This window comes from Aulonocara stuartgranti, assembly GCF_965226115.1.
Source record: "Aulonocara stuartgranti genome assembly, chromosome: 4".
Lineage (NCBI taxonomy): Eukaryota > Metazoa > Chordata > Actinopteri > Cichliformes > Cichlidae > Aulonocara > Aulonocara stuartgranti.
In genome coordinates, this window is record NC_138942.1 from 3594669 (window position 1) to 3819393 (window position 224725).

General features: G+C 41.5%; 8 protein-coding genes and 1 long non-coding RNA gene across 29 annotated transcripts; 4 read left to right on the forward strand and 5 right to left on the reverse strand.

Moving 5' to 3' along the window:
- Nucleotides 1-273: 273 nt before the first annotated feature.
- LOC309704599 (ectonucleotide pyrophosphatase/phosphodiesterase family member 7-like) lies at nt 274-88822 on the forward strand. Of its 3 annotated transcripts, XM_082529843.1 has the most exons (9): nt 274-423; nt 32731-32779; nt 75140-75263; nt 81498-81770; nt 82205-82350; nt 82724-83353; nt 85657-85891; nt 87786-87918; nt 88260-88822. In XM_082529843.1, the coding sequence occupies exons 4-9, from the start codon at nt 81536-81538 to the stop codon at nt 88315-88317; spliced, it is 1437 nt and encodes a 478-aa protein (XP_082385969.1). In that variant the 5' UTR covers nt 274-423; nt 32731-32779; nt 75140-75263; nt 81498-81535; the 3' UTR covers nt 88318-88822. The 3 variants fall into 3 exon arrangements, with proteins under 3 accessions (XP_082385969.1, XP_082385968.1, XP_082385970.1); XM_082529842.1 differs by lacking the exons at nt 274-423; nt 32731-32779 and adding an exon at nt 61355-61512; XM_082529844.1 differs by lacking the exons at nt 274-423; nt 32731-32779; nt 75140-75263 and adding an exon at nt 61355-61512.
- Nucleotides 65953-158011, reverse strand: LOC309704601 (uncharacterized protein). 13 transcript variants are annotated; one of them, XM_082529858.1, is made up of 13 exons: nt 157922-158011; nt 157716-157773; nt 99286-99445; nt 87551-87649; nt 71278-71312; nt 68710-68944; nt 68500-68611; nt 68095-68183; nt 67815-67979; nt 67670-67702; nt 67137-67345; nt 66803-66980; nt 65953-66389 (listed from the first exon to the last, which is right to left on the reverse strand). In XM_082529858.1, exons 6-13 carry the CDS (start codon nt 68906-68908, stop codon nt 66253-66255), a joined length of 1122 nt encoding a protein of 373 aa, XP_082385984.1. In that variant the 5' UTR covers nt 68909-68944; nt 71278-71312; nt 87551-87649; nt 99286-99445; nt 157716-157773; nt 157922-158011; the 3' UTR covers nt 65953-66252. The 13 variants fall into 13 exon arrangements, with proteins under 13 accessions (XP_082385984.1, XP_082385981.1, XP_082385982.1 ...); XM_082529855.1 differs by lacking the exon at nt 71278-71312 and adding an exon at nt 151955-152140; XM_082529856.1 differs by lacking the exon at nt 71278-71312 and adding an exon at nt 151955-152140 and having other exon boundaries at nt 157972-158002.
- cbx2 (chromobox homolog 2 (Drosophila Pc class)) lies at nt 89539-95276 on the forward strand. The gene is made up of 5 exons (XM_082529250.1): nt 89539-89677; nt 89772-89815; nt 91520-91585; nt 91750-91819; nt 91906-95276. Exons 1-5 carry the CDS (start codon nt 89606-89608, stop codon nt 93235-93237), a joined length of 1584 nt encoding a protein of 527 aa, XP_082385376.1. The 5' UTR covers nt 89539-89605; the 3' UTR covers nt 93238-95276.
- nog1 (noggin 1) lies at nt 115210-116698 on the reverse strand. Its single transcript, XM_082529864.1, has one exon. It carries the CDS (start codon nt 116263-116265, stop codon nt 115591-115593), a length of 675 nt encoding a protein of 224 aa, XP_082385990.1. The 5' UTR covers nt 116266-116698; the 3' UTR covers nt 115210-115590.
- A 1487-nt stretch (nt 158012-159498) lies between the features above and the next one.
- tmem100a (transmembrane protein 100a) lies at nt 159499-172660 on the forward strand. Of its 3 annotated transcripts, none has more exons than XM_082529875.1 (2): nt 159499-159554; nt 171420-172660. In XM_082529875.1, the coding sequence occupies exon 2, from the start codon at nt 171503-171505 to the stop codon at nt 171905-171907; it is 405 nt and encodes a 134-aa protein (XP_082386001.1). In that variant the 5' UTR covers nt 159499-159554; nt 171420-171502; the 3' UTR covers nt 171908-172660. The 3 variants fall into 3 exon arrangements, with proteins under 3 accessions (XP_082386001.1, XP_082385999.1, XP_082386000.1); XM_082529873.1 differs by lacking the exon at nt 159499-159554 and adding an exon at nt 168923-169754; XM_082529874.1 differs by lacking the exon at nt 159499-159554 and adding an exon at nt 169775-171268.
- Nucleotides 163885-168824, reverse strand: pctp (phosphatidylcholine transfer protein). Its single transcript, XM_082529865.1, has 6 exons — nt 168128-168824; nt 167050-167167; nt 166070-166149; nt 165795-165966; nt 165210-165277; nt 163885-164700 (listed from the first exon to the last, which is right to left on the reverse strand). Exons 1-6 carry the CDS (start codon nt 168254-168256, stop codon nt 164626-164628), a joined length of 642 nt encoding a protein of 213 aa, XP_082385991.1. The 5' UTR covers nt 168257-168824; the 3' UTR covers nt 163885-164625.
- Nucleotides 172661-184219: 11559 nt separating the features above from the next.
- Nucleotides 184220-185313, reverse strand: LOC309705701. Of its 2 annotated transcripts, XR_014276593.1 has the most exons (4): nt 185246-185283; nt 185023-185068; nt 184789-184878; nt 184220-184551 (listed from the first exon to the last, which is right to left on the reverse strand). It is a non-coding gene; the product is annotated as an uncharacterized lncRNA (long non-coding RNA). The 2 variants fall into 2 exon arrangements; XR_014276592.1 differs by lacking the exon at nt 185023-185068 and having other exon boundaries at nt 185246-185313.
- Nucleotides 185314-192823: 7510 nt separating this feature from the next.
- On the forward strand, nt 192824-209509 carry mmd (monocyte to macrophage differentiation-associated). 4 transcript variants are annotated; one of them, XM_082529746.1, is made up of 7 exons: nt 192827-192922; nt 203306-203387; nt 203490-203650; nt 204724-204798; nt 204894-204995; nt 207001-207070; nt 207810-209509. In XM_082529746.1, exons 1-7 carry the CDS (start codon nt 192885-192887, stop codon nt 208011-208013), a joined length of 732 nt encoding a protein of 243 aa, XP_082385872.1. In that variant the 5' UTR covers nt 192827-192884; the 3' UTR covers nt 208014-209509. The 4 variants fall into 4 exon arrangements, with proteins under 4 accessions (XP_082385870.1, XP_082385872.1, XP_082385869.1 ...); XM_082529743.1 differs by lacking the exon at nt 192827-192922 and adding an exon at nt 201835-202299; XM_082529744.1 differs by lacking the exon at nt 207001-207070 and having other exon boundaries at nt 192824-192922.
- A 1408-nt stretch (nt 209510-210917) lies between these two features.
- On the reverse strand, nt 210918-223238 carry hlfa (HLF transcription factor, PAR bZIP family member a). Its single transcript, XM_082530337.1, has 4 exons — nt 222850-223238; nt 221538-221897; nt 215267-215469; nt 210918-214436 (listed from the first exon to the last, which is right to left on the reverse strand). Exons 1-4 carry the CDS (start codon nt 222962-222964, stop codon nt 214221-214223), a joined length of 894 nt encoding a protein of 297 aa, XP_082386463.1. The 5' UTR covers nt 222965-223238; the 3' UTR covers nt 210918-214220.
- Between the last annotated feature and the right edge of the window lie 1487 nt (nt 223239-224725).

Here is a 224725-nt window from a genome sequence, read left to right on the forward strand (position 1 = left end):
CAAAGGGAGAAACCGTATCTATTCTGTTTATTTACCAGCACGGTGTTATTTAAATGGGGCTCATTTATATTTTATGAAAGCAGGTGGAAGCTCTCAGAGGTATTAAAATTAGAATTACGGTATAAGCCCAAAATGTGCTCGCTCATTCATGATACAGTAACTTTTAATACGGCCACTGCCGCCGCCGCCGTCTTTATAAACGTACAAAGGTCTTGGAGCAGCCGGTCCTGCGTGCATGCGCGTGCACATTTGATGGGACCGTCCCAGCACAACTGTCACTTCGCTCCCCTGTTACAGGTGCTCCACACAGGGGAGCTGGCAGCTCTGACGGACGCCTCCTCCTAGGGATTTATGGGAAATGACAGCTCCCGCAAAATAAAACTGAAGCGGTCGGGGAAGGGAAGACAACGGAAGTTCCAAACCGTGAGTGCACAGGGCTGACACTAGCTGAAATTTATTTCCTCCGCTCTGCCTGGCAGTTTGGTTGGAAATGTGCTATTCATACTTTTAGGCCCGCAGACAGAGCGAGAGCGAGCGAGCGAGCGAGCGAGAGGGGGCCCCACCCTTAATCTACTTCCTCTGTTTGGGGTAATGGTCTACGAGGTCTTTCTGCCGGGGAAAATCACATTTCTTACATGGCTGCCTCTTGATGAATTATTTCACATTTCACTTACTTACCTTTTCAAAAGTTAATCTACATCAATAATGTTAAAGGAAAATTTCACAGCTACAAATGAACTGCTCCCCTTATTTAAACTCAAAAGGTGTGGACCGTTTGGCTGCTTAAAAAGTCCATTTCAAACTTCATCATTTAACCGTTTGCCAGCATATCTGAATGCACACGGGCCAGCCCGGCGTTCTGATTTTCTACATATTTAAATATGGACCATCTTTAATTGAGCAGAAACTGCTGTGGAGAACAGTGCTGAACTAATACTGAGGCTGAAATATCATTACGCTGATGGAAGCCGGGCTTCTGTGGCTTTTATTGGCAGCTAGCGAGCTAAATGTGTGGTTCGATTCAGAGGCGGCCATAGCTGCAGAGGCACAGTAATCGACTTTGGGACAAAATGGTGTGGAAAATGACGTGTAGGCTTTCGCCTAAAGGCAGAAATCTATCACTCAGGTGCACACCGGCATTGGCATTTTCACAAATGTGATTTAGTCGACGATACCGTAGAGCTGATGTGCTGGACCAGTGCTTTCGGTGAAAGGATCGGCTGCTTGAGCTGCAGAAAATGTCCGCGCGTTTGATTCGGTTTGAACCCTGCCGTGTTCAGATAAAACAATGTTTTACATATGAATCCCTGCAGCGTATCGGAGCATATTTAGGTCAAACTACCCTGAACCTTGCGAGCATTAGACCGAATTTTAAATCTCTAACCTCATTCGAGTCATTTCTTTGCCAAGCCTGTTGAAAATCAGCCCTTTGTTTTTGAGATCAACACGAGATTCACTGCTGTTCCACACTACTGTGCTGTGAGTATTTTTGGCTCAGTGCTGCCAAAGTTTGGACACAGCCATTTATAATTCTCTCACAAGGCAAGCAGCTCGCTTCTTTTTTCCAAACACACTCCATGGGATACAGACCGGTCCACGCTGTCGTGTGGTTTGCTCGCAGAATCGCATTATTTCCAAGCAGCAGCAGCTTTAGCGAGCACCAAAGTCAAAAGGGCCTTGACCAGTAAACCGAGCGTTAATCGTCACAATAAGACACAATTAAACAACGATTATGTAAAAGACCTTTTTGCTTTGGGAGTGTCTCAACTATTACATCAGCGTCTAAACCTCAGATTCAGAGTGTCTCTCTCCCAGTAGCATGCCTGGAGGCGCAACAGTCACACCCACACATGCACGCACACACATATACACTCGCCGAAGCACAGTGCAGATCAAGTGTGCCTGGAGAGCTCTATAGAGAAGCCAGTTTTACTCATTAGACTGCATGTGCACCGCTCTCCAAAAAAACCCTCACTCTAATCACTGTCACCAGACCTCGGCTGAAAAACAGATAATTAATGTTGGGCCCTGCCTCAATCGGCTTCCACGCTAAGCAGCTCTGTGTACATATGTGTGCGCATGTGTGTGGGTGTCTGCATGTTTGTCTATTTGGAGTCTGTCGATGTAGGAGGCCCCCCGGGGACCGCGGATGCTCAAGCCATCCACAACAACGATTTCTCTCAGGCTCGCATTAGCTCTCAGAAGAACAATTGCACACCAGATAATGCACGAATTTACAGAAGAAGAAAAACCCCTTCCACTGCGCAGCCAGAGCCGTTCGCCGCCCGTGTTTCACGCCGTCTCCGTCTTCGACGATTCTGTAACGTCTCGCCCTTTTTTTGCCCTTTTAGCTCCCCTTCGCCCATTTATTACATGGAATGGACTTCTTAATTGTATGCTTTGCAGAGCAGATTTATTTATGTTCTTTTTCCCTTCCTAAAGGCAATTATTAATATCATAAATATTTGATGATACTTTGCGTGACCCTGCAGAGAATGACAGAGAGAGGTACTGAAGGTTAATGCTGGGGGTGCAGACTGATTAAATGGCGACCGAATGGCAAAAGCCCATGCAGAGCTGCTATAAACTTTCTAATGAAATGGACTAAATAAACACTGTTTGCAGCACAATTTAGCTACGGGACTTTAATAAGGTAATTTACAAAAACACATTTTTTTCCTCTCTTGCCCCCAGTGATATCTACACATAAAAATACTTTTGGTTTTACTCGCTCGGGTTTTGAGATATCCGTCTTTGAAATTGCTGCCTCAAACCAGAAACGGTGAAGGGGAATCGAATTTCAGGTGTTGTGCTCGCAGCATTCAAAAATCACATTTAACAAAAACCCAAAACTCAACAGCAATAAGTCTCTCTGGAAGAACCAAGTTTGGATAATCAAGAGACCTCTGATAGTCTTTAGGTTCACCAACTAATTTGTGCATTCACAGAAAATTAATTAGAATCTCTTTTACCTAAGTAAGGCGGCAAACATCCACCTGTTTCGTATTTAAATGTACATGTTTTTTGAAACTTGGCATAATTACTAGCCTCTACTAGGTCAAAGAAGACTTTTAAAAAAGAAAAAATCACCCCTAAAACAAATTTACATATTTTTTTTTATCTCTGAACCAGGGTTAGGTTTAGTGATGCACGCAAACCGTTTTATTGGTTGATGGTTCCTGGCTCTACCTAGACTGAATGTCAAAACATCATTGGGTTGCGTGACTGGGTGAATGAGGCTTACTGTAAGAAAGTGCTATAAAAGTATAGTCCATTTATCTTAAATATAATAGAACTAAAGCGAACTACACGACCAAAACTACTTAAATAATCAGCAATGATGAATCTTTCTACAAATTATGACCTGGTTATTCAAAAAAAATTGGTTACTCAATCCTTTCTGTGGATGGTTTCATGTAGGAACTTCTGCCAGCTGAAAGCAGCTAGCTAAGGTTACAGCTGAGCTCAGGAGGGAGCCATTCATGTTTGCATCCTGTCACGAGCAAGACTTACAGCTAGAGGCACGCTTGCTCTAGGATGTGATAAGTTCATGCAAGTAACTCAGAAAGGTAACATTTTTTTTTCTTCTTGAGTTACCAGAGCAGGATTTGTGGACAGCTTTGAAGCCAGTCTAGTCTGTAAGCCTGACGTCATTAGCCGTTTCCAGGTCCAAACTCCGTCTCCTTCAGGTCCTAAAGTCAAACGAACACTGCGGCATCACTGAGTTACAAACTGTCTAAATTCCTTCATCTGTAATAAAATGATCAGCGTTCTGCTCTACCAGGTGTAACAGTGAAGTTTAACATCCAGGCATCCACGAAAACAGAATTGATGAAGTTTAACGGAGTCTGAAGTTAGCAGGGAGTTAGCTCGCTAGTTTCCACCTAAACATGATATAGCATGTTCTGACTGAGAGATTTCTGAAAAATTCAAACGTACAGCTCTGCTACCACTTCCAACATAAATGAAGACAGGAAATTAAACAGCAGTGATGTTTGTAGGGTTACTGAAGTTGGGCTAGCTGGTATATAATGATGTGCTACGTGGTGGCTAGCTAACAGCTATGTTAGCATAACATAAACACAGAGAAGCTGGAGGATGAATGCTAACTTTTTTCCACTCGATAAAAGTTAACATGAAGGTTCCTGATGGTTAGGGACAAATGCAATCACATGGCAGGATGCTGTACACGGACCAAACTTCAGTCAGGAGAACAACGGAGATAATCCATCCACAATATGAGGTTAGTCATTAATATATAGTTGCATGGGCTGGAGTTACATCATAAGGTTTTGAAAACTGAGCTTTAAAATTAACAGTGGTAATAAAAACAGAGGGAGACTGACAGTGATCACTGACTGATTTTGGGGGCTTGTTCAGATTAAATAGAACAAGATACAAAACATGTTAAAAACACAACAACCTCAAACACAGAGTAGTTTGGACCGGAAAGCAGGGTTTATATGTCATTACATAAAAACCGGATATCCCCAAACCTGGGCAACTCTCAATTTAGATGGATAAATAACACGATTGGCCAGAGGAAATGATGTTACTCCATGCTTTTTCTATTATTTATTAATGTGACTAACTCCCAGAGGTTTGAAACCCATTTCCAGAGGTCCTCCTGTCGCCAAGAACCCCTTACAAATAAGGTTTTCTAATATGCCGCCAGTTTAGCTGCCTCGGTCTGAACTTCTGTGAGGACTGGCTCAAGCATTTCTCTGTCATCACCAGCTCCTTCACTGCCTACAGTAAGCACAACCAAGCAACAGCAGGAAGGTTTGCTGCAGGAGCAAGAGCAGTGATACCAAGCTCATTGTTTCTATTGGAGTAGCATTCACAATATGCTTGCTTTAACCTCCTGAGACCTGAGCTGTTGTTTGGGATGCATTTTTAATTCCTTATAGCTATTCTGGGCTATTTGAACAGGAAGAATTTACAGCCCAACACCATATTGTCACCATTGTGTAACAAAGTTTAAACACTTTACTGAGGTCAAGAAAAGCCAGAATGTAATGCCTCCACACGAGGACATCATTTTATATTTATGTGTTTTGTTTTTTACATGAAGTATTTTGGGGACCACTTGGCTATAGTCTGTGGATTCCTGGAACTTCCTTTATGACACTCAGTTGTTGTAAGTTGGCTATTTAAGGTTCTACATGTAATTATTAAGCAGTGCAAACAAAATTCGACTTGCCTTTATTGATCTCGGCTGGAGGCAGATACTGTAAAATCCAGATAAAACAACTGTATACAGGATTGGAAAATGCATTTTGATGCCCAAGCCACTTTCATAGCTTAGAAACTGTTAAACGTTTTATTGCACGTATGCTCGTGTTTCTTTAAAAACCTTGTGACTTCAGCGGCACTTTGCCCTGCCATTACAATCTTTCTCACAAAGGTTTTTAAAACCAAGCTATCCTTGCCAGGCTCACTCCTCAAATCAATTCTGCTTTTTTGGCTTTTCATGAAGAGATACAAAAAAAAAAAATCTCTTCAATATTTGCCACACATGTCCTTCATCGCTGAATTGTGGTATTCAGGAGGTTCTGAATAGGCACTGTACTCCATTGTCTAAGAATGCCAGCGAAAGCCAACAGCCGCACAACGCACCAATTACAGCGTCAACTCTCACGAGCAGCGCCGCATGCGTGTCGAGACTGGAAAACATACGATGGGCTTGCAATTGTAATCAGAACTGTTTAAATAGTAACAAGTGTGCAAATTAGTCGTTCTGTTGCTCATTATTCAAGACGTGCAATCACTAGTTCCCAACATCCCAAAGTCTGGGAGAGATTTGAAACAACCAAAACACACAAACGTGCAAACAAATGAAATAACAGGAGCTCAAACCCTCGATTCAGTCGATATAATTTAATCAGCAAAATGTGTGATTAAAATATTTAATGAGCTCCAGCATATGACATTTATTGACTTACCAAATGTCTCTTTCTTTATACATTCAGACATGGCTGAACACCTACACAAAATGATTTCAAGCTGACATATATAATTTGACCTTGTCAGAAGCTGATCTCCTTCCCCCCACATTTCCTCGTGCGTGCTGTGTAATTGAGCCTTCAGGGAGAGTGGAAACCCTATCGGCCCTCGCTTTGTACGGATCTGTATGGATGATCAGGACTGGTTACCAACTATCAAATCAATAAGTGCAGATACACAAGCAGATAGTGATGAATATGGGTTGACGGCAATTTATCTCGCCTTCACGAGCGGTTTATTAACTGCGGAGATCACAGACTTACATTAACAGAACCTCTGGGGTAAATTCTTAGCAGTGAAAGATATATGTAATTAAATATGTTTCCTAGCATAAAAGGCTATTAACTTCCCTTCGATATATTTCTCCACAATGAAACATACAATATAGGAAAAGATACATTTAAATTGGTCAGTGACCAACTCAGAAGCAGACAGGCGTTCTGCATTTAAATTGCATAAATTTCCTATGAAAGCCACTGGCAAATCCAAAATGAAAGTTCCATTAATTCACAGAGTTTAAAGTACTTTTTTGTGATGTAGCTTTTGTAGTCTTTCTTTGCTGCAAATGTCATAGCTTTGATGATGGTTATAGGTTGTCGGTTTTATTTTTAGGCCATGAAATCAGGAATTAATCTGAGGCAAAACCGGAGGAGGAGAGGCCTGTCTTGTTTATCTTGATTTGTGTGTCTTTGTGCGTTAAGCCACACGGGTTCAGTAAATTCGCCAAGGCCAGACGGAGGCGGACGTCAGTCTCAGGCTGATCGTTCACTTTTGCTGACACATCAGCGACCAGAGGCTCGTCGGGTCTCGAGAGCTGCCGATGTCTCGCTGCACGCTTCTAACAATCGGAATCAATCCCACCTTCAGACTCAGTGACTTGGAAAATGCAGAAAAAACAGCACCTATAGCAGCTAAACCAGAAAAGCCCGAGAATTATAAAACAGCAGCAGAGTGAAGTCCAAACAACTAAAACGTGGGGTAATATAAATTCAATTTTAAGCATAAATGGGTGCTGTGGTGCATGTGATCCACGTTAAACCACATCATAAAAATGCAAATGCTTTCATTCTCACTCCAGGAGTTTACAGTCCAGCAACAAATCTAATATATTGTGGGATGTTTAACATATAGATCTTTTCATTTCCCACATTCGAAGCAAGCGAGGCACCGCACAATATCCTGGGCTTCACAAATGTAATATAACCCGGATTGCAATGGGCCAGTGTGATGCAGCTGTGGCATTAGGGCCAATGGGAGCTCTTTAAATGAGAGAGTGGCTGTAAACACCACGTCTACTTTCTCCTCTCGCCGGCATTACTAGCGAAGCTGATGACAAGTGCCGAGCAGCCCTCTAGTGCCTTTAATACAGCGAGAGCATTCTCCAGGGGAAATGCAATCTGTGTCCTCTGTACAGATCCACTGTCTGCACTTCCCCACATGTGAGCTGCTATCATATTATACTCCCCGCTCTCAAAATGGGAGAAGGAAATAGGAAATCGGCTCGGCCAGAGATGAACCAGGAACATAATCAAAAAATAGTGTGGCGCAAACGGCGCAGATCAGCCCGGCACGCAGACCTCCCCTGGCTGAGCGCTAAACAATAAGCAGCGGGGACTGCTCGGGATTCTTACGCCGCTGAGAAGAAAGTACGCCCCTTTTTTCACCCCTCGGGCATCTATTGGCTTATAGCAGCTTATATATTTAAGATTGGAGACGGGAACAGGGATACTTCCCTCATGTGGCGATCCCGCACGCTTTTATTGCCAATAAAAACAGCAGAAGTGCACAGACAAAAGAATCTGTGTGTGTGAAACATGATTTAGCTGACCTTGCTCATTACTGGGGTCCTTTTAGTTTTGCTTTCCCCCCCCCCCCCCCCCTCACATCTGAGCTGAACAAAAAGACATAAAAATGCAGGGTTGACTTTTTGGGAAAAGTATGCAAAATCTCAAAGTATGAATGACACTTTTGTTGGATTGTTTTTGTTTGAGCTGTGCAAAGACAGGACAAAGCCTAATCTAAACAGCCGACATCAAGAAACACACTGCACGCCTTACGAAAGGAAAAAAAGGAAAACACAATCTGCACTTTTTTCTTTTTTCGCCTGCCTGCCTGCCTGAAAAAGACAAAGACACTTGAGCTGTGCATGGATGGCGAGTATGCTGTTGGATCAGTGTGTGGAGTAAAGTCTCAGTGTGGGTACGAAGTAAATGTGCCAAACACGTGTGTGTGTGTGTGTGCATTTGTGCGTGAGAGACAAAGTGTGTGTGACAGCGTTAAGCCTGAGTGAGAAGTGAAAGGACTGCTGTACTCACAGTTGTGCTCTTGTTTCCCTGTGGTCTGTCGGCGTGTCAGAGTTTCATCCTTTCAGCATCTCTCCCTGGGCTGGGCTTCCTCTTCCTCTTCTGACCAAAAGGTGTGAGGTGGTGGTGGTGGAGGAGGAGGAGGAGGGGATGCACGGATTGAGCACAGAGGAATGAGAGAGAGAGAGGAAGAAGACGAGGAGGAGGGAGTGCGAGTGAGCGAGTCAGAGAAAGAGAGAGAGCACGCTTTGGATGAAGGGAGGGCGAGAGGCAGCTTGCGATTGGCCTGTCAGTCCGGGAGAGGGTGCATGGGTCTCAGTGGTGTCAGGGCGGCGAGCTGCCTGCACCCCAGTCGCTCTGCCGACGTCTCCGATTTAAACACCTCGAGAGGCGGTTGTATGGTTCCTGCGGCACACAACACACAAGCTCGCTGGCTGGCTCACGACTCACACACTCTGCATCCACATCAGAGAGAGGGAGGGAGAGAGGAAGGAGGAGGGAGGGTTGATAGAGTGAGGCAGACAAATTCAGAGGGCCGATGACAGCTTCAAGCTGAAGCTTCTCCTTGGCTCCTCATCAATGACAGGTACTGAGGAACAAGAGACAGAGGGAGGCTCCCCCCTCCCATTCACGCAGTTCTACACACGCACACACGTATTCATGTACACACACACAAATCACTCCTCCATATCCAACCACCGTCACCCTCCCTCCCCATCTCAATTACCATAGCCGCGACAGATGTATTGGGCTTGTCAGCTCTCAAGCATGGCTGTGGAGGAGATGTGGGCTAACTTATCTCATCTAATTTAACCAAGCTGTAATCAGACAGCACTATGGAGCTCATTTATGGTCCGACTGTTTTGGAGGTGGTGGGGTGGGAAAGGAGCAGTAGATGTGGGAAGCTCGTGGCATGGAGACAGACGCAGACAAACTGCAATTAGCTCAGCCTAGGTCAGAGAGCTGCATCCGTGAGGTTCAGACCGAAGTCGTTTGTACTGGGAGCCGAACTTGGAAAATGAAAAGAAAAAAACATTGTTAAAGTCCAGAAAAAAAATGCAGAAAAACAGAAAACAAAAAATTCCAAAAAAAGCTGCAAACTAGTTACAGTGATTTAACTGTGACACATGATGCTGTCGATGTAATTTGGGTAATTTTAGCGAGCCAACACCCTGAAAGATTTCAAAAATGCCGTTCTGTCTGAACAAGAGGCACTGGTAAGGATATTAAGCCTGACGTTTCTGCAGTGGACGCCCAGCTCTGCAGCTTAATGTCAAGCGCCGGAATTTTTTTTTTTCTTCTCCTCATTAACCGTCGTGCCCGGTCAACAGCAGACCGACTCCAATCGGCTCCACACAGAGTCCCATGAATCCCATCTCCGTCCTCTTCACTCCACCAAATTCAATTAAAAAGAGAAATTGGCAATTAGATCACTGTTATGATCCTGTAACAATGATCTAATCTGTAATTCATTGGCTGGTGTTCCCCTGGGGTGGGGTGGGGGAGGTTGGGTTGATGTAGTGGCTCCTTGGCATTCACCTCGGCTCGGGCGGCGCACGAGGCCGCGGGTGGAGCGGTGGGACCGAAGGCCTCGACGGTGCCACCGCCGGGGCCTCGGCTTGCCCGCGGCAAGAACACGACCTGTGACGTGCGCTCGTTTGTTTTGTTCTCGTAGGCGTGCAGGTTGCAGGTGTAATGTATGCAAACACGCGTGGGGACTCGCACAGATTTACAGCTGATGTGCAAAAGGCAGAAATGTGCACAAACGTGGGCTCCTCACGGGAGGAGCCGTAATTGAATTAAGTCAATTCCATTTGGCTAATGAAGGGGAGGCGAGTAGCTTGCCCTTTCGGATGCTTCAGGCTAACAATCACATTGAGACACGGGGGGATGTGGCTGGAGCAGGGTGGGGTCACAACATGTAGACTGGAACCAGTGTCTTGTCGCCACCTTTGTAACTGGAGTCGTGCTACTGGAGCCCCACCGCATGTGGACTGTCTGGAGCCCTCAGCATCACTCCTCTGACCCAACCGGGCAGTCGTGTTTGTGTCGTCGTCATTTAAAAAGCCCTGTTTCCTGGCAACATTTAACACATTACCGGCTGTTTTATCCTATCATCCATCTCGTGGCGCTTATATTTAGTCTAAGGATAAATGCAGTGTCCTTTATGACAGACACGCACACCTACACAGACACAGAGCCAGTGGCAACAGGAAAGCAAACTGACTATCATATATAGGAGTGTGTGGGCTTGCGGCACACACGCTAACGCGCACACACAGACGCACAAACACGCACAGGAACAGTGTGATTGCTCTGCTTCGCTCGTTTAGCACTTCTAAGGCAGAGATCCCCAGAGGCCACCCATCACATCCAGTTACTGTGGCACACAGACACGACAGAGCCCCACCTGCCTGCTCTCACCTCAATCTGTAGGAGGCAGGAGGCTCTGGCACCATGTCGCTCCCTTTCTCACTTACACACACACACACACACACACACACACCAAAGATCAAAGATGTGGTCACAGAGGCACCCACACAGATATCTCGTATCAAAGATCAAGAGGACTTCCCGATCTGCAGACTTTAACAGAGTTGCCATCACACACGTTAGCTCGCTACAAAACCTCTCCTCATCTTAAATCACAAAGCTGCACGCTTAAAATGCATGTGGTAACCCGCCGCGGCGTCGCCATACTTCACACGGGACGTGGGAAGAATCGTCAGGTAGTCACCCCGCGAGAGCAGAGAGGATATTCTCATTTTCAACATAGCACCAATTTTAACAAATTTAATGTCATTACCCAGAATGAGTGGAATGTGTTGGCTGCAGAGCGCCAGTGAGAATAACAGATGGAATAAATGGGAATTGCTACCTTTTTTTTTTTTAAGAAGAAGAAGACTAATGAGACAGAGCTGCTTTCACTGTTGAGTCATGCTGATGGCATCAGGTGCTGAGATAAAGATGTAATAGCCTGCTCAGGGGTGCTTCCCTAACACGTGCAAAAACAGAAGTGGGAAGCAGATAGCTGGTGTGGGACTATGTTGTTCGGGGTGAAAGCGGGGATATGAGAGGGTATACGAGATGGAGGTCTGGCCGGTGATTAGTTAGTTCCCTGCTGGTTGAGCCTGACATGTCACAGGTTGACATGGGATGCAATTATAGAAGGGAAGTTTCCCAGCCCCTCAGGCATGTGCCAGCCATGCTGTCAACGCTGGCTGATGTGTCGGCTCTTGGCACCGCCAAGGGTGTCACAGGCTCTTATGTGTGCTCAAAACTGCTACACTCCCATGAAAATTGGCCTTAGCTTTCCCCCAATGCATTGGATGATGACTCTGTGTGTGTGTGTGCATATGGCTGTGCACACACGCTCAGCTACCTTTGTTTGAGTATTAGTTAAACCCTTCTCCACTCCCAGCCTTCTCTCAGTCTCGCTCTTTCTTATTTCCTCTGAAGCTACAAGGTAAAGCCACAACACTTGTGATTCTGCTGGCTTCTCATGCTGTTCCCACATCTTCTCTTTTCCCCCCGTATCAGTCTGCATATGACTCTGCCAGCAGTGCGAGTAAGCTCTATAAGACCCAAGGCAAATTACCTCAGCGGGACACTGCGCTTCTGTTCCCCTCGCTTCCTCTTCCTCTTCCTCATCGTCCTCTCTTTTCCCCCCCTTCTCTGCATGTCACAAATCAAAGTGTGCACCTCAGCTCTGGCTGCACGTTGTGGGAGTGCAGCTTAAAATGAATTCAATGTCCTCCACTGGCAGATTCATGCCTATCCTACAGTGTGAGAAAAAACTGCTCCACTATGTGGGAAAAAAGAGAACATGGTCTTTTACTAAAGGACACAGATGGCCATCTGAACTTTTGTCAAATCTTTTTTTTTAATCATAACATTTTTTTCCCCTCAGAAAATTGATTTGTACAAAGACTTCCATACTACCATCTAGTGGCTTGAAAGCCACGCTAGAGGGCCATCAGGTGTGATTTTCCACTTCAGACAATTTTTTTAGGAGGCGAAATGGCCTGAAATTGGATCCTCCAGCAGCTTGCAGCTCCTATGAACTAGCCTTGGGCTACACAATACTTAGACGCAGCCCTTCTCTGCTCCCTTTTCCAGAAAGATTCAAGTTCTAAAGATGCAGGCGTTAATCCTAAGAGAGGGGGTGGAGGAGCGGTTGTGGGTCCGACACTCTGCGACTTTCTGACCAACAAACACGTCCAACAGTTGCATGCAAAGATAAGTGTACGGCATGTTTAGGGAAACGTAATTTAAAGCTTAAGAAGTGCCACGCAGCAGCCCGCTCTGAGTCACCGTGGTCTGCTGCCGTGCCCTCTTAGTGTTGTTAGCATCAACTGTAGGACGCGTCCCTGTGTCCTCTACCTGAGGCCCCGCTGTGATCTCACAGCAGGGGATCGTATGATGCTTCTTTGCCCCTCACAGTTCGTAGCCTAACACCCCAACCAAGAGGGCCTGATTAAATCCGAAGAACAAGGGCTAATTAAATAGGGCCAATCGGGGAGGAGTAAATTATTTAACACGGCCCACACGTACTGATGGCTCTTCTTCAGATCTCGAGTCAGAGTCTCCTTTTTGTTGCTTTTGTCTTCTCTCTGACTTTACATCGTCTTTTCTACTCCTTTACTGCATTTGCACTAATGCTGTTTCATGTCTTAAATTGCTTCATTCAGTAGCCGCAGAGCAGTCGTGAAGCAGTAACAGGAACAAATGCTCGGCCAGAGCTGGTGCAAGATTACATTGTGGGTTGATTAAAGACAAGGAGGGAGATACCAGCCCCATCCTTTCAAATCAACATAGAATGGGTGACAGAAATATCCCCGCGCGGCAAATTTAACAATGGACTGCGTTAAAATGTTAACTTTTGGGTCCTTATGCTTTATACACACACACACACACATATATATACACATATATACACATATACATATATACACACACATATATACACACATACATATACACACACACACACACACACACACACACACATATATACACACACATACATGTATATACACACATACACACACACATATATACACATATATACACACACATATATACACATATACATATATACACACACATATATACACACACATATATACACATATACATATATACACACATATATACACATATACATATATACACACATATATACACACACACACACATATATACACACATACATATATATACACACACACACACACACACACATATATATACACATATATACACACACATACATGTATATACACACATACACACACACCACCTACCTACCCGAACCCATGCATTTTGAAATAAATAACCCTTTCTGCTTTATTATACCCTTTAGAAACCTGTAGACTGTTAAGAGAGCTTTTTGCTGTGCTGTGCAGTATGACCAAAAGTTCACAGGGAAACTCATGTATTCATTCACTCAGCAGGGGATGGCATTTTCCATTTTTTCTCTTCTGTGTTGTGGTCTTTTTCTGACAGCAGTGCTCTCTCTGGGCCAATTTCAGACTTTCTGATCACCCACTGCACCGTGCTCATCTTTCAATGGCTACAGGGTGCTAACTGCAAAGCCTAAAGCCCCACAGAAAATCACTGACCCGTGACAGTGTGGACTAGAGGAGAAAAAAAAAACCCTGATCCTTTGCCTTGTAAAAGAAAATTGAAATTATGCATTTACAATCTCTTGTCACGAAACAATTAACCTTGAGAAAAAGCTGCAAATGACCACAGCAAGGGAGCATCTAAATGCAGCATTCAATATTTCCCGTCATTACGAGTGCTTGAACAAAGGAATCAAATGAATCAATTAGTTTACACAACACCAGGCCGACTGTTACTTCCAAAAAGGGAAACTTGTGCCAGATTGATTGTGCTAGACTGTGCAAACTTTGCAGAGAAAACAACATATGCATATTTGTCATATTTAACTCCATAGGTGTTCGCTCTGTTATTACCGCTCCCACTTCCAACTCCTCGCACGTGTGTTTTCCCCATGCACCTCGAACTTCAGCAGAGAGCGAACACCACTTTCTGTGCTGAACAGAGTCGAGTGTCCAGTTACGATCCACAGGGGCTGACCACTTTCACCTGAAGACCACACATCGTGTCCTTTTGCACCTGTTGTGAACAGGAGCATTCTCATCTTTCACAGGATTTTTATGCTGTGAATTTGTCCCCGAGGGTCACACTGTCGACATGTGGAATCTACTGTAAAATCCCGAGGCTTCGTGGCACCGTGTGTCGGCGTACATGACAGTGAAAAGGTTGATTTTTGGTTTACACCAAGCAATGATTTTAAACGTTATGGGCAGAGCTGTGGAACTGTTTGATCACACCTTGGAAAATGGTCTCTGTTCTGCAGAGACAATGGAGATAAAAAACACACACATGCTTCGAAATAAAAAGCGAAGCGAGGAGAGCTCCATGCAACAGCCAACAGATATCGCTATTGGCAGAACAATGAAACTACATGACTTCATCTGGGATAAAACCTCTATCAGCTCAGGGGCGTAAATGTACGGTGGCCCTGAGAGGCCAAATGGTTTGCAACTTAAGAAAACACCAGCAATAAGAAAAACACTGAAAAAGCACACAAAAGACAGCGGAAATAAGAAAAACTAGGAAAATAGGAAACAACTGATTTCCAAAAGCACAAGGGAAGTGTTTCTGGGGAGACAATAACCAGACGGACCAGTTGCAGGAACCAAAATATGCTAAGAATTGTACTGGAAGACACTTCAAAGAAGTGGAGGATCTATCAGTTTTGTGAGGAAAGAAAAAGATGAGAGGTAAGTGTGTTAGCCTAACTATTAGCCTAAAACTCAGTGTCATCAGTGTTAAATGAGATTAAAACACACTTACCCAGCATGTTTTGGTTCCTGCAACTGGTCCGTCGTGTTATCGTCTCCCCAGAAACACTTCCCTTGTGCTTTTGGAAATCTGTTTTTCCACATTTCCGTTGTGTTTTGTGTGCTTTTGCAGCATTTTACTTATTGCTGGTGTTTTCTTAAGTTGCAGTCCGTTTGGCTTCTCAGGGCTGCCGTAGAAATGTGCATATTCTATCATTTTCAGGGTGAAATATTTTGGCTAATTACATTTTTTTTATATACAGATATTAAAATTAGGACAGCAATTAATGAGAACTTCAGGCATACACCCTGACATATTTTTATTTACTGCTACAACATTGGATGCTCATATTAAAGACAACAAAAAGTTTTAAACACAGGAAGTGTAGTGTTAGTGTATGTGAAAGTAATTGCAGTGAGGTGTCAGATTGCTTTTAAATGTTTGGATTTATTCTAGGTCGTGGGTCAGGTTTACATAAACTAGCAGGCACAAACACTGCTCTGCTCTGAGAACAGCATCCCAGGAAGTTTTGGAGGCTGACCAAAAGACTATTATAAAGCAGAGAGTTACCAAAGTGGTAAGGGACAAAAACTGGAGTTTTGTGTCAGCTAATGCTAAAACACTGAGCTGGTTCCTTCCATACAGAGCCCCGTTGCATAGTCAGAACTGAAAGCTGTATGTAATATATTACTAAAATGTCTCGTATGGATGAACAGACTGAAAGGGTTACAACTTCAGGGAAACCACCAAGCAGATTTATATCTTTATCAACAATATTTCGCGTATCTGTACCTTACAAAATAAAGCCACTCGAGATTATTTGGCCTGTAAATTGGCACAGTTTAAATGAGACTGCAAAAAGCAGAACCATGAATATTTACACTGCAGATAAGCCGCTCTGCAAACTGCTTTATCTTTAAAAGTAAGTAATGGTACCAAAGGGCTACCAAGTCTCCATTAGCTTCTTATCAGACTTTTTGGCAACTACTGGACGCTAAAGAAACCTGCATATTTCCTAAAGTGTTGGCGAGTTGCTGGCAGTTATAATTGGTCAGAAAGCTCAGCACGGTGCTGCACCAAAAACCTCCTCTTGGTCGCAGGCAGCTTGCGTTTGGAAATGCGTTGGGTGCAGCAGGGAAGAAGAACTTATTTTGAACATTGTCTGTGTCCAGCTCGAGGTGCACTTTTTAAAATTTCACCACATCTCGGATTGTAAATGGCGAATGTTGGCAAATGAGCCTGCCAAAACAAACTACCCGCAGGCAACAAAAGCAATCGCAGCACTGTATACGTTTTCATGCACTGCTACGTGTGGGCAACAGCCAGCTCGTAGCAGGGATTCACCAAGGTGTCTAGATCTGTGTGATTGAAGCTGCCTCTGCACTAAGGGATTCGCTCGTAGCACATCACAGTTGCGTTGGCACGGTCCGGGCTTCAGTTGCCTCTAATGTATTTACTACCAGGTCATATGCCCAAAATCATTATTCTTCATTGTCATTGGTATTTGCTTCATGCACGCCCCTGGAAGCTCAGAAAGGTTTATTCTTTTTCTGTAGTTGTCGCTTTATCTTCCAGTGAATCACTTCCAGTGTGGACACAACTGGAGGCCTAAGCAGCCGTTTGCGTCGCTGGTGGATCTTTCATTTTAGGTGTAAAATGTGTTGGACTGACCAGAGTTGACATGAAACTATGAATTTTGCTTCGAGAACAGAAAAAGGTCTACTGCAGTTTGTTTTTCAAGCCACTACATCTGCAACAAGCACAAGTCAGATGGGGAAAGCAGAGGCATAAAGGGACACTGGACTCACAAAAAGTGCCTCCTTCAGACTGCGGGCAACATAAAGGGCCCATATGAGATAAATACGGATTTTTATGAACCCTAAATCACGAAAGGCTCCTCGACTGGAGGCCCAGAATAAAAATATAATAGATCTCCTTAAGAGAATAAAACACACAATGTTCCAAAGTAGTAAAGAAAATGATCGAGATGAGAGAAAACTTGGATAATATTTTCTTCTGATTATCTTATTTTCATTACGGTCGAAACCAAGTCCCCAGACTGTGATATTCAAAATTAGAACTAGAGTAACGTTGTCATGGAAACACAAGTCAGCAATACATGTGGAGCCTTGACATATCACCAAGTAAAAAAAGTCCAGGTACATGTTTTAAACAGCCTTCGCAGCACACCGTAACTTTAATTATTAACGGCTTTTATAGCAGCCGGTTAAATCTCAGTGTTTGTGGCGAGGAAGAAGAAAAAAAAGGGACAAAGTTTATGATCTAGATGTATGCATCTGCCTTAAAATGCGCTTTTTTCTGTCTGTGCATTAAAGCAGAGACAGAGACTGCATGGGCCGTGTTGTGTCTGTGCATAATCTAGGGCATATTCATTATGAAAACAACACTTTACTCCAGTGGCAAAATGATGTTGACCTTTGCAAAATCGAATACTAGCAAACTGCGTCTCATTGTTCAAAGATAATAGCCGGGCAACATCCCGTGTAAGGCAGATGATGTTGCTGGCATGCTGAGTGCCAGCCTCGCTATTGGGTGGGTGTCGGACTGCTGATGACTCATTCTTTAGCTGCTTTAGGAAGACCTGGGTGACAGGCTTCTGTTTTAGCTACCGCAACAAAGAGTTTCCCCTTGCTGCTGAATCTCGCTCCACTTAGATAAATGACTGAGCAAAACCCTTCTTTGTGTTCGCAATACCTGTCTGAGGTTTATTCAGTGCAGCGTGGTAACATAGGATGTGTGTGTGTGTAAAAGAGAAGGCGAGATGCTGGCCGGCCACCCTAAAGAAGCTTGGTTCATTCCTCTGGGAAATTGCATCACATATTGATCCATGTTCCCTGCATCTAATGGACACAGAGGGTGGAAGCACTGGTGGCAATTGTAAAACAGCTACGGGAATAACAAGGAGTCATTAAGGCATAAAACCCAGGTTAGTCACCTGAAGACCTTTCACCTGCCTTCACATGCACCTCTCAGTCTGAGGCTACCGCAACAACCACATATACCCAGGAGTTAGATTGCCAAAGCAGTGGGTTCACAAACTCAGACAAGCATTTGTCTCCATTACAGCCCTTACACTGGCAAATAAACAGGGGAGACAGACAATCATTCTACATTACATCCATGACTATAGCACTTTACATTTTCTATCAGCGTAACAGACTCCCTGGGCCATCTCGCAATCCTCACATTCATTTTTTACTGCCTCGCACACATCCTGCTACTCATGTTCACAGATGGAGCATTTACCAGGGAGGGATTTCCGCTACTGCTATAACATTTATGGCCCTTCCTCCAAGGCAAAAAACCCAGCAAGATCCAAAACAAGGTCTGGATCCTAACCCAAATCTGTCATGCCATCAGTGTTGTTGTACAGCTTCAAAACAAAAAAGCTGAATGCAAAACACAGCCCTCAGGATCAGACAGCACCTATCCTTTCTCCCTCAACCTCACTGTCTGGTTTGTCCACACACAGGGTAGCAGCTACGTGTTACCCACTGCAGCGCAGTTTTTCTAATGGGTTTTACAACACAGTGCTAAAAGAAAAGCAAGGGAGGGAATGTGTGATTATCATTAAAGCAGAAGGAAGGGGGAGGATTGGCGGTGATTTCGCTCTGTATATCTCACGGTTCAGGACTGCACAGAAGCTAGAATATTTATTTGATGTGCAATATTTTTATCACTAAGGGGACCGGCTAATTATTTTTAATTTATTTTCCAAACATGTTCCTTTTCAGCTGAAAATGCACAGCAGGGACGATCTCGCTATAGCTTTAATCTGATTTTAATTGTTTTTTTTACCCCCTTTTCAGTAAATAACATCTGTTATTCACACCATCTGTACTGCAGTTCAAAAACCTCTCCATTATTCTTGGAGGCATGCAGACAATTTCACACATATCAGGCACTTATGTGCATGTAAATTATTGATCACCTTTCAACCCCTAAATAAAATGAATTTACTTTATGCATGTAAATAAGGTGCGGCACTTAACTGAGGTGTGTGATTTTGATTTGGTGCCATTTGGATATAAAGTGCGGTGAATGCTGAGTGCTATTACAGCCGGGGAAAGGCAGCACATCAATCTCTGTCAGAAGTGGAAACTCGTCTCAAGGCAGGAGAAGGCAGCAAGGACTCGTGGTAGCTAACACCGGCTGCATAAAAACTAAAAATCCCACGAGTGAGGGGAAAACTGCTCCTGTATAATGAAGCCTATACGAGCGTGGATACAACACCTCTATCTTAAAATGCACACAAGGTGGTTTCACTGCACCCTAGTTGCTTCTGCAATGTTGCTTTCTCCTGCAAGCGTAGCTTTGTTCGGTCAGCTGATTTTCTAAGGGTAGCACGGCAAGCGGCATCCAATATTTGATGCGTCTACTGTATGCGTGGTTAGGGATCTTTACACGGTTTTGCTCTGATGTCGGTCCATGAAATGAAAGCTGAGATGTGGTATATCCAACGCTGGCCTAATCAGTCTTTTCAGGTGTTTTTCATATTTTTTTTCAGCAGCTGCATGTGAAAAGGCAAATACCTTAAAGATCTTTAATTTGCCAGTTGCCTAGAGCAGTGCGTAATGTCCAAATGAGCCCAAGTGTGAATAGCGCAGTTAAATGTCTAATGGATTCACAGCGAGCAAATGGACGTCCTTTGCCCTACCTGCTGGATACTTGAAGGATGAGGCAAAAAGAGTTGCTCCAGCAGTGACAACACATCAAATGTGGACTGTCTCCTGCTGTGTGCCGAACAATTCTCCCAACAATGTTCAGAGTTCATGTGTGAAAACAAAGTTATAGCCACAGACATAATAATCCAGAGCCATGGCACTCGAGGAATCCTGAATTGATATCTTTGAGAGAATCCTATAACAGAAAAAGCTTTGTAAAGATGACTTTTGTTATACAGACTAGAGGTGCAACGATACTCGTATCGATATTGAACCGTTTGATACAGTGCTTTCGGTTCGGTACGCATATGTATCGAACAATACAAAATTTTTAATTTATTTTATCAACTTTTCTTCTGACGGTGCTGTCTTTGTTGAGCGCTCAGTGGATCTGCGTTCGACTTATCCGCCTAGGCTGCACTGTTGAGTGCAGATCCACTGAGCGCAGCGCAAGCTAGCGAGACAGAAGCTAAGCTTGTTGCAACTTGCAAATTGAACCTCCCCCACCCTCATTCAGATCTGGCGTTTGGAACTATTTTGGTTTTCATGTGAAGCATGACCCTGAAGGTAAGCGCGTCATGGACTAAAGTAAAACAGTATGTTGGATGTGCCAGGCAATGCTCAATTACATTCATGGGAACTAGTGCGTTAGCGCAGTTAGCTTGTTAACGTGTTGACGCCATCCAGCCCCACGCACGGGGCGATCCGCGGTAGCTCGTTAACGGAGATTTGCCGTGTTGTGGCGTTAAGGTCATTTCAACGAGATTAACCTGAAAGCACTAGTGGGAACACAACGAATATGACTGCACATTTACTCCGACAGCATCCTCGTGCAAAGACAAGTGGAAGCAGACAAAAACAACAAGCACGCATGCTACAAACTTTACCCGAGTCATTTAGACAGCCGTTAGCACATGATTCTCCTTATGGGGACCTGATATGTTTAATATGCTGCTGAGAATATAGCCCAGAAGAAGCGTATAGTATAGCTTTTATTTTGGAAAGAGGCATTTCTCTGTAATAAACTCTCTTTTTCCAAAGATGAGTGATTCCTCAATCAGATAGATTTTATTTTTTTTATTACTTTGTTTCAGCAACATTAAATTTAAAAACTGTACTTTTGAGTTAAAATATATATTTACAATTTTAATAAATGACAGATTAAAAAGGCATGAACATTTTTTTTGTATCGAAAAAATATCGAACCGTGACACCAAAGTATCGAACCGAACCGTGAATTTTGTGTATCGTCGCACCCCTAATACAGACTGACCAGTGAGACCAGTTATGTTCTGTTCAATTCTAGAATTCTTCAGAAAACCACCCAAATAAGTACCCAGATACAATTAAGATGGGACATGCTTTCTTCACTGGAGGACTTTGGTCAGATATTAGGGGTTCTGGAGGTTTAATTTGGACAAAGACACAACAATGACAGCCAGGCATGGTTTAGTGTTGGCAGACACGGCGAACAAACGCAACGAGTGCATTCCAGGAGAAATGTCTTTCTCGTGTTATTGTTGTTTTTTAGCGAGCTGAGACTTGCACAGACAGTCCAACCTAGTAAGATTGCCATTGCGAAAACTTTCATGGAAAGGAGTGCATGTCTAAAAAGGGCTTTTGTTCACGAGCGCTTCTTGCAGTGTTACTTTTCGCTTTGAGCTGCCTCTCACGGGATCCCCCCGAAAAGTTACCTGATGAGCCACAGTTCTCACAGGAAACCGGGAGGGGTGGGTTGGTGGGGTGTGGAAACAGAGACAGAGAGGAAGAGAAAGCTCTCATTATTTCTCCCTAATTGCCCACGAGCGACCCTCCTGATTCCCCCCTCTGCAACCAGGTAGAGTGCCTCATTACAGGCAGCCTCCTCAGTTTTCCCAGGAGAAACCCATGAAAAGGCCATGAAAGGCCTCGTCTGACAGGGGCCAGCCAGACTGGACCAATTAACAGGGTTTTTCTGCGCTCTGACTTGCCACACTGCAGTTTGCAACTCATCTGTGGTGTGAGCCTTGCAGACGTCCTAGGTCAGATTGGGATGGTTTGCTCAGAAGGTAGAAGGGCTCGCGGTAAAGGACAGCGCCATCTAGGCAGTTGCGTGCCCCCCACACAGAAGCGCTGCTCTTTTCATATTGCTGACTGCGAAAGCATTGCAAAAACACAATAAGCTTTGAGAAGGAAAATTGGCAGAGAATTAATTAAAAGTTGAAAGCGAGGCCAGTTTTAATTTTCCATTCAGGATTAAAAATTGGGTTTATTAATTTAAGATCACCACTCACACTGCGACGAGCCGCTCAGAGTTTAAAATATAGATGTTTTCTGGCGCCCTGGCATCATCGCCCCATGAAGGCTGAATGTAATTGTCTCTCAGCCTCCTAGTGCCAGGTGACTTAGTGTGTATCTGAATAAATGACCCAGTCAAGGTGAGCTCCCCGTGTCAAGCTAGGAGCATCAAAGACAAACCACACAACCTTGCCAGAGGGCCTGTTTTCCTTTCACCTGGAGAACTCCATTTTCACTCTCCAAGGCTTTACGCATTCAAGCCCATCCTGATCATTGTAATGACTGGTCAAGAAAAAAAATGTTCAGACAACCTCCTATCTATTAGTAGCATGAAAGACAAGACTTTCAAAGGGCGTTCTTCCTCTTCAGGTTTGAAAGACATTCGCAGGCATTCACTTCAAGGTCACATCAGTTTCCACTGGAGTGATTTAAAGCCAAAAAAAAATCCCCTGAATGTAAACACTGCTGACTGATCCAGTGGAGGACAATGATGGGGCCTGTGACAACGATACCACTCAGCAAGAGAGTCGATGACAGTTGTAGCAACAGTGTGTTTGTGCAGAAGAAAAAGGGGATAAGACAAAGAGGAAGGGTTGTGAGAGGTTGGGCTGGACGGAAGAGGGGTACAGATTGGCTTGCTGTCTCATGGGGTGCGTGTTTGCCTGCGGGGAAAGGTCACGGGACGGAACGGGAGTAACGAGGTGTGAAGGGAAGGCACTGTCCTCGGTTCGCGGGCCCTAGGAGACGGCCCCGGAAAGGTGTTAATGCAGATGCTCCAGCCTCCCGGGTTCTGTTTATTACACCTTTCAGGGAGAAGCTAGCCCACAGTTTTGCCATCAGTCAATACAGCTGAAAACATGCTAATCAGAAGCCCACACTGGCAGCAAATCTAATTCCCAGGCCCACAGAAGGATAAACAGGAAGGTTACAAAAGCTTGACTGCTGATTTTGGTCTGCACACAGCAGACTCTAAACTTTAACTCAGAAGGGGTTCACGTGTCAAAAACAATAAAAGCTTAGCACACATTTTTCCCCGATAATTCCTAATGTCAAAAATCTCCCTCATTCCAGTTTGCATGGTCATGTAGCCATTCCAGACATCATGCACATGATTTTATATGTTGGTAGACTTACTGAAAACAGTAAGTAGAAGTGGATGTTTGGCTTTTAGCTCCCACTAGTGTGCTGTTAATAGTTGTGTTTCTCAGAATGGGGAAGGCATTTTCCATGAAACTTAGTTCCTGCCATAAAGAGAACGCTATCTGTGCGTGCTCTGTGCATACTCACTTATTTTGTTTCCATCTTGGGCCTTTCCCTCTACTTAAAAGGGGATTTCCTTAGAAATGGAAATCCGAAAACAGCCGTAGCTTTCCGAATTTGATTTCAAAGCATATACAAAAAATAAATGTAGCTACTCTTTTGTAATCTGCTACATTGTCTCATTTTTGAAGTCTGCCTGAACGATTTGCCTGTCGTCATCTCAGCTTTGTAAAATCAGATGTCATAAGCATGAGGTCTAATTAGTCGGTCAGCCTTCTGGAAACTAACGGTGACCTTAATGTACAAAATGAACATCATGTTCTTTTCGATGAGACTTGAAACTGGGGACGGAGAGCATAACTGCATTTGTAAAGCATTTAATGAGGCTACGGATCATGGAAGTGTAAGGGTCATTTCCCTATAGCATTCCATACAACCAGGGTGCTCACCCCCTGTTGGCTGTTAAAAATAATACAAGACTAAGGCATTTCCACTTATAGTCATAGGGAAAAAAAATACACCCTCTTAGGGCTGCTCAATTAATCGAATTTTAATCACGATTACGATCTGGGCTTTCAACGATCATTAAAAATGACTGAGCCGATTATTAGCCCCTCCCTCATTTATCCGCGACACCTTAAAGGCCGGTCCGTGAAAATATTGTCGGGCATAAACCGGTCCGTGGCGCAAAAAAGGTTGGAGACCGCTGATTAAGAGGACCCGAGGGAAGCTCGGAAAGCTAAGCAGAAGTTATTTGGAGAGTGACTGCCGTTGGTTGAAAAGAGAGTTTAAAAAAAAAACTTCAGTGGTGTTGCACACTATTTTATATTATTTTTTTAAAGTCATTGTTAACCCTTTAAAGCCGGTCAGAGCAGCACGCTCCGTTTTGCGTAACTATTTTTAAATCCCTGTAGAACCTGAACCGTGTAAGCTAGCGCAATAATTTGTTTTGCATATGAAACCGGAGGAGTTGTACTTACATCTGATGCCATCAGCTTGTCCTCGGTCACAGTTTCCTTCCACATAAAGCTTTGCAAAAATTGCATAAAAAGCGCTTGCAGGAACAAAAACATAATATTCCAGAAACACGCTTTGCCGTTCCTATCAGCTGTTCGTAACACTTCCCACAGTGAAATGATGCACATGCTGTTTTCTTTGCAAATTTGCATCATAGGATTGTTTTTTGTTTTTCCTGCAGTATATAAAAATTGCTGTATCTCCAAAATAAAACTATGAAGACACTCAAAATAAATTTCCTGTTGTTGTAAACTATTTTTTGCAACTTTATTGTATTTAAAGTTTTGAGGGATAAGCCTCTTAAATTTCTCCAAGTAGAAATATATGTAAACAAAACAAAAGCGATTTTCAATTTTTTTTGTAGTTTATTGCACTTTTTTGCAATTTATGTAATTACTATGGACTTAATGCATACATATTATTAAAATATGGGCTATAACAGTTGTATTGATGTATAGCAACTTGAAATGCTCCTACAAATGGCACTACAGCATGTAAAAAAAAAATAATATAAGCTCTGGTGGACTTGGTTCTATAGTAGGTCTTAAAGGGTTAAATAAATATCGTCAAATAATCGTGATCTCAATTTCAGTGAAAATAATCGTGATTATCATTTTTGCCATAATCGAGCAGCCCTACACCCTCTGTCAAGGTTTCACAGATCAGGATAAAACAAGTATATTGTCTGTGCCTTACCAGGTGTTAAATACTTAATAAGCTCATATGAGGAGCATATTAAGTATTTAACTAAAACTAAACCAAAATGTAGACGCAGTTTGTGGAAAACTGCGTGCACCTCATGATTCAGCAGTTTGCAGAGCCAACTTTAGCAGCAATAACTTGCAGTAATCATTTTCTGCATGACTTTATCAGTCGCTCACATCACGGTGGAGGAACTTTGGCCCGCTCTTTACAACACCGCTTCACTTCGGTGAGGTTTGCATTCATATTCACAGCTCCGTTAAGGTCCCACTGCAGCTTTTCAATCAGTTTGAGGTCTGGACTTTCATTGGACCATTGCACTGTGGTAGATTTGCCGATGAGCTTGAGATCATTGCTGTTGAGTGACCCAGTTTGGGCCAAAGTTTACTTGTCAGAGAGATGGCCTTAAATTTAACTATAAAAAGGTGTTCACAGTCGACTCATTGACTGCAAGGTGCCCAAATCCTGTGGCTCCAAACCACCACCAAAGTTTCACCTAACAGGTTACTGTGCATTACGGCACAACACCTATATTTTGGTCTTGTCGTTTTGCTTAGAAGCTTAGAGCTTTTCCAAACCACTCGTATTTAGTCTGTCTTTTTCTAATGGGACTGTCATAAACTTTAAGATTTACTATTATAACTGAGGCCCGTAGAGAAACGGGGCTTTTGGGTTTTTTACAGTTTCTCTGAGCACAGTCTGACCTTGGGGTGAATTTGCTGAGAAGTCGACTCCTGGGAAGACTGGCAACTGCCTTGAATGCTTTCCACTTGTGAATCGTGTTTCTCACAGTAGAATGATGGACTTCAAATTGCCTGGAAATGGCCTTATGACACTTCCCAGACCGATGGCCAGAAACAATTGCTTGTCTTAAGATCACTGCGAGGAAAGAGATCAGCAGTGACGCAGATAGAAAACAGTCTGAATGCCTCAGACCAGCAGCACCCGACTGCTACGAACCAGGGTTTATTTTTCACATACTGCTTCTGCATTGTGTCTTAATTTTGCTAAATAAATAATGAAACTACGATATGTTTTGTCTTGTAGTTCATCAGATGTTATATTAACCTTAAAACCTGCTACGGACCGGGTTATTATTTTTTAGACTATTCTGAGACAGGATGTACTTTCTTTTCGTCGTTCCTGCGGGCTTCACTCTTCAGGCCTGGAGGTTTGGTGCTCGGTGAAAGCACGAGTCCGCTGTTGTGTCTGTCAGTTAAGATCAGTTAAGATTTGTTTCCCTGCTTGCTTTTGTTAATTCTGACTTGTTTGCATCCAAGCACCTGCATGCGGCCTTTTTTGTGACATTATTTATGTTTTTAATTTATTAAAGCCTGGAGCAAGATGGTTTTCAACCAACCTCCACTCTAATGTAATGGAAAATGTGTTGTTTTTTTAAAAATACAAAGTCATAAGAAAACGACCTTAACACAACCTGACGTTCCAAAACGTCTGTTTTGTTTCCAGAATGGTCCCTGCAGCTGAAGCAAATCTGCTGCCTCTACTTGAACTCAACCTGAGAGAGGACCACAAGGGAGCCCGACCCTCATTATGTATAAAATATCATTAATTAACTTTATTGAATGAGTCACAGTATGGTTTCCACCATATTGTTCCCTAAGGGTCCCTTGCCCAAGACCCAACCTTGCCCTGTTCGAAGCCAGCGAGCCAGCATCCTTCACATGAGCTAGCTCTCTGAGCCCAGGCTGATTCTAGGTGACTTTTCTCCCCTCTTGTCAGTGTTTAGAAAAGCTGCCAGTAATTTACAATGTTGTGTCAAATAAACAGGCCTGCTGCTTGGTGGAGTGAAAAGTCCTGTATTAAAGAGAATCAAAACAGCTCCAAATGGTGCCTTGAATGGAAATAATCTTGGTGTAAGATCTGCTCTGGGCTGGCTAATTTAAATTTGTTCAGGGTGACAGCTTACTGGAAGAGGGACATAATGAAGTCCATTATCATCAGTGGTACAAATTCTAAAGAACGATAACTCTCATTATCATCGCTTTCCTGTATACGAAGGAAATATGTTCATCCATTATGAAATGTGCTGAGAATGACAACATGGAGCAAACATAAGACGATGTAAGCTCCGACAAAAAGAAATGGAATAGAGCTCGGTGGAGACTGGACAGTCTTTTTTCCACCTCCCCTTTTTTTGGACAATGCCTTCACTTGCTTTATTTATAGAGGTGATGCTGATTTGCACTGCACACAAGAAGGCCGTGTATTGGATTTTAGCAGTCAAGACTGCAATAGGTTGATAATCTTGATAACTCACAGTTTTGTATGCAGTGGTATGCAACAGCAAGACAGCTGTGCTCATATTTACAGTGCCTTTTCTAGTGGTAATCTGACATCTGCTAGACCATGCCAGACCTTGAACAGTGTCTTCCCAGGCATTATCTCATAAAAACAGAGCCTTGATAATGCTGTTCCATTAGACAGCGAAAGAAAATAACAATAAGTCATTTTGGACAGAATTAACTGATAAACAGGGAAATGAGGGGAGCCTCCAGATCTGTAACCCACGATAACCACAGCTTCACTAAACACAGAGAGTGAAGACTCCAAGCCGTTTCTAAAATACATTCACTTCAAAGAGTATAAAAATATGTTTGGTGCCAGAATAATCATCAAAAGTGTGCTCGGTGCCAGCAAAATGTGTTGCTGAATGAACTGGAGTGGAAGAAACGGGGAAAGCCAGGTGTTGGTTGGACTCACACATACATACTAATGTGTCATTAAAAGTCAAGTGCACGCATTCGGGGACGAGAGACAGAATCAAACACAAAGCAAAGCGCTAATAATTAACTAGTATAATTAACTAGTATAATTAACTAGCGGACAACGACTTAAACATGTTTTTTAATCTAAAATAACTGCAATTAGCATGTTTAGTGCCAAACGGCTCCGGGGAATTGCAGTCTATATCGCGAGAGCGATAACACCGAATAATGAGTTTTTCCAGTGATTTCTAATCCGTCAGAGTTATGCACCAGGTGTCCTTTAGGTGCTCTGACCACAGCAATACTGGACACCGAGAGATAGCGGCCCTCTTTTAGGGAGAGTCTGCAAAGTCTGCATTTGGAGATTTGGAGTAGGACACAAGCTTGTCAGCCAGAACACCACGGTTTGTATCTCAGCCGCTGATTGGTTTTGCTTTCTACTTTTACTCGCTGGTTAGACTGACACTAAGGGTCTGTGTCCACAGGCAGCGTTTTTTTTTTTGCGCTGACCTCATTTTCAGAGCGCTTCTCTCAAGCTCTTATTGTTGCTAGGTTACAAAAACAGTCTTCTTCAAAGTTTTCTCCTTTGCCATAATTTACAGTGTTTATGTTTATAAGTCCCACCCCTTCGCACGTTTGATTGGCTATGCAAAGAGAAGTGACATTGATGAACGCGCTAGCATTACAACACCTCAAGTAGAGTAGCCCAAAAAAAGCAGTACACTCAGGGCATTGCTAAGAACTTTAACTGTCAAAGCAGACATTCATAGGATTTGTATAGAAAACAGATGCTGTCAGCACAAAAACAGCTGCCTGCAGACCTAGGCCCATGTGACACCAAGTTATCCTTTGCGAGTATCCATATATGAGGACTTAGGTCTGAGAGATCTGTCTCGCCATTTCTTTAACCTCATGTTTTACAGCGCAAGTGCCAGTGTGCATATCTGTGAAATGCCAGCAGCATCTGAAAAAGCTGTTTTTGACTCCCCCTAGAATGATAACAGGCTGGATTTTCAGCCGAAAAAGTTTCACCTGAATAAAGTCTGCAACAGGTTAGCGTAACAACCTCAAAGCAGCACCGAAAGACCTTAAAGTAACTGTCTTCATTATGGAAATGAGATGCGTCGCAAAAGTCTTGGAAATGAGTGACTTTGAAGACAAGAAAGACAAAGGACACATATCAAACGCGCGTGTCCTCTAACAGCATTCACTACATCTGGTCCCTGTTCCATCTTGCAGGGATCTTCATATCCTGCAGCCTCTCTTTCACCCACTCCCTCAGGTCAATATTAGCACAAGGAACTCCAGCTACATGATGTACTGCAGTCAAATTTACCAAACACGGTTTGACTCGTGCTATTAAATCTGAAGATGAAAGAATCACCAAGGGCAAACAGCTCCCAAGGCTATACACCAAATACATAGACTCTCTGCTTTTAACAATAAAGCACAATTAGGAATTTAAATGGATTCCGCATAAAAGTGCTTCAGCTATGAGCACGGCTGACTTTGAAAATATCATAATTAGTGTCAACCTAATCGACATTGTGAAATTTGTAAAGTCCAGCTGCATTCACTCGTTGACAAGTCCATCTCTGCCACCGTAAAACCTGGACATATAACACAAAATGAACCTATGAAAGGGTAATATGAATAAGCCAGAGGTTCTAAATGTTTATTCTGGCAGGGGATTGGCTGAAAACGACATCTATTTTACCTCAGCACTATTTACTTTGAACATATAATTCCAACTCTATCATGAGAGATAGAGAAGGACAAACACGATAGACCAACAGACAAATGGAAAGGAAGAGTGAGCGAGGTGCAGTGAGAAAGAGAAACGGAAAAGGAGGGGGCAGCGGTGAGAGATAGGCAGAGTTGGCGATGATAAGGAATCGCAGATAAAGCCTCTAGGGTGCAGACGTGTTCCAGAGAGGAGTGACCAATCTAGATAGAGTGAAAGAGGGGGTAAAATTGCGATAAGAGTGATGACAGAGTGTAAAATGACTCGGTCAGCCCTGGAAATGGCATTGGCTCCGACCTCGCATTCCTCATCCAGGTTTAGTGGAGAACCGTGAGACTGTGCCACCTGTGGGTTTTTTTCCCCCAAATCTAGTGTTTTTGATAAAACTCTCAAACACAAATAATTTTGATGGTCATTTTACATATTTGAACAAACAAGTAATGATGTATTATTTTATTTTTTTCTTAAGGGTGAATTTTGATAGACGCTAAATGCCGTAAACCCTCCACCTCCTCTGCACCGTTACCTTAAACGTGCTACATAGATGCTAGGAATACATTATCCTAGGAGCTTTCAAGATGTACTCCAAATGAAAATCAGTCTATATCATTGATTATTCCCAAACACATCCATGTAAAACACTAATGACTTTACCTTCCAGTTTGCAGGGTAACAAGGAACTGACCTCACAGCCCATTGTTCATTCAGTGGTGCTAGTTTCACTTATTATGCAAATGTACTGTTAATAAGTCACCTGGATGAGTGACAAAACTTTTCTCCCATTAAAAAAAGGCTACATCCAGATGGACAGAATCAGCCTTTTTGGATCATTTGTAATTCTCTTTCAAAATAATCAACTTTATTGAACCTTTAAGGCTGCTGTTTATTCTCCAAGGGTTGTTATGACAACACGTTTTTGTTTCTGTGATCTTCTGCTGTGCATCAAAAGAACTTCTTGAATTTCAATTTAGGAATGAAGAAGTAGCACAGTGACAGCAAATTCATGATGCACAACCACATGCCAATGTCAGAAAACGTTTAGAAAGGTATGCCGCCGACCGCTGCACCTCGACCGCTGCACCACCTTCAAGCTTTTACAGTAAACTGAGGACTGTTGCTGGTTCTCTGGGTTTCAGCTGCAGAACCAGCTTTGATCTGATGCGATGAACGTCAACGTGGAAGTCGGGGCAGAGTGCAAAAGAAGCACAAGCCTGCTCTCTGCACGAGGTTTGGGTCTCTGGTGAAACTCCAAACACGAGGAGCTAAAATTAGCTTATGCATTAAAAGCAGCGACGAGCTGCACAAGGAGAAGAACTTCAAAGAGAAGACGGCCAAATTTAAAACAGGCAGAGCTTTTTTTTTTTAAATCATTATTATTTATTTTGTTTGGATGAATTGCAGAACTGGGTCAAAAACAGACCTCACCTCACATGTCCATGCACACCATGCCTCGAAAATATTTTGGACATTTTATGCATTTTAGCAAAAGTATGCTAATGTTCTTCTAGAGGCAAGAGTCAAACAACAAAGGAAAATAATCATACAAAAATAAACGAATCTCCCGTCACAAAGGCTTCTGCACACCCCAAATAAGCGCCGCACACGAATGCTTACTCACAAGTAAGCATTGATTTGTGTTTTGGAAGGCAAGAGAAATCTAGGTCACCACTGAGCTAAATTTAGTTTAAACATTTCCTTTATTGGCATCGGTGTGACGTATAACCACGGTTTCATTAACTCAACGAGGATCTGCTTTATAACAAAATATGGTGTGACCTTTAATTCTTAAGCAGGTAAGAGCCTTACTGGAGAGTTTTAGATCCATCACCACTGCGGCTGTAAAATCTAATCCTCGGCTGTATCATTTAAACTAAAAAACGGTAGCAGAACCCTGTCATGTGTAGTCCACTGCGCTGCTCAGATAACAAGAGACTCAAAAAAAGGTTGTTAATAACAAATGTCATCTCAGCACTAACCTTTCCAAATAAACATCGAGTGGAACAAACAATAGGGGATGGTATAGACATCACCATAACAGTGAGTGGGTGGGTGTGAGTTGTTGTGTTCTGTGGCATCTTGAAAGTGTCATCTTGAAGCCTCTTAAATAGATCCTGGAGACAAACTGCAAATGAGAAGTTGTTTTGCCTCCATCTCTTTATGCGCCAGTTGGCACAAAGAAGATAAGTCAGCTAATAAAACAAGATAGAGGTTGTTCAGGCGGTTGCATTTTACTTTAGGCCCCCGTATTTAGCTTTCATAAGCAGCATAAAGTTTAATAAATACTCATAACACATGTTAACATAAGCAGGCGGGAGATTTCTTTTCCCCGTATGTTTTCCTCGAAGACGTATCGATACGGAACATGAATTGTTATAAAGCGTCGGTTATATAACTCATATATAAATCATAAAAGGTGTTTATAAAGTATAAAACTAGATTGGGTTTGTGCACTTAATTAAGATATTCAAACCTCTACATCATATTTTAACTTAATTGTTCAACCTTGGTGCAAACTAAAGGGAAACGTACTGATAACTCTCCGTTTTCTACCTGCATCATAAATTTTCATAAGCAGTTGATGCAGGCACATATTTTGTTTTCTGAATAGTTGACAGTTGCAAAGTGCACACATATCAACAGTGATTAGAATCCGTGAGGGCCTGAATGAATATTCAAGAGCACCTGTCTGCAGCTGAACCCGCAGTTCAACAATGCGTGGTTGGAGCATTCAATCGGAGCCTCCAAGATGGAGTCCTGCTACATTCTATAAAATGAGAAATTACAGCCATGTGTTGAGTTGCACACTGGTGAGCACTGATGCTTACTTCCTTACTAGCTTACTGATACAAAACAAAATCTCTTTCACCCTGAAGTTCAAGCACAAATGCCACAGGTCTCGTTTAAATCTAACACTTTTATTTTGTCCCAAATGTTTCTATTTCTCAGCTGCTTTTTCTTGAATTTCATATCCAGAGTTATCTTAAATACACAAACATCAGTATTATCCACAGGCTACATCTATGTGTGGGCAGATATGCATGGAAAGGAGGCGCACCCACACAATATATATTTTGTGGTATTAAATAACAGAGCAATAACCTTCTGCCTGTCTCTGCCTGTTCCTCATCCCGTAGATACATGCCAGCACCATCATGTTGAACTGCAGCAGGAGATAGTGGGGAGGTTAGTGTTGCACCACTTCAATCAGTCCTCTGGCAGCTTTATAACGGTTAGAAGTGTTTAGAAGAGTCCAGTCGTTAATAAGAGGAAAGATTCTCAAGATACAACTCAGTAACACTGATGACTGTCACAACAGTAACCTGACCATCCTGCAACTGTGGTAACAGCTGAGGAGAATGTCTGGGTGTAGCTGGTTAGCAGTGCCTAACATTTCAAAATCAGAGTCTTGGACTAGTAGAGGATCTTTGCATGATTATATGGTATCTGTGCCGAACCTCAGTTCAACCAGTGTCTCCTCACATACAAGGTCTTAAATAATCAGGCCCCATCTTATCTTAATGACCTTGTAGTACCATATCACCCTATTAGAGCACTTCGCTCTCGCTCTGCAGGCCTACTTGTTGTTCCTAGAGTATTTAAAAGTAGAATGGGAGGCAGAGCCTTCAGTCTTCAGGCCCCTCTTCTATGGAACCAGCTTCCTGTTAAAAGGGAGTTTTTCCTTCCCACTGTCACCAAAGTGCTTGCTCATAGGGGGTCATACTATTGTTGGGCTTTTCCTCTGTATGTATTATTGTAGGGTCTACTTTTATGGCCAACCATAAAGCACCTTGAGGCGACTGTTGTTCTGATTTGGCGCTGTATAAATAAAATTGAATTGAACTGAATTCTCTGCTTCCAAAAAAAATAAGCTGAAAGTTATCGGAACCTGTTGACTCATCGGGATTACTCAAATGTATACTTAATTATTTTAAACTTTTCTTCCTAACCCTTCCATTATCACTAGCAACACTTTTTCACAAGTGGTCCCACTGCTGGTGGGTCAGCAGTAGCTTGGCTGTCTGGTACTTGATGACCTTAGCCCTGTTGTTCTCAACCCATTGGGAACTGGGGACTTCTAATATATATGCAGCAAAAATGTTCCTGTACTCGATCCCAGCCACTTGCTTGTGCCCCTTACACTGTCCCAGCTTGTATCTTACATTGTTCTACTATGTGCTGAATAGTCTTCAGGGCACCATTGCACAACCGGAAACTTGGGTCCCGTCAGCTGGAGTACACTTCTCCCTCTATGGATCCGACACTCTTGGGCTGAGGACATCTTAAAGATTTATTTGTGGATGCTCTGGACTGGGGCTCTGGCACTCACTAGTCCTCACACTTCCTCTTTACGTTGCTGGTAAAACCTTGTAGAGCTGGACTTTGGGTGGAGACCTTCATGCACTATAAGGAGTTTTCATGTCTTAACATCAATGGGATCTCTGTTCTTATTCCAGCTGGGTATCTGATGACGAGTAGAGTGTATATATTGATAGCTCAGATCTTATTCCTGCCAGTGAGCATGCTTCTTAGCGTCTGCCTTATCTGAAGGCATTTGACTGTGGCTGACCTCCTTGTATCTTCATCACAGTTGCTTTTGTTCTGTGGGACATCCAGATACTTGTATGCAGAACAGCAGTGCATCACCTCGGTGTGTTCCACACCTGACAGTGGCTTGTGTGATTGCCTTGGAGTTGGCCTCCTGTATCATCTTCTACACTCCCAGCACACTTCTTTTTCAACTACCCAATCTCATTTATATGTGCTTATGCATCACTCTGTATTAAATCATTAGTTATTATTAATCTTTGGCTCTCTTCCATGGTGCATCTTTTCACCTGTTTCCCAACCAACTGGTTGTGGCAGATGGCCCCGCCCCTCCCTGAGCCTGGTTCTGATGGAGGCTTCTTCCTGTCAAAAGGGAGTTTTTCTTTCTCACTGTCGCAAGTGCGGAGAGCTCATCAATCTATTGTTCTCTTGCAGATGAGATGGATTAGTCTTTGAAGACCAGGGGCCCGTTCTTCGTACGTCGCTCACTACATCCAAGATCAAATGACACATCCAAGACCAAACCATCGCGCTAACCGTGAGCTCGCTAATCCGGTTCCCCGAACACACCTGTTGTTGACGATTAGTACAGCTGGACGCAGTAATGTGACATCACTGGGTGTCGTAAAAGGGGCTACGCATCGATAGTAGAAACATTGATCGGCAACCCGCTGATTGGTCGGCGAAAATGTCGAAGGGGCGCGCTCGGTATTTTCCGGCAGCAGAGCAAGAACTCTTGATTGAGGGATTTCAGGAGTTTCAGAGTTTAATTAAAACGCAAGGGAACACTGCAAAGGCTGCAAAAGCAAGGAGAGAGGGCTGGCAGGAAGTTGCTGACAAATTAAACTCGTAAGTAATTCAATAATAACAATAATAATGGAGTGGGTTTATATAGCGCTTTTCAAGGCACCCAAAGCGCATGACAATACCACTATTCAGTCACTTTATTATTTATTCATAGATTTATTATATTACACTATATTATCCAATATTATATTACATTATATTATATTGTTATATTATATCCCCTTTCACATTAGAGCCACAACAGGACCCACTAGAACATGGGAACAAGTAAAAGTGAAATATAAGAATATTCTACAGAATGGTAATATTTATCACTTATATTGCTTTTCGTCTCTTGGAAAGAGACCCTGAAATAATCTATTTGTTTGTTCATAACAGCAACCAAGAAAAGGGCAGAGCAAAAAAAAGACAGGTGGTGGTCCTGCACCCCCTCGTCAACAAGTTGGTTAAGTAAATAATATCCTCACGGGAATATCGATATCTCTCAATGAGCACACTGTCGCGCTGAGCTAAAGGATCCTGTCTGTCCCGCAATATACGCTGAATTCTGAGGACTCTCCTTATCAATCTTGCACCTTCCGCAATGGGTTTCTCGCGTAAACGGACAGGACATGGCTGCGACAGACTTCCCAAATCCACCTTCGCTTTTATAGCCGTGGTCTCTCATCTTGATTACACGAAGTAATTTACAATTACTACTCTGAAATATGAATTACATCTGTAATAATCACATACATGTAATAGAATGTTAATAGTACATTTCCCTTTTTTAGGAAATGACCTGTATGTATCTGTGTGACATCAATAAAAGGATCAAGTGCTGCATTATCTTTAGTTACATTGATGTTATTTATTTATGGTGAAACAGTGGTGGAATATCGCTGTAGCTTTCGTATAAATGAAGCGGACATACCTGCGTGGCCGCGATCTAATCCTGTTTACATAAAGTAAACCTGCTCCCCAGCAGGTTTACGCTTACGGCTCTGTTGCTATGACAGCAAGTCCCGAATGAGTTTCGGGGAACCGAACGATCCAAGATCACGCGAAATCGTCAACAATCTAATCCAGCTAACTTAGCGAGGTACGAAGAACAGGCCCCAGCACTTCAGTTTACTAACCAGAGCTGTGAGCCTTTGTTTGGCTAGAGCCTCAGTTAAGGCCATCCTAATATACCTCTGACACTTCTCTGCACCTCTCCTAGCCAACTAACAATCTTCCAGACTTCGGGGGGCTTTCTCTACATGCATCTTTGATCTTCTTGGCATATATGATCTAACTGGTTTCAGTGATACTGCGAGTGGGGTTGGAGGATAGAGCTCATGTCTGCAAGCATGTCCTGTGATGGGACTGTCAGGAAGCCTGGGAGTTGTGTCCTTGATCATGTAGAAAAATCTAAAATTAGAAATATCCTGTCTCAGAGTGACGCTGAAAAATTTGTTCATGCATTTATTACTTCCAGGCTGGACGACTGTAATTCACTATTATCAGGATGTCCTAAAAACTCCCTGAAAAGCCTTCAGTTAATCCAAAATGCTGCAGCAAGAGTCCTGACAGGGACTAGAAAGAGAGAGCATATTTCTCCTGTTTTGGCTTCCTGTTAAATCCAGAATTCAAAATCCTGCTCCTCACATACAAGGTCTTAAATAATCAGGCCCCATCTTATCTTAATGACCTTGTAGTACCATATCACCCTATTAGAGCACTTCGCTCTCGCTCTGCAGGCCTACTTGTTGTTCCTAGAGTATTTAAAAGTAGAATGGGAGGCAGAGCCTTCAGTTTTCAGGCCCCTCTTCTGTGGAACCAGCTTCCAGTTTGGATTCAGGAGACAGACACTATCTCTACTTTCAAGATTAGGCTTCAAACTTTCCTTTTTGCTAAAGCATATAGTTAGGGCTGGACCAGGTGACCCTGAATCCTCCCTTAGTTATGCTGCAATAGGTGTAGGCTGCTGGGGGACTCCCATGATGCACTGGGTGTTTCTTCTTCTTCTTCTTCTCTGCATTTAAACATTACTTATTAAATGCAGAGAGCTCTGTCTCTCTTCCACAGCATGTTTTGTGACCCGTCTTTCTTCTCTCACCCAACCGATGGCTCCGCCCCTCCCTCAGCCTGGTTCTGCTGGAGGTTTCTTCCTGTTAAAAGGAAGTTTTTCCTTTCCACTGTCGCCAAATCAGTTGCCCATAATATGCTTTAAGGTGACCGTTGTTTGGTGTTGTATAAATGGAACTGAACTAAACTGAGCGTGGCCACCATCAGCTTGGTTTAAGCTGCTTGGTAAAGATGCTCTCTAGAGGCTGGATTTGGCAAAAGCTAAACAAAACCTCCTTAGTCAAAATTAAAAAGAGAACATGTAAAATTACACAGCATATATAAAAGACACTTTCATCAGTAATCAGGAGCCACTGCCCACCATCTCCAATACGTGTGCGTCTATTATCAGCTGCCAGCAGCAGACATTGCCACTAGGAGTTGACGCCACAATAAAGGTGGGAGCATTAGATGACAGACCACATAAATCAGCTACGGAATTTGACTATTGTCAGACATCTGTTGGACCTGACTGAATGTGTGCAAATCTCTATAGGTGGGTCACAGAGGTAAGTATTTCATAACAGCGAGGAGGTTGTGACAGCAGCATGTCTCACGGTTTTGAGATCTTGCACGCTACAGAATGCACGGGCAGTTTGTGGAATAAACAACTGACCTAGAAACAGCAGACAACAAAGCCAAAATATTTGTTATTCTTGACACCAATCTGTCCAAGTTCTGCTGACACGCCCCCAGCTGTGCCTCTCCTCTGCCTTTGTTGCAGCTGAGTTTACAATGAGTCACCCAACACCCAAAACGGAAACAGGCAAGACCGCGGTTGGGTAACATAAAGCTACAAAAAAAGAGCTGCCTCACCAGTAAAAGCCGTGCTATAACATATCGCTCACATGAAAGAATTCAATGTGTTTAATTTTTCCACAAAAATAACAAAAAGAGGCCCGAGAGCGCTTGTATCATTACGAGTCTCATTTTATTTTAGTCAACTCATGTACAATGATATAACTTTGTAAATATAGATCCATGTTTTGGATCCCTGCCTGACAAAGCCAGCTGGTTCAGTTAAGTGTGTGATGCTTTCTCTGGCACAGAAAGTGAAATAGGTGGGTGGGTGGCAGCGAAGCAGTTTCAGGGTCTGGGAATTGATATCATTGTTTGTGCAATTTTAATGATAATATTTGATAAACAAGATACAAAACACTGATGTAAACCATTATTAACAACTCTCCAACATCACTTAGCTCTAATATTCAATTTATCAAAGCAATTGTCTGAGAATTTGATCACAATTTGTGGATTTGAGCTTTACACGTTGAATGCATTAGTATCCAGCTGCAAAACAAGCAGCGCTCGCAGGCTCCTGCCTATAAATCTGATTATCATGAGCCGTTTTTGCAATTTAGCTGTTAACTACTATCATCTGTCAAAACGCAGTATTTTGTGTGAAGTGAACGCCGCTATAGATAGGAACTGTAACCCTGCCATTCTGTAACTATGGAAACAATAATGAGGTCACTGTGCTATTTTAGCTGGGTTTACTTGGAGATCATTACTGACATCAGCACACTTTCAGCTCAAGTTTGTGGAAGTTCAGTAACACAGAGCCTAGATGGAAACCGAGGGAACTTGTCACACACCAAGTCACATTAAGCTGCGAAGCTGCCGGCTATAACCTTGAGTGATCTCACATGGAGCTCATTAGTCACTGCAAACAGTTCAATCCTATTATAAGCCGTGTCAAAATCGGAAAAAAATGATGCCAAAATATCCACTTTTTTACTCACAGTAATTACATTTTCTTTGGCCTTCAATCTGCGGAGAAATTCATCGACTCCAATCTAAATTCTTTTCTGAATTAAACATTTGTGTGGGGAAAGACGAGCTGTTCCGAGAATGTGAGAAGTCTGGTTCAGAGAACATATCTGAAGGTGCTTTTTAATATGAGGTTCTAATCACTGACTAATTGAAGTGCTTGTGTTAGTGCTAAGAAGGCTAAACTGGAATAAATTCCTGACGCAGTTTCTGACATTCACAGTTGCAGCATCATTTGAGCAACCTCTGACAACTTTTCCATCAATTAAAACATGTCCATTTGGTCAATAGCTTAATTAAAGTGACACACCAAGCCCGTCCGGGTACGGTTAGTGTTACGTTTCAAATTATATTCTCACAAAAGGATTCTCCTTTGGTTCAACCGCTCAATTTAGAGTTCAGAGCAACTGCCGACGTGTAAGCTTAAGAACAGACAATGTTCTGCTCTTGAGTTGAACGCAAAAGGAACACAGTTTGGTTTAATTGCTTTGTCTGTAATACAAGTCCTCAGACTTCAGGAAAGGAAGAAGGAGAGTGCTTTTACCTAATATTTAACACACAAATGTGCCGCAATACCTTCTCTTCACAAATGCTCCTGTTTCAGATGCAGTGAGAGTTCATGCATGGTATCCTATGGCAGCGGTCCCCAACCTTTTTTGTGCCACTGACATGTTTAACGTCAGATAATATTTTCACGGACCGTCCTCTAAGGTGTTGCGGATAAATACAACAAAATAAAATGATACGACCGAGACAAAAACGGTGGTATTTTGTAAATATAATAATAAACACAAATTCACTGTGTAATTGTGTAACCTCATCAGCAACATCCTCCTGAAATGAGCCAACAACGTTCAGAGTAACATCCTCCTCTCTGCCCCTTAATGCTCTCTGGTCGCTATGGTAATGTGTAAATATTCCTTTCAAAATAAGACACACAACTACAACACGGTAAAAGAACCCGGGAAACAGAGTTAATGATAAAAACCCTGAAAACCATAAATTTCACACCTGAGCCTCAACTCTCGCAGCCTGACCAGTCAACTCACGGACTGGTACCGGTCTATCTGTGCACAGAGGCAAAGGAATGGCAATATTTGGACTTCCCAATCACCTTTCACATTTGCATGTTAGAGCACCGGCAGTAGAGTAAGGCACAGGTTTTGACTTTATTTCATTTTTGCTGGTTAGTTTTAGGCATCACAAACTACTTGGTTAGGTTCAGGAAACTGTAGCTTGGGTTAAAATATTCCCCATCACCACATAACATTCACCCAGGGTTTTTTTTTTTTTTTTAATATGTGATAAGATGGGGAATAAGAAACCTGTCTTATTCATGCCTAAACCCAACACAGACACAGAGAAACACCTTGTACATATCTTTGAAACACCAATGCCTCTGACTATCAGCAGTATCTGACACGTTGGTAATTAGAATAGACTGCATGTTCTGTTCTCGCAGAGCATTTGGTCCCAGAAAATGACCTCACCAAAAAAAAAAAAAAAAAAAAAGACAGGATCTAGCCTTTGTTCAAATGGCTGAAATGGCCTATATTTATGCTTACCTGACAAGGACCTCTTGTAGATATGCAGATTACAGGAGATATCAGTCTGAAGCAAGGGCGGAAGTAATGTGACATAGAAGGGAAGACATGGGTAAAGGTCTCCGTCAAGCAAGCATGACCTAGCTATTTGACATGGGGAGCCCATTGTTAATGTCCCATTCAGCAGGTTGGTTTTTGTGCCTGAAGTAATACAAACAAGCATTTTGGTAAGATAGTAACAAAGAGGACCTGTCAGAGGATAAATGTTTCTCCTTCTGATTTTAGAAGGCGGTAAAAAAAAAAAGACCTGCTATTAGTTTGGAAGTTTGTGTCATGGATGTGAACGCTTAGGCCTTGTTGTTGTTATTGCACAGTGAAACTATTATTTAAAGCTCACTATAATATCATGGGTGAAACAACACAGCAAAAATGTGAATGAAAATCTGGTTTAAATTGATTACTTTGCAAAGCTGTGGCACATGCACAGCAGCTTATTTGTGTTCCTATCCATCTGCAGCCACCCCTCAATTATCCCTTAACCTTTAATGGGACAAAAGCACTCTGTGCTGCTTTTGATAATAGCCAGTTTACTTTAAACTGTTTTGGTGATTTTCCGTGTATTGCAGAAACAGAAGCTGATGCATTTTGATTATAAACACTATAAGATGATCTTACAAGATCGAGATAATAAGTAAAAATGAACAACTGTGCAATTTAAATGAAGATATTACATAAACACACACATGTAAACTCTTTCTGGAATTTAACTGTTAATCAACAATGTGCAATAAATATTGTAAATAGGGATGTGGCTGTCAGTTATTTCAGTAATCAAGTATTCTATCACTTCTTCCATTGATTAATTGAGTAATCAGATAAGAATGTTTTTTCTTATTAATGAGCAATAGTTAATATTTAGAAAAATAGTTTTTAAATGAAATGGTCATCGGAAATGTCAGTGTTTTTAATAGTTTACCCGCATACATCACCCTTGTGTTGCACTTACATGTTTTTTTAAAGACACATTTTCATAAATACAAAAATAAATAATTACAAGCACAGTACTGTTAAAAAGAAGCAATGCATGCAATAATTAATGTTAATAATAATTCAGTATCCAGCACCAGGCTTCCAAACTATTCTTAAACATGAATACAATTTAATTAATATAATATTTCATTTAGATTGTTTTATTCTAAAGCTGGAAAATAATGCCTTGAAATAAATATGGTCTCATGAACCCCATGCCCTGCTTTAGATTCATCCAAGCTTGTTGTAGGTGTTGCTGCCATATGAAGTAGGATGGCTGCCAACAGCCTCCAGCAAGCTGCCCAGTTCAAACATCGTGCCAGACCAAGTTAACAGTTCATCTGCATATTTTATTTGAACTTTTGTAGCTTTACTGTCGTTTGTCACTGTGTAAAACTAACTGCAGTGGACGGGAGCAGCTACAAAGCTCCCTCGTCTTCCTGCTGGAGCTCGTTGAACAGGTGGTTTGACCGATGACTCCTGCCAGCTTCTCCCAGTAAAGGTTTTAATGGTGATTACAGTAACACAGTAACAAGCGCTGCTGTTTTCAATGCTAGAAAAATGATTTTTTTCCCCCCCACTCTACCTGAGATCACCATCTTGGTAACGGCTCTGTCTCTTAGCTCTTCACCGTGTGTGTGTAGATGGACTCCACGTTAAACTATGACATCATCATCCTCGCTGTTGTGTTATTATTCACAAGTCTGGGTGAAATGCTCACGTTTACATGGTGACGACAGAGCGCTACAGAGTCGTGGATTCAATGAAGCATCGAAGGGAAAAACTGCATTTAGTTATTCAAGTTACTGGTAAAAAAAAAAAAAGTGAGTAACAGTCTTTAAAAACTGCATGATTTTAGCAATTTCACCAAAACATGAGTGGGCTGTGTGACAAGTTCAGCACAGTAGTTACTATAGCATTCACCACATCATGCACACTTGCCAAAAAGGCATTTTCCATAATAAAAGAGCAGCTGTAAAGTGGGAAAGTTTTTTTTTTTTTTAATCTTACAAGCACCAGGAAATGAATCATGATCAGTATTTAAACCATAACATTTAGAAAGTCTAAACAAACCTTCTTATTTATTTTTTCCACATTTGATTCATGTTTGTGCCGAGCCAAGAGAAAATTAGCTGATTCGGTAAACAGAGATCACAGTCGGGCGCCTGCTGGCTTAAAATAGATTACAGAGGATGCAACTAGCTCACGAAGAAAGCTTCTCTTTGTTCTCCACCTTTAATTTGAACCCATGAGGAATAAATGAGGTTCTTAAAACATTGGTGATAGCACATAAAAATGGGGGGGAGGGTGTTGGACTGCAGCACAAACTAAATTAAACTGATGAAAACTAATCAACTAACTGGACGAAAAAACACCTCCTACCTGTCAAAGTGGTTATTCACACTTGTTATTAATCTCGGTCTCTCTTCCACAGGATGTCTTCATCCTGTCTTCCTTCTCTGACCCCAACCAATCACAGCAGATGGCCCCGCCCCTCCCTGAGCCTGGTTCTGCTGGAGGTTTCTTCCTGTTAAAAGGGAGTTTTTCCTTCCCACTGCCGCCAAAGTGCTTGCTCACAGGGGATCATATGATTGTTGGGTTTTTTCTCTGTATGTATTATTGTAGGGTCGACCTTACAATATAAAGAGCCTTGAGGCGACTGCTGTTGTGATTTGGCGCTGTGTAAATAAAATTGAATTGAACTGAATTGAAAGTAGCCCAGCTCTATTGATGAGCTCAGTGGAATTTACACAGTTGACATGAACATGGAAAACATTCAAAGATCAAAACAGATTTTGTACCAGACTCCATGTGTTTGTTGTGCTGTATGGAGACCGTCTCACTTTTGGAACCAGCCTCAAGTGGCTATTTGAGGAACTGCAGTTTTAGCCCCGTTATCTTTATTTTTCATCACTCGATGCTTGATTTCACCATTTACCCATTATTTAAAACTTCTTCCTAGTCTCGTCGTATTTTATTCTGCTGCAACTGTGATGTATTTATTAAAAGAATAGAAAGAATGTGTGAAAATCAGACAGATAGAAGACATGAGAATTCTCCATTCGAGACTGTGGCTCAGGGAAAGCGACTTAACGGTTGCACACATTCTGTGGGCATCTGTGTTAATGTTGTCCCCCATGTCTTGGCTCTTTCCTTAACCATTTGTACTCTGGTAATGACTCCAACACGCTGTGTTCACTAGATCGAAAAGGAAGAGAAGATGGGGGAGAGGTAAGAAAGGAGGGCTTATCCTACGGTTAAGCTGCAGCTGCAGTTTCCATAACAACTACCTGGAAAAACCCGGCTCCCTCGACCATCATTAGAATAACATTTTTACTCGTCAAATAAGCATTAGTGGAATCTACATGAGCAATGAGATGGGAGTGACACAAAAAATGTCCATCAGAGGTATCGTTTGACAGGCGTAGCACAGAGCTGTCTTTTCCCGAAACAGTAAATCTAAAGGTGTAATTACAGCCAAGCGTAGCCCCGTGTAGTTTCTCTGGAAAATGTGCAAATAATATTTAAGACACACAGAGGCTTGTAGTCCTGCAGTTTAGCATGTGAAAATTATTTACACCAAGGCTCACTTCACTTTGAAACACACTGAAATACAAAAACGTCCTGCGCATAGCTCGGGGCTTAAAAGGCAGGCCCTTGATCATAACCTCTCCTTTTTTCTTCCCAGCAGGAAATCTGGCGACTGACTCAAGGAGAAATGAGTCTTTCCCATTCAGCTACTCCTCTGATCACGCATTACACAATCAACTTGAAAAGAGGATAATCAAGAGTTTAAAGAAAAAGTAAAGGGAGAGAGAATACATTAAGTAGTGGCTAGTCCAGGGTATCATTTAAAATCAGTGCTGATGGCTTCATTGCTGCCAGGCTGTAACCTTGAGCGAGGGCTGGTGGGGCCCCGGTGACCATGGAGGGGATGGGGAGAGGGATCGGCTCTTTTTGCATTCACATTCTGCTCAGCAGGCACCCGGGGGCTATAACCCTGAGAATCCGTATTAGGTGAGCCAAAGTCACCATTAATATAGAGCACTGGGCCATACTATAACCTTACACTTCACATCTCTGGGGTGTCCTGAACTGAGAAAAAAATGGTACTTTCAAACAATCACTTGGGAGGACTTTCAAAAGTGACCTCTTACCAAAGTCAATCCGTTTGCTTTTCTCTTTTTTATTCATTTTCATCTGTGTTTGCTGTTCCTGCTCAATCTCTCCATCTCTGTCTGGCTTTGCGTGGCGGCTCTGGCCTTGTGCTCCATGGCCGGTCACGTTAGAGAGGCTATTCCTCCTTCACTGGATGCAATTACAGATTAAGGCAAAAACACTGGTTGAGGCCATGCTGCTACCACAACCTGAACTCCTCCGACTACCAGGGACCCAAGTCGCATTTCTGAAACTGTTTGTTCTCACAGTGTTTGTGAGTGACTCATCACTCATAACATGTAGAAACAGACTGAGAAAACCCTGGCACCACTGCAGATTCTGACCTTTTTAAAGGTTATTTAATTCTTTACACCACATAGAAACAGAAATGTCTTTTTTTAATACCAAGTAGAGAAAAAAATAAGTTTAACGCTTTGTGGCACATGAAGAAAAACATATTTTTGAGTCAATGAAAACAATCAAATAAACCATCACTGGCAGTCAAAATGCACAATAATCCAACATAAAGTCAAGGCTCTGTGAATGTGCCTGCAAATGCAAAGTTAGGTTAAAACTAACTAAAATCTCACAACTATGTGTCAGGGGATTGCAGAGTGCAGTCAACTGAATTCTGTTTTCTGGGCACTGCAGCCAGGTCTACTTAGGCTACGTTCACACTGCAGGCGAAAGCGCATCAAATCCGACTTTTTTGACCCTATGCGACCCATATCCGATCATGGTATGACAGTGTGAACGGCACAAATCCGATATTTTCAAATCCGACCTGGTTCGCTTTCATATGTGGTACTGAATCCGATACATATCCGATGTTTTAGAAAGCGACTGCTGTTTGAATGGTCATGTCGCATTAAATCCGTCTTTTACGTCACTGACACAAGACAGACGCCAATTATCAGCGCCGGAGAAGACGTCGCGAACGCTTCCTGGACATCCAGTGTAGATGTCAGTGAAACTGTTGGGAAGACAACGTTGGAGAAACGTGAACATTTTATTTGTACTGTATAATCTGCAGATTCTGACAGAAATCTGCAACTATCCTTTGAAGCACCGCTCCTCTAAAACAGCAATAAGGATCATTATTAGGCCAAATGTAAATAACAAAATAACTTTATAACTTAAAGCAAAATTGGGAAACGTAAAGTCTGAAACAGTCAAACAAAACTATTTGCTCTTGTCTGGAGTTTATGGTCAAAGCAGATGGCAGAGGGAGTTTGGAAAACAAGCTAATTCCTTTTTTTTTCTTTGGTAAAAACTGGAAAGAATATTCTCAGACGGCCAGAACCAAAACTGTGAATATCAGAATGAAAATATGTTACTTGGCTCAAAGTAGAGTGGTTCAGCATTTTAAATGAAAAAAGAGGAAGAATAAATAAATTATAAATAAAAAATAAAGTGTGTGACAGAGAAAATAGACAGACAGTATATACTGCACATTAGATAAACTTGACCATAAAGAGTAGAGGCCAAATACAGAAGAGCAGAAGATGTTCTTCCCAGAGGCCGTCAGGAAGAACAGATCGTGGTGGCGTGTGAGGGGTCACGCATTATTTTATTTGCTCTGATCACTCAGTACACTTTAGACCTGGAGGTGGGAAAGGAGTCCAGTGATCTCCTCCACTCTCTGCTGGAACTTCCAGTCTAAAACGAATTTATTATTCAATTCAACTCAGTTATACATATATATAGCAGAATATCACAACAGCAGTCACCTCAAGGTGCCTAATATTGTAAGGCAGAGCCAATACAGTAATGCACGGCAAACCCCAATGATCAAACAACCCCATCTGAGCGAGCACTTTGCAACAATGAAAGGAAAAACTACCTATTAACAGGAAGAAGCCTCTGGCAGAACCAGGCTAAGGGGGGAGCAGCCATCTGCTGCGACCGGTTGGCAGTCCATGTTTGGCCTGTCCTGCAGAGAGCTTTATGGTCAGGTGAAGACAAAATATGTAGGCCATCCTCTATTGTTGCATGTGCTGCTGAGCACCTCCACTGTTGTGTTGTTGATGTGAAATGCTCTGTGACTTCGCTCCCTCATCCTGAAATCAGCAATCTCCTTTGTTTTCTTAACAATCAAAGCCAAGCAGTGAGCGATGCACCAGTCAACCAGCTTTAGTTTCTCTGTGTGGACCTGAACTGCAGTAGACTCGGGACACAAGCTGGTGCTTCCTGTTAGATGATGTTCAAGACGCATCATCTCACTGAGCTCCCACCTGAACAAACTGGGGTCTCTTGGTGAGGAGATCTAGCAGATGCACATAGGGGTGCTGCTGAGGCCCAGGAGAATCAGTTTATCCAGCAAGTGCTGTGGAATGATGGTGAACTGAAATCCATGAACAGCATCCACACAGCTGTGTTCTCCTCCAGATGTTCCAGACTTAGATGCAGTACAAAGGAGATTTGCATCATCAGACATCCAGGTAAGGAAATCCCAAAAAGTTGTAACGTAACGCTTTCAGTGGGAGAAACATTTGGTCACTTATCCAAAGGACTTCTCCAACTTTTTGGTAAAAATAAATGGTAAATGGCCTGTATTTATATAGCGCTTTACTAGTCCCTAAGGACCCCAAAGCGCTTTACATATCCAGTCATCCACCCATTCACACACACATTCACACACTGGTGATGGCAAGCTACATTGTAGCCACAGCCACCCTGGGGCGCACTGACAGAGGCGAGGCTGCCGGACACTGGCGCCATCGGGCCCTCTGACCACCACCAGTAGGCAACGGGTGAAGTGTCTTGCCCAAGGACACTTTTTGGGTACAAAGGAGATTCTTTGGAGTGATTTGGGTAGCAAGAAAACTGAAAAAGTGCCAGTTGGTGTTTTGAGCGTTGCACTCTTTGGTCATCTACAGGTTCACGTTGGCCCATATGGTGATACTCTTGGTGATAGAGACATCTTCCATGCACTTCTGAATGTATGCAGATATAAATTTGGCATACTCATCCACATTTATATGCCGACTGTCGGTTGCAGCGGCCTTGAACATGTCCCAGACTTGTAATACATCCATGGCTCCTGCAGGCCAGATCCACCTCCTTCACAGTGGGTTTTTCCTCTGATTAGCTGGGGCCTGTATGCAGGAATTAGCATCACAGAAAGATGTTTGAGGAGCTGCAGTGGGGGTGGGGTTCTGCCTTAAATGCTTCCTTTATGTTTGAATAGGATGGGTCCAGTGTGTTCTTTTCCCTAGTTGCAAAGTCTACATACTGATGGAAATGAGGGAAAACTGTTTTCATGCCGGCCTGATTAAAGTCCCCTTCTACAATGAAAACACCCTCTGGATGAGTATTTTGCAAGTCACTGATGGAACGGTGCAGAGAGTTGGGGCTTCCATAAAATTTTAATTGATGGGAATGCACACAGCTGTGATGATAACAGCAAACTCCCCAGCCAGGTAGAAGAGCCTCTGAACAGTGACTTGAGACCAGTTCAACTTTTTTGCACCAGTTCTCATTAGTGTAAATGTACACACTGCCACCCCAGGATTTACCACTAAGAGGAAAACTGAGGGCTGACTGGAATCTTGTTAGCCCCTCGGTGCTAACTGCATCATCTGGAATGGATGGATTTAGCCAGGTTCCCATAAGGATTATGATGATTATGCTGCAACCTCTCATCTCCCATTTGGTAGTTAAGCCTAGCTTCATGTAACTACAGGTAGTCTATTTTGGTTCTCCAAAGAGCAGATGATTATAAGCAGTGTCCTGCATGAGCCTTTAAATTTGCTGATGTTCTGCTTTCTATTGCACCGCCTCATCCATACTCCAGTAGCACACAATGCTGGTACAACACTTATTGCTTCACAGGCTGCTGGGTGTAGCTGCTGAAGCAGTCTGAGGCAATGCAGATTGTCCAGAGTGGTTGCTTCTACAGTTCCTAATCTGCTGATTTCATGCAATGCTAGCAACAAGCGATAGTTGTATATTAGTTTGGTTAGATCATACTGCAAATTTGCTGCCAAACTATTGAACAGGATATTAGTCATTAATGTATATTACTGTTGAAAGCTGCAGCCTGAACTGTTCATGACAAGAAATTCATGACCGAGATTTGCAGTTATGTGTAAGTTTGTTAATTAAACTAACTGATCAATCAGGATTTAACAATGGAAGAAAAAATAAAATATCGGCAAAGCAGAGATGCAACAGTTGTTTGAGTAACTACATATATCCGTACATCAAAGTCAAATATTTGTGACGCCTAATTAAATTGTTTCTCTTTATTATTATATTTGATTATTTTTACTAGAAAATATAAATTTGGAGGAAAATGACAGTACACGGATCCCTTCCATATGTTACATGAAGAGTGTAAACATAAAGCATATGAAGGTTGGACCTTGGCAGGGCTGAATACATGAATAAATAAATGAATAAGTAGCCCTTTGAGGTGATACATTGTAAATTCAGGTTTTAATACAAGAAAAGAAATAGCTGGTCTTGGGTTGTTTGCTCAGGACTTGCTGGTGTAAAATAGAGAAACTGCTCTTTTTGTGTTGTGGATGATTAATATTTGAGTAGCTGAGTCTCCTCTTTAAGTGGTATACACTCACACAAATGCAGGCTAATAAAACCACCCTCCAGTATATCCTGTTTGTTTTAGAGGTTTTCTTTCAGCTCCGGTGTAATTTTGGAGGCTACAGTATATTTGAACAGCACTGCATGTTACAAGGCAGGGCTTCTGTTATTTCATATGTCAACAATAACTAAACATTACAGCCTTTGTGAAGAAAAGGCTTTTTCAGGAAAGTTTAGGGCACTTTCATTAGGCTTTAGCACCAGAGTTAAATGTTAATTGAAAAAGCATCCTTTGACCACACTCTTGTGTACTCGCACAAACACGGCACTTTCGGTATTCTACCTTTGGTTTCGACACAACTTGCAGACCTCAAGAACACATATGTGTAAATTAACACTTTGGGACCTCAATTTCGAAGATTTCAGTGTAGTGCTTTGGTTTTCTACATAACTATTCAGACCTTTAGCATTTAAAGCTGGAGTGCAGTACTTGCTTAAAAATTAAATTTCCATTACATTCAAGTCCTGTCCAAACAAGATCACATAACATCTATCAGCACTGAGTGCATCTCTCTCTGTGTTGTAGTACATTTGATGTCTCTGACAACTATGAGAAAACAGAACAGATACCAAACTCACTAAACTCGTGGGATTACAGCTTTGGCAAACCTGAGGCTCATCCAACACTTTCTTCTACTCTGGAGATATATTTGCGCTTTAGAGTTTGGCAATGGCAAGTCACCAGTACTCTGGGGTGGTTTAGGCATCCGACTGCTATGCCTGCTGGATGCCTCCTAGGTGAGGAGCTTCAGGTCTGTCCAATAAGCAGGAGGAGACCCCGAGGCAGACGCACCGGAGAGACTATCTCTCGAGTGGCTTGGGAACACCTCAGTAGAGAAAGAAAGATCTGGGCCTCTCTGCAGAGACTGCTGTCCCTGAGGCCTGGACCCAGACACGCAGCATTAAATGGATGGATGCATGTTTTTACAGTGTGTTCAGACTTGGATGATAATAAAACAGCTGATGCTGAAAACCTGCAGATGCATTACTTACTTATTTTTAGAGGTTAAAGGTGAGTAAACTACAACAGCTAGGAATATTGTTCAAAAAAGAAGAAAATGTAGAAGTAAGAAGGCATATACTTGCAAAGGTTAGCGAGGTTTCTGTAATTATGCTTTGTAAATAACTTCATTGATTAACTGTCATCAGCTTATGGCTCACAAAGAAAAAGAAACCACTGTTTGAGCCTTCTGTGTGGTGAAGGATAGACGGCGCACGGGTTGGCCCGTTTAGAGAAACAAGTTTATGTTTTGTCTAAATAATGAAAATAATGAAAATGTAAACACCGGCCCAGACAAGGAGTCTGTGCCACAGTGTTTCAGGTTATAGTGAGACACATCTGTCACTCCACAACTAGTCACAAAGGAACACTTAGAAAAGACCCACTGGCCTTACATTTAATTGCACTATGTAAGCGTCATTTTTCAACATTTAGAGGTTCACAATGTGAGTGGGTGTATTTTAACCCAAACAACAATCTTTTTCTAAACTAACCAAGCAGTTTTCAGTGTTTAAACCCAACCGGAGAGGAAAGCGCAAGTAAGCAAAGGTGCAAAACACAAAGCTTTCAAATGGCTTTTAACATAGCCCATCACATCCCTCCTACCTCCTAATGCTGGGATTATATTTACTTGTCGATGGCTGAGGACAATTTGGAGAGTGGCTGTTTTGCATAGAGTCTGTTTGTAGTGCTGGCCACAACAAACTGGTTGGCAAATGTATAAAATACATTACTCACACCAAAGCAGAGCTGTGAGTATTTTCAGATATATTTGTAACACCAGTGGCATCCTACACAGGCAATATGTGATGCCCTGCAATGAAAATGCGGTGATAAAGACCAATAAAAGATCAGTGATGATACATTATGACTTTACTACCACCGAGCTTGTTTGGCCAGTTTCACCGTTTCCTCAGTCGTGTAACAGCATCAAACGAATGGGAGAAAAAAGTAGCACACGGTTGGTCTCCAAGGTTTCCTGAAAGGTGAGGCAGCCTCTGGCACTTGCTGCCATGATTTGATCTCGAGTTCAATTTGATTTCTGTCTTGCTGTCACTGGTTTAACACTGACCAGTCCATTGGGGAGGGCAATGAAGTTAGTAATTCATCTCAGAAAAGGGCAAAGTCGAACGCAGCCATTCGCTAAATATAATGTGCAACCACTGATTCATGGGATCTGGAAACTAGGCTCGCCTTTCACCTTTGGCCTTTTTGAAAACAGTACCCTTTGCTAGGTGACCCCTTTGAATCCCCACAACAGCTCAAATGTGTCTAGAGTATAAAATATATATATATATATATTTATTTATATGGGGAAAGCTCCAGCTTTCAAAACCATTAGTTCTTGCTGTCACAGAGCCCTACGGCACAGTGACTGCCTTGGTGTGGGAGGATGTATTCGTAGCTCTCTGAAGACATGGATGAAGAAGCAAAGCTTTGAGTTCTCATCAGAAATTTTGAGTGATAGGGTTAGGTTTCTTCATTTAGAAATATATGTCAAAAAAGTAAATGGTAAATAAAGCTACCAAATAGTGTCAGCAAGGGTCAGAGAATGTGGCCTATTGCCCAAACAGGGCCCAGATTAAACTCTCCTCTTCCTCAGTGCAACTGCTGTGAAGCCACCGTGAACCCACAGAGGTTGGGGTAGAGATGGGTGCTGGGGCTGGAGGCGGGGGGAGCAGAGTCTTGATTATAATGATTGGCACCTGTGAAAGAGGGCTTGGGCAAGTGCACGGACCATATCAAAAAGGATCAGCTGGGGCACAGTGTGACCTGACTGTTATTAGGTGCCAAAATGAAATGGTCGCTCTAAAGCCCTTCAAGAAATCACTTAACCAGTCACAGCTGAGCGAAATACACACATGCATGGACGCTCTCGCGCTCAGCGTCGGAGAATAATACAGTAAATACCAAAGGTTGCCGGTATACGGGTTGCTTTGAAACAGGAACTGTGTGAGAAATCAGTTGTTAGAAATTGGTTTGTCTACAAACACTGAGAGCTGGGTCACTATGAATTATGCAAAAATGAGGAATGTGGCTCATCAGTGAAACACCATCAAAATCTAATTTCTGCAGAGACAGTGAAACTGAGCTTACTATTACTGATATTTTTAGAGTAAAAGCTCAACTAATAATTTAAAGTTGGTAATGTGTCAGATTGGCAAATTTTAAATAGAAGTATTGCCAAAAAAGGAATAAGGGAATATCATAAAGAAAAATTTCTTTATGTCTTAAGAGGTCAACAGTGAGTGTCTACAGCCACCTAAAAACACGATGGAGGCTCTGCTGTGGTTTGAACCATCAGATCTGCTTCATTTTTCAGCATGACAATGATCCCAATTCAGCCGAAGCATACCTGGATATAAAACGCACAATGGTACATGGACTGGCCTCCCAGAGCCCAGACTGAAACAATATTGAAGCAGTGTGGGATCATGTTGACGAAGAGACAAAGAAAAGGCAGCCAACATCCAAAGAAGAGTAAATAGTAACTAGACTGGTTCTACAACTCATTCACCAAAGCACTTTTTTCTATTCTTTTGGACAACTTTGGATTCAGTATGTTGCACAGTGATACTCGGCCATGCCACCTTCCTATTAGTCCTGAGGAAAAGCCACACCAAAGAGCGTTAGGTTCATGAACCCTGGAGAGCAATTCCTCAAGAATTCCATCTGCCCAAGAGAGTTCAGACCAGGGGTGTCGAACTCCAGGGCTCGAGGGCCGGTGTCCTGCAGGTTTTAGATCTCACCCTGGGTCAGCACACCTGAATCAAATGATTAGTTCATTACCAGGACTCTGGAGAAACTTCAAGACATGCTGAGGAGTATTTACATCAGCTGTGCTGGATCGAGGACACATCTAAGACCTGCAGGACACCGGCCCTCGAGCCCTGGAGTTCGACACCCCTGGCTCAGACTGTTAAAGAAAAATGAAAACCCTATTTCAATCTCTTAAAACTGTATAAGCTCTGGTTTTTGCCACGTTTTACATTTATATTTGCACATTTCAACAAATGCTCGCATTTTTCCCTTAAAATATGAGGAGCGTCTCCAGTCTTTTGCACAGCACTGCACGTCTTTGCATTGCGTCCGTTTTCAGTGTTTGTACTGTAAACCTGCTCTGAAGTTCAGTTTGTTCATAACAAATATTTTCTGTCACTTTGTGACACCCCCACACTCCCAGCGCACACCCTGCTCATCAGCCATGTCTCTGTTACCGTTTCCTCATTTGTTGTGTCTCCACATTGGCTGAGCCTGCCGTCCCCTTGAGAGACTGCTTCACTCATGACTTCCACTGTTGTGTCTCGGCAGTCCTCTGCCCTTTGCACAAACATATCGATCACTTCCACCCATCCTCCTTTGTCACCTTTTCTGTCCTGTGCTAAAAATATATTTTCACAACCAATTCATGTCGTTAACGACCACCTGGAAGCCTTTCGGCTTCATCCGCCGACCCTCATCGTTTCGCTGTAATGCCTCTTTATAAAAAATATACACATCTTTGTTTCGTCAGAATCCCTCTTCTGACCTTACAACTTAAAATAGCGTGATTCAGAGGCTCTGCCGTGCATTTTCGTTCTGCTTCAAAGTGCAGCGGTGCTTAAATGTGCTGTCTTAAATGCTGATTGCTATGTTATTAGGTGCCTTTAGCTCATAAAACCATGACAGCTCCTAGATGTTTACAGAGTCAGGCACTGACCTCTGTAGGCACTGCAGGGGTCAATAAAAGGAAATTGCTGCTCAAGGAAGCTCAGAGTGAGACTTAAGAGAAGCAACTCAAACTGTGACCCGATCTTAACAGCAAATAAACAACAAACACCTTCACAGACCTCTCACCTAGAATTGATCAGAAACAAAGCAAATTGTCATTGTTTAATTCTATAACAGAGCTCGGCCCTCAGTCCAAAAAGCGTGCCTTAACTTTGCTCTCGCTTAACTTCATTGATGAAATCTCACCTGTGATCCTCTTATCTCTTTGACAAGACTGACAATAACAAGCTCGAAGGTCACTACAAAGACACTGCTTCTGCTCTTGAAATAACAAGTTTGGGTTTCATAAGGCTGAAGTAGTAGCAATAATGTTCAGATCAGCGGACCGCACGCATACCCTTGGCAATACAAGAAAGGTCTATTTGCAGCGGGCTTTCAGAAGGTCACGGCGGAAAGGCCTCAACTGAAGTGTCTCAATCAAAGCAGTGCAGAGGCAGGGTCACCTGATGGCCACTGCCACATGTTCCAGAGGGTACTTAACCCTGGATGAGTAGCTAATGGAGGGAGTCATTGAGAGCAGATTCACCTAACTGATTTAAATAGGCGTCCACTCACAAATGCACGGACAAGTGTGGAAGTGCTGAGTACGACGAAGCCAAAGGTGCTATTAAGGGGACAAAAATAACACTCAACAATATCCGCCAAAGCTGTTTTGGTATGCGCGATGAGTGAAGTGAAAAAGGAATAAAAACATCCTTAAAAATGCAGATACCTTTATTTTTACTTTATATAATTTCAAAGTAGGACGCTGGACCTTTGAGAAATTAATTTATAGTGTAAAACATGCATTTCTGCATGAGATTTAGTTGGATGAAACTAGCTACTTCACCACACTTAAAAAGGGGGAAAAACATGCAGTAAAAAACTCGACAACATATTAAATCTGATCGCGCTGTAACGAAAAGCGAGCAGTGATAATAATAAGCCCTGATGGGGCCCTCTTATGGCCCATCGATTTCCAATAGGTGAGATCATAGAAAGCTGGGGGGGTAATTACACTGTGCAAGCAGAGGTCGTCCTGAGCAAATATCATTATCATCAGATTAGAATGAAAGGCTGGTGTGGGACGAGAGCACGAGGTGAAGGAGACCCAGAGGAGACGCATCTCGGCGCACACGTCTGACCCTTCATCTGTCTCAGTGTCCCCACCTTGCTTCCCACCTCCGTGGGTCGACCCTACATCGCGCCGTCACCGGCGAGGGGGGAGGCAGGTCACCGGGCGCAACCATTCATCAGTGAGAGACAAGGCGTACGATGGGAATGATACCTCAGAGTGCTAAACAGATAAACAGCGGGACAACACCAACTGGAAAGTGGAGTATGTTTGCTGATAAGCTTCACCGAGAGGCGCCACGTGTTCTTTAGATAGTGGATGGTTTGGATATGAACTTTGAAAGTCTCCATGGAAAAAAGATTGGAAGGTGGATTGCTCAACATGTTTTCATATTCTTTAGAAGGAAACAGTCGTGATAATAAAGATATTCTACCAGTCTCTCGTCCGCTTGCTACACTTGATAAATATTTTATCAATGCAAAAAAAAAAAAGAAAAAAGAAAGAGTTTTTTTTATTGTTGTTGAGGCTGTTTTTTCCCCTAATTCTGTACTTTTATTCCACACCTTATTCATTATAAGTGATATTTCCTTCATTTTCCTGTTTGAGGCACGACTTAGCCCAGTTTTATGAATAACGCAAAAAGAAAATAAATGCAAAAACTAGTGGTGCGTAGCTAGTTGTGATTCAAACTGTCAGAGTCTGACCCTATCAAAATAAAACGGAATAAAGAAGTAGTTGGTATAAAAATGCACATTGTCAGAGATGCATACGTTAAAAGCTGACCCCTCTGCATCGCGCCGTCTCTCCAAGATGTTACATGTGATTCCATCAAAGTGTGAAGAAATATGATGAGGTGGATGAGTGGGCGAGAGGAGCCACCACAGCATGGTGGCTCCTCTCACCCATCTCCCTCACTGTAGGTACTCCCCTCCTAAATGCGAACGCAGAGATCCCGGGTAGCCCGGCGAGAGGTTGCGAGTGCCACTCTGATGAGCCTTTGACAACTCTATCTGTGCTGCTCAGTGTGGGAGCTGGCCCAGGCCATCTACATTAACATAAACAAGGCGTGCTGCTGGGGTCCGCCTGTCAGGGGCTGTCACTGCCGAGGACAGAGGAGAGACGCCTCTGCATTAACCTCCAGGCTTATCTCACTCTGTGCGTTCCACAAAAAAGTGGGGATTAGTGCTCAGTCAGGAATTGCTTTTGGGTCCTTGTCACTCCTGCATGATTACTGAACTCCCTCTTCTATACGCAGACTATTATTCTCGTCTTTGTTTTGCACTTTCCTAAAGGGAGGGAATCCCTGGAGTTTTAAACATGGAAACCCACAGGATCAAAGTTTCTTTGGTTTTGGTGTCACCTTTAGTGATACGTTGTCATAGCAGTGATTTCTGCTTTTCCATAAACCAATTAAATTTATCTGCAGCCGTCTCTAAGAATCATTTTAAAACACTCATCTTAAGATTTTTTCCTTTTATTCATGCATATATGGCTCTGTGCCTTTTGCAAACTGATTAACAAATCCAGGACTGCACTACTGGTACAGACTAAATAGCGGTGTATGAAATATATCTAAAGATAATTAGGCCCAATCCAAAATGCAGCGGACCTAAACAGACCCTGAAATAGAAAGAATGCCAACACTGGCAGCAGCATGACACTACACAAATTAATGAGCAGTCGTGGTCAAAAAGAGAACCAAGTTTTCCTAGATTTCACATTTTACCTGTAACACACTTTCTCCAGCAAGTGTTATAATCGGTATGTGAGCAGAGCTGATGTACTGGCATTTACTTAAGACTCACTGCAGTACAATTACTGTGGTACGTGATTAAACTGGAAAACAAAAAGACTTTTTAAAATGGTAAAAAGCAGGAATTATATGTAAAGAGAAGAGGTCGTAGACCAGTATCTGGGATGATGTGACAGAAGGGTTGCAATGGTAGTTGGACCTGGAGGTGATGGAGCTGGAGATGTTGAGATTTCACTCACTGGGAGTGACCAGGATGGACAGGATCATGAATGAGTACCTCTGAGGGGTTGAGCGGTTTGGAGGTGAAGTTAAAGAGGCAAAGCTAAGATGGTTCAGGGATGTGCAGAGGAGGACATGTGGATATATTGGACAGAGGATGCTGAAGCAGGAGCTGCCAGGCAGGAGGAAAAGAGGAAGAGCACAGAGAAGGTTCAGGGATGTAACGAAGGAGGACATCCGGAGGGTTGGTGTAAAAGAAGTGAATGCTGGGAAGAGATGGAGGCAGATGTGGCTGTGGCAACCCCTAGAGTGAGCAGCTGAAAGAAGACGATTTATTTTTTCACTGCATTGTGATGTTGGTCAATTAGCTCTTTGATTCACATCCCTTTCCCCTCGACTGCTGTCCCACTGTGAGCTTCTTCTTTGCATCAAATTAGCTCATTTCTGTTCACTTTACTCCAAATCAATATACAAGTGTGCAAAGAGTTATGAAGTAGCGACTGGTTAGCCAGGTTAATGGGAATCCATTTGGAGTGCCTGCATGTTTTAATAAATATTTAATTCAATATATTTATATAGCACCAAATCACAACAGCAGTCGCCTCAAGGTCCTTTACACTGTAATATAAAAACCCTACAATAATTCAGAAAACCCCAACAAAACGACGACAGCAGGAAGGGAAAACTCCCTTTCACCAGGAAGAAACCTGAGAAGGACAGAGAGATATTAACAGACAGAGATTATAATAACTAATGATGCAGAGTGATGTATAAAGACAGTAAGTGCATCATGGGAAGCCCCCAGCAGCCTAGGCCTACTCCAGCATCACTGTTTGTCACCAGTGTACAGATTATTGCACCTGTGCAGTCTCCTGTAGAAAGCTTTGTGCACCATTTCAACAGTGGGTCGGATCCAAAATGAACAAATGTGCATAAAATGTATTTAATATATATTATTCTCAGCACTTGTATTTCCATAAAATACTTTAAGGAAGAATTCATGCTTAATACGAGGTTTTTCTAAATAAATAAATAATTAAAAACTCCTAAAAACAGCCAACACAGCTTTAAAACTTATCTCAAGAAAATATTTTTTCACCCCCTATTTCCTGATGTTGCTACACAACTTTCTGTAAGCCACGCAGACTGTCACTGCTCACGCTAACGTCAACTGTTCATTCCAGCTTCTTTTTCTTCGGTTATTCTAACGTAATCCTTGTTGACAACTGCCATCACAAGTATTGTCACATGACAGCTGTTGTCCACAACAAAGCCTGCTCACATGTGACTGATCAACAGGACCCAGAAAGCTTCTGAAACCATCTTGTCCCTCGCCTGCAGGTTCTGCAAACAAATGTGCAAATATCTGTTTATCTCGACTGATTTCAACCAAACTTGGAAACTTGGAAGCCACCCTGAACTTTGGAGGAACAGTATGTAAAATTAAGCCTCCTCTCCTGCCAAGCCGCCGCTGTATTTGCGGAACATGTTCTTGACACATCCACATTGGTGATTTCCTTGTCCTCCAACACAGGTGAAATTCAGGTGTTACCAACAAGGACACATCATGAAGGGAAAAGGTGTTGCAACACCTCCGTTGTAAGCACAGGCTGAAGGTTGTCTGCTTAAGTGACACAAAAAGTAAAGATGTTTTCCACTTCATCAGTCTGCATCCGTACGGGCGCCTATCTGCCAGCCAACAAAAGGCTGCGGCGTTCTGCAGCTGCAACATCGGGAGAGCTTAATCCATACCTCCAGACCTGAGGCCTAATCAAACAGACCGAATGTAGGGAAGGAGTCAATAGCTGCTTAATTACTAACGAGAGTAATGACAATAACAATCACATTCCTTTCCGACTGACGTAATTAAGGGAAGCATGAAAGGCATACCGAGGGAGAGCTGCCTCCAAGCAAGGCAGCAATTAGGGCAGGAGCTGAGGAGGCAGCTTGTGGCAAAGACACGAGATGAGCCGCAAACACCGTCTCAGCCTCATCTTTCGTCTAACACCTTGTCCTCCTTTCAGGCATCAGTATCATCAGTTGGTGCCATACACTGACAGTGCTGGGCTTCATTATATCTGTCCTGCCCATTGGTGGTGCAAACACTGTGTTGTTCAAGCGGCTTTCTCCAGCACGTCGCTGGCGGCTGCCATGTTTAATGACCCTCCTCCTCCTGTATCCAGCACTCAGTAGGCACAGCATGAGACGTGGGGAAACACTCAATTTCTGTAATGGCTTGAAATGGAGTAAATATCACTCGCCCCCCTGCATTTGTTACTCATTCAAGCCCCGTTATCGCTTGCTGCCTAATTTCCTGGTGCACTGACAAAGGCAGAGGGCGTTTCCATGGAGAGGGAACCCTTGCGGTTTTCGTGCTTCTCTCAACTTGGCACTCTGTTCATTTCACAGCAATTATCCTGAGTCATTCCACACATTCTGCCACAGAAACTCAAGGGAAGGACCTTTCAGCTAATTGCTTTCAAATGGAAATAAAAAATAATCACATGGCTACTTTGTCAAAATGACTCCTGTTCTGCAGCATTTGGTATGGGAAATTGATGTGGGATTCCTTTTAATGTCCCATTTACAATGCCTGCCCCTCTATTTCCAGATGAAAACCCTTTCTTTAAATGCATTTTGGATGAAGTCCTGACATTGCATGCACCCAGATTCTTCATTTTTGAAGGCCCAATATCTTAATGTGCAAGGCTTTTTGACACTTGAATCTTTAGCTCTACTCGCTGTAGCAGTTGTGTGCAATGCACAAGTTAATCTACTTAAATGCTTATGTTTGTTACACTTTAAAGAACGATCATTTTCCTTCTGCAAGATTAAATACTCGCAGGAAGAACTGAAAGAATGCCAAAGTGTAAATGGCAGATTATGCTTAAGATAATTAAAATGGGTAAAGTCCAAAGTTTGTGAAAACACAGTAACAACTGTTCTGCAAACTTAAGTTCAGTATGTTTGTAAACCACAAAAAATGTAATTCCAGCAGCAGCTCACAACAGTTAGAATTTGCTGCCTAATGATGCCCCGAGGTCATACTTCCAACAGACAGCGATACAGCAACATCCACAGTTACACTTCTTAAGACGGACTGGCCGCCTGCACCACACTAAATGCTAGTTTTGCACTCTTTGCTGGTACTGTATGCCACAACCTTAAGTTAATAAGCTCCCTTACCCAAAGCAAATACAACAAAGAGTTCCTCGTGTTGTAGTCGTCATATTGTATTTAAAGAAGTCATACGGACAAAAGTTCAAACTTCTCTTAACTATGAAAGATAAGAGAATACAGACCTCTAGGGCCATGCAGTGTCACTGCGTCTATGATCTTAACACAGTTTTCAGTAAAGTACTAAAGACTGTATAGACTGGGGGTCTCAAACTCCAGTCCTCGAGGGCTGGTGTCCTGAAACTTTTCTACGTGTCCCTGTTGCTACAGACCTGAATAATATTAGTAGGTCATTAGCCAGAGTATAGAACTAGACTGCATACTGAAGTGCTAACCCCCTAACCCTACTCAAGTAAATTTAACTAAATGTAAGTGTTTGGAAAACCGTGTTTTCTGCACTATTTCTGCACTGCGCTTAAAGTCCTTTAATTTTCTCAAAAGTCGACAGTGCGCCTTATAATCCGGTGCACCTTATATATGAATTCTGGTTGTGCTTACCAACCTTGAACCTATTTTCTGTGGTACACGGCGCTCAAAAATCTGTCAACAATGTTTTAGTACGAGTTTGGTAAGCTACGAAGCCACATGGCTTGATGGATTGTCAGAGAACTACGGCTAGCGTAGTCAGGAGCCTCGGGGACTGAGTAATCTGGGTCCAAAACTCTGTCCGCTTCACGTCCCAAAGTCAAACGATCACTGTGGCATCACTGAGAGTTAAAAACTGTCTAAATTCTAATGCTAATGACCTACTAATTGTATTCAGGTGTGTTGCAGCAGCGACGCATGGAAAAGTTTCAGGACACTGGCCCTCAAGGACTGGAGTTTGAGACCCCTGATATAGACTGATGTGACTAATGAAATTAAAAATTTAAAGCTCAACATTACATTTGTTCAAATTTTAGTACATGATAGTTTGGAAACATGATGAGTGTACGGTAGATTGTATCTGTTTGACTCTAATGGGAACACACAGGAGTCGTCGTTCCCTAATGGCCATTAAAAAGAGTGCAAGTCCACACAGACTTCCCCTTTAAGACTAGGAGGTTGCATGTATCTTTTATATCATTTTAGATTCATCAATTCAATGTCTTAACCTCTTATCCAATTCAGGGTGAAGGAGAAGTCATCCCAGCTGGCTAGGTGAAAGATCAGTCAGTCTAACACACAGCTTACACATAGACAGCCATCCACACTCACATTTAGAATCACCAGTTAACCAACCAGGGAGAACCCGGAGAGGACTCAGCCCTGGTGGACATGGACAGAGAAAACAGTGATAACCACTGCAGCACTGCGCTAGCCTAAATCAGTACTGGTCACCTGTGATAAAGGCAACTGGGAGAATACGTGAGAGCCAAGAGGATAAAGACTGTAGCCAGCAAGGGTACATCAGTGGTAAGGAAGAGCTAGATAAATATTTGCTCACAATATCCAGTACAGTCATCTAAAGGGCGTAGGCATTATTTTCAAGTCTGTTTAGAATAAGTGTTTTAGTGGCATTTGTTTCATGAAGGAAAATGAAATAAAGTTCCATCTTGGAAAATTCACCCCCTGGAATCAGACATTCAGAGAAAATTTTGGTTCACACATTGTCAACTTCGTGACAATAAACACAAAAACATGGCAAATTCATGTCCTCCTTATTGATATTAGCTAGGGTTTAGACTTGTAGCCATACGTTTAGCCAACCCTAACCCCATATGAAATATTAGAAAAGCTACTTATTAGCAGCAGTCCTAATCCGGTCGTTATGTGATGACGTGAGTGAATCCTACTTCCGGGCCTAAAGTAGTCTGCGTTTAATATGGCTTTTGTGTTGTTAACATGTTTAATGTTTTGTATTTTCTTCTATTTAATCTCAAAAAGCTCCTAAAACAGTCAGTGATCACTGTTGACCTCCCTCGGCTTTTATTACCGCTAATCATTTATTTAAGCTCAGTTTTTAAAACCTTAGGATGTAACTGCAGCCCAGCCCATGCAGCAGTATATGAATGACTAACCTCGTATTGTGGATGGATTGTCTCAGTTGTTCTCCTGGCTGAAGTTTGGTCCTTTTACAGCATCCTGCCATGCGATTACATTTGTTCCTGACCACCGAGAACACTCACGTTAACTTTTATCGAGTGGAAAAAAAGTTAGCTTGTTTAACATAGCTGTGTCGCTAGCGGTCAAGTAGCACATCATTATATACCAGCTAGCCAAACTTCAGTAACCCTACAAACGTCACTGCTGTTTAGTTTTCTGTCTTCATTTATGTTGGAAGTGATAACAGAGCTGTACGTTTTAATTTGTTTCCAAAACCCCGCAGTCAGGACATGCTATATTGTATTTAGATAGAAGCTAGCGAGCTAACTCCCTGCTAACTTCTAACTCCGTTAAATGTCATAAATTCCGTTTTCATAGATGCCTGGATGTTAAACTCAATTGTTACACCTGGTAGAGCAGAACGCTAATCATTTTATTAAAGATGAAAGACTTTAGACAGTTTTTCAACTCTCAGTAATGCCATAGTGATCGTTTGATATATGGACCTGCAGCGGAGTTTAGGCACAGACACGGCTAGTGACGTCAGACTTAACGACCGGATAGCATGTCAGATAAAGCAGTTATACATGGCAAGCCAACAACTCTGGGAACTGATACCACACTGATTAGCATGTGAATACTCTAAGTCGGTCCTAAAGTTGCTTGGTTATCTCAGTTTAACCTGCAGAAGGTTTGTGCAACGTGTTATTCTGCCACGGATGAAATAATGTCTTCACTGCAGAAATGAACCAGGGCGAAAATGTGCCAAACAGTCAAGAATTAAAGCTGTCACAGGTACAGATGATGAGCAGTCACAGATGATGAGCTGAAAGAGGCAGTCAGAAAAAAATGCTAACTGTCAGAGAAAATGAGTCTCAGTGCTTCAAGAGCCTGACAGCTCAGAGTGTGGCTATATGATTAATAAATAAAGATGCACAAGCACGTGTTTGATGCATTACAGTACTTCACATTTCACTTATCCAACAGAAAAACCTTACGTTAAAAAGAATATGTTATCCTCGGATTAATAATATCTCAGGAAAACTTCTCCAGCAGGATGAGTGTAGAAACACTGTATGCTTGTCTTCTTGCCAAAAGCTTTTTCCCCCCCAAATTAAGTGTTGTAGAAGGACCAAGAGCAGACCACTGACGCGTGAAGTAATTCCAGTGACAATAAACTGCACACAAAAGTCTTTACAGATTGTTTTCTTTTTTATTGTAGCAGCAGTATCTCTTTTCACTGCTGCACTGTGTAGATGGTTGAGTTGATGAAAATTAGATTTTAGCTCTGTGTCTACTTTGCCGTGGTTGGAGGGAGCCATTGTTGGTATTCTAACAACATTTTGCTTATAAGTTATTGATCTTGTGAGTTCAAATCTGGGAATCTTTCCAATGTTCGTGTCTGCAGCTACCCCGTACCACATGGTGACTACAGCACATATGATGTTTTTTTTAAAATTCAACAATAAGAAGTAAGATAACAATTCAATTATTTATTATTCAGCTCGTCTGCCCCCCAAAACAAAACAGATGTCAGCCCTGAGTACCCAATGACTTCACAATACTAAATATAACATAAATAAGAGTCATCTTGATATAGACGGAACTTTCGTACTTGCGATTTAAAAGTGTGAAAACCAGGTATCATACATTCCGTATGGATTTTCCACTCAATTCCCAAACTATCACACACAATTTGATAGCAGAAATATTTTTGTCAACACACATCAGCTATTGTTACGTGAACTGCGGCAAGGCTGTGCTTTCGGGTTTAGTGGGCCTCGTATTTTTGGGCGTTTGAAGGCAGCCAGGCAGAGTGGTGCTGATGTGTTGACGTATGGTGGGAGGTAGGAAGAGGCAGCTGCTGTTCATCTCCATGAGAGGAAGGCCACTCTGAGAGGATGAGTGGAGAGGGGCCTTTCAGAAGATCTCTGAGTCAGAGCGAGTGGGGAGGCATCAGGATATTATTAGGGAGGTGTGCCTGCTGCCCTGCTATTATAGCTGAAATAAATGGTTCTCCTGCTTTAGACTGAACATAACACCTGCCCAGTGTTGCTTCACCAGGTATTACATGTGAGCTGTAACGCAGATTTGATACTATCGAAGCCCTAATGACACTTTAGACATTTGTGAAAGAGACAAAGGTCGTCAGGATGAAGCCGCAAACATGGAATAAGTGTAGCTGCAAGGTGCCAGAGTGAAGGAAGGCGTTGACAAACACACACTCGAATCTTGATTTGGCATCGAATGCAGTTAATTCTATACACGCAGGCCTGCTTTATTATTCTCTCGAATTTCTTGGCTGACTGAGGCTCTACAAACTCAGTATTATCGCACGTGAAACAGCTACACTGCACTTAATCTCTAGTTTAAATGCACTTAAATAAGTGATTGAATGTACAGCGCGAGAAACCAAATGTCACTGATGAGCTACTTTTTTGAAGCTTTGTGTAAAACATAAAGGCAGAAACGAAAATGTTAATGAATTGTCTGAGGAGTAGAAGATCAGAGGAGCCAAACGAATTTCATATCACACCTAAAGACCTGGCATTTAATTAAAGTGGCCTGAAAAATGCCTGCTTGGTTGGCTGACAACAGTTTCTCTTGAAGCAAATTAAAGAAATCAATTACTGCTGTGTGAAAGTGTAACGCCAGCACACTGGAGCCCCACAGCGCCACAATGAGACACCAGGCCAGGGGGAAAGGCGAGAGGAGGAGGGTGCCTTCAATGTGCCACATCTGACTGGCTCAGCTACAGAGTTTATCACGTCAACCTGTTACAGGCAACAGAGCCTGAAAGGGCCCACGCGCTGGAATGAAGCTGCAAATCAGCCTAGCTGCCTCCACAAGCCTGAGCCTCCTCCACTCTGCTCCCAGCTCTTACTCATTCTCTCACCTTCATTCTCCCTCTCTCTGTGTCACACACATGCTACACATGGAGAGTTAGAGATATTTCAGTGTAATAATGGCCATTTACTACCTTCTGCATACTGTGAAGTTTGCTCATCGCTGCTGGCCCCTCTGAATATGAAAAGCATGTGTTTTATGGATTAGGAAAGTCTGTTAAATACATATAGGCTCACGAGCTACTTTGGTCCTGTTTAATATGGGGTTTGCTTCAAAATCACCTTAGTTCATCATGTCTCCGAGACAACAAGACCTGTCAAACTTTCCTTAGAGATTCTGCTGCAGATTTGTTGGGAATCTCTCTCTCCACTGCATCCCAAAGAATGCTCTACCGAATAGGGATCTGGTGAGTGCGGAGGTCATTTGAGCACAGCGATCACCAGTGACACTGTGTGTTATCCTGCTAGAGGCAGCCATCAGACGGTGGATGCACGGTGGTCATAAAAGGACGGACATGGTCAGCAACAATAGTCAGGCTAGCTGTGGCACTGAAACGATGCCCGGTTGGTATAAAGATAGATAAGATAACTCTTTATTGTCATTGCACAGTCATATATAGTAGAATGGTACAATGAAATTGGAAAACTGTCCTACGTCGGCACTCTATATAATACAACACGACACATCACAACGCAACACAAACAACACAACACAGTATATTAACTTAGTAATAAGAAAAATAAAGGGGCCCAGTGAGTGCCAAGAAAATATTGCCACACTACTACACCACCAACAACAGCCTGAACTTTTAATAAAAAGCAGGATGGATGCATGCTTTTGTGTTTTTGTGCCAAATTCTGACCCTACCATCTGAATTTTGCAGCAGAAATTTTAATTTATTAGATGAGGCAACACTTTTCCAATCTCCTATTGTCTAATTTTGTGTTTTTAGCTGACAGGCATCCCAGATAGCAAGGAAACATTGAAACACTGTTGAGTCAATATCAGGCTGTGTCATTGAATCAACGTTGAAGTGTGACGTTGACCTAACCTCAAATTGGACACCCTTTATAAAAAACAAAAACAAATGTCTCACGATGTATCATGTCAATATTATTATCCTAAAATAAGAAAGCATTGCATGTGATGTAACAGAGAAAAAAAATAAACAAAAAAGGTCAATAGGCATGTTTCGTTTGCTAAATACTTTATTAAAACACAGTTTTCTATTTACATTTATGTTTAACATAAATTTGTAATTTTTTACTCCGGGATGGGGATGCATGATGTGCGTCCTGCACCACCCAAACGATCTGGGGCGTACCGGAGCCATTTCTGCACTGCTTGTGCAAAGACAAACTCGGACATAGAGTTTGCCCCTAACTGCTGCGTCAGGCAATCTAGGACAAAAATACACACACACACACACACACACAAAAAGTGAATTAGAGCACATGAATAAGCTCATGTTATAGCACATGATAAATACTTTTTTGCCCCACTGTAACTGTCTTCAGCGGGGAGAAAGTATGTAAACTCCTAGGCTGATAAACATGAAAGTCACCAGGTGTAAATCTGCAAACTGCCGCATTTGATTCCCAAAGAGCTATGAGCGGAAAAAGTGATAAGTCTTAGCATGGTGTGCCGTGTATCCTTTAAAACAAAATAAACATGGGGTCCTTGGGCTGTACAAACTACAACCCGAGGACTAAACAAGCCAAAGACCAAAGACTCCATCTCCAGATTAACCGGACATGAAAGTCTTGTTATTAAGAAAGACAAAGTAATATAGCAAAAAAACGGTAAAACTTACCAAATATGCATTTGCAGAGCGCTGTATCTTTAAATGCCCTTTTTTGCTTTGTCTGGTCCTTGGTTTTTTTCCCTGCCCAGTTTAGTAACGAGGCCAGCTCGTTTGTAATGGCATAAGCCATTACACGGCGGACTCGCACCTCCAGTGTGGTCCCTCCAATCAAGGCAAGGCGTCTCACCTATAGACACATTTCAATAGATGGAATTAGCGTGTCTCATGTCTTAAATGTGTATGCAAGTGCTTGTGTGTTTAATCAACAGGCCGTTGTTATGTATTTAAATCACAGCTATTACACTTTATAGTTACAAAGTGTACATAAACTTTATATACTTACCATTGCCTTATTTGCCTCTATTGATTGAAGAGCTGCCTCTGCATTGTTTAGCTCCTCCATGTTGTGCAAGGGCAAATCCAGAGACAGTACCCCAGCATCTACCGAATCATTGCAGCCGGTATTGCGGATGGCTCTGACCTCATCACGCAGTTCGTTCACAGCTCTCATCAGGTCTGACAGCATAGTTAATATCTTTTGTGAGGTCGCATCTGTTTAAAAAAAACAAAAAAACAAAAAACAATTCTAGAAAGATTAATGGCTTAAGCAGTGAGAGGCAAAAAATTAATATATCCATAAGTGACGGTGTAACATTCTGCATTCAAGTATAAGTTGTTCTAACTCACATATATTTGATATTTGTATACGGTATGTAGCTTGCCATCACCAGTGCGTGAATTATGTGTGAATGGATGGATGAGTGAATGTGTAAAGCGCTTTGGGGTCCTTAGGGACTAGTTAAAGCGCTGTACAAATATAGGCCATTTACCATTTATACCATGTAAAATGTGAAATTCCAAGATTTTCGAACTTGCCTTGTAATAGTGGCCTCACAGAGTCTCTGGAATCTACAGAAAAACAAATCACAACAAGATGACATTCAGGAGTATAAACTGGTGTTTTGAAGATAAGAGTACAATGACATTGTGATTCAGCTTTAAAAGTATTTTAAAAGCATACTGTCTACAGGGAAGTCCTCGACATCAGACTCTGCATGCTGGGGAGATCGCAAAGCTGTGTCGGTTTGCGTGTTGTGCCGTGGTGGCGAAAGGTGCCGGAAGCTGGGTGGGGCATTATGATGCCTGCTGTCAGTGGGCTGGGGGGAAGACTGCGGAGTGGTGAGGGCTGTTTAGAAAAAGATAATTTTTTTTAATTATTTAAGAATACAGACAACTTGTCAAAAAAGTTTCCTTGTGTCACACACAGATATGTACAAAGACACTAGACAGTATTTTATTACCTGGTATTTTCACTCGAGGGGCCTGGGGAAACCGTTTTTTTGTGGGCTGCTCATCCTCTGAGTCACTATATGTGTACACGGGATTTGGTCTAAAGAAAAAAAGTTGAAAACGGTCATAGGTAATTATAAATGTGCGTTTGGAATATTTTTTCCTAAAGTTACAGTTTGATTTCTAACAACACACACATGAAACGGAGATGTGCAAGAAAGTACAGTATACAAGGAATTTTTGAAGTGCACAAGTGTACACGGCTTCGTGTTTTTAAAAAGTTTACAAGCTTCCACTTTTTTGGACTATATTATGTGGTGATATTGCAGTATGCAAGCACCACAGATAAGTATAAAAGACAAGATCATAAATTCTTAGCAATCACAGATATGTTTGTGAAATAAAAATTTTTTTACTTGCGCTTTCTTTTATGACTGGTCGGAGTTTCAGCTTCGGACTGAAGGTCAGACGTATCACAGTGTTCACTTAGATATTTCTGAAGACTGCGTTCTGCTTCGTGAAATGTGTCTGGAAGTACAAAACACAATGTATGGGCAGACATAAATTAGGACACGAAAAACTTGTTATTGTTGCAGTTATACAACACCAATCCAGTTGATACCCACCATGGCTTATTAGAAGTCGGACTGGTGCATAGGTGAGCCATGTTGCACCAGGATGAACTCTCCTCTTTACTGCGGCATGGATCCTGAATGTGTCTCGCGGAGGATATGGAGGCCATGACAATTTCTCCCCATTTATCCATGTACTAGGGACTATTTCTGTACCACCAGTGCTGAACTGCACAATGCACCAGTCTTTCATTTTTATCTTTTTTTTTTGGAGTCCTTTTTGCCCTGTCTAGTATAAACAGGAAACAGATAATTATAATATATTTTTCATAGTCACTACAAAACTTGATCTATTGACTGAACTAAATAATAAATAATAGCTTAAAATGTATATAGGCAACTATTACAAGCACACACGATAAAACAAACTTTTTTTTTTATTGACTATGCATGATTGGCAATGCAATGAAAGCTGTGTTGTCTGGACAAAGAAAATATTTGGCAGTAATATTATTGAGCTTTGTAATGCCAGGTCTGCTGTTCAGCTGCGACACTCTGTAGCATCCAATTCTGGATGACGGTAAGGGGTACTGAAAGTAAGACTCTTTGTGACAAAACTTTTGGAAAATAACAAATGTGTCACCATCTACTTTCACAATGTTGCGGATTAAAGCAATGTCATCGACTACCTGCACACAGTTGTCCCCATCCCCAACAGACAAGATGTACTTTTCTGTCACTACTTTCTTGTACTGCTCTGAATGGTGTATCGGAGCCACAAGTGGACCATCATAATGCTGATGCATTAACTTTTGTGCTTTTCTTTGTGGTGCTGGCTTCACATCCGGTTTTTCAGAAAGTCTTTTTACAATTTGTTGTAAAGGCAAGTGAGGCTTTCGCAAGAGATGTTTAATCTGGCCTAAGTAATTTTCATAGGGGAAAGCAGCAATGTTATCTAACGGGCCAAAGAGTCGATATTCTTCTGACAGGTGTGTCAGCTGGTGTACGTTGTATGTGATTTCATCCCTACCATACAATTCGCCGAAGTGAGAAACAAATGACACCAGGAATTCTTTGGCACAATCGACCATTTCATTAGACATAGAGGGGGATAACAGCAGATGCATTGCTACAGAAAACAACATAAAGTTATCATAGAACTCAACTGGAATGCTATTCCTAAGCACTACGGGTCCTGTGTACAACATAAAATTTTGCAACTCTGTTGCTTTCCATCTATCAATTTCAGACAATTCCCTTGGCTTGCGGTTAAACTCATTTGGTGTATAAGGTCGCAGAGCTTTCAACTTTTCTGAAATTTCACCTACTGTTCGACTGGACAGCCTTGTTGCAAGTACTTTGCCCTTTATCCACAAGTATATAAGTTTTCTTGTGACTCCAAGACAACATAGATGCATATAATCCAAGGGAAACATTGTTATCATCTTAACCATACCAGCTAAAGGAGACAATGTTTGATTCAAGTGGTGGTCTTCATCAATCATCAACTGAAAATCTGCATCCGTTCTAAGCTTTGCATTAACTTCTGGGTACGTCATTTTGTTCTTCCATTCACCTGCTTGAACACATTTATCACAACCAGAATAACCATTATGAGCCTTTATGTTTTTAATGAAAGCTCTTGCAGGTGCATCACACACAAATGAACATACTTTAACTGTTATCTGGCAGCTATTGTAGATAATGCCATACTTCAAAATGTGCATGAGGTCCTTCACAAATGGGTCCAAGAACTGAACTACACTTTTTGGCTTACCCAGACCACAGTAGAGACCAACAAGGAATGGTGATTTTGTGTAGTCAACATTTGCAATTGCAAGAATTGGCCAGAACTGAAGTTTACTGCTTTTGAAAAGGGGTAAACCATCTATATTAAACTGCAATTTTAAGTCGTTCAACTTGGCAGGCAAGATCAAGCATTTGAGTCGAGAGACCAACCCTTTAGCCAAACCAAAATGATGGTATTCCCCACCATCCATTTTTATTGTGTTTATTTGACCTTGCGTTCTGAGAACTGTCCTGGCATCTTTTGGTAGGTCTGGGTGAGATACACGCAAAATTCCCAAGAGTGCTGTTACTGCCACCAACGAGACTGAAAATGTAGAAGCCCAGTATCTTAAACTTGTTATTAAGAATTCAGTATTTGGCGCTTTGTCATCAGCTTCAGCATCACTATTATCAGAATCAAACGGTGGAGCATGGCAACCAAAGCTGTCAAAACTAAAGTCACAGTCATTATCCTTGTCGGGTGATACATAGGTCTCACATACTTCTGAAATCTGCTCATAGTGACTGGTAAATACTTGACTATCTATACCTGGGTGACAACAGTGGGACACACCAGACTCTTCTGCAACCTGCGGTCGCTTAACTTCGACTTGTGCATTGCTGTTTTGTTTGTGTTTTTCAGCAACCATCTCTTTAAAGTGCCTGAGTATATCGGACTCTGCTGCCTCAACCATTTTCCGTAATTTGCGCCTCCTTGACCAGCGTGATGTCATTGTCAGTGTATATCAGATTAAACAAATAGTGCTATATTTGGAAATAGCCAAAATAAGCAAATTGTTTAACACTAGGAATTTGAGGACGTGAGCTTCTTACTTATCGATGGGTGGATGGTAGTTACCAAATCAGATCTGTAAAAAAGAGGGGAAAAGGGAACAATGTCAATAAAGAGGGAAAACTAGATACAAAGACGGCTCAGAGAAGCTATTTTCTAAAACTCCGTTTTTTGCATTTACGTGTGGACGAGAAAAACAGAAAAAACGCAGCGTCAAAGGTGTGCGCCTTTTTTGATGTCACACTGTGCGCCACGTTATTGTTTCGGTGAAATGAATTTCTACAATACTGTTACTGTTAATTGTTCTCTCTGCAGTGTTTACATGCTTACATATACACACACAGTTACTGTCCGTCCACACATACAACTCGGTTCTGCTTCTATGCCCCATCTTTGTTTACCATTTCCCACCGAGGCCTCTAGACTTCTGATTGGCCAACATTTCTACACGGTTAGGAATATAGCGCCACCTGTTGCTTTGGCATGTTCCTAGCAGCGTTTTCCTTCATTTCTGCCTTTACGTGTGGACGGGATTATTTTTTAAAACGAAAACGGAAAATCTCAGTTTTCAAAAAGTTTTCAGCGTGGAACGTAAAGTCTGAATTGAGTGCGAATCGAAGCGGGTGCTCACCAATCATTAAAAGTAACAAAGTCATTGAACACATTTATACAGTACCTTTACGTTTATCAATCATATATCACAGATTTACAATTTTTTTGTAGTACTATGCTAAAAAGCAACTACAGAGTGAAAGTCTGGGTCAAGCGCCGAGGCGACGGCAAGAACAAAGGAACCCTCGAAGCGTTAAAGCTAGTTTTGTAACGGAAAAGTATGAAACGAAAATGTTTTCTTTGTTGATAGACTTTGTTCGCAGTGCAATTTATTTGTTGCCAGATTGTAAGATGAAAGTAGACACAATTTCGGGCTCCCACATTTTATCCGAAACTTGGGACCCGGTGTGGCCTTCTGCTGTTGTAGACCATTTGCTTTGAGGTTCAGAGATGCTCTCTCTTCTCATTTGGGCCTTAAAGTGGCACTACTGTTTGACCTGATGAAGAGTGGAATTATTCCATATTTTTCCTAAATTCTAAACAAAGAAGATGCTAGTTTTATCCCAATATTTCTCCAAGTTCTTTAAATCTTTTGCAAATAAACTGTGTTTATTTTTTTAAAGGCTCAGTAATTGTTGTTTACTCCAACAGTGAGTAGTAGTGTATTTACTGGGACTAATTCCAATTGTATTTGGTGCTCTAGTGGAAATCTGAAGCAGAAGGCCTGTGTGTGTGGGTTTGAGTCAAAGTAAGCTAAAGCGTGTGTGTTCATGATAATGAAAGAACATGTCAGCCTGTGCAGCTGTGTGACTCACTGATGTGGTTTTAATAGTTTTTGAAAAACAATGGAGCTCTGTGTCACAAAGGAATAAGCTAACAGGCTTTGGATACACAAACAACACTTGTTAATAGGGTCAGTTCACTATCACTGTTGGTCTTTCTGTGGGACTTGAAAATAACAACATTAATTGAATACTTCTAATTTTATGGTTTTAATTATCAACACACATCTCCTGAATTCAAGTTTTCACACCTTTTGTGTATATCCTTAAAAAACCTTTTTGCCTACTTGAACATTATGGAAAGACACTAAACAACGCAGACACACAACACTGCATTTGAACTGTTTAAAGCCAAAGTCATGTATATTAGATAAGTGAGGGGTATTTTTATTTTTGAGACTTCTACATCATCATGTTGTAAATGTACAACGTAATTGTGGGTGCTCCATACCAACTGTGCTGGAATATAATATAAATAGTAGTAAAAATTAGAATATATACAAAAATAAGAGACAGACGCACATTGGAGAACAAGCTGCAAAGTTCTTGGCAGTAGTGCAAAGACTTGATCTGAATAGAGTCCGTGTGTGAGTGGCCTGAGTGATGGGCGTTATTCAGATCATGGCTTAGATTGGTCAGATTGGTGAGGTGGGTGGGCAGGGGCGGGGCGTGGGGATAGTGCTTGTTAACAGACCGAATGGTCCAGGGGAAGAAGCTATTTGTGAGTCTGGAGGTGTGGGACCTGATTGACCTGAGGCGCTGAGTGGAAGGGTCAAACAGGTGGTGGGCGCCTTGTGAAGTCCCTTATGAGTTCTTTGGTTTTAAGGACGCTCAGCTTCAGATCTCTACCTCCACCCTGTACGCTCTCAGCTCCATCAGAGATGAGCCTAACCACGGTGGAGTCATCGGCATAATTGACGATGACAGTGGTTGGGTGGGTTGGTGTGGAGGCATGTGTGTACATGGCCTAAAGTAGGGGGCTGAGAATGCAGCTGAGAATGCAGCCCCCTACTGTGGGAATCTGATGCCAAATGACAGTGGGAGGGAGAGGTGGGGGCAGAGTCAGACTGATTGAGGCCGGTTGGTCTGATATAACAAATATAATTTAAAGTAAAAGTCATATGTAAATGAGTATTTAAAGAAAATTGTCAGAAGGTTCAATAAAAACTAAATTTTACAAAAATGTGAATTTCTGTAAAATGGTTCAGACTTCAAAGGGATAATCTAGGTCAGGGGTGGGCAACTCCAGGCCTCGAGGGCCGGTGTCCTGCAGGTTTTAGATCTCACCTTGGGTCAACACACCTGAATCACATGATTAGTTTGTTACCAGGCCTCTGGAGAACTTCAGGACATGTTGAGGAGCTAATTTAGCCATTTAAATCAGCTGTGTTGGTTCGAGGACACATCTAAAACCTGCAGGGACACCGGCCCTCGAGGCCTGGAGTTGCCCACCCCTGATCTAGGTAAACAAATTTCCTGATTAACTACAGTAAAGTACCAACAGCTGGGGTTACTGCCTCCTCTGATTAACTCAGGGACCACTGTTACCTTCACCCTCCACATCTTCTCTCTCTCCTCTCTCAGCTCTTGGTATTTCTCAAGCTGTCCGTGTCCTTTTTCCTGATGTTGCTATCATTCAGTATAGCTACATCGACCACTACAGCCTTCTTTGCTTGTCCACCACCACTATGTTCGGTTGGCTAGCCTTCACCTGGTTGTCCATATGTATCTGTTAGTCCCACAGGATGTTACCTCTGTCATTCTCAGGGTTCTGTACTTTGGATGAAACTGTTCGTGCACTGATGCCTTGGATTTTATCGCCACCTTTTGCACGTTCATCATCTCAGCAGGGTATCTGTCCCTAGGTGTCAAATCCCCAGATACTGAACTTCCCATTCAGCTGATTCTTCAGAACATGCCTTATTCTCTGGATAGAATTAAGTGGTTGCAGCTTTCCTAGTCACACATTTATTGCTCCCATTCACATCTGGGATTCCAAAGTGCTTTTAGCCATCGTCAGAATCTGGAATCTTGTCTTCTGGTAGTACAATACCCTGAGTTCTGACTACCTTTCCTCGCTTTGTTACCATCCAACTACACTTCTACAGTCAAAATGACATTCCAGTGTCACTGCTGTAGATCCTAGTGGTATATATCAGTGAATCAATGTTTCAGTTACTCCTGGCATAGAGCTTGATGTCATCCATGTAGCGGAGCTGGTTGACCTTTGCTCTATTCTGTCGCTTCCATGTTGTGCTAAGGCAGGTTTTTGGCCTGTAGTTGGATTGCAATGACCCCCTTCTGGGTCTGTGCTGTGCAGGCATCGGTTAGTCATTCTGGGTGCATCATCTATTAGCAGCTGGTTAAGTTCTGCTGCCAGGCACTCATGGAGTACATTCAATTTCTTTAACCACATGAGGACCTGGCACTGCCCAGCTCTTCATGTATGACACTTTCTTGTTGGGTTGCTAGATCCTGTTCAGGGAGGATGTTGTGGTCTGTTCTTAGATCCACTAGCCAATGAGCATTGCTGTTATGTGTTACACTCTTCTCCCATTTGCTCTTCCAGTGTTACGCCAACTCCAACCTTGGTGGGGATGGCCAACGTGTGCTCTACCTGCCACACAGAGGACACCTTGGATGGTTCAATGGGGAACATCTGGTTTATTCTACTGACTTCTGTTCTTCTTCAGGTGACTGGCCAAGGCTGTCTTTGAATGTGTGTGAATGTTAGATAGAAAGCATTTATGTAGAAATAACATAGACAAAAATCTCCCTGGTTTGGAGGGTACTGTTCTTTGTGGCCATTGCTCATCTTTTGGTTAAGCATCTCGAGGGATCACTGTTGGGATGGTGTAGATCCGCTGGTTGGTTCCAACGATGGTCAAAGTAGGGATTGTTCATAATGCTACATTTACATATTTCTGATTTTCAGAGCGTACTTTATGTAGTCTTGGTAAACATCCATGGAGCATCAAGGTTTCCTCAGGTTACACACGTCTGATGATATTCTATGGGCAAGAATTACAAAAGTATCCTGAGGTAGATTGAGCCTTAAAAAGTAATTTCCTTAAAATTGTGAAATTTGTCTGGATTTAAATAAAATGTGAATAAGTGTGATCATACTTGTATATCAGCAAATAAAAGGAAATATACAAAACTGCAATTTCAAAATACTTGCAAGGCATGAAAACAAGTCGAGATATTCATCGAGTTATTTCATCTAACTAAAAAAATGCTTGTGTTCCTTTTCAAATATTAGCATTTACATTTACATATTTGTTTAGACGCCCCTATTCTAACTCCTGCACATTCTGATGTGCGACTAAAGAGCCGTTGGTGACAACCTCTGCGTGCAACAAATAGAAAAAGAACATGTTTACTTAGCAGGCTGTCCATGAGAGCGAAAGGGGAATTATTAGTGAAGAGCAAGGCCGATATGCCGTAGATTCACAGCTGATAGATTTGGCTTACTGGTGACTTAAGAGATAATAATTACATGCTAGTGGCCTGTTGAAGGAAGCACCAATATATTATAGTAATACTTGTTGTCAGATTCCTGCTGTTCAATTTTCATACTGTATGGTATGTGTACTGTGTTATTCAGGCGGAAATGACTGCCACCCTCTCTAAATGTTAATCTCACTTTCATCAAATCAATGTCACCACACAAAACAGGAGCAGCATTCGCATACGCTTTGTCCAAATATTCATACGGGCACTCAAGGTCAGCATGTACACGTCAATTCAGTTTGACAAAGCGCTGACATGGACATTAGATAGTAGGGCTGGGTATCGTCACTGATTTCTAGAATCGATTCAATTCCGATTCACAAGGTCCCGAATCGATTCGATCCACGATTCGATTTAATTCGATTCGATTTAAATCTGGGAAATTTTGACAGTCAGAGATATAATTCAGATCAGGACATTTACATATTTTTGTATCTATAAAAAGGAAGCTGACACTCTCAAGACTTTATCCAAGGTGTGAGCATCACAGCAGATGCCTTTGTGTCAAAGTAGCTGAAGATAAAACACAGAAAAACATGAAGGTGGTTTTCCTGGCCTGGGATTTTATAAAAATATTCTGCAGTACATCAAAAACGAAAGAAAACCATTAATTAATGAACATTACCTCTGACGTTACAGTGGTTTTATTAGAGACACGGCTAAGCATTTTGCATTTTGAATAATTTTAAAAAGTTTCAATTTGTTCAGTATTGAACAGCAGAAATGAGGTTTTCTTTTCGGAAGAATGTAAAAGGGGAAAAAACAGCGGCTGACAGCGCTGTAAGCAACAGTAGACTTGTGCGTAACAAGCAAGCGAATAATGAAGAAAGCGTAACTGTTCGAGAGAGAGGGGGGGGGGGGAGAGGGGGAGGGAGAGAGGGAGAGAGAGAGAGCTGCGCATCGCAATGGAAGCAAAACAGTAAAAGAGTGAATTCATGACGATGTTTATGTGAAGCGTTTGGATCTTCTTTTGCTGCTGATTCGGTCAATATTGTTTGGAGAGAGATCAAACTAACAGCTTTAGAATCAGCGCATAAAGGGCGTGAACACAAAGCGCGGACCCGGATCAGCGAGCTGTCGGCTTTCAGCCCCGACTGTGAGAAAGGCGACATCTAACTGATTCTGATCCGCGGGTCGCGCTGTGTGTTTAAGTCTATGTGCAGAATCCCTGTACCTGCTCTCATTTACTGTTTGGTGGTTCTTGAAATTTTGTGAGATGTCACCAGAGATTCTGGCATTTCGGACAAAATAAATTTATATTAAAAAATCGATTCAGGATTTTAATGAATCGATTTTACGTTATCCAAGCCAGAATCGATTTTAATCGATGAATCGATTATAAAAACCCACCCCTATTAGATAGTTAATGGCAACCAAAAGGATACTGAATTTGAATGAAAATGGTTGAATTTTTATTATTATTATTGTGATTATTTTAAAAGGAGCGTTGAATGCGTCTTCACCTCGCTGTGAACCTCTGTGTCTGAGCCCTCTGCTGTCATTACATATTGACCTTACACAGCTACATTTAAAAAACATACGCACACACACGCACAAATACACATATAAACACACACCTTGCTCTGCCTTATTCAGTTTCAGCATGGCTGCCTGACAGGTGTGAAAGATTCCTCTCCTTGTAGCACCACGGTTATTATTCTGCTGCACCAGGAGCTGCCACCCCCCTTCACATCCAGTCCCTAAAATCTAGCCTGTTTTTCTGATAAGGCTGTTTCCATGAGAAACTACTGGAGGCTGCCAGCCTGATACGCAATGCTTCAGCACACATCACGACATGCCTAATACTGTGTACCGCAATATTAAAACTACCTACCTAATATAAGTCCTTGTAGTGGCCCCCCAGCTTTGGACTCTTGTTCAGTTGCTTTCAAAGGATGTTTGGTCTGATTGAGGTCTGGGGAATTTGGACACTGGGTGGACATTTGCACTTACCCCTTGTAGCTGGTGCATGACAAAGAAAAATGGAAGTGTCAAAACAACATGTTTAATGTTGGATTTATGGTCCCAGACTGGTATCTATTTGCTCTTTGGCCATGCAGAAGGAAGCATTAGTGGTATTATTGCAACCACAGCAGACATGCTAGCATGCGGTACTTCAAAAAAAAAACAAGAGTGCTGAGCCAGCGATTGTGTCGCCTTTCATAGATAAAATGCTTATTGGTTGACAAAGAAACAGGAAAGGAAGAAATAGTTCAGTTCACCACAAATACACCGAAGACGAAGAAGAAAAAAGAAAACAAAGGTCAAAAACGCACATGAAAAAGCAGAATAGCTGCAATGGAACATTTTCATTGTTTTTAACACTTAGTTTCACTTCCCTTCAAAGACCGTCTGTGTATATTTGCTTCGCTCGGCAGCAGGAGGAGCATTACACTGTACATGAGAGCTAAAAGCAGCTATTTTACTGATAAGCAAGGATTGGATATGACTGTGTAAACGACTTGTCAATCACAAGCCGTTATCCAGTAGTATACATTTGATATGGACCCCAATAAGCGACTGAGGCCATGAAGGGTTTAGCACAATGGTCAGGGCCAAGGGTCGTTTTCCCTCCTCTGTAACTGCAGCTATTGTCCCCTGACATCTGACCACACCGCATGCACATAATTTGCAAGAATGTAATGTCCTTATTGCTGCTTAGAGATGGTGGTGACTCTTAAAGCAGAGCCAACGGGAATCGACAAGTGATATCAATAAATCGGAACAGCTAAATTCTTATCAGTTCCCATCCCGGCTTCGGTTGTTGCTCGTTTCATCTCGTATGTACACATGAGTGCGTTTGTCTGCTGCTTATTTTACTGGTTCAAGTAAAATGCAATACATTTTAATATAAACATGCAGATGTCCACTATCAAATGCACAAAGTCTTGGTAAAGTGTTTAAATGTAAACATGGAAAAAGCATGTGTTGCATAGGCTTGTAGTTCAGGCTCTGAACTACGGAGATTATCAACTATTTCAGTTCCCCAATAAACAGTAAACAGGACAAATCTGATTAATATTCTCCATCGTCACTCCAATTAACAACGTTAATGTTATGTTGTATTAAAGTGCTGTATTTGTAGCTGAGTGAGAAACGTAACAACACAGTGGACCTCCACTGGGCTTTTTCCTGCAGTTTCAACTTTACGCTTGGACTTAATTTCACGTAACCTGATAATAAGCCATTCATGCATTACAAGTTTGTTTGCTCACCATTCAAAACACATCGATCTCGGCACGCTGGCATGAACTTGATGGTCTACTTCCAGTCACAGCAGGGAAAGAAACAGCTTGCCATTCAAACCCAAAAGTGAGCAGAATACAGATGCAGTTAAGAATTTATTTTCACTTATAAAAGAGAGCACTGGTTGAGTTTATGTATTTTATATGTGGAGCTCACTCCACTTTCATTAGCAATTCTGATTTAAAAGTCAACATTTTGTAGCACTTCGAGAATTTCAAATGTTTTAACAGATATCTTGTTTGTGAAACGAGTTGTTTACTTTTCAACCTGACAATTACAAGAAAATGCAGAGATCTAAACATCTCTGAGGGAATGGGTTTCATTTGTGCATGGAAATGAAAAAAATAACACAACTGCAAGCATTAGCTGCATGTGCATTCTAGTTAAATTATTGTCATGGGACCACACAACCGCACATTTTATACAATGGCACCATTATTTCTGAGCTGCAGAAAAAAATGCACATTAGCTGCAATATCTAATCTAATCCATCTACCCAATGTGTCTAATGATTTTGAGTCTGTGATAACATGTATAACATGTTGTTGAAGCATTTTTCTGCACCAAAAAATAGTTTGGGGATGATTTGTTTGTTTCTTATTTGATTCACGTCCATCTGATTGGGTGATATATCCTTATGCGCTGCATTTACAGCTCTGTGATGTTTTTTTTGTGTACAGAGTGAAATTGCTCAGAGTGACACATCCAATAAAATACAGCAGTGGTGTGAGACAGCATGTGGGAGTTTTTCCCTTCAGTTAAGTTGTCCTAAACCTAAAAAAACGAACCACGTTTTAATGCCGGAAGTCAAGCTGACTTTTAAGAATTTGGGGGTCGGGGTTATGGTGACATATTCAGGAATTTGTAATATGTACTTTTCATTATCTAAGATTTCCTAAGGATGGGAAAGTGATATAAAAGTTAAACAAAAGTCAAAATTCACATGAACATATGAACATTGCTAAAAGAAAGTCATGCTCCAACCCTGAGAAATGCCATGGTCTTATTCTGTGTACTGTTACTGCTTTTGCTGTGACTCAACGAGTGCATTTGATTCGGCCTTGTGTCTGGGGAAGGTGTTCTGCATGGTTGCGTATGGGCAGCAGGGAGTGCTAAAGGCAAAAAACGCACTTTTTCTCTTCAAGAAAATGTGAAGATCCCCACGGTAATTCTATACAGGACTGAGAGGGTCAGATGAAGTTTGCTCGCCCACCAAGTTCAGGGTGTGTGTGTTTGATAAAGTTCTCATAGCAGAGATCTGAGACTTTCCCCAGTCTCAGCAGTCCAAAACACTCATCCGAATCTTGCTGACAGCGGACGGCAAGCAGATAGAGTTAATATGAGAAAGCTAATGCATATGAATAAGGTAAATGAAAGCTGATGAATGTTATCCCTTATCTCCATAAAGATTAGACTATTCCCTTGAACCTCTGTCAAGGACACACACAATAAAGAACAAATTTGAAGAGTTAGCTTGTCTAGCAATTTGATGGACGTCGATAAGTTTACATCACAGTTATAGATACAACGTCTGGACGGGGACACCGTGTATGATATGAACTAAAGTGCCGAGGAGGCTTCTGTTCATTTTTTTAACAGTTTGTCCACCCTCATGGTCATTGCTGAAAGAAATCTATGTGGATTTCTAAAGACCTTATAACAATATCCTGGAGCTATTTAAACATTAGAGTTATTAAAATGAATATGTCTATTAGGATCTTTTCCTCCCTTGAGTCTCCTGCTATCTGACGAGTATATATACTCTCATTCTCCTCTTTATTTTCTTGGTGTCAGATCAATCATGCACCATCCCAACTCAAGGTGAAACCCATCAAAGTGTCATTCCCCCATTGTCAGTGATTCACAAGAAACTCCGACACACAGACGGGCAGGCAGACAAACAGAAAGACAACATCAACAAGTGAGTTAGGGGGAAAACAAACAGCCGTGAGGCCTGGAGAGATTAATCTGCTTTACTGCAGTTCCTCAAGAGGAAAACTGGGGAACTTCTCTGAGAACACAACTCGCTGCCATAAAGCCAGCCCATAAACATCATGCAGAAAAGATTAGGTCGCTTCAATCACTGAGATAAGATAAGTTGGTGAAACTTTGCCCAGAAGTTACTGGGTTGACAAACCTCATGAGGTGGCTTTCCTTTTGTAAATCAGATTTTAGCTGAGCGACAGAGTCGGCGCCTACGTTCACCATGCTGTGGACCGCGAGTCTCTGCGTCCTCTGGGCCTCATCGGTCCTCGGAGCGCCGGTAAACAACGAGAGACAGAAGGTGCTGCTGATCTCATTCGATGGTTTCCGGTGGGATTACGACCGCGACGTGGACACGCCGAACCTCGACCAAATGGCCGAGGACGGCGTCAAAGCCCTGTATGTCACCCCTCCGTACCTCACCATCACCAGTCCGACACACTTCACCCTCTTGACAGGTAAAGAGTTTCATTTTCTACAGCAGCGCTTCTACTTGGCAGGGGATCTGCATATCATGACAGAGTAGTAACCGCTCTGAGTTTACTTTGCAAGTATTGAAAAAGCCACAGGAAAAAGGAATTAGTTGTAATTGAATGTCCCAGGGTCCAACGGCTTTTATAGCTGAGTAAGATGATTATGCTTGGATGACTGAGGGAAGAATTCTCTGCTCCTTTTTTTAAAATTTTGTATTCTGACTCTCGAATCATCAGCGCCTGCTAAAAGAAATTTAACTTCCTTGAAATTAAATTCCTCTAATCTCCGAAGTTGGTCGTAAGACCTTGTCCAAAAGCGTCATGCCACTCAGCCCGTTAAGTTGATAGAATTTTTAATGTGAATGTGTCACGCTATGAATAATGAGAGCAAGCCGACTGACAGCGATTCTCTTCTGCAGGCCGCTACATCGAGAATCACGGGGTAATCCACAACATGTTTTTCAACACAACCACCGGAGAGAAGAAGTCTTACTATCAGAGTCAGTTTGTGGATCAGTGGTGGGACAATGGCACTCTGCCTATCTGGATCACAGCACAGAGACAGGTCTGCGCAGCACAATTTCCATCTCATCACTGTGAGAGACTGTTTTGCTGTTTACAGAAATAGAAACCATTTCTCTTGACAAAACACCTCTGAAGGCTCGCTGAATGATTTCAGGAAGATCACCGCAGTTAGACTGCAAATAATTCTGCAGGCGTAGATGTTAACGGCATGCAAATGACAGCTGCTCTAAGTTTGCTTCAAAGGTTAAGCTGTAGGTTTAAGAAAATTAATCAAAATCCGGCTATTACTGATGTGCTTTCCTAGCGTGTTGACCCACAGTATGAACAGATGTAGCTTTCACATACTTGTCAGCGTGTCAAGTGCATATGTCATGTTTATGTTAATGCGGCCTTGTTTTTTTCTAACCTTCCAGGGCCTAAACGCTGGCTCTCTTCACTTTCCTGGCACAGCTTCCAGTTACCAGGGACAGGTTGTTATGCACAAGGAAGTGGAGCCGCAGCTTTACAACTACAAGAATGAGACCGCTTGGCGAGAAAACACAGATAAAGTGATGAGCTGGTTCAGAGACAAGAACGTGGACTTTGTTTCCTTCTACTTTGGCGAGCCTGACGGTACAGGCCACAGATACGGTCCGGACTCGAATGAACGTAGAGAGATGGTGAAACAAGTGGACCGAACAGTGGGCTATATTCGGCAATCAGCTGAGCGACACGGGCTGACTCACCGCCTTAACATCATCATCACGTCAGACCACGGCATGTCCACCGTGTATCGTAATGGTCTGGTGGAGGAAATCACCCTGTCAAAGATCCCAGGCTTTTCATTCGGGGACCTGTCCTTCCACTTGGTGGACTACGGACCTTCCGGGATGCTGTTGCCCAAGCCAGGCAGGCTGGAGGCGGTGTACAATGCCTTAAAAGGGGCTCATCCACATCTCCACGTGTACAAGAAGGAGGACGTGCCAGAGCACCTTCGCTTTACTAAAAACGATCGCATCCTCCCCATCATTTTATGGGCCGACCCTGGATACGTAATCAACGGGGTACGTTGACGGATGCTCAATTGTGTTTTTCACACTCTCACCTGACAAGCTGTCAGACAAGATCTTCAGCAGCAATCATACGTGCCAAATCTAACATTTACTCATGCCGGGGCATCACATAGTGCCATTTTTTTCAGCAGCTGCTGTGTGGTACAACTGTACGCAGCAATATTTCCCTCAGAGAGATAACAAGCTCGAAAGTCCACAAGTTGGAGAAGTGGAGGGTAAAGTTATAGGTTTATCAGCCAGGAGATGATAGTTTTGATTGTGTTTAGACCTTAGTCTTTTGCACTTTGATGGTTAGCTTCAGAGACTGTGAACATCCCCCGAGTCAAAGGTATGAGGATCAGAGCTGAGGTTAAAATGAGCAGTTTGGTTAACATTAACCCTTTGTACAGAATTACTGCATGTTTCGGTCACCAAACAGAAAAAAATGCAATGCCTAAATATATGAGAAATAATTTGTTTAACATGGGGCTAAAGCAAAACTGAACCCTAACCCTAGATAGGTCGCTGGTGACCTCGGGGATGTCAAGACGTTAAAACCACTTGCTCAGAGTCAAGAAATCATCAAGGTTGGCGTTACAGCATGCTGCTTTACAACAGTAAGCATGCATATTAATAAAAGCAAACACAACCAAACTAGAACGAATAAACTCCTACTTATTTATCTAAGCATGAGAAGCAATGGCCTTTAGAAAGCTGCAACAATATGGTCATTTCATAGGATTCCAGTGACTCCAGAAAGTTTACAACCACAAAAAGTGTGGTAGCAATTCTAGCTAGTTTTATAGTTTTACAGCAGCCTGTAGGTTTAAATTATGAAATGTGATTATGAACGTGTGTTTCAGCTATTTTACAGAGTAACGTGAAAGTAATCTAACGAGTAGGATAATGAATTACTGTCTCCTTGGAGGACTTAAGTAACGTCCTTACTTTTAAGAAAAATGTATATATGTAATAATTACTTTTGAGTAATGACCCCCACAGCGGTCACAACAAAAAGGGGGAAGTTTCTCCAACAGCACAAAATTAATTTGCACAAAATGTCTTTGCTATAACTGCTACGCTATCAAAGCAATTAAAATCGATAAATGATATCGATAACGGAATCTGAATCGATAAAGTCTTACCAGTTCTTCTTCCGTTCATTCACCCTCAACATAGAGAGCTGACATTTGTTCTCATGCAACATAATAAACTGCAAAGTGCAGCTTCGGCAAACATTCGCACTTCTTGTTGTAACTTATTAACAACCAGGCAATTTATGTGATTATGACCTACGTAGGTGGTCATAAGGATTCTAAATGACAAGCACTTCTATAGCGATAAAGAGCCAGATTAATTATCTGTACATGCCATCTGGGCTTTTTTCTACAAATTTCCTCATTTCTTGACTACAGAAATAATTAAATTACTTAAATTCTGCTCATTGAAAATACTTAAACTGGGCTCTTTTCAGCCAGACGCAAGGAGTTAAATTCTAATCTTAGTACATTACAATTTTAATCAAGTGCATTTGCACGTCCTCAGGATAATCCAGGCCTTGCTGATGACATGCAGTACGCTCTCAAATGCTTCATGAAGCTATTCATGCCTCAAAATTCAAAATTAGCATTTTCATTTGGCTCTACACTCACTCAGTCACTCTGCTGTGCAGCAACTTTGCAAGCAAATGTGTCCATCAGTACTGAGAACCATTAAATCACAACTTAATTTAAAAGAGGAAATTTTAAAATTCTGGAATGTCCTAAAAACCCTGAAAAAGAGGAAAATAGATTTTTTCTTTTAATCCAGTGACAAAATGTGTTAAATCCCAGGTCTGTATGTTGGGACTGGAAATTTGGCTCTTCGTTCCCTCCATTTTTTTTATATACTCATTTTAGTTTGATCTAAGAGAAGGAAAAAAATGTCGAGATGGTTACATAACACAGAGACAACTGTGTATTCTGAATTCTGGAAATGTGTTGGAAAACTACTATATATAACATTTAATTATGAAACCATTTTAAATCTTTAAAGTATTTCATGAAAATGAACATTTTCGAGTTGGATTAACGGTCTCATTTAGGCATTATCACTGGCTGGCAGCAGTCACAAAGGGTGAAAGGGCTTTCATTGCACAATGTAGACAATCCGCTTTGGCTTGGTCAATACCTCCCTCTGCTGACTGACTGAGAGTAGACCAAGATGTGGACGTCTGTTGAGGTTTTATTTTATTTGACTACCTTTTGAAAGTTAGATTCTAATTGAATCTATCAAACTGGGTCAAGAGAGTTATGTTATCCATCCTGTCCTTGCAGTATTTCCCAGTTCAATTCAACAAGGGAGAGCATGGCTATGACAACCAAGCGATGGACATGAAACCTTTCTTCAGGGCAGTGGGTCCAGCGTTTCACAAAAACCTAAAGGTGGGGCCCTTTGAGACAGTGAACATCTACCCCTTGATGTGTCACATCCTGGGCATCGAGCCGGAGGTCAATGACGGCCATCTCGACGCTACCAAACACATGCTGGTTACTAGCACTGCTGCTCGAGGTGAGTTTATATCAGACTAATGAGTCTCTCCCCGTGGCACTGAAAGTGTGTCGCTCCAACACCTGCTCCTTCATTACTGGGCCGATCATCCATCATTTCTGACTTTAGTTGTGTCCAAATCAGATGTAGGGTTGCTATAGGTTACAACTACAAATTACATCTGGTGTTCTCGAGGCGAGGTTGGAAACATTTTTTTCCTCCAATGAAGTCTAAAGAGCTCATATATGAAAGTAAAGAAAAGTAGAAAAGTTCACAAAAATCATCTAATCTTCATAAAAACAGCAGAAATGGGCACCTTACTACTGCTTTTGTGCTTTTCAGTCATTTGATATCTTCAGCCCAAGACCCAATGGTTACTGATAAATACTAAAACATTAATACAGGTTACAAATGTATCCTTTGATTTGGCTCTCAAAACAGAAGGAAAGAATTAACTGGTTAATTTGTTGATTTAATACACATTTGGTGTTTTATTGAGCATCTGACTGGAAAAATGGTAAATGTGGGAGTGAGTCAGCATACACTACATAGTAACAAATGAATATGTCAGCCAGAACAACTCACTGATGACTCATTGATGTGTTAAGTCAAAGTGAATCTCAAACATGTATCATCTCGCTGATGTAACAAGGCGAAGAAATGCTTATATCAAAACCAGATATTATTTAGTTAGTACAACCCACCTCTGATCTAAATAATAATAATAATTCTTCAATTATTCACATGTTGGTGTGTCTACTATCTGGTATCATCAAACTAAGGTAAGATACTAAATGTTATCGATATGATCACATATTTTTTTCAGTGGTCGCAAACACTAAAAGCTGATTGGCTCGCTTACTTTGACGTGTGATGTAATAATGAAGTCATCAGGTCAGGATGCACTCTGTGCCATTTCTTTTATTCAATTTTTATTATTGTTCTTTCTATTAAAAATTAGGTTAATATTAAAAATAAATAACAATATTACTTGTTTGACATAATAGGATTTTTCCCACCACTTGGGCCGACCCAAAACTTGTCAGACTGTCTATGAAAACTCAGACATTTTTATAAAAATAAACCTCAGACCTGTTAAAACTTGGCCTACATTTCAACAACTTGTATATGTAACTTTATATTTACAATAATGGATTGAGCAGGACGACACTGTTGTTCCCTGACAAACACTTTCTTCAGTCCTTACCACTGCAGTCCCCTCCCCCTTTAGCCACACCCCTAGACTGGTCACCACACAGATAACTGTTATGCTGGACAGCCATTAATATGCACCGATCTCTTCTTAGACACCTTTGCCTGCTGGCTTTTATGAAATATATAACAGAGCCATATTTAACTCTCACATTTGTAAAGCACAAAGTCATCACTGAACTAGCAAGAAAACAAGACACAGTCAGACAAATCACGCTAGCAAGACATGCAGATATAAACACAAATACGAAAGTTATAATATGTGGTTAACATAACAGTATACTGTCAATTTACCCCAAACAATGATCCTTTCTTAATTCTACCCAAGTACTTCTGTTGCTCAAACTGTTATAGAACAAATCTAAGGATATTGGCCCACACCGTTTTTCACACCATGTGATGAGGCACATAATCAATAGTGGGTCAATGACCCTCCATAAGAGACAGCTCCCACTAGGGCTTAAATACCTGGGTCTCTTCAGCATATGGTCTTATGACCGAAGAAGAAACTTAAAGAAGTCCAGGCGCTTTCTTTTCCAAGCTCCATGACCGGGTCGTCTTTGAGCTCTGAAAGCAAATAAAAATCGATACAATTAAATAACACTAACATTTTTTATGTCAGTACAGAAATATTAAAGCAAAAGGCTTCATAAAAAATTTAATCTTCAATGTGTGAATTTTTTGTTTTTCTTTCTTCTTTCAGCTGAAAGTAGTTCACACAGGAAGTACATGAAAAACGCCTTCACTGGACTGGCTGCGGTAGCTGGATTTCTTGTCATAGTGTTTGCAGCAGCAGTGGTCCAACGACTACTCAAGCAGAAACGCAAGACAAAGAGGTAATGACTTATTCATTCAAAACTGTTATACATCCAAGACAAATAAAAATCTATATGGTAAATGGCCTGTATTTGTTTAGCGCTTTACTAGTCCCTAAGGACCCCAAAGCGCTTTACATCCAGTCATCCACCCATTCACACACACATTCACACACTGGTGATGGCAGCTATATTGTAGCCACAGCCGCCCTGGGGCGCACTGACAGAGGCAAGGCTGCCGGACACTGGCGCCACCGGGCCCTCTGACCACCACCAGTAAGCAACGGGTGAAGTGTCTTGCCCAACGACAGAACGACCGAGACTGTCGGAGCCAAGTAAAATTTCTTTACTTTGTGTTTCAGATCAGGAAGTTTGAGAGATCTTCCGGAAAAAGAAGACTCACATCAAACTCCATTTTGAACATCACAATAATGAAGAGAGATTTAAAAGCAGCTCCCTGTGGACGGACCCTCTGCATGATTCTCTTTCATGGCAAATTGCATTAGAACCCAAAGAGCAGAGTGTAAATTATTATTTAAGCTATTTTCAAATAATACAAAGTGACAAGAGAAGGATCAGAACAAGTTTAACTGGAGATGCCCTGGTTTATGCATGAATGAAGAACATTTAGGTCTTTTTCAAATCTGCTGTAATTAAATGGGAATAAACATCCATAAGCAGTGCTGTGTTGGGACACTGGAATATAAACATCTGAGACCATTACCGTAACGTTATATTACTTTTATGTACTAAATAAACATAAAAGCCATAAAGCAAAACGAGGTGCTGGGGTGAGGCTGTGAGCAATTAAATTAAGATAAAAGGTGCTGAGAACAAAGTAGCGATCATCATATTAAGGCCATCGCGTCTCTACTTTCATTTAAAGAAGTGAATACACGTCTACGGTGGCTGCCAAGTGACATATTTTGAGGAACTACATACTCATCAGTTGCCGCCTCTCCTCGGATAAAAATGTCAAGTTAAACACGGGTGCTCAACACTTCCGGTTGTAACTTTCAACATAAATGTAAACCCTCCGGGTTTTTTATATTGTCTATATATCAAAAGTTCAAATATATATTTTGACTTGTACGCCAGAACCGTTTAGTTCTCATTAGCTGAGTCCTCATTTTTTTTCTTTTTAGCATAACATTTAAGACTTGTATGGAACTTATTTAAATACAATACTTTAATCAACATGCTGCCCTTTAAACTTGTACTACGTGAACTGGTTATTTAACTGGTTTACTTGCTTGAGTTTGTTTTTTGCATAAAGCATGTTAAAATAAATCTTGTGCATAAAATTAACGGAATAAACTATTCTATTAGAAAATCAATTTTTGAGTGCATTTTATTTTTTATTAGTCCTTTGTTTATCCAGGTAAAAAAAAAAAATCTCATTTCCAAGAGAGACCTGACATCAAATATTATATATTCTGACTGTATAAGTTTTTAATTGTTTTTTTCTTGATATTTTTGCATTCATGTTAAGCGCAGTTTGTGTCGTTATATAAGCCTAGATGCTTTAAAAAATTTCTTGCGGGATAACAAATTAAAATTAGCCCTCTGGCTGAATTTTGGCACTCGGGCGTTCTTTTATTTTGAAGGCGGGCCCTTGAGCATCCGGTTTGGTCCCAGCGTAATTCCGCCGTGCGGGCGCCGCGCTGTTCTTTTGATAAAGGATTCTTATGCAAGGGCGAAGGCAGACATGGAGGAACTGAGCGCCGTGGGAGAGCAGGTTTTTGATGCGGAATGCATCTTAAACAAACGAATGAGAAAGGTCAGCGCTGTGAAACCGCTGTGTTAGATTTTATCCACGTATTTTTCTCCTATTTTACAAACGGTCTGTTTCTCTTTTGGGGGTTTTCTTTCAGGGAAAGTTGGAGTTTCTCGTCAAGTGGAGGGGATGGTCATCCAAGTAAGTACAAGTGGTGCTGCTCCGGCCGAAACAATGAAAACAACAACAGCGTGTCGCTTGTTGCTTTTAGCTAAACCCAAACTTTTATTTTTTATTTTTAAAAAAATAAATAAAAGCACAAGAATCCAAATTTTAACAGCAGTAAAATGAAACTCCGTTATTTCCACCTGAGGGTTTTACACAATACACATTTGCTTCCTTTTGTTCGATATTTACGTTTTGGAAGTTATCGGATAGCCAAAGAAAACACTTTAGGGCTAATTCAGCTTTTCATACATCAACTTATTCATTTTAGTTATGACGTTTGGCTGATTTTATTCATCGTTTTTAAGTTTTATCTTTTTTTTGTCTTTGACTCGGACTGGGACATCCGAAATTCACGATGGTTACTTGATATTTATTTAAAGTATTTCTCTGTGCTGTTCCACTCGAAGTGTGTGTTATACGTGCATGTTTGTGCCTGTAAATCTCCACTACGCCTTCATTTCTTGTCACTTGCCCTCTGTTCACTTCACATTGTTGCTGTAATCCACCATCAATGCACACTGTTGCCTGCCAGCTCCATGGCTTTCTGTTAGAACCACATCCTTTGTGTGTGTGTGTGTGTGTGTGTGTGTGTGTGCAACGAAAGGGTGGGGGTTGATTATTTCACTGGTGACTGCAGATCAGAATGGGCCATTCACCAGCTCCTGATAAAGCGAGTGGTCATTGAAAAGGCCTGTTTTCAGTTTGTTTCTGCACTTAGCCCATTTAGTTATTTTTCTCCTCAATTTATGCTCACTATCAAATTATTAGTCACTGAATGGGGCCACTGATGCAGCCACACTCAGGAATCAAGCTAACGGACGCTCAAACTTAAGTTTCAGATATAAGATTGAAAAACAAACAAGAAGCAAATTCAATAACTCGGCAGTGCAACAGCCAGCCTTTGACATCGTGTGCAGGCACCACCAACAAAGCTCTGCAAAACAAAGTTATTTGTGTTGATGGAAAAAAAGAAAAAGAAAATCTTCATTCTGTATTTTTACAACGTCCCACTCATGTTGGTAACCTCCGTGACCCAAAATAATGCGCTTACTTCCTTCCTCAACAAACACAACTGTGCTTGTTGAGGAAACAAAGGAAGTGTAAAAAACTGATTCGGTGTAGTACCTAAAGTCAGCAGTTTGATTGATGCCTCACGTATGGTGTGATGTATAGAATCGATCAGATTTTTAACTTTTACCCTTATGGATTACATATCTGTCATCCACTCAGTCCTTATTACTGTTTAATAACCGTTTTTGTAGCTGTTTAAATCATTCTCAAACCACGAGTGCAGGGACAGACGGGTCTTCACTCTACATATTAAGATATTGTTTACTAATTAGTGTTTTATGACTTTGTGGTTACACGGGTCTGTTTGTCTCTATAAAGCCAAGCTGTCACTAGCTGTAGTGTTGTTTTAATCTCCCGAGTATTAGATTTCTGTTCTCGTCCTTTTTCGAGCTCACCTGAGACGTCTTTAAATAAAGTGAGGGACTGCCTGTGCTCAGTTTATGGCTGCTAGAACAACAGAGCCCTGTGTTGCTCAATGAATGGACTCTGTTGAAAAGTCATTTTCTAAATCTGGAAGCACTCCTCAAACTGTGGAGTACCTTTAGTTTTTGATTTGGATTAACACTAAAATGTGTGTTAATGTTTCGCCATGTCTGCTCACTTCAGACACAACAGCTGGGAGCCCCAAGAAAATATCCTCGACCCGAGACTGCTGGCTGCATTCAACAAGAAGTAAGTGTCTACGTTAAGATGTACCGCACTTTAAAGTTTGCTGTGCTACGCGATGCTGTAGTTGTTGCAGTCGTAACTCTGTTGGCATTTAAAACACACAACATTAATATGAAATATGTTTAATAATTATGACTCCTTGTTTCATGTTTGCTGACGTATTACAGAGAGCAGGAAAAGGAGCTTCTGCTGCGTAAAAGAGGGAAGAGGCCCAGAGGACGGCCTCGGAAAATCCTTGTAAGTTTGATTCAAAAGATGATTTTTTTTTGCAGGATTTAGTCCCAAACAGAGTATCTAACATTCCCTTCTTATTAAAAACATAGGAAAATATGCCTGAAGCTCCAAAGTCGAGCAGCTCCTCGTCTGGCTCGTCGTCATCCTCGTCCGATTCCTCGTCTTCGTGCTCCTCTTCCTCGTCGTCCTCGGATGATGACGACGATGACGACGGCGGCGGCCAAGTTAAACAAGTCAGCCCAAGCGTGAGAACGAGAGAGCTGAATCCTGTCCCTCAGAAGAAGGCGCAGATAGTCATGGCGAAACAGGAGCCTCCCAAGAAACGGAGTAGGAAACCTCTGCCCTCCGAAGTGAAGGAGTTCCAGCAGAACAAGGGCCTGCGCAAGACTGCCAAAGATACGGATATTCCAGGAGCAATCAAGAAGCCGGTTCACCCGGCCAGCTTTACCTTCATGGGTTTCCACCGGGGCTCGGCCAGGGATACGGTGGGTGGTCCGAACAGAAGCTCCCTCGCCCAGGTCGGTGCTGTTAAAAACTCCTTGAGCTCCGTGGGATCTGGCAGGCCGTCGATCCAGCCTTCCTCTCTTCCGCTGAACAAGTCCAGCCAAAGCAGAAATGTCACCGAGAGTAAACTTCCCGTCTCCGGTATGAGCAGCGGGACAAGCCTGGATTTAAAAGCAGCTCCTAGTAAATCAAAAGGCGTAGCAGCGCTGAATCTGAATACATCCAAACACCCCATTCAAGGAACCACTCAGCATACACTAAGCTCCCCTAATGGACAAAAGAAACCGGCCCCTGTGACGACAGCGCAGCGGATACCCGGTGCTAAAACGGCGGCGTCCTTGCCATCTAACGTCTCCTCCAATCAGGGCCTTCAGCCCCTCAACCTGCAGAACAAACTGGTGCAAAGCAGTGATGCTCCTGGAAACGGCACGGCACCAGTGTCAGGCCCCAGAAATGCTGCAAACCCAGCACGGAAACCTGTGACACAAAATCAAGAGTGTAAACCCCCAAAGAGTCCCGCGACCCCCGGAAGACTGCAGGCCAGAAAAACACAGCCCGGCACAGACAAGGTCAGAGAGGTCAATGACATCCAGGCCTCCAGAGTCCAAGGAAGGCTGGAGAGGAGTGGCGTGCATAAATCCCCCACAGAGGCCCAGAGCCAGCAGGACAGGTCGGCCTCCAAAGACGGCAAAAAAGCCAAAATGAACGAGATGAGCACGGGAGAGGACGAGAGCAGCTCCGACTCGGACCAGGATTCTTCCTACGCCGGACAGGTCGCGGTCCAGAGCCAGGACTGGAAGCCTACGCGAAGCCTGATCGAACACGTGTTCGTAACGGATGTTACAGCTAATCTGGTTACCGTCACGGTCAAGGAGTCGCCGACCAGCGTGGGCTTCTTCAGCATTCGCAACTGTTGAGTTGACTGCAAACTGAGTGGATTCAAGTTCTGAGAAAACTGAAGAAACACTCCAGGGAGTGAATGAATGAATGAATGAGTGGGTCAATTTGTTCTTTATCTTTTTGTAGTCAACGATAGACTGTGAGGTATTAAAAAAATCATTTATTGATAGTAATTATTTATTTGTTCGTGTAAAAAAAACAAAAATCAAACCTGATAAAACCTTTTCCCCCTGTGAGCGTTTCATCAAAATCACATTTAGCTTTCAGCTAAAATAGCAACGCTCCCCCACGGGCAGCTGAATCGGTGCAAAACATTAGCGCTCACACATTTATCCACATTGATCTTGTGTGTGTGTTTCTGTTTGAGGTATCCTCTGCTTTGTTATATAACAGCAGATAGAAGGAATGTCTTTATGAAGAAATTATGAAAGGCAGGTGTGAGCAGGAGGTTTAGCTTCTTTTATGGATAGCTCATTTAGGTTTGAATAATCTCTTAATGTTGTGAATCCATGTCGTTCGATAGCTCAGCCAGTTTAAATCTTAGCGTTGAGTCGATAGGGTTTATTTTTGTAACATTTCTGAAATTAGCTACCTCTCGTTTGTTCATTTCTTTGGGGAAAAAAATCCCTCCAGGGTATATCATCATTGTGTTTATATATATTTTTATATAGGTCTCAATGTATTGGACTTTGATGCTGTTTAATCTTGTGTTAGTACCAGCAACAGCTTCATTTCTGTGTACTAAAAAAAGAAAACACCACATCTGAACTGACTGTGCGCACCATTATCACCTCAAAGAGAAGCTTCATTCCACAATGTAGCCGGTTTATCAGCGCAGTTTTCCAAATGGGCTGAAGCATGCACAGTCAGATACAGTATCTCCGTTTCCCCTCCGACGCTCAGATAAGACTCGGCCCCGGCTGAGGTTCGCTCTTCTTCCTTTGCACCGCTTCCACGAGATATTCACCAGCAACTTGCGTCTTCTGTGACTGGAAATTTTGGAGGAAAGTGCTCTTGTTGCAAAGATCGCGGGCCGTGGGCGTGAGGACTCGAGCCTTTCAGACACACCGGAAAAGGTCAGGCATGGACAGCTTAACGACAGATGACCGCAAAACAGCAGGTTTTATCAAGCGTGTACTGGTGATTCAAAACCGGTGCCTAATACTGAAAGGGCTTTTTTTTTCTTTTTCGTTTTTTCCTGTTACTTGCAGCTGTGGTCTTCTCATTTCACCCCTCGTGCATGGGTTCAGGAGCTGCAGGCTCGGCCTCCCGGAGGGAGAGGAAAAAAAAAGGGTCTGTCTGATGTAACGGAAAAGAAACCGCAACAGTGTGCGCTACTTTCTGCTCCCTCGAGAGGAGTTCAGCAACAAAGCACTTCGTCTGAACTCCTGTGTCTAATCCTGCTCTGCAGACTGTGCCTTTCTTTCTCTCAGACTAAACACAAAGGCATTACCCCAAAGATAGCTAGAATTTCAGGTTGTTCAATAAAGGAGTTCTCCTGAGCATCCACTGGAGACTACACCGTTTCTGTTTCCTCGTCTGTATTCTTGTGAAACTGGAAGGGAAAAGAAAAGCCCTGCTGGATGACCTGTTACAAATGTAAAGAGAAAAAATATTTGTGGCCTAATTGGAACCATACGAGTGGTGTAGGTGCAGTTTACAGAAGTAGACTGCACTCAGCATCACCTTTTGTTGCATGTGTAATAGGTACATTTGTGGGTTTAGGGTCTTCTTCATGTGGCTGCAGCACACTATACAATGTAAAGCAATGCACCACAGACTGTGTGTGATATCTGGTGTCATCAGCACCGTGTGATAGACTACGGGGTAATGCAAGGTGTTAATATGACTTCTTATGTTTTTATATTTACTTGTTTTATTGATAAAGGAACTTTTCATATACATGTTGCTTTTTTTTTAGATTACTAACCGTCTCCATTGAATGTTTTCCTTACTATTTATTTCAAATTAAAAGCCTTTTGGGGATAGCACAGTGTCATCAATCTTTGTATTGTACCAATTGTCAGAGTGACTAATAAAAAGGTACAACTCTTCAGTCTGGCTCGGGGTTTTCTTTAATTTATCGGAGAAGTCGAGACATTTCGTGGCGTTGGCCGCTTTGCTTTATATTTATATAAATTTAACATTGCAGTTTCAGACAAATCCCAACATTAGAATTAATAATACTGCTATTTTGCTACCATTTTCTTGTCTTCTTGCCATGCAACCAAAGTGAAATCCTCAGGTTAATGTTAGAGGACTTATTAGGTGTTGCCCTAAATTAAAAATTCAGTGAAAGAAGCCAGAAAAAGAAACAATTCTATGCATTTTAAGTTTTCTATCACTTTCTCTTGGTGCTGAGGAGACATTCAGAGTTTATAACAATTTTTTAAAAAAGCACGTGAGTCTGCAAATCTCTCCACTGCAGGAGCCCAACACAAGTCCCGTGCACAACTATTATAACGACCACTAGATGGTGCTGTTGCATTTGAAGGTGCATGCACCTGAGAGTTCATCAATGTCTTAATTAGCAATAATTGTAACGTGTTTGTTGGTTTAGACGCTTACACTTGAATACAGTTACCTTAATACATCCAAAGTAAAATCTTTATAAAGTTAATCATAAAATCAGAAATGACATTCTCTTTAAAAATCAGGCCCCCGGTGAAAGTATTCTGGCAACACAGACTTTTATTTTGTTCTTATCTATGACTGCACTAACTAATTTCACGTGCTTGCCAAGAGAAATAAAGCCCGATTTCTGTTTCCACGGCAACTTCATCTGATGACGTGGATAACATACTGTACGTACTCTTGATAAGCCCGTGTGTTCACTTTACTTTCCGTAATTCAGTCGCAGACGCTCACGTCCATGGGATTGTGTCAGGTCTGTGTTGGCATCGAGGACGCGTGTTGCTTGGCCGTCCACAAATCTTTTGCATCTCTAACCCACAAACCTGTGACAAGCAACAGTCGAGCTCTAGACCAAAGACCCATCGGAGAGTCCGTAACCTCTGAACACACAGTTTGTGTATTGTTGCCATGAACGTTTGATTTAAATATGGGTTAACAGATTTGATGACCTTGTTTTTCCTCACCTCTCCTTGACTGCACTCGGTTGTCCATTGGTTTGGACCCAGCAAGAGCCAAACCAGTCCAGACCCGCTGGACTCCTTTTATAGTCAGGTTCCTGGGGGAAAGTGCCATGAGTGGTATGAAGGAGAGGGGGAGATTTGGGAGATGTCTGGATGTTATGTTGATTTTAAGCTGTTTTAAATCAGCTTGGCTCGTCTTACAGCAATTATCCTACATAGGATCAGGATATAAGAACAGGGTAAGCACTGCTATGAGTTAATTTAGTACATAATGGTTATTTCTTGCAGTGGGAGGAGCTACTACCTTTATGGGCGGGTGTTGCAGCCCCTCTGTGTCAGGTAATGGAAGGGAGCGAGCTACAGTAGCCGTCCTGGCACAGACCCAACTGAAACAGGGCATAGCCCAGTACAGAGATGTTTGTTATTAAATTTAGGATGGAGATTCCGATTTTATATGTATACACTACGATCCTGGCTAAACTGACCCGTACTGTAAACACGCTGCGCTAATCCACTACTATAAAGGAAGGGGAAATAAAAAGAAGGTTGGACTGTTGAATTTTTTTAGAGGCCCCCTTTATTTCTGACTTCAGCCGTCTGTTACAGTGCCTCCTTTGACGTTTCTTTTCAGCCAAGTACCCCCTGAAAGGCAGAACAAAAATGTCTGCAAAGCTCAGTACAATCCAGCGCTGCTGGATGGTTTAACTCCCATTTCAGCTGTTTAAAATCATCTCTAAATTTATTGCAACCCATTTTTTCCCTCATGCAGTGATGCATCAATGACATCATAGTCTTTCTGATAAGATGTACTAAAGAATTAAAGGAGTAACCAGCCTCTGGGATCAGTCTCCTTTGCAGAGAGTCCCTTTTCATTATTTTTTCTTTTAAATCAAACTTCTGTTTATTTCACCCATGAGCTTTAAACTGGCTTCTTGCATAAACTCCACCAAGCAATTGCACTGAAAGCAACGTGTGCTTTACTAAACTTCAGGAATTACTTGTGACTAACTCTTAAATTTACCCAAACTGAATGTAGCGGGATTAGCACAATCGTATACTTTGATCTAAAACGTACACTCTCGTTAACACGAACGTAATCAGCCAATCACGTGGCACCATCTGAGTAAGGAACAGGAAACTGAGGATATGATTCACGCGGTGTCACCAAACTTACACAATGAACGATTGGATAAATGTTGCCTGGCTGCTTCCTGCGGGACAACATCCCGCCACAAAGCTCAGATCGTCCAAACTGGCTCCTCGACGGGCTCCACAGTCACCAGATCCAGTCCAGTTGAGCACCTTTGGGACGTAGTGGGACGGGAGACTCACGCGCCATCATGACCAAAATCTCGAGGAACGGCTCCAACACCTTGTTCGGTGTACGCCATGAAGAATTAAGGCCCAACCCAGTATTAACGAGACGTACCAGTGAGCGCGCTTTTAATCACAATTAATCGTGACCGACTTTCAACCTTTTTTCCTGTGTAAAAAACGAATGTGGCGGATGAGCGTAACGGTATATTCTCAACTAAAATGTGAAATCTAAGTGTTCGACGGGGTAAAATGTAATTATATCCAATTACAGTAAATGAGTAACTCTGCAGTAAAATATGTTGTGACGTGGTATAAGAAGCTCACTTTAAAGCACTGCTATTGTTCTGCTGAGGAGACTAAATGAAGAGGAAAGTCTGCAGCACCTTTCAACACACAGACGCCCCTCTCCCTCTTTCACCACCCCTGTATTTACACGCTCTTAAAAACACTGTCACACAGCCTGACTAACTGACAGAAGTTATCATTACACAAAGCGCTCTATTCCATAATTTATAGAGATCCCCGTCCCAGTCATGTGGAATTCTCCCAAAATAAATTCAAGTAAACACTTATGCGACAAAGAGGCACTCACAGTGGCCTGGTATGCATAAACAGTGTGAACAGTGTGACAGTGTAATCCCCACCCCACGCCCCCAACTCAACACGCACGCGTGCGCTCACACAGACTCGCACACCAAACAGCCCAGCCCCGCAGTGACTTCAGGCAGGGTTTGGAAGCGAGCCTGAGCCCTCGCCTCGCCCCCGGCACCGATGTACCTACTCCGATCCACGACGGCCCTCGCCCACCCCACACCTGACTCCTGGCAAAATAAGCCAGACTCTAATCCGTCTTCCATCACAATAACACACACACCCCAAACCCAGTTGTTTTGAAGAGTGTTCAGCAAGTTCATCTCCAGGGATGTTTTGTGTTCTTCTTCCTCAGGACGTCTTATTGTTTTAGCAACACAAGAGGCTGTAAATCAATCAGCTTCTCTTCTTAACCCCGGCCTCTGTTTAAAAGATAGAAATGAGCTTTTTCCATGATGCACTGTTGAAAGTTTTTATAAAGTCAATACAAAGAATGCAGGAAAAAAAAAAAAAAACTACTGGGATCCTACGGGTTTTTATTTTACTCACCTTTGCTCACCTTGGTGGCAGAAAAGATTTGACTTCATTTTGAGGGCAATAAAATCTAAATAAATTAATAGAATGAGAAATAAAAAACATCTATATGCAGATGTGACACTTATAAAATCTTATTTCTTAAAGGATGACTCCATACTGGCCTTAAACCAAGAATTTCTGCTTCATCGCTGCATTCAGGCCATTATTGGGATTGATACTTAATTTTCTGTTTGTATTTGTTTTTAGGCTCCTCTCTTCCTTGAGGATTTCAGCCAAACGTGGTTGGTTGGGTTTAAAATGCCTCGGATGGTTGCTATTCGATTTCAAAGGGAATGTTTAGAAACCCGATCCAACCCTCCAGCGAGCATACCTACACCCAAGTCTCCTTCGCCCCTCATTCTAAATCACTCCACTGGAGCAGTGTAAACAAACTTCAGTTTGCTCTCTGATATTGAGAGGTTAAGACAAGCGGCAATCCTCCACTATGACAACACAGCCTCAGACAGACGATGTCATTTGTCTTACCTCACTCTTCATCCATCACCACGCCGGAGTCGACATGTCTGACAGTCCCACTCTCGCTTTTCTCGTTGGCACATGCCTCCACATCTGTCACATTTTCCTCCCAGCTTACTTTTATTACGCCAGATGAACTCCACCTCCTCGCCTCCGAATTCACGGACACCTGAAGGGCAAGCAGGCGGAGAGGATTCCTATTGATTAGTCATGGTATCTGATGTCATCCTGGCTCTGTAAACACTTTTAAAACTGAACCTCGGCTACCTGTAAAAATGTGAGAAAGTAATGTCGAGCCATGTTAAAGCATTAAAAAAAAAGCAGCAAATCTAAAATTAAATGCATTAATTGATTTTTTTAAAAAGGGAATTTAAGATAAATCTACTGGGTTAGAAAGTCAGTTGGGAAATCTGGCTTTTAAAATGTTCTGCTTCTTGATGCTTAAATGCTTCGGGAGGTCAAAGGGAAACATTTTTCCAAAGACAACACGTATTGTATGCAGCCCAGCAGACTCCAGCAACGTTGACGTAAAGCAGCAACCGAGTCCACCTCTGTGCTTCGTCACCAGGGAGGGATGAAGATAAAAAGTCCTAAACATGAGCCCTGAGGCACACCCAGGGATGTATCATACTCCCGATACAAGGAAACTCACAGGTTATATGCTTTTTTCTTTTTATTTAATCCATTTTGTTAAGATTTTGTGGACTGGGATTAAGTTCTGACACGAGATCAACTTTAACTTTCTGAATAAACCCAATAACAGTAGAATAGAAACCAGACTGAGAGCTATATTCACCTTAGACATGAAGAATATGTGCCTGGTTCATCACTGCGAAAGAAACCTTTAATATCACACACTTATTGGTTTCATTTTTAAAACTAAAAATATTTATTTATGCAAACAGGTTGCACAGTTTCAGTGTCTGTGACTGCTCATCCAAACCTGGATACTCTGGACTGTCCATCACCTTGAGAACAAGAAGCCAAATATCAATAACATAAAGTAACTCAGCAACTGTTAACGTACCAATATGTATAATATAAACTTAGACTATAACTTTCCCAACATTTCATTTCTGACTGATTATTGAGGACAAACATTATTGCGATAAACAGAAAATGAAAATGAAAAAGTAGCAACAACGAACGAGTCAAATTCATCTAGAACTTTTCTTTTTATCGTGCGCTCTTCATCTCATGGAGATGAATAACCACAACTGTGCAAAAGTACAGAACAAGAACAAGCACGCATTTATCCCCGTGTGCGTCTCATTGACATGATAAGCCACGGCATGGTTCATTTTCCAAAATCAAACCTGTTATCAAAACGCGATTAAGTTGACATTTATCTTTTCTGCAAAGCTCCACCTTACAGCCTTCAACTGCTACGAGCTTAGCTGACGATTCCTGGTCTCAAATCAATTTACGTGCGTCATGCATGCAGCCATAAAGTTATAACACAATTTGGTAAAGCATTATTAAAAAGTAACTGAGAATAAAGGAGGCAGGATGATGAAGAGGAAGAGGCGTTTATGTACCCAAGCGGTTTTTGACATATAAGCCTGTTCTCCTCCCAGAGAGCGGTTTCTTTAACACCCACGGGGCAAGAATAAGGAGGAAATCTCCCTCCGCTGTGAAACTGGGGTAACTAAGTCAAACTGTATCAACCAGACATAAGAGGCCAGCGGGAAGTTTGCCCTTCTGATCTTTCTTTAATCTGCTCTCGGGAAGACACAACTACTTTCATTACTGCCGTCAAAGGCTCCCCTCCTCAACTTTCAGCTTCACATCCTAATCTGATTGAGAGGGAGAGGTAATATTGACCGTTTCACAGGGCAAAGCCGAGTAAATATTTGAGAGCGCTGTTATGATACAGCACAGTGGAAATTAGTCTCAGATATTGAGTTTAACCAAATAATTTAGAACAAAACTCGCCAAGGAGCAGCTCGTTACCGGCCGATTTCAGTGGCAGTTTATCGTCGACTCGTTAGAGGAAAACAAAGCTCAAAAGTTGTTTTTTTTAAGAGTTTCACAAAGTCTGCATTTTGGTTTTAAGTCCTTTTGGCTGAGCGGCATCAGGAGAGGAGCACTGATACCAGCAGTGGGCTGTGAACAAGGCCCGGTGCCGGCGGACCTGCGTGCAACACGACAACTCTATCGGTGAATTTCACAGGTCATTACTCTGGCTCCAGCCCTCGCTGCCTCCAGTGGCTCTGGAGACGGCCAGGTTTTTCTCAGAGACAACAGCTTACTGGGCTTTGTGCTAGCTAAACAAGCGTGTCTGTCTCACAGCAGTAGATTAATGTCTAGATAGAGGGGTTTGCTCCTCAAGGGAGACCTGTAGAGGAGCCATCCATCAACCTTTGGAAACCATTACACAATAACAAAATAACAAAATCTGAGAGCGGCGCTCATTGACTGAGCCCTGTCCTCTGGGGCTACAGTGGGAGACGCAGGCAGAGGAAGAGTTTCCAGAAAACCAGAGTGAGCATAACGAGCAGAGATTAATAAATTTACAGATTTACCCATAAACCCTCAACCAATCAGGGAAAAGACAGGTTCCGTTTTATTATTACATATGAACAAATCCTTTTGATTGATTCCACATGGAGAAGCTGGAATTACTTTTAAAAAAGTGCAGAGCAAGAGCTCAAATTTCCAGCAGGCCGACTTCTCGCTAATCGATTAATCCATGCAGCTTCACAGCCGTGGCGTCTCCTGGCTTTGTGGCATGCAATGGACCCTGAGCAGCATTTCCATTGAGTGGCACTTGCGAGGAGCGCTTGCGTGCGGTAAACACACAAACCCTCGGCCCTCCACATGAATGACAGCAAACAACGCGGGCGCTCTGGCTGTGCCCCGCCCTGCTACCCCCACCCCAACCCTAACCCCCGAGGATGAAGGGGGTCACGCAAACACAGCATCTGACTGACTCTTAATTTGTTTAAAGCAGCCCATTCAAACAGGAACCCCAACAGAGAGAAAATCTCGTTTCCAAGGTCTGTCGCCACGGCTCGAGCTGTGTTGTTTAGGAAGGAGATCGGGACGCCGCTGACGACTCAGCTGACTTCCAGCTTCACAGAGGCGCCAGGTTGTAATTAACACTTTGCAGATTACGTTTACAGGACCAACACGGTCTGCCCGAGTTTTATTACTGCCGGGATTGTACTCGTGCCCTCCGGGTATACAAAACTCTCTCTGTTTGACGCTGTCGTGTCCTGCGTGAGAACCTTTGACAGGTGTTGATTGTAGGAAGAGCCAGCTGGGTGTTCACTGTTCCTGGAGATAATGAGAATCCCCTCTTTGCATCGGCCAGGTTTTCCAGCTACGACTGGCTGCAGCCTGACAATATTCATCTATTTCCATCCCTCTATCTGTAGCTTTCATCCATTTATTCGAGCTCATGCTGCTGGTTTAACAGTCTTATTAGAGGAGCAGTGAAACTAATCCATTTCTTGGCAGCAGGCGGCAGACAGCTGGGCATTGAGGAGTCGCACAAAGTGGCTGATATAATTGCGGTGTAATCATTTTCATGCAGCTCCTCGGTTCCTTCTTAGGCGGCAAGTGGCGCTTCAGGTTAACACGCTAAGGTAATAAAACGGCCATTAAGAGAGCCAATGGGCTCAGAGTGTGAGGGCCGAGTCATCAAACATGTCATTTAGGTCACGTTTGTGAGAAGGACCCGTCTTCACAGACACACACATAATTTAAAAACTGGGAAGTGTTAAGAACGCATCAATCATTCCTCACATAAAGTCTCCAGCGTTAGTCTTAAGAGCTCACCATCTGCTAATATTAGTCCTTGTTAGCATGCTGTGCACTCATGCTTTTTAATCTCGAGCCATAGCAGAGACAAACTGCACTCCGGATCCATCGACTTGCACTTTCATTGCAGCTGTGGGAAACATCTGCACACATCTGTACCACTAGATGGCACATATCCTCTGAAATACCTTTCAGAGCAGCTTCACACTGTCTGTCACGTCAAACAAATGTGGACCTCAATCGAAGAACGCGCTTCAAACACGAAATCGCCAACCTGCAGTGAATTGTGGCGAAAACTTACTGAGAGAGTTAATTATGGAGCTGAAATACAGAGAGGTGTCGGCCTCGGAAAGTAGCCTGGCTTTCCCATTTATCTCCTCAAACCAAACTCGTGTGTCTTAAACACTTCACACTGAATTAGGCTGAAGTGGAAACCCACTCTCCAGACTTGCAGCACTTCTTTCCACTCCGTGGCTCGGTGATAAATCTTAAATCTTCCATTCTATGCCGCCTACTGCCCATGCTGCTGTCTTTCATAAGCTCTCTTCTTCCCTTACTCTCCCTCTCTCCATTTGGACAACAGCAGCACCCTTTACCCACAAAATATGCAGGGGAGAGACCTGATGACTGAGGCCAAATAGTATGCAAACAAAGGTACCTCACGCTGGCAACGGTTCAAGAACGATACTGTATCATCTTCACTTTACAACGTATTAAAGTGAGTAAGAGGATGTAAATTATGGGGTGAGAGTCGTGAGAAAAAGTTTTGATACCCGAGTTTATCCAAAGACCAACTGAAAAACTATAAAATGATTCAGCTGTGAAGAATCAAAATAACAATTTGGTCATGTCCGTGCACTGTACACCAAACAAAATCGCACTCCTTTCTATCCCGTTTGAACTCCTTTCTACTGCTGTCACTGGACGTGCACAGGACAGTCCCCCCTGGAAGGGTTTGTTGTGTTTGGTTAGTGTGTTTCAGCACATTTTATTGCACTGTAAATGAGGGCAGGCATGTTTGGTTTCCTGTGTTTGTCAATGCTTTTTCTAAGTTGCATTAATGATGTTTTGTCTTTCTCTTGAGGTGCCCATCTGCTGCTACAGTCTTTCCTGTAGCTGAACAAAAGGCTGACAGCAGAGCTGGTTAGAGTTCACAGACCTAACAAGTGGACCAAACCATCTGCTGTGAAAGCATGGGGGTTTAGGACTGAGCACTGAGTTTACTTACTCTCCGTGTCCCTTTGTCTTCTCTCTCATTTGTTGGTTGGTTTGTTTCTGACCTGGGTCTTGGTTTGTGAAGCAGCGCTCCAAGTTGCTGACCTTTTTAATGAGCCCGTTTAGTTCTTAAAATAGCTTATTTGCATTGCTGCCTATTTGTTGTCATATTTTGGGTAAAATAGACCCCGTTTTCTCAACAGTACACCTGCGCCCGTTGCTTAATCCTGCATGTAGGAGGAGCACCAATCTCCCGAGTCAAAGTCCAGATGATGCTTCTTCCAACACTGGATATTATATTTGAATCCATGTTGTTACAGAACTAACTGGCAATCTCCTGTCGCTGGAGTACGAGGACATGTTGCGTTTTCTCCCAAATTAGCAGGTTACAGCATGTTTGTTCATTTGTCCACGAACAGAAATGCAAAAATGACAATTTGTGGTTATAGGAGGAGTTGCTCACTGGAAGTATTTCAACAAAACAAAAACTTAAAATGCCTTTCAAACTAAATTTATGTACCGTGATGAGATACTTGTCAGTGAGGTTTTCCGTATGATTAAGTGCCATGCACACCATGTGTATATTTACCAGCTGACACATTTGCTAAAATATCTGAGCTCACGCCTCAAGTCATCATGCCCATGAAATCTTGAGTATTTATGTGACATGCCTGTGCAGCACCTTGACAGAATGCAATCATATCAGAAACCCACAGGCGTGCTATTGGCGGTGCTCCATCATGAGGATGGAGACGCCACGGTTGGCTCGGTCTCAGTCTCTGGTGCTGGAGGGCTTTCGCTCCCAATAACCTTTAATGCTGAACTTCAGGTTCTGTTGATTATGTAATGAACTGAAACAGAAGTAAATCTGTAGGTTCTGTGGAGGTTTATGTTCCACCATTTGATAAAATCGTAATATCTGCAAACTCAAGTTTTTTTTATTCTTTCATCTTCTTCTCTTTTTCGAGAAAATACAAGTTATTTGCAGTTTATTTAACCGGGAGGTTGCCACACTGAGTACTCGCTTATACCCACAGGGAAACACCACAACTGCTACTCCAGTCTCAGCAGCTAAGCCAAAGTTTAGAAAAGACTTTCACAAACTTCATTTCCTCGCACAACATGCATCCCGGCAGAGCGGCACTCCTGGCAGACCTTTGCACAATCTGCTTGTATCTGTTTCTGCCAGCACACAGACTGTTTACCTGCAGTGACGCTTCACAATATCCCTCAAACCGAGCATTGCAAATTCCCGTATAACTGAGCCGAACATCTTTGAACACTCGGTGTGTCCATGCAGAGTTCAACACCTACTGAAAAGAGAGAAAAGCCACACAATCCAGATCGCTGGATTGCTACACTTCGACCCAAATCCCCAAAGCACACATCACGGTTGCAGTGCCCGCATGGCTGCCAAGATCCTGAAGTACTGTGGAAAGTCCTGAACCAAAACCTCTGACCAAGGATAAACACATAAAGACGCGATTCCAGTTACAAAACAAATACAACAAGACTGGAAGCTTTCAGCTTTATTCTCATTATTCAATCTTTGGTGGCTTTTTAAAGAATTCTTTATAATGAACTCATAATAATATCTGACCTTCCAAAAGTCTATAATATACAACACTCTGTTTCTTTCTTACTACCATTGTTTTCAGGATTTTTGCCTTGACTCTCACCAATGAAAAACAGTTGGTGGTTTAATTAGTGTATAGAATATTATCTGTATCACACAGCCAAGTCGTACTACTCAGCAACTCCAATTAGTCCAGGTGAGACCAAGTAGACACAAATCAGCTACAACTTCCTGCATCAGGACACCCAAACAAAACAGCAACACTGAATAAGCTATATTTTTTTGCGCCACGGACCGGTTTAATGTCAGACAATATTTTCACAGACCGGCCTTTAAGGCGTCGCGGATAAATACAACAAATTAAAATGACACAACCAAGACAAAAACTGTGGTATTTTGTAAATATAATAATAAACGCAAATTCACTGTGTAATTATGTAACTTTATTAGCAGCGTCCTCCTGAAATGTGCCAACAACATTGAGAGTAACATCCTCCTCTCTACCCCTTGATGCTCTCTGGTCGCTATGGTAACGCACACAACTACAACACGGGAAAAGACCCAGGGAAACCGAGTTAATGATAAAAACCCTGAAAACCATGACTTTCACACTCAAGCCCCAACTCTCGCGGCCCGGTACCAAACGACTCACGGACCGGTACCGGTCCATGGCCCGGGGGTTGGGGACCGCTGCTATAGAAAACAAAAAATCAGCCATTATAAAAAGTTATGAAGAAGAAAACTACCCAGTAAGGCTAAAAACAACAGGCGTGTTTATTTCGCCATTATAATGTAGCAGTCTATGGGGAAGAAATTGTTTTTGGAGCCAGCCTCAAGTGGCCACAAAAGGAACTGCAACTTTTGGCACTCTGCATTAACTCTATTTTTCAGTCTTAGATGTTGGGTTTAATTCAAACACTGCACTTTAAAAAAAAGTTGTGTATTTATATATTTACTAGGGTTGCAACAATACACAAAATTCACGGTTCGGTTCGATACTTTGGTGTCACGGTTCGATATTTTTTCGATACAAAAAAAATGTTCATGCCTTTTTAATTTGTCATTTATTAAAATTATAAATATATATTTTAACTCAAAAGTACAGTTTTTAAATTTCCGTGTTGCTGAAACAACAAAGGGATAAAATAATAAATCTATCTGATGGAGAAATCACTCATCTTTGGAGAAGAGAGTTTATTACAGAGAAATGGCTCTTTCCAAAATAAAAGCTATACTATGCGCTTCTTCTGGGCTATATTCTCAGCAGCATATTAAACATATCAGGTCCCCATAAGGAGAATCCTGTGCTAACGGCTGTCTAAATGACTCGGGTAAAGTTTGTAGCATGCGTGCTTGTTGTTTTTGTCTGCTTCCACTTGTCTTTGCACTAGGATGATGTCGGCGTAAATGTGCAGTCATATTCGTTGTGTTCCCACTAGTGCTTTCAGGTTAATCTTGTTGAAATGACGTTAACGCCACAACACGGCAAATCTCCGTTAACGAGCTACCCCTGATCACCCCGTGCATGGGGCTGGACAGCGTCAACACGTTAACAAGCTAACTGCGCTAACACACTAGCTCCCACCCATGTAATTGAGCATTGCATGGCACATCCAACATACTGTTTTACTTTAGTCCATGACGCGCTTACCTTCAGGGTCATACGTCACATGAAAACCAAAATAGTTCCAAACACCAGATCTGAATGAGGGTGGGGGAGGTTCAACTTGTCATGTTGCAACCAGAGCTTAGCTTCTGTCTCGCTAGCTTGCCATGTGCTCAGTGAATCTGTGTTCGACTATTCCGCCTAGGCTGCACTGTCGAGCGCAGATCCACTGAGCGCTCAACACAGACAGCATCGTCAGAAGGAAAGTTGATAAAATAAATTAAAAATTTTGTATTGTTCGATACATATGCGTACCGAACCGAAAGCACTGTATCGAACGGTTCAATATGATACGAGTATCGTTGCACTCCTAATATTTACATCGCATTTATGTCATGATGGTACAAGTGAGAGAGTGAATATTATGCATTGCTTCAACTTTAGCTTGATGATATTGAATGCTGTCAAACCTCAGATAAGAAATTAAATAGATAAAAATCACACGCTCGGAGCAACACCGCAGTAATCAAATTACAAAATCTAAAATCTGAGCTTAAAGTGCCATACCCGTGCTTGGTTCTGTCCATGCTGTGGCCACTTCCTTTGCACCTGAGGATTTCTTTCTAAACCCCGATATCATGCTGCCTTCTCAGAATCAAGTGAACATCTAAAAGGTATTTAAGGAACAAGAGGAAAACATGTACAGAGCAGCACTCTTGTTATTACTTTCTAAAGTTACTGTCGGTGAACTGAACAGAGCTGGACCTGGAAACAATTTGCAGCGATCCCACAGAACATCTGAGAATATCAAAACACCTCCAGGAGCGATACAGGAGTGATACTTTGATCAGATGGCAAGATACTTACCATCTGATCAAAGCATAGCCAAGTGTGAAGAGTGAATTAATAAATATCCTTAGGCAGCTTGTTTGGTTGTGCAAGATGACGGGATGATAGAAAAGACTTGGCATGCGCTCAGGAGTGGGTAAACCTGAAAATGCTGGAGGCTTAAGAGGTGCCAGTGGGCCGGGGGAGCTTTGGGAGACACAGAGAGAGGAATGATGGACGGCTCACACGCCAGGCATTGTGAGAAAATTATAGTTAGGTGCTGCCAAGTGAGGCAGTGTGGCGGCCGGCCAAAGCCCTGGAAGAACAAAGGCCCGGGATCCAGTGTGTGAAGAGCGCCGGCCTGCCTGCGGAGCCCCGAACCCCTTCGTATTTACATGCGACGCTCAAGAGTTAATTGCAGTGAATTCCTGCGCTGGGTGCAAAGTAGGGGCCGTTGTTGCTTAATTTTACATAACAAACACACCGCTTCCACTCATTCTTCTCTGTTTCAAAGGACCGCAAGCCAAAAATGCCAAAGGATTTGAAGCGGTTACAAATCAAAATCCCAAAATAAACCAATTATTGTTTGTTTTATTGTCAAGCAGCTCAGGGGTGAAAGCTGCTTTAATAGGAATATATGGCGAATCTTTAAAAGGAAACTCATGGAAGCAGTATGACAGCACATGCCAATATTGGGTTTATATATTCTGCATCGTCATGGTGCTTTCTTTCTAAACCGCGCTGGTGGCTCCCCGAGGAAAACATGAAACTTTCACACATTCCTCCAATTACCCGTGAGTTTGGAAAACGACTGGTATTGAATCAGTTTCTCAGGAAATGTTCGTGCGTGCTCTCCTAGCTGCAGGAGGCTTAAGAGGCCTCTTCATCAAGCTAGACCTCGTCTTCACAGTAGTTGATGGACAAAAGCCAAGATGTGTCAAGGCTGCTATGTCTCCTGATTTTTTTTTTTTTTTGTAAATGAACAGTGCCCTCTCGGCTCTCTGGGCTTGGCAGAACTGCCCCCGTGTACATCAAAGTACGGCCTGACCTTGCATACCAGATGAGGTTTGGATTAACGAGCTCTGGACATCAAACAGCGGGATCGCCCCCTCCTCGCCCCCACAAATCATCAACCTGGTGAAATTTACAGCAGACAAAAATGCCGGAAAAATTAACATTGGCCATGGTACGCATCTCAGCTTGAACATCGTGACCAGGACGAGGACCAGCAGCAGCAGCAGCGAGGAGATTTCAAAGGCTTCCAATTATGCGATGTGTGGGAGAGCGCAGCGAACCAGGCAGAGCGCCAAACAGCATCTTTTACCAGACAAATCAAACCTTTGACAGGCCGTGTCTGCCCAGAGCACACCAGTTTCTCATATACTCTGTACACTGATTTATGCCATTTCATCTCAGAAGTAACATTTAGCAAAAGATAAAAGACAAAAGTAGCCTGGTTGAAATAATTTTCTCAATCACTGACATTTAGTTTATTCCAGAAACCAACAAAAATCCATAAGACCTGGCTCATCGTCAGGCCACGAAGGAACATTTCTGGATTTTTGTGATCAGTCTTTATTGCAGAGCATGAAATTACAAGAAGTTAAAGCTTGAGTGATAAAAACTGCCAAATGCCAAACCTCAAATTTTGACACTGAACAGTTGTAGGTGAAAGACGTTCAAAGGAGTATACTCGGGCTCATTTGCTAATGATTTGCGCTCTGCAGGCTCAGCGAAAGTGCGCCCGCTCCTAATGTTTGCTCATGAAACTGATGTTTTGAGTGATCTAATTGGAAGTGGATGGTATCTATGAGGCAAAAAAAAAAACACTAGTTAACCATCTGTTGAGTACAATTTTCCATTAATTGTATCAATGTTCAACCAACAACATAATTCCATAAACGTCAGTGCCAAAACAATGATATAATTGAGAAAAATTCTTAGTAAATAGCTTTGACAGTTTCATGCTGATAAGCTAATGAGTTAAACAACAAACCATCTCCATAAATAAAAACTCCAAACAAAGCCCAATGGCTGACTCAGCTTGGTGTTTACGGGTGTTTCAGAACCCTTAAACCGCTTTTTCCACCCAAATCCCAGATAAGTTGGAACTGAAACAATTCCAATAACAGGAGCTGGCGCTAGGAATTATGAAAGTATTAATGCAGTACTGGTAAAATTTACAGACTGTGTTTATGAGTCAGGAGAAGATGGAATTACCATTTTAAAAATACTCAAACTGTCCATACAGCTTGATTATCAGTTAGGACGAGAAGTATCATCACTGTGAGCACAGCACAGAAACACACAGACACACTGTAGTCTACACAAGTGTGCACATTGTTAATGGGTTAAGCGTTATGCGCATCGGCGTAACTCTGTGCTGAACATTGGGGGGGGGGGGGTCAAGATCTCTGTCTAAATAAATCTGGGTAAATTCCCAGATGATTAAACATGAAACTACTTTGCTGGTAATAACTGAAATGAGTAAAGAAAATCAACAGCCTATTTATGCAAGATAATTCATGATTTTATTGGGGGGGGTCATAACCCCCCTAACCCCCTGGAAATTACACCCTTGGTTACGCGTGTTCCTATTCAGACTAAGAGCGCTGGTTTTGCAGCCGATATTCAACAGGAGGGAAAAGCTTTCTAACAAAATAATGCAGGAACAAAATGAGGCTTTAACTGAGCAACATGTGTGTGAACAACACAAACAGATGTTCCCTGTTCCACTGGGAGCGAACACCTGCCTTCATTCGGCGACGTTTCCCAGAGGGCTCTGCTGCAGCCACGGCTGGACATCTGGACAGCGAGTCAGTGAAACCCATTTACATGTCTTTAGATTTGCCCACAGTGACAGACACACGCAGACAAATCCCTACAGTCGCTAAAGATAGAGAATTATGAATGAACTCCAAATGACAGCATGTCAGATAAATTTGACACATTTTAAACCATCCATTAAAAAAATTTAAGCAAACCTTTCACATTTTGAAACTTTTAGACATTCAACTCAAGACCCACTTAGTAGCTTTATACAGAGATTTAAACTGCTGTTCATCAACAGATGGACTCATTTCACCCTTGAATCAGGTGCTTGCTCAACTTAGCACCTGAGCAAGCACCTTATACTCAAGAAAATAAGATCTCTGAGAAAACTAAAGTGCTTTTAAAGGAGTTACATTTATATATCTAACTTATTTTTAAGGCACTAAAGAAATCACAGCGTGCTTTACAGAGGCATCTAGCATTGGTGTGATGCACCAGTACAGTTTGTGGGTGTAGCTTGCTAACCAAGTTAGCTAACATTAGCTGACATTTTAGCACGCTGCCCTCTTGATAGAATATGCTTACTTTGGGCTTCAAAAACCCCACATGGGGTTGTCCAAATTGCCAATTCTGAATCTTCAACATATGCAGTCCAAATCAATGAGTGATATCTGACTAGGCGTCTAGCTGCGGATCTCTTAAACATGCTAACTTTAACTATATTAGCTCGCCCTGTTTTTCCTACAGGCTCCAGTCTGTTCCACAAACCGGTGGCTGACATCATGTCGGCTATCTTCATCTTTGACAAGTACTAAAGCGTCACTTGTCAATTCTCCAGGTGTTTTAATTGTTAACGTCTTTTAATTTGTGTTAGGCACCGTTAAGGGTTACTCTGTTATCTATAAGTTGATCTACTATAGCATGTAGTGCAAAATAAGAGTGTCATGGCTTCAGATCAAAACTAAAAAGTATGCACACACTGAAACGGGTGGATTAACGAGGGCTGCGGTTCATTATGTTTGCCAAATTAAGCTTTTGAAATATAAAACACATCTTAAAGTTTAAAGGCCATATCTTATGTCAAATGTGCCTTTTAACAGAGCACTTTCCGTTACCAGTCAAAACTTTCTCTGAGCTACTATCATTAAGAAGATCAAAAGGTATTTTTTGGCTTTCATCAAAGCAGAAAGCTTTGTGTATCATTTTATTATAGAGTTGTGGCCCATGTACAGCAGTAAATGTGTATTCGAAGCTTACAAACCTGATCATTACGGCACATCCTTTCATGTGTTCAACTGTTTAACGGCATTATTTGAAATTTGTCATTCCCACTGAATAAACATTGTAAAAGTCAAGACTGTGGAGCAAACTAAGCTGGCACATTCGGCTTGTTATTGTACTCGTAATGATGGTGCCACAGAGGCTACCTTTGGCCTATTAATGAGCCAGTCAGAGTTATCAAAAGTAATTTTTATCATCTGTAATGAAAAATGAATGAGTCGTGTTTGATATTGTTGGCAAAACCAACAAGGAGAAGTTTGCTTTGATCAGGAAAATATCTGAAGCCTGTAGGAGAATTTAATCAGCAACAAGGTTTTGGCTTCAGAATATCTGCATAGAAATAAAAAAGGTTGATTAGGTTAAAAGGGGGGAGGAGGGAGTAGAAAAGCAGTAAAGCGAGCCTCTACCCAAAGAGATCATTAACTTAATGGATCGCTGGTGGCTAAAAGCAATGTGTTGCCGGGTATCTCATACATGAGAGATCTGCGAGGCTGAGGAGAGAGACGCAAAGAGCTGGGAACCGGCTCAGAAGTGACGAAGGGCATTAGCAGCCCTGCATCCTCCAGTCTTCAGCTGGTATTTGCAGGCACCGAGCGCTCTGTCAGCACGTATTACTCCACACACAAATCATCTGACCGGCGTCAGCACTTTGCCTGCGCTACGGCAGGAAAAACCCAAGGAAAGAGAGGTTGAAATTGAAGAAGAGGAAAGTACAACTAATAACTTGTGTTTCTCATTTGATAAGAAACATGAGGAAAGGTTCTCTAAGGAGAGGTTTGTAAAAACAATCAGAAAAGAAATGTCGACAGTTTGCTAAAAACACAGAGATACTTGGGCACCTGTTTCAAAAGAGCAAAAATAGAGAAAATGGGTTTGAACATATTAGAAATGATCGGATTTATATTTACTGAGGCAGTCGCATCGAAATCTTCAGACTATGATGCATAAAACCTGAAATAGCTGGGTATGCACAGAGCTTGTCATCTGTGAATCCCGACTATTGCCAACTTTACACAAGAGGACAAACAGTATAGTGGAAATAACAGATCAGCGGCAACCGCCTGAGATCCAGCATACACACACATACATCAAAGGCTACACGACGACTTTATTGAAGATGCGTCGTACAAATTTTTGGCCTTAGGTTACCATCCGGTGACAAGTGCAGGGATTTGTCTGCTGCATGCATATGTGCAGAGCTGGCTCTGAGGCTAAGGAGCATCATTACCGACTAAACACAACTAAAACAAAACACAGGCTTTCTGGTGCCCCACTGTCTACCCGACTGAGGCTCTGGAACAACTGAGGGGTGGGGGGGGTTGTCTCAGTCAGTGTGAGACAGAAGCAGCTCCACAAAACGATTAGAAACGCTACATTAAAACTATTCATATTATAAACCCTACAGCTGTGATCAAACACACAGAGCATCCCTTGGATTTTAGCGGCGGTGCCAAAGTTAAAAAAAAAAAGATATAAAGATGTCAGCTTGAATAACAATGAACAAGACCGCCACAATATTTCTTTTTAATGCAATGCTGTTAAAATCTAACACCGTGTAGCTTTGAAAAGGCCCATTATGTTTTGATAGGCCATTACAGAATATACAGATTATTTAATACAGCTGTAAACTGTATAAGTCTTTTCCCACTAAATTCAAAATAATTCACACAAAGTTCACACACAGATGCCTTTACTGATTCAGAGCGACTGGGATAAAATCACTATGTTTGTAAGAAGATGCATTACTGTGTGTTACACAGCAAAGGGAAGAAAACCCAGCTCTGTCATTTACAGTAAAACTGCAGTACCACAATGTCGAGTAAAGCCTTAGATTGAAATTATGTATTGGAAGTGTTATGAAGTAATGACAAGTATATGCAATCTTTGAATTATACCGTGATTCTTCCCATCATTCATCTATTGCCTAAAAAGTATTTTCATTTTTGAGTAAAGCACGTAACCTGTCATCACTACTGCCTTATATACCTATGCAATATAAAGCTAATGAACGCAAGACTGTAATGCAATATTTTATGCCACGTTCTTCCCTGATTTAAATAAATTGAGCATGTTTATAATGACTCACGTTGATATTTGCAACTGAATGTGTGCAAGGCTGCAAAATTATGCTCAAATTGAGCGCTTCCCATCATCTACAGGAAAATATTCCCCATCATTGTGTTTAATCTTAATTTTTAATCAGATTGTTTCTGTGCATATTTACTGACTGTAATCTCTTTCCTAACTGCAAAGAAAGTTGAGCTTTTTTGTATGTTTAGCTCTTTTGCACGCTCAGTATTTACCCAGGAGACATCAGACCTTTAATGAACAAACTGCACTATGAAGAAAATACTTTATCCAGATTTTAATGGTGTCAGCTTATTAACAGTCATGTAGTATCAGCCTCTGATTCTCCAGCAAATCTCCTGCTGGGCTGAAAATGAGGAGGAGGGCTTGTGCAGATGAAAGAAAGTGAGACATGTGAGACTTCTTCTATAATCAGCTTGTAAAGGACCCGATGTGTGACTGACAGCCTTAGCACTGATAAGATAGTTCTGGCTAACTGAAGAGAACCAGTGACCTGTTGTATATAAATCAGAAAGTGATAATTGACTACTGATAAGACCAATATGATACCATGAGAAACGTTTCCCCCCAATAATGAGTAGTTTTATAGCCAAATCTCCGTCTGGTTCTATAATTATGTACTGTTATGAAATAAGCTGTAAGACAGGGAAGGCCAGCCACCATAACTGTAATAAGAACACGATGCGTAAAATGGTTTTAGCGTGGGAACTACAGGCTGTGCGTAATGTGGCAGGTGACTTAATGTGTAATCGCTCAGATTGGGTATAAAAGTGATAAGAAGTAAAGGAAAATCATGTTTAAATCATTTCAGTGTCGTTTTATTGTACGAATATAAAGAATAAATAGCACATTTCCTTAAATTTACAGGATAACAACAAGTCACTGACACAAAACTGTATCAATAATCCACGTTTAACTCTGAGGTCGATTCGCTGCGTCCGCGTTTTGAAAACAGCAAGTCCTTACGTGGCTCTATCGCTCCATAAATACAAAATATATAACCAATATTCTCCACAAATAAAGTAGACTCTGGTTACAAATAATACTGATTTTGTACATGGAGTTATATAACTGCGTGGCACCGCATATACAGAAAATACATTCCTACACTCGGTAGTGCACGTGAAAGAGATTTGGAAAAAAAAAATACTGAGCTTATAATTTATCTTCAGAGTCTTGTGTTTTAACTCGAACAGGAGCATTTGCAGTCTGTAATGATCGGGTACTGCACCGGTATCCAGGCGCACTTTAGCCCCCCCTTCCTCTGCACGCATCTCCATCTCAGTATCGTCAGGTGGGTAGAGTTCGCAGGTTTGCACACCATCCCCTCCGGAACAGAACAAGACCGTTTGCTCAGGCAGCTGCCCACTCGCACAAACCGCGGCCAGAATCTGTTCCCCAGGTCGGTCCAGGTGTACACGACCGGGCAGAATGAGTAGGCCCACAGCCACTGCTGCAGGCGCCGCTTCAGTTTCTTGCTGGGCTTGTGCTTCTTGCCGAACTGGATGTCAAAATCCACCGCTCGGATTTCTTTCGGGAGTACTCCCCCCGGCTTTTGGATCTCGAAGTCGTCGAGCTCATCGTTCCCGGTGAATTTGTCCTCCGTGGGCTGTAACACGGACAAAAAACGAGTGTCAAAGTCTCCCAGGATGCTCTTTAATTCAGTCTCGTTAAGATCTCGCTCCTTGGGGTCAAAGACAGGATCCGGGTCCTCTTTTAATTCCACCAGCGGCAGACTGTCACTCGGGATGGGACGGAGAAGGTAGTAGTGCTGACAAATCCCTCTATCCATCACAAGTCCGAGAGACAGCACCAGCAGATACATGGCAATACACTGGTGAGACTGATCCATGTTCATCGATGAGATCCTCACGCACACGGAGCTGCTTATTGTCCACTTGTGCGCAATTACGCGTGAGCCGTATCCAAACGTGGGCCTCTAGAGTCCCTTAATATTCAGATTCCCATGATAAAAATCCGCGATAGAAATAAAAGATTGTTCCACGAAGCATTAGTGGAAACGACTTCTAAAGGCAAAGATCAGATCATGCGTCCTCGAGCTTCGCGCGCCTCTGCTCGGCATGATGCTCCACTTGTGTCCTCTGCAGAAAAGCGCTGAGCGTAACTCGCAACCTCCGTTATATCCTCCGCACGGAGCGTGATGTAATTCGTGTGCCCCTCTTTGAATGTGGGTTTGTTGTCTAGGAGGAGATCCCCAATACCTCCTTCTTCCACCACACTGGAGGAGGGTGCCGGAGGGGGAGGCGGGGGACGGAGGGAGAGGAGACGCCCCCTGTCGGTTTTCCAGACTTTCTTAAACCAGGCTTTCATTCATCAGGGGTGTTGGTCATCTGGTGAATCCTTCTGCTGCGAGCCTCTGCAGCAGGCTCCCAGAACACCTCATGAAAAAATACAAACTAGTAACGACAACTTTACTTAAACACCTCAGAGAAAGTTTTATTACACAAACAGTTTTGTTAATGTTTATTATTTACACCATGAAGTTAAAAGCTATATTTGTATTGCTTATTAACAGCAGTAATACAAAGAAAGAAAAAATATAATACAAAGCATTTTGACATGTCATTTATTACATCAACTTTAATTTGTAACAGCAAGTAATACAGACATACATACATGTTAATGCATCAAAAATCAGTCAAATGTAACAAACTACATCAACATTTATTTAGCTGGAGGATGTGAACACTATTTTTTTTACACTGCTGGCTGGATTAGAAATATAAAATATTTCACACTGTAAAGTTTCAGGACACACAAAGAAAATTTAGATTCCACCATTAGAAATGCATATTATAGGATCCCAAAACTCTGATCTGTTTTCACCTAGTGCGAGTTTTAGCCAATCAATATTAATGACAATAACAATTAAAAAAAAGCCGGTTATGTGCCGTCAGAATGATTTGTTTTATTTAGGGCGTGTAATACACTTACTGGCACAGCTTAAATGAACCGAACCTCAAACCAAATGTTAGACTTCTCAGTTCCTAATAAATTTACAATAAGCAACACTGTGGCTATTCATTAAAGACTTGTTGCTGTGCAAACATATTGGAACACACAAATTCAACAATAAAATGATGATTTTATGAAAATGTCTTGAATATTTCCATCTGATGGACTCGTGCGAATAAGAAAGACCACCTTAAGTTTAATAGTGATGTGTGCACATATCTGATGAAGGACTGGCAAAATGCTGTCAAGATTATTTTAACAATCTTAAATCGCAGGAAAAAAATATACACACACATTCAGTTGAATGACAGATTGTATGAAACACACTGCACAGGAAACAAACACAATCACATCAAATCCAGCTCAACCTTTTGCTTGCTTGAAGAAAAGCGTGATTTACAGCCTGAATATCAGATGAAATGGCCTGTTAACTACACTTTTTGCAGTGTATTTACTGCATGTGTCCAGCTCAAGTGGGACAATATTTCTGCCTGTACCAGCGCCACAGCGAGCCTCTCAATAAAGCCAGCCAAATTAGCTCCCAAATAAACAACGCTCGCTAAGCGGCAGCCATGGAAAGTATCACAATTTGTGAACCTGTCTAAACTCATGCTCAGAGAATCATTCTTTGAAAAATAATTTAATGGAAGAACTTAGCCAGCTGCTACATCAGCCATAAACCATCCGCTTAAGATAAATGCATCTCTGTTTCAATTTGAATGAGCTAATTCACACAAGCACTTGAGCACACGACTCATTTAGTTTATGGTCAAATGATGGTGAAAAGTCTGGAAAATGTCACCCCTTATATTTTTCATCTGACCAGCACGTATCATAAACCATCGCTCCTAAACACACTTGACAGATCTGCTCAATCCAGCGCATTCACATGCGGGACAGTGCAGACTAAACTCTGCACGCATGCAAACAGCACCAAGCATCAGATATCAAGAAATCGCAGAATTTAACGTGCAGTCTAATAAAAAATAGAAAATAGAAATGCTCAATTGCACATTTTCTTTTGGAGAATTAAAGCGATGCGTTCAAACTCACTCGCAATACTTTTTTACATACTTAGGGAAATGTTAAATTGGAATTGACATGTTCATTCTTTTAAGGAATAATATTTGACACACACTGGAATATTCTGTTTGTAATGGGGCCGCTCGAGTGAAGTGCAAATATGGTTCTCATTAAGTGTCATGTGGATTGCCAGGCTCATTTAACGCAGAGTTGTTTTGGTTTCTTCTAATCCCTTCCTACTGTTTTACCACAGGGACATTTTGATAGTGAATTATTCCTCCTTATAAAGTCAGCCTACATGAGACAGACGCCTGCTTAACTGACTTTTTTTCTATCCCTAAGTTAACCAAACACTTTTTCCTCCCCGGCTAATAAACTGGCCCATCTAATTACCTGTATTTTTTTTTTTTTAAATGCAGGGTCTGGTCCTTGACTTTTAAACCTGCGCTTAAGGATTTACATTAAAAATGAATCTCCACGTTTGAGCTGATCACAGGTCACTGTACCATTCCCTGCTGATTTCTCATTTAGTGAGGAAAAGCAGACTTCTGTGTTCTGGCAGCCACATTCAGCAGTGCTACCAAGAAAAGTCATGCTCGGGTAGAAACACAACAGAAGGGACTTGAAGATTAAGATTCAGCTTTCATCCCTGCAAAAGCAGAGCAGAAAAAAAATCTGACATATTTGGAAAAGTCTACTTTGGAAAAATATCAGCCAGGCAAGCGGGCGTTCGAGGCTCCTCGTCCTGTCTTCAGGTAAAGCTTACAGTGTCACACAGACAACACAAAGCACCTTTCACACACTTTATCTCCCTCAGCACGTTGTTTCACACCTTGTGCTGATTGAGGCTGCATTGCCAAGCTGAATACACACAGACACGGAGTGGGTGCTATTCTGTTTGCTCTGGCACTTGGGAGGTGTGCAAATTGCTTGTTTGTTTAGCACTTTTTCCATTCCTCTGCAATCCAACAGCACCTAGTTGCCATAATCACTCCTGCTGTGAGCTTAATTTAAATTAATTGCTCCTTCAGACCACTGATCATCAGTCTGATGGCACACTGCATTTTTTCATGCCACACTATTAATGTTCCATTAAAGAATTTTACAGCTCGAGTTACCCGGCTATTCACAGCAGTGTTAAAACCCACATTCAGACCAGTTCAGCCCTGTGCCTGATGGAAGAGATAGTGGCTGATAGCTGCCGTTCAGCAGCCTGATAACATTTTTGTCGCGACGTTCAGCTTAACAGAGTGTCTTTAAAAAAAATCCACGGTGAAAATTTCATTTTAGTCTGTTAATAAAATAAGAGGATATTCGTTAACAATCACAGTTTGACACGAGGTGGAATTATTGACTCTACAACCGAGAATATCATTATCCAAATCAAACAACACGTTATTCAAATGAATCATCTTCAGGCTGTGGAGAATGCGCTCACGCTGTGAAACATCTGTGGATTTAAACAAGCGGTATAATTACCCAATTAGCATTTAGCTAATTTTTCCCACAGGTTGAAGGCTGGTGAGAGTGTGTTCACTCCAGTCCTCAATAAAGTTTTCACAGACAGAAAACTCTGCGTGCGAACAAAGTCGTTAAAACAAAACTCTGAACAAAGTGCTGAGTAATTACTCAGACGACTGATTGTGTATTCAGGCGTATGGAGGACCGAGAGTCGAGTTAATCGGTGCCATTAAGATGAAAAACAACATCTCAGCTCAGCAGCAAAGGGACAGCTGACAGGTATTACTCTGACGGGTCGGCCTGTGGCGCTGTAACAAGTATTTTTACGTTTTTGCTCGTAAATCTTGAACTATGGCTTATTTTAACTTTTTTCCCCCAGAATCGTTGGCTTACTTTGCACATCCATTTGTCCTGCAGCTTTTATAATTTTTACAGTATTCTGAATTGTCATTTGGGAAAAGAAACATTTGTCGAGGTCTGAATTTAAATATTAAATATAGTCTTATCATATCAGAAACCTACATTATGACGCATAAGCACGCAGGACAAACAGGAAATGTTTTCTCAGGCCGAGATTAGCTCGGCTTGTGCCATAAAGCAACAAGCTGTCGTCCAGCGTGGTGCCGCAGTGGTCGGTCCCATGTGAGCGAGCACAAATACCTCTCTAGTGTAAATGTGAATGCCGTATTTGTGCAGTTTATCTGGTGCTTGTAGCAACTAGACAGAAAATAATGGCTCTTGTGACAGTTTTCCAGAGCTGAGTGTTATAAACTTTGGTGCAGCCGTCTGATAACGTTCATCCAAACACGTGCATCTGTTCCTCTGGAATCACCACATCTCAGCAGCACTAGGAGGAAAGCATCTGCTCCACTTTATAACTCTGAGAACAATCTTTCTTGCAGTCAAACCATTTTCCTGCAGATGTAGACATAAATAATGGTTCCTGCTCTTACAATAAAAGCCGGATCTCTTCGGTCTTGGACTGGTCAGAAGACGACGGATGACCATAAAATCAAGTTTATTTAATAATGCGAGAAGAACTGCAGCTTTGCCTCATTAAATGATGCTCAAAGCACCCAAACAACAAGTATCTGAAAAACTGAGCAGCGATGTCGTCATTGAGCAGTCGTGACCAACAAAAAATATATTATAAAAACAAAACAAAAATACTGTGAACAGCTTCACTGGAACTGTTATTATAACCTTCCACTCAATTACATCTGCCACCCAAAGGAAGCGTGCAGCTAGCTGACTTTAAAGTTGAAGAGGATATCACTGATATGTATGGAAGCCCATTTCCGCCACTAAAAAACAAACAAACAAACAAACAAAAAAATGTATCCATAACTCGAAATTTAGAGTTATTTTCTCGAAATTTTGACTTAATTTCTTGAAATTTTGAGTTAGCACTGCCAATCAGTAATCTACGTGAATGATGTCATTTCCTTGTTACCCAGAAGCTGAAGCCCTCAGCTACAAATGCTACAGCTAAACTACAGCTAGCTTCACAAATGATGAAATCCTTGAGCTATTAGCTGAATCACATGGCGTTACTATCAGCAAACGTACTCTCGAAAGCGCCAGTTTGTTGCGATCCGGTTTTGAGTGCGCATTCCTCCGCACTGTATCCTTCCGGGTAACAAGAAAATGACATCAATCACGTAGATTACCGATTGGCAACTCGAAATTTCGAGTTGTTAACTCAAAATTTCAAGAAAATAACTCAAAATTTCAAGTTATGGATACTTTTTGTTTTTAGTGGCGAAATGGGCTTCCATAGATGTGCCGTGAGCATGTAGACTTCCTTCTGCACATACATTTGGCATTTTTGAATGCTTTTTCTTTCAGTCACTTTAAACATCACCAGAAGGGAGACACATTTCCAGCACAGTGTCGCCAAAACTGGGGAAGTCACACCAAAGTGAATCAATATGGATAAAAAGCATGCAGACCATGCAGATTTTAGAGTGAACTGTCCCTTTAAGGAAGCACCAGTGCCAGCAGTTTTAGATCAGCCTTTATTTTTCTGGAATCAAAGTAAATACTCGCGCTCTTGATGGATGATACAGTACTCCATCAACCTGCCGAGTGATATAAATGAAGCCTGACGACAGGCGCAGAGACACAGCAGGCGTCCTCTGCAGCCAGAAGGACATTTAGTTTATTTCAGCACCCAGGCGGAGTCGGTGCGCCGATCTCCACGTGGCGATCTGGACACATTTCTGCAGATCATTTTAAGCCAAGGCTGAGGCCATTTCTTCTTTGAAAGAGCAAACAGGCCAAGAGTCAGACTGTAGTAGTAGTAGTAGTAGTAGTAATAGTAGTGGTGGTGGGGAGAAGAGGGGTTGTGGTGTCTCCAGCCTCTACAACACAGACGGCTGTTTGTACCATGCAGCCCCCTTGCGCCCCCCAACAACCCCACCTCGGTCTCAAACTCTCAGCTCCTAATTCACACTTCATAAATCAAGATGACCTGTCCTCCAGTGAATTCATCCCTCTCTGTGCTGGATAATAGTGGCGCTATTGTTCCCACCGCGAGGATTCATTTCAGAGACGTAAACTATCCTGGAGGCCGACGCACAGGCCCGATAGCTAAAGCAGCTCCTGGACGTCCGCGTGGAGACGGAGGACGAGCGGCACTGCAGTCGTCCGTGTCAGGCCACGTCTGGTTGGTTATATTTTCAACTCCTCTGGCAGCTAATACAGGTCCAAAAATAAGAACACTAATTGGCCAGTGTTTATTTCTGTATGGGAGAAATAAGTGTTTTTAGCAGGTTGTTTGTGGCACGATGGTTTAACAGTCGGGACTCTCTGGGAGGTACGGCTCAGTCCACTGCATGGAAAAAGAGCCGACTCTCCCCTTTTTTTAATAAATAAGGCCTTTTATACGAAAATTGGTAATACAGTATAGTTGTGTGTGAGACTGGCACGGCAGCGTGTGACATCATGAGTGTTGACTCATGAGCAGATGAGTGATGCACACTGAGCTTTTGCCTCCTCTCAAACTCGTATTTAGTGCCACAGAAACAGCAGTAAAGCCTCACTCTGCCCTCGTCCGTCTCCCAGTCGCGCTCCCTCTACACTTAGGAGAGGGGGGAGGGTCTGGTAATGAAGCAAGTGTTTCTATGCGTTGTGAGGGGGCTGTCAGCTCTACACACAGCAGACCTCTGTCACCTGTTGCCACCAGCAGGAGGCTCAGGCGACGGGCGCGGAGCCAAGCCTGGCGGCCAGTCGCAGGACCCTGGCTCCACCTATAGACAGCTCAGCATGGTGATTTACTCGGCCTCCGTGCAGAGGTGTCTATACACACTTGTGCATACAGAGTTATAGCAGGAGCAGTACTCGGGCAACGGCTAACGGCTCGGGCAACCATTAAATAAATTATCTCATGTGCAAATGAAACAAACTACAGTGCTTTTTTAAATGACTGGACATTGCTACAATCAAACTGATCCTTAACAAAAATCCTATATTGGGGTTTACTGGGGATTCACGCTTCAGTGGGGCATCTATGTCGTGGATTCCCCGGGAAATGTGTTGATACAGCTTGCAACTTTGCTGACCGACCTGGTCAGTACCCATTATCCCTCCTGTGCATTTTTCCACAGCAGTTTTTGGGGATTTATCAGTGAGAAAATATAACAATTGTCCTCTCAACACAGTATCACATACAATCCTCGCAAACATCAGCAAATTCCAGGAGGGACATTGCTGAACCGGAATAGATGTGAAGGGAAAAGCTTGTGGGACAAATATGCTCGTCCCTGAAAATGAAACTGATCACAGCAAAAAGCTGTGGAAAAAAAGCCAGGAAAGAAAACACTCCTGGCATTTTTTGTTGCTCCTTTTTGTTGTAATCACATATTTTTAAATGGTTATTAACACATAATCACCAGCACAAGCAAAAATGCCAGCAACGACACGGGCCGCTTATGTAGGCGACATCGTTCACTCTACAAAACTCTAAGTTGGGTCTTAATCTCAGTTCAGTGCATTGAACAAGTAACAATGACTGAAATGTTCGACGGCCATCGCAACCTTTGTTTCTCTTTGGCCAGAAATGAGCAAATTCTGACAAAAGGGCTGGAATACCAAGACATCAGCTACTGTAACATTAGCAAGCGGCATCCAGAGACCGTATAGGTCACAACACAGATGCTTAGTGCTAAGTAACATACAAAACATAAAACTAATCACAATTTAAATTTTCTTCATGGGTAATCGGTTCTAATAATTAACTGTGCAGCAGGATTAAAAATGCTCCAAACACCACAAACATGATCCACAGATCTACACCTGCCAGACAAACCAGCCATGCCACACACCTTAAAATCTTTCAGCCACAGTGCAGTTAAAAATGGTGTGTAACATGAAGCTCTTTACACCCTTGCAGTTTTTATGAAACCATAAATGCTTTTGCACCAGGCCCTAAACATATTTATTTTGGCTCTAGTGTTAGACATTGTAACCAGTGAGGCTGGAATGGAGTCGTTTCTGAAACCAGCCCCTAGAGGCCATCGGAGAAACTGCAGCTATGGGAACTTCAGGTTCCAACCACAGTTGGTCACTTAAGTAACACACGATGCAAAATGGGTAGGATGGTAACTGTGTAAACAAATGCTTTGACTTGTGAGGGTTTCTTTGACAGTAAAGTCTTGCAGAGTCCAGTTTTAATGGAAATAGGCTGCAGCAGAGTTCATTGTTAGTACTGCAGAGCATCATCACAGCTATAGTGGTTTTTTTGTGCAGTATAAAATGCATATCTATACATTTACATCTAAAAGCATGTACCTAAAATTTTGTAAAAATCGAATGCAAATTCTTCTGAAAAACTGGAGGGAAAACTGGTGCTAGCACACAGCGTTTCAGGTGAGGGAGACAGCTTTGTGTGAAGCTGAAAAAGGAAACTGCAGCTGTAGATGAGACAGAGAAACGAAGACTGACAGCAAGAGCAATGGGTCTTTAGTTGGAGTGGGGGGTTTGGGGCTGAGCCCAGAAGCAGCGCTGTAGAAAGGGTTAACATGAGACAGTAAAGTGAATCCAGATGTGCTGTTATTATTAATATCTCTGGCTGATGAATGGGAAGGTAAAATTACAGGCGCCAGCCAGGGAGGCCCCGCACGTTGCCCTGCCACCCAGGAGCTTCCCAACTCACCTCCACAGCTCGCACAGCAGCGGCAGCAGATCCGGGCCAGAGGGTCAGCGTTCCTCCATGTGGCTTCAACGTGTCAAACAACCGAGAGGCAAAGCAGGCGAGTAGACAGGCAGTCACTTTCGCTGGCCGGCGGTCCAGCGCCGCAGAGCGATGGGCGTCAAACACATGACTTCATAGCTCAATTTCATCTCAGTAGCTGCTCTGTGTCACTTTGTGTCAGTCATGAAGGCTGTAATGATTTCATTCTAGCATTAAAAAACTAAACCTAGGCATTAAAATTATTGTTATTAACTGAATTTCAAGAGTTTTCCCAGTACTGTGCAAGGACTACTCTAGGTTTCCTGAAGGTCTTTCAGTTTTCCACGGACATCAGCTGCTTTTTCACTCATTCTCAGTCCGGTCCTTGTACCTGATCATTTTCAGAGGAATTTTTGTCATTTAACACGGAGCTGTAAAAAGCAGCCAACGCAAAGACTGAGCTAGTGTTGTATTCACACATAACAGAAGGCTTGAAGAACATATTTTAAACTGTATTTTTAAGCACGGTGTTAGCAGCCTGTTGCAAAAACACATAATTGAATCCCCTTCATTAGTTAAATATACAAAAACTGCCAAATATATCACAGTTTGACAGCATGAAACACTATTTCTGCACAAACAGCGTGATGCTGAAAGAGCAAAGAAATCTTGTCAACAAACCAAAAAACTCTCAGTTATCTCACATATCTAAAGTATCTCAGAGCCATAGTCCAGCAAAGATCTAATGCAGAACCTGAAAGACGCACTTGGAGCTTCATTTACTCCCATCTGTTCACTGAAGCATCATCAAAACTGGTCTCAGTGGATGGATGGGTGTAAAGAAGCCAAAGTTATGCAAAATTACACAAGAACACGACTGAAAATCAGTGACTGGGTCTGATGCAGTGATGGGTTTGACCTGTAAAACACGGTGGAGGCTCGGTCACGGTTTGGGGCTGGATTTCAGTGTTGGAGATGTTCTCAAAATCGATGAAATATGAACGGACAACATCTTTGTTTTTAACGAAACATTACTCAAAGAAGCTTAGGAGCGTTCAGGCTGTGTTGCAGAATAAAGGCGCTCATTTGAGCTGTGCACATACTGTACATATTGTATACTGTTTCATATACATTTCATTTTTGTTTGCACATTTTAATAAATCGTTGCACCCGTTTTCAAAGTAAAGTCGAATAATAATAACCTAGAAATAGCCCAGGTATGATTTGGGGGCTCAGTTATTTTAGAATCTTTGAATTAGAATATCAAACTAAATAAAGAAACAAGTATTTAATGGAAAGTACTTAATGGTCTGTTTATGCTGCTGCTGAACTGAACCGTCAGGCAGATCTGTGGGCTTTAAAGGAAGAGACCTGTAATCACTTTACTGCCTGCGGCAGCTCCTCACACCACCTCCTATTCACACCCCCAGACGTCCACTCAGTTCCACAAAAGTGACAGTATTGTTGCCTTCATCTGAGACGTGGACATCAAGGAGTGAGAGTCACTTTTTGTCCTCCTTTTCAGGGCTGACTTTCATTATTGAGCAGGGTTGGAATGAGCTTGGTCTTACCCAGAAGGCTATTTTCAGACTAGTTCACGATCCTCTTTCAGGCTTTGTTAACAGTTTAAATCATCCCAAGTAGTCAAACTACACAGAGCAAGGCAAAAAAAGAAAGAAAGATGTTTTACAGCCTGTGCTGAATGTGTTTTATGATGATTGGTTTATGGTTTTACGACAGAGGTTGTTTGCTTTGTCACTTCAGTCGTTCACGACACAAGCAGCTTTCTCCTGCAGGTGAAAGTTTGTATCAAACTCTGGAGTTACAACACCATCGACTTCAAACTGGCCTACCTTGAAAACTTTAATGGAATACATTTAGAGGTGACCTATTCTGACATCAATGAAAGCCAAGAGAAGAAAAAAACCTCTCTGAAACTCAGTGTTTGGCTCAAACACAGTTATAAGTGACAGTTGAATGAAATTTTAGGATACGCTTAATTTCTTTTTATTCGGAGATTACATCCATCTCCCATCCATCCATACATGTATTTATGGGAATCACTGTAGAGGTTCACTGCAGTAGGCGCTTAACATTTTCTGACCCACCAACGATTTAAGACCACTCCTACCAAAAAATGTTGGTGCATCTATGAAAACACTTCCTGCACTCTCTTATCCCGTTCAGGCCCACAGCAGGATGGAGCCCATCTCTGCACGCAGTAGGCGAGAGGCCAGGAAAGCGCCGTCACACGATAGTTACATGTCAACGGAAACGAGGAAGGAGAGAGACGTTTGTGTTAGCCTCACAGCTGTTTCCAAATGCATCTACCTTTTCAGAAATGCAAATTCATTTCAGTCCAAACGGTTCTGCTCCAGAAAGTCCAACTGTTGGCATTTGAGCTTTACTTTATGCTGTGGTCTTTTGTCTTTCATCCTGTTTGTGCCTGTGATTTTCTCTCTGCCTTTCTTCTCTGTTTATCGATTTTTATGTTACACTATCACAGGTAAATCCCGAAGCTTACTGCAGTTTAATGTCCTCCATTTTTAGGCCAATTTAAGAGCTGCTGATTACATGGCTACATGCTGTTATAAGTTTCATTTCACTGGGAGTTACTGGTGCTTCATGCACGTTTGATAAATCCAAAGTAGACTTACATTTAGACCAATCACAGCACACAAAAATGCTTTTGTTAAGAAGCAGTGGGGCTAAAAATGAAGATTGAATAAGTCTTCTCACAACGATTACTGCTATTCAGAAATGGGAAAAAAGGGGTACTAACTCTGAATGTTAGAGCTATGAAGCACCTGTAGTTCCTTCAGTGATCTTCAACCATACTGTCCTTTCATGTTGCACAGGAACATTGGAGAATATTTCTGGCATTTCAATTCAAATAGCAAAGAAGTGCTTCTGACAACAGTTTTTCTTGTCAGCAGAAGCCCTTTTTTCTAGAACAGCAGAAGAGCCCTGACTACAGAAGGAAGTGCAGAAGGAATATAATTCCTGGGTACAAGGGGATGGAGCCGAAGCATTAGACGGGTAAGAAAAGGGAGGTGGGAAATATGCGTAAATCCAGTAGGAGATATGGAGCCTGGCTGACCACAGGGGCTGTTGTTTTAACCGTCAGATGCACGGCTGCAGGGAGGGGGTGGTGGTGCAGTGACTGTAGGTGGGATTTGGAGGGAAAGGTGGGGGGCATCCCTCTCGGGTTGCCTCTGTCCCCAAGCGGTCCTGTGGGAGCTCGGCCAGCCTCTCTGTCGCTGTCTGCCCTGCATGGGGCCCTCACCACCTTCCACATGACAGCTCAGAAGACAACCTCATGCTGGCTTTACTCACCCTCTTTTGTGCATTTTGAACACAGGGATACCAGACAAATTATGCTTAATGACCGGCGGAGGTTGCCACAGCAATGGCTGCTTTGTTGCCAAAGCCAAGTGTGTAAATGTTAGGGTGCAACCCTACACAGCTTCCCAGTCGTACTAAGCAGATGCTCTTTCTGTAGCTGGAATAAACAGGCTGGACCGGGCTTGTGTTTGTGGGCTACACACCGAAGCCACTTCGAAAACCTGAAGTCTCTCTCTCAAAACTTTTAATTAAAAGTCAATTAACTGTTTTTTTGAGAAGGATTTTCTAAAGATCAGGTTATGAGATCAGCCTCAATGTTGTTACTTAAGTAAATCTGGTCCACAAATGATGAACTGATGCTGTATCCTATTCCTACATGTCCCAGTCGTCAGTACGGGAGTATAAAAGTGTAAAACACAAATCAATTCCATGGCATAATCACCGCACCAGTGATTCTCCAAGTGGGCTTTAGGTGGGGTTAGGAGAAGCACAGCTAATAGCAAAGTAAATCTCTATAAACAGCAGACCTGTTCTTCATCAATAAAAAGCGGGGGGCTATTTATACCAAGAAATCAAGAAAAGTGGGTCTAGCATTCCCTCCGATGTTATCTTTGGGCCGGTAGAAAATCGGATGCAGACGTGAGCATTAATATCAGGTCTGAGGCTTTAGCAGCACAACAATCCAACTTTCTCCTGATGGAGTTTGGTGTTTTGGCTCTCTGGCAGGCCACCAGGACAGCCTAGCTACTTACTGATACTGCAGGGCCGTGCTTGGTTTCCACGGTTTCCGCTGTAGTGGATGAAGTTCTTACATTATTACATCTTCCAAGAAATAATGGGATTTTGTTACAAACTACCTGGAAAGGTGAGAAAGAAATTAAAAATAGAATCTCAGCAGGCTCGCTGTTTTGCGGATTTTTTTGTGCAATTTTGAGTGCTTTTTTTTTTTTAATACAGCGCATTTTCTCCTGCGTCCTGATTGGTTGCAGACCATTGTCAAAATCTCGCGCCGTGTCTCCTGTACAGTACAGAATGAGTTCAGCTCATCAAATTTACATAAATCTTCGATCGCTAACAGCGTGACTCTGAAGTGCTGCACTGTATGTTTGTAAGTTTTCTCCCCAACATACAACACTGTCGACGAAACGTTTGCACCATCAAAAGCAGCTGCGGTAGCTCCCAGAAGGCAGAGGAAGATGCTAACCATCGCACAAAAAGTTGGACTTCCTGACATGCTAATGGAAGGTAGAAGTTACCGTGTTTTCCGGATTATAAGGCGCATTAAGTGAAACAAAACAGTCAGATAAGTCAAACTTTACTCAGCTCCTTCTTCTTGCTTCCTCTACTTCCGTACCAGTGATTCATTAATGTTGAATTCTCTGGCAGCTGCTCGGTTCACATGTTCTGGACCTGAAAACAGGGTTTGATCTTTGGTTTCTTTCTATAATACTGGACTTATTTTTCTACCAAGGTTTGAACTTTTTAGAGTGTTTAAACAAGAGAGAAAAGTGTGAAAATGTTCATCAACTGTAACATCTGTAATAACTGTAAAAAATAAACCTGGTTACTTCGCGGATTTCACCTATAGCGGGTTACTTTTAGAACGTAACTCCTGCAGTGAACGAGGGACCGCTGTATATTGCATTTACAGAGTTTACAAACAATTAATTTTTGTTTTGCCGATCAACATATTTCATTCGGCCAGTGGTTTCATTTCTCCATTTACTGTTTTTAACCATTAAAGAAAGCCCGAAAGGCATAGCCGAGCCCGTGTGAGGCGCAAACAGCGGTCCACAGTCTGATTTATCTTCAGTGGAGTCGAATTACAAAGGGACTTACAAACAGGAAAATGTTAATTGATTTCTAATCAATGTAACCGAGCTGTGCGGGTGAGGCAAATACTACTAAAGCTAGAATTTCAACCAATTCCCCGAGTCTGAAAAATGAGGAGTGGCAGAGAGAGAGGAGACTTTTTAAAAAACTGGAGTCAGTCTGATTGCTCCCTTGGGAGACATTTCCACCCCAGTGTCCCACAAATGACATGTTTGTATGTAACACAATATGCTTTCTTTAAGAGGTGACGCTTTAGTGGGAGACACATTCTTCCCAAGGGCCCTGCAGTCAAAGTCTAAGACAAAAAAGAAAGAAGGGTTGGTTATTTTACTTGTGTGAGAGCTCATACCTGCTCAGGTGGTTAAAAAAAAAAAAGCTTAATTTGCTGCTATAAAGAGTTGACGAACAGCTTTCGTTAGGTTTGACATGTAACAGCAAACCCACCCCACAAACAAACTTTATTAGGCTTCTTTTCTCTCTGTTTTTTGATGGATTCCTGTGGGCAGATTATAGGACCATGAAATCAAACATCTGTGCTGCACACAAGCAAAATTAACAGGCAATTTGTACCAATGAGTTCTGTTTTAGTTTAAATTAGACCATCATATAAACACAGAAACAAAGACATTTTCCACCGCTGCAGGCTGTGCGCAGTTTGTTTTTCTCAAGCATTTTTCTCACGCATAACGAAACGTGAAGACATCCAACACGGCACCTACGGAGCTCCGCTGCAGACACCGGCTGCGTTCACGTATTCCATAAAGACCTTTCTATGCCGGTCACACCCGCGTACTTTTAATGTGGACTGGGTTTTAATGGAGTGGGCTGTGATGCAGAAGAGAACACAACTCGTTGTTTCTCACAGCCATGTACGAGATGTGAAAAGAAAAAAGAAATACACGGCATACAGCAGAGACGAGCAGCCTTTACGTTGTTTTCTCTGGCCATTCAATTTCATGGATGCCACAAATTTAAGCGAGAATACAGATTTGATAAGATCGAGCTTGTACTGTTTGTTGTTAGTTTAGTCATGAACTGTATAGCTGTCTGCGCGTGTAGACAGGAAGGAACAAATATTTGGAATGGTAAATTAAACTGAACCTCATTTTGAATTCTCCATTAGGAACCAGTACTCCACACAAAGATAAGCCAGTATACTTTGTTATATGAGGTGCTTTGGGACCAAAGGAACACTTTAATGGTTTCTATTATTGTCCATGTGTGTGTTTGTCTCCACACTAAATAACATTATTGGAACCCAACTGTCTTTTTTAGCTCCTGCTCTGCACACAGGAAACCTTTGAGAGATGCACGTGCACAGTGACTGGTCTAGACATGAGTATGCATTGTTACCAAGACTGTTAACAACAGTGAGCAATATTTAGTCATGTGAAAAAGACAACAATCACATGGCTTTATGCAACGCTGTGAAAACTCCTGTTCATCTACACACAAAGAAAAAGAGCTACATCTCAGATCCTACAAGTAGGGCTGTGCGATATGACCAAAATCTCATATCCCGATATAAGACATCTATCGTCCGATAACGATATAAATCACAAAAATGTAACATTTTCTGTAAATTCTGTGAATCTCGTGCAGCTCGACTTGCGTGAAGTGTTTCCAGCTGCGCGTCATGTACCTGAGTCGAGTGTTTTAACCGATGCATGAAACGATACATTTTTAGACATAAGTTGTAACGGCTGCCGTTTTCTTTGTGAGTATTTATTACACGGCGTGCTGCGGGGAAAAGCCTGTTCTAACGTTTGAGTCTAAGGTTTATTTGTTAGCACCTGGCGGCTCTTTTTTCAATTCTCATCTGTAAATGATCTGCTCTTTCACGTGATTCAGTTTATTTTGAAAAGTCTGAACAGGATCTTGAGCTTTATTGTGAAAGGTTTATGTGGAACATAAACAAGCGGACACGCGATGGTGTTACCGTCGTTGTTGCTAACGACAACACATAAAAACAGGCGCTTGTCCGTCTGTAGTGTGGTTATATTAAATATAAGAGAAAGAGAGAACTTTAAGAAATTAATATAGCCACTACAGTGACCATCAGAACGATGAAAATATATTACCGTAAACAGTTTATTTTGCGACACCACGAAACAAAGGATAGCATAAAATGAAACGATAGACGTTTTTATATCGTCATCCGATATATCGTTATATTGAACAGCCCTACCTACAAGCATAAGTTAGCATGCTAAAGGTTAAAGTTCGTGACAGTACAATCCGGTTGTTCAGTGATGACGCGACGAATCCTACTTCCGGGTCTAAAGTAGTCTGCGTTTAATATGGCTTTTGTGTTGTTAACATGTTTAATGTTTTGTATTTTCTTCTATTTGATCTCAAAAAGCTCCTAAAACAGTCAGTGATCACTGTTGACCTCCCTCGGCTTTTATTACCGCTAATCATTTATTTAAGCTCAGTTTTTAAAACCTTAGGATGTAACTACAGCCCAGCCCATGCAGCAGTATATGAATGACTAACCTCGTATTGTGGATGGATTATCTCAGTTGTTCTCCTGGCTGAAGTTTGGTCCTTTTACAGCATCCTGCCATGCGATTACATTTGTTCCTGACCACCGAGAACACTCACGTTAACTTTTATCGAGTGGAAAAAAAGTTAGCTTGTTTATATTATGCTAACATAGCTGTGTCGCTAGCGGTCACGTAGCACATCATTATATACCAGCTAGCCCAACTTCAGTAACCCTACAAACGTCACTGCTGTTTAGTTTTCTGTCTTCATTTATGCTGGAAGTGATAACAGAGCTGTACGTTTTAATTTGTTTCCAAAACCCCGCAGTCAGGACAGGCTATATTGTATTTAGATAGAAGCTAGCGAGCTAACTTCCTGCTAACTTCTAACTCCGTTAAATGTCATAAATTCCGTTTTCATGGATGCCTGGATGTTAAACTCAATTGTTACACCTGGTAGAGCAGAACGCTGATCATTTTATTAAAGATGAAAGACTTTAGACAGTTTTTCAACTCTCAGTAATGCCATAGTGATCGTTTGATATATGGACCTGCAGCGGAGTTTAGGCCCAGACACGGCTAGTGACGTCAGACTGAACAATCGGATGAGAAAAAGACGGGACACTTATGGCTTGTTTGCCAGGAGAAGGCCTCTTCTCTGTAAGGCTACGTCTACACTAATCTGGATAAATTAGAAAACAACAAAAGTTGTTTTCATCCACACTGAAAACGCTACGTTCCTGTACTGTGAAACGTAAGATTCGACCTGTGTCATTTCCGTCTGCCGTTTGTTTACTTTCCGGCTCTTTGAAACTTCACGCCAAGTTTTATCTGGAGTATGTACAAACTGACATTAATCTTTAACAGGGCTGCCAAAATTGAGAGCAACAAAACAATTGTTGTACAATGCCGTCCGCCACCTTAGCTGCATCATATGACTAAAATGCATCATTGTTTCCGAAAGCTTCGTTTTCAAATGTATCCACTTTGGAGAGTGTTTTCAAAAAGCTCAGTTTTCCTTGACCAAAAACGCCGTCTCAGTGTGGTCGGAAGGCCAAAACGGAGAGAAAAAGATGCATTTTCTAACAAAAACGTATTAGTGTGGACATGGCCCAAACATGGCATGCACCGCCAAGTTCACGAAGCTTCATCTGAACAAACCACAAGACTTCTAGAACAACGTCCTCTGGATGGACGAGAACAAGTTGGAGGTGTTCACCAAGATGTGAAGAGATGATGATTTGGGCTCTTTTTGTGACAACGGGACCTCGTGATCTCCTCTGTGTTCCGAAGAATTCTCCAGTGAAATGTGAGTCAAATGTCAGACAGATAAAGCTTGACTCAAACTGGGTCACGCAACAGGACAATGACCCCAAGCATTGAAAAAGCCCAGAGACGGAGACGTCAGTCGGATTGTGGCAGAACCTTCAGAGAGCTGTGCCTAAGAAACGCTGTTAAGAAGAGTTGATCAAAATTCCTGCAACACAACACGAGACTGTTCAATCAAATGATCTAGTTGTTCACAGAACTGCACAGAGTCTCTTTCACCACTTATAATGCTACAGAGAGAAGTTCAGCAGTTCCATCTGCCAAAATGTTAATGTCACTGTAAATTAGGGCTGCTCAATTAATCGAATTTTAATCACGATTACGATCTGGGCTTTCAACGATCATTAAAAATGACTGAGCCGATTATTAGCCCCTCCCTCATTTATCCGCGACACCTTAAAGGCCGGTCCGTGAAAATATTGTCGGGCATAAACCGGTCCGTGGCGCAAAAAAGGTTGGAGACCGCTGATTAAGAGGACCCGAGGGAAGCTCGGAAAGCTAAGCAGAAGTTATTTGGAGAGTGACTGCCGTTGGTTGAAAAGAGAGTTTAAAAAAAAAAAAACTTCAGTGGTGTTGCACACTATTTTATATTATTTTTTAAAGTCATTGTTAACCCTTTAAAGCCGGTCAGAGCAGCACGCTCCGTTTTGCGTAACTATTTTTAAATCCCTGTAGAACCTGAACCGTGTAAGCTAGCGCAATAATTTGTTTTGCATATGAAACCGGAGGAGTTGTACTTACATCTGATGCCATCAGCTTGTCCTCGGTCACGGTTTCGTTCCACATATAGCTTTGCAAAAATTGCATAAAAAGCGCTTGCAGGAACAAAAACATAATATTCCAGAAACACGCTTTGCCGTTACTATCAGCTGTTCGTAACACTTCCCACAGTGAAATGATGCACATGCTGTTTTCTTTGCAAATTTGCATCATAGGATTGTTTTTTGTTTTTCCTGCAGTGTATAAAAATTGCTGTATCTCCAAAATAAAACTATGAAGACACTCAAAATAAATTTCCTGTGGTGGGAAACTATTTTTTGCAACTTTATTGTATTTAAAGTTTTGAGGGATAAACCTCTTAAACTTCTCCAAGTAGAAATATATGTAAACAAAACAAAAGCAATTTTCAATTTTTTTTGTAGTTTATTGCACTTTTTTGCAATTTATGTAATTACTATGGACTTAATGCATACATATTATTAAAATATGGGCTATAACAGTTGTATTGATGTATAGCAACTTGAAATGCTCCTACAAATGGCACTACAGCATGTAAAATAAATAAATAAAAATAATATAAGCTCTGGTGGACTTGGTTCTATAGTAGGTCTTAAAGGGTTAAATAAATATCGTCAAATAATCGTGATCTCAATTTCAGTGAAAATAATCGTGATTATCATTTTTGCCATAATCGAGCAGCCCTACTGTAAATCAAATGGACTGTTTTCAAAACTGCTTTGATCAATGATCAACTAATAGTTTCAGTTTGAGATTAAATCACATAAAACGCACTCGCGTGGCTCAGAGTGGTCCCTGGAGCTCGCCTCCCCGCAGCATTTCAAATCAGCTGCTGATAAATGTTGTTTCTTTGAGGGAAATCTAGATTGATAGATGGTCTGCTATGTTGTGACACGGCAATTTGGCATGGAATGGTGCGCCGTCACCAAGGTCCAGTGATCAAAGGAGTCACAGAGGTCAGTAGGACAGTTCACAGTCTTCACGCCCATACCGGCCCTCTTTCTGAACCACTGCATACTTTCCCGTCTTATCCCCGGCCTCGTGAACTGTGGAGGTCTGACAGTTGGCTGCACACAAATTTTGGTTACATTTTGCTTCCGACTTGGCATTAAATGAGCATTTCTGGGTTTTTTTTGATGCCTTTGGATTCAGTGTTGATAAGGTGGTCCCAGGAAAACCCTGCCTGACACCTGGTACTAACAACTACAATAAAAACATTAAGTGGATACTTATCAGATGACCATGTGTGCCACTGTAGAAACGAAACAGGTATTTGCCCATTTTATTATTTGTTTAATTTTAAGTACGTGTAATTAGCCTGGTGACGAGGGGGCTGCCTAGTATTGCTGTCACGTACAGCCTCTTTGGAGATCAAAGAAATTCTCAGCCAGCATGGGTGCCGTTTCACTGTGAAAGCTCAACGTTGTACCCCTGACTAGAAGGGATACACTGAGATAGAGACGGAGAGGGGATCCTCGGCTGGACCTGCTGAGGGAACGGGGAAGGAAGGGGGGGTTAGAAAGCAAACAGCCCGCTGCCAGTGTGATATATGTTTAAGCCCACTGGGTGCACAGCAGAGACACCCAGCTTAAGATCTTCCGCTCGTCTCGGCAACGGGGACGGTAGATCCCGGACGAGCCCGTGACTCAAGCTGGTGTTTTATTAAAGAAAAACAGGAGCGGTGCTTAAATGCCTTTATGAAGACAAAGGCAGCAGCATTGTGTCTGCTTTCAAATCTATCTCCTCCTGTCAGCCCCCTTTCCCAAAAGAATTAAACACAGTGTAAATATAGGCATCCGTGACCTGTAATTGTACCCTTTGCTGTCTAAAAGGATAAAAGAACTTTTACGAGGCAAGTGACAGCACATTCCTCACCGAGTTAGTGATGGTTAAATTATTTAACTCGAGTGTTTTATGACTACAAATCTACGACCACCCCCTCGAAACAAACTATTTTTAGAAGTAGACGAGTAAACTACATTGTTCAAATACCTACGCAGTGCTCGGTGAGCCTACAATTCTTGGACGTGGTACGATGAATCATTTACAACAGAACGTGGGTCATTTTAAAGGAATTAAATCTCTGAAGCATATGGCCATTTTTTTAATAAAGAAAATATCATGTATCCTCTATTATGCCAACACCAGCACATTTACAAATATTTTGTTCAGTTTTAAAATCCATCATTTAAAGACTATACAAGCTGTCAAACATGCAGTTTTACTAATCCTTTTTTAAATGCAGTGGATTAGCTTCATTAGAATAAATAAATGAATGAACGCAAACTTCATGCTGACGTCTCCAGGTGTGGAACTGGGTCTCCAAGTAGTATCAAAGTTACCATTCATAATAAAGAGGTGTTTTTATTAAGTAATGTCACATTTTGTTACACAAATCTGGTCAAATTAAATTTACTTGCTTGGTATTTTAGACCGGTTTACTTACGGATTATTTATGTGAATACCTACACCTTTGTTTTTATTTGTTTTTGTTGCATTTTCTTAAAACTATGACTTCATGTTTATGAAGAGTAATTTTTTGAGTGTATATAGGAGAAATTGAACACATGCAGTGAAGGTAATGAGTTGTCTGATTTTAACTGATTAGCAATCAGAAACGCTTAATGATGACTATCGCCTTGGTTTTGCAGATTTTCCGTTAGCGTTGTGAGTGAAGCCAAACTTTTCTCTGTACAGGAAAAATCCTGTATTCGCTTTTCAATCAGTGTCACGAAAACGCTCACACCAGTTTAAAAAGGGCTTATTATTGAAATGCTTGTGGTAAAGTGTGGGTGACTATGTAATTTGCGGGCTTGAATGACAAATCATTCATGATATTGTGCATAACTTGTGATATTTTATCTGATTACGTGTATTTTTACGGTGTCAGCTAACAAACTGCTCCAAATAGAAAGCGACAGAATAAAGTAAACAGGCTGAATAATGCAATAAATGTCAGGGAAAGTTTGTCAGTTATGGGCTTCCATAAAAAGCTGTTTTGAATGATTTGTTGGCAGTGATATTTAAAACGGCTCTAGAAGTGGTTCTTTTTATGGTGTTATGAGAAATCAAAACGCTATAATGACGAAACAATAAATGACACATTTGCTCTCCAAATTCATCCAGATATTTCACCAAAACGGGTTGATGAAAGTTTAATATCAATAAAAACTGGTGGAGAGACTGTGCCGTTTAAATGACCGATGATGCGCCTTTATGAAGAATATATCATCCCTCCTCCACCATCAGCTCCATCTGTTTTTACCTTTATTCCAACATTGCTCTGCCTGTCCAGCTGCTCTGACCGATTCTTAACTCTGTCATGAAAATCCATCATACAGTCTATGAACATTTATTGCTCCAAATCAGCTTCCCAGACACTGAAGTATGAAAATAGAGGCTCAGAGACAGAGGCCCAGTATCCGACCCTGAAACCCCCCTCCTTTAAATTTCAGTCTGACGCCAACTGAGGTCTGCAAGTAAAGACGGGTGACTGCTTTTTGCCATGCTGTAACAATTAATTAGGAGACACTCGGATTACCTGAGCAGTCTTGAAAGTCAACCGAGAAGCTCCTACAAAGAAAGATCAACTCGGACCACCCACATCCACATTTTCAGAATAGGATTAAAGAAATAAAAATGATACCGTAGACAGAGGCGAAGCACAGCTACCGACCCCTAAGACAGAAAAAGAAGCCAGACGCCGACCGACTGGCGCATCAAATCTAGGGGGGGCTCTTTTAGATTATCTTAGCAATCATATCAGTGTTTTTAGGAGCACGACTGTGGTCTGATGGGACAAAGTGTTGGGAAAGCGTGAAATGCAAAGTCCAAAACCTTTACTGGATTTGTGCAAACTCCCATTATTTCCTCCACTGACTTAAAAGAAGCCCTACAGTACACAGGACTGTGCAACGGCAGAAAAGCAGTAATGCAGACAAAATGTAGACAAAGTTATGACAGTCACAGCTTGATAGACAGCGGATTAACATCCGGTACCCCGACACAGCTGATTTATTCAATACCGTAACCCGTTTCACAGAATCCACTGCAGCAACAAACAGCCAGGGCCGGGACAGACGGGAGAGGCTGACTGTGAAAGCTGAGAAGTCCGATTGTTTTTATTGTCCTTCCCATTCTGCTTGGCAGCGAGTCTGCTCTGCACTGTAGATACAACTTCCACTGTGCATCCTTTAACACGGCAAATTAATCATGTGTACTACATAATGCACTACTTTAGATTTTTTTTAAAAAAGAAATACTGATTTTTACCCCTTTAATCCCAGTTCACCAGCTTCTTTTTGGTTTCAGCCACCCGTGAGGTTAAGGCATCACAAAGATTGTGGCTCCACAGCATTAACCCTGTATGCTGAAAAACTGCCCATGTTCCCTGCTTTCACAATATTCAGTGTTTTTATTCTAACGCTTGTCCCGATTCTCTCAAATCTTCCCTCTGACAAAGCCCTCCATACAATAATAATTAATAAAGATTACAACTGAAACTTAAAACTGTCAAAAAATAAAATACAATGTTCAGTTAAACTCAAAGCAAAGAGTCAAAAACAAAATTAAAATAAAAAAAACAATTATAAACTACAAAGCTATCATAAGTCTTCTGTACGCCGCTTTAAAAAGGCAAAAAACCGTCCACATCAGGTTGGAGGAGTTTGTGTTGGAGCAAATCATTACCTGCTCACGCCGGAGACCCAAGTTTGAGTCAGAGATGTTCACACATCATTTGTATCATTTTTTATTTTTCATTAATTACAAACATGTCGCTCATTAATAAAAAAATAAAACTACTGGAATAGGTTTGGAAAAACATGGTTTGGGTTCAAATACAACATCTTTCAATAATTTTGGCTCCTTAGTTGTCGTGGTGACGCCTCCTCACTTCCTCTGGACAAAATAAGAAGCCAAATGGTGAAAAAGTGACAATTTTCGTTCTTTAACATGAACAAGTAGGCTGGGACTGGGCTGCATGTGAACAGCCTGTAAGAGTTAATCAAATTCAAACTTGTCAGTCTTTAGAAAAGGACCCAAAAACTTCTGCACCCTTGAGTTTAACATGCAGGTGCAATGTGGCAGCTGCAAAGGAAACTGGGGAAAGGCCATCTTTCATCTAGGAATCACACCAGCTCTTATGTAATAACCTGGTAATTACTACAGACGTGCACACTATTCATGGGACAGATGACACCCATCATCAAGCAAAACAAAATAGAAACTATCTAAAGTGCTCAAAAATACTTTTGGAAATTGCTTTTGCTGCTTTTGTCCTCAGAGCTACGTTCCAGCTACTTTTTTTAGCTGATAAAAACGTCTGTCTGCTTAAATCTTAAGACCTGATACTGCAAACGCCCCTGGCCAATGAAAGTCTAAACTCCACTTTACCTAACTTAAAAATAACTCAACAATATAGGATGTCTATCCATGTTGGACAATGACCTGAAGTACAGCTTAACCTCAGGAGAACTGACAGTGACTGATGTGCTGCTGGTCATTCAGACGCTCTGAGATTGGCATCTCTAAAGGCTTTAGGAGCAGAGGATGAAGACGGAGGTCAGACTAAACAAAGACCAGTCCACCCTGGACGCTTTGGGGAGTACAAAGGGCAAACCTGCTCTTCTCAGTCCACTTTGAATGCAGACCAGGGCTCATAGCAGGCAGCAGGTAAACTACTTAAGGAGTTCAAATGATACGCTAACATGTGTAAACAGTGTCATATATTCTTTAGGCAATTATGTCACTTCAAAGATGTACTTATCTGTTAGATCACTTCTCATTTGAAAGAAGGTCATCAGCAATTTGGGATTAAAAAAAACAAACAAAAAACAAACAACAAAACGCAGGGAAAAACACTGAATTTGATATTTCACCCCAAAAGATCAGCGCGCGAGATGATTCGCTCTCCGTTTCTGACTGCCTGACTGACACTTTTATACCCGCTTCTTGGAAAACAGACATTACATAATTCATCCAGACGAACGGCAGGTCATTATGGGATCCTGAGAAGACTCATTTATGTTTTGAATGATTTACTGCCGACGCAATTTGCTGATTAATTTGCCAACTTAAAAGTTGGACCGTTGGTCGGACAAGCAAGCAAGGTGGAAATTCACTGATTAACTGACTTGTCAAGTAAAACAAACAAATGATTTAAAAAAGAAAATAACTATTCGTTTCTAGAAGTTTCATTTCTGGACCTTCATACAACACAATGGCATAAAAATGACAAGCCCAACTCACTTTTACTGTCATTTGAAGTTTACTTGTATTTGACAAGAGTTTTTGCATGAAGGTGCGAACTTGGCAGGAATACTGCAACATTTTTTAAAAATAAATTTACAGTAGTGGCAATCTGTGGACCCAGGGCCTAGCTTGCACAGATATCTGGTTTAAATCTTCTTGTTCCGTGTGCCAGGAGTTGTGCAAGAATGCAGACTTTTATGCAAGAAAGATAAAAAAAAACAAAAAACTAAATTGTAAGAAAATAGCAGTTTTCTTCAGGATTGTGTTTCAGTAAATCAAATCCATATTGTGCTTACCTGCATGCATCCAGAGTTTGCTCAGAGCTAAAACACTAAAACAGAGACTGGATGCAGAGCAGAAAGTTTCTGGTATGAACAATCGTGTCCCTTGCCAGCAGATTCCATATATATTTCAATGCAGATATCCATGCATTTGAAAAAGAGAGTTTGCATAAGACTCAGAGTCTTGCATGAGAGCTTGTAGAACCAACTTTAGCAGCAGCAACTTGAAGAAACAGTTTGTCTTTTTGTGTGACTGTTAGTTCTTTACACCAATGTGGACAAATTCAGGACAGTTTTTCTTTACAACATCACTTCAGTTCCCTGAGGTTTGCAGACATTCATTTATGCACTGCTCGAGTTCCTGCCATTCCACTTAAACTTAGTTGGACTTTGACTGGGCTGTTGCAGAACCTGGATCCTTTTATTTTTGAACCAATCAGTTCTAGATTTGCTGCTGTGTTTGGGATCATTGTCCTGATGCATGCCCTGGTTTGGACCTGGCTTTAGCCTCATATTTGATGTTATGACTCAATGACTGCACGGTGTCCAGGTTCTGTGGCTGCAAACAAGCCAAATCCTCACAGGTCCACCACCGTGCTGACAGTTGCTTTGAGACGCTGCCGTGTTTGGTTTTCTCAAATGAGGCATTGAAACGTTTCCACTTTGGTGTCATTTCTCCAAAGGACATTGTTCCAAAACCTCTGTCGCTTGTTCAGATGCTGCTTTGCAAACCTAAGCTGTGCCATCTTCTCTTTATTTAAAAAAGAGAAGAGGCTTTTCTCCCTTCCAAACAAGCCATTCTTGATCCGTCTGAAGCCTGCAGAGTCTCAGATGAATCTGCTGGGACGATTGTGGCTGTTAAACCTGTCACAACCTAGCTCATAGGCTGCAATAAAACTGAGGGGCACTACATGAGGTACTAATCATTTATTCTACAGGACATAATTAAAGAGAACGTGTTTGTCAGCGAGTTACTCATGCAAAGTGTTGATGGACATGTGGCAGTGCGTGGAAAGTAAAACTTCAGGAAGCTGTTATCCGAAGCAGGACACTGAGCAACGTGAGGTCAGCTGCAGAAAGGAGGCACCTTTGTGACTGAGCTCACTAGACCCAGGTGTAGCTCACGCTACAGTTACTCCTCCAATCAGCTCCTGCAGAACAAAACACAGAAAGTGCAACACAAGAACCAAAACAGAGACACCTAGTGTGTAGGAGACGCCATAACCCACACCTGAATGTTCCAGACCAGCACACAGCCAAAACACAGCTTTTATAGATGTGGTTTACAGTCTCCATTATCAGTTCACAAATTAGCAGCACCTGGCAGCTACTCACCTTCTTAATCCCTGTGGAAGAAGTAAAATTGTACTTTGTTTTTCACAAGACTGCATAGAGTGCTGTGAAAACTCTTTATCACATGTCTGTGTGTTCTGGAAAATAATGCTGCAGCATGAAGTGAAACAAAGCCGGTCACTTCACCTCGCTCTTTTTAACTCCAATCAGCAAAACTCGGATTTAAATCTAAGTTTTCCTAGAGATTCAACAATTGTTGAAAGACTGTGTAACATTACTTTAACCTTGGGTCAGTGGAAACTCTTATGCAAAAGGGCACTTCTGCATACGAGTCCAGCATAAGAGGGAGAATCTGAGAGCCGGAAAAGTAACACCATCTAAAAATGTTCTCCAGTGTCGAGCATTTTCCTCACAATATTTGCACAGTTCAGCACGACAGTAACCGTGCACACTGCACATCTTTATTTTAACTGCGAGCGCCGCTAACAGTTTGGTGCTGCAGAGCTCAAACAAACGACAACACGTGGAGTCATCCCCACCTAAGAACCCTGGCACCAGACTCATCCAGACAAGGCTGCATGTCGAGCTCTGTGAGAATCAGTCTGCAGCTTGAATTCCTTCCAGTGTTTGTGAGACGGCTTAATAACTGTAGAATTAAACTAATTACAAACACAAAGTTAACGGCGGCAGAACAAATACGTGCCAAGCTCGGGAAACCCTGAGAGTCTGGACCTCTGCCTATCTCCGGATTCCAAAAACACGCTAACAAAATAACCGGATTAAATTGAGGTAGATTGAATAATTTATGTACACAAGCCTCATTTTGTTAACTCTGTTTTGTTTGTGGATGGAGAAGGTTACGGTACATTGCAGAGCCAACATGAAATCTTGTTTTTTTGTTAACTGACATGAATACCAAACTCGAGTGTGCAGTTGATTAAGATGCATTTTTCCAGGAAAAGGAGAAAGAAGCAGGATTTCTGTAACCATGGCTGCAGCCGTTAAACACTTTCGAACCATCTCTGTATGTGTGGATTCAAGGGCAGAGTCGTAATGAGCAGTGGCATTAACGATACTGCAAGATGTGCTCCCGCCACGGCCTGCATTACTGCAGTTAACTGGGTTTGTAATGGGGTAGTTTTTCAGGCACGTGTCTGCAAAGAGCAGGCTTCAATCATATCTAAGTGCATTACTGGAATGCAGGGAGGGGATGTGCAGTCGCAATAGCTCATATATATAAGAGATCAGGTCAGGAAAGGTGGAAGGAATTGTAGTCTCATTTTCATGCATTCCAACAGATTTTTCAAAACAAATCTGAAAACCAGCTAAATCTTTTGCCGTTCCTTCTTGGCTTTGTGCATAAAACACGGTTATTTACACACAGAGACAGATTAAAAGGGGGGTTTCAACAACACCCTTGCAGCAGCACATGAATTATATCTATTACCAGCGACTTGATAGCGTGGAGTGAACAACAGCGGAATGATAATAACAGTAATACTGTCGCAGCCATTGTGCGACTCCCACTGAGTTTGTAAAACAGGACCGTACGAGGGTGACTGGCCTTTGATTTTGGAAATGAGTAAATCAGTCTGCAGGCTACAATGAGCCATCTCATTTGAGGCATTTGTGTATTTTGGATTTATTGGTCCCAGAATGCACCCCCTGCCCCCAAATCTATCTCTGACTAACGCAGCATTTTCTTTACTAGAAAATGCGCTGTCGAGAAGTTTATAGAGGAGCACTTAAGTTCACAGACGGGTTTACTGCTGGCTCCGTGCGCTTGGTGTGAAATAACAAACATTTCTCTTAAACCCGTTTCACTGCTCAAAGGAAAGTGAGGGCTTAGTGAAACCCAAATAGCAGTGGAGACAGAAAGATTCATATCATCGGGCTTCTTCTTTGGTGTCTGTACGTACCGAAGCGCGGTGCCATTCTTGGTTAATTTGACAATTACGGCGTAAAATGCAGCAGAAAAAAAACAAACCCCACAGTCAAAGACTGAAGTGACACCTGAGGCTGAAAGAGCGATTTAAAGAAAGGTTACGATGGGTGACGACCAACTAAAAAGCTGTTTGCAGTTTTCCTGCCTCGGTATTTGTAATCATCGAAATCTCTGATTACTAGCTAACATTTCATGCCAAGTCATGGACAAAGTCACACTCGTGTCCCTCTGGAAGGTGTACAATATTTAGTTATTATAGTTATTACAGACAATTGAATTTCTTATTGTGATTTATTAGTTAATTTCCTTTAAATTGCCCATTTCCAGGCATCTGAATAACTTTCCAAATGTTCAAAACAGTTCAAATGATTCTAATGTGATTGCTGATGGCCATTTCCTCAGACGCGAACAAAAGAGCTGAGCCCATCGGTGCTTTCCAGGCGGGATTGAAAAAGAAAACAAAAGGAGAGCCAGAAAAGTTGCTTTTGTGTGCTGGAAACCTGTGAGAGGCTGCACGAGCTGCTCCAAGTCAACTGACTGACTGGGCCATGTATGACAGTATCTTTCTAATATTCACAACTCTGGAGAAAAAGCCTCCAATACTGTGAATACTGACTAACCCTTAACCTCTAAATATTTTATTGAAAGCGATAAAAACTCATCTTGAAAGCCAAAAATACACAAAACGAATGTACCGTATTTTCCGCACTATAAGGCGCAATTAAATCCTTTAATTTTCTCAAAACTCGTCAGTGCGCCTTATGTATGAATTCTGGTTGTGCTTACTGACCTCGAATCGATTTTATGTGTCGATTTTATATATGAGTCTTATAATCCGGTGCGCTTTATGGTCCGAAAAATACAGTAGAGTAAACTTGCAAGCCCTGTGACGGAGCGTGAATGACCTTTCTTGGTGGGAGATGAGAAACATGTAGTATGCAGGTTTTGTTTTTTTAAATAGAAACTGAGAAAGCGAGCAAACATTAAAATACTTGCATAACAATAACATATTGTATCAGCTATTATATCAGCCAAATTAACCAGAATTATATGAAATTATTTAAAATGACGTAATGATCTTTATTAAAGTACATCTAGGGTTCAAACCTGTCACAGCTACTACTTTTTCCACAGGCCTGAACCAAATTAAAGCTTTCATAAACCGATCAGAAGACAAACTGTACTTGTAAACCATCCCATCCTGACTCTTCTGAGCTGAACTGCTCCTCTGTGGAAACTTTGTCTTTAATATAAATGCTTAAGGAATTAAGAGCAACATGATAGCAGCGACTACCGGGCTGGACAGACAAAAGTCAAGTCTGATCCAGGACATATTCTTCCTTTTCGCCCCTGTCACACATGCACGTACTGAATCACGTCCCGTGTAAACACTTGAGCTAAAATCCTCAATCAGGATGATAAAATGTGTGCGCGTAACCGCAGCCACCGTGTTACTGCAGGTCTCCCATTTCTCTGTCGTTTCTGGAGTGGTATTAGTTAGATTTAGTGTAAACCAAATAATCACTGAAGGTGATGCACTATTCCAAGAAAAGCACTTAGATGGTACCAACAGAAATTATCCCATTTATCATTCTGCAGTAAAAGTGTCTCTGCGTTACATGCATTTTTAACCAACACCCTCATTTTCTGGATGCTTTACATCTTCTGCTATTTAAATAACACGCTTAGCATATCGGCGCGTACACAGTTTGGGGTAATGACATAATTTGAGGCGTACGTTTCTGCAAGAATGAGAATGATAAGTCTGTCTGCAGGTCAGGGAGAAGTGGTGTTAAAACACATTTAAGCTCTCTTCTGAGGAGGAAGCGGTGCATGACGCACTATCGCAAAACAGAATAGTCCTCTGATGAAGAGTGGAAAACTGACACAGCTGAGAGAAAACAGATTCTTCCTCGCAGTATCCAGAAAGAAACGCTTCGCCTACTTCATGTTCAGCCGTTCTTGCTGCTTTGTTTCAAGCTGCTTGGCTGACTGCAGGTCTGGCCTGCTGATTGCAGTGATAGACATGAAGGAATCTGGTGTTGGCTGCCAGAAACCACAGAAGAAAAGAGAGAGCACCTCCGTCTACCGTTGGTCTGTGCTGTAAGGAGAGGTAAACACTGGTAGTCTCTCCTTAGTACGCATGGCTTGTGTTGGCTGAGAGAGCAGCTGCAGCTCTGAGGAGGTGCCAGTCTGTGGTCTGCTGAGCAGAAGACAATTATTTTTAATGAATACGCACAAAAAAATGCAGTGCGGCCATTAATGTTACGCAATCAAATCCATACTGGTATAGACAAGTCTCTCAAATTTAGAAATGCATTCACTCCGAGTGTACAGTAAATTTGAATTGGGGGGGTCTGAACCGCAGGGTGTATCTCCCCGTCACTCAAACGCAAACAGTGACTGCTGCTCGGCCTCTTTCGTGACAACAAACAGACTTTTATCAAGAAGCACATGACGTGCAGGTAAACTAAATAGTTAGCACTTGTTACCAACATTTTTAAAAACCTTTATTTAACCAGGAAATTAAACTCTCGCGAGATTGTCCCGGGTTCTCATACGCAGCATTAACATGGGCGACGATGGCAGGAGCTCCCAGAGGAAACCCACACAAGGGCAAACAGAAGCAGCCAGCTCCACACAGAAAGGCCCTGACACCGCCTGAAACCAGCACAGTTTTTCCCCACCGCTCCATTTTTGTGCATCTCAATTTTCCTTTTAAACAACATTTCAAGAGTGAAAAATCACAAATCCAGAGCTACACTCAAACCTCTGCATTCCTGTTGGATTTTGAGCCCAACAGGTCCAACGTATTCATTACTGGCAAATAAAAATCATCACCCTCGTCCGGCTGTCTGATAGCACAAGCAGGAAAAAATGACAACAATGCAAATGCAGAAGTGCTTAAAACTGCAGTTCCTCTAACGGCCACTAGAAGCCACAGAAGAGTCGATCCCCATAGACTCCATGTTAACCTTTAAAGCAGAGATAGACATGATCACAGAAAATATCCACAGTCCAGATATACAATCAAACACCCCTAATTTTGTATACTTGTCCATAAAAATTGAGTTTTTACCCACAGTAAGATAAACATTATTAGGGCCGTGGCTGCAGACTTGAGTATTAGCTGTCTGCTAGCCACCCATCTCCGCTAACTGGCCTCAGTGAGTGAGTTAGACCAGCGGTCCCAAACCTTTTTTGCGCCACAGACCGGTTTATGTCTAGATATTTTCACGGACCGGCCTTTAAGGTGTTGTGGATAAATACAACTAAATAAAATGAGTACTGCTACCAAAAAGATTTATTCATAACACACAGGAAAAGACTCAGGGTAACAGAGTTAATGCAAAAAAAAAAAATAATAACGATAAAAACCCTGAAATCCATCAATTTCACACCCGAGCCTCAACTCTCGCGGCCCGGTACCGGTCCGTGGCCCAGGGGTTCGGGACCGCCGAGTTAGACCATTATACCACCATCTATAACAGCGTCTCTGTGATGCACCTACACAGCCCGTGTATTCCTCAATAGGCTTGGTAACAGTAGCAGTAATGTTACCTACCACGCACTCTGACCTCTCGCTCAAATGTGGATACAAAAACCGTAAAAAACAGAAAATAAGATTCCAACAGATTCTAAAGGCTCAGAGGCTTCAACTGGGATTCAAAAACCAGTGGGTCATGGTGTCACGACCACCTTTCATATACAGTTTGTGATTAAAACAATGAAAGCCTCAGAATAAACCCAAACCCCCTCAAACACACACGACAGAATGAGGTCAAAGAAAGAAAACATTTGTTTTGGAGTTTGTAGTAATGACCCAGAAACTATATGCAGATGAGGACAAACTGTAAACATGTTACATTATATTCATAGCGTACAAATACCCGAGACTTGTATCCAAATGGCCGAAGCTTCGCTGCAGGCATGCGGCTGTTATCTGGTGTTTTTAAAGAGTTAAAATTGTTGAGGCAAATATCAAATCTTTGGGAAAACAAGCTAAGCTTAAAGTGCTTCAATCAACCAAAATTAATTGAAATGTTTCACGAGTGTAAACAGCTGGGTATCGCTACAGTAATGCAGCTCTTTGCTCATTTACTCCGTGACCTTCAAGTGGTTTTCCTAAATGCACACATAGATCATGTCTAAATTACACCCCCTCAGGACAACTCCGTCTTTTATAGCAACGCAGTCATCTGAATATGCACTTAAGCTCAGGACAGTTTGATGAATTATCATTCGCTGAGGTAGAATTACCTCGAAATGCTCAGGGTTTGATTTACTCAACTGAAAAAGTGGCAGGAGAAATACAGCTGTGCTAAAATTACAAATATCCACTGCAGTGGAGCTGTTATGCAAGTTGCGTGGCCTCGGGCACAATGTACGACAAGAGAACCTTATCAACCGATACCCGTCCGAGGTTTTCCTTCTTGTAAAAGCAGCATGTATCTACACCGTCTCTACAGTTTGTTACTTTTTCTTTGCTTTAGAGGCAGAAATGGTAGACAGGTTTAAATACCTGTAACAATGCAGAACCGATCTTCAATAAAACCACAAGAACTACGCAGATTTATATTCTCCACGTCTATACAAACACATACCTCCCCAGTATAAGGCCATGTTTGAACGTTTTAATCCCAGTACACAAACATTCTACAGCAAGTGGCCAAACGGGTTAAACTCGGGTTTAGTAAACCTCTTGTAATCCCCGTCCTTATAGGGATTACTTTTGTCTACAAGGAACGGTCGTGAATTTTAGAATTTTCAAAGATTCATAGAGTTACTTTTTTTGCCTTTTCAAGCTCAATTGTATGTAATGCACTCCGACCACCAAAAAGTGGCAGCATGACCTCAACTGTCATTAAAAACCAGAGATAGAAGAACACATGACTCACTACCTTCAGCCAGAATGTAAATGTTGGTACTTTGAGATGTTGCACTACAAAATAGTCAAACTGCACTAGAGCCATCAACAAACAAACAGCTGTCAAACAGGTTTTTGCTTCTAATGGCGTTCCCCGCCTTCTAATAAACTACACCGACTAAGCAAAAGATGCTTACTTGCTTCCTTCTGCCAAGTAAGATAGTTGGCAAACATAGAAATAAAGGAAATAAGGCTTATGAACTCTGAGTAACCAGATCACGATGGATGAGGACATGAAACAAACATCTGAAAAATCTTCTTCGTCTTGCGGCCTTCTGAATCTGCTCTCTGTGATTCTTCGCTTGCTTATTTTTTGTTTTTACTTGCTACGTGTTCACGTTTACTTAACGAAAGACAAAAATTCTTTCACAAAAAAGCGAAACATGCATACCAGACATTACCAGCCTAAAAACAGGACGTTTTGGGAAATTTAGACACTGAAACTGGTGTAAATGTGCTCAAGCTGTGGTTTCATGAATCTGCACGCATAATAGAGCAGAAAGCCTTCAACACAAATATAGTTGATCTGCACAGGAGAGCATAGAAAAAGAAAAGAAACAACAGCAAAAAGCATCAAGGTATCCCTTGGGTAATATCTCTAATAGTAAGCTATTAAAAATCACTAAGAAAAAAAAAAACACATTGAAAAACAGGCTTCCAAGCGCAGCCATTATTTTGTTACCTCTGGCAGACAGCGAGGCACCTGGGAAATCTGAGCCGACGTTAACGGGCAGCAGCAGTCCAGCAGAAAAACTATATCACTTTCTTAAGCTAATTAGCCCTGAATATTACGAATCAAAAGAGCCTCACTCTGAAACACAATGGCCAGCCAAGAAATATATTTGTCTTCCATTTGTGAGAGACTGGCAGTGGAAAGACTCCAGGACCGAATATTATTCAACAAAGACATTCCAGGGGATAAAATGTTGCATTAAGCGTCTGATTTTTGTCACTGCTCCACCGTTTTCCCCAAACGAACGAACGAAGAGATGAAACTGGATCTCACCGTCAACGTGAAAAACTGAAAGGAAGGTCAACGTTGATGCTGCTCTGACAGACCTTAGACTGACGGACGCGACAGAATGTACTTCGGAGGCGCTTTAAAGTGACAGTTATGCAACGATAAACTTGTATTAGCTGCATCAGAGATAAACATTTGGATTTGACAAACCTGAGCAATTAAATGTTCTGTGTTTCACCGTTTAGACATTTTCTGAGTGCCAGTTGTGTGGTAGTCATCATCGTGTCATAAAACAGGACTTTATTCTTTTTTTTTTTTTTTTTTAAAGATTGTTTCTAACTGAAGTTACTTGGATATTTAAACATTTTGAAATGTTTCCTTATTTCTATTCCAATATTTAAAAGACAGCATTTACCTTTGTAATAGTAGCTAGTGTATTTAACCTGAATCACACCAGTTAACAGCATGAACATCTACCTTACATTATATATTAGTAGTTATATGTATACTGGAAAGCCCCCAAAACTAGTAGGAAAAAATGACATGCTGGTATTTGCATCTGTGATTCTTGGGCGTAAAACACTGCATTCATTTTGCTAACATTCCCAGATATTCCAGGTAACTCGTGCACAATGAAGCCTGGGTAGTACCTTCAGTTTGCTCCTATGCCTGATAAAAACCAGGAATAACAGCTTGAATCAGGCCACAGAGGCAAGACTTCAGTCAGTGTGTACATTTCACCAGCAGATGGAGGAAAAACATCAAAGATGGCACAGACCTGCACACAGTGACCATTTGATGCAAATCTACTCAGTACTGATAAAAACAAGCAGTTCTCTAAGTGCCAAACCTAAAACCACAATATTCAGGTTTAGTATGTAACATAGAAATTCATCAATATGAACAAATCATTTAAAAACGTGTATGAAACAAACCTGAAATAGACCTTCCTGCACTATACGTGTAGCGACTTCCACAGTCGCTAGAGGCCGGGGATGGAGCCTGCCTCTTTGCCTGACGCGCTGTCAACTTTACGCAATAATGCGAGAGGTGGAATTGTTTGCTTGTTTATTAAAGTGCTTTGAGAGTTTACAGAGGTCAACAAAAACTACGGCTACCACCCCTCCTCTCTGTCAAAATCAAAACCAGTGAATGACAGACTGACAACGCCCTCTTAATGTCACCGCTAGCACCCACGTGACTCCCGTTACACATCACCATAGCAACCAAACAAATGAAAACCCAGTGATCATCAAAATTCAATACATTTAGTTATGGCTCCTGCAATATGGAACAATTTCCAAAGAAGCTACTTTGATGTAAAAACCATATAAAGACTACTTAGTTTTGGTGATGTGTGGATTTCTCGATCTCCTTAATGTTTCCAGTTTCAAACGTCTATTTTCAGGTGACATCTTGACAACTTTTAAACTTTCACGTCACATCAAACGAGATCAGAGCTAGGGGTAACATCACTTTACTGTAACGCCTCTACCTCTGGTAGTAATGTGGAACTGGACTCACCTCTTGTTGCTTTTGATTTGTGTGAAACCACCAGGCAGAGCAGAGAGTGACTCTTGACAGAGACGAGGAAGACGGCAGTTCTTCTCAGCATTTTTCTATTTTCAGAACTTGTAAATCTACACTTCAATAAATCCATCACAAGGATCGTCATCAATCCAGCAACCAGCCTCAATCAGATTTGCTCATCTAACACGAAGGAAAAAGCAATAAGCGCAGAAAATGCATGACATTTATTTAGAAGAAATGCTTCATCAATGTGCTACAAAGTACAACTGCAGGCTATACAAGGCAAAAAAATAAAAATCCAGGAGACCTTCGTAATATAAGATTCCATATTTAGTAAACTAAACAAGGCAGTTTTGTTGTGCACCTGAGATATTTCTAGTGTAAAGTGTTGATTCTTGGCAGAGTCTCTGTTATTTTGATCTTTAATCTTTACTTTGCAACAACTTTTTAATATTTTGACATTTTTTAAAGAATCAGCTGATCACCTTCATCGACTCACAGTAGCTTTCAGAATTTAATTTAGGCTCTTCAAACCTTTGAGGATCTTCACATAGCACAGTTTTGGTTATCCTGTCGATACAGTCGGACCTTTAAAAATAAATTCCTGGTGGTGTTTGACACTCCCAAGGCTGCCCTTTGCCTCCAGTTATGTTCATCATTTTTAATGGAGAGAATTTCTACTTATAAACCAGCGGCCTTGCCTCTGCTTTTTGTAAATGATTTAGTCCTTTTGGCTTAATCAGGTGGTAACCTCCAGCTCGCACTGGGCCAGTTTGCAGTCAGGTGTGAAGGAGTGGGAATGGAAAGTCCACGTTTCTTAACTGGAACTGCCCCAAGTGGAGGAGCTTAAGTAACTCAGGGTTTTGCTCAGGAGTGAGGGGAGAATGAAGTGGGAGGTTGGTGTCATGTCTGCAGTAATGTGGACACTGTGTCAGTCTATTGTGGAGAAGAAAGCTGAGCTCAAGCTGGCGATCTACCAGGCGATCTAGATTCCTACGCTCACCCTATGGCAACGAGCTCAGAATAGGGACTGAAAGAATGAGATCGCAGGTAGAAGAACTGGCAAGGAGCTTCCTTCGAGAGCTGGGTGGGCTCTTCCTTAGCGATAGGATGAGGAGTTTGATCAATCGGGAGTGACTCAGTAGAGCTGATACTCCTCAGAGAGAAAGAAAAGCTTTCAGAGATATCCGTCAGCTGGCTTGGGCCTTGTGTCTCCCTAGATGAGCTGGAGGAGGTGGCCAGGGACAAGGTGGCCAGGGACAAGGTGGCCAGGGACAAGGTGGCCAGGGACAAGGTGGCCAGGGACAAGGTGTGCCTTATTGCTCTGCTCTGTCTGGTGTTGCACTATTTCTTTGTGTTTTTTTGCCATTTTTGCACACTTGCACTTTATGTAGTCCTGTGGTGATTGTCTGTTATATGTCATATGTAGCACCGTGGTCTTAGAGGAACATTGTCTCGTTCCACTGTGTACTGCACCACTGCAGTGGCCAATCAAGCCACTTGACCTGACTAGCATAGAAAGCCGACTGTTAGAGTCAAAGGTTTTTTTTTCTTCTTTTAAACAAATCTGATTGGAGCATCTATCAAAACAAGATCCCAGAAACAGAGTAAAAGAAAACGGGAGACTACAACAGAAAAGTCCATTAAAGCCGTCACTGCACCACCAGCAGCACTGTGACCTCATAGGAAACTACGACCATCTTCTTCCATCAGGAAACATCTGGGCAAACACTTCAGTTTCACGCCACATCAGCAGAGAAATTAAAAAAAAAGAAAGAAAACAGGACAGGGGTGGGAGGGATACAAAGGTCCCTGGTCTGCTTTCACTTTTAACTCTGTGGTGGAGGGCCAATCAGGTGGATTATAGGGTCAACGAGGAAATGACCTTGTAATACATCGTTTCCACTGAGCAGTCCTCTGAGGCAGCTCAAAGAGGGTTTGCAGTGTATATGGCGGCATACGTCAATGACTGATGCTGGAGATGGAAATAAATTCTGTATTGTTATTTGTCCATGGTGACTATGAATCTTAGATCTGGAACTGGAGATGTCTCATAAAGTCAACACTAGATTCTTATCAGTTTTAGTGCATCATGAAGCAAAAAACACGGAATAATAACTGCTCATATTTGCTGCGTTGTCCATTTGCCATCACTGTTTTGAGCTTTTGGACATGTGTTTAATGCCTAAACCGACCACAGTGTTACATCATTGTCAGATTAAGCACGAATTATAAACTACAATTCAATGTAAGAGATTACTGGGGAGATTATTGGGAAACAAGAGTTAGATAATTCAGTTATAAAAATATCTCTTGTTAACTCTTAATAAGCCTGTTTGTGGAGAATGCAGACCAAACCGCATCACAGTGCTTTGAGAAATATGGGAGAAAATTGTTCCTGCTAATGATAGAAACAAGCCTGTTTCACCACTTTACGCAAAAAACGCACCGTCAAGTACGACCAGGCTGAGAAGACATATTAGTAGATGCTACCAGCTGGTGACGTGCACTCTGGAAATGAACAAATGACTACACCGAGGGTCGAAGCACTCACTGGATCAGGGGTGGGCAACTCCAGGCCTCGAGGGCCGGTGTCCTGCAGGTTTTAGATGTATCCTTGATCCAACGCAGTTGATTTGAATGGCTAAATGACCTCCTCAGCATGTCTTGAAGTTCTCCAGAGGCCTGCTAATGAACTCATCATTTCATTCAGGTGTGTTGACCCAGGGTGCGATCTAAAACCTGTAGGACACCGGACCTCGAGGCCTGGAGTTGCTCACCCCTGGATTAGATGCACGCCATGTGGATGGAAGTGATGGATGAGGTTCCGTGGTGGAAAAAGAGGAATTTAAGCAGCTGGTTAAAAATAACCTCAACCCGAAATTTACAATATGTTGTGCAGTTCCTGAAAAGTTCCAAGGTTAAGCTACTTTAGCAATAGTTATAAAGTTAAAATTAAAGTTAATTAGTTATTTTACACTTAAAACTTCCAGGGAAAACATGACCTAGGTTATGTCTGTGTCACTACTGTTGCACTCCAAAGTGCTGCTGCTTGAAACCTCCAACTACAGATAACATTTTCCTATATCGACATTAAATCCCTGAATCCATCCACTTTCTTTCACTTATCCGGAGCCAGGTTTATGATGCATCAGCCTAAGCAGAGAAGTGTAGACCTCCTTCTTCCCTACCACTTTCCTCAGCTTCTCCGGGGAACGCAGAGGCATTACCCAGACAGCTGAGAGACAATCTCTCCAGTGTGTCGCGAGTCTACCCCAGGGACTCCTCCCAGGAAGACATGCCTGAAACACCTCAACCAGGAGCCATCCTAGGTGTGTGTGTATTATAAATTTGCAAGTTTCCTTGAAATGGAGATTAATGCTACTCTTTCTAGTTAACAGACGCCCTTCAAACCCTGCTCTGCACTTACTCGAGTGCCCAAAAAACACATCTAAGCAAGACTAAAGCAGATCAGATGAAGGTTTACGAGCCATGTGAAGCACCGACGGTCAAATGTGTAAAACAACGTCTGTAATTATTTGTTAGTCATAGCAACAACAACACAGCTAATAAGAGGAAGGGTTTGATAAATTGTTCTGATGCAGTTCAAACTGTCAGCACTTTTACTACGAGCCTGTTTTTCTGGTTTAGGCACCGTCCCAAAATCCTGCGCTACAGTAAGCCTCTTAAGAAGAGTGGGTGTTGTTACAGCAGCAGATTAATGCTCAGAGTTTTACGATGAGATGTTTAAACACGCACATATGGCTGCGACAGTAAAAACACTAACAGGTGACGTGAATATCATTATCATCTTGTTACAAGCCGTGTTGTGGGAAACTCCAGGTCTTATCCCCCACCTGCAGATAAGCACATTCCTAATGGCAGCAGTGACCCCTCACAGCCTCTTGTAGCAGGTGAGCACACTGACATTCCACAACAACTGCCCAGCATCAGCAGGTGGAGCACGTCAAAGAGCCCAAAAGGCTCTAATGGACTCGGCTGTGGCCCAGTGCACAGCAGAGGGCAAGCCCACATTTTAAAGCACACGTCTACCCCCAAAAATGAGGCATCATGAAGTGTCAGCTTGCCTCCCCCGGCTTATCAGACACAATGTTGCCTTTGGTTATTCATTTAAAGCAGGCCAAGACTTTCTCAGAAGCGATGTTTGGATTCCAAGTGTCTCTTCAGCTTGCTTGGCACCATGCTAGCAATAGCCAACTTAGGATGACAGATGAGGCACTAGAGCTTAGAGCTGTTGACATCCCTGGCCCAACTGAAACCTTTCCAGTTCTGTTTGTTTTTTATTTCTCGTCTCAGTTGTCTTTCACTAGTTGTTCAGCAGCACCGGTGCCGACTTCAGTTCATAGCTCGCAAATAATTGTTTTTGATACATTAAATTAAAATGTTGTTATGCAGATAAATAAATAATGAAGCAATAATGCATGGCTGTCATCAAATTAGCACACCTGGACACAGCACATCATTTGAAGTGTATCTGCCAGTTTCTCAGGATCAAGCGATATCGATTGAGGCCACACATCAACAAAATTAAAATCCACAAACTCCACTGCCACCCTCAAAGGTCCCATGTAAATGACAGACAGCTGACATGTTGTCTCCACAGGCACACATTTCGACTCCACCGCCTTATCACACACACCATCAGACAAACTCTTGCTTCCTCTGGTTTATTCATTTAAAGCAGGCCAAGACTGTCTCACAAAGCACGTTTGGCTTCCAAGGGTCTCTTCGGCTTGCTTGGCACCATGCTACTATTAATCATCTTCAGATGACAGATGACACACTGGAGCTTAGAGCTGCTGACATGCCTGTTCCAGCTCAAGACATGAGACAGATACCTTTTGTTTGTTTGTTTTTCATTTCCTGTCACTCCGCACACCACTGTGCTATCTGTGCCAAGCAACATCTAGGGAGGCCCGACCCCAAGATTCACACAACTCCAAGCGTTCCTCAACTAGACAACGCTGGACACCTGCGAAGATCCCAATGGACAGCCTGACAGGTTCAGAGGCTTCTGTGCATGTTTGTAGGACAGTCAGACACAAACCTTCTAAGGACCTGGGCGTCTGCTTCCAGGATCCACTTGTTGTGGAGAAAACTCCGTCACAGGATGAGAAACGAGAAAAGCCATAGCTCTGCTCACATTTCCTATCACAGTACGGTTAGCATAATTCCCAGAACAGAAACAAAATGTTTTGTTAATTTGTTTTTATACGAGAAACATCTGGTTTAAACTTTAAGCACAATCACCAACCTGTTCAGCTCATATCTGCTGTATCTTTACATGCATGTGCATTAGTTTGTAGAAAGGAATAAAACATGTTGCTCTATTTAGATTCGATAGTTGTGTTTATGTAGTGTTGTTGTTATTTTCTTGATTCAAACCAGCGTTAAAGGCTAAATGTTTCCTTTAAACAACATTTGTTTTGTTGTTGTTGTTGTTGTTGTTGAACTTCTGTTTGACACCTACAGTCACATGGCGCTCACTTCAAGCTAAGGCTACATATACACTTTACATATGAAGTCATATTAGAGAGTCAGTCTGTTAGCAGCACGCACCTGTTAGACATCTTCATTTAGAGACAAACTAAAGCTAAAATCCAGCTGTTTTCAACAGCTTTCTGTTAGCTGTATTAGCCGCCCTATTAGGCTTTAACACACAGTGTAGTTTCCTGTTTAAGTTTTACTTCTGTAACTGTTGTTAAATATAGAAAAGGGGGTGAAAAAAACTCACCAGGAGCTGCTGAGATGGCACAATCGGAGACTTCGCAGTGAAGAGTCGGATCTGCTAACTGGACAATATGTATATATATATATATATATATATATATATATATATATATATATTTTTTTTTTTTTTTTTAAGGAACAGCTAGCACGCTTCCAAGACATAAAATAAATTCACATTCAATCCGGTTATGTGGCATTTAATTACTTTACATCATCAATTAATTGATGAAAGTGCCGCTGGTGAACCAGATATAGCCTACTTTTCCTTTTTTAAATTCACAATCAGCAGCAGGGCCTCCATCTGGTCAGGAAACCTGTGCGCATGCGTGTGATTATAACGGTAGCTGTTATTGTGAAGTTCATTTTTCGGGAAAAATGTATGTTGTTTGTTGATATTTTTAGTTTTAAGAACAACTTTGACCTTCCTAATGCATTCAATCCCAACCACACGATTAAAATAAATAAATAATAATTAATCTAGACTTGGATTAAAGCACACAGCCTTATTCTTAGTGAAATAAAGACCAAGTGCGTATTTGCTGGCTGTGTGCTTTGAGCACAACACGGTGAAAGTCTTCAAGCACTCACATTTGACAGAAAAACATCGCAGCTGTAAATCCCACATGCTGCTGTTATACACCACTGCTGTGGTTTAGTCTGCAGACGGTAAACTGTTTTTAAATGCCTCAGGTAAATACTGTGGCACTGTTGATATGAATGATCCGTGAATGCGCCGCCTGCAAAACGTTTAAAGTATCAAGTGCGTCATTAGCTGTGGAGGGTTCTGCGTCCTCACATATTCATGCAGGAACAGACTCTCGCTCTCTCCACGGCAGGGACGTGCAGAGGGGGGGGGGGGGGGGCTAGAGGGGCTTGAGCACCCGCCCCTTTCCTGATGAGTGCCCAAAGTGCCCTTTTGTTGAGGCAACTTTTAAAAAAATTTTATTTATTTTTTTATGTGTGTGTGCGTGCGGAGTCCTTTCTGTGCCCCTCAACAATAATATTTAACTATTAATCACAGTTTTGCTAAATAAAAGGATCTGGCTTGCATCAGTCACATGATCACTATTAACCAATGATCGCCCTCGACGGCAGAACGCGCTGGTTACGAGCCGGGAACGAGCTCACAAAGGCTACGTTCACACTGCAGGCAAAAGCGCATCAAATCCGATTTTTTGGACCCTATGCGACCCATATCCGATCATGGTATGACAGTGTGAACGGCACAAATTCGATATTTTCAAATCCGATCTGGGTCACTTTCGTATGTGGTACTGATTCCGATACATATCCGATGTTTTAGAAAGCGACTGCTGTTTGAACGGTCATGTCGCATTAAATCCGTCTTTTACGTCACTGACACAAGACAGACGCCAATTATCAGTTCTGGAGAAGACATCGCGAACGCTTCCTGGCCAATAAGTGTAGATGTTAGTGAAACTGTTGGGAAGACAACGTTGGGGAAACGTGAACATTTTACTTTCACGTATATTTTATGTACTGTATAATCTGATTAGTTTAATTCTAAAGTCCGAAGTCTTTATATTAAGGCCCATCAGTCAAACAATATGGTTTGCTCTGGGTGTACAGAGCGTGTTGTGTGTGACGTCTTCTTTTGCGCATGCGGGCCGCTTTGAGCGTTCACACTAGAGCGCGTTTGCTGTCGCATTTTATTTGTAGTGTGAACAAGCAGACACAAAAATCGGATTTGATCAAAAAATCGGAATTGAGCATTAACACCTGCAGTGTGAACGTAGCCAAAGAGCACGCGCATTTTTTGCGGTCCGGAGCTGTAGGAGAAACACAAGTTAACTCAGAGACACAGACTGATGCGACAAACCCAGTAAGTAGGTGTACAGCGTACACTGTAGTGTGTAGCACCCAGGAGTATTAGCTTATTACGTACACGTTGGTAAGATGTCTTGTTGCAACTGACGAACTGAAACAAACGAGCGTGCTGTGTGTGCAACAGCGCGACACACATTACCTGTCCTTTTATTAACTGCACAAGTAGTGCTGGTCATAGCTGCTGGCTACCTGTGTAAGGCTGTCATGGGTCTGTATCTCTGTCACCGTTTTAGGGAACATATTTAGTTTTAAAGTATTTAGAACATATTTAGTTTTAGAGTAAGTTTCTGGGCATTTCCTGCCTTTCTGGAGGGATTATATTTCACTAAAAAACGATCTAATATGCATGTCCACATAATAATTATTATAATTATAATATATTAAAAAACACAAGCTGTATTTTAAAAAACATACATTAAGAAGCAGATTATATTAGATTTATATTTTAAATAAGACAAAAGTTGGATTTTACAGCAGTAAAATGATTGTATCTCTACAGTTTAAACATGTAATAAGCTTTGCCCCTGCACAGAGTGGATAGTGAAACAAATGGAATCATCATAAATACATTATTTCATATTTATTACTTCCCCCTCCTCATTGCTTTATTATTGTAGCTCTAGTAATAAATAATAATGTAAGGATTCTGGATCAGCACCATGATGCCCATAGTATATACAGTATTCTGAAGAAGGTCTAAAATGTCACTGTGTGTGCATGTGTGTGTTTTATTTAGCTGGATTTAAAAAAATATTACTCATGATATAACATTGTGCAGACATGGCTGGTAAGGACATGAGGAGGAAACAGTAGGCGCTGTATGAGGCTACTAAAGGCAGTGCTATAACATTTTTCTGTCATCATTTTATTATAGATTAAGTGCAAGAGTTGTTAGGTGTGGATAATTAGATTATAGTTTATTGCAATAGCAAGTTGTGCCTTGTTCTCAGATAGACAGCAAGTGGAGAGTGATATATGAAATGATGGGAAGGAAGGAAGAAGAGAAGCAAAGAGTGATTCACAGGCAGAGCCGAGTTTATGTCACAGTTTTTCGTTGCCTTATGGTTCCAAGCGCTGTCACCAATCTTTGCATTTTGTTATTATCTCATGACACTTGTTTAATCAGCTACCATCTCTCCTATGGACTTTTTAATGTCTACAGTCTCAGATCAACACAGCCCTGCCCTTCCCATATTAGATTCTTGATGAATGTGTGTTGTTGTTATTCAGCCTGGTTCAATGTGCCCCTTTTTAACTTTGAGCACCCGCCCCTTTAAACCTCTCTGCATGTCCCTGCTCCACGGGGAGGATCACAGCAGATGACCGTCCTTCCTTTGGCTTCCTGTTTCTTCCTGTTAAAAGGGAGTTTTTCCTTTCCACTGTCTGAGCTCTTGTTCATAGGGAATCATCTGATTGTTGGGGTTTCTCGGTATTATTGTAGAGTTTTTATCTTACACAGTTAAATGAGCTGAGGGCCACTGCTAGCACTGTCATCTCATTGGAGGGCCGATTTAGTGTTCAAGTAGTCCAAAAAACTAAAAAAAGAAAACACCCACAAATATTTCTGCAAATGTTGGGTTTTGTTTGGTTTTTTAAATTTCAAATATTTTATAACAACACAAAACTGCAAACATGAGGGCAATTTTTTTTCCATTGAACTACCAAATAAATAGAATAGAATAGAATAGAATAGAATAGAATTCAACTTTATTGTCATTGCACATGCACAGGTACAGGGCAACGAAATGCAGTTTGCATCCATCCAGAAGTGCTTTAGTGATATAGATATATTACAATATATATTAGCAATAATATAGATATGTGAGTATATTACAGAAATGGGTCTATTATGGTATGTTATAATGTACACGGTATGAAGTATGTTGTGAATATTCTATAACTATAAGTATGTACAGGCTGTAGTGAGTACAAGCTATGTACAGGATATAAATATGAAAAACTATACAGAATATCAAATAATTAACTTTACAGAATCTGAGATATACAGCTATACAGAAATGTGAACTATGCAAGTTGTAAACAGTTGTAGGATTAAAAATTATCCAATGTACAGAATGATTATTTACACAGAGCTATACAGTAGTGCAGTTAAGATAAGTGAGGGTGTAGATAGTTTCTACAGAGGCTATATAAAGTGCTAGTGGTTGTGAGTGGTGGTTCAGTCCATGTTATTATTGTGTGTTTGAGGGTACGGTTGTCCATTGTGTGTGTGTATGTTCAGTCCATGTGTTAACGTGGGTCAGATGTCAGGAGGCAGAGTTCAGGAGTCTGACAGCTGTGGGGAAGAAGCTGTTCCGGTACCTGGTGGTCCTAGTCCGGAGGCTCCTGTGGCGCCTCCCAGAGGGCAGGAGGGTGAAGAGTCCATGTGATGGGTGACTGGGGTCTTTGATGATTTTCCCAGCCCTTTTCAGACACCGCTTCCTGTAGATGTCTTTTATGGCAGGAAGTGGTGCTCCGGCGATACAAACACATTGGTCCTCTCTTTCTGGACAGACACGTGGCAGCACTGCTGCTATTATTTTGTTCATATTTAACTAGGGCTGCTCGATTATGGCAAAAATGATAATCACGATTATTTTCACTGAAATTGAGATCTCGATTATTTGACGATATTTATTTAACCCTTTAAGACCTACTATAGAACCAAGTCCGCCAGAGCTTATATTATTTTTTTACATGTTGTAGTGCCATTTATGGGAGCATTTCAAGTTGCTATACAACTGTTATAGCCCATATTTTAATAATATGTATGAATTAAGTCCATAGTAACTACATTAATTGCAAAAAAGTGCAATAAACTACAAAAAAAAATTGAAAATCGTTTTTGTTTGTTTTTTTACATATATTTCTACTTGGAGAAATTTAAGAGGTTTATCCCTCAAAACTTTAAATACAAAAAAGTTGCAAAAAATAGTTTACAACAACAGGAAACTTATTTTGAGTGTGTTCATAGTTTTATTTTGGAGATACACCAATTTTTATATACTGCAGGAAAAACAAAAAAACAATCCTATGATGCAAATTTTCAAAGAAAACAGCATGTGCATCAAAATAAACTATTTCCAGCAGTGCAATTCGAGTTCTAAGCATCCCAGAAACTATTCAGAAAAGTCAAACATGACCAGTATAGGCCTTTAAGGCCTACAAGTAAAAAAAACTACATTTCCGCGAAAATGACGTCACTTCCGGTTTCGGCCAGGAAATGGCGGATATGTGATAGTTCGCGCTGACGCCTGTTTCAATGTGGGAAGTGTTACGAACAGCTGATCGGATCAGCGAAGCGTGTTTCTGGAATATTATGTTTTTGTTCCTGCAAGCGCTTTTTATGCAGTTTTTGCAAAGCTTTATGTGGAAGGAAACCGTGACCGAGGACAAGCTGATGGCATCAGATGTAAGTACAACTCCTCCGGTTTCATATGCAAAACAAATTATTGCGCTAGCTTACACGGTTCAGGTTCTACAGGGATTTAAAAATAGTTACACAAAACGGAGCGTGCTGCTCTGACGGCTTTAAAGGGTTAACAATGACTTTAAAAAATAATATAAAATAGTGTGCAACACCACTGAAGTTTTTTTTTTTTTTACCTCTCTTTTCAACCAACAGCAGTCACTCTCCTCTCCAAATAACTTCTGCTTAGCTTTCCGAGCTTCCCTCGGGTCCTCTTAATCAGCGGTCTCCAACCTTTTTTGCACCACGGACCGGTTTATGCCCGACAATATTTTCATGGACCGGCCTTTAAGGTGTCGCGGATAAACGAGGGAGGGGCTAATAATCGGCTCAGTCATTTTTAATGATCGTTGAAAGCCCAGATCGTAATCGTGATTAAAATTCGATTAATTGAGCAGCCCTATATTTAACAAAACAAAAATGCAGTGTACACAGTGTTCGACTCTCTCACTGAGCTAACACAGCCAGTCCCTCAGCACGACTGTACTCTCTGCTCATGTTGCCTTCATATTAAATCATTCTTAGAACTTAACACTGCACTCAACAACAAACAAATCCTCCCTAACAAAACAATAACTTCCAGGTCAAATTACATTATATAGTAACGGTCACGTGAGCCGCAAGTGGCCCCCAGGCCACGAGTTTGAGACGCTGTAGAGGACCTTGAGGTGACTGTTATTGTGCTTTGACACAATATAAATAAAACTGAATTGAAACTGAATTAAAATTATGGTACACTGAATTTTACCTTTTAAGAATTTTGAAACTACCCACCATTTTTAACAAAAGCACAGGATTTTTGTTCTCTTAACAAACACAAGTGTCAGTGTGTGTGGAAAAACTCAACAATTTCAGCTTTAGTTTAAAATAAAAGTTTAATTACATCAATAAAAGCAATATTACACAGTAATAGGCTTTTTATGACCAGATAAAACCACATTCACCTGTATCAACAGGAAATATAGCCTGAATTTACACAATATCTGAGATAATATTGCATCTTTGACTAAAACTCCCGAAACCTTTAGAAGGTACTCTCATTTTCACGTCATCGGAAACAGAAAGAGATTAAATAAACTACATGCAGTGGATTGAAAATGAACAGATTCCAGTGTTTTCAAACCTTCAGTAAATCTAAATACATAATCCATCTGTCACATTTACAGTAAATGACTTTATAGAAACAGACAAAGTCGGAGCATTTTATACAAGATTTCACTACACAGGCCCAAAAGGAATAACCTATAACTTCTGTATAAACATTTAATTTAAAAAATACCCCACGGCATCCCATTAATCCTGATTGGAATTTGCATAGATTGCACAAACAAAACAACACAGTATTAATCAATACAGCACAAAGGACTTGAATTGATTCCCTGCAGCTATTTAATCAGAGTGGCCGGCCATGCACGTCATGCCTGAGTCAACAGCATGCTAGAAAAAACAAGTAGCAGCCCACACAAAGCCACATTCATCCCGTAAACGCAATTTCAGTGTAATTATACAATTTTAAAAATGCTTCCCAGAACTAAAGAGACAGAAAGAAAAATCAACCAAAGCTCTTGACCAGAAGCCGCTTTCCCGTCAGCTGCCCTCATTTCTTCTGGCAGTAGTTTTTGTAGTTACTGCAGGCCTTCTGCATGTCCGTTAAGAACCCTGGAACCCCTTTCTGTTTTGAAAAAACACACGCAAAGAGCATCTCTATCAGCGAGCGTCATTCACACATGTGCCAAGAAGACCCACCTAGGAGTGGCAAGCATTGACGTCAGCCTGCAACACATCTGCGAACCATAACGATGGGAAAGCATGAAGGCAGGCAGAGGGACGGAGCTCTCGCGGGCCTGCGAGTGAACTCTTTAACGCCCTCTTTAAAGCTCTCATCACAGATCAGTTTAAGCAGGTCAACTATGAACACGTGTGCATTTCAGGGGTTGTGAGGCCCTGGTGCAAACTGACGCCTTAAACACTGCAAGACTTTGAACGCCCCTTTAAACAAGAACTAATAAATCAGAACGTGTTTCAAATGATGAAGAGTGATGCACAGATGTTTTGGTGTATGTTAACCACACAGAGCACAGTTGTCTTTGCAGTTGACCCATCTGTTTAATGGGCAATCATCTGATTTAGAGTTTTTCATGCAAAGTTCTAAATGTGTTTGTGTGTTTGTGTTTGACTCACCTTCGCTGCCCAGTTCACCAGCCAGGTGGGAATATTTCCGCCAGGATTGTCAAAGTAATTCATGAAAACTGAAACACAAGCAGGCGGTTCAATATTTATACAGTTTCTGCAACCAAGCCTTCCATTCTGATAAGTGAAGCTAATGCAGCACGTTTTCAAACCTGCATTCTTTCTAATGGCCAGCAGGGGGCGACTATCCTTGTTCAAAAGAGGAATAATTACATAGAAGTCTATGAGAAAATGAGTCTACTTCTCACTTGATTTGCAACTTCAGTAGACACTTTTCAGAAGCGTTTATAAATTCAATCACTCATTTAAAGATTTATTTAATAACTTATTATGTTCATCTAGTAAATTATGGTCCCATTTACAGTAAAACAGATGATAAACCAGGGCCACCGACGAATCTACGAGCATATATGTTATTCCGTTTCAGTGAACGGCTCAAATGATGGGCCATTTGTATAATTTAAACTGCAAATGTATTCACATGAACCTGGAATCTTTCTGTTTAAAAAAAACACATTTATTTACATGAACATAATTATATAACTGCAATTGTTTAAAGTGATCTTATTGTGTTACGTTTAGTTCCACCAGCTCCGTCACTCTCCAGGGAAACGCTCTGCTTGTAGTCTTTGACCCGAAGCACGCCGCTCTTTTCTGGACACGGTGTCTCCGGGGAGCTTTTGGCAAGGATCACCCAGATCTTCCTGCCGTCCATATCCAGGTCTTTCCGCTCCCTCACATAAACATACTTAGGTTTAAGCTGTTAGGGAACATGACACGCTGAGAAAAGCATTCACAGCCTTTTCCAAATCTATGCGAACTGAACGTATTAGTGCAGATCAGAAGGATACGTCTCTGTTTGACAGCGGGAACGGGTATTTCACTTCCCAGTAGATGGCTGACTGTCCATCAAAGTCCTTCTCATATAGCTCTGAATAAGAAAAATGACACAATCATTCAATGAGCTACAGAAGCACATAAATATCAGCTGAAATACATGATATCAGAATCAGAATACTTTATTAATCCCGAGGGAAATTAGGGAAAAGAGAAGGACAACCACCCCCAACTATACTAACCATTACATTTTAATGTCTTATGAGGAAAAAATGGCCAAGGAAATGAATATTTTCAAGGAATATACTTGAAATACTGCAATAACCACTTCATCTTTACAGAAAACTACTTGCAACACTAGCAGGTTGTATTTGTACAAGTTGTGGTTTGCATACTGCACAAGACAGACTGCATGGAAGAGAAGGAGCACTTTAGATTCAATGAAAGGATAATAAAGGAAATCTTTGGGTTTTATTCTCTCCTTCACTTTAATATTTTTCACTATACTAGAACAATTTGCATCTGTTTAAGACACTACAGCTAATACACTAGAGATTTACCTTTAAAGTTTTCCTGCTGATTGATCATTATCTTTAGTTTATTCTCCACTTCTTTTGCTCTTATGTAATCTTGCTTTATATTAACACACCCAAAATCAGGAAACTAGTTGCCAGTCGGTTGTAAAGTGGCATTCATTGGTAATGTAGGCCCCTCTGATATCTGGATATTTTTAAGGAGAGACACTGAGAAGCTATCACCACAGAAAACACAGAAAATGCTACTGAAATGAGCAGCTTTCAGCTAAAAGACTACAGCTACACCATGTTACCTGCTGGGTACTGTAGATGTGCATGAAAACAGGGATGAAAGAAAAGTGAAACTGTTATTTTAAAGCATTAATGAAGACTAAAAGATCGGAGAAGACACAGAGATAAAAGAAAGACAGTAAATGTGGTGTGAACCCTGCCTTCCTGGGCTGTTTCTGTTTTTTTACCTTTCACATATCCATCCCAATCTTTTCGATACGTCAAGTCCATGTAGACATCTGCACACAGCTCTGGAGTGCAGGTGGTGAGCACACCATAGACTTTGTACTCATAAAGTCCAGTTTCCTGCAAACAGCACATGAAAGTTCTCTCTTCCAACTGCAGGCCATATGATGCCACACCCACACTATGCAACTAAGCCCTGACCACACCACTCTGATTAGTGCCAGTCTACGTTTCTCACGCCCAGTGAGGAACTGTGTTGGCCTAGATTCAAATGTTTGGGTTTTTTTCCTTTTAACATTGATTTTTCAATGTTTTACGCAAGAAAACTAAAGCAATACTTAGAATGAGAAATATATTAGGTACATTTATATCTTCTAAGAGTAAAAGTCATACCAAATTCCATTATCTATAACGTGTACAAATTGAAGTGATTTATTTTAGATTTAAGATAGTTTTTTTTTCTCCAAAAGTTTGTTTTTAAAGAAAAATGTTCAAAGAATCATTTCACTTATATCACTCAGCATGTTTTGAAGTAAACAGAGGTGACAATTCACACATAACCTCGAAGAAACATTTTTCATAACTGAGATTTTAAACTTTCATTGTTATTTACATTAGGCTTCCACTGACAATCTTGTTTTAAATCAACCAAAAAGCCAACCTAGATGTGTCAGGGATGTGCCGAATTGAAGGGTGGATCATTGCAGATGCAAGAATGTCTTCAACGAGGTTAGTCAGGGTGTCTGTTTACGCCCCAAGGCAAGGCAACTATAAATCGACGTCTATCCGAATGGAGTTTGGTTGGACTGGTGCAGCAAGTTTCTGAGTGGAGAAAAAACATACTCCCGCTCAGCTTCCGGCTTCTTCCCCATGCTAGCCGCTGCTGTTTATCTTTGCTGCTAATAAATTAAACTAAACTTATACTCAGCTTGATAACAGCTCAACGTTTTGACAGAGAAAAGGTGGAAACATAAAACAGCGACAGTTCAGGCTCTGCAGCGCTCACCACATTCATTCAAACTGGCTCGCCGAGTCGCTTTTCCTGCAGCAGAAGCAGCAGTTTGACTGGAGATTTCCTACCTTGTCATAGAGCCGGTAGATTTTCACTCCCATCGTCTCCACGAACAGCTCCCATCCTCCCTCCAGCTGCGGCTCGTCCAGCTCCTTCCACGCATTCTGGAACTCCTCATCCGTAAACCGCAGCGACATGATGGACTCTCACTGTGACACACCGGCCAGCCCGCAGCCAAGCACCATACTTCCGCTCCCGGCCTTCAAAATAAAACACGCAGTGCAAACAGGAGCATTTCTGAGATAGGACGTACAGGATGTTTGGACATCACGCTTCTGTACAGATTTGACCTCTCCACACTTCTATTCAGAATGATATTTAATTAAGCTGCAAAATGAACGTGAATGAGAGCAATTTAAAAAAAATGCTGGTATTATTATGAATTTTCTAGTAATGTTAATAAAGTGCAATTATATAATAAAACTAGCTAATATAGATTTCATATGGATTTTATTTAACTTTTCAGTTTCAGTTTAACTCAAAAAAGTATAGCAACAGTCTCAAGGCGCTTTATGTTCATGCTAGAGACCCTACGATAATACAGAGAACATCTCAAGAATCAAACAATCCCCTATGAATAAGCACTTTGTGACAGTGGGAAGGGAAAACGCCCTTTTAACAGGAAGAAACCTCTGGCAGAACCAGGCTGCCATCTGGGATGGCCAGATTCAGATAGTGGATTCTGATAGTTTGATACTAGTTTCAGGACAAACTCTAATAATTAGCCATAATTATGATTTTTTTTCTTAAATTGGTCAATATATATAAAAACTTGTATGAGTCTGTTTAAGAAAAAAAAGGCTAAAGGGCTAGGTTGGAGAAGAAGAAGAAAGACCTGGACCCAGGTAAGAAGCAGAGAGGTAGAAAATGGATGGATGGATGGAAAAGCTCAGTATATAGGTGACTTATATATATATATGCATGTATATATTGTGTCTATTTCTTACTTAGTGTATTGTCTGTCTTTGTTACTGTTTATATTGCAGCACTGTAACCAAAATAATTTCCCCTAGGGATCTATAAAGTATTCTGATTCTGATTCTGATATAAATCTAAAGAAGTGAGGCACTGTTTATTGCAGGGTGTTAGAATGTTTACTCAGGCTACATACAGCCCAACCTGATGTTATCAGTGAACAGTCATAATGATAAAAGATTATGGAGTGATATGCCATTATTTCTCTTTCATTCATTTACATCGCTTACACAGTATGCCCTTTATCAGCTGATAAACTCAAGGCGTAACAAAACAAACAAAGCAAACCTTCGGACTTCAAAATAAAGGCAGGCAATCAACGCGTTTTATTTTGAAACGCACCGCCGGATTCACCAGCTTTCCCCGATGGTTTCTATCTTCGCTCTGCAGTCAGAGGCGCATGAAACAGTCCCGCTAGAATGAGGATGGCAGTGCGGCTGGCAGCTCCTAACCTGACGACTCTACGGTGCGGCAGTTCTCATGAATGGGAGTCAGATTCCAGCCCGGAGAGTCCGCTGTGAGCTTCAACACTGAGCGAGAACAAACAACATTCACTTTTAATTAGATTAGTCTGGTTAAATAATTCATCAGCTCATAGACAAGTCTCACTGCAGCAGAGGGACACTTTGCAAACTTTGCCACATGGAAAACGGCTCTGAGGTAACGAAGCTTTCTTCTTTATTTCCCACCTAAAACAGGCTATCTGCACTAAATTTACTACACATTAACAACATATATCGTTACCAGCTGAAGCCAGGCTGTGTTGCTGCTTGTTGCTATAGCTGAACTGGATTTGGTTATTTGCTAAGATTTTATAGATTTACTTTTAACTTTATAAATCCTCATTTTTTGTTACCCCAATAAACAAACTTTCATGTTTACCACTAAGAAAGCCTGCAAGAGTTAGTTTGGAGAGTTCCCCACTCTTCACATTTTCTTGTTGTTTAAAAGTCCTGTGGCTTCACAGCATGCAGCTTTCCCCCCTACAGTATCCTCCCTTCTTTAAATGGTCCAGAGCCACAAACTACACTTAATTTCTTCAGTCTGTCCCGATGCTGGTCATTTTCATTGCAGCTGTGTATGAATAATAGATCAGTCACTTTACAGGAACTTTGTGTACTGCTGAACTAAAGGGTTAGGGTTTGACATTTATATGATTTATGTCCTCTATTTTTTTTTTTTACTTTTAAGAGAAGACGACTCAAATCAAGAAAATATTTAATCACAAAAATATTAAACAAGATTCATAAATAAGAGTGGGGGGACATACTGGTTACAGTTACACTGCTTCTACCATGAGTAAATCATTTACAGTTATTCAAATTTATTAATTTTTTATATAAAACAAATTTTAAAAGCTTTTGTTTGAGGGGAAAAAAGACATTTCTTGACTTGAAGTAACAGAAATACACAGATCTGTGCTCTCTTTTCTGGTTGTTTTGTTTCATTGTTTGTGGATAGTAAAGATTTTGACATGTGTGCTGATGTACACAGAAGTTTCTTCTTCATTTATGCGGTGACCCCGCTCTAAGGACTTTTAGATACTAAAATCCATACAGTGTGAGACATCAGATACCAGCAGATACCAAACGCAGCGTCTAAATTTAATGCTGGACATTAAATGGCTTTCTTCATCTTGATAAAGTTGTTTTCCTGGAGGAAAACAGGGAAGGTGATGAGATTTTATTATCTTGTGTTTTTCAGTGTCATTACACAGTTAAACCAAACGGGTCTCCACTCTGTTGGGAAGTAGTTTTGGTGGTAAAATGCTGCGGCTTCTGTATTATTTTGAAATAGTGAGCCCCAAAGTATTGGCTGCAGAAGACACAATCCTGTAGGTGTAGCACTGACCATTGGGCGAGGAAATTCTGCTCATGTTTAGAAACTTGATTAAATAATTTCAATTTCAAACATCTGGACTGATAAAGTCCCAGCAAGTCTTTTCTACCCACTTATTGTGACTCAGCTTTCCATGCAGCAGGCGTGTGTGTGGAGGCGGGGTGAGCGCTTGTGAAGATGTTTGTGATTTCGAAGCTCCTTGCATTTCATGGAGCAGTTTGTAATGTCATATCCTGCGCTCTCCAGGGAATGTCTCAGCTCGTGCTGGGACGAGTGGTCCGGCGTCATTCTCCTCTGACTGGGTCAGAAGGAGGCGGCTGGGATTGTGCAAAGAGGTTACATGGGTTTATTAAAGCAGCATGTGGTCAGGAGGGGGGAGTTGTGAAATGTGTTGAATTATAATAAAAAGCTTCTGCCAGAGTTTCTTTTGCTGTTTACAGTGTTGAGCAACACGTTTGAGCACTTTCACTGCTTCTTTCTCCACAGACTGGGAGATCCTGATCACAGGGAAAAGATCAATAACGAGGAACCATCTGTGGTCTGTTAACAGAAGACTGCTGGATCCTGAAATGCCAGAAGACGCTAGCAAGGAGGCCATGAGAACACCAGCGACACCAGAGAAGGCCAACAACGCCGAGCGCCCTGCTGTCGCCATGACAGCCCTAAACATCCCCCTAGTTAATGAAGTGCAGCTGACCGCAGCCACCGGCGGGGCAGAGCTCTCCTGCTATCGCTGCACGATCCCGTTTGGTGTGGTAGTGCTCATTGCGGGCATCGTGGTCACCGCGGTCGCTTACAGCTTTAATTCGCACGGCTCCACCATCTCCTATTTTGGCCTGGTGCTCCTCTCTGCAGGACTCTTGCTTTTAGCGTCCAGTGCCATCTGTTGGAAGGTGCGGCTGGAGAGGAAGAAGGAGAGGCGGCGGGAGAGCCAAACGGCCTTGGTTGCAAACCAGTGGAGCATTTTCACTTGAAGCGGCAGTTTAAACAACGCAGCTCCAGGTTTTCTGAGTCTGAAAAGGCCTGATCTCGACACGGTTTGATGAAGAACCAGCTGAAGGCAGATGTTGTCCAGAATGTTTCTTCAGTTTCCGACCTGTAAAAGCTCCGACTCTCAAGGCTCAGAATTCAAAGCTTTACAGACATTGTGAGGGATTTATTTGTCAAACAGACGTGGAGCATCTGGTAAGCTGGGAACACAGCCAGAAGGAATGTATCACAATTAAGATGAATTACCACTGTGCGGAGTGGCGTAGAGGAAGTCTCCCATTAATCGGCTGTTGGATGTGCTGCCTTTGATTGCAGCGGGAAGGACTGTGGTTTGAAAAAGTCCAGAACAATGACTCTCGCCTCATTTGCTAGGCTTCAACTTGCAAATATCTGTTTAGAAAGTCTCATCTTGCAGGAAATGGGGAGAAATGACCTGCTTTTGAAGTATGGTACGTTATAATGGCTGAGAAGGACTATTAAATTTTGAATATGCATCCTCTTAAAGCACTTTGATCCTACATATTCATCATATTATGTAATACATTTCTTTAAAAAAAATAATGCAAAGATACATCCACATTTTATGTAGCAATACTTAATGTGGACAACTACATTTTTACTGTCTATAGCTCATATTGTGTAAAATTAAACTAGCAGCTTTGTTTTAGCGTAATCATTTGCATGTATTCATTGTTATCACATGATCATGATGTTTAATAAAATCATTTTATCAAGCATGTTGTTAGTGTCGCAACTGGACAGAATTAATTTAGTTTTGTCTTGTTTTGTTGTACGTCTTGAAAGGAAAGACTGTATATAAAAGATGGGTGTAGCCATGTCACCCATTGGTTTGAAATTTGAAGAGCTAACATAAGTGTTTTAGCTACGATGTTGGGTTTGTGGAGCCACGAGTGACGGTATTTAGACCAAAGGGGGGAGTGTAGCGCTAGCAAGAATGGTTAGCTAGCTGCAGCCAAAAATTCTGACTGCATTACACATACAGACACACCTGCTAAATAAAAGATTAATAAAATACTAGCATTTCACCAAGTGAAACTGGACCATAGACTTCTTGTACAGTTCAGTGACTCAAATTAGCAGAGGAAATGCTTAGCAGATAGCTAGGCTATTAGCCACAGCACCTACATTTAAGCAAGTTATTTAAAAAATAAATATACCACCCACCATAAAGTTTTTATAAAGAGAGAAATCATCCATAAAGCCCCCAAAATGTCCCCAAAATGCTGCAGTTTTGTTTTTTAGGGTTTTTATTTCCACTCGCTTTGTTTCTTAGCCCCAAACACTGTAGCCACTTTAGCTTAGCAGAAAAATGTGAAACTGCTAGCCTGTGTGTGTCCAGATTATCAGTGTTCTAAAGTGTTCTAAGTGTTCTAAAACCCATTGAGTGACATTTAATTAAATATAATATGTAAAGCTTATTTTTCATTTGCTAAGATCACCAGGTTTTTGGTAACATGTGTATGCATAGATCAAACACTTAGCAAAGTGCTAATACAACATTAGTAATGTTGATTAGGGACACGAGGTTTTGGTCTACCTTTAGACACAGTGAGCTCAGCTTAATCCTCTATTTGCAGTTCTTCTAAAATTTTAACTACACACAAAAGTCACCCACCGTCACCTGGGGCATATTCAGTATACAAACAGTGTGGGTCTTTTTGCTACAGCTTGAATGACGTATATTAAAAATGGAGTAGCAACACTGTCTTATCCATCAAGCCATCGTGTCACCCCTCCACTTAACATTTTAACATCTTTGAACATGACGGACAGAACAGATGTAACTGAATCAGCAGCTAAACAAACTAGGAAACAGGTAAGGTCACAAATAACAGTATGTCAGTTTTCTCAGAGTTCTCTATAATACTACACAAAATATGTTTCCACCACCAAAGGAACTGACCACTGCTGGACAAAAAGATTCATATCACCTCCTAGGTGAATATGTATATCTGTTAGTAGAGGACTATTTTCTTAACCAAAAAGCTGACTACCAAAATGATAACACGCATGATGAGAGTGAAATCAGTAAATTATTAAAAATGCATTAGGACAGAGATAATCGTTGAAGCACATAACATTAATAAATATTCAAATTAAGATTATTTTAATATTGGTATTAAAAATGTGACCAATAGGATAATTTTACTGTCAATATTCCCTGGTCACACAGTTATGCTCCAGTTTGCTGTCGCCTTACACTCATAGAGTGGATTAGTAAGTGTGACTGTTTCTTCAGGCTTGTTACATTCATAGGAAATGTGACTCTCAGAGGTTTGACGTCAGTGTTTGTATTTCTTAGAGACAGTTTATGAGTAGGAGAAGCGATGAGTTATTTTATTAACATTCAGTCACTGCTGAGTTGAGGGAAATGTTTTGCCTCTCATGACGTACTTGGGTGTGCCTTTGAGTCTTCGCACAAATTTACTGCACATGTCTTCTGGTGACAAATCCAAAGCCAATGTATTCACTTGAGAATTTAGATTTCATTCAAAACACAGTCATCACGGCCTGCCCCGTTAAAATATCAACAACAAAGCAGAGGCTACGTTTTGGTTTATGTCAAGGAAGTACTCAGAACCTCTATGTAATTTAAATAAGAGGATGTAACTGCAAACAAGCAAATAAAAGTACTTTATGTAAAAAACAGCCACTGATACTGAATAACTACATTACTTTTACTCACATATTTATAGGATTTTACTGTTGTAGTTCATTAAGGTGGAGTCATTCTTTTCCTATTTCACTCTGGGCTACAGCTAATAATCACTACTTTCATTATGGATGATCCTGATGACTACTGAATGCTCTGTAAACAATTGTAATTTGTAAAGATTTGTGGAAAAAAGAAGCTTGAAGACTAATTTTAAATGGTATAAAGCAAATCTTGTTAAATTCTAGTTCCTGTGTGAACTAAACTCTTGGATAGATTAATCTATGGCAAAAATTTGGATTTTATAAACTCCAAAAAAATCTTAATTTGTAGGTAAATAAAAGTACAATTTTGTCCAATGGAGAGGAAATGAAACGTAACTCAAAGCATAAAAATACTTGAGTAAAAGCTGCTTTGTTGTACACTGCCACAAATGTCAAAAACATGCAGACCAACCTCAATACTTTGTTCAGATATCGAGAGTTACAGATGCAAATAAAAACTTAACTTGAATATTTTGACATTTCTGTGACATTTCTTCTTTTTTAAATTAAAAAATAATAATTTTTATATTTCTATTCGTTAAGTAAAATAGCTTTTAAGTTAATCAGCTTTGAAAATATGAGGCAATTTAGTTTTAGCTGAGTTACATTTCGGTGGATTTCCAGTTTACAGATTATTTGACATTACAAACTTGCAAATGTAAAAATAACATCAACTGACAAAGGAAGATGATTCTGATGGAAGTTGCAGAAAGTTAATTATTCTGGCAAATTTAAAAATCACAGTCAGCCTTTGCACCTAAACTCAAAGCAGTCGGAATCACTTTAGTAACAATTTAACACATAGCTTCTCTCTATTTGTTACTTTTTTCCCACCACCATCATCACTTTATGTGTCTAAATATTGGCTGTTTTTCTTCTGCTGGACGACTAATTGAATGTTTCAGGACATAAATTCTCTAAAGTAAAAGGAAGTTGAGCGCTGTCGTCCGACCCCGTCAGGTTTAAAATAGCCTGGACATGGAAGTATATTTATAGGCAGCATTTGCGTTGCTATGCGTCCCCGTGACACCAGACACTACAACTAAATGGTTTCCTTGCGTCAGAGGAGAACCTACAACACACTTTGTCACTTTTGGGAGATCACCACCACACATGCAATCGGCTGAAGACGTGCACTTAATAGACTCCGAGATCAGCTCAGTAACACGTTAATGAGACACATGACACGGTGAGGCGTCTCCTCCTGCTTGTCAGGTTAGAGGAAGCCAGACTGAAGCTGGAAAAATGGGTGACTTGAGATGAAGTTTGACAGGTGCTCTCCCCCGGCGTCTTTAGCCTCATTACACACTGCTGGCACCTCATGTAGGGACTGTGTGCGTCACTTTTTGTGCCTCACATAGTTGTCATTTCAATCAGTGCCACGCTGCTGCTGGGTTACTTTATCAATAAACTGAAAGAAGCCGGGGGCACGTAGTTTAAAAAAACAGGAAAGAATTTCAAGAGTTCCAAAGGAGAATAGAAGCAAGAAAACGAGTGACGTAAAGAATTCAATTGGAAGGAAGGAATGAGTGAAGGAATGAAGGAAAGAAGGAAGGAAGGAAGGAAGGAAGGAAGGAAAGAAGGTGATCGGAAGAGGAAGAATTAAGAGGTCAATCAAGTATGGAAGTAAAAAATAAAGAAAAGTGACTAGCACGGAAAAAGTAGAAAGTGTTACAAATGAAAAGGAAGACTTGTGGAATGAATGTGTTCTCCTTCAGCCTCTTTCAACAAAGGAGAACAAGCTGCAGTGTTAAATTCCAGACTTCAAAACAACCGACTGCACATTGTTGAAAAAATTAAACATAACGAGCTCAGCATTACAGACATCCTGCTCCTTCCTGCTGCCTCTAATGAAACAGCTGTGCAGCCGGAGCGTGAAGAGGCTCGGACAGACCCGACCTGACAGCTCTCTGACTAGCTGACCGGACTCAAGTGACATTTGCTCATTTTCGATAACAACCTGAAAATTACAAAAATTTCTTTTGTTTGACTTGGTTCAGGTTGCCTGATGAGGGTGAAACAAGCACAGCACTGTTAATATCCACTCCAAGAAAAGGCCAAAGTCAAGTTCTGTACTTGTTGGAGCAATTTTAACCGGTTTTTCAGGTGTCCGGAGATGGAGATCCACTGGACTCTTTTGTTCTGCATATTTCTTCATCTTCCATCCCTGCAGCTCTCAGAGGTCCTGCACAGTGGTGCCTTGAGAGTAATGCTAACATCAGCATGCTAACACATAATTGCCATCTCAAATTGCATACTCTTCCATACTTACACTAACTATTTTGAGTGTATAAGTGGGTTCACATTGAGTACACAACAAGTGCAGTGATGATGTACCATAGATTATATAAAAGACGGACATAGCTTCCAGGTCGGAAAAAATGAAGCCAATGTGGAAGTGCCTTAAACCGATCCGAAGGCCACCAGAAGGTGATAGCTGTAGTTGCAAAAACACGTCTACGGGAAGGTGGCTGTCTTGCTTGACTCTGTAAACACTTTGCTGTTGAGTTTATGGGCTCAGTCGGTCAACTTCAAGTCTGTTTTGTAAATCTTGGCCATTCTGTGTATCAAATGAAAGATCATGTGTAACATGAAACTGCATGCTCATTGGTCAACCACTCCTCAGCCAATGAGCATGCACTTTCACAGTCAGACCTGCCCCTTCTTCATCACGTCCAAGTTTGTGCAACCAAGATGGAGAACGATGGCGATGCTCATCTCAAAACTTCATACAGGGACTTAAGAAACCAGTGGGTGACATCACAGCAGCTGTGCCCATCTTTAATACTGTTTGACTGTTGTATTCATAACAGTCACAAAGGTGTGCACACTCCTTAAATAGTTGTCATCTGTCCTCTGTGGTGTAAATGTTGGAGTTGCCAAACAACCTGCTTCTTAAAAGCAGTTTCGTGTTTCCAAGTCCGTCCATCTACTTGGTGTTGTGTTAGTTTGAACTGTTTTCTGTCTTCTTCCCGTGTGATCTCCATATGATGGTGATTGAAACCATGCTACATCTTCCCTACAGTAATGTGTTCATGTTAGCCACACCACAGCTCTGTAACAGTAGATCATTTATAGCTATCACACCTTCAATAAATCTCCAAATGTTGCTGTTATCATTTTCTGTTGCTTTTACATCCAAAACTATTGCAACACTAGATATTGTTAAAGAAGTTATTCAGTTAGAACAAGGCACATCGTCTTTATCAACATCAGTTAGCTAGCGAATGCAACCAACTTGCCTGAACCTCATAAATTCTCCTTTTCACGGATGCCTGGATGTTTGAACTTTATTGTTACACCTGGGAGAACAGCCACACTGGTCATTTTATTGGAGCTGAAAGAATTTAGATGGTTTTTACTCTCAGTGGTGCCTCAGTGCGTGTTTGCATTTGGGAGCTGAGGGAACATTTGGACCTGCAAATGGCTAAAGATGCCTTACCGAACATTTCAGCCATTAGTACATGGATGTTGCCAATGACAATTTGTTAGCTAACTTCAGCAGGTCAAAGTACATGTGCTGTGGTAATATTTGGTGTTACGCTAAAATAATAGCATGTGGAGAAAACCACTTGTTGGTGAAGCTGATCTGTGACTTCCCAGCTTCAACGCAAAGTTCACGTTGATCAGATCCAATGTAGTTAAACACACTGAGCTCAGCTTTGTAAAACCACTATGATGGTGCAAAGTTAAATAGCCTGAGCATAACCCGGGGCTAAATCCATCATCTTTTCCCTAATTAAACATTATAGCTTTGAGCTTTTGGGCACTTTTTAACTCTAGTTTAGAGAGCGTGTGTCAGAAACTCTGCACGACATGCTTTTTCTTCAGTCCTTTCATGTGCTGCCAGTGATTCTTGGAGTGTCTGAAGAGTTGGCTGCCCACAGTCCCAAAGGTGCTGCCGGATAGGTTTGCTCTCATTCTACCACATTATGAAGAAAAAGCTTTTCCTGACCATTTCCTCCAATTTTTACATTAAATCCCACTTCACCAGGACTCCTAGTGTCATTTCCAATAAAATCCAACCAAACGCAGAACTTTAACCTGTCTGCAACACCAGCCATCCGGAGACACGCTGTTCTGCGGCTCTGGATCTGTTTACATGGTTTTGGCTGATAGTTTTGGTTCTGTGTTAAAGTCATTGTTTTAGTTCCTGTATTCAGCATCACTAACTCCACGATTTATCCTACAACAACAGAAAAGTTTGCAAGGTGAACATAAAATAACATTTAGCAACTAAAGAGTAACGATTATATGCCAAAACATCGGTAATGAGCGTTACCGCAGAAAAAGGAAATAAAGACATTAAATTGATCTTTATCCGGTGAATAGAAACGCACCTCCAGTTGGTTAGTAATGTTTCCTCTTGTCACCTTTTTAATATATTAATAAAATAACATTTTGAAAAACTGTGTGAACCTTGTGTACTCAAGGTCTAAAAATCCTAGAAACTGCAAGAAAAACTAGATAACACACTTGATGACAATACGCAGCTTTAAATAACCAAATGTAAAGTTTGTTAAGAAGTTCAATGCCCTGTGATGAAATCTTCCTGCTCTGCATCAAGAAAATAACAAAACTGACTCTTCTTTGCTCTGCTGAGCAACAGAAAGTACTGAGATGTACCTTGCAGAGTCCTTACGCATCCGCCTGCTATTAAACTGCTGAGCCAGCAAATCAATTGCCAGAACACTTTCTTTAATGCAGCTGCTTTTGTCCTCTGTTAGATTCTGATGTCCTGCTTCTTTATGCACTTTTTATTTGAACCCACAGTTGAAGGTACTTTTTCCTCGTGGGGAGCAGGGTCGCACAATAGATCTGATTCATATGTGAAAGCGTCTCGTAAAGCATTTGATTTATGACTGCGCAGCATCTGAATCCTCTCTTGTGCAATGTTTGCGGTAAACAGCAGACGAGGACAAAAGTGAATGAACAAAAGGAGAGTCAACACCCTGCTCTCAAGATCATCGTGCACCAAGAGTGATTGCATCCATATGGAAGGAGAAATTGTGACTGTTTGTTTGTCTTGAACTGGGTTAATCTGTTTCTTTTCTTTTCTTTTCTACAGGCAGATTTTTGGCATTTCGTTAGGCTGAGCATACATGGCCATTATGTTTGTCTTTATTGTTCCTGATCAGCCCTGTCCACTTAAGGAAGTTTAGAAATTAGAGTTTGTTATTCAAAGATTTCCTCTAACTTAAATCACTTATCAGCCTGTTAGATATATGTCTGATCCGAGGACATTAATCTTATATTAACTGCATGATTGGACACATACTGTATAATGAGATTTAAAGAAAGCGAGAATAAGAACCGGTTAATTGTCAGAAGATAGCTTTTTTGTAATCCTGATGACCATTAAATGACCACAAAAACATGAGACTCCTCATTAAATCTGAAGTTTGCTGCAGCTGTTAACCTCTCGTTTCACAACAAGCCTCTCTAACCTGCGTCCAGCGTCTCATGTCATTTTCACCTGTCGAACTTTGTAAATATTTACTGGCGAGACTGTGGCAGCACTGCAGAGGTGCTACAGTATCTGTTGTCTGCACTGTCTGGAAGTTCTTCACTAAGAAACATATATACATATATAACATAACAAATTAACAACTTTACTCGTTGTGCAGCTGCTATGAAAAGGGAAATTAGCTCTAGGGAGCAGAGTTTTAGATTTTGCTCGCAAGACATTTTATCACACGCGTGTGAGTGGACTGACTCACTTTTGGACTCAAGTGGCCACTTCAGGAATCACGGTTTTTAGCACTCCTCTCTCTCATTGGCTTGATGCTCCCAGTTTGCTGCTTGGTTGTGTGGAAACAAGATTTTTGATGCTGGCTGAACAGTGTCCCCTTTACGTCAGCAGTTTCTATCAGATCTCTACGCCTTTGATTACAATGTAATGCAATGCTGTGCTTTAAAAACGTTTTAAAAAGTTACAATAAAATGATAGATATAATTTCCTAAATCTTTTTTGTTAAAAACCTTTAAATTAGCGTGCCTGCAGATCATTCTTTGATTCAAATCTTTTTATCTTTTAAGTGTTTTGGCAAACGTAAACTGCCATTTCCCTCTTCTGTCAATGAAGTAAATAATTTGAATGGCTCGGGGAGGATATGAGAAGGTGTGTCTGTCGTGCCCGCAGAGGTCATTTAACAAACACGGTGATGTCATGGGAAGTAGCTTCTTCACAGCACTCAGTTTCCTTTTCATGTGAACAGCTGAGCTGCTTTGTGCAGCTGAAACTTTCCTGCCTGGGCCTCATAAAGCTGATATACCCCCCCCCTTTCCAGAATCACTTCTACGTCCTCGCCCGCAATCTATGCAACAACATGCAATATGCAACCTACATGTTTTACTTTGACTTTAAGCTTGAAAACATGTTGATTGAAGAGTTCTGTTCATGTTCAGTTTTTTGGATTATATTTACTCTGATGTCTGATAAAAGTATCACACACAGACTCACATCTGTTTCCAGCAAGCCGTAGTTCGAGCATGAAGTTCTATGTGCTTTTCTAACTGAATTTAGACCTCACCCTGCACACTAATCAACTCTGTTACTTTTTAGTTTTGTTAGATTTCACTTTGTGATTTTGAGTTTTGTATGTCAGAGTTTGTATCAAGCTGGCAGCTGGTATCATCATGTGGTTGACAAATGTGTTTCTGTTGTGTTGGTTGGATTAAAATTTGTTGCAGGCCAGGGTAACTCTGATTCGCTGATTTTTTGTTTGACATTGCCATTATAGTAGATGTTTTTATTTTGTTTGTTTTTTTAATGCTGAACCAACCTGTGAAACCATCGAGACATGCATCCCATCAGCCTCAGCTGCAGGGACCAAGCAGTAAGGACACAGGGGTTTAATTCAATTTCATTTATTGACCCCAAAATATGAAAAATAATTAACAAAGCCAAAAACTTAGACAGGCAGAACAATAAAAGAGGTCAACTCAATAAACTAAACTCAAACAAACATAAGGCAAACTAACCTGCTGAGATGACGCATGAGGGAACTTAAATACGGGCTTAGCTAAACCATAAAACACCCCCAGGCAATGAAGCATTTGGTTCAGTTTTTGCCAACCAGGAAGGAGAAGCCAACCCCCCCCCCCCCCCCCCCCAAAAAAAAAAGGTTGACTTTGCATTGTTGATCTGTGTGCACTCCATATAAACATTTTAAGGTGTGATGGAAAAAACTAATTTAATAAAGAAACTATATACTGGAAAATTAGTAAAATATATTTAAAGTCGGGACTGCAAAGTGAAGTGAAGCAACTAGCGGTGAGGTGCTGATCTTACCATGTTTGGCTCGCCATCACAATAGTATTTTGTGTTAATAACAAATGTCAGGCTAATGCACTGAAGTATTCAAAGAGTCAAAGACCACAAGGCCATTTCAACTTCTATTACAAACTGAATGGAACGGCACAACACAGCGTTACCTTGGAAAATAATTAAAGCACGATCTGGTCCAGTTGTGCAGGAAAAAGCTACCCAATGTCACAGTATTGATACCAAAGGGTGAAATCTGATGCTTAACAATCAACTAAAGTAACACTATAGGTATCGACTCCTAATAATCTCTTATTGTCTCTTAAGTATAAAACCAGTTCAGAAGTGCAGTGTGTGGAATTCCAGGATGCTCTCATTTCCATCATGCCAACTATTGCAGTTTTGGCTCTGCCACTCCCAAGTCCGATCACGTGGATGTTTAAATGTACTTTTTACAACATGCACAATTATTCCACGTTCCTTTTACCTTGTGAAACAGAGGTTGGAGCTAGGAGTGACATCGGACGTGAGTTGACCTCATTCCAGTAACAGTAGAAGTTAAAATGGGCAACGTTTGCTCTCTAGCAGGTACAGCCATTCAGCCATCACTAGTTGCACGACCAAGTGAATAAAATCTGCAGTCAGCAACCATCTGACAGGTCTGTGATGCTCACTGAAAACGTCCTTGCATTTGCTTTGGTCTCTACTAGATCCCCTCAGTTGTCTGTAATTTGCATGGAAGATGCAACTACTCTCCCATCAGAGCGTAGTTGAGTTGTTAGCTACAGCACTGAGGCACAACTTTTATTTTAAATCCTCGCTATTTCTCCACCTGGCTGGTTAGCAAGTGTTTGCAGTCGATCTGCTAGCAACCAAAGCAATCAGAAGGAGAGTTTTTTGGGTTCAGCACACTGTTTGTGACTGATTTCACAGAGCTACTGTCAGAAACCTGCACTGACCAACCAGTCAGGAAATACATGTCTCTATTGCAAATGATGGTTGTATCACATCCAATATGGTAGACAACTTCCACACAATGTGCACACAATGTCATGTGAGAAACCTCAAAAGCAGTGTCTGGAGAGCCTGATCAGTGCTGTGTGTGGCTTATTTAGCGAGTGCCAAATACAAAAGGAATGCAGCATTGATTTTAGAAGGAGGTCTGTTAGATAGAAAAGGCTCTAATAATATCATGAAAAAGAATTCTGTTCCATTTCTGCCAACAGATCCCTAAATCCTATGCACCGAGCTTTTAATTCATAGCATTTGGGTCTACTATGGCTTTACATCTCTAAACTTCTGGAACACTTTGAACAATGAACTGATGTCCCACTGTTGGGCCACCCTGAATGCCAATCACCAGGCGAGCCAGACTTGACCATAAGCCCCCCTTTCTCCCCCTAACTGAGTGTAAACACTCAAACAATCACTGGGAATGCCGGGAGGTGTGTTTTGATGAGGTCTGGGTGAGCTTTTTTGGGTTTTATCAGCTGTGGACATTCCTCTGAGTTTCCCCACGGGGAGAACACACAAGCTGCTCTGATGACGTACACGAGACAATGGCGAGAAGTCAGTTTTACAGCTTCCAGCTGATTTAAACTCCAGACCACACATTTAGACCGAGACAAAGATTTGACAGAGTCAATTATAGTCTGTTCACTTTGCCCAGGACCCTCTTGGACAGAATAAGCATCTGAAGATTATTAAAATGTAAAGGTATAAATGTTGAGCTTCGTGAGCTTTTGATGCTTTAGGTTTTTGAGGCAGGCACGTGCTTAAACAATATAATCCTCCTCTGAGTTTCTGTGTTATGTCAGTGATGTTTTAGCATGCTAAACATATCTAAGATGAATAAAACTGCTACATTTCATGTAACAAGTTGTCCTGATTACGGTGCCTGACCTGCTAATTTATATCTTCTTTTTTAACATAATAATTTAAGCTAAATACACAAAGTACTCTGAACTGTCTTTGTGCATCAAGCTGCTGTATGAATACGTTTCGTTAACTCTTAACTTATATGAAGTCAGAAAAGCCAGTTTTAAAGTCTGAAATAATTGTACGTAAAGATTTCTTCTTTCCTTATATCTATTTTCTTTTTTAAAAAGTCAATGTGACTTTTTAAAGGCAAACTTAGGTTTCATATGTATATCAGCAACACCATTATTTTTAAAATTCTTGGCTAATATACCATTGTACATCTGCATTGCAACTGTATGCAGAGGATAAAAAGAAATTAGAGTTGTAGATACATTCTTTATTTTTATATATATATGTGTTGTATACGCTTATATTATTACAAACCCTCTATAACTTTGAGACGGTTTATCGTACATGCAGATAAGCACTTCACTTGAGCAGATTTTTAGCATTTGCAGCTCTCTTCAGTCACATTTAGGGCTGAGTGAAACATAGGATAGCTGGTGGCGGGTCCTTGGTGAGAGGAAACCATGGACTCTGGGAGGGGCAGGTTCCCACACCCAGAAGAAGAGACGCAGAACGTTGTAACACAAACAGTTCTCCACTCAGGAAGGAAAGGGCTCACTTGTTGGGTCTTTATCAGATCTGCGAGATCCTAAGCCAAGCCACGCTTCTCCTGCATGTTTGGGATGAGCGCCTCTCAAGTGTATGTCTCATCAGACTCTGTAATCACGAATAGAAAAGGAAATTGCATTTTATTACAGGGAGAGACTCAGTGCTACCTGCTAAAATGCGACCTGGCATGCTGGATCTTTTGCTCTGTGTATGCCCATCTCCTCAGTTTAATACCTCTGAAACACCTCAACTTAATTTGGAACTTGGAATATGCAGAGAGCAAGAGTACAGTGTGTTATTGGACGTGTTTTATTTATAATTATAATCTGCATTATTTATACGTACTCTAACAGGCCAGAGGTGTGGCCCGAGGCTCATCCAGCCAATACTGCATAATGAATAATGCAGACTTGGTCTTTAAAGTGGAGTGTGATCCTGAATGAAAAGGAGAAGCACCTGCTGTTAAACGGCTGAGACTTTGATGGGATGTATCAGGATATGAGATTAGCTTTAGCAGTATTGTCTATAGCAGGTTACAATGTCAAACCAAACAAGTTTTGAACACAGTGTCGCTCTCACCTGGGCTGACTCGAGCTCAAGTTTCCTTCCTGGTTCATTTAAATTTCTGGTTTGACATACAAACAGTCTTTGTATGCAGGCACAAATTTACACATTCAAAGTAACTTAAGACCAGTGAGATTCAGATTTCCAGCTTTAGTTTACAGGATTGGCCAAATCATTCTCATAACAAATTCCAAAGATAATTTTGTAATACTTAAAGGTACAGTGTGCAAAATCTCACCACTGTTGTTCATCTATAGCAGGGGTGGGCAACTCCAGGCCTCGAGGGTCGGTGTCCCTGCAGGTTTTAGATGTGTCCTTGAACCAACACAGCTGATTTAAATGACTAAATTAGCTCCTCAACATGTCCTGCAGTTCTCCAGAGGCCTGGTAACGAACTAATCGTGTGATTCAGGTGCAGTGTTGGTCAAGTTACTTGAAAAAAGTAATCAGTAACTAATTACTGATTACTTCCCCCAAAAAGTAATCCCATTACTTTACTGATTACTTATTTTCAAAAGTAATTAATTACTTAGTTACTTAGTTACTTTTAAAAACACGATTTACAACCTGAAGAGGTGATAAAGCGATAGATCTTTCAGCCCAATTCTACTTTTTCTGCATAATCATCATACAAAATGTAATCAAATGGAAAAGTCTCTTTTTTTTAACTTGTTTTATTAGTTTTAATCTTTTAACTTTATGCATCAAGCAAAAATGTAATTATATGCAACATTCTCGGAGTTGAATAAATTAGTTTAACATTTAAACCTATTTTCTGCACTTTCCAGCACATAAAATAAAATATTTTTTGTGTTTACACTCAGTCTTTCAAATAGATGCAAGTAAAACACAGCAGAAAATAAATAAAGTAAAAGACTCAGCGGCCCTGTTGCTCTATTTTCACCTGTAAAGCAGGAGTAGGATAGGCGGAGGTTTACCCTGGTGCAGGTGTGCTGCGGTCAGTTGAAGAATCCGCGAGTTTCTATGTGAATTTCTCATTACGTCGTTACGCACTCTGTGCTTGCTTGGAAGTTTAGGGGTTTTTTTCGCTGTAAAAAGAAGTTTTCTTCCCACGCACGATGGACACTAATGTTTTTATCACTTTTTATGGAATCAAACTCAAAGTAAGGTCAGTACTTCCACGCTTTAAACGCTGCACGCTCATACTCTCTCCCACAATCGATATGTGATCCATTGTTGATCTGCACACAGCTGTTGCCACGAACGTCGCACTCGCTTACGTCACTGTCGTGAGACATTCTCGCAAAAAATCACGGTTTTAGTAACGCAGTAACGCAGCGTTCCTACGGGAAAGTAACGGTAATCTAATTACCGTTTTTGCAATAGTAATCCCTTACTTTACTCGTTACTTGAAAAAAGTAATCAGATTACAGTAACGCGAACGCGTTACTGCCCATCTCTGTTCAGGTGTGTTGACCCAAGGTGAGATCTAAAACCTGCAGGACACCGGCCCTCGAGGCCTGGAGTTGCCCACCCTGATCTATCCGGTTGTTCAGTCTGACGTCACTAGCCGTGTCTGGGCCTAAACTCCGCTGCAGGTCCATATATCAAACGATCACTATGGCATTACTGAGAGTTGGAAAAACTGTCTAAAGTCTTTCATCTTTAATAAAATGATAAGCGTTCTGCTCTACCAGGTGTAACAATTGAGTTTAACATCCAGGCATCCATGAAAACGGAATTTATGACATTTAACGGAGTTAGAAGTTAGCAGGGAGTTAGCTCGCTAGCTTCTATCTAAATACAATATAGCATGTCCTGACTGCGGGGTTTTGGAAACAAATTAAAACGTACAGCTCTGTTATCACTTCCAGCATAAATGAAGACAGAAAACTAAACAGCAGTAACGTTTGTAGGGTTACTGAAGTTGGGCTAGCTGGTATATAATGATGTGCTGCGTGACCGCTAGCGACACAGCTACGTTAGCATAATATAAACAAGCTAACTTTTTTTTCCACTCGATAAAAGTTACCGTGAGTGTTCTCGGTGGTCAGAAACAAATGTAATCGCATGGCAGGATGCTGTAAACAGACCAAACTTCAGCCAGGAGAACAACTGAGATAATCCATCCACAATACGAGGTTAGTCGTTCATATACTGCTGCATGGGCTGGGCTGTAGTTACATCCTAAGGTTTTAAAAACTGAGCTTAAATAAATGATTAGCGGTAATAAAAGCCGAGGGAGGTCAACAGGGATCACTGACTGTTTTAGGAGCTTTTTGAGATCAAATAGAAGAAAATACATAACATTAAACATGTTAACAACACAAAAGCCATATTAAACGCAGACTACTTTAGACCCGGAAGTAGGATTCGTCGCGTCATCACTGAACAACCGGATAGTGAGTGCAGACCGTCTCTCTGCTGTTTACCTCAGCTGTCAATATGCCACGTGGTCACATCTTGTCCGATACGAATCGATGACTCAGTGAGGTTCACTCATGAACGCTATACTGATGTGTATTGTTGAATTTCTGTTGGTAAGCGCTGCTGTTTCTGCAGCTGTGTTAGAGAAACTTTCTTTGAAATGGATCTAACATTGTTGGACTTGGATAAATAAGATGTGAGAATGTAATCAAACTGTTTATCAGAGGGAGAATATGATTTTAGAACACTCGTGCCTAATATTAGCTGGCATAATGTGAGTTTATAACCAGCTGTTGTTGTTGTTTAGCCGCTTGTTGCCAGCTGTCTGTAGATGGGAGGGTCGCATGTCTTATCTGCTGACAGTAAGTAATTCTGGCAATATTAGGAATAGATAAGCATGCTTATGCCTTTGTGACTTAATTCCAGCAGATGGTGACTGAGGTAAGGAGGAAGAGGATGAGTGTGGAAATGAGGGAGGAGAGAGCAGTTGTGGAGGAGGTGTATGAAGAGGAGGAAGATATAATGAGAATGTATAAGTTTGATCTCTTACAAAGAAGAGTTTCTCATTAGTAGTGACCCGTCGTGTGTATGTGTAGATAACAACCATGCTGTAGAATAAACCCCAGATAGACAAATAGTGAGTGAGTGTTTAAATATCAGGTACTTCACCTTTGTTGGGCTTCAAAACAGCTGATTTTTAGTATTATTTTAGTCTTTACATCAGTTGTTTTTATTTAACCTTTTTTTCTCAGTCTTGGCATCACTTAAACTCTTATTTTAAAAAATTACAATGAAGAAAAGATATTTTTAATTTGCATAAATACATAAATGATGAAATGGTCAAAGGAAAGAATTGTTACGTAGCCCCGATCGTTCTCTGAGCAGCATCTCGGTTGTGTAAGACTTCATGGAAAACCCCTGCTGTTACAGGGAGAAGACGAAGGGCTCACCATCTTCATCACCTCCTTCCTCTGTGTGTTTTCTGCCCCTGCAGGCCAGTTCAGCCTGAACAAAATATTCCCTCATGGCCCACTAAAGGAAAATGAGCAAATTCTAATTCCAAGGATTGAACGGTGGATTTGAACTGTTGTGTAACTGTAACTGTGTAACCCTTTCTCCACTCAGTTTTATTCTCTTGAGATTTTAACCATTTAAAGCCAAGTGTGTCATGTGTTACGTGACTTTAGTGAGTTTTTGAGACTTCATCAGTGTAACTTAAATAAATCACACAATACATTTTTAAGTTGTACAAAATGATGAGGTTATTTTTTTAATTACAAAAAACTGCCTGATGTGGCGAATATGACACAGATTTAAACTCACATGTAAATATTCATATTTATTTATTTAGAAATTATTATTAGAAGCACCGTTTTTTTCTTCTTTTCATGAATGGAGATCACATTATTTGTATGTTAACATTAACTGGGAGGGATTTACAGCATGCATGCATGTCGCACATAAGCTCAGTGCAATTCAGTTTCAATTCAGTTTTATCTATGTAGCACTAAATTACAACAACAGTTGCCCCTCATCACTGCCTCATGGGCAGTGATGAGGGAGAATGGATGGCCATACCTGTTATGTGTCTGTGAGGGAGAAAAAGGAGAGTTGAAAAGTACGAGTTGTCACTGAGCAGAAACGGGAAGCATGTAAATATAATAATAACAAATATAATTATTTCTACTACGTGAACACTACAGTGGCAGTCCAATGAGATGACGGTGCCAGCAGTGGCCTGTGGCTCATTTGAATTTGAGACCCCTGATCTCAAATTAAAGTGGTGGGTGGGTTCTTTTACATTTAGAGAAGCCAGTTGAGTCTAATAAGAGATTAAATGCTGTGTGGAGGCTGTCATTTTCAGTATGTGCACATATATATTAAGCTAAATAAGTTATCATATAAGTTATTGGTGCACCATCTCCTCTGAACATTATGAGATTGCGGTGTGTTGAGGCTTGAAAAGAGCCTATGTCCATCCTTTATTTACAGTCTATGTTTCTGCTATCAGAACAATATAAAATGATAATAAATGCAATGCGGGATCCTTTGTTAGGTTTTTAAAGGGTGGACAAACAAACTGAGAACAAAATGATGCTCTACAGTTTTATTCTCTATTCTTTTTCCACTGCTCAAACAAAGAAAGGAAGAGTAAAGCAGGAAATAAACACTATCTGCATTTGTCTGTATGAGTAATCTATTGGCCTTTTACTCCACATTTATCATTCTTACGTTGTTATCCACACCCAAGAAAAACGTACAAGCTTTTAGAAAGAAAATACCAGAAGGTTTTTTTTTGTTTTTTGGTAAGGTCATGTCTTAAGGTCACTCATTTGTTTTGGGGGATGGTTGACGCAGGGAGAGCAGAGGTGAGGTCAGGATGTGTGAGATGGAGGGGAGGATCCCCCGCAGGGAGAATCAGAGGCTCGCTGTGAAAAACGAGCAAACAACCTGTCGGTGCTTCGTGCCTGAGAGACACAGGAAGAATATAAAAACTCTTAACATCCTCGGCTCGCAGACGCACACGGCCGAAGTAAAGTGCACAATTTGTCAACACAATCCTTTCCCATGTGTCCCAGCTGTCTGTCTGCCTCCAGGTCCCGCAGACGCTGCCGGACTCCCTGGCACCAGAGTCTGGCGACGCTGGGGGAAGATCTATCCCCAAGATATGAGCAGGAGAAACTCCACCCGAGAGGCTGCTGTACACACAGACAAACCTATTACATCCTCTGAGCTAATCGTTCTCTGAGAGCACGACAACACAAACATCCCCAGGACAGAAACATCACTCTTCCTCTGACTTGCTGCCGTTTTAAGAGTTTCGATTAAACTTTTTTTAGTCTTTAAAAGTGCTCGTGTTTCTAAAAAACAAAAGGAACAGTTTGGAATGATGGTTTTTATTTGTATATAAAATTGCAAACACAAAAAGGTAGTGTAAAGTTTTACAAAGGTTAGAGATTGTTTCTTGGTGGAGTTGCCCCTCCAGCAAGCTTCAAGAGGAGCTGAGTGCTCGGGCAGGTTCAGGGGTTAAGCCTGTTTCCTGGGACATACAGAGGGATTACAGGCCTGAACGTGAAGAGAGCAGTGAGGTCATTTTGTACTCTGCACATTTAATGTGTACAATCTGCTGCTCAAACTCACTTTTAAACCGCGAGGCAGGAAACATCACGACTGATTGTCTGCAGGAGAGCTGGAGCAGATCGGTGCCTGATTTAATCCTGAACTGTTTATGTTATGAAATCTCTTTGTGGGGTGAAAATCCCCCGAGATCCAATGAGACTGTTAAACTTGTAGACGTCAGTAAAAATATATATTGTAGCAGGTCCTGATATAATTTCTCAATTTTCTGAACTGATAAGTTGTTTTTTTCTGAATTCAGGGGAAAAGTTTCAGTCCTTAAAATAACTTTCTAGTAGATACAATAGAAATAGGCGGTAACAGTGGGAGTTTTTAAGGGAAAAAAGACGCATATGTGAGAGTAAGTATTTTCTGATCCCATAAGAGCTGAGAAAACCATCTTCTACAAAGTATATAATCATGCCCAAGGTCCTAAAGTTGGAAAATCTGTAAAATAAATCAGGAAATTAAGAAGACTCCAAAGTTTTAAAACATAGCAAAGACTCGTTTAAGTACAACGTTAAAGGGAAGGAAATAACAGAAATAACAGAAGAAATCGTAGAGCTCTAAGTAAAGGCAGGAAACATTACAATAAAGAAATAAAAGCTCCTTCATCTACTCTTTTCTCTTCCTTCTTGTTTTGTAGCTGGAGTCTCCGGTTTTCTTGCACAATCAGGACTCTGAGGTCCCAGAGTGATCCTCCTGATTGATTATGTTGTCTGAAAACACGCTTGTGGGATCATCTTTTCTGATTTTCTATTAATCAAATGTCATCTGCAGTATTTCTGCTGCAGATAGTATTGTAAAAGGTTTTAAACCAATAATTTCATGACTTTGGTTTTATTTTGCTATGAGTGCTGTGTGTTTAATACTGATACCACTGGGACTACTACTCATGAAGCACACTATGTATCTGTGATGACCTTTAGTGTAGCTTATTCTGTATTAAAACTTGGTTCCCAGCTTGTAATCTCACACCACACAAAGACTGTCTTCAGTGTGGAAAAACCAGAAGGTTTTGCACTAAAAATTGTAGCTTTCTTTATTTTTCATGTCATTATCTCAACACGAGTTGCTGTTTGATTTCTGCTCTCTTTGTAGAAAGGTTGTCTGGGTCAAAGTTGACCTGCAGCTTTACTTCTTCTAATGCTGATAACTGCTGCCCCCTGCTGTCCATCACACTCAAAATTTCCTGCACTGCAGCAACAGGTGCAAACACGACCTGAGACGTTCCACATTATTTATTACTGTTTTTATTTCCTGTTTTTCCCACCTCCGTGTGCCGTGCACAAGCAGAGATGATTCCCTTCGTGGTAATCTCTGATTCTGTGACACCCGGAGGTCAACGGGTGCCGTAATCCGTCTGGATTTGAACGTTCTGCAAAATCAAAATCATTGAAAAGATATTTTAGGAAGAAAGTGTGTCGCACCCTCTGTGAGACTGAGTCTTCTGCTTGGTGTGTGAGCTCTATCTGAGTGACTTTTTAGTGGCTTCTATTCAGCCAGATGGCTTCCTCCGTCAATCCCCAGTTACAATCAAGATTAAGATTACACCACACACACACGCTAAAATACGTCACACACATAGTAATTAAATATTCCCATGATGATGTAACACAGAATCTGTTGCTGTGTTACAACTGAAGCTATTAAAGAGAGCTAGGGATGGCAGAAATTCCAGGTTGGAGGAGAGATGAGGATTAAAGTATTTTTACCTCAAAGCCACACATCCACAGCGCTCGTCTGACACAGAGAGGAGGAAGAAGACAGGAGCGAGGCAGAGAGGATGGACGGAGGGCAAGGAGGGAGGGCGGATTGAAGAGGATAGAGAGAGAGAGCCCTGCTGTCACCAGGCTTGCTTAGTGTTCTTGGTGTGTAGCGGCTGTTGACGCCTTCTGCCTCTCCGTCCACTGAGGTGCTGGTTTCAGGGCCTTCTGGGCCACCCAGCATGAGGCAGGCATCATGGGCTTTCTGGAAAACTACCAGGAGATTGACCCCGTCACTTTGAACCTTTGCATCCTTATCGCCAGCTACGTTATCTTGCTCCTCGTCTTCCTGATATCCTGTATAATGTATGACTGTCGGGGCAAAGATCCTACCAAGGAGTACGCCCCGGACCCACAACCCACTCAGTCTCCCATCAGACTGGTGGTGATGCAGAACTCCTCAGCACCTGTGGGACGGTGGGACACAGCCAACATGATCACCACCTACCACGAGCCATCGAACTCAGACTTCAGGGAGAAGAAGAGCACGATGGTCTGAGTGCAACTTACCTCTGTTTATACCCAACTCATTTTTGCACATACACTGCTTTTTGCATTTTTCTGGGGTTATTTTTGTTCTTTTGTTTTGACTTTTTTCCTGGGACAATGCTACGATTTGACCTACATAGGACCAAACTCGGACGGTAAGGGAGAGTGACATGTGTTGATGTATTTAAGTACTGTGTGCATGCACGTGAAATCCCTCTTTATCTCAAGGATCTAAAGGCAAAGCCTGCAGTCACCTCTGGAAAGCAAATGTCACAACCAATAAAAGATGAAGAATAAGAGGGGCATGTCTGTTGCGCTGACTGAGAAGAGTGGGATGAAAGGTTCTGGATTAAGGTTAGAAAAATATAAAACGTGCTGTTATGCAGAATAAATATTCTTCAGTGTCTTTGGACTTTGCACCTCTTTGCCATATAAAACAGTCATCTTGGCTTTATTGAAACCAAGCGCTCAGATCTGGCTGCAGTTCAGGGGTCAGTGCTGAACAATTGTTTAAGGCAGGACTAACTGTCACCTCTTACATAACTCGAGGAAATGTGACGTGCATCGATGTAGTTGTTGAAAGTTTCTTATCAGGTTCCTGAGCGAGCATTATTAGATCCCCACGTTAAAAGTTAATTTGCTTAATATCTTAAACATTTCGATAAGAATAAGCAGCATAAAGCCGGGGTTAAGCTCGAAGTGTTTCCTTTTGTCTGCCACATCACCGAAGTGCAGATAAAGCATATCAAGGTGTGAGAAACAAGCGAGCACTCACATTAGCTGTGTTTGTCGAGCAAACAGTGCACAGTTAACATAAAGCTGCAGAGTGAGAGTGCACGAGAGGGTGTTATTAACGTTTCCATCTCTAAAGCTTTTCCAGGACTTGGCTATGATCTGCTTTTATGCTCCTTCCGGTTGTGATCAAACTGTTTACATTTTCACTTCAGGTCGTCTGTATTGTTAATCTCGTGTGCCTTTTATTATTCTAACTGCTTGTTGTTGTTTTAATTATAATATAAGTGATAACTGACAGGAATTCAGACCAGGTGTTACAATACAAACACCCACGCACAGTCAGGTCTGCGTTTCAGAAATCAGACCGACTCCTGATGGTTGTGTTGACCAATTTGATCACAGACACTGAGACTAAAACTAAAGATGTTTCCGGTAAATTATGTTTTACTTTAGTTTAATGAGATTCTATTGTATCAGTTGTAGCGTTTCCTAAAAAGAAATCAGCTAACAATAATGACCCCGGTGCTCCTGGCTCTGTAATCTGAGCATCTGAGACACTAGAACCTGTCAACCTGTAATGGTTTCTGTCTCGTACTCAGTGTCACAGGGCGGATATAAGTTTAAAATACCAAATATAATTAAATACCGCAAATGCCAACCCTGAGAGAGAAGGTATTTTAACAGCAGGTCACTGATTTGACCATTTTTAACAGTACAGTAATGTTTTTCCTTCAAAGGGTCAAAAAGGAATGTAAATATTAACATTCAAATGTGTTGCTTTAGTTATGTTGTGTGTGTGTGATGTTGTTTCATCTCTGCCCAGTGCTCCCATGCTGCCTGTTTTCTTTTAGTACTTTTAGTAGGTTTTTTTCACACATCAGTAAATCAAAAGATATTCACTTTACTTTTATGTCCCTGCAGCTTTCACCTCCTGTTCTTTGTATTTAAAGCTCCGCATGTAAGAACAAAAGATCCAACAAAAAGAAAACAATCAAATTAACAATTGATAATATAATATACATTTAATAGATTTAAAAAGCAGAAAAGTCAGTTTTCAGTTTTATTTGTCATATGCAAGTTAGCACAGGGTCAACATAGCAATGAAATGTGTTTGACGAGCAGCAGTCACTCAGCAGCATGGTACAGTAGAAGAAAATATAATAAAATATAATAAAATAATAAAAAAAAATAGAAAAATAGTAAGGAGCAAAATATTAGAGAGACGTGGTAAAAGAGAAAAGATGACTAAATATATATGTATCTATAAATATAAACATATGTACACTAGTGATTAAATAAGAAAATCTTGAAAAGAAATATGACAGGAGGGCAGATGGGATATTGCACAGGATTACAGTATTACGAACTAATTATCTAAGAATCTCCTAACAGATGTAAAAGAATTGCATTCATTTTTTAAATTAATTTTAAAGACCTATCATCATTCCCTTTATCATTATTTAAATGTGTGGAAATAAATAGTAGCAGTACAAAAAGCTGAATCGTAGCTTTAACTCATCTGCATGTATTCTTTGTGTGATTGTTCGTAACCCCGTCGGTTTATTTCTCCATTTCTAATTTTCCTTCAATGTTTCTTCACATTTCAGAGCAGAAAGATATTTTTTCTGTTTCATGTTTGAGTCCGCTGGTGAATTCCCAGGAACGTCTGTATATTATATTTCTCTTTGTCTTTCTCTTCATTTGGTAAACTATGTTGATTATTTTGTCTTTGTTTCAAACAGATTTTCAGAGACAACAGAAGAATTGTGATTATGTGTCTTTGCTTCGAGCACCCAGAGGCGACTCTTGTTGCTTTACATATAAAAACACATGTTGCTGAACTGAACTCAATTTGCTTCACAACATTTTCTCCAGCAGTTTGCAACTTTCCTGTTGCACATTTGGAGATATAAAATATTTTATATTTAGTTTACATGATTGTTGTTAACTTTTCAGAAACAGTTTGGAGTATACACAGTAATTGTAGCTATAAAACACTGAAATCATGGTACAGCAATGTGTTTTGCAGTTTATTCATCAATGATAGCTTCAGTTTCATTTTACAGAAACAAATATAAAAAGACATCTGGGATTTAACAAAAAGGAAACAACATTAAACTTGGAAAAAAACGAAGCTAGCCGTCCTGTTTGCTGATTATTCTGGACATTGTGATTACGGCTGTGCTGTGCTGCCAGCCCTCAACAGAAATAGCTGTGTCTGAATCTGGATCTAAAGTCTGGATGGCTCTCAGTGTAATCCTGGATCTTCTAAGAAATGCACCATAAACAGATCACATTCATAAAAGAGGTCAGGATGATTCTTTGTAAAGGGAAAGGCTCGCCAAACAGAAGACAAATATACAACGGCTCCAGAAATAGCCTCAGTTAGATTCTCTCTGGTTTGTGCAAAAATTAAATCAATAAATAATTTTGATTGTGCAAATTAAAATAGTGCAACTAGCATAAAAGATAAGGCACATAAACCTGATATAGCATGATAGAGTAACTGAGTTTTAATTAACACCAATTTAAACACACTAATTTTTTTTTTACCTAATTAAAAAGGAAACCAATTCATAACCAAAGGTCAAAGGTCAATGGGCAAAAGAGGGCGTTAAGAGATCTTTGCTACTGTTAAAACTGCACTTTTAGTTTATAATTTACAGCCTTTTAATTATTATAAAATTACAACCTTTTAATATTTGTTTCACATAGTACGAATGCGTAGAATAGAATAGAATAGAATAGAATAGACCTTTATTATCCTGCGGATGAGAAAATTATATAAAATATAAAAGGAAGACACAAAGTGGTCCTACATACATGAGCAACTGAAGTTTGTATATACAGGCAACAATGTACTGAAATATGTATAGAAAAATTGTACAGAGATATGTATAACATGTATGAGGATAATCTCATGTACTGTACATGTGCTACAGTACATGAGAGTAAAGGTGTTACTGTGGTCATGGGGTCCATGGATGGCTTAATCTCACAACATCGACAAGTCAAAGCCGAAAAACATCAAAACCGAACACCAATCACAGCACTCCTAAATAAATCTATAACATCTATAATAAACTATCCATCCATCCATCTTCATCCGCTTTGTCCGGGGCCGGGTCGCGGGGGCAGCAGCCTAAGCAAAGAGGCCCAGACCTCCCTCTCCCCAGCCACCTCCTCCAGCTTATCCGGGGGAATACCAAGGCGTTCCCAGGCCAGCCGAGAGATATAATCTCTCCAGTGTCTATAATAAACTACAGATTATTAAATAAAATATGGACAAAATGTGAATATGTGCACTAAGCACTAATTTCATTTAAGATAGGTCACTGCATTTAGTTTGGTGGTTAAATGTACTAACAGCAGACTTTAATTATATCATGCACACATCAAAATCACACTGTAATATTTGAGTTAATGTTTCAATCACTCTAATTCTTGTATTTTTGCAGATTTCAGCTACTCTCACAATAGTTTCTCCTCCAAAATGAAAAATGTGACATCGTGATCAATACTTTCCAGAATCTAATAGACATGAGACTTTAATAAAACTGTACATATAGTATTAAAACTTCTTGTGTATCGATGGAGTTTTTTTTACATTTTTTAAATGAGGCCAAATTATTTCTGTCTAATGAGGATGTGTTTCCCAGCTGACACAGTTAAAGTACAGTCAGTTCTCGTTCTAAGTATTGGTTGTGATATAATAGATGTTGGCCTTTGACACTGAGGTGTGTAAAAAGAGGACAGAACGGCAGCAATAGTAATCCTGCCTTTGTGCTTTCCATTACACAGAGCGGCAGGCTCAGCTCGATAGATGCGAGATTAATTAAGATGGGTACGGAAAACGCTGCAGCGGGAGAGCTCCTGACCTAAATACTCTGTTTAGTTTTGCATTTTCGTGCTGCGGTGACTGTGGCTCTGCCCGTCAGACCAGTTGTCCATCATTAACAGGCTCAGAGGTTCAGGCTGTGCCCTCTCTGCATGGCAATGGCATGCCAGCGTGCAGCGCAGGTGATTGGATGAATGAGAAGCTTTGTAAAATCACTGGGATTTAAAGGTGCTGATCCATTGTACTTTTATATTGTGCATCATGCTAAAGCCAAATTAAACATTTTTAAGTTTAAATAGTTATTTAGACTTAAAAACGTTTCATTCATTTGACATTTTCTTTCTTTCGATGGCAGTTAAACAGATTGTTCATGATTAATTAACACTTATTCATTTTATTATATTCGATTCAGTTTTTTCACTGTGGAAGACGAGAAAAGGAAAATAAGCTGTTCCTGTGTTTGTAGTTAATATTAAATTGCATCTATTAAATAGATGAGGAAAACTGTGACACCATGAGTGGAGTGAGTGAGTGATGACAAACAGGAGAGTGTAAAATAATCCTCTGCTCAATGTCAAAGTAAAGCCCTGTGATGGCAAGCTTTAATGTTTCTATTAAAGGTTTGCAACATAATGAGGCAAAGCAAAAACATACTGTCAGTAGTGCGACACTGATTGTCCTTTTTTTGAGAAAGCAAAAGGAAACAATTTGCAATCAAAAAGTGCATGAAATTTTAAATAAAATAAAGCAACTATTTGCCTTCATTTTTAGTAAAGTTATGTTTGGGGTTTGTGATGACACTTTAAATACATTCAGTACATTTATTTCATTACGGCGACATACGTGTACATGAAAGGGATATTCTAGTCTATTCTATTCTCAAACACAGTCGGTTCATTTAGCTAATATGCAACAACCAAATGATGTCTTAAATACTCATTTTCTTAATACCTCCCCTCCCCCTCATCACCCACTGGATATTACCCATGGACTTTGCATTCTACCCTGAAACAGTAAACCAATTACAAAGCTGTTTAACCCCCTGTCACATGTACACATAAAGCCTCTTTTATTCCAAGGGCACTTGTCTATACGTTTCCCCTACAAGACAAATCTACTAAGAGCCGAGAGCCGTGCTTTCTCTTTGGTTTTCTGCTAATCCTGCATCAGTATTTACATGTGGAGGACTGAGTCGTGTTTTCCACCTTGTGTTGTCTGCAGTAAATGTTTTTAAGGAAACTGAAAGTTCTCCAGGTGCACCATAAGCATACCTGAACCCTGACCCCGGGCTATCAGGAAGATTAGATAGCGTGCATTTCTAACTGTAGCTATTCATACAGTTGCAGAGAGATTACAAAGATTTGATTTGTTTTAGCTGTGGTTACACACAAGCCTGAAGTAAAACAGGAAGCTGGCCTCTGTATCAGATGAAAATACTCAGATTCTAGCATCACAGGGTCGGGATGTGCCGTGGCTTGGTGAGAAAACAAGGAACAGGTGTGTGGGGACTAGAAATGATCGGCAAAGCAGGAAATGCTGAAGACCGCGTCACATTTTACTGTAAAAATCCCCATGTTTACACTTTGGAAGCATTTACGTCATCTGCAAAGACAGGTTGGACTTGTATTTCCAAAACCTAATCAGTGAGAACTTTAACAATGTTCTGTCAGTCTATATACTTATATAGTAGTACTATAAAGTAGTAAACGTTTTAGATACGAAGCCCCCAGTTTGTGGCTATCATAGAGCGTCCTACATTCAATCAGAAATATGGACTGAGATTAAAAAAATGATAAAAACTTTGTGATTTTAAACAATTATTCCAGATTAAAGATGACCAAAGACACTCAAATGTAAGTTAAATAACACAGAATCGGCTCAGCTTACTCTAAATTGCTGTTGCAATTCCTTTTCAAAATAAAGTAGTACATTTAGGAATTTCCATAGTTATATAAACATTTCTCAGTCTCCTTTTGATATTTCTGGATTAACGCAATTAGTTCATAAAATAATCAAACAATAAATGATTGCAGGAATGAAATATTACACTCAGCAGACTGAAACCTTAGATTTCTGACGCGCGTGTGTTTTTGGTTAAATTTTTACTGTAGCAAAATAAAATGCAAAGAGTCTGTTAGAGCAGCGCTGCAGCTGTAGTTTGTTAGTGTAATAATGTAATCGCTCTTTATCACAATCATTCTGACGGCTGGGTAAATCCTGCTCTAACAGGTGTGTCAGTGCTAACAGGACAGAAGTAACGCATCACAATCTAATTGCAGGTCCTTTGGAATAATTTCACATATATGGAGAAGTTTGTATAAAGGCTTTTAGGTCTCCAGCGTGAGCTTCATGACTCAGTGAAACATAAGCTGCTTCATTCTCTGACTGGGCTGTTGTTGGTCGAGCTGCACCGGAGGCGAAGTATTTCCACGAGACAATAAAATGACCATTTGGTTCCTTTGCTTTGAGCCCTATAAAACTTTTCATCTTAATTCTGATTAAATCATTGAATAACTCTCAAATTCAGTTTGAGAAGAAGTCGATCAAACCAATTAAAAAAGATACAGTCTGATATATGATAAAAGATAACAAATAACTAGTGCTGGACTCTGCAGTTCTTCTGGGCTTTTGTGAGTGAGTTTCAGGCCATTGTTTAGCTTTCTAGTCCATACTTTTACTCTTCAAGTTAATAGTCTTTTTTTTTTTCAAATGCAACAGTCACTTATTTACAGAGCACCTGATGATTGTACTTGATCGTGTAGCAGCTGAGGAAGAATGTGACCAAAACAGAGCTAAAGGAGAGTAAACAGAAGGCTGGAAATGTGACTCAAGAGACTGATAATGATAGTTTCGAACTGTAAATGAACACAACACCTCAAATTAATTCGTTAATTATTGGTTTGTTTTAGTCGAGATAGGAGGAAAATACAAATCTGCTTGATTTTCCTGAACTGTAGGGCTTTGGTGAAGCACTGGGTGTTGTTTTCCGTGACAATAGTATTGGAAGCAGTAAGATGAGGTTGCAGCTTTAAATCCAGTCACTGCCCTCATGGTGACAGGAGTAGGTGCAAATTGATACAGCTGCTCCTGCGATTCAAGAGTGCAGGTTACACAGCAGGGAAACTCCATCCAGCTGAGAAGGTGATCAGTGCAAGTGAGACACAGACAGACCTGGACTGTTTAGGGACAGGAAGCTACTCTAGGCTGCTGTGACAGGCTGCCACCTGCAGCTCTCAGGCCAGTGTCAACTAAGAGAGAAACCGAACAGAAGACATTGTCCTTTGACACATGGCCTCTGGCACTCTCCCATTGTCTGTGCCAACGTCCTTTTTAAAACTCAACCAAGCACAATGAGCCGTTTGTCTTTGTCTGGATCAATCCTATTCTCTGCCCTCGCTGGTGTAGTAACTGCTGTGTGCTGATTTTTATTTACAGTGACAGGCTACACCCAAGAGGGGTGTACAATTTCCAATGTGCAATATAACCAGATTTTTGTGGTGTTTGCTAAAAATATTCAAATTCTTTGAGCTATAAAACATTCGTAGACAGAGAAGATGGTACGAATGCTCTGAGGCTAAAACTGCACGGCGTGAACTTCATTAATCCGAAGGATTTCACTTCAGTCTTACATAAACACTCTCACAGCTCTCTTATAGCTAAGGGGCACTGGTCAAGTTGTGGTGCTATTATGTAACAAGGCTGTCACAGTGTGATACTGTGTGTAGTTCACTCTCTGCTTGTGTGAGTCAGTCTGCTGCTGCATAAACTCATGCTGCACCATAAGAAACTTTTAAGATAAAGCGGCCCATTTTTCATGTTTTAAGCCTACTGTAAAATCCGTCATATGATTAATATCTGCAAAAAGAAGCTGAAACTGAGTTAAAGCATTACATGCTAAGATTTCATGGTGACTGTATACTGTAGGGACAACAACAGTGATATGTACCACATCCCCATCTTAGAAGATCTTCCCACAGAGCTTGTTTTGCTTACTAGAACAGCAGCAGACTACTGAGTGTGCACAGCCTGGCATATTTTAGGAAACTTAGAAATCACTCTTGTTTTAATTTGCAGGAGGTCAGTTAAAAATTAAACAAATCAAATAATGGTTAGGAAACCATTGTTCCCATATTTACAAAGTTTAACGTCAAAGGTCAAACAGTTCCTAATAAACTGAAGTTTAATGATGATGGACAGCAGCCGGAAATCTTTGCAAACTATTAAAAAACTATTAAAAGTGCTGGTAAATCATTAATTAACTTTCAATTGAGCCTTATGCATCTTAGAAGGTGAAAAGACTAATTGTGTTTTATTACTATCCTTTCAACCGTCATTGCCATAAACTGTGCCATTGTCACTATTTTAACTGTCAACCAAAAATGACACATCCCTCTACAGGATCCCGCCCACCTGAGATCTGATTGGTCGTTTTCCGACGTCGTTGCTCTTCATTGGCTCATGCCGTGCCACTCAGCATCTCACCACTGCTGTGACTCTGTGCAGCTCAAAAAGAAATCATATTTTTTGTAGAGCGGATCAGCGGGTAGCAGCTCGTCTTTGGCCGGCGGGGTTGCTTATTTGCGGGGGTGTTTTTAGTTTGTCTTGGCTGCCACGGGGTGCTTATGGATCTTTATTGCGCAAAGAAGAGGCAGTGAGTCAGTATTTGCTGCAGAATGGTATTACGAAAAAGACTAAAATGGTGCCTTTGCAGCAGGGGTATTAATTTTGCCGGTGCCTTGTAGCCGTAGTGCAAGTTAGCTTATGAACAGCAGAACGTTAGCCGACTAGCTAATGCTAGGCCTTTCGTTTCCTTTGGCTTGTCAGGACAGTTTATTGTTTTATCCCTCCCTCTTTAAAGCTGGGCTTTTGCTCTTTACTTTGCTGGCTGTGGTCCATTTTTCGTTGCTTCCCGCGGTTAAAAAAAGACACCGGAATGAAGCGTGTGAACAGCTTTCAGAGGTAAGCGGAAATCTGAAAAACGAGAAATGCTGTTTTGGTTGTGCCTGGATGAGATTGGAGAAAAAACAGGGAGGTTTCAACGCTACATACTTTTATAAAGCACTCAGTGTTTAGGTTCCTCTTTCTACTGGCCGTTAGCAAAGCGCTGTTTTAGACAAACGAAAGGAACTTTCACTTTAAATATCGAAACGTTTAAATTTTAACAAACTGGCGCTAAACTGTGATTTAAAATTAATAATTCAGTCTACGAGTGATAATAAATTATTTTTCGAACATTGATTTTAAAAAAGTGCTTCATTTTCTGGCCTCGACTTACATCTTACACTTAATCTTAATTAAATATCTTAATCTTTTGGTTCGGAGACAGTAAAATAAGCTAATGGCAGATGTTGTTGTTAATTCTAGACTATTTAATATGATCACACTGAGCCACTGTTTATAATGATTTGGTTTATTTTTTAAATAAAGTTTAAAACAAAATCATAATTTACTTGAAACTGTGTACAGACTTTTTTCAGTGCAGGAGAGTAAGTGTGATTTGAGCAGTATTTGCATTTTTCAGTGTTCAGAAAAATATATTTCAAAGCATTAAATGTGAGAATATTGTTGTTCATCTGTCTGCTGGTATTTCTTTTTTTGTACTTGGAAGGTAGGATAGCTCTAATGATAAGAATAAAGGCCAGGCACATATATAAGCACATATACAACATGTAACCTATGTTAATTGTTTTGCACGGGTTGTGTAATATGTGATGTTAGAATGAATAAATAAATGTACATAAATATTCAAAAAATCAGTGTACGCATATTGTCTAGATAAAGTTCTTCTTTTGGATGCTTTTGTTTTTAGGGACATCCACAGCTCAAACTTTGTCTCCACCTGAGCTGTCCCTCTGATGTAATTAAGTTCCTCTCTTAAAGCGCAGATACTGAAGGGTGGGTTTGTTGGTGAGGTGCCGTGGGGTCTTTTAATGTTTTGTTCTGTTTGTTTTTGTGTGTGTTTCAGGTTCATGAACAGACGGGCCTCTGCAAACTGCCGCTACCAGCCTACCTGCTATGAGCATGCTGCAAACTTTTACACCCATGCAGTGAGTGGCTCCAAACTGTTTAGGCCTCCGTGTAATTTCACAGTTGCTCTTTAACTGTCTTAATAATTTATTTATTCTGTGATTTCTCCCTCATCCTTGCAGCTCCTCATCGTGCCAGCCTTCGTGGGGATGACGCTGCTGCACTGTCTGTCGGACAACCGCTGGGAGAGGATCACGGCCTGGGTGTACGGCATGGGCCTGTGTGCCCTCTTCCTCGTCTCCACCGTGTTTCATATCATCACCTGGAAGAAGAGTCACATGAGGTGAGGACTGAAGCATTAATAAGCACTCAGGCAGAAGATTCATGCCAGAAATACTGGTGGGTGTGTGTGTTTTTGTGTTAGTTTTGTTCCAGTGTTTCCAAAGTGGAGCGTTTAGTCTGCACAGGCTCTTTTATTTTTGGAAATTGCCCACATTCTCTGTGCCATTTCTCTGACTTCCTGTCCTCATCATCTGCTTCGTGCATCCATTTAAAAAAAAAAAAATCTGGTGCTATTTTAAGTGATGCAAAGCAGACGGACCCTTATGGCCCACTTCTAATCTGTGCTTGAGGTCATCTCATGGAATTTCAAGTATTACCTTGAGTGACTGTTCTAATAAAAGCTTTCATACATACGATCAGTCTCCGGATATCGTGAGCTTTTTGGAAAAGACACATTTGGACAGTCCTTTGTTTTCTTGTTATTAAATAATTAAAATATGATGATGATATTTGGTGTGAGCTAAATGAATAAAATCAACATTCTTTGTTGCTTTGCTTTCACAAATACTTTGTTGCTTTTAGGTAGATATACGCTGCCATCTTTCTTCTCATCCATCGGCCATTTTTCTGTCATTCTATCATTTTTGATCACTGCGCAGGACATAATGCTACATATTCAGACGCCGCTGCGAATTACAACATTACTGTGTATCGAGTAATGCTTTCGTTAGCGTGTTCTTTCCATTTCATTATTTCTTTTGCTTTTTTTAAAATCATGTGAGTGGGTGTGGTGCTTCTCATACTTTGATACTGTGAAATGTTGACCTGTTATGGTGACTCGTATGTCCCATCTTCTTTTGTTTACCTTTAGCGTGTTAGCAAATTCACTTTGTTTGCATTTGCGTCACGCTGCAGACAAATGACCTGCGACCTCATTGTTATTTTTTTTTTTTTTTTTTGTGGTTCTTTGTCTGTCCTGCTCAGACAATAATTTCCATACACTTGCAAATTACTCACTGCTGGTATGGAAACACAATCTCACGTCCTGTTAGGCAGAAATGTTTCTGCCTAAGTGGGCATGAAAATGATGGTTGTTGAGGAAAACGGCATAAACCTGAGTGTCGTCTGTTTCAGGTCAGTGGAGCATTGCTTTCACATGTGTGACAGAGTGGTCATCTATTTCTTCATTGCTGCCTCCTACACACCTTGGTGAGTGTCAGACAGACAGCATGATATACTCCCCTGGACCTGAGTCATACACGGAGATCTAACTTGATCTAATTTGGATTTTCATCTTTATTCAGGTTGAACCTGCGTGAACTGGGCCCCCTCGCAGCACACATGCGCTGGTTTGTGTGGCTCATGGCTGCTGCTGGAACCATTTATGTCTTCAACTACCATGAAAAGTGAGCTCGCAAAGTGTTTTTCACTCTTCATTCGTTTTTTTACATTTTATTGAGAAAGCCAGGAAAGAAAAATCACAATAGCTAGAAATGTCTTTCTGTGTTAGTCTGAAGCAGAGGTGTGGACTCGAGTCACATGACTTGGACTCGAGTCAGACTCGAGTCATTAATTTTATGACTTTAGACTTGACTTGAAAAAATGTTCTAAGACTTGTGACTTGACTTGGACTTTTACACCAATGACTTGGGACTTGAATTGGACTTGAACCGGTTTACTTGAAAAGACTTGATATTTTACCCCAAATATAAAATTTAACATGCATATTATATAGAGATTGAAAATGTGACGTCATTCACGGGTAGAACCGCAAAGGATTCTGGGAACTCGTGGCAAGCGGTACTAGGCTTTCAATTAAAATCAGTCACACAGCGATAAAAAGAAACACAAAAATGGCAAGAAGCTGTTGTATTATTAACTGCAATAGCCGGTCGCATGACAGCCACGGGAAGCCGACGGGTAAAGAGATCGGTTGTTATCGGATTACGTCGTTGAAGAGAAATTGTTCGAGCCATGTTTCCGAAGTAACAAAGAGGCGACTGGATTGCAGCCATTCAAAGATCAAATATAACGTCCCAGAATCCTCCAGCTCACAGGTTAGTCTGCTCCAAGCATTTACACGAAGGTCAGTCTGCTGTTGTAGTTAATACGTCATTTTTCTTAACATAATTGGTGATATAGGTTACAAGCAAGTCTGGCTCTGAACAGAAATTGTCGCGCTATGCTCCTTTGTTTATTGTGCATAAATAGTGAATTGTCCTGACACAATATTGCGTTTCGCTTCTGTTATTATGGTACATTGACAAAAACATATACTTTTATTCACAGGATAAAACAGGTTTTTTGTATCACTAATTGCCCAGTACGATTACAGCATACAATATTATTGTCACTGCTACATTTCTGTGATGCTACCAGAAATTATTTCCACTGCTAATTAATTACCGTTGAGCTCAAAGGTCCTATTAATAAACGGTTAAGGAATGTGTATTTATGAAGACGATTTGTGAGACTGGTAAACTTATGATAAGTACGATGGTCTTTCTTTCTACACGGTGCATTTCAAGGTCCTGCACCCATCCGTCGGTAAACTGTACCTGGGCTTGTTGCAGTGACCTGAAGTTACTAAACTTCACGAGTGTATGCACTCACTCCAAGAAGCGTATAATTATAAATATGCATATAAATATGCTAAGATGAGATAGCTGACTTCATCTAACTAGCAAATGTTGTCCAGGCTACGTTGGTGATGCAGTTTTTTTTAATGTGTATATTTTTGTCATGCGATTTTAAAGCCGGTCCTACAACCGCATCCAAGAATAACATGCAGCGTATCTCAGAACTGTCGGTGAAAATTATTCTTGGAGCTAGGTTTAATTGAGCTGCATTTTAAAGAGGTGCAATTTCACAATTTGTGTATATTTTCTAAGTTCACTATTTTGTCATGTGTTGAGAAAAACACAGATTTTAAAATTACATGGTCTAATATTTACATTTAGCATAACTGCAACATTATTTTTTCGTTTTTGTTTTTTTTAAAGACTCGAAAGGACTTGAAATTCAAAGTTTCAGACTTGAGACTTGACTCGGACTTTTACACCAGTGACTTGAGACTCGACTCTGACTTGCCTGACATTACTTGAGACTTGATTTGAGACTTGAGGATAAAGACTTGAGACTTACTTGAGACTTGCAAAACAATGACTTGGTCCCACCTCTGGTCTGAAGTAACCACAGTGCTTCGAAACTCTTCCCTGGATACAAAACACGTCTCAAAACTCTACACTCATGCCCGAAAATCTGTTTTCCTCATGATTTCACTTTGTCACATCCTCCAAACGCCGCCTGTGTCAGATCTGATCATCTCCCTGCCTTGCTTGTGTTTCACTTTTCCTTTGCATGGCACAGACCTCGTGAACACACTCTTTCCCCCCTTTTTTGCCTCCACAGGTATAAACTCGTTGAGCTGGCCTTCTATTTGTCGATGGGATTTTTTCCCGCATCTGTGGTGACATCAATGGTAATATATATTTTTATTAATACAAGCACAATCACATTCAGCTTAATTCTTAAACCCTCACATCACTTCTTCATCTCAGCCGATAAACCGAACATCTGCAGGGTGGAGCTGTTAGCAGTGTGTCTTACTTCCTCTTTAGGGTGTTTGACAAGAGTTCACAGAAAACAAACGATGCATTTAAAGTTTTCTTTGTGATTTAATGATTCATATAAAACGATTCAGAGCTGAAAAATAATTTTTGAATCCTGCTGTGGCGCCTCGTCTTTGTTTTAATCTCTGCTTCTACTGGTCTCAGTGGAAATAGCAGCCACACATCTCAGTAATCCTTTTCTGTGCATGCTGCATGTTTTATTGTTAATATTTTGCAGGATTTTGTGGTGCTTTGGTGGTTTGTGTGCACTTTCTGATATTTCATTATGTCCATTGGCTCCTGTTATGTCCTGCACACTTTACTTGGGTTAGCTGCTCAGGTGTAGCAAATCATTCTTGCAAAGTTATTTTCGACTTTGTCTTCCGTCTGTGAAAACGGCGCCGTCCACGATGCGCTTACAAAAAACGGTTTACTCAATCTCATTTTGAGGGTTCAGCTGCTACAAACCAGCTGCCCGATTCTTCCTACCGACCTGCTCACTGGTCAGGTTGTAACGATTCAACCAATCAGTGCACAGTCAGCAATGTGTTTTAAACAGTAATGTTTAATGAATATGTTACATGTATCCATTTTTGTGTGTTTTTGCAGAGCAACACAGACGGTCTTCAGGAGCTGGCCTGTGGAGGACTCATCTACTGCCTCGGTGTCTTCTTCTTCAAGAGCGATGGCGTCATCCCATTCGCCCACGCCATCTGGCACATGTTCGTGGCGCTGGCGGCGGCAGTGCACTACTACGCCATCTGGAAGTACCTCTACAACGCTCCCAGCTCAGACACCCTCCTCGACTCGTGACCGCGACCCCAGACAGGGCGCTTCCCGTCCCGTCACCCTCGTGCTCTCGCGCCGAGCGCGGGGCGACTCCCTCGACTGCCCGCTGAAGCTGCAACGACAGCCGTAAGGTTTACGAAAACAATGACCGTGAATTGTTTACTGTTTTCTAACAAGGAAAACAGATTTTTAAGCCAATGAAGAAAAGCTACTTTATAGCCGTTTTGTAAAAATAAAAACAAATCCTTTGACAGTCAGGAAGGGAATTTTGAACTTTTACACTTGCTGTTGACCTTGGTACATTCATAAATATTTGAAAGAGTATTTGAGAAATTTGATAGCCGTCTTTTGTATCACTTGAAGTCAGTCACATTCCACTTTGGGGGTTATTTGAGTGTCAAAACTCGGAGATTGATCAGTTTCAGTGTTTTGAACATGAGGGAGGATATCGAATGAGGTGCTAAATATCCACTCTGATCAGTAGCTCTTATATGATGTTATATCAGACTTTAGTGTTAATGTAGGAGCTGAATTTAACTTTTATTTAACAGAAGCCAAAGGTCTGTAATGTTGTCTAAACTGAAGCATTTCTTCAAATGGAAAACTGATTTAAACTTGATCAAACAAGAAGCAAAGTAGTGATCTAACCACACGTTCAATGCCAAACAAGCCGACATTGAAAACTCTTCTCAGTAGTTACACATGTACAGTGTGTAGAGCCGCTCAGTGCTTCAGTGTATTCTGCTGGTAACGTTTTGTGAACACATGGAGTTGTTTTTGTTTTTTTGCTTTCTGTAAAGTTACAGTGATGTTTTAAATCCATCTGATTCACATTTGCACTTTTTTGGTCTAATGCACAGCGCTTTGTTTCTGTGACCAGATGCAGTTTTCAGAGAACCACTGTTTCTTTTCTAAGTAGTTGGCGCCCCCTGCTGGTGGGCAGGCGTAATGAAAGCGACTCATGCTATTTCAGTTTGACTCGGGCAAGGTGGGATTTTTGGTAATGAGCCAAACCATGAGAGAGAAATCAGGTGAGGTGGATAAAGGAGACAGAATGATTTTTTTTTTTTTTTTCTCCACTTTCTCTGTAATGTGAACAGTGTTTGTATGCACGACCTTTGTACTGTGGTCCAGTATTACATTTGTTTCCACTGACTGCTCAGGTTTGAGCAGCGTTCCCCGTCTGCAGTCTTTGGAAGGGTCTGATCAGTGGGGAAATCCTCGTGTTCCTGTCTTTGTCTCATGCTGCTGGTTTTGTAAATTAGCTTCACGGCTCCTGATTTGTACAGTTATAATCCTGTTGCTTTCCTCTTAGTGATGTCTGGAGCTGAATGATTTCCTTAACCACTGTTTTGTAATGTTTGTACATTCTCTTCTTTGCTCTGTTAATGACATGCTCCTGGCCTTTGCAGGGGAAACAAAATTCTTCTCATATCTTCTGTTGGCTGTTAACGGTGCTGCATAACCACGAAAGCTTCTCCACCTTTCTGATGTGAGAATAAAAAAACGAGGAAACCCTACGTCTGCATCTCTTTCAGGTTTTCTCCTAAATTCACTTTGCACTGACTGTGTCTGTGTCTAATCCAGCTCTCATTAGACGCTCCATACAAAAGAAACTAGAATCTGCCTTTATTGAGTTTCTAAGAGGATTTAGACGAGCACATCTCAGGCTCTTCATTTAGGCTGCTGCTGGGTTTTTTTAATATCCCTCTACAACAGATAAATATGTAATTCTGCTTTAACAAGAAAGCCCCAGAGTCTGCTTAATTATTCGTTATATTATATTCAGCGCTAATGTCACAACTTTTACTTCTTTGTGGTACAAATATATTTTTGGTAGTGAGTGTCAAGCCTGATTTATACACTTTTAAACTTATTAATTTAAACTTTTATGATCATAATTTTAAAAAGTGATTCAAGGCCCTGAAGCACGAATCCAAACAGGATTCAGTATTCGGTGTGATATTTACATTACTTTGCGTTTCTTTCAATAACGATAGGATAATTGTGTTTTTTAGACACAAAGCATCATTTCTCTTCACACAAAGCAGGAAATATCTCTGAGGTTACCATCCTGTGATCCCACTGGTCCATCTACTGGGTGATTTACATTCCCACCCTCACCTACAGCCACGAGCTGCAGCTGTTGACCCAAGGAATCAGATCGTGGCTCGAAGAGGATGAGTTGAGCCTCCGCCGACGAGTGTCTGCGATTATGGGAAGTGCTCAGACTGGAGTCTCTTTTTGGCCTTTTTCAGTTTTATTAGATAAGTGAAGAAACGACAGGAAAACGAGGACAGACAGGTAGCAAAGGGCTGCGGGTCGGACTCGGAACGGCCGTTCTCAGCACTATGACATGTGGGCGTCCTCTCAACGCACCCAGTTAAACCGGCACCCCATAGTGGAAACTTCTGAACACATTAAGGAAAAACTGATTCTTCAGATTAAGTAAATGAAGGTTGTATAAGCTCACACAGCACGTATTGAGTGCTTTTGAAGAGAAGATTGATGTGCAGTTCAGTTTACTTTAAAAACTACTCATCCATCCTTTTCTAGTTTTATTTTAATAAATATTTAACCGATTGAGTTAATTAGTTTCTCAGTTTTACTGGATTTTCAGGGCAGTTACTGGATCATCATGGCTTCCTGTTTTGTGTGCCAGTTTTTTTTTTTTTTTTAAATAAGGATGCTGACACACAAAAAAAAGCAAATTGACTGTCACACTGTTCGCAGCCAGCTCAAATGTGATTGGTCAATCACGTCCCTGTCTGATGCTTTTCATGTCAGGCACAAAAAAAGCTATAAAAGTCACAAATTAACATCAGAAAACACATTTTTAATAACGAGTCTGACCCAGAGATCAGTGCCACACGGACTCTTACCAAACGTCTGCGATCTTTTGTAATCGGGCAGAAAAATACGACAAAGCAGAAAAGCACTGGGATTTTATTAGACACTACAATGTACAGAGACAGAGGCTGAGGGCTGAACAGCACAAGTAAATGTTATGCATCCATTCCATGACAAGCAAGACCGAGTACTCTAAGCCGCACACTCTGAAACAGTCTTTTGGTGTTGCCATGAATACAATGGTTACAGTTCTGGTGTAATGTCCAAAATAAGACATGAGAGTTATTAGTATATATAATGTGTAGATATTTTGATGCACTAAGAAGCCCTTCAGTGCAGATCTGAACTTATCCGAGTGGCGCTGCGATGAAAACTACATTGCTGAGAGACTGGGAAACAGTCGGTGTATTCAAGGCACTGGAATAGACTCAGGATTATGGATAACATTTCCGGGTGAGGTAGTGAAATCACTTGACAGTGAGGTCATTTTGGGATACACGTGGGTTCATTATTGGCTTTCTCCTGTATTTATATATACACGCACGGCATACGATTTCATAGAAAGGTGCTCCGGAGATTCTGGAGGCATCGTTCCAGTCTTTACCGCAAACTCTGTTTACGCTCTCCCGTGTGCCTGTGCAGCTAGGATGGAGAAGGAAACGTCTAAAGCGCTGAAGCACTGAGATGATAGTTTACAGTTACAAAATAATCATTTTACATCGCGCACGCCTTTGGATCAGATAGATTACGTTCAACAGACTCTGGTGCTGAGGCTGGAATGTGTGAGTTTTGTTTTACTGGGCGGATATAAGCCTTTTTTGGGGTCGTTCCTTTTTTCTTCCAACTTCGTAAAGAACAAAATGGAAATTCACGACTAAAATTTCAACACGTCACCACAAACATAACAAGTCCAGGGATGCCAGTAAGAAAATAAAATCATTTACTCAAATCAAAGTTCTGTTTACCAATTATAGAGATTTACTTACTTTCAAAATGCAAATAGATAAATTAGACTTTAACCTACTAAAATGTGAGTTGTGCAGGAATGTAACATTATTCATGTGGAAAATGCCATACGTGCTGGATTACATGAATAATTCCGTATTTGGGAATATCATCTCCAATACTCCAGCACATAAAACCACAAACTGAGTTTATTACGTGTAGAAAAACAAAGATAAGGACCAAAAAAAGTGGTGGGTGGTAATTTTGTTACCAGATGATCCACTGCAGAAAAATTCCATTAATTTCATTTTAATGCTGGCACATCTGAACTTCCATACAATAAGCTGAAGCTTCAGCATTGGACTGAATGCTCGGAAATTTCTACACTACAACAACGTTGTAGATCTTCACTGTCAGCCTTTGTTTAAAGAAGAAGAAGAAAAAAAAAAAGCTTCTCGGTGTCTATCACTCAGGTTCGGGACACGTTACAAGTGCATTGGCCAAAAGGAACCAATCGCACGGAGCAGCAAGAGTAACCAGCGACAGATTTCCCTTCCTTCATAGTAACTTCATCCCATCGAAGAAGAAAACCAACGAGCTGTGTGAAGCGTTTCATTATGTAGCAGGAAATTCAATTAAAAGCTTGCTCACGGGCAGCTTCGGATCCCCGGGGAGGCTGTGACGCTAACCGCGGTGAACGTGCGCGGGCCCAAATCTCTCTTCTGAACCGCATTTGCTTCTTTTGAGTTACATGAGATTTATATGGGAGCCTAAACGTGGCACCTGCACAAACCAGAGTGTCATAATAATAACGATGCCCGGGAGCTTTTTGGGTGCCGCTGGATGTCCACAAATCTCTGTAAATCTACCACATCCTACCTGTTACAGAATATCAAAATACCAGTATATGCATTTGTCTTTGAGTTATACATTTGTATTCTTTAATTATTTTCTGGATCTGTTGTGCCTTTAAAATACACAGTTCAGTAATGTATAGGAAAAATACTGTACAAAAAGAACAACTTATAGAATAGGTCTATATAAACATATCTCTTGTAACCAATATATCATCTCTGTTGTGAATCGTTTGGTCTGCAGTAAACAAATCGATTGAGTTAACCACAGTATTGGACAACACCATCCAACTCTTTTTGTCAACACCTTTTACATTCATACAGCCATCTTTAAAAGAAGGCAAACATAGAGCTATGAGGAGAGACTACAGACATCTGGATTGATTTCTAAAGTAAAAACACTCATATTAATCATGCTAAGTTGAACAGAAGCAAAAAAAATCGACAACTTTGCAAAAACAAAACAAAAAAAAGGAAAAAAAAGGGAGAAAATAACCGCAAAGAGCTTTTCATTCTGTCAAAGAAATCATGCTTAAATCTGAAAAACAAGGAGGCTAAATAACATCAATGTCAAGAGTAGTATTAATACTAACAATTATATCAACAGAAATATATATGTATATATATATTTTTTTTTTCTCAAAACAACAATCTTCCATCTGAGAAATAAAAGGTAGATAAATATGAGTTAGAGGAAATTGAGCGAGTGGAAACATTGCACTGGATCAGATTGTGAGACACGCATTAGTGCAGATGTCAACTAACGTTAGCTTAGTTAACGAGCTAGGATGCAATGTGGAGAGAAGGCGGAGCTAAGAGATGCTTGTGTCGGGTTAGCGGTGGACAGGAATTATTGCTCAGTGTCCGAGAGAGATGAAGGAAAGAAAAATGGGCATGACTGCAGAGGAAGAGACATGTTTTCTTTACGTAGGGGGGGGGCGGAGTTACCCAACTAAAATACAACATGAACAAAAAAAAAGAGATGATGTTGTTAACAGAAGAAGACAACTTTAACAGGGCTTAAAAAACAAAAACAAAACGCAAGTTTGAAGCAGGAAGCGGGCGCTTAAGCTCGTTACGGGGACACGAAGAAGAAAGGAAATGACAGTTTTCAGTCCTGATGTCACGTATAAAATCGGTATGAAAGTGAACAACAAACATGGCATCACTTCTCAAAAGGTGGAAGGTAGCGGGCGGGGGGATTCAGCTGGTGGGTTGGCTCATGACTCCTCACAGTACATTAAAGTGGGAAGTATGCAGGTGTAAATATATATATATCATTATCCATGTATATGTATATATATTTAGTCAAACAATGTGTACAGAAATTAAAAGAAGGTACAGACAAATTGAAGCTTATGATAGAAGTCAAAAATACCAGAATCATACAGGTGTGTGTTGGTGTGGGAGGAGAAGGGGCTCAAGGGCCAGGGGGTACTGGGGGGGGGATTCAGTGCCACCAAAAGAGACACATTGTCCTTCAAATTCGAGGGGAAGGGAGGTCTGGGGAGTAGAGTGGGTGTCAGGTGGAAGGAGGGGGCATGGTGGTGGTGCTGGATGGGCAGGGTGGGGATTTGAGGGCTCACAGGGGCCCGTGCCGGGTCTCGTATTTAGCCAGAACGTTCTTGCAGCGGCCCAGCTCCTTCCTCAAGTCCGCTACCTCCAGGCGGAGAGCGGCGTTCTCCTTCTCCAGGAAGGAGGCGCGGATGGCAATCTGGTTCTCCTTCAGCCGCCGGGCGTCCCTTGACCGCTTGGCTGCCACGTTGTTCTTTCTGCGCCGGGCCCAGTACTTATCATCCTGTGGAGAACAGTGGGGACAGGATGGGGAGGTCAAGAGTCTGAGCTAAAAAAAACAGTAAACACAGCTCTGAATGTGATGCCTGTTCCCGATCCATCCACTAGGGGGAGACAGTGATTTATTCTAACTGCTGAAAGCTTATGCTTTTCCTTATTTTCTGTCATTTGTACACAGTTAAAAGGGTGAATGCTCATATTTAACGTGCTCACAAATAATGATGCTCTAAACACTAAAGTTTTAGTACCTTTTCCTACTTTTGGCTCTGTATGATGTCATAAATAGGGGACATTCCTAATATAGTTGTCTCGAGCATACCTCTCTGTGAGCGAGAACAGAAACACGTTACTGTTCGAATTATAGTTGTTTTGTTTTGCTGCACATGCACGACTCATACATGCATCACTTACACAGTTAGTGCAGACTTACAGATTTCATGTGTATTCCTTTTCAGTGAAATAATTATTCATAAGTATGGTTGGGGAAACAAATGGGGGCTCATCCGGGATTTAGGTGTAAACCCTGCAAAATCGCTACGCTCAATAAATTTTAAATGATCCCCAGTCCCACATTTCAAATGCAAAACCCTTTTTTTAATTGATATATAAATATTATCTCCAACTTGAATGTAGCCATTATCTTTGTTTTTTTTTGCATGACTTGAATTTAAGAACACAGATTGTTTTGCTTATAGTTCAAAAGTCTTCCTCCCCCTCATTGTTTAACTTGCTTCAGATTCTCACATTCTTACATAACGGCATTTCAGCCAGAACATGAAATCTGATCTCACACGGCTATAAACACAAACACAAAGAGACGGAGCAGCGGGTCACCTTCAGGTCCTCGGGGATGAAGACCTTGCGGGCTTTTTTGATCATCGGCTGTGGCTTCAGCTCTTCGGCAGAGAACTTGCGTTTCCTCGGATCAAACATCTCCTGGCCCGGCACGCTGGACAGAGCCAGGTCTGCTGGGTCGGGGTCATAGGTCACGGGCACCTGAATGGACTCTGGGTCGATGGGGCTGGGGGTGTCCCGGGCTGAGGACAAAAGACACATTAGCTGTCAGTAAGTGCGCAGAAGCATGCAATTCTCTCAGCAAGAGCTACATGTTGAAAGCCTTTCGTGATTTGAAATCAGCAGGACCTAAACAATAAGCACCTCTAATTTTGGCAGAAGCAGCGCCCTTAAGGTTCTGAGTTGTACTTCTATTTAAAGAAAGCAGCGAGGCAACACGGGTGAGGCCCAATCAGCAGCTCTAAAGCTGGACCAAGGACAAAGGAGGACGCTCTTTCTCTCCTCTGAATGCACACATCTTAGAGCAGCAGGAGGAGACGTCAGGCTTTGACTTGAGGACAGGTGGCTACTTTTATAGAAGACAATCTTTGTGCCTCATTTGCCCAGCAGGTGGTGCAAGCACACAAGCTTTAAAAGGACAAAGAAACACACACACACACACACACACACACACACACACACACACACACACACACACACGCCTCACTTCTTACAAGACACGAAGACAAACAAGATCTACGCGCTTATTATAATGAACTGTTAATACTGCTGATTTCACTGATTGTCTAGAGATCTCAAGGAAGTCAACTCTCAAACCATCTTGAAAGCTATCAGCAGCCCCCTCCCCCCATCTCTACCTGCCTGTCGTGTGAGACTTCTCCAACCAATCTCAAGCTGAGGGCCAACGAGTCCAGTTCGCTGAACATTTACTGAGTGATTCATCACATTAGCACTAATTAGTTTTGTGATTAAAAACCCCATTTGTATTCCCCACTTAGAAAAAAAAAAAAAAAACAGCGAATAAAGCGAGTCACAGCGGCCTACATTCCCACGAGCTGCCGATCCACTGGCAGCTCATACATCACGACCCAAATTGTTGGACTTGTGAGCGGCCATGGCCAATGAATGCTGCAGACCTTCATCCAGCGTGCACACAGTCGCACCGCTTTCTGCTTTTGGATGCCGTGGAGGTTTGAGAACACTTGCATTTAAAACAGAAACAGACTGAATCCTTGAGCTCACTCTGCATCTGTCTGCCCCTCAAGAGGCACCGTCCCAACCACAGGAAGTGACGGTTCCTTCATCACATGACAAGAAAACCTCGAGAGAGTGGCCACCCTGCTTCGGATTTCTCATAGAAAGTAAAAGGAAAACAACATTGAAGCAGGTTTGTTCGGAAAAAACGATGCAGGAGTATTAAAATGACCGATTATCAGCTCATAAATCTGAGGAAAAGGGAATTTCCTCTGGCATTTTTTCTGGGAATGGTTACAGTTGGATATCTTCAACCTCTTTATTAACTTTCTTGAAAATTCAGCATTAAACTTATTTGAAAAAACTGGAATTATATAATAAAAAAAGAACAGATTTAATACCAGCTTTTGATATGTCAACATATTTTTTGCTGTGGTCCCAAAATGTGGGCTGTAGCCCCCTGTTGGTCTATCATGGTATTGTGGGCTTTTTTTATTTATTCTCAATGTTATAATTATGAGTATAGATACTTAAAAAAAACCTCAATCTGAGATAAAGGCTGCGGGTTAGACAACGAGCAATACTGATGACTTGTTTGGTGAATAAGGTGTTTTTAATAATATCTTTTAGCAAGTCAACTAAGGTCGGGTCGGTAAGTAGAGTCACCGTTTCCAGAGTAGAGATAAATCTGTCTGTAAGCTAAGATACAAATAGCTGAAGTCTCTTCCACCACCATTCATAAACCGAGCCCTGCTGGAGAGCAAAGCCTCTTACCAACTAAAACTGGAGTTTGTCTGCCAACCTGCAAATACCCAACCTCACCCTAATCACCTTTACGAGCCACTGGGATCTCCTAATTACCAGAGTTACAACACAAGCCCGTTCATTGACCTGCAGTATCCTAAACTAATGGACCGCACATTCCAGGGGAGAGGAAGTAGTTGAATGTGGATGCACAAAATAGTTCCCTCCCTGACCAGGAAATCTAAAATTAACAAGGCATGAAAGGTAGTCTGTCTTATAAAAAGCTGTGGGAAAGCAGGATTGAGCTGAGAAATACCCGTGGAACTTGTTTTCCTTTGTGGACTTTATCTCTTTCGGTGCGCCGCTGGTTACAGGCTGTTGTCACGCTAAATGATCGTATCGAGCTTACTGTGAGTGTAATCATGTGGCTGCGTGGGTGATAACACGACGGTCGGCGATAAGCGGAGCTGGTGGTCATATCTGTGCGCGGGGATGGAAGTGCAGCAGAACTCTGACCTCGGAGTGACACGAGCCCAACAGCAGTCACTCGATACTGTGCAAAAGCGTTAAAGGCCACAAGTGCTGTTCCTCTATGTTGGCTTTAAATGATGCTTCTTTAAGCTGGCAGTCAAAACGTATTTGCATGACGTAAAAATCCTAGTGGCAAGGTAAAAAAATGCACCAACTCAAAACAAATTTGATTAAAGCGTCCTAAATCAGATATTAATTATACCTCTGGGCCATGGGGCTCCATTGGTGTCTAAAACTATTAAAATTACAGTGAAGCACCAAATTCCCTTAAGACCGTGCACCCACCCCACCCCGTTCATTATAATAAGTGCGTAGATTTTGTTTGTCTCCGTGTCTTGTAAGTCAACAGGACTTCATTCCTCGAGGGCACTCATGCAGGACGGGCTGGTCCTGCAGAGGAAAGCTACCATTTCCACAAGACCAGCGGAAACTGGCCACAACAACAAAGCGGAGAGATATTTTTCGCCACGGCTCATTTTCCCCCTCATCAAGCCACCTTTCATAACTTAGTGGAATGCGCCACAACACATCCTTTGACCCCTCCTAGATCTGACTTCCCCTTTGCCTCCTGCCAACGGTGTAGCAGAGTCCATCTTCTGAACCAACCGCTAGTTTGAGGAAAACCATCCCCCTCTCTTTTATTTGTTTGTTGCTTGTGATAACTTATCAGCTGCCTGTATCGCTAGACGACGGTGGCAGTGTGGCTGGTTAGACGAGACTAGACTCGCTGAGCTGGAACAATATTGCGCTCACGTGACCGAAGCACACCCGAGTCCATGTGATCTCTGCAGGGTACAGTCTGTGCCTTGGCTCTGAGTCCGAGGCTGTTTTAGAGCTGAGCCCGGCGAGGGAGGGGGAGGAAGACTGGACAGGAAGTGGACAGCATTGTAGGGAGGGAAGGAGAGGTGGGGAGCGTGAAAGTGAGAGTGAGTGAGAGACGGAGGGAGGAGGAGACAAGAGAAGCGGGCAGGTTTCATGCCGTGACAAGCTCCTGTTTGCAGCTCAGCGCTGCACACGGCGCCTGCATGTGTCCGTCACATGGCCCGGCATGCTGCAGGAAACCCCAGCCGCGTTCACGTGAGAGACAAATGTGAAGAGGCAGACAGAGACAGACCCAAGCAGAACACACACACCTACACACACACACATACGCATGTGTCTTTATGCACATGTGCACCCAGCCTCTAAGAAAAAACCCCATAAGGTACAGATGCACCTCCACTGAGTAAGGTTAGCTCCTCAAACTCTAGTCTGCACAACTTTCTATACAACCTAATGGATGATTTGTTAATTACCAGTTCAACTATAATCAATCAAAAATAAGCATTTAGCGTTTTCTGGTAATCAAATGTCAAAATGTGCTTGCACTGATACGTCACCCAATGTGAACCCTGTGTATGCCAGCATTTCCGCAAATAAAGCCGTCATGTTGCATGAACTTTAAGTTGGCTGACATTCAAAAACGCATTCAACTGCTCAAAGACTGTAAAATGGGTCAGCTATTGGTCACAGCAGAAATATGGACTGGAATCAGCCACTGGTCAAGCTGTTATTGGATAACTTGATATTGGGCCACAATTTCACAGCTGATGCATTCAAAGCGAAAACTTTACATCAAAGCACTCACAGCAACTTGCTTCTTTAAAAGTCATCATTAAACTGCTGCATAAACATTTTTCAAGAGGAAAAAACTTGACCCTCAAAAAAAATTATACAGTATATATATATATATATATATATATATATATATATATATATATATAAAATGATGTTATTAAGTCTATTCATTTGATTTTATTATAAATGGGAACAGGAAATGGTCTATATATAAATATAAAAAATAAAAATCACACTTTTCTAAATGTTTGCCTCGCTATTGTTGTCGTGCAAACACTGTGAAACTCACAGCCGACACCACAGAAACTTTGGCCAATTACAGCGTCAGAGAGAGCGCCACTATTAGTCACTTGCGTCATGAAGAGATAGCAGTGTAAGCTATGTCAGCGCAAACGCTGAGAGGTGAAGGTCATAATATTTGGTTTTTATTACTGTTTTATGGATAGAAAGGCTTAAAAGGCAACAGGTGTTACAAATGTAACAGCTGGATATTTTATCGGGTTACCCAAAGATGCAGTTTTTTTGTTACTGATTCGACTTTTTGTGCCGCGAATGCGATCAAGTCTTTATTATGTCTTCTAGCTCTTCATCACACCATCTTTGAGCACTTAATCAGCATAAAGAACGACACAGATATCAATCAATGCCGATACTAATCATCGGCTTTCATATACATAACGAGGACGCAGTGGAACGTTTCAGTGTCTTTATAAAAGCCACTTGGTCAATAAAATGTACCTAATTAAACTTTCATCTGAACCTTCTTTCTTATCAACGCCTGGTAATATTTTGGTAGCTTTCCATGACCCAACTTGGTTCAAGAGCTAAGATTTGGTGCTGTGTAATGTATTTAGCATATTAGAGTAAAGCCAACACAATGCTGACAATACCTCATCAAGGTTTGTTCCTTCCTAATCTCCAAACTCAGAGGCACGACGCGCTGAGGGGGAGTTTTCTTTTCAGGTGCCAGTACAACAGCTGCGTAGCATTTATGTCGGGACTCTGTTTGCGGCTTTTAAGAAAAGAGTGATTTTATAGACGAGGAGTCGACCTTGACCCATCTGATGTCAGGCCAAATCACCAGTCATCCTCTATTATCATCCAAAGTCTTTGGTCAGATCAGTCCACGTTCATCCTGATTATCAGTTGTGTCATTGAAATATCACTCAAACTATTAGGCACTCACTTAATCAGGACGCCCCCACTTGAGCATCGAGTAACAAACATAAAGAACTTCTTGCTTCCCTTTAAATGCAGAGACCTCGCTCCGTTTACATTCGTACCGAAGGCCGGTCCTTTAAACTGACTTCAATCCTTCTGGTGTCTGGCGTAAAACCCAAACAGAATCTGGCAGCGCCTTAACAAACTCAGTCACACAGTTTAGCGCCTCCGCCTGAATGCAAACTGCCCACTTAATGTTAGCTCATTACAATAAAAGAAATCTTCCTGGATGAGGAGCTTTAGCTTATCAACACGTCACTGAAACGCTGGAGCTCTGCACCGAAACAAAACATGGTTCTAACACCTAAAATGCTTTGAGGATTTCATGCAACCAATAAAGAAATAATTAGACGGCACCTTAAAATTCATTCAAAAGTCACATCACCGAGCTGAAAAGAAGTATGTGTGCAAACTAAATGAAGCTCAGCAGTATGTAGTAGTCTCTGAGTCACATTTCTGAGTAATGTAAACAGCCGATGTCAGTGTTTGCCAAACCCAGCAGGGATTTATTCTGAATGAAGACGATGGAAACTAACTTTAAAAGGGTGAATCTGAAGGCAACAATACAACTTTAGAAACACAACACAGAAAACAACCATGACTAATGCCTGACACGGTTGGTGCGGGAAGATTTGTTCTGCTAATCGGAGCTTTGTGAATGAGATTGTACACCACCCTTGAACTTGAGCTTGCTTACAGGCGCTCCAAAGTTCAGTGCAGGGCTGTATAACAGGACTAAAGTGTGTCAGGGTGAATTTAAGGTGCGATGCAACGCTCCAATCAGGAGCTAAATGAGAAAACGCACAAGATATTGTTCTGTCTCAGCGTCCTGGCTGATAGTGAGTAAATGTGGCGAGAGTGTGCTTGCACCAGGTGAGCAAACAGGAGGACGGACCTCTCGAGGCCTCCGCCCCCCCACCCCGACACTGAAAGGGTACAACTAACTCACGTGGCCTCGAGTATTTCGAGGTGCATGATAGGCTCCACTGCATAGGCTGCCTACCTGCTGTGCTGGGGCTGTGGAGGCAGGTCTGAGGCGCCATGCCCGTGTGAACTGATGTGGTGGCACGGCTGCTGAGGTCAACCACGGAGGGCGTGGGCGGGGCAGGTGGCGGGGCCTGCTGCAGAGGGGCCTGCGGCGGCTGCGCCGTCTGCGGGGCCTGGTCGCTCTGGGCCGAGTTGGCGGGGATGCCGTTTTCCGACAGGAACTCCTCCAGGTCCATGTACTCCAGCTGAAAGTTGTCCCCATCGTAGGGCAGGGTCTTGTCCCAGAGGGTCGGGCCAAGGAAAGCCGACTGTGGATGGCTGGCTGCGCTGCTCTCATCGTCCAGCTTCTTCTCCTTCTCCTTGTCCTTCCCGAATCCTGCAAATGTTTGCACACAGTCATTTTATTGTCTTGCTTTATTGAGGGAAATCACGGGTCAGATCTTGGTTATAAATAGACAGGGTCTCATGTTAAAAAAAAAGGGTCAGTTTAACCAATTTTCCAAAAAGGGACCAAATTAAACGATTAACCGAATTTAAAATACTTTATTTATCTGTGCAAGCACCAGATGTTAAAAATAACAAAAAAATAATATGTTAACTTATTAAAACACGCCAATAAATTATTTCTGATGGGATTTCAGTGTGTCATCTTCCAATAATGTAAGCAACATTAAAAGTATTGGCTCCAAGTGTGCTGAAGCGGTGACAAAAGTCCAACATTTTACACCACAGACAAATAAAACCATAGAAATGCACATAGAAACCTGTAACTTGGATGGAATCACCTTTTAAAAATTAATAACCTGCTCTCCACTCATATTTAAATACATTTTCACTCAATGCATCCAAGAATCCAAACAGAGCGCAAACAGCAGCAGCTTCATAACGGAAACGACGCCCTCTATCGGCAGCCAGAGGTGGTGCTACTGTAAATCCCACAGAAGACGAGCGGGTTTAAAGGTTGCAGAAGGAGCCCGCAAGCTCAAAACGGCGCAGTCGGGAGCACATAGCGTGCAAATTAACACGCACTGCGCTAATTTACATGACAAGTACATGCTAAACAGCTCGAGCCAAAGTTCACGTCAACCTGTCAGTCAACTCACATTTAACAGATACGGACAGCGATCTGTGATAAATAACGTTACATCGACAAACGTCGTAAAAACGTTAACAGGAAAGTCACAGCTGATGGATTTAGCGAACCAGTGTCCTTCATCGCCTCCGATCTGTCAAATCTACGCACTGAATGACCACAACAGCCCGCACGTAAACACCACGGCCGAGAGTGCGCGCTCGCGGCTTCAAGTTTTGGCCCGGTTTAAACGTACCTTCATCGTGGTGGAAAGGCAGCTTCAGCGGATTCTCCAGCAGGGATTTCAGCACGCCGTGAGTCGGCGGCAGAAAAGTTGGGTTTATAGGAAGAGGTCTGGCCATTTTCTCCATATGTCTTGAAGGGCAATTTGAGAACAAAGCTCACAAAGACTTAAATTCCCCCCCCGAAAACAAAAGAAAAAGAGGCAACCGAACTCGCTGGCCGGTCCGTGAAGGTCCCGCGCAGGTGGAATAAACGACGCCGGTGCTCGGAGGGAGACGATAGGGTTCCGCGCAGCAGCAGGTCGGCGAGCGGCTGGCTGTCTGTCGTCGAGGGCGGCTGGCAAATAGCTGGAGGAGGAGGGCAGAGGGAGGAGTGTCGCTGTCAGAGCTCCTACACTCCTCCATCCATGTGCGGAGACGGATGCCGGTGACGTCAAAGCACCGGGAGGGCGGGGAGCGCGGCGCGTTCGGAAAAAAAAAGAAAAAAGAGTTGCTTCAGAGGTGCGTTCAGTGACAGTCGGAAACATTGGCTTTAATCAAAGTACGTGTCTAGCAAGTACACATACATTTAGATTTACTTTTAATTATTTTTCAGTTTTTTAGGGGAAATATTAATATAGAGATTATTATAGTTTAAACTGGCATGTAAAAGTGTTATTTAACACTGCCTTTCAAAATATGATGAAATACATGTATAACGTATAACAGGATAGATCGTGTCCAGAAGAAGTCTGGCCCTGAGAGACCAAATGCACTGCAAAATAAGAAAATATCATAAAAAAATAAAAATGCTGCCAAGGCTCACAAAATACAGCAGAAGTAAAACCCAAAACTAACAGCTGTAGTAGAAAAATGCACCAAAAGCATCTTTTTCTTCCTCACAATCTTTTCAGCGCATTTCACTTCTGTCCATTGGATCTTTTGGTTTCTGTCACTTCCACAGCCGGTTTGTCACTTTATTGTCTCACCTAAATCATTGTGGTTTGTGCGCTTTTGCAGCATTTCTTTATTTGCTGGTGTTTTCTTAGGTTGGAGTCAATTTGAACTCTCAAAGCCACCAGAAGTTTATTACGTACATATTTATTTTACTAGGCCAAGCATCTTTGTCATAAAAGATTTTATGGAGATGAATAAAACCTTTTTATTATCTTATTTCACCCTGCCCTCTCACCGTAGTTGCAAAGAAATATACATACTACACTACAAAACCCCCAGATAGCCAAAGCACTATCCATAAAACTATGTAGAGGTCATTAAATATCTGTCTCCTTTGCCCCCCCCCCTCCCTGCCCCCCTTAAAAAAAGAGAAGTTATTTCAGCACAACAAGGGCATTTTCCATGAATTGTTCCACAAGAGCTAGATCAGACTATCTGCAAAGCAAACAACTGCCCCAGGACTCCAGATTCTTGGAGATACCAGAAGTCACAATTTTAACTGCTGGTTTTATTAAATGCCATTTTTGGAATGTGCATCACCAAAGAACAAACAAAATAAAATGAAAAATGCCTTAAAAATTGAGAAAATATGACATCTCCCAGTATTATCTAACCTCGAGGAGGGTTCAGAGCCAGTTTTAAAGTCAGATCGAGAAATCTAGTCAATTATTAATGATTACATTTTAGAAATTGTTTGGGTTTTATTAGTTTTATTGTTTTAATCGATGTTAATTAATTGAATAAATTGATACATCTGTAACAGTAACTGTAACAGTTGGGAGAGGAAACGACTGGGAAATCTCTTTAATCCTAAATCAAAATTTAAAAAAGCTCCTAGTAAAACATCTGAAAACAAGTTTGTAACTTTGTAGGTAAAAACTTCAACAATTTCAAGTTTCTCCCACAAAAAATGCAAAGAATTTGGGACTTTCTTTTATGCACAGTGCATACAAT

What these genes read in the sequence shown, in the direction of transcription:
- LOC309704601 (XM_082529861.1), bottom strand. Translation starts at nt 68,908, where the DNA reads ATGAAAGACTGGTGCATTGTGCAGTTCAGCACTGGTGGTACAGAAATA. An exon ending in CCCTCGAGTGAAAATACCAG is followed by an intron (nt 67,980 to 68,094) that starts GTAATAAAATAC and finishes TTTTCTAAACAG; the next exon opens with CCCTCACCACTCCGCAGTCT. An exon ending in CGAGGACTTCCCTGTAGACA is followed by an intron (nt 67,703 to 67,814) that starts GTATGCTTTTAA and finishes GTTTTTCTGTAG; the next exon opens with ATTCCAGAGACTCTGTGAGG.
- LOC309704599 (XM_082529843.1), top strand. Translation starts at nt 81,536, where the DNA reads ATGCTGTGGACCGCGAGTCTCTGCGTCCTCTGGGCCTCATCGGTCCTC. An exon ending in GGATCACAGCACAGAGACAG is followed by an intron (nt 82,351 to 82,723) that starts GTCTGCGCAGCA and finishes CTAACCTTCCAG; the next exon opens with GGCCTAAACGCTGGCTCTCT. An exon ending in TACTAGCACTGCTGCTCGAG is followed by an intron (nt 85,892 to 87,785) that starts GTGAGTTTATAT and finishes TTCTTCTTTCAG; the next exon opens with CTGAAAGTAGTTCACACAGG.
- cbx2 (XM_082529250.1), top strand. Translation starts at nt 89,606, where the DNA reads ATGGAGGAACTGAGCGCCGTGGGAGAGCAGGTTTTTGATGCGGAATGC. An exon ending in TAAACAAACGAATGAGAAAG is followed by an intron (nt 89,678 to 89,771) that starts GTCAGCGCTGTG and finishes GTTTTCTTTCAG; the next exon opens with GGAAAGTTGGAGTTTCTCGT. An exon ending in GACGGCCTCGGAAAATCCTT is followed by an intron (nt 91,820 to 91,905) that starts GTAAGTTTGATT and finishes TTAAAAACATAG; the next exon opens with GAAAATATGCCTGAAGCTCC.
- nog1 (XM_082529864.1), bottom strand. Translation starts at nt 116,265, where the DNA reads ATGAACATGGATCAGTCTCACCAGTGTATTGCCATGTATCTGCTGGTG.
- pctp (XM_082529865.1), bottom strand. Translation starts at nt 168,256, where the DNA reads ATGTCGCTGCGGTTTACGGATGAGGAGTTCCAGAATGCGTGGAAGGAG. An exon ending in TCCCGCTGTCAAACAGAGAC is followed by an intron (nt 165,967 to 166,069) that starts GTATCCTTCTGA and finishes CTTAAACCTAAG; the next exon opens with TATGTTTATGTGAGGGAGCG. An exon ending in TGGTGAACTGGGCAGCGAAG is followed by an intron (nt 164,701 to 165,209) that starts GTGAGTCAAACA and finishes TTTTCAAAACAG; the next exon opens with AAAGGGGTTCCAGGGTTCTT.
- tmem100a (XM_082529875.1), top strand. Translation starts at nt 171,503, where the DNA reads ATGCCAGAAGACGCTAGCAAGGAGGCCATGAGAACACCAGCGACACCA.
- mmd (XM_082529744.1), top strand. Translation starts at nt 192,885, where the DNA reads ATGCTACGATTTGACCTACATAGGACCAAACTCGGACG. An exon ending in CATAGGACCAAACTCGGACG is followed by an intron (nt 192,923 to 203,305) that starts GTAAGGGAGAGT and finishes TGTGTGTTTCAG; the next exon opens with GTTCATGAACAGACGGGCCT. An exon ending in TGGAAGAAGAGTCACATGAG is followed by an intron (nt 203,651 to 204,723) that starts GTGAGGACTGAA and finishes CGTCTGTTTCAG; the next exon opens with GTCAGTGGAGCATTGCTTTC.
- hlfa (XM_082530337.1), bottom strand. Translation starts at nt 222,964, where the DNA reads ATGGAGAAAATGGCCAGACCTCTTCCTATAAACCCAACTTTTCTGCCG. An exon ending in GCCTTTCCACCACGATGAAG is followed by an intron (nt 221,898 to 222,849) that starts GTACGTTTAAAC and finishes AAACATTTGCAG; the next exon opens with GATTCGGGAAGGACAAGGAG. An exon ending in TCATCCCCGAGGACCTGAAG is followed by an intron (nt 214,437 to 215,266) that starts GTGACCCGCTGC and finishes TGTTCTCCACAG; the next exon opens with GATGATAAGTACTGGGCCCG.